The 254797-nt window shown below is 43.4% G+C and overlaps 103 protein-coding genes and 2 non-coding genes across 105 annotated transcripts; 51 read left to right on the top strand and 54 right to left on the bottom strand.

Moving 5' to 3' along the window:
- Positions 1–586: 586 nt before the first annotated feature.
- On the top strand, positions 587–3113 carry V1516DRAFT_622860 (dipeptidyl peptidase IV N-terminal region-domain-containing protein; the record flags this gene model as incomplete). The annotated part of the gene is made up of 2 exons (XM_066919601.1): positions 587–1126; positions 1176–3113. 2 exons carry the CDS (start codon positions 587–589, stop codon positions 3111–3113), a joined length of 2478 nt encoding a protein of 825 aa, XP_066777848.1.
- On the bottom strand, positions 3110–4037 carry V1516DRAFT_690163 (cytochrome c oxidase subunit VIa-domain-containing protein). Its single transcript, XM_066923832.1, has 2 exons — positions 3496–4037; positions 3110–3361 (listed from the first exon to the last, which is right to left on the bottom strand). The coding sequence occupies exons 1-2, from the start codon at positions 3837–3839 to the stop codon at positions 3295–3297; spliced, it is 411 nt and encodes a 136-aa protein (XP_066777847.1). The 5' UTR covers positions 3840–4037; the 3' UTR covers positions 3110–3294.
- Positions 4038–4835: 798 nt separating this feature from the next.
- Positions 4836–6662, top strand: V1516DRAFT_695148 (P-loop containing nucleoside triphosphate hydrolase protein; the record flags this gene model as incomplete). Its single annotated transcript, XM_066923977.1, has 3 exons — positions 4836–4846; positions 4940–4973; positions 5097–6662. 3 exons carry the CDS (start codon positions 4836–4838, stop codon positions 6660–6662), a joined length of 1611 nt encoding a protein of 536 aa, XP_066777846.1.
- A 524-nt stretch (positions 6663–7186) lies between these two features.
- Positions 7187–8169, bottom strand: V1516DRAFT_690161 (uncharacterized protein). Its single transcript, XM_066923831.1, has 2 exons — positions 8024–8169; positions 7187–7950 (listed from the first exon to the last, which is right to left on the bottom strand). The coding sequence occupies exons 1-2, from the start codon at positions 8073–8075 to the stop codon at positions 7430–7432; spliced, it is 573 nt and encodes a 190-aa protein (XP_066777845.1). The 5' UTR covers positions 8076–8169; the 3' UTR covers positions 7187–7429.
- A 478-nt stretch (positions 8170–8647) lies between these two features.
- Positions 8648–11298, top strand: V1516DRAFT_672477 (Choline/Carnitine o-acyltransferase-domain-containing protein). The gene is made up of 2 exons (XM_066921754.1): positions 8648–8929; positions 9010–11298. Exons 1-2 carry the CDS (start codon positions 8753–8755, stop codon positions 11263–11265), a joined length of 2433 nt encoding a protein of 810 aa, XP_066777844.1. The 5' UTR covers positions 8648–8752; the 3' UTR covers positions 11266–11298.
- Positions 11239–12047, bottom strand: V1516DRAFT_635360 (uncharacterized protein). Its single transcript, XM_066920012.1, has 2 exons — positions 11852–12047; positions 11239–11794 (listed from the first exon to the last, which is right to left on the bottom strand). Exons 1-2 carry the CDS (start codon positions 11959–11961, stop codon positions 11464–11466), a joined length of 441 nt encoding a protein of 146 aa, XP_066777843.1. The 5' UTR covers positions 11962–12047; the 3' UTR covers positions 11239–11463.
- Positions 12048–12293: 246 nt separating this feature from the next.
- On the top strand, positions 12294–13163 carry V1516DRAFT_684654 (translocation protein Sec62-domain-containing protein; the record flags this gene model as incomplete). The annotated part of the gene is made up of 1 exon (XM_066923574.1): positions 12294–13163. One exon carries the CDS (start codon positions 12294–12296, stop codon positions 13161–13163), a length of 870 nt encoding a protein of 289 aa, XP_066777842.1.
- Positions 13164–13202: 39 nt separating this feature from the next.
- Positions 13203–14180, bottom strand: V1516DRAFT_621900 (DHS-like NAD/FAD-binding domain-containing protein; the record flags this gene model as incomplete). The annotated part of the gene is made up of 1 exon (XM_066919552.1): positions 13203–14180. The coding sequence occupies one exon, from the start codon at positions 14178–14180 to the stop codon at positions 13203–13205; it is 978 nt and encodes a 325-aa protein (XP_066777841.1).
- Positions 14181–15030: 850 nt separating this feature from the next.
- Positions 15031–16221, bottom strand: V1516DRAFT_616380 (uncharacterized protein; the record flags this gene model as incomplete). Its single annotated transcript, XM_066919343.1, has 1 exon — positions 15031–16221. A coding segment is annotated over one exon (1191 nt), but the record flags the coding sequence as incomplete, so codon positions are not given.
- Positions 16222–18673: 2452 nt separating this feature from the next.
- Positions 18674–21167, bottom strand: V1516DRAFT_241313 (Bestrophin, RFP-TM, chloride channel-domain-containing protein). Its single transcript, XM_066918786.1, has 2 exons — positions 21059–21167; positions 18674–21009 (listed from the first exon to the last, which is right to left on the bottom strand). Exon 2 carries the CDS (start codon positions 20946–20948, stop codon positions 18918–18920), a length of 2031 nt encoding a protein of 676 aa, XP_066777839.1. The 5' UTR covers positions 20949–21009; positions 21059–21167; the 3' UTR covers positions 18674–18917.
- Positions 21168–22051: 884 nt separating this feature from the next.
- On the top strand, positions 22052–25503 carry V1516DRAFT_621959 (ubiquitin carboxyl-terminal hydrolase-domain-containing protein; the record flags this gene model as incomplete). Its single annotated transcript, XM_066919554.1, has 3 exons — positions 22052–22174; positions 22227–22393; positions 22458–25503. 3 exons carry the CDS (start codon positions 22052–22054, stop codon positions 25501–25503), a joined length of 3336 nt encoding a protein of 1111 aa, XP_066777838.1.
- Positions 25504–25644: 141 nt separating this feature from the next.
- Positions 25645–25718, bottom strand: V1516DRAFT_t23. The gene has a single exon. It is a non-coding gene; the product is annotated as a tRNA-Val (tRNA).
- An 873-nt stretch (positions 25719–26591) lies between these two features.
- V1516DRAFT_672463 (uncharacterized protein) lies at positions 26592–28086 on the top strand. Its single transcript, XM_066921753.1, has 3 exons — positions 26592–27333; positions 27390–27481; positions 27531–28086. Exons 1-3 carry the CDS (start codon positions 27048–27050, stop codon positions 27909–27911), a joined length of 759 nt encoding a protein of 252 aa, XP_066777837.1. The 5' UTR covers positions 26592–27047; the 3' UTR covers positions 27912–28086.
- V1516DRAFT_672462 (nuclear pore complex assembly-domain-containing protein) lies at positions 28087–29352 on the top strand (the record flags this gene model as incomplete). The annotated part of the gene is made up of 4 exons (XM_066921752.1): positions 28087–28330; positions 28382–28605; positions 28662–28871; positions 28924–29352. Coding segments are annotated over exons 1-4 (916 nt in total), but the record flags the coding sequence as incomplete, so codon positions are not given.
- V1516DRAFT_672459 (mitochondrial glycoprotein) lies at positions 29251–30195 on the bottom strand. The gene has a single exon (XM_066921751.1). The coding sequence runs from the start codon at positions 30140–30142 to the stop codon at positions 29333–29335; it is 810 nt and encodes a 269-aa protein (XP_066777835.1). The 5' UTR covers positions 30143–30195; the 3' UTR covers positions 29251–29332.
- Positions 30196–30360: 165 nt separating this feature from the next.
- Positions 30361–31621, top strand: V1516DRAFT_711059 (uncharacterized protein). The gene is made up of 2 exons (XM_066924256.1): positions 30361–30680; positions 30733–31621. Exons 1-2 carry the CDS (start codon positions 30408–30410, stop codon positions 31417–31419), a joined length of 960 nt encoding a protein of 319 aa, XP_066777834.1. The 5' UTR covers positions 30361–30407; the 3' UTR covers positions 31420–31621.
- On the bottom strand, positions 31457–33493 carry V1516DRAFT_672456 (uncharacterized protein). The gene is made up of 2 exons (XM_066921750.1): positions 33347–33493; positions 31457–33228 (listed from the first exon to the last, which is right to left on the bottom strand). The coding sequence occupies exon 2, from the start codon at positions 33218–33220 to the stop codon at positions 31670–31672; it is 1551 nt and encodes a 516-aa protein (XP_066777833.1). The 5' UTR covers positions 33221–33228; positions 33347–33493; the 3' UTR covers positions 31457–31669.
- A 210-nt stretch (positions 33494–33703) lies between these two features.
- V1516DRAFT_684643 (NADP-dependent oxidoreductase domain-containing protein) lies at positions 33704–34771 on the bottom strand (the record flags this gene model as incomplete). The annotated part of the gene is made up of 2 exons (XM_066923573.1): positions 33704–34313; positions 34383–34771. The coding sequence occupies 2 exons, from the start codon at positions 34769–34771 to the stop codon at positions 33704–33706; spliced, it is 999 nt and encodes a 332-aa protein (XP_066777832.1).
- A 651-nt stretch (positions 34772–35422) lies between these two features.
- V1516DRAFT_622101 (NADP-dependent oxidoreductase domain-containing protein) lies at positions 35423–36524 on the bottom strand (the record flags this gene model as incomplete). The annotated part of the gene is made up of 3 exons (XM_066919562.1): positions 35423–36035; positions 36083–36237; positions 36291–36524. The coding sequence occupies 3 exons, from the start codon at positions 36522–36524 to the stop codon at positions 35423–35425; spliced, it is 1002 nt and encodes a 333-aa protein (XP_066777831.1).
- Positions 36525–37830: 1306 nt separating this feature from the next.
- Positions 37831–39212, top strand: V1516DRAFT_672445 (protein ROT1). Its single transcript, XM_066921749.1, has 3 exons — positions 37831–38247; positions 38302–38416; positions 38469–39212. The coding sequence occupies exons 1-3, from the start codon at positions 38122–38124 to the stop codon at positions 38999–39001; spliced, it is 774 nt and encodes a 257-aa protein (XP_066777830.1). The 5' UTR covers positions 37831–38121; the 3' UTR covers positions 39002–39212.
- A 1439-nt stretch (positions 39213–40651) lies between these two features.
- Positions 40652–41695, top strand: V1516DRAFT_621852 (LicD family-domain-containing protein; the record flags this gene model as incomplete). Its single annotated transcript, XM_066919548.1, has 1 exon — positions 40652–41695. The coding sequence occupies one exon, from the start codon at positions 40652–40654 to the stop codon at positions 41693–41695; it is 1044 nt and encodes a 347-aa protein (XP_066777829.1).
- Positions 41696–43447: 1752 nt separating this feature from the next.
- V1516DRAFT_684639 (uncharacterized protein) lies at positions 43448–44263 on the top strand (the record flags this gene model as incomplete). The annotated part of the gene is made up of 1 exon (XM_066923572.1): positions 43448–44263. The coding sequence occupies one exon, from the start codon at positions 43448–43450 to the stop codon at positions 44261–44263; it is 816 nt and encodes a 271-aa protein (XP_066777828.1).
- Positions 44264–45351: 1088 nt separating this feature from the next.
- On the top strand, positions 45352–45528 carry V1516DRAFT_t37. The gene is made up of 2 exons: positions 45352–45388; positions 45492–45528. It is a non-coding gene; the product is annotated as a tRNA-Tyr (tRNA).
- An 812-nt stretch (positions 45529–46340) lies between these two features.
- On the top strand, positions 46341–49630 carry V1516DRAFT_663301 (uncharacterized protein; the record flags this gene model as incomplete). The annotated part of the gene is made up of 2 exons (XM_066920499.1): positions 46341–46660; positions 46708–49630. 2 exons carry the CDS (start codon positions 46341–46343, stop codon positions 49628–49630), a joined length of 3243 nt encoding a protein of 1080 aa, XP_066777827.1.
- Positions 49631–49742: 112 nt separating this feature from the next.
- V1516DRAFT_672437 (cyanate lyase C-terminal domain-containing protein) lies at positions 49743–50576 on the bottom strand. Its single transcript, XM_066921748.1, has 3 exons — positions 50484–50576; positions 50307–50377; positions 49743–50228 (listed from the first exon to the last, which is right to left on the bottom strand). The coding sequence occupies exons 1-3, from the start codon at positions 50490–50492 to the stop codon at positions 49832–49834; spliced, it is 477 nt and encodes a 158-aa protein (XP_066777826.1). The 5' UTR covers positions 50493–50576; the 3' UTR covers positions 49743–49831.
- A 1027-nt stretch (positions 50577–51603) lies between these two features.
- On the bottom strand, positions 51604–52653 carry V1516DRAFT_684636 (uncharacterized protein; the record flags this gene model as incomplete). Its single annotated transcript, XM_066923571.1, has 2 exons — positions 51604–52048; positions 52106–52653. The coding sequence occupies 2 exons, from the start codon at positions 52651–52653 to the stop codon at positions 51604–51606; spliced, it is 993 nt and encodes a 330-aa protein (XP_066777825.1).
- Positions 52654–53871: 1218 nt separating this feature from the next.
- V1516DRAFT_672432 (NADP-dependent oxidoreductase domain-containing protein) lies at positions 53872–55145 on the top strand. The gene has a single exon (XM_066921747.1). It carries the CDS (start codon positions 53996–53998, stop codon positions 54962–54964), a length of 969 nt encoding a protein of 322 aa, XP_066777824.1. The 5' UTR covers positions 53872–53995; the 3' UTR covers positions 54965–55145.
- Positions 55146–56262: 1117 nt separating this feature from the next.
- On the top strand, positions 56263–62048 carry V1516DRAFT_700838 (uncharacterized protein; the record flags this gene model as incomplete). The annotated part of the gene is made up of 5 exons (XM_066924125.1): positions 56263–56535; positions 56628–56759; positions 56815–56982; positions 57032–61804; positions 61856–62048. The coding sequence occupies 5 exons, from the start codon at positions 56263–56265 to the stop codon at positions 61946–61948; spliced, it is 5439 nt and encodes a 1812-aa protein (XP_066777823.1). The 3' UTR covers positions 61949–62048.
- V1516DRAFT_672427 (uncharacterized protein) lies at positions 61972–63191 on the bottom strand. The gene is made up of 2 exons (XM_066921746.1): positions 62910–63191; positions 61972–62852 (listed from the first exon to the last, which is right to left on the bottom strand). The coding sequence occupies exons 1-2, from the start codon at positions 63118–63120 to the stop codon at positions 62149–62151; spliced, it is 915 nt and encodes a 304-aa protein (XP_066777822.1). The 5' UTR covers positions 63121–63191; the 3' UTR covers positions 61972–62148.
- A 2809-nt stretch (positions 63192–66000) lies between these two features.
- Positions 66001–67243, bottom strand: V1516DRAFT_672421 (autophagy-related protein 27). Its single transcript, XM_066921745.1, has 2 exons — positions 66875–67243; positions 66001–66825 (listed from the first exon to the last, which is right to left on the bottom strand). Exons 1-2 carry the CDS (start codon positions 67137–67139, stop codon positions 66233–66235), a joined length of 858 nt encoding a protein of 285 aa, XP_066777821.1. The 5' UTR covers positions 67140–67243; the 3' UTR covers positions 66001–66232.
- A 700-nt stretch (positions 67244–67943) lies between these two features.
- On the bottom strand, positions 67944–69029 carry V1516DRAFT_621718 (putative rRNA 2'-O-methyltransferase fibrillarin; the record flags this gene model as incomplete). The annotated part of the gene is made up of 2 exons (XM_066919540.1): positions 67944–68728; positions 68861–69029. 2 exons carry the CDS (start codon positions 69027–69029, stop codon positions 67944–67946), a joined length of 954 nt encoding a protein of 317 aa, XP_066777820.1.
- Positions 69030–69406: 377 nt separating this feature from the next.
- Positions 69407–70458, top strand: V1516DRAFT_672415 (60S ribosomal protein uL22). Its single transcript, XM_066921744.1, has 3 exons — positions 69407–69848; positions 69994–70048; positions 70100–70458. Exons 1-3 carry the CDS (start codon positions 69540–69542, stop codon positions 70234–70236), a joined length of 501 nt encoding a protein of 166 aa, XP_066777819.1. The 5' UTR covers positions 69407–69539; the 3' UTR covers positions 70237–70458.
- A 149-nt stretch (positions 70459–70607) lies between these two features.
- Positions 70608–71970, top strand: V1516DRAFT_672414 (AhpD-like protein). The gene has a single exon (XM_066921743.1). It carries the CDS (start codon positions 70810–70812, stop codon positions 71665–71667), a length of 858 nt encoding a protein of 285 aa, XP_066777818.1. The 5' UTR covers positions 70608–70809; the 3' UTR covers positions 71668–71970.
- Positions 71699–72998, bottom strand: V1516DRAFT_672413 (uncharacterized protein). Its single transcript, XM_066921742.1, has one exon. The coding sequence runs from the start codon at positions 72752–72754 to the stop codon at positions 71777–71779; it is 978 nt and encodes a 325-aa protein (XP_066777817.1). The 5' UTR covers positions 72755–72998; the 3' UTR covers positions 71699–71776.
- On the top strand, positions 72852–74521 carry V1516DRAFT_238833 (peptidase M24, structural domain-containing protein). The gene is made up of 2 exons (XM_066918784.1): positions 72852–72904; positions 72990–74521. Exon 2 carries the CDS (start codon positions 73034–73036, stop codon positions 74474–74476), a length of 1443 nt encoding a protein of 480 aa, XP_066777816.1. The 5' UTR covers positions 72852–72904; positions 72990–73033; the 3' UTR covers positions 74477–74521.
- A 1082-nt stretch (positions 74522–75603) lies between these two features.
- Positions 75604–77326, top strand: V1516DRAFT_672411 (uncharacterized protein). The gene has a single exon (XM_066921741.1). It carries the CDS (start codon positions 75774–75776, stop codon positions 77136–77138), a length of 1365 nt encoding a protein of 454 aa, XP_066777815.1. The 5' UTR covers positions 75604–75773; the 3' UTR covers positions 77139–77326.
- A 626-nt stretch (positions 77327–77952) lies between these two features.
- V1516DRAFT_238097 (uncharacterized protein) lies at positions 77953–80524 on the top strand. Its single transcript, XM_066918783.1, has 2 exons — positions 77953–78125; positions 78211–80524. The coding sequence occupies exons 1-2, from the start codon at positions 78094–78096 to the stop codon at positions 80138–80140; spliced, it is 1962 nt and encodes a 653-aa protein (XP_066777814.1). The 5' UTR covers positions 77953–78093; the 3' UTR covers positions 80141–80524.
- A 991-nt stretch (positions 80525–81515) lies between these two features.
- Positions 81516–83484, top strand: V1516DRAFT_237993 (uncharacterized protein). The gene has a single exon (XM_066918782.1). It carries the CDS (start codon positions 81851–81853, stop codon positions 83207–83209), a length of 1359 nt encoding a protein of 452 aa, XP_066777813.1. The 5' UTR covers positions 81516–81850; the 3' UTR covers positions 83210–83484.
- A 1301-nt stretch (positions 83485–84785) lies between these two features.
- V1516DRAFT_663286 (uncharacterized protein) lies at positions 84786–87510 on the top strand (the record flags this gene model as incomplete). Its single annotated transcript, XM_066920498.1, has 2 exons — positions 84786–85694; positions 85765–87510. 2 exons carry the CDS (start codon positions 84786–84788, stop codon positions 87508–87510), a joined length of 2655 nt encoding a protein of 884 aa, XP_066777812.1.
- A 943-nt stretch (positions 87511–88453) lies between these two features.
- Positions 88454–89990, bottom strand: V1516DRAFT_621896 (uncharacterized protein; the record flags this gene model as incomplete). The annotated part of the gene is made up of 2 exons (XM_066919551.1): positions 88454–89895; positions 89954–89990. 2 exons carry the CDS (start codon positions 89988–89990, stop codon positions 88454–88456), a joined length of 1479 nt encoding a protein of 492 aa, XP_066777811.1.
- Positions 89991–90219: 229 nt separating this feature from the next.
- On the top strand, positions 90220–91833 carry V1516DRAFT_672403 (ZPR1 zinc-finger domain-containing protein). The gene has a single exon (XM_066921740.1). It carries the CDS (start codon positions 90310–90312, stop codon positions 91714–91716), a length of 1407 nt encoding a protein of 468 aa, XP_066777810.1. The 5' UTR covers positions 90220–90309; the 3' UTR covers positions 91717–91833.
- On the bottom strand, positions 91693–92812 carry V1516DRAFT_672402 (chorismate mutase). Its single transcript, XM_066921739.1, has one exon. It carries the CDS (start codon positions 92563–92565, stop codon positions 91786–91788), a length of 780 nt encoding a protein of 259 aa, XP_066777809.1. The 5' UTR covers positions 92566–92812; the 3' UTR covers positions 91693–91785.
- On the top strand, positions 92707–94114 carry V1516DRAFT_672401 (DBR1-domain-containing protein). The gene has a single exon (XM_066921738.1). It carries the CDS (start codon positions 92813–92815, stop codon positions 94013–94015), a length of 1203 nt encoding a protein of 400 aa, XP_066777808.1. The 5' UTR covers positions 92707–92812; the 3' UTR covers positions 94016–94114.
- Positions 94046–94705, bottom strand: V1516DRAFT_684618 (uncharacterized protein; the record flags this gene model as incomplete). The annotated part of the gene is made up of 1 exon (XM_066923570.1): positions 94046–94705. One exon carries the CDS (start codon positions 94703–94705, stop codon positions 94046–94048), a length of 660 nt encoding a protein of 219 aa, XP_066777807.1.
- Positions 94706–95074: 369 nt separating this feature from the next.
- Positions 95075–95936, bottom strand: V1516DRAFT_635284 (60S ribosomal protein uL24). Its single transcript, XM_066920011.1, has 3 exons — positions 95768–95936; positions 95531–95643; positions 95075–95464 (listed from the first exon to the last, which is right to left on the bottom strand). The coding sequence occupies exons 1-3, from the start codon at positions 95781–95783 to the stop codon at positions 95213–95215; spliced, it is 381 nt and encodes a 126-aa protein (XP_066777806.1). The 5' UTR covers positions 95784–95936; the 3' UTR covers positions 95075–95212.
- A 997-nt stretch (positions 95937–96933) lies between these two features.
- V1516DRAFT_684616 (uncharacterized protein) lies at positions 96934–100506 on the top strand (the record flags this gene model as incomplete). The annotated part of the gene is made up of 1 exon (XM_066923569.1): positions 96934–100506. One exon carries the CDS (start codon positions 96934–96936, stop codon positions 100504–100506), a length of 3573 nt encoding a protein of 1190 aa, XP_066777805.1.
- A 1520-nt stretch (positions 100507–102026) lies between these two features.
- Positions 102027–103812, top strand: V1516DRAFT_672387 (WD40-repeat-containing domain protein). Its single transcript, XM_066921737.1, has one exon. It carries the CDS (start codon positions 102078–102080, stop codon positions 103671–103673), a length of 1596 nt encoding a protein of 531 aa, XP_066777804.1. The 5' UTR covers positions 102027–102077; the 3' UTR covers positions 103674–103812.
- A 788-nt stretch (positions 103813–104600) lies between these two features.
- Positions 104601–104991, bottom strand: V1516DRAFT_611156 (uncharacterized protein; the record flags this gene model as incomplete). Its single annotated transcript, XM_066919299.1, has 2 exons — positions 104601–104783; positions 104845–104991. Coding segments are annotated over 2 exons (330 nt in total), but the record flags the coding sequence as incomplete, so codon positions are not given.
- Positions 104992–109463: 4472 nt separating this feature from the next.
- Positions 109464–111398, bottom strand: V1516DRAFT_623287 (WD40-repeat-containing domain protein; the record flags this gene model as incomplete). The annotated part of the gene is made up of 3 exons (XM_066919619.1): positions 109464–110764; positions 111047–111276; positions 111337–111398. The coding sequence occupies 3 exons, from the start codon at positions 111396–111398 to the stop codon at positions 109464–109466; spliced, it is 1593 nt and encodes a 530-aa protein (XP_066777802.1).
- Positions 111399–111689: 291 nt separating this feature from the next.
- Positions 111690–113342, bottom strand: V1516DRAFT_237841 (uncharacterized protein). The gene is made up of 2 exons (XM_066918781.1): positions 112921–113342; positions 111690–112733 (listed from the first exon to the last, which is right to left on the bottom strand). The coding sequence occupies exons 1-2, from the start codon at positions 113054–113056 to the stop codon at positions 111982–111984; spliced, it is 888 nt and encodes a 295-aa protein (XP_066777801.1). The 5' UTR covers positions 113057–113342; the 3' UTR covers positions 111690–111981.
- A 1336-nt stretch (positions 113343–114678) lies between these two features.
- V1516DRAFT_672376 (uncharacterized protein) lies at positions 114679–116141 on the bottom strand. The gene is made up of 3 exons (XM_066921736.1): positions 115746–116141; positions 115132–115667; positions 114679–115045 (listed from the first exon to the last, which is right to left on the bottom strand). Exons 1-3 carry the CDS (start codon positions 116127–116129, stop codon positions 114748–114750), a joined length of 1218 nt encoding a protein of 405 aa, XP_066777800.1. The 5' UTR covers positions 116130–116141; the 3' UTR covers positions 114679–114747.
- Positions 116142–116236: 95 nt separating this feature from the next.
- V1516DRAFT_672373 (ARD/ARD' family-domain-containing protein) lies at positions 116237–117025 on the bottom strand. Its single transcript, XM_066921735.1, has 2 exons — positions 116837–117025; positions 116237–116780 (listed from the first exon to the last, which is right to left on the bottom strand). Exons 1-2 carry the CDS (start codon positions 116949–116951, stop codon positions 116287–116289), a joined length of 609 nt encoding a protein of 202 aa, XP_066777799.1. The 5' UTR covers positions 116952–117025; the 3' UTR covers positions 116237–116286.
- A 1606-nt stretch (positions 117026–118631) lies between these two features.
- On the bottom strand, positions 118632–120152 carry V1516DRAFT_614683 (Gti1/Pac2 family-domain-containing protein; the record flags this gene model as incomplete). The annotated part of the gene is made up of 3 exons (XM_066919333.1): positions 118632–118826; positions 119208–119468; positions 119766–120152. Coding segments are annotated over 3 exons (843 nt in total), but the record flags the coding sequence as incomplete, so codon positions are not given.
- A 3033-nt stretch (positions 120153–123185) lies between these two features.
- On the top strand, positions 123186–125716 carry V1516DRAFT_672365 (ADC synthase). Its single transcript, XM_066921734.1, has one exon. The coding sequence runs from the start codon at positions 123421–123423 to the stop codon at positions 125677–125679; it is 2259 nt and encodes a 752-aa protein (XP_066777797.1). The 5' UTR covers positions 123186–123420; the 3' UTR covers positions 125680–125716.
- A 234-nt stretch (positions 125717–125950) lies between these two features.
- V1516DRAFT_663272 (ribosomal RNA adenine dimethylase-domain-containing protein) lies at positions 125951–127175 on the top strand (the record flags this gene model as incomplete). The annotated part of the gene is made up of 3 exons (XM_066920497.1): positions 125951–126092; positions 126145–126219; positions 126268–127175. The coding sequence occupies 3 exons, from the start codon at positions 125951–125953 to the stop codon at positions 127173–127175; spliced, it is 1125 nt and encodes a 374-aa protein (XP_066777796.1).
- Positions 127176–127896: 721 nt separating this feature from the next.
- On the top strand, positions 127897–130186 carry V1516DRAFT_635258 (Nup85 nucleoporin-domain-containing protein). The gene is made up of 2 exons (XM_066920010.1): positions 127897–128231; positions 128281–130186. The coding sequence occupies exons 1-2, from the start codon at positions 127968–127970 to the stop codon at positions 130069–130071; spliced, it is 2055 nt and encodes a 684-aa protein (XP_066777795.1). The 5' UTR covers positions 127897–127967; the 3' UTR covers positions 130072–130186.
- On the top strand, positions 130187–130917 carry V1516DRAFT_672357 (uncharacterized protein). Its single transcript, XM_066921733.1, has one exon. The coding sequence runs from the start codon at positions 130223–130225 to the stop codon at positions 130823–130825; it is 603 nt and encodes a 200-aa protein (XP_066777794.1). The 5' UTR covers positions 130187–130222; the 3' UTR covers positions 130826–130917.
- V1516DRAFT_672356 (RNA polymerase I associated factor, A49-like protein) lies at positions 130809–132369 on the bottom strand. Its single transcript, XM_066921732.1, has 2 exons — positions 132099–132369; positions 130809–132031 (listed from the first exon to the last, which is right to left on the bottom strand). The coding sequence occupies exons 1-2, from the start codon at positions 132334–132336 to the stop codon at positions 130878–130880; spliced, it is 1392 nt and encodes a 463-aa protein (XP_066777793.1). The 5' UTR covers positions 132337–132369; the 3' UTR covers positions 130809–130877.
- A 1464-nt stretch (positions 132370–133833) lies between these two features.
- On the bottom strand, positions 133834–135228 carry V1516DRAFT_684605 (SOR/SNZ family-domain-containing protein; the record flags this gene model as incomplete). Its single annotated transcript, XM_066923568.1, has 9 exons — positions 133834–133941; positions 133995–134160; positions 134194–134392; positions 134441–134593; positions 134615–134695; positions 134746–134759; positions 134807–134953; positions 135025–135040; positions 135108–135228. 9 exons carry the CDS (start codon positions 135226–135228, stop codon positions 133834–133836), a joined length of 1005 nt encoding a protein of 334 aa, XP_066777792.1.
- Positions 135229–135572: 344 nt separating this feature from the next.
- Positions 135573–136861, bottom strand: V1516DRAFT_672348 (uncharacterized protein). Its single transcript, XM_066921731.1, has 2 exons — positions 135985–136861; positions 135573–135920 (listed from the first exon to the last, which is right to left on the bottom strand). Exons 1-2 carry the CDS (start codon positions 136835–136837, stop codon positions 135775–135777), a joined length of 999 nt encoding a protein of 332 aa, XP_066777791.1. The 5' UTR covers positions 136838–136861; the 3' UTR covers positions 135573–135774.
- A 1257-nt stretch (positions 136862–138118) lies between these two features.
- On the bottom strand, positions 138119–140811 carry V1516DRAFT_711017 (uncharacterized protein; the record flags this gene model as incomplete). Its single annotated transcript, XM_066924255.1, has 3 exons — positions 140276–140811; positions 139028–140164; positions 138119–138970 (listed from the first exon to the last, which is right to left on the bottom strand). The coding sequence occupies exons 1-3, from the start codon at positions 140330–140332 to the stop codon at positions 138119–138121; spliced, it is 2046 nt and encodes a 681-aa protein (XP_066777790.1). The 5' UTR covers positions 140333–140811.
- Positions 140812–140824: 13 nt separating this feature from the next.
- On the bottom strand, positions 140825–145156 carry V1516DRAFT_672342 (Phototropin-1). Its single transcript, XM_066921730.1, has 5 exons — positions 144472–145156; positions 144289–144407; positions 143964–144224; positions 142979–143908; positions 140825–142911 (listed from the first exon to the last, which is right to left on the bottom strand). The coding sequence occupies exons 1-5, from the start codon at positions 144699–144701 to the stop codon at positions 141107–141109; spliced, it is 3345 nt and encodes a 1114-aa protein (XP_066777789.1). The 5' UTR covers positions 144702–145156; the 3' UTR covers positions 140825–141106.
- On the bottom strand, positions 145157–146219 carry V1516DRAFT_672339 (DNA polymerase delta, subunit 4-domain-containing protein). The gene is made up of 2 exons (XM_066921729.1): positions 145666–146219; positions 145157–145609 (listed from the first exon to the last, which is right to left on the bottom strand). Exons 1-2 carry the CDS (start codon positions 146057–146059, stop codon positions 145395–145397), a joined length of 609 nt encoding a protein of 202 aa, XP_066777788.1. The 5' UTR covers positions 146060–146219; the 3' UTR covers positions 145157–145394.
- A 93-nt stretch (positions 146220–146312) lies between these two features.
- Positions 146313–148528, top strand: V1516DRAFT_672336 (beta-lactamase superfamily domain-containing protein). The gene is made up of 3 exons (XM_066921728.1): positions 146313–146794; positions 146844–147804; positions 147862–148528. The coding sequence occupies exons 1-3, from the start codon at positions 146646–146648 to the stop codon at positions 148393–148395; spliced, it is 1644 nt and encodes a 547-aa protein (XP_066777787.1). The 5' UTR covers positions 146313–146645; the 3' UTR covers positions 148396–148528.
- Positions 148409–150209, bottom strand: V1516DRAFT_236822 (uncharacterized protein). Its single transcript, XM_066918780.1, has 3 exons — positions 149998–150209; positions 149400–149926; positions 148409–149349 (listed from the first exon to the last, which is right to left on the bottom strand). The coding sequence occupies exons 2-3, from the start codon at positions 149730–149732 to the stop codon at positions 148552–148554; spliced, it is 1131 nt and encodes a 376-aa protein (XP_066777786.1). The 5' UTR covers positions 149733–149926; positions 149998–150209; the 3' UTR covers positions 148409–148551.
- An 87-nt stretch (positions 150210–150296) lies between these two features.
- On the bottom strand, positions 150297–155512 carry V1516DRAFT_663261 (uncharacterized protein; the record flags this gene model as incomplete). Its single annotated transcript, XM_066920496.1, has 5 exons — positions 150297–150362; positions 150427–154409; positions 154462–155128; positions 155182–155398; positions 155457–155512. 5 exons carry the CDS (start codon positions 155510–155512, stop codon positions 150297–150299), a joined length of 4989 nt encoding a protein of 1662 aa, XP_066777785.1.
- Positions 155513–155613: 101 nt separating this feature from the next.
- V1516DRAFT_672329 (uncharacterized protein) lies at positions 155614–158638 on the top strand. Its single transcript, XM_066921727.1, has 6 exons — positions 155614–155705; positions 155757–155988; positions 156038–156445; positions 156495–156618; positions 156668–156972; positions 157024–158638. The coding sequence occupies exons 2-6, from the start codon at positions 155878–155880 to the stop codon at positions 158440–158442; spliced, it is 2367 nt and encodes a 788-aa protein (XP_066777784.1). The 5' UTR covers positions 155614–155705; positions 155757–155877; the 3' UTR covers positions 158443–158638.
- V1516DRAFT_236226 (kinase-like domain-containing protein) lies at positions 158598–159864 on the top strand. Its single transcript, XM_066918779.1, has 2 exons — positions 158598–159553; positions 159607–159864. Exons 1-2 carry the CDS (start codon positions 158753–158755, stop codon positions 159793–159795), a joined length of 990 nt encoding a protein of 329 aa, XP_066777783.1. The 5' UTR covers positions 158598–158752; the 3' UTR covers positions 159796–159864.
- Positions 159844–160819, bottom strand: V1516DRAFT_672326 (uncharacterized protein). The gene has a single exon (XM_066921726.1). It carries the CDS (start codon positions 160728–160730, stop codon positions 159933–159935), a length of 798 nt encoding a protein of 265 aa, XP_066777782.1. The 5' UTR covers positions 160731–160819; the 3' UTR covers positions 159844–159932.
- A 129-nt stretch (positions 160820–160948) lies between these two features.
- Positions 160949–163031, bottom strand: V1516DRAFT_635225 (uncharacterized protein). Its single transcript, XM_066920009.1, has 2 exons — positions 162849–163031; positions 160949–162733 (listed from the first exon to the last, which is right to left on the bottom strand). Exons 1-2 carry the CDS (start codon positions 162909–162911, stop codon positions 161408–161410), a joined length of 1389 nt encoding a protein of 462 aa, XP_066777781.1. The 5' UTR covers positions 162912–163031; the 3' UTR covers positions 160949–161407.
- A 180-nt stretch (positions 163032–163211) lies between these two features.
- V1516DRAFT_672321 (uncharacterized protein) lies at positions 163212–166212 on the top strand. Its single transcript, XM_066921725.1, has 2 exons — positions 163212–164451; positions 164502–166212. The coding sequence occupies exons 1-2, from the start codon at positions 163540–163542 to the stop codon at positions 166053–166055; spliced, it is 2466 nt and encodes an 821-aa protein (XP_066777780.1). The 5' UTR covers positions 163212–163539; the 3' UTR covers positions 166056–166212.
- V1516DRAFT_672317 (ras family-domain-containing protein) lies at positions 165969–167439 on the bottom strand. The gene is made up of 7 exons (XM_066921724.1): positions 167179–167439; positions 167041–167066; positions 166906–166964; positions 166829–166858; positions 166746–166781; positions 166585–166678; positions 165969–166524 (listed from the first exon to the last, which is right to left on the bottom strand). Exons 1-7 carry the CDS (start codon positions 167220–167222, stop codon positions 166187–166189), a joined length of 627 nt encoding a protein of 208 aa, XP_066777779.1. The 5' UTR covers positions 167223–167439; the 3' UTR covers positions 165969–166186.
- A 166-nt stretch (positions 167440–167605) lies between these two features.
- Positions 167606–168226, top strand: V1516DRAFT_684591 (uncharacterized protein; the record flags this gene model as incomplete). Its single annotated transcript, XM_066923567.1, has 1 exon — positions 167606–168226. The coding sequence occupies one exon, from the start codon at positions 167606–167608 to the stop codon at positions 168224–168226; it is 621 nt and encodes a 206-aa protein (XP_066777778.1).
- Positions 168218–171798, bottom strand: V1516DRAFT_648670 (uncharacterized protein). The gene is made up of 5 exons (XM_066920222.1): positions 171593–171798; positions 171430–171507; positions 171189–171368; positions 171014–171130; positions 168218–170962 (listed from the first exon to the last, which is right to left on the bottom strand). Exons 1-5 carry the CDS (start codon positions 171614–171616, stop codon positions 168326–168328), a joined length of 3036 nt encoding a protein of 1011 aa, XP_066777777.1. The 5' UTR covers positions 171617–171798; the 3' UTR covers positions 168218–168325.
- A 62-nt stretch (positions 171799–171860) lies between these two features.
- V1516DRAFT_672307 (SMX3 core Sm protein-like protein Sm F) lies at positions 171861–172558 on the top strand. Its single transcript, XM_066921723.1, has 2 exons — positions 171861–172204; positions 172254–172558. Exons 1-2 carry the CDS (start codon positions 172005–172007, stop codon positions 172312–172314), a joined length of 261 nt encoding a protein of 86 aa, XP_066777776.1. The 5' UTR covers positions 171861–172004; the 3' UTR covers positions 172315–172558.
- On the bottom strand, positions 172375–175327 carry V1516DRAFT_648663 (uncharacterized protein). Its single transcript, XM_066920221.1, has 3 exons — positions 174708–175327; positions 173713–174654; positions 172375–173669 (listed from the first exon to the last, which is right to left on the bottom strand). The coding sequence occupies exons 1-3, from the start codon at positions 175298–175300 to the stop codon at positions 172442–172444; spliced, it is 2763 nt and encodes a 920-aa protein (XP_066777775.1). The 5' UTR covers positions 175301–175327; the 3' UTR covers positions 172375–172441.
- Positions 175328–175443: 116 nt separating this feature from the next.
- V1516DRAFT_672302 (P-loop containing nucleoside triphosphate hydrolase protein) lies at positions 175444–178196 on the top strand. The gene is made up of 2 exons (XM_066921722.1): positions 175444–175777; positions 175835–178196. The coding sequence occupies exons 1-2, from the start codon at positions 175559–175561 to the stop codon at positions 177950–177952; spliced, it is 2337 nt and encodes a 778-aa protein (XP_066777774.1). The 5' UTR covers positions 175444–175558; the 3' UTR covers positions 177953–178196.
- Positions 178197–178219: 23 nt separating this feature from the next.
- V1516DRAFT_234748 (Mss4-like protein) lies at positions 178220–179413 on the top strand. Its single transcript, XM_066918778.1, has 2 exons — positions 178220–178658; positions 178738–179413. Exons 1-2 carry the CDS (start codon positions 178563–178565, stop codon positions 179116–179118), a joined length of 477 nt encoding a protein of 158 aa, XP_066777773.1. The 5' UTR covers positions 178220–178562; the 3' UTR covers positions 179119–179413.
- Positions 179414–179504: 91 nt separating this feature from the next.
- Positions 179505–181107, top strand: V1516DRAFT_672296 (t-SNARE). Its single transcript, XM_066921721.1, has 3 exons — positions 179505–180362; positions 180422–180701; positions 180755–181107. Exons 1-3 carry the CDS (start codon positions 179796–179798, stop codon positions 180823–180825), a joined length of 918 nt encoding a protein of 305 aa, XP_066777772.1. The 5' UTR covers positions 179505–179795; the 3' UTR covers positions 180826–181107.
- Positions 181108–181660: 553 nt separating this feature from the next.
- On the top strand, positions 181661–182571 carry V1516DRAFT_695100 (t-SNARE; the record flags this gene model as incomplete). The annotated part of the gene is made up of 3 exons (XM_066923976.1): positions 181661–182122; positions 182188–182470; positions 182516–182571. 3 exons carry the CDS (start codon positions 181661–181663, stop codon positions 182569–182571), a joined length of 801 nt encoding a protein of 266 aa, XP_066777771.1.
- A 533-nt stretch (positions 182572–183104) lies between these two features.
- V1516DRAFT_672290 (WD40-repeat-containing domain protein) lies at positions 183105–185821 on the top strand. Its single transcript, XM_066921720.1, has 3 exons — positions 183105–183439; positions 183500–185609; positions 185702–185821. Exons 1-2 carry the CDS (start codon positions 183263–183265, stop codon positions 185570–185572), a joined length of 2250 nt encoding a protein of 749 aa, XP_066777770.1. The 5' UTR covers positions 183105–183262; the 3' UTR covers positions 185573–185609; positions 185702–185821.
- On the bottom strand, positions 185617–187330 carry V1516DRAFT_672286 (Brix domain-containing protein). The gene is made up of 2 exons (XM_066921719.1): positions 187272–187330; positions 185617–187224 (listed from the first exon to the last, which is right to left on the bottom strand). The coding sequence occupies exons 1-2, from the start codon at positions 187284–187286 to the stop codon at positions 186010–186012; spliced, it is 1230 nt and encodes a 409-aa protein (XP_066777769.1). The 5' UTR covers positions 187287–187330; the 3' UTR covers positions 185617–186009.
- A 117-nt stretch (positions 187331–187447) lies between these two features.
- On the top strand, positions 187448–188961 carry V1516DRAFT_672284 (P-loop containing nucleoside triphosphate hydrolase protein). Its single transcript, XM_066921718.1, has one exon. The coding sequence runs from the start codon at positions 187497–187499 to the stop codon at positions 188892–188894; it is 1398 nt and encodes a 465-aa protein (XP_066777768.1). The 5' UTR covers positions 187448–187496; the 3' UTR covers positions 188895–188961.
- V1516DRAFT_672282 (uncharacterized protein) lies at positions 188879–189738 on the bottom strand. Its single transcript, XM_066921717.1, has 2 exons — positions 189673–189738; positions 188879–189620 (listed from the first exon to the last, which is right to left on the bottom strand). The coding sequence occupies exons 1-2, from the start codon at positions 189701–189703 to the stop codon at positions 188944–188946; spliced, it is 708 nt and encodes a 235-aa protein (XP_066777767.1). The 5' UTR covers positions 189704–189738; the 3' UTR covers positions 188879–188943.
- A 734-nt stretch (positions 189739–190472) lies between these two features.
- On the bottom strand, positions 190473–192527 carry V1516DRAFT_672281 (FAD-binding domain-containing protein). The gene has a single exon (XM_066921716.1). It carries the CDS (start codon positions 192424–192426, stop codon positions 190912–190914), a length of 1515 nt encoding a protein of 504 aa, XP_066777766.1. The 5' UTR covers positions 192427–192527; the 3' UTR covers positions 190473–190911.
- Positions 192528–195735: 3208 nt separating this feature from the next.
- On the top strand, positions 195736–196566 carry V1516DRAFT_690082 (translation initiation factor SUI1; the record flags this gene model as incomplete). The annotated part of the gene is made up of 3 exons (XM_066923830.1): positions 195736–195753; positions 195811–195855; positions 195921–196566. 3 exons carry the CDS (start codon positions 195736–195738, stop codon positions 196455–196457), a joined length of 600 nt encoding a protein of 199 aa, XP_066777765.1. The 3' UTR covers positions 196458–196566.
- Positions 196567–196585: 19 nt separating this feature from the next.
- V1516DRAFT_648637 (P-loop containing nucleoside triphosphate hydrolase protein) lies at positions 196586–200757 on the bottom strand (the record flags this gene model as incomplete). The annotated part of the gene is made up of 2 exons (XM_066920220.1): positions 196586–199963; positions 200011–200757. 2 exons carry the CDS (start codon positions 200755–200757, stop codon positions 196586–196588), a joined length of 4125 nt encoding a protein of 1374 aa, XP_066777764.1.
- A 1077-nt stretch (positions 200758–201834) lies between these two features.
- V1516DRAFT_233970 (P-loop containing nucleoside triphosphate hydrolase protein) lies at positions 201835–206738 on the bottom strand. Its single transcript, XM_066918777.1, has 3 exons — positions 206365–206738; positions 205046–206294; positions 201835–204993 (listed from the first exon to the last, which is right to left on the bottom strand). Exons 2-3 carry the CDS (start codon positions 206285–206287, stop codon positions 202105–202107), a joined length of 4131 nt encoding a protein of 1376 aa, XP_066777763.1. The 5' UTR covers positions 206288–206294; positions 206365–206738; the 3' UTR covers positions 201835–202104.
- Positions 206739–209622: 2884 nt separating this feature from the next.
- On the top strand, positions 209623–211597 carry V1516DRAFT_233880 (kinase-like domain-containing protein). The gene is made up of 2 exons (XM_066918776.1): positions 209623–210644; positions 210703–211597. The coding sequence occupies exons 1-2, from the start codon at positions 209760–209762 to the stop codon at positions 211453–211455; spliced, it is 1638 nt and encodes a 545-aa protein (XP_066777762.1). The 5' UTR covers positions 209623–209759; the 3' UTR covers positions 211456–211597.
- A 658-nt stretch (positions 211598–212255) lies between these two features.
- On the top strand, positions 212256–214548 carry V1516DRAFT_233446 (rab-GTPase-TBC domain-containing protein). Its single transcript, XM_066918775.1, has 5 exons — positions 212256–212559; positions 212610–212637; positions 212694–212766; positions 212817–212879; positions 212927–214548. Exons 1-5 carry the CDS (start codon positions 212545–212547, stop codon positions 214392–214394), a joined length of 1647 nt encoding a protein of 548 aa, XP_066777761.1. The 5' UTR covers positions 212256–212544; the 3' UTR covers positions 214395–214548.
- On the bottom strand, positions 214400–215565 carry V1516DRAFT_672262 (mitochondrial 37S ribosomal bS18m domain-containing protein). The gene is made up of 2 exons (XM_066921715.1): positions 215151–215565; positions 214400–215071 (listed from the first exon to the last, which is right to left on the bottom strand). Exons 1-2 carry the CDS (start codon positions 215512–215514, stop codon positions 214515–214517), a joined length of 921 nt encoding a protein of 306 aa, XP_066777760.1. The 5' UTR covers positions 215515–215565; the 3' UTR covers positions 214400–214514.
- V1516DRAFT_672259 (uncharacterized protein) lies at positions 215566–216636 on the bottom strand. Its single transcript, XM_066921714.1, has one exon. The coding sequence runs from the start codon at positions 216578–216580 to the stop codon at positions 215876–215878; it is 705 nt and encodes a 234-aa protein (XP_066777759.1). The 5' UTR covers positions 216581–216636; the 3' UTR covers positions 215566–215875.
- Positions 216637–216734: 98 nt separating this feature from the next.
- Positions 216735–218276, bottom strand: V1516DRAFT_635173 (P-loop containing nucleoside triphosphate hydrolase protein). The gene is made up of 3 exons (XM_066920008.1): positions 218123–218276; positions 217993–218046; positions 216735–217937 (listed from the first exon to the last, which is right to left on the bottom strand). The coding sequence occupies exons 1-3, from the start codon at positions 218133–218135 to the stop codon at positions 217183–217185; spliced, it is 822 nt and encodes a 273-aa protein (XP_066777758.1). The 5' UTR covers positions 218136–218276; the 3' UTR covers positions 216735–217182.
- Positions 218277–220223: 1947 nt separating this feature from the next.
- On the bottom strand, positions 220224–221778 carry V1516DRAFT_648624 (uncharacterized protein; the record flags this gene model as incomplete). The annotated part of the gene is made up of 2 exons (XM_066920219.1): positions 220742–221778; positions 220224–220600 (listed from the first exon to the last, which is right to left on the bottom strand). Exons 1-2 carry the CDS (start codon positions 221493–221495, stop codon positions 220224–220226), a joined length of 1131 nt encoding a protein of 376 aa, XP_066777757.1. The 5' UTR covers positions 221496–221778.
- A 1470-nt stretch (positions 221779–223248) lies between these two features.
- Positions 223249–226396, top strand: V1516DRAFT_233338 (uncharacterized protein). Its single transcript, XM_066918774.1, has 2 exons — positions 223249–225404; positions 225461–226396. The coding sequence occupies exons 1-2, from the start codon at positions 223718–223720 to the stop codon at positions 226156–226158; spliced, it is 2385 nt and encodes a 794-aa protein (XP_066777756.1). The 5' UTR covers positions 223249–223717; the 3' UTR covers positions 226159–226396.
- Positions 226397–226477: 81 nt separating this feature from the next.
- V1516DRAFT_672243 (superoxide dismutase) lies at positions 226478–227398 on the bottom strand. The gene is made up of 2 exons (XM_066921713.1): positions 227304–227398; positions 226478–227069 (listed from the first exon to the last, which is right to left on the bottom strand). Exons 1-2 carry the CDS (start codon positions 227314–227316, stop codon positions 226618–226620), a joined length of 465 nt encoding a protein of 154 aa, XP_066777755.1. The 5' UTR covers positions 227317–227398; the 3' UTR covers positions 226478–226617.
- Positions 227399–227747: 349 nt separating this feature from the next.
- On the top strand, positions 227748–231231 carry V1516DRAFT_700738 (uncharacterized protein; the record flags this gene model as incomplete). The annotated part of the gene is made up of 3 exons (XM_066924124.1): positions 227748–227792; positions 227878–230533; positions 230588–231231. The coding sequence occupies 3 exons, from the start codon at positions 227748–227750 to the stop codon at positions 231055–231057; spliced, it is 3171 nt and encodes a 1056-aa protein (XP_066777754.1). The 3' UTR covers positions 231058–231231.
- Positions 231232–231292: 61 nt separating this feature from the next.
- V1516DRAFT_690071 (CNH domain-containing protein) lies at positions 231293–236622 on the top strand (the record flags this gene model as incomplete). The annotated part of the gene is made up of 4 exons (XM_066923829.1): positions 231293–231481; positions 231571–233143; positions 233194–236037; positions 236087–236622. The coding sequence occupies exons 1-4, from the start codon at positions 231431–231433 to the stop codon at positions 236620–236622; spliced, it is 5004 nt and encodes a 1667-aa protein (XP_066777753.1). The 5' UTR covers positions 231293–231430.
- A 286-nt stretch (positions 236623–236908) lies between these two features.
- V1516DRAFT_623078 (galactosyl transferase GMA12/MNN10 family-domain-containing protein) lies at positions 236909–237999 on the bottom strand (the record flags this gene model as incomplete). The annotated part of the gene is made up of 2 exons (XM_066919609.1): positions 236909–237645; positions 237702–237999. The coding sequence occupies 2 exons, from the start codon at positions 237997–237999 to the stop codon at positions 236909–236911; spliced, it is 1035 nt and encodes a 344-aa protein (XP_066777752.1).
- A 1937-nt stretch (positions 238000–239936) lies between these two features.
- Positions 239937–241772, bottom strand: V1516DRAFT_622153 (uncharacterized protein; the record flags this gene model as incomplete). Its single annotated transcript, XM_066919567.1, has 1 exon — positions 239937–241772. The coding sequence occupies one exon, from the start codon at positions 241770–241772 to the stop codon at positions 239937–239939; it is 1836 nt and encodes a 611-aa protein (XP_066777751.1).
- Positions 241773–243166: 1394 nt separating this feature from the next.
- V1516DRAFT_695086 (Sodium/hydrogen exchanger family-domain-containing protein) lies at positions 243167–244986 on the top strand (the record flags this gene model as incomplete). The annotated part of the gene is made up of 3 exons (XM_066923975.1): positions 243167–243410; positions 243464–244287; positions 244336–244986. The coding sequence occupies 3 exons, from the start codon at positions 243167–243169 to the stop codon at positions 244984–244986; spliced, it is 1719 nt and encodes a 572-aa protein (XP_066777750.1).
- A 155-nt stretch (positions 244987–245141) lies between these two features.
- On the bottom strand, positions 245142–246538 carry V1516DRAFT_232921 (RTA1 like protein-domain-containing protein). Its single transcript, XM_066918773.1, has 3 exons — positions 245975–246538; positions 245436–245899; positions 245142–245380 (listed from the first exon to the last, which is right to left on the bottom strand). The coding sequence occupies exons 1-3, from the start codon at positions 246147–246149 to the stop codon at positions 245297–245299; spliced, it is 723 nt and encodes a 240-aa protein (XP_066777749.1). The 5' UTR covers positions 246150–246538; the 3' UTR covers positions 245142–245296.
- A 411-nt stretch (positions 246539–246949) lies between these two features.
- Positions 246950–248197, top strand: V1516DRAFT_663224 (uncharacterized protein; the record flags this gene model as incomplete). Its single annotated transcript, XM_066920495.1, has 2 exons — positions 246950–247015; positions 247085–248197. The coding sequence occupies 2 exons, from the start codon at positions 246950–246952 to the stop codon at positions 248195–248197; spliced, it is 1179 nt and encodes a 392-aa protein (XP_066777748.1).
- A 1163-nt stretch (positions 248198–249360) lies between these two features.
- On the bottom strand, positions 249361–250640 carry V1516DRAFT_700734 (uncharacterized protein; the record flags this gene model as incomplete). Its single annotated transcript, XM_066924123.1, has 3 exons — positions 249361–249751; positions 249816–250479; positions 250524–250640. 3 exons carry the CDS (start codon positions 250638–250640, stop codon positions 249579–249581), a joined length of 954 nt encoding a protein of 317 aa, XP_066777747.1. The 3' UTR covers positions 249361–249578.
- Positions 250641–254075: 3435 nt separating this feature from the next.
- Positions 254076–254780, top strand: V1516DRAFT_684563 (uncharacterized protein; the record flags this gene model as incomplete). Its single annotated transcript, XM_066923566.1, has 1 exon — positions 254076–254780. A coding segment is annotated over one exon (705 nt), but the record flags the coding sequence as incomplete, so codon positions are not given.
- Positions 254781–254797: the final 17 nt, after the last annotated feature.

Raw genomic sequence — 254797 nt, 5'->3', positions numbered from 1 at the left:
TGTTATTGTTCTTGATATGGTCGCTTTTTCTGCTTCCGACATAGAGCAGAACGGTTCACGGCCAATTACACCTACCGCAGTGACAACTTCGCCTTCAGAGATATCACCTCCAAGTTCTATTCGGTCTCCATCAAAAAAGAAGACTGTGTCCACCTCTGTAGCCAGCACGGACATTCTTATTCCAAGTGAAACTACAGGTGTAGAGACGCTAAATTCAGAAACTGACCTCGCTCTGCGCCGACACTCTACAGACTCGACAGCTTCAACGACATCTGAGGTCTTTGAAAGTCTTGATTCTGCTTCAAACTCGTTGCAAGCTATAGGCTATCTTAATCGATCAGGCTCTCCGATTTCGGCCGCTTATAACGCATATCAAACCGCGGTAGGATCCGGTTCTGCTTCTCCTTATCAGAAGGAAACTCCTGCCGGGTCGAGCTCCAATCTTCTGAAAACAACAATGACCGGCGCATCGACTGCACAGAGTCGCGCGAGACGCGGCGAATCTGAAGGATTTTTGATGACTTCGACCGATCCATTTACCGAAAGTGATCCTGCTACTGATAATGATAGCTCATCCGTGACTGACATGGAGCCACTCAATCCCACTAGAACAACCGTTGCGTCGGCTGCTGCTGCGACCCTTAATAGTACATCAGTTGACTCCAACGCAGACGAAGAAGCTCTTATTGCCTCTGAGCAAGCAGAGCTCAAGCGGAAAAAATTCACCAAAAGAATATTTTTTGGCGCCATTGCCACTCTCGTCTTGCTATGGGTTATTGGGCTAATTATCTACCTAGTTGGTAATAGAGGAAATAACGAGACTGGTCCAAACCCTGCTAATGCAAAACCTATCGAGCTCCAGGACTACATGTCTGGCACTTTCCGTGCAAAGAGAATGTCTATTAATTGGCTTGATGACGGCATTGCCGGCCACGATGGCTTATATGCTGAGAACAACGACCAGGGAAAGCTGATCGTTGGCGACTATTCAGGAGCAACACTGACTCAGACAAAAACGCTGGTTGACTTCAGCAAATTTACTTATGAGAGTGAAACATATCATGTTCTTCATTCTTGGCCCGGAAAGGGATTAAAGAAGGTTTTGATGGCGACTGACTACACGAAAGTAAGTAATTATATCCACAGTACCTTGACACAGGTCTAACAGATACTAGAATTGGAGGCATTCATATTTTGCTAGGTATTGGATTTTTGATACGGATACAAAAGTTGTTGAGCCTTTGATTCCAGGTAATCTTTCAAAGGATGTACGGCTGGCATCTTGGAGTCCAAGTGGCGAGACAATCGCATATGTTCTGTACAACAATCTCTACATTCGTGATGTCAATGGAGGTGTTAAGCAAATCACAACGGATGGAGATAAGGATACTTTCTATGGAATTCCAGATTGGGTTTATGAGGAAGAAGTTTTTTCCGGTAATTCTGCACTCTGGTGGTCTGCCAGTGGTGAATATCTTGCGTTTTTACGTTCAAACGACTCTATGGTTCCTGAATATACCATCCCCTATTTCGAGCGGATACCAGTTGAAAACGACTCTTATCCTGATATGGTTGATCTTAAGTATCCCAAGGCTGGATATCCAAATCCAGTTGTTGAGCTCATGTTTTTGGACTTGAATAATTATGATGTATTTCTTCCTCGAGTCGACGATCCAAGAAATTTAAAGGATGATGATCGGCTGATCACTGAGGTTTTATGGACTGGTGAGAAGGTGCTTGTCCGTCAGACTAATCGAGAAAGTGATCTTCTTAAGATAGTTATTATTGATCCTAAAATGCGTTTGGGATCGGTTGTTCGTGAAGAGGATGTCTCGGGTGGTGACGGTGGTTGGTTTGAGGTCACCCATGATACAACCTACATTCCTGCCAATATATCTCAAGGACGTACTGAAGATGGATATATTGATACCGTGATTTTAAATGGGTTTAATCATTTAGCGTACTTTGAACCCATCGAAGCAGTTAAACCAAAGGTCATTTTGACAAGTGGGTCTTGGGAAGTAGTCGATGCCCCCTCAAGTGTTGATCTGACAACCGGTACTGTCTACTTCCTTGCAACTAAGAAGGATCCTACCGAGAGACATCTATATGCTGTTCAATTGGATGGTACAAATTTTAGAAGCGTAACTGATACAGCGAAAGATGGTTACTACAGCGTTTCATTTTCGACTGGAGGCGGATACGCACTGGTAACTTATAATGGTCCACAAGTTCCATGGCAAAAACTTTTGAGTACCCGTGACAACAACTGGGATATAATAGAGGAGAACATGGCTTTGAAAGAAACCCTTAAAGCCTACAAAGTCCCTGAGATGATATTTGAACAGGTCATGCTAGAAGAGGGAGTGGTTGCCAACACGTTCGAAATGCGACCAGCAGATTTTGACCCTGAACTTAAATATCCAGTTTTGTTTCATTTGTACCAAGGTCCTGGCAGTCAGACTGTTGACAAGCGGTTCACGATCGGTTTTGAGAGCCATGTGGCCAGCAAAATGAATGCCATCGTTGTCTCCGTAGATGGTCGCGGAACAGGTTTCATGGGTCGCGAATTTCGAGCTGTTGTTCGTGATAACCTAGGATACTGGGAATCTCACGACCAGATACTTGCAGCAAAGATCTGGGCGAACAAGCCGTACGTTGACGCAAGTAAAATCGCCATCTGGGGGTGGAGTTACGGCGGATACATGACTCTTAAGACACTTGAGCAAGACGGCGGCGAAACATTCAAATACGGCATGGCCGTCGCGCCAGTGACCGATTGGCACTACTACGATTCCATATACACAGAGCGGTATATGCACACGCCTGAGAATAATCCAGAAGGCTACTACAATTCGGCGATCCAGAATGTGACCGCTTTAAAAGATGTCCAGCGATTTCTGGTTATGCATGGTACTGGTGATGATAACGTCCATATCCAGCATACTCTAACAATGCTGGACAAATTCGACCTCAAAGGAGTCGAAAACTACGATTTGCATGTTTTCCCTGACTCAGACCATAGCATTAGCTTTCACAATGCCAACCAAATGGTATATGATCGACTCGATCAATGGTTGTCGAGGGCGTTTGCAGGACAATTTCTGGTTTGATGGCGAAATATAGAGTATATTCTTATAGAGAATAATGCAGTGAATTAATAGTAACAACAAAATTCGGAGGTTCCCAGAACGACTTAAACTCGAGCTTAATAGAAGGAGACTGCGAACTGTAGATACTGTAAACGAGACGGATCAAAGGAAATAAAGCGTACAATTATAGTTAAATTATAATTTAACGCTTATGGTGGTTAACGGCCGGGTTCCAAAAAAGCGTCTTATCGCCATCACCCCAGAAAAAACTAGAAAAAAGATCAGTTAGTATTCGCACAGTGATGGTAACAGAATTGAACACTAAACAGGTCGCAGTCCGATTGATTGAACTTATTTCGACAAAATCAAAACAACCAAGATAAGAACCGCTTTCTTCACTTACTCTTTGGCGCGAACATTCATGTAAGGAAGCTCAGCGGGAGCGTCGTCCTCGTTGAAGTGCTCATACTCGTGTTTGACGTGGGCAATATGCTCCGACTCCATCTTGTACGAACGAGCGCAAGCAATAACACAGAGAGGAATGGCGAGGAAGAAAGTGATCTTAGCCCAAGTGTTAGAAGTCTCGCCAGCATGATGCTGGACAGCCTCGAGTTGTTCACGGAAAGCCTTAGCTTTCTCTGGGTTGGGCACCCAGATCTTGTGGATACCCCGGCGAGAGTTACCGAGGAGAAGCGCAGTAGGACGCACTGCGGGACGCGCGAGAGTGCCACGGAATACAGCAGACATTATTTCAAAATGTAGGCTTGACTTTGAAGACAAACGACAGTTCAGAGCGTAAATTACGATAGAAATTCGGTAGCCTGAAATGTGTATCTGACTAGCTGAACTAAACGAAAGCTGATAGGTCTGCTTAATCTAAGCCTATAAAACGTGAGAGAAAAAGTGGTGATACCAGTCTCCCACTTAGTCGGACGAGTCTCCAAACTCAACTGACGGCGTCCGTCCGGCACCCGGAATGGCACGTCAAATTTCACGTGATATTCACGTGAGGATGAAATGCCTTCAGCCAATGGAAAATCAGAAGGATATATATTAAACAATTGTCGTAGATATGCCTCAACCGACGCGATGCAGACTTTTTACCCCAGCCAGCCAATAGAATCATGCGGTCGGCCGCTGCCGGAATCCGTGCTTAGTATTTCGCTGGGATTCTGAAATATTCGCGGGTCACTGTGTTGCCCCGGCGACGCCGCGAGTCGTTCCGCTAGTCAGTTCCAGCACCAGAATCGGCCTCGCGCTCGCTCACTCGCTGGGCTTTCTCTTCTCTTCCTTCTTCCTTCCTCTTTCTGCCCTCCTTTCCTGCTTCTCTCTTCACAGCTTGTTCCCCATTCATCCTCTCCTCTCTTATCCTTAGAAATGCTGTTCCGATCTGCAGTTCGCTCCGCCCGTGTCGGTGCTGCTTCCGTCTCTCGACGCGCTGTTCCTGCCGTACGTTTTTTTCTTTGATGTCCTTTTTTTTGCGTGCTCGAGTCCTTGTGCCCGCCTATACTTTGTGATCATCTAGTTTTTCTAGCTATCCTTGATTGTCTTCTATCGTGAAGGTTATTTTATTTTAGGATTACATTTTACGAATGATAGATCGAATCAATTATATAGCTTGTCAGGGCTCGTCAATTTTGCTGGCTTCCGATTCATCAAATCATCTTCACTCAACCTGCGATCCTTTGCGTTCTCTACTACTGTAGGCTCTATATGCCTTTTTTCTACTCAATTGCTTCCATTATGTCGCTTATGTATTCTATAATCAGCTTTTTTTGACTTTCAACTCTTATTTCATTTGGATTACACAATTTCGTGCTCAATTGATAACGTCTCCTACTTAAGAGACATATAGTTATATATGGTCCAGACCCTCGCTTGGTGTTTTCCGTTAATTTGATACCTTTGCCCTTCAAGAAGATAATCAGGATAGCTAGATTAGCTACGATTTTGAACTCGACATGTATTACTCATGCTTTTTCCTGAAAGCTAACCTGTTCATAGGTCCCCCGTGCTTCCCTTGTTCGCAGCTATGCTGAGGCTAAGGCTGGCCCTACTGAGGTCTCTTCTATCCTTGAGGAGAGAATAAGAGGTGCTTCTGCCGAGACAAACCTCGCTGAAACTGGCCGTGTCCTTTCCGTCGGTGATGGTATCGCTCGTGTCCATGGTCTTAACAACGTCCAGGCTGAGGAGCTCATCGAGTTTGCTTCCGGTGTCAAGGGTATGGCTCTCAATCTTGAAGCTGGTCAAGTCGGTGCTGTGCTTTTCGGTTCTGACCGTTCCGTCAAGGAGGGTGAGACCGTCAAGCGTACTGGAGAGATTGTCGATGTTGCCATCGGCCCTGGTCTTCTCGGACGTGTCGTTGATGCTCTTGGTCAGCCTATCGATGGTAAGGGACCCATCGAAACAGTCGGACGTTCCCGTGTGCAGGTCAAGGCCCCCGGTATTCTTCCTCGCCGTTCCGTCTTCGAGCCCATGCAGACTGGTCTTAAGGCTGTCGATGCCCTCGTACCCATTGGCCGTGGTCAACGTGAACTGATCATTGGTGATCGTCAGACTGGTAAAACTGCTGTTGCTCTTGATACCATTCTTAACCAGAAGAACTGGAACAACGGCTCTGATGAGTCTAAGAAGCTTTACTGCGTTTATGTTGCTGTTGGACAGAAGCGTTCTACTGTTGCTCAGCTCGTCCAGACTCTTGAGCAGCATGATGCTCTTAAGTACTCTATCATTGTTGCTGCTACTGCTTCAGAGGCTGCTCCTCTTCAGTACATTGCACCTTTCACTGCTGCTGCCATCGGTGAGTGGTTCCGTGACAACGGCCGTCATTCGCTTATCATCTATGACGATCTTTCTAAGCAGGCTGTTGCCTACCGTCAGATGTCTCTTCTCCTCCGTCGTCCTCCTGGTCGTGAGGCGTACCCCGGTGATGTTTTCTACCTGCATTCTCGTCTTCTCGAGCGTGCTGCTAAGATGTCTGAGAAGCATGGTGGTGGTTCCATGACTGCTCTTCCCGTTATTGAGACCCAGGGAGGTGATGTGTCTGCTTACATTCCTACCAATGTCATTTCCATCACTGATGGTCAGATTTTCTTGGAGGCTGAGCTTTTCTATAAGGGTATCCGACCAGCCATCAACGTCGGTCTTTCCGTCTCTCGTGTCGGCTCTGCTGCTCAGGTTAAGGCCATGAAGCAGGTCGCTGGTTCGCTCAAGCTTTTCTTGGCCCAGTACCGTGAAGTCGCTGCTTTCGCTCAGTTCGGTTCCGATCTTGATGCTTCTACTAAGCTCACTCTTTCTCGTGGTGAGCGTCTCACCCAGCTTCTCAAGCAGAAGCAATATTCTCCATTGTCTGTTGAGACTATGGTTCCTACCATCTATGCAGGTGTTAACGGTTACCTTGACAAGGTTCCTTTGGAGAAGGTTGAGGAGTATGAGACTGAGTTGGCTGCTTATCTTAAGACAAATGAGCCTGAGTTCCTTGCTGAGCTTTCTGCTAAGGGTGAGTTATCTAAGGAGGCCCTTGCCACTTTGAAGAAGGCTACTGAGTCTTTCACTGCTACCTTTGCTTAAGTTGATTATGAATGAGAGGTAGTTTTTAAGTTTTGCTCTCTCTTTTTGGAAAAATTTATTCTTGTCTCTTAGTCTGCATTTATAATTTATTAGACTTTCTTATTATTTATGTTGTGCACTTTAACAGATGAAGCTGTGGGTCCAGACCTTTGAAGGGAAATAAAACAGAAATTATTAAAATTTATTAATGAACGTGACCAGATCGATTGAAATTGAGATGGTAGTGTGAAGTAGCCGTATGGAGATTAAGTATTGAAAGATTGAAATATTATTTCATGGGTTAGTACGAAGACAGAGTGGCTAGCATGGAGAATTAGACGAAAGTATCTTTGAAATATAACTTACCGTGAGAGATAAATCTTAACAAGGAGGAGTAGGTTGCAGCTGTCTAGTCAATCAGAAGTAGTGAAATCGAGGATGTGAACTGACTTAGGTCAAAGAAAAGATAGATATTCGAGCCGCTATGGGCCAAGTAATTATTTAAGCATCAACAAACTAAGATAGATAAGAGATGAAGTAATTAATAATGGAAAATAATGTATTTGAGCAGTGAAAACTAAAACACTGAAACACGAAGTCCTGCATGAGAATCAGAGAGATTGGCGATTGTCAAGCGGAGGTTGCAGTATGACAAAATGTTATTGATAAAAAATTTTCGCCTTTAGCCGAAGAATAACAGAAATTTAAGCATAATACTATTTCAGCATATAAAAAAGCAAAGCTATCAGTTGCGCACAAAAGAAAACTTGATATTAGCAAAATATTGCTTAAGAACTTTTTTGCAGTCCAGGTTGCGCTTTAAACTTCTCGATTTCAAGTTTAACTCTCGCTACCAATTTTTCATGAAACTCAGGCCGGAAACCGAACATGAATACAAACTCGTAAACGACAAAAAAAGGAGCCAGAACCAGGGCTTGAACTAGATTGTCTAGCAAAGCTGGCGCCCGCTTTTCAAATACGCCATGACCTACGAACTGAGCGATCCAGCAGATGACAAATAAGACTCCGGCGGTATACACAACAGTGGAACCGTACTTGTCGATTAGATTCGTTGAGATGTATGGAATCGAGAGAATGAAAGGAGCCACGATGCCGCCTACGATGGGATCGAGAAAAACGTAGAATAGCGCATAGCCAATCGCACCGAAGGTGCCGAGGTTTAGATAATGGTTTAAACCAGAAGTCGCAAATAGTGGCACAAGGGGACCAGTTGTACAGACTAAAATAATTGTCGTGATAAAAATCAAAGGCACACAAAGTATATGAATCAGCACATTCACTTTATCAGCTGCAGTTTGCTACAGTCAGTCTACCATTGAAGCTGAGGAGCCGGATGACCAGCCGATCATACAAGTACGTACAATGATAAGCCATATAAAAGGTTAACTGATCTTCCAGATTGAATACTGCCATGGTAATAAATAATTCAATATTTAAACGTAAATATGCTTCTGGCTCCTAATAAGTTCACAAGTTTTTGAATACTTATTGACTAGATAAGCGAAGGGTTCGGCCCGCTTTCCAGATTCAACTTCTACTGAGCGATGCCAGGTACAGAGTAGTAGAGTGGGAGCAAAAGTCACGAGTTGCTGGGTCATCTGATCGGAGACCAGGATGACGTCGACAGAACGCCAGCTTTGGAGAAAGTATCTGCATACTGGCAAAAGCAGCTAAACGATATCTACGTGTTTTCCCGGCATAAGAAAATTAAAATAAAATTATTTAATGTTGAACATGGCGATCTAACATGTTAAGTATAATTACATAAGCTTGTTTCCGATTCGCCAGCTCCGATGAACCGCCGGAAATTTTGCTACCGTTTCCCCGCAGAATCAAGATATAGGCAGACCTGAGCCGCAGTTCCATTTCTCCGCGAGCTTCCGGGAAAGTATAATGGCGATGTGAAAAGCTCGAGCTATTAACCTACCCGAGGTGATTTGCTCAGAATTTCCGGTGGGCCATAGTGTTTCGGGTCCGAAAACGTGCTATTGTTCTGCGCCGTCGGTCGTCTGGCGCGACTGTTCCCCAGGTTTTCCACTATAAAGACGACCGGATCCTCCCCTCCGACCGCAACTGGGGAGTTTTTACTCATGGCTAAACTAGAGATCGCATCGTCTTGCAAAATGCCTTCACGTACTTCTTCGGCCTCAAACCTGACTACCTCGACCGGAATAACGTTTGCGGGCCAAGACAAGTTGCAAAAACTTCCAATTCCTCCACTTGAAGATACTATAGAACGTTATCTGGATAGCGTTCGTCCGCTTGAGGTACGATTTACTGATTTACTGCTTTTGATCCGATGGTCTATCTTACTGCTGTTTCCTAGAGATTTAACATACCTTTCTAGACTAGTGCTGAGTTTGAAGAAACAAGAGCTGCAGCTTACGAGTTTCTTGAACACCAAGGTCCTGCTCTACAGCAACGGCTCATTGAATATGCTTCATCTAGATCATCCTATATCGAGCAATTCTGGTACGATTCTTATCTTAACTACGACAACCCTGTAGTGCTCAATCTGAACCCGTTTTTCCTTCTTGAAGATGATCCTGCTCCCTCCCACCATAACCAGGTGAATCGAGCTGCCTCTCTAGTTGTTTCCATGCTCGCGTTTGTCCGGGCTGTTCGACGCGAGGAGCTTCCGCCAGACAATGTTCGTAATACTCCTTTGTGCATGTATCAATACTCGCGTATATTTGGCACAGCAAGAATCTCAACGCAGACTGGATGTGTGATGCAGTCTGACTATTCGTCTAAGCATATTGTTGTTATGGCACGGTCCCAGTTTTACTGGTTTGATGTGTTGGATGACAACTCGGATTTAATTATGACTGAATCAGATCTAGCACAAAACTTTGCCGCTATTGTGGCAGATGCACAGAACACACCAGTTACAGAGGCCGCCAAGGGTGCCGTTGGTGTTCTGACGACCGAAAATCGCAGAATCTGGGCAACTCTTCGTGACACCTTGTCTCGAGATCCCGCTGAAAGTGAAGACATCTCTAATTCAAACAACAATCGGGAATGCCTCCACATCATTGATTCCGCACTATTTATTGTTTGTCTCGACTATTCTGAGCCAGAAACACCATCCGAGTTAGCTATGAACATGCTCTGCGGAACAAATGTGATCGACAAGGGCGTGCAAGTTGGTACTTGTACTAACAGATGGTACGACAAGCTACAAGTTATAGTGACGAAGAACGGGAGAGCGGGAATTAATTTTGAGCATACTGGTGTTGACGGTCACACAATTTTGCGATTTGTATCCGATATATATACAGATACAATTCTGCGTTTTGCTCGGTCAATCAATGGCAAGGCACCTAGTTTATGGGCAAGCGAATCTCCGGATCCAGCGAAACGTGATCCTAACTCTTTTGGCAATGTCAACACGACTCCTCGCAAACTCGAATGGACCATGATTCCTGAACTTTCACTTGCACTCCGGTTTGCAGAGACCAGGTTAGCGGATCTGATTCATCAAAATGAATTTGAAGTTCTCGAGTTCAGCTCTTATGGAATGGATTTCATCAAATCAGCCGGCTTTTCTCCAGACGCATTTGTTCAAATGGCATTTCAAGCAGCGTATTATGCGCTTTACGGAAAATCAGAGTGCACATATGAGCCTGCAATGACGAAATATTTTCTTCATGGACGCACGGAAGCTATTCGCTCGGTTTCGGACGAGTCCGTAGCGTTTGTTCGCAAATTTTGCGAAGATGCCCCTGCTAAAGCTAAACTAGACTACCTACGTTTAGCTTGTGAAAAACATGTTGCAACGACGAAGATGTGTTCCAAAGGTCTTGGCCAGGATCGACATCTGTATGCCTTGTACTGTATTCATCAAAGACTAGCTCTGGAAGAAAGTGTTGCAGAAGAAGTTAGTTCGGAAACGTCAAATACTTCCTCAGCAAAGACAACTTTAGAGATGCCGGCAATTTTCGCGGATGCGGGCTGGGAGAAACTCAACACGACAATCATTAGCACAAGTAACTGTGGTAACGCGTCTCTACGACTGTTTGGATTCGGACCTACTTCACAGGATGGATTTGGGATTGGATATATTATCAAGAACGACGGAATATCGGTCTGCGCATCGTCCAAGCACCGCCAAACTCGGCGATATCTCGATACTTTATCAAACTATTTGCTTGAAGTCCGAAATTTGATCCGCACAACTGAATCGCGACGACTGGCAATGACAAGAGCGCGAAGCCCTGTTCGACCAACTTCTGAGCGTAGTAAGAGTGGGCGGAAAGTCAAGGGACATCATGCTTCAGCAGCTGCGACCGAAAAGGAAGATGCCAACGACGCCGGTGATATGTTGGGCGGATACGGATATTTTGATATGGGCGAAATGGAATTGTTACTTCGCGATCGAGATGTAGCTGGAACTGGTGTGTCGTCTGTGGTTACTTCCGGAGCGACAACACCAACGACCTCATATGATGATAATCCGTTGTACCTGAAGAATGGGCTTGCCAAATTAACGTCAGCTGAGTCACTTGCAAGAGCGCAGCAGCATGGAAAAGGTCACCGCCATCAATATCTTGACCGTCAGCGACGGGAGATTGGCCGCAAGTTGCGTTTAGTTGATATTTGAGTTTGTGTTTTCCAATATATTTATTTCATTTGACATGCATTATCAGTAGACCATAAGCGCAGCAAAAGGCAAAAAAGAATCATCAAGGTACTCATTGAAAGCGTAACATATGCGGAACAAGCGGACTATAATACAACTGTGAGGAGAGAAAAAATGAGAACATATACGAAAAAGTATGAAATAAAATGGAGATTATTATCAGATCAATCTAAATTTTGCGACTCCACAAGGTAACTTGAACTCATGAACAGGTTGGACCGAGGCTGAGTGGTTATCACTGTCACTTGTAAGTACTACCGGGCTGGTCAACTTGCGAACCAGCCCAGAGAAAGTCATGAAATAAGGACTTCTTGCAAATAATGAATCGGTCATGAGTTTCTCATAGACATATGTTGCGTTCGAGGCCAGTTCTGGCGGTAGAAACAAATTCGGAAGAAATAGGTTACCATGATTGAAATCAAAGTAGCAATGGTCATTAAAATGACATGAAGTCGTGAACAAAGCCAGCAAGACTAGAGAACAGTATATACTACCAGTAGCATTGTAAGCATTGGAATAAAAGGAGTGCAAGAAACCGTCTACTCACCAGGGTCGATAGGTGATAAACATGGAAATTACAAAAAGAACCAAAAACACAGGCGAGAGTCCTGCGGTGGGGATCACCAGCAACGGTAAAAAGTATCGCAGACAATACATGTAGGAAGTCTATTTCTGCAAGATTATCTGAAGTGTTGCACGTTTATGATCATACCTTTCACAGTCGTCGTTTTACGACCGCATCTTCGAGCGAGGGATTGCTAGATATCCTTCTGAGTTGGCTTCCCCATATTCCAAGTACTCGTAGCATCACGTGGACTATCAGGTGCCGTAGAGTTCGATTTGTCCACGTATAACTATAACCGAGATTCATTGACGCGTCGGTCGAGTGAAATTCTTGACTTGCAAATTTGGTTGATTTGGTATTTTTATAGTAGCTATTAGCTGCTATATTTTTCGGTTTTATATTAACTGCGCTCTAGTGCTACAGAATGAGCGCGCCAGTGAACGCACATCAGCAGCAGCAGCAACAGGCAGGTCCTCCTGCACCATCAGCAGAAGCGCTTGCAATTGCCAAATTTCTCCGCCACAATGATACATTGAAAATGCGGCAAGGCGTACTGAATGGAAAGCGAGCAGATTTCTTCAGATGTAAGCGTGGATTACGAGCGCTGTTGTCGCCTGCGTATGTGAAGGCGCAGAAGAAATCCAAAGGAGTGCTTCCAGAAATAACCAACGAAGACGAAGCAGCAAACGCGTTTCGAAAATTACCTTTGAATTCGATAGCAATCCGAGTCGAAAAATTTACCCGTAAAACGGTTGCAGATAAGCTTGCCAAAGACCCAAAAGCTCAAGTCCCGCAGCCAGAGCAATTGTCGAAAACTAAAGGTGTTCCTACACTTGGATTTGTTCGGGAGCAACTGGTCACATCGGATATAGAGGACCTTTACTACGTCTGGTTATGGGACAAAATGCCGTTGTCGACCTATCTTTATGCGGGCTTGATTGCAGCGGCAATATTTGCAGTTATTCTGTTCCCTCTCTGGCCGCCAATCATGCGTTTAGGTGTCTGGTATTTGTCCGTCGGCTTGTTAGGATTACTCGGATTGTTTTTTGCTATGGCCATCTTTAGACTGATTTTATTTGGAGTCACATATTTCGTAGTATCTCCGGGACTATGGATTTTTCCGAACCTGTTTGAAGATGTCGGATTTGTCGACAGCTTTATTCCACTATACGCATGGAACATCAAGCCAGAGAAAGGAAAGAAAAGGGAAAAAGTTTCGGCTACTAAGTCTGTGGTTGTAGAGGAACCAGAGGACGATGAGCCTGTCGAAGAATTGAGTATGGAGAAAAAATAATTGCTAAAGATAGTCATTTTCATATATTCTTACTAAAAATCATGCCTTTGCTTTTTCAATCACAGGATCCACTGTCGAAATTTCCAATTCTGTGAGTTCTTTAGTGATTTTCGCAACCTCGCCGCTATCTTCAATCTTAATTTCCTCTTTTAGTTGGATTTTCTGTACTATGATATTCTTCGTTTCTGTGTTTTTCACAGTCTCCTGAATCGACTTTCCAACCTTGTTCCACAGTTGCTCCAATTCGTTATCCCATCCCGCTAGCTCGGCGAGTTCTTTCGCACCGGCGTCACAAGGGCCTATCCGTACTACATCAGTAGATCTTTTCCCAAAATCACCAACTTTTTCCAGATTGAATAGCACTCTAGGGCAATCAACCTGGGCTGGCAAACTCGCAAATGGATGGACCTGTAATGACGTGCCAGCAACAAGGACCAGATCTGCAGCCGCCAAATCGTCCGGTAAAAGTTTGAAAAACCGCGGTGGCAGGTTTTCGCCAAAAAACACGATATCCGGCTTTACATATCCGCCACAATGACCACATTTTGGAATCTCATGCTTGTCCATAAATGCTTCCAGGTCTACTTTTGACATCTCCTCGTGGCAGTCAATGCAATGGTTCGCTGCAAATGAGCCGTGCGCATATACTACTTTCTCATGATCGACACCAGCAATCTCCTCAAGCGTATCAATATTCTGCGTGTAGACTCTTCTCAGAGCACCGTGATTTTCCAACACTTTGATGAAGGAATGGAATATCGTCGGTTTGAACTGGCCAGGATATAGTTCGTGCGCAAGCGTATAGAACGCTTTCGGTTTCTTTCGAAAGTAGTCAATATCGAAAACCGCCTCCGCGTATGGTAACTTCAGTCGACTCAGATTATGATATAAGCCGGTCTCCGGAGATCGGAAATCAGGAATGCCAGCTGAAGTAGATATACCGGCTCCTACCATCACTACAACGTTCTTAATCAATCCCTGCTTCAGCTCTGTTGCTACCGTGCTTAGGGTCCTCATTCCTCCGGTACTGGCGCTGCTGCTTCCGATTTTTAAGCTCTTGGCTCCTCCTTTAACCATTCCTACTAGTTGTTGAAATATACTCTGAATTGTCGTCAATTCGTATTTTTCTATTTCGGATTTTCCTATCAGTCTGCGCTAACCTTCCAATTTTCAAACTATCAATCAACAGATTCAATTATTAGAGCCTCAATCTCCATTACTTTACTCCTTCCGATGAAAGTATCGCCGCATGTATAATCCCAATCTTTCGGCATACGCACACAGACCCACACTATCAACAAACTATATTTATCCTACCTAAAATCTATGTTACTACACCTCTCTCATCATACATAAAAACGAGACAAATGATAAGAATGTAATCAAAATTAAAACCAAATCACTACTCAAACAAAGTATGCAGCCAACGCCGAAACACATCGTCCGCATAAAGAAAAAAACACCACTTGACCAATTTGACAAGACGCCTGCAAATAAAAATTAAGTATCACATAAAAAGCATCCCAAATAATTATGATCAAAATTGATCACGGAAATTCTAAAATATTAATGTTGAACGCCATGTAAATGAATTCAATAAACAAAATTAAACAACACATGAGCATTGCTGGTAGGTCTCATCCAGCTTTGCAAGACGCTTAGGTCCAAGACCGATAACATCTCTTCTATTAGAGTCCCAGTTCCAAGATATTGACATCTCGTTGATCGACGGAAACAAATCGCGATGAAGTAGCTCAGCTCTTGCTGCACCAATTTTCTGCGCAGCCGTAGAACAATCAGATACAGACAGAGATAGAGAGTCCAAACTCGTTGTGGAACCAGCAGCATCAGTAATCGATGAATGAGGGCGGCGATCGATATCTGCGAAAGTCCAAACGCCTTGCCGACCAATATCAGTCTCTCCGCCATGGTTAATATCACGTCTGTCTACCACAGCAAGACTGGGAGCTTCAATTAATACGCGCCCGAGCTGGGCATCATTATCATGAACATATGCAATAATGGCATCGTTAAGAGCACGCACATTTTCAAAACCTCCACAGACGCGAAGCTGCGATAAATGAATAGTGAGCGACGGGACGTGGAGATTGTTGAAGAAACTAGGACACAGCGAGCATCCGCCGGAAATTGAAAGATACTCCAAAGAATTTCGTAAGGATGGAGCAAGGAACGAGCAAATATGGTGGTTTGGAGAAAGGATGCGCGAAGCACAATCGATCGAAAGAGCACGCAGATTCTTGAACATCGACAACAACGGATGGTGTGAGCTTGTAGGATAAGGAAAAACTTTGATAGTCTTGAGATCCAAAAGCTCGACGTTCGGGAATAGCGGCGCAAATGCATCCATGTCTTGCATGGACCAGCAAATGTTTTCGAGCGAAAGATTGCGAACATGAAGAAACGGCTTGGAGTTGACTAGAGAAGGACTATCTACAGCCAAAGGATCGATAACACAATTTGCAACTCGAACATCTGTCAGATAAGGGCAGCGAGCTAGGACGGGGAACCAAACTCTCGAGAAATTGCGGCCGCGCCGCCATCCTGAATAATAAGACCATGAAAAGCGTCTTAAGGACTGTAAAGCTACAGCAGAAGCTGGAAACAGATGCTCCCAATCCTTGCGAGAAATATCGTTAAGATTTTCGAGAACAAGAGTGTGAATGTTCGGACAAAGATGCAAAATGGTCGGCAAGTGAGCTAAAATTGGAGTCATATCCGATGGGAGATAGCCAGACGGAGCCCGTGGAGTGAATTCACCCGGCGCAGTGTAGGAAAAAGACCTGATCAAAGGAGCTATGGAAGAGGTAGAAGTGAGAAGAGTAGAAACCAGCTTGTCGAATGACCGAGGATTATGAAGGGAAACATGATAGTACAAGAAACGATTGACATGATCGCACATCTTCAGCGAGACCCGTCCAAGAGGCAAGATACGTTCGCGACTGGAGGTATGATTGTGAGTAATAACATGGCCAAAAATGATGTCGAGCACGGAAGCAGGTAGAGATTCGAGGGTGGGAGGAGCTCTGTAGGATTCCGGGAGGCAAATGCACGAAGCGGAGTCGGAGAAAGAGCAGGAACAGGACGAGGAAGCGGTTGTAGACACGGTGGCACATGAGGATTCAGAAGAGATGGAGGAGTAGTGAGAGGCTTCGATCGCAAAGTTTGGCTGATCATAATGATAACTTTGAGTTGAGGAGGAAAGAAGATCGGTATCGACAGAGTAGAGCGAGCTGGTGAGTGAAACTGGAGGGGAGGGAGGAAGGGAACGGTCTGAGGAAGAGGAAGTGAAATCCGTGGAGATGCTCAAGCTCTTTGCAGACGGAGGATGATGAAAATGCTCGTGGTGATGCTGACGATGTTGCTGGAGATGTTGGTATTGTTGAAGATGTTGATGATGTTGGTATTGTTGATGATGTTGGTGTTGCTGGAGATGTGGGTGATGTTGGTGATGTTGGTGGTGTTGGTGGTGTTCGCGATGCTGGAGATGTTGCTGCGGTTGGTGATGCTGCTGATGCTGCTGATGATGCTGATGGTGATGCTGGAGGCGATGTTGTTGCGAGGAGATTTCGTCGGACATATTGGTTAGTGGATGTCCGAGATAGCTGGTGAAATCAGAACGATTATTGTGGAGCGTCTGCGAGTCCGTCATATTGCAGACCTAGGATAGGAGAAAGTCCAGACAAAGACAGGCGAGCTGCAGAAGAATGCACACTGATTGAGACGAGACGAGATTCGGCGACGCGCCAGCCAAATATCCAAAAAGCCGACGATCGCTGAGGAAAGACTGACGAGATGAAGGAGATGATGGACTTGGAGGGAAGAAGAACGACGATGGAGAGACCAAGGGAAGAAAAAGATAGAAGGGACGGTCTGGTTAGGCAATAGTAGCTCCCACGCGCCATTTTGTTCTCCCCGGGCGAGCTCGTTCTCTCGGAGGCCGACCACCACACCACAGGCCGACGCCTCCACACTCAATAGCCAGCAGCCGGCCAGCAACCAACAGCGCCTGGAAACCGGACGTAGCAGTGGCTCGCCAGCCATCACTAAGCTTGTGGACGCACCAAATGCTGTCTTGCAGATTACACTCAAACGAGATAAAACCCTAAGAGAAACTCTCGTCCGGGAACGCTAGGACCCTTATGGCACTAGTCTACTTGTGGAAGTCGTACTGGGGACGGATGACCTCATATGTGGGTTCTCAGCGGAAAGCCGCTGACGTACTTGACACCAGCGGCGAGCGCTGTTAGAACTTACTTTTGTACTGGCTGGAGGCGCTCCCATTGACCTGCGTGCGACAGCCACGCGGTAGGAAGACGCTGCTCTACAGAGCACCGAATGGTCACCCCGGTAAAAATTTCTCTGCGGAACGCAGAGAAATTTTTACCGGGGTTGACAGCATCGAGATACTCCGTTGAGCAAGTAGAGCAAATGTAAATATTCTTTCTGTTCCATACAAATTTACTGCGATTATGGCATTGCAATGTGTGTCTAATCAAGGACCGGTCGCTACATCGGAACTAGAGTCTGTCTGACACAGGGACTGATCTGACCGCCGTAACAACTGATTGGTAATACCGCACTGTTGCCTAGCTTTTTACCCATCGGTTGGTAGTGGCATTGGCATTGGCATTGCTTTCGCCCTGCCTCCTGCTTGCCATCTATTTTGTCTCTCGTCTTTGCTTCCCTTGTTGATTGTCTTGTTTTCGGCCTACGATGGCAATTCTCGCTTAACAGGTCCAAGCTACTAGTTACTAGTAGCCATCCAACACAGTCCAGCTTGTCAGCTAGTTGTCAGCTAACCAGCAAGTCAGCTAGTCTTGCCGGCTCTAGCTGCTCTTGCTGCTGCTATAACTCCTATAGCTCCTACTCAAATTCTACGCCGTACGTCGAAAATAAAATGCCCTGTGTCGCCGTAGTTGGCCTCTCTTTCTGCCGGACGTATTATTCTCCATTAGTAAGCCTCTAATTAGCACCGCCAGAACAAACCTCTCCGTTCCCACTCAAGTTCCCCTTCGCTCGGCCAATAGCCAGCAGTCAGTCGCTTTCGTTTGTTTTTCCACAGTCACACTACCAAGAACTATCTTCTGCTATGGCATCAGAACTCTATAAAAACTCTGTTTTTGATATGAAAGAGATATCCATTCCGATATCCACTTCCTCGGAACTGCCTAACTGTCGGCATCGCTATCCTACCTCCATTGCCACAACTGTTGGTATCTGTGTCCATGCCTCATTAATTATCTGAGGCATCTGTCGAGCTGCAGTCGCACCTGCAGCGGCACCGGCACCGGCCCCTCTCTGCTATTTTTCATCATTTCTGCAACTTCATCTCGGCCTTCTCGTCCCGATGGTCCAACCGTCCGGCTACCGACAAGTCTGCTATCCCATCTCTACGTAAATCCCGGTTTCCCCGTTAATTGCTGGCCCGCTGTAGACGCTATAGATACATTTAATCTTCCGTCTGCTAAATTTATCACTGCTGTCAATCGCTCCAAAAGCGTCTAAACTCGTCTACAAGGATTAATCAACTCGTTAAAGCTCTTCTGCCCACCACCGCAGTTGGACAAAATAAACAAAAAATTTTATTTGAGACCCTAAATGCAAATTACATTACCGTCTGTCCAAGACCTGTGATACCGTTTCTGCACCCGCACTGTATCCGCACTGTATCCGCACTGCATCCTCGTTCTCCAACGAGTGTACAACAACTAAATACAAACCCAATACAGATTTCTACTTAGCAGACGACAATGTCGTCGTTACTGTTGCCGACCGCGACCGGCTCCTTTCCGATTTCAGTGATTCCGCATACATCTCAACGGATTTTCGGACTTCGCCTGTGCCCATCTCCAGGTCCTGTAATTCTGTCTCCATAATGGTCATGGGCAGCCGAGGAAGTCGCTCTTCTGCACGCTTCACGGCGTCCTCCGTCGGCTTCGTAGTCGTATCTTCCTCTCCGATCTCCAGCTCCTCGCTATTCTCACCTGCATTTCCTGCTTCTTCAACTATTATCCCCGGCGACGTTCTCAAGGTCGTCTTCTGCGGCCGCTTCTGCGCCTTGGTTGTTGATCCTGCGGCTGTTCGCCGATATTGGTCGCGATCAACAAACGACACCGACGGGTCTTCAATCATTTGCTGAAGAACAAGCATTATGTCGGCATAGTCTAACTTATCAATAACATCCGAAAAGTTTCCTGTATAAATAGGCTCCAGAGGTGTGTTTTGCGCATCCCGCATCCATTCAAAAGGATCCGAGTACGGAAGATTAGACATCAGCATTGACACTTCTACAGCAAGATGCTGGCAATATCGGTCAAGATCCAGATCATTCGGATCATATCCAAACGGATCTTCAATCTCTAGTCCAATAGCCGCAAATCCAAGAATAACATATCCGGCAATAATCGTACCGGGAATAGCTACCCATTCTAGTGTAGTGACCAGTTGAAATGGAAGAAGCATCACAAAAATCCAGGCCAGCTGGTTGCAGATAATGTTGTACGCAAGCGGCAACGGAGTGCGCAAAATTCGTTCCGTGTTGGTCAATACCTCGGTCAAATTGTTTGGAATCGCAGCAAAAGTCGAAAACGAAGGCGTCTTACCCACATCTACCCGATCGACCAGGTCCCGCTGAAAGTAAGCTATATAATTGAGAATCTCGAGAGGTAGGTTGCCATGGATAACTGTAGATTGACTAATCCGGTCTGCTCGATCAAAAAGATAATCGGCAAGTCTAGGATTGTTATTGTGAAGCTTGTGTGCTTCCTCCCGTTTCTCAGAGGATGATCCCAGCAAGTCCTCGATATCGCTTGCTGCTCGCGCTTGGCTTCTGAACTTTACTTGACTCTCATTGAGATTTTTGTCAAGTTCTATACCAGCAGCCTGAGCGACTCCTGAAAAATCTTGTTTCACCTCCTGCATACTTTGCCGTTTTTCCACTTTGACTTCTTGGGCACTCCGTTCTTCATCTCGAAATTTTCGTTCTCGCTCTTTCATCAGACTTCGTTTACGGGCAAATGTGGGTAAATATTTCACGTAGGGCTCTAAATCCTCGTAATCGATCCCAAGTTCTTCGCGTAAATGATGTTTTAGCGCGAAGGCAAAACCTACCATAAGCTTCAGAACCGTCACTTTGTGCAGTAGGTCTTCTGCTTCTCTCCCCTGTCTGATAGGCACATTGACCCACACATACCGAGCATAATTCCGTACATTTGTAGTCAGAGTGGCCCATAATTTTCTCCCTTCATTATACCGTTCATAGGCCGTGTTGACTCGAACAGAAAGAGCGAGCGAGGTAACAAAAGCAAGAACAGTAATGAGAACCGAAGAAACGGCGAGCGTCTGTTTGAGAAGAGAGATACAGACAATTAGTGTAGCCCATGCAGAAACAAGAACTAGCTGTGGAACTAGTGACCAAAATATGCTACCACGGAAACGAAGTGCATAAGGAATAGACGAACGTGAAAAAGGGTCATCGTGAACTTTTGAATGAAAAAATTGATTCAGTTCATCTTCTAATATAGCATTTTTAAGAAGAAAGGTTCGTCCACCTTTCTCCTTAAGTCCGTCCGCAAACTTTCCTGAAGTCCGGTCCCTTTGAGTACTATCTATGCTATAAACGTGCTTCTTATCACCCGTCGAAGTCGATTCAATGGTACTCGACGGAGCCATACTCGAATCAGTCATAGAATGAAGGTAGCCCACTGTGGAGACACGCGCAAGAATCCCGCGACGGTCAGTTGATTTGATGCGATTCATATCCATGATGAATATCTTGACCTCTAAAATATCTTCTGCGAATATGTTGTGTATAACTAGGTTCGAACTTTCAACTTGTTAGCTGTTATGATACGCGACCGCGCAACTAAACACACCTAAAAAACTACCGGTCAAAACTGACATCCCTGAACAAATGGTCAACTAATTATATACACGCTCTCGGTCATAGAATCTCGAACAGTTCAGCATTAGTATAAGATCTATTGGAGAATTCGTATTGGTAGACAAACTAAAGATCAGAGGGGAAAGAAGCTGACAGCCGCAGTATTGATTCATTCAGCGAGAAGCGTACGCTGGGACCTCAATCCAGGCGATTTGGCAGGAGATGGTCTCGTGCTCACAGAATCAATTCAAACTTGGCAGATTTATAGAATATGATAGGAATAAGCATTTGTGGCCAAAGATTTATTGTTCCTAAAAGTTATGCAATTGACGATTTGGAGACAAAGCTCAAAGTGCAAGATTTCCAGCTTGAAGAATTACTGGGTTTACTCAGTCGGGAGAACAAAGAGCATGAAATAAAATACACAATAGACGTTGAGAGAGCCATTGGCTTTCAGACAGACACAAATCGTTCTCATGTTTCAATTACTCACATATTAATGTCTTTGTTTCACTCACATACCCCCGCACTCTTTCTCTCTCTCCCAAAAGTGCACCCTGGTTTCTGTATTCCCTCTGTTAAGCTAGTTTTGAATTGCTGAACTTTTCGGCGAATCCCCTAGCTAATTAAGAACTTCACCTATTCGGCTGAACAAAGCCAAGATGAATCTCGCCGCCACACAGCCGCTTGACTCCCAGTAGGAATTACGATCACTCTATTAGTCACATGAGTAGAATTGGTACTAGAACCTCGAAGGATTTTGGATGTAAGCTGATTGACCCAAAGCACATAGACGAGGGTCGAGGGAAACGATAGTGCGAAGTTACGTGTGGGAACGCGGTTGGTTAAGCAACGTCCATACTACTCTCTTTTCCTGTTCCTGAGTGTCCTTCTGTTTTAATTCTTGTGGAATTATTGGTGTTGAATCGGTGTGATCTACCAAAGTCTTGACAGCAGAGCTGCAGACTTGGGCTCCATTTAAACGATGGACGGCTGGCAAGAGATATACCGAACATCTACAGGGCCTAGATATGATTCGATTGCTGCTCCCATCTCTGCTCTAGCTTTTGATACATCGGAAGAGCTCTTGTGGACAGGTGATGAGCAGGTAATGTCAAAATTGTTTAGTATTATAAACTTCGTGAATTGACTGATTTCAGGGTCGTTTGGCGTCGTTTGCCGGCCCATCTCTTCGAAAATATACTTCCTATAAAGGTCATCGTTCTGCCGTGCTTCAAATATTACATAACGACCGCGGTACTTTATCATTATCATCAAATTCATTTCGTCTGTCGCAGCGACGTGGTCTGGTTCGCTATAATCTTGAGTGAGACTCCTTGTTCTACATAAGACAAACATCTGGATCAAACGAACTAACGCGTCATTTCAAGGCATGAGAATCTCAAGGATGCGACAGCAATGTGCTATTCCTCACGTGGAACTTCTGAAATCGTGATCGCAAAATCGACACCTGGACTTTTGCGTGTGAATGTCGATCGAGGAACTTTGTTATCCGAAGTGGCTTCTGATGCAGGTATATCTGTTATGCGCCGAGGCAGTAGGCTGATTTGTGCTGGCTCGGTCAATGGTGATATTCTTCTAATTGATCCAAATTCTATGCGAGTGGTGCGCAAGATAACGGCAGCTCATTCGAGTGGCGTAGCCGATCTTGACACTCGCGACAATGTTCTATTGACCTGTGGTCATACTCATAGAGGAACCTCTTACCTTCTTGATCCCTTACTAAACATCTATGATCTTCGTACTTTTCGTCCGCAACCACCCGTTCCGTTTCCTGCTGGCGCTGCTTTTGTTCGTTTGCATCCCAAAATGTCAACAACTTGCTTAGTGTCGTCTATGACTGGTCAACTACAAATGCTGGATTATGCTAATCCTGCTAACGCCTTTCTCTATCAGGCTGCTGTTCCATATATTTCAGGCTTAGAGTTCTCCTCATCAGGAGAATATTTTGCATTAGGGTCTAAAACTGGGCATATTCAAATTTGGGGATCACATGAATCCAGTCAATTTACAGAATTTGCTCGGGCAACAGAGTGGAATGATGCGACCCCTGACACTGGTACTCCTATTTCCGTTGATCAAGATATTCCTCTAAATTCTGTTGGCATGCCATACTATCATGAGACTTTATTATCTGTTTGGCCGGATGATATGGTATTTAATGTGGCTCGCCCACCACCGCCGATCGATTCCGAGATCCTCGCTAACATGAAGACCGTTGATTTCTTTGGTTACGCACCTTTTCCAAAACATATGCACCGATATGTTACTGATACTTCACCGTATAATGTCATCCTGAACAAGACCGACAGTAAAGCACCGCTATTCCGCAGTCAGCGTGATAAACTGCAAGCAAAGAAAGGTGACAAAGATTCCGTGCCAAATCAAAACACAGTTGATCCGGTAGAGTCATTTAAGAAAGTGGAGATCCAATACTCTCGATTCGGCGTCGATGATTTTGACTTCAAGTTTTATAATCAGACAGCGTATTCAGGTCTTGAGACTCATCTTCAGAATTCATATACGAATTCATTGCTTCAAATATATCGGTTTGCACCGCCAATGTATAATTTTGCGCTACAACATGTAGCCGGTTCTTGCCTTTTGGAAGACTGTTTGCTATGTGAACTTGGCTTTTTAATGGACATGCTTGACAAGGCCCAAGGAGAGCATTGTAGAGCATACAATTTTGCGCATACTTTGAGCGCAATTCCTCAGGCTGGAGCATTAGGTTTACTGGAGGACGAAAATGTTGGCTCAAATGGTAATCAGCAGCCTGTAGGAGCTATGATTCAGTCATTCAACAGATTCCTCTTTGAGCGCGTAGGGTTGGAAAGTCGACTTCGTGAAATGGAATCATCTGAATTGATGCGGACAAGCTTAACTTCAAAACTAGAAATTGTGGCGGGGATCACTCAATTAACCACAGTACGTTGTGGAAGTTGTGATTCAGAAACCCAGCGACATTCGACAGCCTACGTGACAGATCTACAGTATCCTAAGCCTTCCGAGACAACAGGGGCTTTAGGAGGATCTCGGGCGAGTGGCAATCTACCATCAACTCAGCAAGATCGCAAGAACAACAGTTTGTTAAGCGCTACCTCATTTTGTGGCATTTTGCAGCACAGTTTGGAAAACCGAAATCATGCTCGTGGATGGTGTAATGAAAAATGTCGGCGATATCAATTATTGACAACAACAAAACGAGTTCAGTCCCGGCTTCCCCAAGTTTTATCGATTAACGTAAATATAGACTCGCATGCATCTCGGCAGATTTGGAATCAGAAAAACTTTTTACCACTTCGAATTGGAGCCGAACTAAAGAGCAATGGCTTAAAAGTCCGGCCGTTCGGAATGGACAATTCTCGATCTGGACCTCCAATTCAGCCTCAACAAGTTTATGAACTTTTAGGAGTGGTGGTAGAAATCAACTTCGGAGTGTCTGATAATCATTTAGTTTCGCTGATTAGAGTTCCAAATAATGAAGGTGTGCGCGAATGGTATCTTTTTAACGACTTTTTGGTCACTCCCTTCCCGGCCATAGAGGCGCTGAAGTTTGACTATACTTGGAAATCCCCGGTGATGGTTGTGTATATCAACAGCGAATCTGCTAATCTTGCATACGATCAAACTTGGAGGCAGATGCTTGAGACTTCTCTGTTAACAGCCAATCCAGCTACAGACCTAGTTTTCCAGAATCCCAACTTTGAGTATGAGTGTTTAACGAAGGAGGAAGCTCCTACAGCAGGAACCATAGTTGCGATTGATGCAGAATTTGTCAGATTGCAAGAAGAAACTACTGAGGTACGGAGTGACGGGTCTCGCCATTTAGTAAGACCTTCAAGGTGGTCATTAGCACGAGTTTCTGTCGTCCGCGGAGAAGGTCCAAAGGCAGGAGTAGCCTTTATCGATGATTATATTACTACTACAGATGAAATTGTTGATTACTTGACAGAATTCTCAGGCATAGAAGTTGGCGACTTGGATCCCTCGCGGTCAAAAAAGCGGCTTGTTCCTTTAAAGATTGCATATAAAAAGCTTTGGCTACTTTTAAATCTGAAAGTAGTTTTTGTCGGCCACGGTCTCATCAACGATTTCCGAACAATCAATATTCAAGTACCGAAGCAACAAGTTATCGATACATTAGATATTTACTACATTAAATCTCGACAGCGCAAGTTATCGCTACGCTTCTTGGCTTGGTATCTTCTACATGAAAACATTCAAGCTATTACGCATGATTCGATAGAAGATGCAAAAACAGCACTGTTTTTGTACAACAAGTATGAGGAGTTTATACAGCAAGGCGGCCCGGAGGCTTTCGATGATTTACTCAATGAAATCTACACGGAAGGCAGAGCTGTGAATTTCAAACCTCCCACCTCCATGCCTTCTCCAGTCAAGTCAACTGCTTGAGATATTTAGAACATTACTAAGAGTGTTACTTTTATGTATAATAAATTGAAGTGTAATTTAAATTTGTAGTAAGAAGTTTGAAAAATCTCTAATCCGGAATCCAAACAAGTTTATAAGCAGATTCCACAAAAAAAAAAAAAGTGATTCGACCCAGGATCGAACTGGGGACGTTCTGCGTGTTAAGCAGATGCCATAACCGACTAGACCATCGAACCAACAGATAAAATAAATTTAGAAATTAAACTTCTTGGGGTCAGAAATTTAACGCATTACTGTAGCTAGTCTGTACTTTATATAATCGTATATGTATCTTATGATGGAGAATAACAAAAATACTTTAACAAAATGATCTCTATAGAACCGATCAAAAATCAGAGTTCACACTAAGGAGTGAAGAGAGTTTTGAGTGAGCAGATTATGGTTCGACAGGAACACAATATATCTATACACAAGTCCACGAAGTTGCTCTTATGAACCAAGCAAGATTGACAAATAATCTACTGAGTATTTTACAAGTGACCTTGAGCCTATACTTTTTGTTGCTTGTCGACTGAATCGTCGTGCTGAGAGATCTATAAATGACAGATCAGAATACGATCGATAGGCATCGTAGAACTTGATCCATTGGTAGCAGAAGCAATTCAAATGGTACTACACCAAGAAATGATTAGATTTTGCATGCAAATCAACTGTGTAATATTTAGAAGCTATTACGATTCTATACGAAGAACAATTCGTAACCAGCTCTTTCCTATGCGCTGATCTTGGTGGCCAATATCTGCGGATATTAAAAGAAAAACAAATGGAAAACTGCTTGTGAGACTTCTGAGGCATACAGCTAAGGCCTCCAAAGCCCAACATGACCGCTTGATTCCTCAGATGAGATAATTGAGGAATTTTCAGGATTCAGTAAAAATTTGATCGAATTTTAACCTTTCAATTTACATTCTGAACACAATTTAAACTTAAACATCGTCTCTGATCTTTATTATGGCCTGTAATTGCGATGGATCCGATTGGTCCCAAAAATTTCTTGAGCCGCATAGTGCGAGGATCTGGGTGAAAACTAGTATTTTGGATGAGTATCTGTACTAAAACGAATTTCATTTGGTATAATGATGTCGCAAAATTAAGTAGCTGGAGGTTTCATGGAAGGCAATCGTATTGTATGAGTTTGAACCGAATGTATCTGATTTGTGCATTAAGTATTATTCAGACTGTAGGACCGTGAAGCCAAATGAAATACTGCCTGCTCCACAAGTAAAATAGCCATTCTCGGCGACTAACTCGGAGAGCTTCAAGCTTGACTCCGGTGGGCCTAATATCATATAGTAGAAAACAGAGTATGGGTATTTCCAGTTAGAGCATCTGTTACGTGTTCTACCGGCGTTCCAAATAAAGGTAACTCACTTCCCGTGATTGCTCGCGTTGCCGAGACTGCCCCGCGCTTACTTTGTCTTCTCCCGCTTGATTCTCTGTCTCCACAACTACCTTTGATCTATCACTAAATATACTCCCCTTAAGTACACCCGCAGTTAAACAGAATGGGATCTTCTGCTTCAAAAGGATCCGCTAGACGATATCCGTCAGCAGCAGCACGAGCAGGCCTTGATTCTGTACTTCAGCCGCCACCTCGACATACTCTACTAAACCAGGAACCAGAATCACTAGCGTCAATTGTTCGATCTGCGGATGAAGCTACAAAAGTTCAACAATCGGCCGGCACAGCAGCTACAGTAGATGAAGAGGAGCCTGTTCGAGCCCCTACTCCTGAAGTATCTAAGGTAAAGGATGCTGAACTGTTGGGATTAGAAGATTTCGAAGCGCCTGGTAAGTTCATCTGGGAGGCAAAGAGCAGGTAAATTTCTAACTAATGCCATGCTTAGGTTCATCCTACAACTCTCAACTAAATAAAATGCTTAAAAGTATTGGCCCTATAGCTGCGGAAGGTAATATCACTGTTTCTAACAATGTACAAGTAAGTTTGATTTTCTGCATGATCAAACCTGTGTTAATTGAAGTTGCAGACCAATCCTATTGCGATGATGTTCCGTGCCCGTGACTCCGTCTCTGACCGAGTAATGAAAGAACAAGAAGATGAATCGATTCCGCGAACGTTGTTTACAGCTGGAGAGCTTGGAGATATTTTAGAAGCAAGCAAAAGTGGCAAATCGAAATCTGAAATCATGCGTGAATTCCGGATGTCAGAGGAAGCATATGAAAAGCTGGGATCAGCCTTTACGTATTTTGGAACAGGAACTCCAGGAGGTGCAGAAGAAAACGAGAGTTATGGTACGTTACAAAACCACGGAGTTCCGACTTGGCAGTTAGAATTGCCTAGTGAGCGAAAGGACCCAAAATCGGACCGGCCTATTGCTGATCCCACCATGCAACTTTCAAGGAGGTAGATCTACAGAGTATTCACGATATACTGAAGCTCTTTAAATTGATACATAAAAGAAATTTGAATCATTTTATTATTCTTTTATCACTATTTGTATCTCTTCACTTGTGTATTTTTGGTGAGATTTTAGCATGTAAATATATTTAGGAATGAATGTCTTGTGGAAGCAATTCTCTGTCCCAACGCGCGCAACTGGAACAAAGTATTTATTTACTCGGCCTAGACGCGCTTCCATAGCGGTAACAGACTCTAACATATTTAAGACAATGGACAGTGAAGTATCAGAATATGACATTCTTTTCGGGGATTTAGAATTTCCATATAATCAGAAAATACAGAATTTCATTCGTGGACAGCGGAGCAAGCTTTCTGGGTCATTGTTCTTTGATCTTCTGTGTTCGAATATAGTCGGTATCCAAGATGGTAAGTAATTTTCTATATTTCCATGAGTATCATATTTAAATTCTGTTGAAGTTCATTTAGTATATCCTCCAGCTAAAGGAGAAGTGCTACGAGATTTGTTTGAGCAAATCGATTCTGCAAACTCGGATCTCCTAAAGAAGCAGTTATTATTATATTATATTCTGAAAGACTTTGGATTGCAAAACGCGAAAGAATTCAGCGAACAAGTATTACTTCCGGAAGCCCATAAAATGCTTATTGACGGCGTCTATTACCTTGACCGATTCGAATTTAAAGTATGTTGAATCGGCATCGAGCAATGTATTTCTGAACAATGGCTGATTTCCACCAGAGTGCTATGACAATGTTGACGTCACCGGCTGTTCATCTCCAATTTTCAGAGAAAATTCTGTCAACTTTATTGCGTTACTCCGACAATGGGTCTCACTACATTCGTATATATGTTGCTTGTAAAAAGCCTGCTCTTGATACTCCCACATCGATGACTCTGTACCTGGATGCTATCTGCAAGATTTCAGTCTCCTCTGCGTTGGAGTATATCGTAAGTGCCTTTCGAACCTATGTTGCTCCAGTTTCTGCTGACCTGATAATAGCGAGCAATTCCTTCACAAGACCGGCCTGAATATATACAGAAAATGCTTGATTTTAGTCTATCCACAAATAGTTCCGAAGTCGCATACCAAATTGCCAATCTTCCTCTAGCATACGACGAAGAAGAAATTTTAATGGAATACCTATCAGGGCGTCAAGATATCACTGCCAAAAACATCGCCATAGTTCGAGAATTGCACCGAGGACATACACAAAACGCGCAGAAGATTGCCCAGAGCATGAATAAGCAGTTATCTACTGGCACGAAGAGCACATTTCAAAGCGTCGATCTGGCCAAAAAACTACGAGCTAATGCTAGCAAGATAATGTAAAATATCAACAAAGACAATATATTACTATTTACAAAGCCACATAAATTATGACGAGACAGGAGAGCACGAGAAATAGTGATCAAGCAGAAACAAAGTTACGAATCTTTTCCAAAGATTCGATGTAGAGCTTGTTTTCCTTAAAAGGAGCAAACTCAGAAATGAAAATGGCGAGCTCATCGTCGATTCCAAACTCTGCCAGATATTTGGGCATGAGCTTAACCAGACGAGGATCAAGCTCATTGAATGGCGGTCCCCAGTACTTAAGACGTCGATCATTCTCGGCCTCTGCTGATTGAGAAAGTGCGACGGAAGAGTCATCAAAATGTGAGACTAGTTCTACCACAAACTTACCCTCACGAACAACAGTCTCAACAGCAAGTGTACCAGCGTTTGGCTTGGTGATGAAAATCTTAGTGAAGACCACCGGTTGACCAGATTGCTCATACATAGGATCTACGTTACCGTTTTCATCGACAATGTTCTCCTCGTCATATTCGTCCTCATTATAATTTTCGTGAATATCAGAAGGGACAAAACGAACAACAACCTGTGCGCCGTTGATTTGACCTTCCAGAGAGACAGAGTCCTCACTTGGAGGACTCACAATCTTGAACCCGCTCGATTCAAGAAAGTTCTTCGCGGGGTCCGGAATTCCGTCGATCTCATCAGATTCCAATTTTTCCGTTTCATATTCAAGTTCTCCGGTCAAAACTGTTGCAAGCGCCTTCGAAGTCTCAGTCTGAGAACCACGAAGTTGAGTGATGGAAAACGACCGTACAGATGTAAAAGCGAGCGCCTGTCGACTGCCTGCGGACAAGATATTCAAAGCAGGTTTTCTAACCGATCGTACTGGCAATGACACAACACGAGAGATAATTCGAGAAGCCATTTTACTTTTCTTGTTTTATGATTTGATCGGGAAAAGAGAGATTTTACTTGAAGAACAAAACTAGCAGAGTAAAAACTCAGCTCCCCGGATCTGGGAAAATTTCAAGTGCTGGGACAAGACACTAACGACCAGCACGTGAATACATAAATGCAAAATCTAGTGACATTTAACAACCAGTAGCTGGAACACCCAGATGATTGTTTTAATAACCACAAAGCCAATTTATTCAGAAGTTGATTTGTCCTAATTTTGCATTGAACTAATCATGGCTCAGCGAAATGCAAAAACTACCGAGGAAAAGCATGAATCCATTAGGTTCGAGTCAAAGTCGTCCGCTGAGCAGCAATCAGGACCGATTGGATTCAGAAAAGTGCCGCCAGTCATAAAACGATTGTTCGACACTTTTCCTCTTTACACGTACGAATCCGCCCCGCTACCTGCGAACCGGTTGTTGGATTCAGAAAAGGAAGAAAAACCGACAGTGTTCTTATATTCGACAGAGCTACGCTCTATTCATCCTGAATCTCTTGCTATGTTGGTACGAATGTTATTCTGTTGGAGATGAATCGACCTTGATCTGATGTTTATAGACACTTTTCAAACTATCCGGTCTCCAGGACTCTGTTTCATTTGTATCCGCATCCCCACACTCATCTCCTGGGGATGGACCATTTCCATATATATTCCTTTCTCGGCAAAATCCTTCAGATGCTTCCGTAGAGAGATTCATCGCATTTAACTCGCAGTCATTCCACTCATGGCTCTCTACTGAATGTCCTGGCTTCCCTCGTTACAACGCCTTCCTAGAATCTCCTATTTTCACACTGATATCCATCTCATTACATGATGCTTACATATACACTCTTTTTATGATCCTACCAAATTTCAAGTCTATCGTTCAAGACCAAATAGGCTTCAACATCGGACGTAACACAGGAAGAGGTTTACTTCCCTACCTGTTGGCACGACAAGAACAATTTGCGCATTCTAAAGCTTTTGAACGACGAAAGCTTTCCGGAAAAAGCATTCTGGCAGCTAGTCGTGATGCTTTGGATGCTCTTGAATCATTGCTTAAGGCGCAAAACGGCGTGCTGTCGAATGGCATTTCACAGCCAGGGTTCTTGGAAGCTACTCTATTTAGTTATATCTATCCGATTTTACATCTGGGTTTAGTTGATGCCTCAGGTACTGGGGATGCTGAATTAGTATCGATAGTTAAGGATCATCCACTAATTGTTGAAGCTTCTGAGAAGGTCTGTTCTCTGGCCTGGTCTTGATTCTCTCCTTCTCATCTGTATATATTGCAAATTCATTCCCTTATTATCGGACTTATACATATTTGTACTTTATTTCATTTTACATATCCAAATGAGCTATCAACGTGAGTCATAAAAACCGGGAAAAAGTTATCAAAGCAAGTCAAAACAACGCTATGGGAGCCAATAACAAAACCAAAATCAAAATCCAAAAGTTTGCAACCAATCATATCCAATAAAATTCACTTGAAGTTCGTAATGCCATCAACCTTCAGTCATCATCTTCCAAATCTTCTAGAACCGACCGTCGAATAGACATACTGCCTGTCGAATATCTTGAGTTTCGATGACAATCGAGACTAGTACTTGATCGGCGGCTCGTCGATATTGTCGCAGTCTGTTTGACTGAGCTTTGAAACATCGTCCGCAATTGTTGTTGATGTTTAGCACTCTCGCCTTCTTCATCAGATGACTCGTCAAGCATATATGACAAGAATCCAGCACGTTCAGATAACCCATGTTCACCAATCCAGCAGACCCCAGAGGACTTCGTCTCAGATGAGCCTGACGGCTTTATCGAAGAGCTAGCTAAGGACATCGATTGATTCGATTGAGTAGTAGATAGGAAAACTTCCGCATCAATATCACGTTTGAATGGATAGTATAACGATACAGATGACGCCTTGGGTTCAAGCTTATAGCCCCTAGTTCTTACCTCGGCCGACAGTTTTCTTGAATGCGTCACCTTATTCAGCTGAGGAACTGAAATCTGTGCCAACGGTACTCTTTTAGTCTCATCTGATTGTGACCGTGGAGACATAGCTGTTTTGGAACGGTTCAATTTTGAATGAGATTGATCAAGCTCAGAAGTGGCATCTAATGGAGAGGGTTTGCATGAATTTTCGTCAAACCGAGCTGGTGAATATTTAACGGTGCTAGTCACAGTATCCGCCCGACGTCGTGATTGATTCTTACTTGATTTGTGATAGCTCATTGTCTTGGTAGCAGACTTATGACTATGCTGGGACTCAGCATCCAATTCGCGGACAAGGCCAGATCCCATCTTTTGAGAAATCTTTCGCCAACGAGCGCTACTAGTTGTTGACGATAATGAAACTGCATCATCATCTACTAGACGATCTTTTGTGTCCTCAATCGGCATGACAAATGCAGAGTTATTACTATTTCTATCCTCCGACACTTCATATTGCTGAGAACTGGCAGCTCGCTTAACAAATCCCGCTGCTAAATGCCGTCGTCGATGCAGAATATCGCTAGAGGGCTGCAAATGCCTGTTTTGATTTTTAGTCGATCGTTTGCTTGAAACCGATCTAGTGTCAGACTCAGATTTATTTGAATCAAAATGATTCCGAAATGACCGTAATGAGAGTGACGAGGAAGTATGCTCTTGAAGTGAATAAAGTGACTGGTTTTTGACGCTACCTGATGACGAAGCTGACTGTGAACCTGTAGTCGTCTTTTGGGAATAAGTGTGCGCAGCTGAAGAGGCGCTGATACTTGACTTGTTGTTGCCCTGATTAATATTTGCAGAGTCACGACGCGCTGAAGATGTTGTACCTGATATTGAGCGAAACACAGAAAATAAACTAGATACTGAACCATTTCGCCGAATAACACGTTCAGGAAGAAGTCCATCTTCCAAATGATCTTGACTAGATGTTATATCCAGCTGAGCAGTTTTGGATCGAACTTTGGGTGCGTTAATGCTCTTCATCGACATCAAAGAAGGTGATGCGGATAGTTGCCGAATATGAGTCTCATGCTTAGCAGAGGGATGGCCGGCATATGATTTCGAGCTCATTGTGATATCTTAAAGTTAGCAATGTATCAGAAGAACAGAACACCAGTATCACAATATATAATTATTTTGATCAATGCCAACCACTGCTAGCTGGGGCTCTTGAAGATTTGTTTATCTTGTACTTACATTCACAACGCGAGTCACGACTTCTTGTATGTAAGCCGAAACCAGCGCAAAAAATCAACTCGAATCTACTTTGGAATTTAAAATCCAACTACAGCGACGCAATTATTCCGCATAAATACCGGTTCTGAAGCACTGAAGAATGTCAAAGTGTTGACAACTACTGTTCCACCAGCGAAACTGAGCCGAGCCTCGACCTAAAACAACAAAGTTTTTGGGTTTGTTTGTTTTGATCCCGATTTGGACTGTCATGTGATTGAATCGTTCGAACGCGACAGATACGCGTCAAGAGAGACGGTGCTTCGTATATCAAATTGATTGATTGCTATTTTGGATAAGAGAATATAAATAATTGTACAATTAAGCCCATAGCTGTATAGCAAAATTCGAATTATATCTTCCACCTTGAGGATGACTGGTATTTAAAAGAGTATTTAATTCAGCAAACTCCGAATCACCCAATTTGCCAACAGAAGAGAAGTTTTCTTCTACTCGGGCAATTGTTGTACAACCAGGAATAGGAATTATTTTAAGACCTGGAATTACTTCTTCATATTTTTTAATCCACGCGAGTGCTAGTTGTGCGGGAGTCAGACCTCGTTTAGCTGCAATCTTGAAGATTTCGCTGGCGAGGTTGAGATTAGTCTGAAAGTTTTCTTCCGAAAACTGATCAAATAATTTGCGAGAGTCTTTCGGAATGTCTTCTCGGGATTTATATTGTCCAGTCAGGAAACCACGACCAAGAGGAGAGTATGCAAGGACAGTTATACCGAGATCCGCGCATGTCTGGAGAACACCATTGTCCAAGGCTTCCGTACACCACATTGAAAACTCAATCTCCACAGCAGAAATCGTCGTCACTTCAGCAGCACGTTTGATAGTAGTGGCTCCTACTTCTGAGAGTGATATGCCACCAATTAAGCCTTCTTCTTTCAACTGGACCATTCCCATCATGGTGGTTTCAATTGGTCTAAAATTGTCAGTCTGCTTGATGTAGATCAATGCGAAAGGGAAATGAAAGACAAGTTGAAAAACTCACACTTTCGGATCAACACGAGCACATTCAAACATATCAATTTTTTTGCCCTGTAATAGACCTGCGCAGTTTGAAACACTCTTTCTTACTCCTTCCGGGCTACCATCGAGAGTACGAGTGGCAATATCCAGCGCGCCTTTGACGGAAAGACAGACTCTTTCAGCGTACTTCGGATACTTCGTAAAAAACCGACCCAACAATTTTAGATTCGCTGTTGGCTCATTGGAGCCGTAGAATTCTCCAGTATTAAAACAATTTGCTCCAAGCGCAATTGCTCGTTCCATAACTGCAAAAGCCTGTTCATCAGGAATTGGCTCTTCACGTAGAGTGAGTCCCATAAGACCCAATCCAAGAGGACCACATTCAATTCCAGCGACAGTAAATTTTGACATTTTGAATTTCTGACTTGCTTAAGAAGAGATTAATTGAAAATTGAGAGACTTTGTTACAATTATATCATTGATTGCTGACCGAGTTTTGTTTCTAGTAATTTTATCAGCCTGTTCTGTTTCAAACGAATTGGCCCGACACTGGATGCAAATCGCTTTCCCGACGGAGATGTCGATCTCCGCTGACATCCCCGAGGTAGCTTAGCGCGTTAATTTTTGATCTGAATTATATCTGCTTAGAAGTTCCAGTTGAGCAGAGTTTCTATCTTAAAGTTTTATAATTACATAACGGCCTTAAGAGAATAATTCCGAATGTTATATCCGGAATCGCAATCAGATCAGCATACAGCAGAATAACCGACATGTTTCTGACTGCGAAGTCAAATCGCCGCAAACTTCCCCCTGTTTGATACCAGGCTCACCACACAACGTTCGCAATAACAGTTTCGTTCAAGGCAGTGCTTGATCCTTTGGACAAAGAAGAAATTTGCAGGAGAATACATATCCAGTATATATGGTGACATCAGCCATGTAGCAGGTCACGGTCTGTGAGCTGATACAATTATAAACTATCTGGTTGGACTAGCGCTATTCCAGGTCAATATGAATTGAAAAGATGTTAATTTATAAATACATTTTATATCTATAGAGTTTTTAATACCACAAGAGAGCTTCAGCATGAGTATTGTAGCGACCGCCTTTAATTTCAATAGATTTGATAATCTCTCCGATCTTTGCGAACTCGTCATCAGACATTGGAACAATTGATGTGAGATTCTCTTCAACCCGCTCTAAAGTGGTCGCGCCTGGAATAGGAATTATGGTAAGACCAGGTAATTTCTCCTCATGTTTCTTAATCCAAGAAAGCGCAAGCTGAGCAGGAGTGACGCCCTTAGCCTTTGCAAGTTCAACGACCTCATCAGCAAGCTTCAGATTAATCGGCAGATTTTCCTCAGAGAATCTCTCGAAGAACAAGCGCATATCACCGGCAGGAATATCAGCTCGTGAACGAATTTGGCCAGTAAGAAATCCACGACCAAGAGGCGAGTAAGCAATTACCGGGATTTTCAGCTCGGCGCATGTCTGAAGCACCCCATTTTCGGCGGCGTCAACACACCACATGGAATACTCAATTTCAACAGCGGAAATGGGCGCAACTTTTGCAGCACGACGAATAGATTCCTCACCAACCTCGGAAAGAGAGATCCCGCCAATGAGACCCTCTTCCATGATCTTCTTCAGTTCACCCATTGTAGTTTCGATTGGTCTTTAACTGAGTCAGTAGAACAATATTTAGAATCTTATAGCACTTACACCTTGGGATCCACCCGTCCACATTCAAAAATATCCAACTTCTTAGCATCACCGAGATACTTCAGAGTGTTCATCACACTGGTGCGTACACCTTCTGGAGATCCATCGGGTGCAAGAGTCTTGAGATGAACACCACCCTTGACCGAAAGACATACCTTTTCTCGAAGTCAATAATCAAATATATTCAAAAAATTGCTCTGCCCCATACCTTGTCCTTGTACTCAGGATACTTCGTAAAAAAGCGATTGACAAGCTGGAGATTCAAAGTTGGTTCCGGGGTTCCATAGAATTCGCCCGAGTTGAAGAAGGTAGCACCAAGCTCGATAGCCTTCTTCATAACCGGGAATGCCTGCTCATCCGAGGTGATCTTAGGGCGCCATGTCAGACCCATGAGACCAAACCCCAAAGGTCCTACAGGGATTCCAGCAATTTTGATAGCCATTGGTATGATGATTGAAAAAACACCAGAGGTTTGAGTTCTGTAGGATCAAGTGCTACTTTTGGAGGACTTCATAAATCAGAAAATTTAAAGATGCTGGAGGCTGACAATGTATGGGACAGAAAATAGCTCAGATAATTAAGGTTAGAGGGGGTAAACAGCATGGCTTGAGGAAGTGGGTTTCTTCTGAATGGAGATTGCAGCGGCAGATAGAGAGATATGACTGGACGAACTACTAAGAGACGTTGGATGAAGTAAGTTATGACGTTTGACAGGCGACTATTAGTCGATTAAAAGTGAGTTCGTTGCAGTGGCCTGCATTATTTTGAACAGAGATAATAAATAAGCAGCTATTCTTGTTGATTCTCTTATCGCTATCGCGCAGATCTAAGATCAGAGATACTATGGTGTAAGTGCTCGAGGGGTTATAGCCGGGATAGAAAAAAGATAGCAGCAGAGAGCAAGTGGGGACGAAGCAACATAGAATAAGGGACTCAGAAACAACTCCGAACAGGCATACGTCGTAAAGAAGACGAGTCAGGGTCGCTCGGATCTCGGAGCAGAAGTAGAAAGGAGGTGGAGCTTCGCGCTGCAGACAAAGACGAATTCCAGAAGTTCCAATGGCAGGGACATCAGAGGGACGGTGCAAGAGAACAGGCTGTTCCGTCAGGCAAAATAGTTGCGCCCAAGTACGTTAGTCCAGATCAGGACGCCAGCTTCCATACAAGAAGAGTATGGAAATATATAAAGTCAAAAGTCAACGGCAAAAAAATATCTTGCCCAAGCACTCCCGAGGTGCAGGAACGCGTGCGAGGGTTTGTGCGCAGTACTAACTTAGAGAGATACACAGCGTTTGTTTTTCCTTCGAAAGTAACAACGCGTCTTAAGCGCGCCCTTACAGTACTAATCACTGCATTTTGTTATTGTGGTTAGGATTGAACTTTCCGTCGCTCGGTCTAATTTTATCCTTTACCAGATCGTTATTCCTTGAGAGCAAGGAGATCTCGATTTGCAGCAAAAACATGGATTAGCAAATTAAGATTGGAATTTCACAAATCTGAATTCCATTAGCTGGAAACATAGAAATAGGTATAGGTAAATTAATCAAATAAGCAAAATTAAACCACCTCTGGAATTCTTCAGCTCTTTCGTACAACGCGTAATGCGTTTTTTTTTTGGCACACCGTTGCTTCGCCCTCGGTACAAACGTGAAATTGTTTCACATTAATGCCTTTTTTCCACAGTGTTTGATATTGAACCGAAATCCAGCAGGAGATCCCATGCTCCTTAGAAGTGCAAATCATATAGAAGTCGCTTAGATTTTTCTCTAGTTCTTTGACTATTAATTTTTTCGTCGCGTTTTAATAATATTTTCGTAATTTTTTGTTTTCTTTGTTTGATATAAAGAGGGTGGTCCAGTCGCTAGAGGGCGCAGAACTGGCCGACCTCGACAAAGAGTGTTCTAAAGCGAGCATAATATAAAACATTTGGAGCTACCAAGTCGCGGCATCAACATCTATCACCTGCGGAGAGATATTTTACGATCGATATTTTCTCACTGGAAATAGCATATATTTTACTTTTTTAATAGACATACAAAATGATTGCATGGACATTAGTGACACTACTAGTGGCCACTTTTCTAGGATCTGCAAGTGCTGGGGATAATATTACTTCGCTAACAGGCACATGGTCGTCTAAGTCGCGGACGGTTTTTACAGGACCGGTAAGTCGTATTTGTCGCATCTGGGGAACGCTAGAACTAACTGGATTTCTGTAGGGATTCTACGATCCGGTGGATGAACTGCTAATCGAGCCACGATTACCGGGAATGAGCTTGAGCTTCACCGATGATGGACATTATGAAGAGGCATATTACATCGTGAAGTCTAATCGTAAGTGCATTCAGTATATTATTTTAAGGGAAGTAGTACTAATTCCTGATAGCATCAGAGCCTGGTTGCCCTGTCGCCGTGCTACAATTTCAGCATGGAACTTACTCGATCGAAACGAACGGATCAATTATTCTCACACCGATTTCAGTAGATGGCCGACAACTTCTTTCCGAGCCCTGTGACAGCACTGACTCTGAATACACAAGATATGACCAGTGGGAGATATTTACCTATTGGGAGATCTACATCGACACATACCATGGAGAATACAGACTGGATTTGAAAAATTATGAAGGGGATTACGTTAAGCCGTTGTATCTGGTCTACCGTCCTCCGCTGATGTTGCCTACTGTGACCATGAACCCTACGACTTCAAGCACAGGCTCAGGGTCAGCATCCAGCACAGCCAGCGCTGTTAGCACGCGAATGCGACTACGCCGGTCGTTTGAAAATCGTAAGCGCACCAATGCTGTCCGACGAGCGGACTGGGACGCGGACAAACTATGGTGGTCGGGAATGCTCATGATGATAACGGGTGGTGTTGGATATTGTTTTGTATGGTACTCGTCGTATATGAAGGCATAGACGGCTGTTAAGGGAGGTCTGTATTATGTATTACTGGCTATGAAACGTTAAACTTCCTTTCATTTGATATTCGTATTGATATTCATATTGATATTCGACTTTATGCTTGTTACTTCTGTTTTGTATGTATGTATGTATAATGAGGACGGGCTTGTAATTACGCAGATAATGTTATCAATCATAGCTGCGCGCTTAGGCAGCATAAGGCTGACGTACAGAGTAAAAAGGATAAATAATCTCCATCTTCTGGACTTGCTCGCAAATATACTTTGCTTTGTTGTAGACATTCCGAAGTAACAACCCCTCTGATGTGGAGGAAATGTGTCAGTGGAGAAAGAACTAGTTTTACGTGCACAGATCTAGCAGCTGTCCCAGTGATTCCAGTAAGTTTTGCTCTGACGCAGAGGGTGGCAAGCCATAGACTATGGAGCACTGCCAGCCGCCAGCCAATGAACGGGACTGGAATTCGGCTACAAACCTACAAGCTGCAGGCTGAGGCGTCCTGGGCCGACTACAGATATCGAAACACAAGCGGGGGTCGGAGAGGCCGATAAAGGGTTGACGGAGTCGACCGTCCAAATCGCCAGTCAGTCCGCAGTTGATCCAGAGAGTCCAAATAAAACTGCACCGACAAAGATCGTTCGCACCAGTGAAGCTGAATGATCAGACTCCCAGCAGCTGCTTGTCCTAGCAGTACTACTGAGCCATGAGCGATGCATAAGTGAGGCAAAGCGTTGGACGGTTGTGCCGCTCGACTATGCACAGTGGGAAGAATGGCTTTAAGGATAAACCCGGACGGCACCAAAGGTTCACTGACCTGGCAGTCAGCAATGACTGCCCTGAGCCCTCCTTCGGCGTATCAAAAACTAGTGGCCATGATCACAGAACGGGTCAGAAGGGGTATTGCCACAGACACACGCAGGGAATCGGAAACTAAGGAAGATCTGCGAGTCAGCAGTGGGTGAAAATCACGGCGATAAAGCAGGGACTCGAGGGAGATGTTGCAAGGAAATGCGATGCGAGCAGCATCGATGTGCGGATAAATCAGGTTTTGTATACCGTGCTCTTCGGCAGGTCTCGCCGTTCATCAGATTAGACTGTAAAGCGACGGCTTGATTATCCGACCAAACTGAGTTCTGTAGGGTAGAAGTAGACAGTGTTCAGCCCGTAGAGTGAGACTGACGCGCGTGCACTCCCAGCGGGCGCAATCGGTTAACTTTACTCTCCAGTCTTGCTCTGATTGAAAGCTCTTCGCACGCTCACACGCTCGCTCACACGCCCTTTAACATCCTCTTTAACCAATTGCTGCTGCTGCTGCTTGCGTGGCCAGCTTCCATCTTTCTTTCTCTTTGCTTTGTTTTCTTTGTTCTATTCAGTTGTTTTTGTTTGCTCGCTTTTTGTTTGCGTGTGCCCGCGTGTCGTCTGGTTTGGTCGCTTCTTCTGTCCTGCCGGCTTCTGCATAAATACTGCTCGCCTCGGTCCCTCTTATACGACTAGGGTAGAGGACGTCCTTCTTTTTATCGGCAAGACTTCCGTTAGGGTCTGTCTATTTTAGATAAGCACGCGATCAGCTTGTGGTTTTTTTTTTTCGTTGGCTTCTGGTTTTCCGGTCCGAATATATTCGATTCTCTACTCTGTATCATACCTAAAATGATTCGCCGCTCAAATATTGTATACTGTACTGCACTTCTGCTCGTGGTCACCGGACTATCAACCCTTCTTACGGCCTTTGCTCGTTTCGACCCCTCTTCAACCAGCATGTCACCCATGTCCATCACCCATGAACTATTCTACCTTGCTCCCCCACCGGCGCCGGCTACAGGACCACCGAAGTACTATTCGGAACCGCAAGTCAAAAATCAGAAAGGAAAGGGTTGGCACGGCTTACACTATGACAAGCGGTACTTCAAACGCGACATTTCCAAGGCGGAACGCGAGGAGCGCATTCGCATGATGCTTCACGCCTGGCTGCAGTTTAATGAGGACTATGGTTTGCAAACTTGGATTGCTCACGGGACCTTACTTGGCTGGTGGTGGAATGGACAGCCTATGCCTTGGGATGTCGACGTCGATGTCCAGATGTTTGTCAAGACCATGGCTGAGCTCGCCAAACATCATAATGGCACGACATATACTTATCGCCATTCGGATGGAACTACTCGAAAGTATTACATAGACATCAATCCCTACTTTATCTATCGTACAAAAGGAAATGGTCTGAACGTCATTGATGGTCGTTTTGTCGAACAAGAGACCGGCATCTATATCGATTTAACTGCACTGGCAGAGGTCGACCCTGTCGGTCATCCAAACATAATATCCTGCAAAAACAATCACAAATATCTGATAGATGATATTATCCCTCTTCGTCAAGCAACATTCATGGGCCGGTCGGTCTTGATCCCTTACGAGTACGAAAAGGTGCTGATGAAGGAATATTCAAGACGTGCGCTTACAAATGGGCGTTTCGAAGGTTATGCCTTTAGTGTCGAGTTACAAAAATGGATAACGATTGAGCAGTTCAATCAGGAGCATCGTCCATGGAGTGATGTTGGTCGGGGTCCAGTCACAGCACCGAATGACCGCTTATCGGTCACTGTCAAGGAATCTCAGCTAAAAGTACCGGGTGCTCGGGCCTTAAGTTCACGTCCAACTGCTGAAGAACAGGCTCAGAAGCCCAATATCCGTAATTGAGATGCGTCATTAGATGCATAGAACTTGCGGGGTACAGAAGCGGCTGCTCAAGCAAATCAGGCACAGCCAAATGCCGCTATTGCAGTGGACAGCAATTAGAAACAGTCTGAAATCCATTTGCATGTTCCTATTCTGAACACACATCATATATGTACACACACAGGCACTTTCATTTTCGCTTCATCTAGTCCCTTCCATTCACGCTTAATCATCTTTGATTTAATTTTCATTTTATTTTCACAGACATCAGGGTAATTTTGGTTTGTTTTTGTTTATAGAGCACAAGTAGCTCACCGAATTGTTTTTGTACATAAGCACGAAGCATAGTCGAAGTCGATAAAGCTCGCTGGTCTTTCCTGGTCATTTTTTTAGATGCGTTATCTAATAGGGAATATAACAATCGTGAGCGCAAATTTGTACGAGATACTGGGTATTACTTTTTTATCTTAATTTTCATTTATTTCATATCTTTGGTTTTTTCCGTTTATTGGCTGAAGTTGTTTTTGTACTTTCAATAATGTATGTATATATCCTAAATTAGACCTATTATACCGTTAATAATACTTGGACATTTCATCGCATCCGGAGCACTCTATATTTTGCCTGTACGAATTTTCCAGCTAAAATGGCTGCTTGAATTTCCAGGGGCTACTTTGATTCTTGCCGGATGTATTCCGAGGCGACTCATTCTTCTTATACCCGCTGAGACAAATCGGGCATGTTCTATGGGAAAAGCAAAGTAGGGCTTTAAATGAAACTCGAGTAGCTAAAAACGGTGGATAATGTTTAGACCGCTGATTAATGGACTGTTTGTCATCGTACTTGACTAGTGCAGGAGAAGCTGTTCCATAGGACTTGGCTAAGCCTGTGATTCTCACGATCGAAGACCATGTGGGCCTACACCCTGCGCCGTCGGGACCATGTTCATTGGGATAGAAAACTCGGTATTTTTGACTTCTGACACATTACTACTTTGATTTTATCCAATGGCACTAATGCTGAATAATAATATTAACCGAATATTCTGTCACTGCCCACTGAATTATAAAAATTTTCCAGGATTTTAAGATGAGGCCTATAGTACTGTGGGCTATGAACAAGACTGAATAAGAGGTCTGGACCAACGAAGCCACCGAAATGGAGTGGAAATGTACAATCTAAGTTTCCCTCCGATTTGCTTTGCTTCAAAACTATTAATCTTCTCTTTCTCGGGACTATGTTCTTCAACAGAAATAGCAGTGTTGACCTAATCCATCACACTCGTACATCTATACTCAGAAAGGAGCCATCTGCTTAGGTAATGCAAAATTGGATCGGTCCATCTGTTGGTCACACCGACCATAATATCTAGAAATTGGCTTAGTTCCCAAACCAAAATACTGCATTGTGGGAAGCCTGTATCACAGGTCAAGAACATGTCTGGCTAACATGTGCGATCAAGTAATCTGAAACATTCCTATTGCCGTCATCGCACTTAATATTCTGAGTAAGCGACTTATTGTTATATAATCTCAATTATATAATCGTAAATGGTATAACTACTTTTTATGCAGCATATGCTGCTTATTAATTTTATCGGCCGAAAGCTCAGCTGATTAATTTTGTTCTCGAAAAGTGCGGCTTGTGAATTTATATATCCCAGTCAATACGGGATGTTCCTAACAGACGTCTCTATCTCTAGTTCCCGAGACTCTACGAAATTTCACTATTTTGTTTCTGAAAGTAATTATCGCTTGATCAGAGATATTTGCAATGGCTACAATAACCGAGACTGCCCCAACTGCAATTCAGGCAGTGCTTAACTTCTACGGTCCTCCTCCTGATGGGTCCCAGCCGTACAATATTGTCTATGATGTTCCTGAAGGTACGCCTACTAGAAATTATCAGGATAACAAGGTTTCTGTATCTGTTGTCGATGCTCGCGGTCGCGAGCAAGAATTCTCTTTAGACACGAATGGGTTTGCCTTCAACAATCGCGACCATGGATTTTCAAATTGGACTGACGGCGACGCCATTAAAGCTGAATATTATCCTGATGTCATTGATGCAGTCAAATCTGCTACCGGCGCCGCCGAAGTTATTATTTTCGATCACACGATTCGAACTAAGGACGGGTATCGCAATCCTGTCCAATTCGTGCACGTCGATCAGACACCCTGGTCGGCTTCCGAGCGCGTCAGACTGCATGCTCCTCATCGACTTGAGGGCATTTTGAACGGAAAGCGGTTCCAAATCATAAATTACTGGAAGCCACTTTCAGGCCCTGTTGAGGAATTTCCTCTGGCTCTTGGCGATGCGAAAAATATGGGCCCCGATGACGTTGTACATGTTCAGCACCGCTATCGGGACCGTAACGGGGAGACCGGCTCCGTCAAATATAATCCCGGCCAGGAGTTTTACTACTTAAAAGGTATGAACTCGGATGAGGAGATTTTTATCAAATGCTATGACTCTAAACAAGACGTCGCTATTCGTACTCCTCACACTGCTTTCGTCGATCCAGAGTCTCCTGCCAACGCCCGTCCACGCGAAAGTATCGAGGTTCGCACTCTGGTTTTCTACGATTAGTTCCATCGCATTCAGTTTTGGCATTCATTATTATTTTTTATTCTTTCGTGGTGATTTGGCTCGGAGTTTTACTTTCTGGTGGTGAACATTGTTATCTAATTTTCTATAATCATATGCAGCTGTAACCGAACCACTTTCTTACGAACCACTTTCTTACAATTGTAAGATTTCTGTCCATAGTAGTGAGCGAACGCCTTTGCAGTATAGACACAGAGTATTCTTGAAGTGGCAGATAAAGCGCGATTTTCTGCCCGACTGACTGGCAAAGACTAAAAATTAGCTACGGCTAAATTAGCATTTCCTACTTCTTTATATGCTTCATCTCCATCCAAAATCACCAGACTGTCCTCGTTGCTCGCAATCCAGGATTTACATTATGAAGGCCAGTCAGACCATACTCTGCTTGTAGATCAAACAAATGAACTTTTTAGATAAAAATATGGAAGCTTGCAAATTACGCTTAGTTTTGAATCCTAAGCGAAATGCTTGCAATTGATTAAGACCAGGCCGGAGGCTCAGACTATCTCCAGATTATGTTGCTTTCCAAAGTCTCAAACGTGAACCTGTCATCCACTGCTTCATCTCTGAAACCTGCTGAAATTTATAAAGGATGACAATCTAGAATAGTGGGAGCTGAAAGTCACACTCAAGATAGTTTTCTATGCTCGTTTGTCAACCAAATTAGTTTGGATCGATTTCTTTCATCCCTGTATGATTCAAATCTGTAAACAAAATAACTCAGCATTTGCAGGCTGATTAATCACAAGTACATTTATTTTATCTGATTCGCTTGCTCGGATCGTTTCTTCTTATAAGTCCGGTACTTTTGCTGATGTTGTCATCGGGACGATGATTACAGTCTAATAGATTCTCAATTGCGCCATAGAAACTTGGCTGTCAAGTAAACAAGAGATGATATGTCAAATGAAGTATAACTGTAATCAACTAACCAGCTGCCTGTATCAATTAGATATTTCCATGTGCAGCAATTGAATAGTACAAATCGGTGTAGAGCTTCACTCGCTTTTCATCTTGCTTTGGGAGGTTGCAGGTTATGAGAAGAATGATCTCTCATTTTACTCAGTGACGCTCTAGTGGCGCAGGGGTTAGCGCATCGGTACGTAAAATATTGTATCTGTCGGTTGACAATTTCGCTAACTCTGTGCTCAGTGCTTATAGTTGTATATCGACATCTATATCAGATGTCACGGTCACTTCCTCTATGAGGAACGCGACGGTCGTGGGTTCAATCCCCACCTAGAGCACTCTTTTTTTACTTCTTCACTTCCCTCAAAATTTTACAAAGATCAATAGGACTTTGATGAATTCTTCTTTCTTTGATTATTATTATTTCAATAAAATATTTAGCTGGGATTAGAAAATTGCAGAAGGATATTAGCGTATCAGATTTGGAAAGATTTGATACTTTGGAACAGAAGATCTTCATTCAATAACCTCTAAGATTACTAAATTTTATCCTGTTATAAATTGTTGCTTATTGGCATAACGAATCTTAGAATTCAGTTTAGCTTGATTATATTTCAATTCCGAGGTAATAATTGCTCAGTTCTAAATTTTCGATCCAGATACAATAGGGAGTTAAGCGTGACGTCAACTGCGGCTTATCGCAATTCATGAGATCAGAAAATGTTGTTTGCGGAGTGAAATGAGAAAACAGGCTTCAATAAAGAAAGAATGCGAATGTATTGAATTTCACTTTGATTCTAGACCATATACCGTCAGATATTTAAATGTTATAATATTGAAACTATAAATTGGATGTGTTTGCTGATAATACCCGCTGATTGTCTCCGGTCGTGTGATGAGTTGGACAAAGAACGAGATCACGACCTGTACTACCTGAAAATCATGACCCAAAAAGCATGAAGTGGAGTAGAGAACGAGCGTGAAAATGTCCAAATTGGGTTAACACATGAAATTTTTGAATTTGTTTTTTTCGTCTTTTTTTTACTGCCTTCCTTTTTCTGTTTTCTTACAAATGCTTTGCTCTTCGAGTCAACAAGATCATTCTCATTTGCGTTTATGAAATCATCTTTTAAGGAAGCTTGCTATGAGGATGGCATTAACTCATAGATCACCAAATCACAGTTTTGAAGTTGCTGGATCTGATTTGGAGTCGCTGACTCTGGCCGATTCTGGGGACTCGAGCAAGTCTAACGTTAAGATTACTGGTAAACGCAAACGACGAGCAATCTGGTTGCTATTAGGATTTTTGATCTACTTTTGTGTCTTAGCTGGACAGATATCATTGCTCCGCCCTAATGAATCATTTGCCCAGATAAAGTCATTCGTGGAATCTGTCGAAGAGTCAGCTTTAGATCTGGCTAGGCCAGGAACAGCAAAAGTCAAATCCGCCATGTCCACAATCGTACAGTGGTAAGTCTTTATTGTTATTCTTTGATTCCAATTAATGTCTCATGTAGGGATGATAACTCTTTTTTGATTAATGGAGAACGGCAATTTATTGTTAGTGGTGAGTTCCATCACTGGCGTTTACCAGTCCAACATAGTTACTTCGACATCTTTCAGAAGATGCGCGCTTTGGGCTACAACACCGTTACTGTACCATTTAATTGGGGCTATCATCATATTTCTGAGAGTCAAATGATTTTCCACGGTGTTGGTCGAGATATCCAAAGCCTGTTAGAAGATGCAAAGCGTGCTGGATTATTTGTTATTGCCAGACCTGGACCCTATTTCATGAGAGAACATATCAATGCTGGTGGAATTCCTGTATGGCTCTTGGATAATTCTGACGCCGATATCGGTTCGACAACTTCTCGCGACTTTACTAATGCTTGGATGAGATATTTTGCGCATCTTATACCTACCATTGCTCGCAACCAGATTGATATGGATGGTGCTGTAATAGCAATTAAGCTAGAAGATGACTATGATAAATCTTTTTTGAGATTAATTTCAGAGGTGATCAAGAAAATGGGAATCGTGGTTCCCATAATTGGATCTGATTTAAGCTCTGATACTTCTCCCTTCGACATCCAAAGCATAAATCTACATAGAGAAGAATTCAGCTGCTCCAACATCTCCGACTATATAGATTCGAATTTACTGATTCATTCAGGATCAGATAAGTATAAATTTATGGCTGAGTATCAGGTTGGCAGTTTTGATAACTGGGGTGGCACTGGTTATGATCATTGCGAGCTCATTCTGGGCCCTGATTATATTAACTCGTTTCAAAAATCCCTTGTCGCTCACAAGTTTACCGCATTATCTTCGCACATTGTTATTGGCGGAACAAATTGGGGTAGTATAGGATGTTCAACCTCATATACTTCCTTTGATTATATCGCACCTATGGGCGAAGGTGGGCAGATTCGAGAGAAAACTAGCGAAAGCAAGTTATTGTGGACTTTTTTGCAAGCTTCGCCAAGTCTACTATCAGCGAAATTTGTGTCGGATTCAATCTCGTATCAATATTCTGATAATGAAGATGTATTCGTTACCGAACTTAGAGACCCTAACACAGGTACTGGGTACTATGTAATCCGAGCTGGCACTGATTACGAGACTATGGGAATGACCTTTTATCTTGATGTTGATATAAAACAACAGGGGAAAACTAGAATACCTTTCGGAAGACCGATGGCACTACGTCCTCATGAATCCAAGATCGTGGTGACTGATTATGCTGCCGGTGATATTACAATTGGATACTCCACAATGGAAATATTCACATGGACATTGTTTAACGAAAAACCGATTATAGTCATGTACGGAGCTTTTGAGGACTACAATCAAATATATTTTCGAGGGCTGGGTGATGAGAAATTGAAACTATATAGCACACGAGGCAGCAGGATAAAACAGAATTCAAATATCGCTGCAACGGTTACTCAGAGTAACGATTTGGATACTATTTTTCTCTTAAATGATGAACAGGAAGCAATAATACAGACAGCCAAATATAGTATTTTGTTATTTAATCGGCCCGACATCTATCGAGTCTGGGCTCCCATAATTGAGATAGAGAATGAACATGGAATTCCCGAAAAGACCAAAGTGATAGTATTCGGTCCATATCTTGTTCGGAATGCAACTGTTGTCGATTTCGTGAACAAATATCTCTCAATTTTTGGAGATATCGATCTAGAAGAGAATGATAGTACCAGAGTTGAAGTGTTTATCAGTAGAGACTTCAGTGGCGTTCTCTGGAATAGCAAATTAGTGACAAATGGTCATTGGACAGTATATGGATCATACATATTTGAAGTCATTCCCCCCAGTAATAATCTTGGGTGGGTCGAAGTTCCGGTTCTAACGCAACAAGACTGGAAAATGATAGATTCTTTGCCTGAACTGGAAGTAGAATACGATGACTCAATGTGGACAATATGTGACAAATTTAAGTATAGCAACAATGAATATCCACCTATCACGCTTCCTGTTCTATATGCTGGAGATTATGGTTACCACGTTGGAGTTATTATATATCGTGGGCGGTTTCAGGGGAACCAAGCATCAAAGCTTTATATCAATATCTGGGGAGGCACAGCGTTTGGATTCACAATTTGGCTCAACGGCAGATACTTTGCTTCACATAGAGGTTCTCCTGATCTGGACCATCTGGAGACAGAATATGCATTTTCAAAAGATAGTATTTTAAATGAGGGAGAAAATATCGTTTTGGTTGTACTTGATCACATGGGCTATGACGATGAGGAACTAAGTGAAATAAAAATCGCCCCTCGAGGAATTAGAGGTATCAAACTTTTATGCGACGATTCAGACAGTAATGAATGCGGATTGTTCTATGATTGGCGAATTCAAGGCAATCATGGAGGAGAAGCTTTCGATGATCTGCTCCGTGCACCATACAATGAAGGTGGAAGTTATGCATTACGAGCTGGTGCACATTTCCCTTTTACAGATCCAAGTAAATGGAGAGAAGAGAAACCGTTTTTTGACCATGCCAAATATCCGGAAGGTCAAAAGCGCATTTCGGGAATTAAATTTTATCGGGCAGATGTAATGATTAAAATTTCTGATTTGCTGAGCGTGCCACTTAGTCTTAGAGTTGCTGCAAACGAAGAATCATCAAAAAGTAACGGAATCCGGGCAGAATTCTTCTTGAATGGCTGGCAAGTAGGGAAATATGTTAGTGATATTGGTCCTCAAATCGAATTTCCTATTCCTATTGGAATACTTGATGCAGACGGATGGAATACAATTGGAGTTCAAATTTGGACGATGGATAATGATGAAAACTCTCCAGCTGGGTTCTTGGAGATGATTGAGTTCGTACAGAAAGGGAAGATACTCAGTGGGTATGGCCGAGTATCAGGAGAATATTATTCAGGGTTATATGTTGCGCGAGATGAATAGAGAGTATGGAGACAGCAGTGCGAAGAATGGTAATGTGAGAGACTAAATGAGGAGTTCTATTTATTGGTTTTCATAGGCGTGATCAACTGGAAATAATTAACATGACAAGATATATAGTGAATAAAAATTTTATTTTATCAAAATAATAACATCCGAAAAAGGTCGAATAGATACGGACAAAATATACGTTAAAAGGGTGATTTAGTACTTAACGTAAGGCAAGAACTTTCCACGAAGGGTGATTTTGACCCAGGTACCATCCTCATCGACTTCCTTATCAATTTTGCTAGTGAAGCAAATAGCGGACATGATACCATCACCAAACTTCTCCGCAATGACACTCTTAAAAGCGTAGCCGTAGACGAGGACAATCTCGTAGAGACGGTAGATGGTCGGATCGCGAGGAGGCATTTCGGTTTTAGAGGCACGATCGGGCATGAAGTTAACAGCGGGCGCAATGGCCTCTACAGTCATAGGATCAATTTCCAGGATCTTAACAATAGAGTCAATGTCTTCCTGGGCGAAAGGCATGTTGCCGTAGAATGCAGCAGCTACCCAGGTCTCGGACCGGTTCATCTTCTCTGCCAACTCAGAGAAGCTGTTGTTATTGGCAACATTTGTTAGCCAAAATTTGGCCAATTGAAATGCCTGTAGATACAATTCAAGAAATACTCACGTCATCTTTTTGGCGATCTTCGCATGGAAGAGAGCCTGGTTTGCAGGAGGGAGAGAAGAGATGTAAGAGAGCTAGTGCACCGATGTTAGTATTCTCGCTTGCTCTCTATCAAAATGATAACCAATCAGCTAATTGACCGATGGCCATATTTTGAGTCACTCAATTGCAAAAACATACATCAGCCATTGTGAATGATAAGATTTTCAATATAGGAACTATCAAACTGAGACAAAAAGATTGGACGAAGGATAACAAGAGTGTATTTAAATAAGACGAAAAGTGACCAGCAACTAGACGAATGATCGAGATGGGAGGTTGAGGAGCTTCGACCACGATAAGGTTTTGTCTCCCCCTCCTCCTCCTCCTCCTCGACCTCCGATAGTTCAGATCTAGCAGAGCCAATGTAAACATATTTCCTAATCTATTACTTTTAAATTCCCCACCACATAGAATAGTCTAGCTAGTTGACTAAAAGTATAATCAATAGACTCATTACTATTACTGCTTCTAAAGATCTATAAAACTACATTTGAAGACTTCACCGTAGACAGTTCGTCGTAAATAGTTTCTCCACCTTCTCCACCAGATATCGAATCTTATTAGTATATTTCTGATGCCTGTGCAGTGAATACAGGGATATCAAACCCTCTATTTCGGATTCCTGGAGAAAGAGGTGTAATGAAAGAGTAAAACCGAAAAGTTAATCAAATTATTGGAGCAAAAGCCATCCGTTGTTCGGGAGAAACTTGGTGGAGAAATTTAGAGCGAGCGGGTCTAGTAATTGCTTCTTATTCGGCTCAATCTTGGATAATTGGTTAGATGGCTCTCATAACTCCATAGAATGCTCTATAACCGCTACTTCTCAGGTCTACTTCTATCAACCAGTCATATCTCATTTACTGCGACTAGATTGCTTGAGTCATCTCAGCAAAGACACAAGTGAAATTGATGGAGACCCTCGAATTTTGACTATTTTACTCTGTCATAATCCCCTCTCAAAAAGATCCAGTCGACCAAATGCGCCGCTTGAATTTGTGATACAGAGGCCGGAGGCCCGATATATGCTAGCCGAAAACATCGCTGATCATATAATTATCTAATTATATAGAAGATTTATTTATTATCATAATTCCGTACCCAGCCCCCAAAAAAATAGTACACACTGTTTTGAATAAACAAAAATTCAACAGCATCATTAAGACATGATGAAAAAATCGTGGAAGAAAAGCGCAGAGATTAAAACTTTTTGAACCATAAAAAATATTAAACGCCATGGAGATCAAATTAACCCTCAAAATTATAACCGACACATAACCAACGATAGCGTAGATAGCAGTAGCAAAAAAGGATGACTATAGAAGATCCCAGACAATGAAAATCGTGCATATTCTATTAGCCCGATATCTGATATCGACAACCGAGCTGCAGTCATGGAGGTTGAAATCTCATCAAGAAAGAAAATTGCTTTAGTGACCAGAAGTTCAAGAAATGGGGCCAGTTGCTTTGATGGAAAAGCATTCATCAGTATGCTTATCAGATCTCCAACCTTTAGCAGAATGACTGAATCGCGATCAATAATGATTGTTGCTCCATCATCGTCACTTTCGTAAAGTTGTAGCAGAGGATCAAATTGTTCTTTAGATGGCTGCTCGCGAAAACTGAAATTATCATAAGCAGCAGCCGAAATGGCCACAGTCGGTGTTGGCTCCAAAAATTCCTGCGCATGAATTTGAGTTCGCTCACTAGTAAAATGTCAATAAACCAATAGCACCATTTGAAAATAATGCAACAAAACATACTTAAATAAATTCAGTCTAGTTTGCTCACAAACTGGCGTCGCTAGCAGTTTTCTATCAGGCTGAAAGTCCCTGCTAGCTCTACCACCAACAATTATCAAAGCACTGCTTCCACCTTTTGATGGAATGACTTGTCTTCTCCGTCGACTACTTTTCGATTTTGCCATGCCACCAGAGAAGAAGTAGGGATTTTGGCCTGTAGCCTCTGGTACCTGATAGACTATGTTAAACGAAATCGAGTCTAATCCATGACAACTTGTTCTTGTCGGTATCGGAGTTACATTGACCAGTTCAGGATCCAAATCTGCAGAGTTCTTGATAGAGCAATTTCCAGGATTTAATTTCGCTCCTTTCAGATGCAAAACTGAATCATCAAAACTTCTATAAAGAATATCACTGGAACAATCTTCAACTGAATCAAAGCGTGCGGACGAGGTGCGCTCCTCATTGCTAAATGGCAATCTAGATCGAGACAATAACGGACTGTATACTTCTGATTGTCCTGCCAGAATCGAAGTGGTAAGAACTGCAAGTAAAATACTGAACTGCATGACAGCTTGGATATGATGATGATCGTATAAGAAGGTTGAAAAAAGCGGAAAATAAATGATGCAATTAGATGATGCAAGCAGAGAAGTCTTAACCGCCCTAAGATTCAGCTGTCCAAGGGAAAAGAAAGACAAACCTGGAGGCGGAAGCGGAGACCTACTGAGACTAACCAAACACTTCGATACACTAGCTGTCGCACCAGATGGATAGCTCCCTTTGCAAATATCGAATCTGAATTGTTATACTGTCTATACAATGAGTTTCGCTTGAGAAATCACTGGACGGGTGTTGGGATATATATTCAGCTGCTTCAAAAGGCTGAAATGGTTGTTGGGTGAACCGATTACACTAGCATACGGCGGACAGCGAAATAGCGGTGCAGAAACTAAAATGAAGAGAAAGGACTCGCAGATATATCAAGTAAAAAAGCTCTTTTGCTCAAGCTTTCACAAATCTTGTTCCATTGTCAATCTTATCCGCTCGCGCTACATTTTCCCGTCCCTACCTCTGTTATTCTTCCCACTCATTCTTCTTGCGATGAGCAAATCTCTAGGGTTAGGCTTCGATAACCGATATCAAGGTTTGAGCTAACTGGATTTAGTTAGCCGCAAGGAACCTCCGACCGACGGCTCTAATCGCTATCTGTTAGCTGTGATTGGCCATAAATGTTTATGCGAATTATGTAGCAATCACTTAAAAGTTAATCGTGAGATGATAGCTGGTAAATTGTTTCGCTGTCGATGGCCCACGAAGTATTCAACTTCGGACCAAGCTGGGGCTTATTATCTTCTGGTCGCGGGCATCAGCCTTCCGCAGAACGGTTCATATTGTTCTTGTTGCAGCACCTCCTGAGGTTTCCGTTGCGCTACTATGATAGTAAGCTTTTGTGTCAGTACGAAATCCATAAATATGCTGTGAAATCGAAGTTTATTACGGGCAAAATACTGTCTATTATGACGCAAATTGTAAATTAAACTGAGGCACCCTCATGGACTTCCCCAGGATTGCCTGAGCGATACGTCAGAGACATCATCAAGCCCATCCAAACCCTCCTCTACCGATATTGAATGTTTCTACTAGAATATTTTATAAAAATTGTTACTTTATTCCAGTTTCCATACATTCTTCTGTATAATCTGTTGTGGTCATTAGGCTCGTGATCACGATCGTGATGACAAACCCAGGGTGCTTACTAATGTTGAGTGAGGTAGCTTTGGGGCAATATCCTTAGCGCTAATATATATGTTCGATCGGCCTAATACCATCATCAGTCAAGTCAACAATTAGGTTATTCCATCATTTAGAATCCACATTCAGCTTCTCAATTGATATTTTTATCTTAAAATGGTTCCAAAACTCGTTCTAGGTTGCGCTAGCTGGGGCACTCCCGGTGTTCTCGAGGACGCAGCTTCAATTGAACCTTTCCTAGAAGTATGCGAAAAGTACGGATGCAAGCAGCTTGACACTGCTTACGCATATCCCGGAGCTGATATGGCTACCTTGGCCGAAAAAGTCATGGGTGAAGCAGACGTTGCTGCAAAGGGCTTTGCAGTCGATACAAAAACAATTTCATTCGTTCCCGGAACTCACTCGTATGAAAGCATCATCAAGACTGTTCCCGGCCAACTTGAGCGTCTTAAAGTCAAGAAGGTCCATATTCTCTATCTTCATGCGCCTGATCGGTCAATTCCATTTGAGGAAACCCACCGAGCTCTTAACGAGCTCTACGAACAGGGTGCGTTCGAGCACTTTGGTCTGTCCAATTACTCCGAAGATGATATCCAAGCATTCTTGGATATTGCGGAGAAGAATAACTGGGTTAAACCCTCGGTTCTCCAGGGCATGTACAACATCGTGTCACGTCAGCCTGAAACCAAGATCTTTCCTTTGTTGAAGAAGCACAATATCGCCTACTATGCCTGGTCTCCTCTTGCTGGCGGTTTTTTCTCGAACGTCAAGCGTGGACAAGAGGTTGCAGAAGGCGGTCGATTTGATACCAAAGCTGCCTATGGAGAGTTCTTCCGTGGCTTGTATTACAAGGACACTGTGTTTGACGCCAGTGAAAAGTTGAACGAGATTGCTAAAAAGTACGGCATCAGCGTAAATGAAATCGCTCTTCGTTGGATCAGATACCACTCTGCTCTGAATGAGTGGGATGGCAACGTTGTTATTCTTGGAGCCCGAAAGCTTAGCCATTTGACTGAAAATTTTGAGGACTCCAACAAGGGTGCCCTCCCAGAAGAGATCGTCAAGGTCATTGAGGCCCTGTGGGATGTCATCTCGAAAGACGACAAGCCTGCTTACCACTTTTAGATGTCTAGAAATGTGACTTTGAAAAGAGATGATATTTTTACTCGGTTTTGTTACTTACTTCAGGATGTCTCAAAATGGAGTCATGGCTGAAATAGTTAATTAAACCAGGTTCTGTGTTGTATCGAATCATGAAGGATGTTTCAGTCTAATTTTGGCTTAATAAAAATCTGTTCGTTTGGTAATCTCCGCTGGTAGTAACAATTTATTCTAGCCGTAAGCGTCCAAACAACTAGCCATCGACTAGCCATATCTGCTCTCTGTGTTCCAGGTTATAACTACGTCAGTGATGTCTATCTGTAACTGTGAGCGTCTGACTTCCGCTTGCGCCCAGTTAGACAATTTTAGTTCAACCGGGAGCTACCTCGAAAAGTTTTGATTACTTCCAAAATCAGTAATTAGATCGTAGACAGCTTCGCGAGCAACCCCTGGTTAAAAGAATAAATGGAGAAAACTTAACGGCTCTCGGCGAATTATGTGGAGGATCAAAACTCGTACAGTCGAATTGAGTAAGTGAACGGGAAGTTTATATGCAACGGTTAGGGATTCTCGGCGGACGCGTCAAGCACGCGTCTGAATGTGACAGGATGCACTCGCGTAAACGCGTCGTCGACAGTGGACCCTGGCATTCGCACGTATGCGGTGTAAGGAGATAGCAAAGGATAGTGAAAAGAGCGGCAAGAGGTTTGCATATTTATCTCTGAAAAAAAGTACTAGCTTGTCTAAAATTGCACAGAATTTCTAGCAGGGTTATGCCTGCTAAGTCGTCTGGAGCTGGCAGTAGACTCCTACAAGAACGCGCTCCGAGCCAAACGACTGGAGCTGTCCAATCTTAAAGCTGTGCAAGCATCTCTTATAGACCTACTAATATATACCGGATTTGGCGATCGTATCTGTGGCTGGAGTGAAAAATCCGCTCGTCTGCGCTCGTTTGTGTCTGCCTCTAAGGGTTGCTGCAGTAGTACCCGTGTTGTGCGGCGGTCAAAGGTGCTTCGGAAACGACGCGACGCGCCGACCACGACGCTCGTCCAGACTATCTCTCTCCATCGAGTTTCCTCATCTTTTCTTCCTCTTTTCTCGATCGCATATCATCTACTGTTCTTCGTTTCGTTCCCTTTTGTCCTGCACCTTCCACACGCGCCATCTTCGCTTTTGAAAGCCTGGTCAGGCTCTCAGTACGTCGCAGGTCCCTGCTCCAACTGGCATTTTGGTCTACCTCGCAAATCTTGTTTCGTCGTCGCTAAGAACACGCTCAGTCGCTGTTTCTCTTCAAGTTTTCTGCATAATTGGTCGCCAATATTATGTCTGCTCACGCTGGCTCGGCAAGCATCTCCAATTCCCTCAACTCCATTTCTACTAAATCCAGCTCCTTGGACTCGCAGAATGAATCGTCACAGCTCTACAATTTTCAGCGCATGAGTTCGCTCACCGTGGATGATCTTTTAGTCGAAATGGTCAAGACAGAGAAGGAATATCTAGATGACTTACGTGACATGGCGCAAGTCCATTTCGTATCAGAACTGTTGATCTGTCATGCGGCCTTACAGCCTTCTCTTAGCAAAGTTCTTGTTTGGGTATGTCCAACTACCTCCCAACTTTGTCTTCCACCTTTGTTGTTCTCAACATCCTAATAGGGGCCCCCCTTCGCTAACGTGCAATTATATAGGCGGAAGAAGCTGCTCCAATTTACAGAAGATATGTGTCGGAATATGTTTATGATCCTCAGGAATCCGAGGAACTTATTTATCTTCGTCGTCGACCTCTGGTTCGGCTCCGGTTTTTCTCGAAGTTCTTCAAGGTCAGTTAATTCGACCTGTGTGGCACGATCTACAACATATTAACTCTTTTACCAGAAATTAGACGAATTTCTCCCCAACGTTCGAGGAATTGCTTCCCAGGCGGTGATTTACAAAACTCTCGTCTCTTCCGCCCGTGCTAAAGTTGAAAGCGAGCGTATCCGTGTTGCTCGTATGAGCATTGACTTCTCTAAAGTTCGCAGCTTCGATACTCTTCAGCCTGTGGTACGTTTTTATTTTGTGTTATCTAATTGTTAAACTAACTGTATCAAAGGCTACCAATTTCAATCCGAAAAGCATTTCATTACGCTCGTATTGCCAGTGTCATCTACGGCATCGGACTGGCAGAACATTTTCTGGACTCCCTGTAGAGCTGCTGTTAATATCGGAGCCTCTTACGTCGGATGCTTTGGCTATCTGCCAGCTTCATGAGCTTCAGCGCTATCTTTTATTTCCTACCTTTCGCCGAGCTGATCTCGTGTACTCCCCAACTAGTTCAGCATCTACAATCGTTCTAACTTCCTACGACGGTAGTTTGATCGAACTAGAGTTTTCATCTATTCAGAATCGGAATACTTGGGCCAGTAAACTTGAACAGATATTCCCACAAGCTCCTTCTTTACCGGCCGGCGCCAGACCTCGACGTGCATTCTCTGCAGATTTGAACGGATTGCAGATCTCGACTGCTCAGCTCGAGTCTGACTTTTTGGACTCTGAACTGCAGAGTCCTAGACTGTTTGAAGAACCTGAGATCAAGCCGTTCATCGTTCAAAGCGAATTATCTCCAAAGAAACGCAATTCGGTAATCAAAATGAGTCCTTCGCCCAGCAAGAAAAGGCACTCAGTTCGATTTGGAAGTAGAATTGTCAGTGACTCACGACTCTCCTTGTCAAGCTCATCTGGCCTTTCTCCATATCGAAAATTGCAGCTAAGATTAATTGAGAGACAGCGTGCTATTTCTTCTGTGAATCCTCCTATTGTTGATTCCGTGCTAAAGGAAGAATCTCCTTATAGCTCTCCAAATCTTACTGGCGCATCTCCAAAACAGTCGTCTCCTCAGGTCAGAGGTCAGCTCGTTGGTTCTTCACCTGTGATCATCAGAGATAAAGCACCAACTGCCAAAACTGTCTCGACACTATCCCAGGTGAAGAGTCTGTCTTCAAGCAACTCAGGGAGCTCAGAAAGTCTATCCAGTCTGAATAAGGAAACAGCTAAGCCACAGAATGTTCAAGAACCTGCTTCAAGTATTAGTTTGGTCCAAGCATCTCCTACTATATTGTCTCAACCTGAAAATCTTAACTGCGAATCGACTTCCCATATGTATACGGCCTCGAATTCCATGATTTCTGTTGATGTTACTTCTGCAAAGAATCCGGTTTCTTCTGAATCCCCAGTGGATCCAGAAGCAGATAATTCTGTCAAACCGGCAGATTCTCGTGGTATACTTTTAGTTCCTAACTCTTCAAGTCGTGATCGTCTTAATTCGCCTTCTATTCTGCGCTCGTCTGCTCCAAATTCTTTTCGAGTTTCACCAAGCTCTCAGGAAGATTTGGCGGAGCTTAATTCGCAGTCTCCACGCGAAAATTCACCGATTATCAGCAGTGTCAATACCGAATCCTCAAAATTTTCCTCTCAAAATCATCGTAAGGGTAAGACTTCTTTCAGTTTTACACGCAAGCCAAAGCGTTACGTTTTGAATGAGGATGGTGGAACCCCACCTCTGCAAGAACGCAAGTCGTCGGTTACTTCGTTGCTTCGTAATATGTCAACAAAGACGCAAAGTAATTCAGGCAAAGTGCCTTCAAATGACAACAGCGATAGCGCGAATTCTGATAAAAACATCAGCGTGATCTATTCACGTCTAAACAATCGGAGATCGTCTACTGCTCTATGCAATCTTTCTCCAAACGTGGGATCGCCTCACGCTGGATCACCGATCACCGAGTCCCCAGCATTGGGTACTGCTTCTATGGTCTCTGATACTCCTTCAAGCATTTCGTCACAATTTTCTGACAATAGTGAGTCGGACACTAATAGAGGGCACCACCGGCGCACCATGTCAGCAGGAATCATGCGTACACTTCATAGAATCAACATGAGACCTGTATCTATTGCGACCTCTACATCTCCTATTCTTCAATCAACTCCTGAGGAGGGATCGAGCGCAAGCCTCGAATCAAGTCCTCGTCTTTCGCAGAGTTCCGGTCGACCAAGAGCAAGTATGCATGAAGTTCTCTCTCGAGTGATTTCTAAGAATGATAATCCAGAGAAATCTCCAGAAAATAGCCCAAGATTGTCTCAGAGCTCATATCGTCAACGAGTTAGCATGCACGAAGTCATTTCTGAGAGCCTAGATAACACAAATCGAAATGTTTCGTCAGCGTCTGATCCTGGTTCCACCTTTTCAGAGACAAGTAGTTTGTCGGTTGACGAAGGCTCGTCCTCGAAATCTTCAAGAATCAATGTGTTTTCGAGAACGGCTCGCAAAGCTCGAGCAGCGTTAGCTCAGAATCATGCTGCACTTCGAGATCGAGTTTCAGTTGACTCATCTAGGGCAGAATCAAGTGGATCACAACCGCTTTCAGAATCTGAAGTGATCGAAGTGCCAACTGGAGAAAAAACTTTTACAACTATTTCGACTAAACCTCCTTCTCCCAATCAAAGAACTTCAATTGTGGAAGTTCTGCCTGAAGGTCGTCTTAGAGATTCAAATGAAGAGGAGGAGTCAAGCTTTCCTACTCCTAAGCCAGCTTATTTATCTCGGCCATCCACTGCTAGTAGCAGTACATCTGCTAGTATCTATGTTGATGCAGCGGAGCAACTTGTGAGTCCAACTCCCTCTTTGAAAGTTGATATACAGGCATCAAAAATGGAGTGCGGAGATGAATTATACTCGCCCGGTTATCCTCCTTCACCTGGATTGGATTTGATTCCTACCAACGTGTTTACAAGCAAAGAAAACGAGCCTGTCTCTGACTACACTGAGACTTCCTCGAATAGAAGCGGAATCGATGAAAGATTGATAGAAAATTCATCTAAGTCATCTGAAGATTTTAGTCAATCTCTTGTTCCCCTAAGCGCCAAAGTACGTGACAGTACGATTATTCCTGACCAATCAGGTTCATCCAATACTTTAGCGACCATGCGATCAACTCGCTCTATAGCAAGCGCAATCGAGGATTTTGAAGAAGGGGATGATTATTACAGTGTGTTGGAAATGCCAATGATAGACAGCTCGGATAGTCATTCGGAGGCAGGAAGTGAAGGTACTATTGGAGCTGACGATACTTTGATCGAATCAGTGGACAATGATGATGATGACGAGCCTGAGATGAATGTCAAAGTTCACATTATGGAAGAATTTGGAACCCGTGAGATTGAGCACACTCAAGAGTTTCAGCCGTTATTAGTTCAAGGCGACCTTGATCTGGATGAAGATGTTTCTGTTCCTGCTTTGCGAATCAAAAGACAGCCACTAGAACAATCTATTCCTCTCCAATCAAACTCGGATCTGAGCTCGGAATTGGATATAGGACAAACGAACATTCTTGAGGTTCATGAGATAAATCCTAAGGAAGAGCTTCCTTTGGGTAAGCTGGTACCTAAAGCTACTCTGATCGACACTGAATTTGTTGAACGAAAATTGCCTGAAACTACGTCGAAATCAGCGGCTTCGCCTGAATTAATGAATCAAGTTTCTGACGCTGCATCGGACCATTTCGATGATCAAGATTCTCCTGATGAAGTCGAGGAAGACTCGTCATCTAGCCAAGAAAACACAGATGATGAAATGAGTATTGGTAGCAAGATTTCTGATATAATTGAGACGCCAAAGCCGTTGAATTTTTCACGAAGGATATCATCTCTTCCAGTAACATCTAGTCGTGACAGCTCTCACGAATCACTGGCCTCATCCATTTCGCGTACAAGTACGGATAAGTCGCTGAAGTCGATTCAATCATTATCCCGATTACGATTTGAGTACGATCCTAATTCAGGCAACGATAGCAAGGAATCTGAGAAGCCAATTCCCAAAATGCCTAGTTTTTCGTCAATGAATTTGACTTCCAAGCCATCTGAAGAGATGAAGGTCGTTCTATGCAAATGCAATGCGTTTGTATATGAATGGCGCCAAAACCGATGGGATCGCCTTGGTGATAAGGAACTTCGAGTTATAGTTACTGTAACTGAAGATTCTGGCTGTGTGGAGGTTTGGCCAGCTTCTTCGACTGCATTTAAACCCTCTTCACCTGCAACGCTGAATTCTCAGACTTCCACAAATGAGTCGGCTTCTTCGCCTTCCGGGCTCCAACCTCGTAAGACTCGCAGTGTGACATTCAATTTTGGCGGTGAGAACTTGAACATGAGTCACATCAGTAATGAAGCAGGTCCCGTGTTGACTATATTATTGAACAGTCAGTCGAGTGTTAGACGAAGTACTGCTTTTGATATTCATGTGAAACGCAGCGGTGCGATAGGAACTACGATGTTCCGTGTTCGAGCTCCATCTGATGCAGAGCATCTGGTCAATGCTATGAATTCATGTCGTTTAGATTTCAAGAACATTCGGACGCGATCCTTTGTTGCTTCTGGAGCTGCTTCGATCGCTAGCTCTAGCTCTTCAATTAGTTCATCAGGATCAAAGATGAAATTTCCGACTCTAATGCCAAAGCCGTGGTATAACCCTGTTTTAGATGACTGTACCCCCGAAACTTTCAATCGTTTATTTTTGGAAGTTGAGGATGGACAAGAAGTTATGCTGATCAAGAACTATAAATGTCGTTTATATCTTCGCCAAAATGCGCTAAAATGGCGAAATCTTGGAGCAGCTCGCGTGTCTGTTGCTGCAACATCCCATAATGGTGGGAATTTGGTATCTGTGATTCGACGTGATGGCGCAAAAATTTTTGAAATGCCTATTGAGGCGGGTATGTTTGAAAAGCTTGGAAAGTTGGGTATTTCCTTGGGTGTGAACAGCGGATCCGACGAACTCGTGCCTCGTCAGCGAGATAATATCGATTATCCTTCTGGTATTTATATGCTTCAAGTAAGTTAATTATATTTTTAGTTTATGTTTGATCTAACGAAATGAAATTAGTTTCGTTTGGAAAATGATGTTCAGATTGTCTATAAAGCTATTAAAGAGACCGCTGTGGATCAGAATCAAGCGGTATCGTCTGCTCTTGCATAAGTTGTAATATTTTGGTGCTTTGTATTTTGTTGTATAATGTGTTAAATTTAGGTTTCTTTTTTTGATTTTTTGGGTTTTTAGTTCGTTGTTCATATTCAAGTATTCAAATATATATAGAAATCTATCAATACTAGAATAAAATAAGTATTGATTCTATTAATGGCCGAAATATACAAGAGAAATAAAAATATACAATGAAGTTAATCTTCAATGACCAATACAGCTGCGGAAGCTAATTGGCGTCTAAGGTCCGCCCAGTCGACATCATGGCTGTCTTCGACTTCGCCCCATCTGCGCATCTGGTGAGTGACTTCGAGTGACACCGCTTCTGCCAGCTCACTAGTCGAGATCTCTTGTAGGACGAGACGCATTCCGCCAATGAAAGATTTTGCGCCCAATACCGCTCGCTCGAAAGCCGCGAGTTGGAACTCTGATAACCCGCGGGCCCAATTGCGGGCTTTCTCCTTCACTTGTTCCGTCTGCCGGTTCGCCATCAACCCTTCATCGCCGTCTGAAAAAACCAACGAATGACCATCAAAAATTTCCATTTCAGCCCATTCGATGTGAGGACGATATTGAGTTTCTTGATCTTTGCGCAGTGCACCTTCATACTCGGACGTGGGAGCAAAAATTAGCATAGTATCTGTATCCAAATAAGGAAGTAGGCTTTCGATAATGGCTTCCCTTGTGCTTTCTCGTTCCGCGGGTTCCAGCTGAGCCAAATCGATGGCTCGCGCAGTAATAGAGGTTAGCGGCAACGAATGCGGTTTAATCTGAAGATTTGGTAGCGTTGCCCATTCTTGGATGATCAGATTTGCGAGGACCAATTTACTTGCTGGAACAATTATGGGATTACCTCCCGAAGTCTTTATTGTCTTCGATCCCAAGCGAACTGCGTGTCCATCTAAATTCTCTATCAGAACTATTCCAAAAAGTAGTCCCAGCAAAATTATAAACTCACTCTCATTGGTTTCGATATTTGCATTTTCCCAAAACCTATCTAGCTTTTTAAGTAATGTCGCCGTGTCAAGTGAGGTCGCGTAAAGGCGTCGGGTATCCAAAACTGACGATAATCCAGTTATAGCTTCGCAACGAGTCCAGAACCCAGCAAAGCGCGGACGAGCAACTAGGTTCCATCCATAGGCTCGAAAATTCATGATTAATCTGCTCATGGTATATTCAACCTTTCAACCAAAAAAGAAGTCTGTCTTGTGCGTGTGTTGGAATTGCCACAAAAGTAAATATTCCTCGATTGAACAATCGCCAACTCTGCAACGCCGCAGCCAATAATTCCGAAGGTCAGTGCAGTACTCAGCCAAAAGATCTGGCTGGTCAGTTACGAACTCTACGTACAATTCACACCTGAATAGCAAAATATGTTTTAAGGGTGCATACTATAATATTGAAGACTTATACTATTGTTAACCCCAGTCCTTTTTTAGAACGGTGTAGAGTGTGTCGATACCAAATTATTGTCCAGGTAGGTGCAGAAGTACCTTAAAATATGTAAAAATCAAATAGCGCTCGCTATTTATATTATTTTCTTGCGTCATCTTCAATTCAGGCCTACTTCATTTTACAATGTACATTCATTTTAGAAAACATGCTGCATTATATGGTATTCGAGATGGACTACTCGGCTTTGCATATCATCAGATTGGGTGTATATATATGCTCGACAGGTCGGAGTGGTCGGGTGACAGTAGTGCGTCCCAACTATCACCAACGATTGCAATTCGAGTATCATTCCGATCATGATTGCTGTGCATTCTGTTCCTGTCTCTGTATGGGAGTAATTATACAACTATGGAGCTCTAAAGCCCGCCGGACCTCACTCTAGCTGCAGCTGCTGATCAGGAGTTTAAGGCGAAGATTGTTGCATATATTAACATTAAAAGGTCATTCGCTAAAATATCACCTGATCACGCGTCTTCACATAGTATAGTACTCTTCGTTGTAGGTATCCCCGTGTAGAATATATAGTTTTACTATATATCAAGCTGATTAACTTAAACTGATTAACTTAAAAAAACTGTAAATTTGTTATTCTATATTGTCTCTTATTTGTAAAGACATTTATTCAATAATTTTTTCTAATAAATTTTTAACATCGTTGAGAAGATTGTTGCTCCCTTTTATTAACGGTAACAACTAGCTTGAGTTAATTGCAACAACTAAAACTACTGCCAACTGCTGAGCCGTCCGTTCTAGAATGAGACAGCGAAGCAGATGCGTCAATACTTTCAAGTCATTCTAATCCTTTCAAAATAGCTGCTTCAGCTTATTAGCTGCTCTAGAAACAAAAGTGAGACTACCTATCACAGACTTAAATGTAGAATACTCTGTTCTGCCTTTTAATTACTCTTCATAAATTTCGCTCTTTCCTGCGGATTAATCGATGGACGAGTTATATAGAAGGCAGAAGCTAAGTTCGACGTCCTAATCTTTCAGCGTAGATCAAAGTGCGTTTCATTGGAGACTACTTCAGTTAAATTTGTGGACCTTGATAAAATTGTCAGTCAAAATATTGCAAGCTCTGCGCTATCATGACATTTGTCAAGGCTTGGCCGAGGTTTACTCAAGAATCATCGTAACGCTCAGCTGGAAGTGTATATTATGATTATCTGACTTCGCGGACTGAATGTTTATTTTAAAGTCTCCCGATTTCTGGATTGTCATGTTGCGGGTCACGTAGCTCAAAATTTTTGTCTGCTGATTTGTAAATTTGGCTTGTCGGGCGGTCTCTAAAGGATTACAGTGAGTTTGCTTGCAGCAAAACTGAGCGAAGCATAGAATATCACAGTTGCGCACTTAAAACTAAATTGAATGACCCAAAGTTCATGTCGGGAAATTCTTCCGGGGTTCAGCGGCTAATGCATACCCATCAGAGCAGATTTGTAGTTGCGGCTTTGATCAATGCTGGGGACGCACTCATAGGCTGATGGCTACGACGGCTCTTGTTGTACTGGATGATACCTTGTCACTGCTCGATCATTTGATATACAAATGGTCCAGATAGTGTCACAGTTCTATATATTATCTCTGACATTGTCGCGAAATTTAGTTTGGACGGCAGAAACGTGTCCGCTCCGTAATCAATCATCCGAGTATTGATCTGTTACTCTGACGACTCCACACGTGAAAGCGCAATCCTCTGCGGCTCGATCATTGTAGTATCTCTCTACGCGCGTTCTCAACCAGAGACCGAATAAAGAGGGGGGCAAGCTGAGAAATATCACTGCGAATAAATGATTATTAGATCTAAATTTTAAGATGATTAAGTATATAGAAGGATTCCAAAGTTTTGTTTACCTTTGGAAACAGTTCCATGACGTTGGCTTCACTAGCTCTAGAAACCCAGACCAATTCTCAGGTCTACCTAAATTGTATGAGCCCGGTAGACCCGATTTACTTGTTTTCTCTTTCATCCCTCTTGATCCCATCTTCAAGAATCGCATTATACTAGCCGCATGAAATACCACGATATTTGTCTATAAGAGAGATATGGGAAAAAAGACAGCCAACAAAAAACTTGAATAGTTCATAAAGGAGACCGAACTAAATATTATTTACATGCCCATCTATCCTCTCTTGTTTCAACAGGTTTAAGTCTTCTCGACCAACGGAGAGCTATTCCATCGTACTGACTGGTAACACATCTGGTAGGAGCGATGTTCAATAATTCAATAATTTGTTCTTATCAGCTAGGATGTTAGGACATCGCTTGAGTTTTAGACGATTATAACTCTGCACTAGTCGTCTCTGGGACGAGACGAGACGAGACGAGAACGGACTGGTTATTGAAGTCGAAAGCAATTATTTAACTCAATACACAACTGACATATTACACCACCAGCAACGATAGAAGGACGCGAACGAGCAGAGATGATATCTGATAGTACTTGCCTCTAGGGAGCCAAGTTGAGAGTTGATCGCTATGCTCATATGAACTTCTAAGCAAAATCTGCAGTAAACGCTCTAAAGAGGCCATAATCTTAGACAGGGAAGCTGGATCAGTATCTTGGACCCTAGTCAAAGAGATCTTACGAAAGCTAGAAAAATGATTATATTATTGAATTTAGATAGCAAGGAGCCGAGATTCAAAATGAAAAAGAACTGAGAAACTATTGGTGCAAAATTTCTAAAAAAACAACCTCTATACTCGGAATAGTTCCAAAACAAATGAAAAATAATGCTACTCCAGGGAATTAATGATGCTTCATGCTATGTAGACCAAGCGCGTATCGCTATAACAAATGAATGTCGAAATCAATCAAATACAGACTAGAAGACCGCATATCCATCTCGGCTAGAATCAGTCTGGGAAAACCCGGAACCAACTTTTCTAGCAAAATCGCGAGCAACATAAGGGATATCTAAAACAGCCTGAGAAGAAGGAAGAAGATCAACACCAGTGGCACCATTTTGATAGTTGACGTAAGCCGTCGCAGCGAAATATGCAGCTGCTGCGATAAGTACTGCAATGAGAATGTACTTGACAACAGACCAGGCCACTGAGCTAGAGTTTTGGTAAACATATAGGGTTGTATCAGGGCAGGAAAGGTTGGTTTGCATGTAGATAACGACATTCGTATCGTGCAGGTAAAAGCTGTCAAGTTCATCAAAATTAGAACTAACTGCTAATGATTGATCGTATCGAATCTCAGATTTGATAGTGGAATCAACATCGACTCCGCATTTTAATTTCACCGAAAGTGAGGGTGTATTGTCATAATCAGAACTCCAAGTCGAATTTTCGAAGTCAAATTCGGGCATACGTCCTGATTCATGCAGATTCTTCACACTACCGGAAAGCGGAATAGCCTTTGTCACGATTGGATTAGAATCGGCAGTAGAACTTGTCTCAACTATACACGCTAACTATATGTCAATAATTGTTCCTGGACTAATTACATAAGTGCAAACCTTCATAACCAACGCATGAATGCAACTCATTCGGTAGAAGAGTAGAAGTCTCGATATCAGCAAGTAAGTTGAAAACAATCCAAGTTGTGCGAATCGACGGTGGTGTATCCACAGCTTTCTTAAGAACGCGTAGACCTGATAAATAAGACAGGTCGAGCGAGAGACTATTATCTGCGGACGGATCCGTACTGTCTACCAGCGCAAATGCCGAGGAGGTACCAGATAAGACAATAGCCGCTGATAATATGAAGCGGCCGAAAAACATGATCACAATTAATATCTCAGAGTACTAATTAATCACACTAAATCAATTACTGGTCTAAACAATCAATCCAGCTGGAGGTCTGTTTGCGGTGAACTAAATCACTACGATTCTACATTACGGGAGATCAAGCGAGAACACCGCGATTCTCCCAAGATTGTACTAGTATAACTCGAGAAATACCAAATTCAGTGAGCAAAATTGCTTTATTAGGAAATATTATTTCTATTTAGGGTATCTGGCTAGGTTACTGGGCTAGATTAGGGCCATCAGATAACTGGAAATACTGGAGATCCGCCTTTGGGAAAAATCATAGAACAGATACTACGAGTTCTGGAGAGAATCTCTTGGAGTAGGTAGATGTACGAAGCTGTGATCATAATATAAAATTTCAGCTGGTCATAGTGCGATTATGTTTAGGTCCTTATCTTTACTTAAAGGAAGTCCAAATCTGTCCAATTGGTTAGCAAGTAATCGCACACCAGTAACCATCTTCATTTCCCGACCTTGCCATTAATTGCTATCGATATAAAATCCACATTTTCATTGAAATGCCTGCAATACGAAAACTAATGAGAGCTTATTTATGAAAATAATAGTACTTTCTTACAAGACCAAAACAACAAAAACGAACCCAATAGCAGAAACTATTCAAATCAAACAGCAAAAAAAAGATAAATTAATTTACAAACAAGACAGAAAAGAACATCCCTCCACAAACAAATTCCCTTAAAATAGTATCAATTGTTTCTAAGTATAATTTTTAGTCGTCTTCCCGGTTTAACTGTGCATCTCTCTATAGTACAACTATGAAGATTGAGAGCGAATGTACTTGCCAACGACAATGCAGTGGTCGCGCTCATATGGTTCCAACGTAAGCTGTTCTTGAGGCTTAATACGTTCTTTTCGTAGTTTCTGAATTTCGCTAGCAAACACAGTCTCAGCGTCGACGGTTGAATCAATGCAGTTAGCTTTGATAGAAATAATCACTCCGCCACCGTCTTTTAAAAACATGTGAGAATTAAGAGCAATAATACGAGCTTGATCGGGTTGGGCAACATCAGCAAAAACAGCATCAACCATCCCAACAAGCATACGGTACTTCTGAGGATGTCGAGCGTCTTCGATGATTGGAATAATGTTAGGACGCTTCTTGGCCATCGTGATTAAGTCACGGCCAGATCTGTGAGAAAATTCAACAGCATATACAATGCCTTCGGGGCCAACAACATCGGAAACATGCGAGACGGAAGTACCAGACGCAGCACCAAGATATAAAACTTTTTTGCCTGGCGCTATATAGAGCTCATCGAGACCACCCATAATACCTGCAGCCAATTTTGATCTGAACGGATTCCACACTCGATATTCGACTTTCGTTGGCACACCATCGGGAGTTGATGAAGGAACATCAATAGAAATGCGCTTCTCTCCATAAACAGATTCACCAGGTGTCAAGTTGCGGGTGACAAGCATATCTTCCTTTCCTCGAGCAATAAAAACACCAGGATGTCTATGTGGTTCGACGACAACCTTCATACCACCCTTAGCTCCTCCACGAGCTCCTCCTCTTGATGCACCACCTCGGCCTCCTGAAAGCATTAGTATTTCAGATCAAGAGATTGCAAATATGATAGAAATCAGCCCAGTGATAGTCTTCTGCAGTTGATATTATCGCTTGACTAGTCTACCCTTGCACAATAATCAATTCTTACCTCGAGCACCTCCCCGATTACCAGCACCTCCTCTAGCACCTCCTCTAGCACCTCCACGGCCACCGAAACTTCCACCGCGTCCACCTCGAGCACCACCTCGGCTACCTCCAAAACCTCCGCTACCACCTCGGCTGCCACCTCTAGTACCGCCTCGACCACCTCTGGGAGTGAAAGCCATATCTATTGCAAAAATATACGATGCGTTTGAGTATCTGAAAGATCAATGCGAGATCAGATCTTTTTGATTGATAGCAGTAAAGCTAAACCGTCTGTCCAGCTGAATATGGAACCACCTCTAACCAACTAACAGTAAGACCGAATTTTTTTTCTCAGGCTTCATTCCCACGAGTTTCTTTCGCTCTCCCAGTGAGCCGCATGATCAAGTGTTCGCCTAGAATTAAGTCTATGCGTAAACTACAGACTTCGAGCGCCGCACAAGGGCTAGTAACATTCAAGCAGTCACAAGTAATGTAGGGCTATTGATCAAAACAGAGACCCAAAACTATGATACAAATTGCGGCTCAGGTTTAAGGGTGTTCCTTTTTTGGATGAGATCGTTTGTGAGAGAGGGCGAAAGTGTTCGTTTCATCGTTAATTTTCTTTTCTTCTTAGCCATCATTTTATTAGCAACGGAATAATTCGAATTCGAGCTTTTTTATAAATTCTTTCAAAGAATAATCGATTGGAAATGACTCGTTACGCTGCTACACCCGCTAATCCGTCAAAGAGCGCGAGCTCTCGCGGTTCGTACCTCCGTGTCTCTTTCAAGAAGACTCGTGAGACTGCTCAGGCAGTCAATGGATGGGAGCTCCAGAAAGCTCTTGGATACCTCGCCAACGTTAAGGATCACAAGCAGGCTATTCCCTTCCGAAGATATAACGGCAGCATTGGTCGGACTGCGCAAGGAAAGGAGTTTGGCGTTACCAAGGCTCGATGGCCCGTCAAGTCTGTTGGATTCATTGTCGATCTGTTGAAGAACGCTGAAGCCAACGCTAACGTATGTGGACAATTTGTATTTTTCCTTCGGAAATGTTGCAACAAATCTGGGCAATATCTAAGTTGATATGGATATCTTCCGATGCTTGGTGATGTTCCAACCATGATTCTGAAGCTCTAGCAAAGTAGATGCTAACCGGTTATAGACCAAGGGATTGGATACTTCTAAGCTCATCATTAAGCACATTCAGGTTAACCAGGGTAAGTTTTACTAAGTCATTGTGAGAGTGTTGAATATTAATCATTTCCCAGCTCCTAAGCAGCGTCGTCGTACTTACCGTGCCCATGGTCGTATCAATCCCTACATGTCTTGCCCATGCCACGTCGAAGTTATTCTCGTTGAGCAGGATGAGGAGATTGCTAAGACCAAAGAAGTTGTTTCTGCATAAACAAACTCGGAGAGATAGGCGGTAGCATTTGAAAAGTGGGTTTTGATGTTACTACCAAACCAAAATAAAATTGAATTGTAATTTGTACAGCTTATGAAGGAGTGGCTTTTGGGTTCCCTAAAAAATGATTTTTTTTATATATTTTAGTGTATTTGCCGTTCTTTCATTATGTAATCATATTCCCGTTGTTCATTTGACCTGAATAGAAGGATTTATCTACTAGGTATTGTAATTCTGCTCTCTGTTGGTTGTTATCAGCGTAGATATCTGAATGACTTCAATTTGGAGTCTGTGTTGTGGGGAGATCGCTGGGGAGGGAAGAACTCCCAACTGTTCTGGAGAATGCGGATTCGAAATACTTGTTGAGTACTTGTGTTTTTGGTCAGTCCAGTTAAAGTATAGAAAAATCAGTAGAGAGCGTTGTTGACCATTTGACCATTTGACCATTTGACCATTTGATTATTTGAGTATAGGACTACTGGATTGTTTCATGGTATAAAGGCTGCGTTGTAACTGCAGCAGCTGTTGTTCATCAGGAGACGGCACTAGACAAGGTTCGACACAGAAGAGAAAATGAAATCAACTCTCACGCCTGCAGTTCTGGCTTCGCTGCGAGCGACACCACTGCTAGCATCTTCTTGGTATTACATTGCTGCAGCAACGTTTAGTGTTTGCAATCAACCCGAAGCTGTGCCAATCATCTTCAAGTATGCAATCGAGAATGATGCGGGAACTGCAGGACAATCGATCATTATAGATCGAGTAGATTATGAAGAGCCGTCTGCCAAATCCGGACCGAACAGATCCGTCTCTCCCTCGTCCCATTATGGTTCTGAAGATGAAAGCCTGATAGTCGACACTGCTGGGAAAGATCCAGTTGTTGTTCAAAAAATAGTGCGGCAGCTGCGCGAAGCGTTGTTGAAAGGCAGCGCACTCGGTGGCCTACCAAAGACCATTAATGCGCTGATCCAGCTACGCAACGCAACACCTCCACAGTTTCGCGACGCGGTTCCGTTCAGGAACGCAGTATTGCCCGACGGACATGACTCTATTGGGAGTGTTTCTTCTCCTGAAGAGGTTCTGCAGGAGGTGAATCGTGGAAAAGAATTTTGGGATCAAGTGTATGGCAAAGTAGCGCGCCGAGTCATGGGCCAGATGAACAGCGCTTATCCTGATCTAGGACAGTATGCTCTGTCACATATATACGCTCCACTATTGAGTTACACAGGGATTTTATCTGCCAAGGAGACATCATTTGTCGTCGTGGCTTGTCTAGTTCCTCAAGATGTCAATCCACAATTGAAGGGCCATCTGAGAGGAGGTTTGAATAACGGAGCAACGGTAGAGGAAATGATGAGCGTCCGGGATCTATCAATGCGAATATGCAAACTTTGCAATGTATCCTGGACTGAGGAACCTGCTAAACTATAAGAGTCCATTCTACTGGCATTAAATAGGAAGTATCGGTATAATACATTAATTTTATAATCTCCTATTACTTTAAACTCCGGGGCTTGCACCCGAGCACTGCAGCTTTCCATTAATTAATTATCTCTGTTTCTCTATTACGCTTAATTATGTTTACCCAGAATCTTTTTGCAGATTCTTTCTTGTCATGAACCTTCGCCCGAAATGATTCTTTCGCTCGATCAGGATAAGCCTTTTGGCTCACGAGTGAATCTGTCGGATACATTTCTTCTTCATGATACGCATCAGCAATATATAATTCATAAGCCTCTTGTAACCTCAACGAAGTCTTTATCGTTGCAAACATTCTTCTTTGACGACTTCGGAACCGTTGAAAATATTCTCTCGTTTTGGATGATGTAAACTTCTTATCTGATGGATGCCCAGTAGTACTATACCGACTGACATATCGAGGAGCAAAATTTAATGCATATGGCTCTTCGGATGAATAGCTATCAGTCACGCATTTGTCAAATATATCTGGCAGTAATCTATTGAGGTTGATAGGTGATGAGGAATTGCTGTTTCCACCTTCGCTTGAAGTACGAATGCGCACCGTGGTATCTATTGTCTGATTTTGAGAGTCTTCAGTATCATTGGAGTTTGAGTTGGTATCGGAAGTCTGTTTAGAGTTCTCAGTGATTAAATTATCAGACACCTCTTCAAAACTTTCAGCAGGGATATCAGAAGGTTTTATATCGAGTATTTGTTCAGATCTCTCATCAGACTTTGCGTCCGAATTTTCGCTCGGTTTCCGAACCATAGCACCCATTAGCTCATGCACAGATTCAAACTCATCGCATTCGAATTTTCCAAATATGCTGCTATTGATTCTCGGCAATCCATCTTTGCGATCCAGTTCAATACTAAGCAATGGATCTCGGCAAACTTCACATTGTTCATCTTCACAGGATTTTAGCGGCTCTTGATCCTTCAGAGGTTCAGGACTCGACTCGAGCCATCCTACGTTGAATACATCCACCGGAGAACAGGACTCCTTTACGTCAGGTACTAAAACACAATTAAATTTCGCATTACTTGGAGAAGCCATTGTGTTGGGCAGTCCGAGACAAGGATTATAAATTTGTGAAGAAAACGCGGTGGATCCAGTAAGATAGATACTGCTCGATAACGCAGCGCTGGGAAACTGGCCGAAACAGGTTTACCGGCCCGTACTCTAAGCAATATCAACAAATCAATCGTAAGAGCAAACTTCGTCATTCACATAACAGACACCCAACAAAGCTGAGACCATTTATTACTCGATATTAATTTAATCCTGTTAGATATCAGGCATATCATTTTTTCTCAATCCGATATTTAACTGACAATGACTAGCGATAAGTATCCAGCTAAACAGCATGCCCGAACTGTGACCAAGCAATTATTTTCACTTCAACCGAAGTTCTTCAGTTCCGATCTAAATAATTCTGGATCGCCATTGTTTCTATTAGCTTCTCCACAGTCGGTGAACTGGCCATTTTGCGATCAGCAACAGCCGTTTCGGCAAAATCGAAACTTCTATTATTTGTCCGGATGCGACCGACCAGATTGCTATCTGACATACGATACGCTGAATGACAAACTGGTACTATACCTTCCTCCAATCGATGATGAGGATGTTATGTGGAGCGGTATGCCTGAAACCATACTTGAAGCACAAGAACATTACGATGTCGATGAAATCCGACTTACGCCTCAATTAGGCAGTGATGTCTCAATTCTCGTTGACCGAACCGTATTTACCGTGGAGCCATTGGTAAAGGCAGAAACAAGAAAAGAAGCGTTTATAACTGCTACATTTGGTCATCTACGAGAGTCTGATCCATTTTTGCTGAGTGCGCTCGAAGAAGCACGGCTAACCAAAGACGAATATGAACTCTCACTTATGCGTCGTGCTTCTCTGATCTCTGATAAAGCTCACTATCGAGTGATGGCGAATCTTAAAGAAGCCTTCAATGAGACTCATGTCCATGCTGAATTTGTCTATCATTCTATCCGAGAGGGATCGAAAAACCAGTCTTACGATCCAATTTGCTGTTCTGGACGTACTTGCTCGACGCTACACTGGGTGACAAACGACCAAGACACAGCTGGGAAGCAATTGCTCTTAATCGATGCAGGTGCCGAGTGGAAGAACTACGCATCCGATGTGACTAGAGTCTTACCGTTTAACGGTGAATGGACTAAAGAAGCCCGTTCGATCTATGATCTTGTCTTGAAAATGCAATCCGAATGTATGTCTCGAGTCAGGCCAGGCATTTTGTGGGATGATCTCCATTTACTTGCACACGAGATTCTCATCGAAGGGTTTCTGGAGCTCGGAATCTTTAAAGGCGGCTCAAAAGAGGAGATACTCGAATCTCGGATTTCGGCTGCTTTTCTACCTCATGGCTTGGGACATACCTTGGGCATGGACACCCATGACACAGCAGGACATGCTAATTACTCTGATCCAGATCTGTTGTTTCGATATCTTCGGATACGTCGTAAACTTATACCTGGAATGATGATAACTGTGGAGCCTGGCGTTTATTTCTCGCCCTTTGTCATCGATCCCTTTCTGAAAGGCGAGCTCGGTCAGCCGGGGGCCGAAAAGTACATCGACCGCCTCCTTCTAGAGAAGTACTGGGACGTCGGTGGTGTACGGATTGAAGACGACGTTTTAGTGACCGAAAATGGGTTTGAAAACTTCACTAAAGTGACAAAAGATCCGGATGAAATTGCAGAAATCGTGAAGTCTGGAAAAGCTCCTGACTGGGTTTACGTATAAATACTAGCTCGGATTATCCAACTGAATCTAGGAATAATATTTAGATCAGCATTTAGCCAATATTCCTATCTAGAATAAACCACAGAAACTCAGAAATATAAGACTTCTACATTTAGCGACAACAAATGAGCAAGTGCTGTGACGATTAGGTCTGAGTCTCGGTGAGTTCGGTATTGGAGAAAAAGGGTCCATATTTCTTCATTTTGAACAGGAGATACAATATGGTAGTGGTTGCTTAAACTACATATTATATTCATAAATTATGAGATGAAAAATTATTTTCTTGAACATATCGGGGGAAATATGTGTCATGCAAATTGATCTTTTTTTGATCGCGATTTAAAGCTGAACAGAATTTTAACGGCCGATGGAGCCATGGGGACAGAGCGAAAGTATGCTGATATTCTACCCGTTCGCTTGTGAGGTTTTGTTCATGGGTTTTTAAGTGATGACATTATCGATTTTCGAGGAACCAAGGAATTGATCACTAATGCAAAGGGAGAAATACGGTGATCCTGCTAAATGAATGCAGTAGAACTTCCTTTTGTTATTTCAATTTACCTAATTATCTTCAGCACCCTGCTGAATTCAGCTTTGCCGTCATATTTGGAACTTGATTTTGCAGTATGGATGACTAGAATTTTGTCCGTGAGCTTCATATAAAAGTTTGAATATAACTTAATTTTTGAAAAAAGGCAAAAAAGAATAATAACTGCTTGGCAGCCTAATAACTGGAAAAATAAACTTGGCATATGAGGAGCTTAAGAAAGCAGAGTAAAACCAGATAGGAGGTCATTCAGATCTTAATACTAAGCCTAGAGAATCACGATTGCATCGAACAAGTCTATCGGTACAGATATTAAGATCGCAGTGAACTGAACAATTATCTTTTACCGTAAAATTTTGATACCAGTTTTAATTTGTTGCAATGCAGAAATATAATGCGATTTCAAAGACTTTTCTGAAGGGAGATCCAAATATAGAGTGAATTTTGATGGTATCCTTACTGATTTCGAGTAATTACTGCTTTGGTATTTTTTCAATTAGTTGCGTTATTTCATTTAATTCAATCTCTTATCTTGATTTGAAATGCAATGAATTTTAGTAATAAAAATAGATAATTACAACAGTAGCCCTCCATCTTGATCTGTCTTATCCACGCCAACATGGTGGGGTTCTCATATCGAGGAAAGTCAAAAGTACTCACGTGTACATGCGAAGCTCTAGTTTAGGAAGAACGCAATCAATCGGCCTATACAGCTGCAGAGCGCGGAATGAGTAAAAACTGCAACCATTTATGGCCTCGAAACGTATAGTAGGATCAGCAACTACTATTCAAGCTCGGCATAATGTGCCTAGTCCCGAACAGATCACCTCGACGAGGTTCATTCAAGACAGGCTAGTACGAAAAGCGCTCTCTCCACCAGCTCAAGACAGTGATCCGTATTTACGACGACGACTAATAGGACCTCAAAAGCCATATCACCTTGAACCTGTTTGGAGGTCTAGCAATAACGAGTATGGCATTTCCAACGAAGAACTGCTGGATTATATCATGTCACAGCGATTGAATGTTCGTGTCGGTCCTGCTGAGTTGTGCACAGAAATGATCGTTCAAAGACCTAAAGCTTTGCAAATCCCGTTTCTTAGGAAAGCCGTTGTGCGTTCAATGATGCTTGGCGGTGCCGAGTTTCCAGGGACTGAAAAATTAGTGTACGGATTCGACATCCCCGATAAAATCAATCAATCTCACAATTATATCGTTCGAGGCGTCGATGCGGCCGCTAGTTTATTTCTGTATAGCATTCCACTAGTTACCGGATATCCAGACGATTTACCGTTCGAATTGAGATATATACCCGAAGGTCACTGGGCTTACTCATTGGCCAAATCGTATCCTGCGCTGGCAATTGTGCAGTCCTCGCGAACTTCAAAAGGTGGACAAAAGAGTATATACCGATCAGTCGAACGCAAACTGCTTCGACGCGGATTTTTTGATGAATGGGCTCGGTTACAAGGCATTTCACGAGAGTTTGGCCGCTGGGGAGATATTATTTCGTTCGAACCAGATCATCCAGATTCTTCGCTTTGGAACTTGCTTCAAACAACCCGAAGTGAACAGGAACTGCGACACGAACGCCGAGATAGGTTGGAAGCAATCTGGAGAGGGAACGACGAAATGCCGGACGAGGCAATTGACCAGTCAGAATCTTTTCTTGTCAAACGAGACCGAAGATATTTCCGTGGAATTGACGGAATATTCAATTTCAGTAGCAGACCGCACGTCAAATCTACTGCTGAGTCTTGCTACGAAGCTGGCAGAGCTGCAGTTAGGACGGTCCTGAGTGCCTACGGCTACGTAAGTTTAGAAATGCAAGCTGGATTAACGCCCAGTGAGCAATCCTCACTAACAGAAGAGGAGAGAAATGCCTACAAACGCACCAAATCAATCAGCGAACTATGGGTTTCAAAAATGAATTATACGTTTCTGAGATACGGCACTCCTGCTGAAGTATGGCTTGAGATTGCAAACTCGGCAGGGGAGAAATCGAAAATCATACGGGCGAAGGCTGTCGAAATTGCAACAGCATATAACGAGCTACATCCTTACAAAATGAAGCAAGCTCGACAAAAGTTCCAGTCGAAGCCTAAAAGAGTTTGAACGTTTTGATGCTAATATTTCTGTATTGAATAGATTGTACATACAGGCACAGGAAGGTCTACTAAACAAGGCGCACATTACAAAGCACTCACGTAATATTAACAAAGGGTATAAGCCGCCCGATGGCGGGGCGCACTCGAACGAGCAAATTAAGTGCGGCTCAACTTAAACGAATCTTTAATAGCGAGATAAGGATTAAAAACGCATAGATTTCCGTAGTTAGACTCCAAAGCTCATAAATAATGTGTCTCGGAAGAAGCCTCGTCTGTGACTATCGAATGGGCACTCAAGACTATGAAAGGCAAGAGGAGTTCGTAAGAAACATGGATTCAACAACTAGCCTATGCTAAACAGAAGCGAGGGACCCCCAAGGGGAAAGATAAATTATACTGTGTGGGATTCGATTAAAGAAACGGAAAAAAGCGGTTTTAGATTACAGCTGTTGGCACGTTTTAAAAATACTGGGACAGTTTTATTTGCTTGATGAACAGGATCCGTGAGCCATACTAAGAGCGGTACCGAGTCGAGAAACGAGCAAAAATACAGTAACCGAAGAACAGCACGTAGCAGCCATATCTAGGGCTGGACCAGAGAACTGTTCATTGCTGTTGATTACCCTGACGTCAAGCCTACTGGCATCTTTGCCCGTGAGAAGACAGCAGACATTACGCATCGCGACAGTGTCTATATTCTGTTATAGCTGTACAAGTCCATCAGCAGGCCAGCAGACCGTAAGACTAGTCAGCCTAATTCTCAGAGCAATCAGAGCAGGTAGCTACGTGGTTGAGCCACAATTTATCCTTTCTGTTTCATAGAAGGGATTTGAACGCGTTCAATACAGGTTTTGAGAGAAACAACCGGCCGGCTGTGTTTATCCAGCCTGCTGAATTTGTTGTTTTGGAATTGTTCGCGCTGGAATATCATTAAGCAAGAGCAGCAGTAATAGGGCGCTAATATGCTGCTGGTCGACGGAGAAAAGTACGCTTGGTATGTATTTGTATTTCAGTTTTGTCGCTGACAAATTTTGTTCTGTGATTTCGGTTGCTAATCAAATGCTTTCGTGATATTACAGCATTCGTTGCATCCGTGGCCATCGGTCATCGACTTGTAAACATCGCCAGAGACCTCTTGTTCAAGTTCGGAAGCGCGGTCGACCAGTGTCGGAGTGTAATCATCGATTAGCGGTTTTACCCGATGGAACATGCGAATGCGGAGTTGCCGCAATTATCCTTCCGCGTAACGCTTCTTCCTCAGTCGGCGATTCCACGAGTCCCCAGCATATTGAAGGAGAAGATTCATCGTCTATACATCATCCGGCGCCAGTTTTCCAGCAACTTGAGGGAGGAGGAAAGAGAAAAATCTTGGATACCTCCGAACTATCGTCCTCATTGGAAGTCAGTACGAATACCGAGCTGAAACCAAAGATACGCCCAATATTCTTTGCTACTCCTAATACGGATTCATGTTGCGCTGCTGGAGCAAAGCAAAGTGTAGCAACTGTCGAGTCATGTTGTGGTCCAGCTCACAAGCCGGGATCTACGACACTCCATGCTAATGGGACAAAGATAGAGGGCCGTACAGCGACTGGGCAACGCATTATATATGATAAAACGGGAACGTCAATAGAGGATGTTCCAGTCCCTAGACAACTAAAAACTAAGTTGAGTTCTAGGGCACCAGAAATCGAACAATCATCTTGTTGTGGCGGAGGAGGAGGGCAAATTGTGAAAGAAGACAGTAGCATCCAGGACGACAGCTCTGAGAATGCGTCAAAACGAATACGACCGATTAAACTGAGATCAATTGTTCTTAAACCAAATGCATATAGTCCTGCTATTGTTCGGCCATTAGTTCCAGAAGCTCAAACGATCGGGGTGACACTCACACCTACTCCACCTACACCGCCGCAAGCACCCTTTCAGAGTGAGCAGTCGATTGATGAAGTTACCGATCAGTTGTTTGGACCAATTGCTCAGAATAATCAAGGACATGCAACACAGACACAAGTTACACATCAACCGCTACAAGAAACCTCTCCACTCCAAGAATTTACTTCACCCGAATTTGCAATCGATTACAGTGGCATAAGTAGTCCGACTGTGCTCTATGATGAAGCATTGTTTTGTCTTGAGTCCTATCTTAAGGGCTCACAAAACAATTCGCTGATAATTCCCGGCTCGATAGATCGGAACACGAATGCAGTCTCAAACAATGCTACCAGAGCGCCGCGGTCAAATATGGAAGACAGACAGACGAGCTACTACGTTGATGCTGAAAATACTCAACTTCCAGCTACAACTTTGACATCAAGTCAAGTGGAGATGCTCACACGATACAGCTCGCGCTCTGGAGTTGTCAGTTATGCACCCTTTCACACTGGATCGGGACGAAATGAAGCTACTACACCACCAGGAATGTACAATACACGAGAGGAGAGTTTAGAAGGAGGGGATATTCCAGGTTCCCATGTTTCCTCGCAGCGGCGGCATCAGCACAAGCATAAGCACCATTCGCAACACCACCAACGAGGATCGCACCGATCGTTGCAGTTTCGAGAACAGATGTCTCAGCAAGATTTGCTCTCACGACAGCTCAGTTTGCTGCAGATGCAGAAAGAGCATGAAGCTCAAGCAGCTAGACACGCAGCAGCAGCGGCAGCAGCAGCAGCAGCTGCCGCTGCTGCAATAGCTGTTGCGAATGCAGCGAGCGTGAGTGTGGGCGGTTTTGCTGGCAGTAGCGACGGAGGGTCATCTTCGGAAATGACCAGTCCTGAGGGGGAGGGAAGCATAGCTGCGGGGAACGAGATTCTAAGTCCCGAAGAAATGGACAATTTGTTTTCTGTCTATCTCACGAGCGCCTGCGCCGTTCCAGGCGCGCAGTGTTTGTGTACAGACGACTGCCGCTGTCCGGGATGCACTAAGCATGGCAATCTATATCTCGAAGATGGCTACGGTACGCCACGGTCAGGCAGCGGAGGGACTATTGAGGCTGCCGACGAATGATGCTGCGGGATGCTGCAGCTAGTTTCTAGTACGGAGAACAGATCTGCTGAAGTGGAGAACACAACACTGGTAACCAAACAGAGGAAAGGAGCAAAGGGCAGTGGACAGTCGTGGACAGTCGTGGACAGTCATGGAGGAAGGTGTCCAGTCTGATGGAAATGGATGAGAAATATATTGGGTGCAATATATTATATAATCGACATCAGGGTTGGATAGGTTTATGTAAATACGAATAATAATAAGAGCTAGAGCAGCACTATATGGCAATATTAATTAAGACAATCAATTAACCCAACTAGTCCAGGAGCTAGCTGTGCGGGCAGACTGACAGACTGACAGACTGAGAGAAGACCCTGGTCTAGAGGAGAGGGCAGACCACAATGATTGTTCTGACACAGAGAAGGAGTCCAGGGTTTCCCAAAAGAGGAAAGGTTATTGGCACTGAAAACCTTAAAAGTCAATCTTGCGGCTGGCCGAGAACGAGACTGAAAAAAGCCCAACTGGGACAACACGAGGAAATGTAATTAAAATTGGGCCAAGAAAGTCGCAATTTACCTGCCTGATTTAAACTTTTTATTGGATTTGCATTCTGCCAATCTGAGCTGCAGAATCTAGCTGGAGTAAGAAAGTCTGTTTGGACAGGTCGGGATGGGCAGAAGAAGCTTGTCGTGTGAGAGAGCGCTCATGTGGACGTCTAGTCCCTCAGTCACTAGAGAAAGGTAGCCTCAGCAGCAGCTGCATACGTAGCAGCTGCTGTCTATCTTCTCTCAGAACACAAGCAAATAGAATAGAATAGTGGCAATCAGGCTGACAAGAGGCAAAAAAAAAGACTGCTTGCAAAGGCAACTCGCTACCCCAGAATTGTCCACCGCAAAAAAACCAGAACTGGTCAGGATATTGAAAGTATCGTTCTCCACCTGGCTCAGTTTGGCAGGTCCCCTCGAGAGCGCGTCTAATCGATCCTCATCTACATCCACCCAATTGTCCAAGATCGGTGGTCTAGGAGGGAACAAATACCCTGCCAGAACATAACAAGACATCTAGGGCCAAGGGCCAGCCGGATGCGGCAGTAACCCTGGTCGCTATGACAACCAGGAGTCCAGCGTAAAGCCACGAGCCACGCCACTCATCGCCACCAATTTGGCATATTGTATTTATCGACTGCCGTTCTGGGAGATAAATTCCAATCTTAATAGACTTTCCACATGGCGTGCTAGACTCTGCACGTATATGCGCACATTCTGGCACTAACAATCGGCAAGCTAAGTGGCTACGAACAGCTTGGCTGCTGACTCGTGGCCATATTGAGGAGCGCCAACAGAGCAACGGCTAGTGTCGAGGGCCAATTCCCTAAAATTTGCGAGTTATTATTTAAATTACATCGCCATCCTCCCTTTCTTCCCTTTCTCCTTCCTTCGTTTTTTTTCTCCTTATAGATCCATTCTATTTAATTGTCCTCTCGAGTTTTATCTCTTGAATTTCCCTCTTTTTTATTCGCTCCGCCGATCCTCCAAAGGTGCAACTCTGTCCTCCACTCTTTTAGGCCAGCTGTCTTGCTCCCTTACGTTCTTTTTTTATATTTCCCGCAGCCAAGTTTCAGCTTCTGTTTCAGCTACTACTACCCAGCGCTCAGCTTCTCCGGATTTTCTTCTGCACTCAAAACTTCCCGCAATCGAATTCGTTTAGTCCAACTCTTACGTTCTTGCAATCATGAAATTCGCTACCGTTGCCTCTGCCTCCTTGGCTCTTCTTGCTGCGTCTGCCACTGCCACTGCTGCAGCTCTCGATGCTCCTCACGGGGGCATCCAACACGCCCATCACCGACACCGCGCTCGTGCCGAGAAGGCCCAGCGTCGTGCTGAAGTTGAGAAGCGTGCCGTTGATTATGTCTACGCCTATGTCACTGTCATTGTCGACGCTGCAGGAAATATCATCTCCGGGCCCGGAAGCGAGACCTCTACCGCTGCCGTCGTTGAGTCTACCACCTCTGCTGCTCCTGTTGAGTCCACCACTTCTGCTGCCGTTGTAGCTGTTGCGCAGGACACAACCTCTTCGTCTGAGACTTCTACTTCTACGACCTCTTCGTCTACTTATGAGGCACCTACTTCAACTGAACAGACTACTTCGTCATCTTCGACTTCCTCTTCTACTTCTGTGGCTTCTTCCACTACTTTCTCCACTGCTACTACTTCTTCCTCCTCTTCGTCATCATCTTCTGCTGCTGAGGCTACTGGAACTTACACTGTTTCGTCTGATCTTCTTGCCGATTTCACTGGTCCTACTGAGAAGTTTGTCGACGGAACTGTTTCTTGCGACACCTTCCCGTCTGGACAGGGTGTTATTCCTGTTGACTGGATTGGTCTTGGTGGATGGTCTGGTATTCAGGTTTCCACCGCCGAGAACTCCGGTACTGCCTCGTCTTGCGGTGAGGGAAATCTCTGCTCTTACGCATGCCAGCCGGGTATGTCCAAGACTCAGTGGCCTTCCAGCCAGCCTGCTGATGGCGAGTCTCGTGGTGGTCTTACTTGCACGAATGGCTACCTCTACCGAACCAACACTGACACTGACTACCTCTGCGTTTGGGGTGTTGAGTCTGCCAATGTTGTGTCTAACCTTAGCGAGTCTGTTGCTATTTGCCGTACAGATTACCCAGGTACTGAAAACATGGATATTCCGACTGTTGTTGGTGGTGGTTCCACTGTTCCTCTTACTGTTGTTGACGAGGAGTCGTACTACACTTGGCAGGGTAAGCTTACGTCGGCCCAGTACTACGTCAACAACGCAGGTGTTTCTGAAGAAGATGGATGTGTCTGGGGTACTAGTGAGGCTGGTGTCGGCAACTATGCGCCTCTTAACTTTGGTGCTGGATATGTCGATGGTATCACCTACCTGTCTCTTATCCCCAATCCTAATGCCAATGGCAACGCGAACTTCAATGTCAAGATCGAGGCCACTGAGGGATCTACCATTAATGGTGACTGCTCATATGTTGATGGTGTTTACTCTGGTGGATCAAATGGATGTACTGTCTCGGTCACGTCGGGCAGTGCAAACTTTGTTCTTTACTAGATCTTCAACATCTTGGTTGAGTGGCTTGTGCTCCTATTTCGAGACTGCTAAATGTGGTCCTCGAAAGTGTATATTTTTTACGTTCCTTTAGTGTGAGATTATCTATTATGTTATATTTGGATCCTTATGCTATGATTCGGACTGGTTCTAGTGCCGTGGTGGTGCTGGTAGTACTACTTACGTACTGCATGGGACCAGTTCATGAATTCTATGGCTCGAGCTCAGTGGACTTGTGACTAGCAAATATGTTTTGTTTACTTTTCTCGGATCTGAGAATGTTTATATTTTCCCTATTTTTGTTATGGCTCGCCTGTTCGTCTACATTTTTGTTGCGTGTTGATTTTTTTGATATTTTGTATGAAATGATTTTGTGATGACCCCCCTATTATACTATGTTACTTTTTCTATATTATTGATATCGAGATGTTTCTATGTATTAGACTCAATAAAACTATGGATATTATATTCTAGATGGCAGTGTTCGTGAGATCTATGATGGCTGTGCGCGTGAGGGCTAACTAGATATGGTTGTCCGTTGTGTGCGTTGGCATGTTTCTATTTATTTACATTTGCTTGTGGTTTAGTACATGTTTATTTATGTTTACTACCGATGCTTCTGGCAACCAACGTTGCGCTCTGTCCGGCTCCATTCCACAGATCTTGATTGGCCGCGCGTTCCAGGGCGCTCTCATCTTCCGAGTGCGGACACTCACGTGGACTGATCCACGTGACGCATCAACATAAACGTGGGGTACGTGGGGTTCCACGTGATGGTGTTCACGTGGTGGATCAGAGGGCGCGGAGTGGATGGCGTCGAGGGTGTTGTGTGCGTGTTGTGGGGGCGAGGCGAGAGGTTAGTGGCTGGTTTGCAATTGTTCGCTTTGTAGGACGGGTGTCCGACTTGGGACCAAACTGGCGGAGGTTTTCTCGGTAAGCTGAGTTGCTGCCTGCTTATTGTTCGCCTTTTATACACTCAGTCTGGGCGTCTGAGAGAGTTGCTAAATACGCACAGAGTGAGAGAGTCACTGGTAGTGAGAAGTTAGACTGACTTCTGCTGCATTCGTACAGACGGTGAGAACGTTCTGAGCGATTGGCTAATCTGTTTCTATTGTGGCCGTTGTTTTTGTTTCGATAGTCATTGCCATTGTCGTGTTATTGCTATTTCCAATTGCGTGTTGCGTAAAATCTGCGCTCCGATTTGTAGCGTTTCGAACCTGGAATCGCTTTCTTCCAGCTGCTGGAAAACGTGTCCCATCGCGAGGCGATCCACGTTCCTCGAGATATTTTGCCCCCAAGGAACATCTTGGTGTCGCATCTTTTTTTATTTTTATTTTTATTATTAATTTTTCTTCGACGTCCTTTATCTGTCTTCGTCCTTTCGAGATCAGACCGGAGCAGCGCATGAACATTGCAGGCCAAGCGGCAACACAAATCTGAGAACATTGCCGATTGTGCGGTTTTCGGATTCTAGTAGTTTTCTTCGCCTGGCTGTCCGGCTCCTTTTACCCATAATTCTGCTTTCCGAGTAGTCTGCTGCAACCACGGCTTTTTCGTTGCTATTCCACGATCCAGCACAATGCAAGAGCATGGCTCCGTTGTGCGTCCCTTGCCAGCTCCTCCGCCGATAGCACGGCTCGGATCCCCGATGTTGGAGCCTGAGAAGCATCACCAGAGCGACCCCAAGTCGACGACCGACAAGGTCCAGGCTTCAGGGCTGGTGCCGACGGCAGGAACTTCGGTCCCATCGACGACGAGGCTCCAGCAAGATCCAATGATTACTTTTAGTCTACCCGCGACTGCGACGCCGAACGAAATTCCGTTTATTTCTCCCGTGGTTTCGCCAGAATTCAGCCCCGATTCAGATCAAGCTCAGATGCTCAATGATCTGGAGAACTCAACCGCGGATCTATCAATTTCTCTGGGTCCTCCAGCGCTTGACCTCGAATTGAATGAAAAGCAAGAAGTTGTCTCGCCTCGTTTGAGGTATGCACAAGCTGCTGCCGACGCGGCAGCAGCAGCCGAAGGCTATCATACTCGAGCTCGGAAGGCTTCACAACTTTTGCGTGTTTTCCGTGCCGACAAACCGCTGGATCACCAGACACAACAGCCACAATCCAAACTAGGACCAGCCGAAATCGAACAAGCGAACAAATCCCGGAGTAAGAACAGGAGGAAATCAGAAGATCGTTCACGTAGGCTTGGCTCGGTTCCTGAATCTGTTGACGATCTTGATCTCGAAGAAAAGCCAATTCTTGAACATGGTGATCGAATTGAGCGCGCAGACACTCGCAACAAGTCCACGACATTTTCGAAATCCAAATCTGAAAGGCGGAATTCTCAGATCGTTGGCACCCCTAACGACGTTGCTTCCGCTACTTACATTATTCACCAACAGCCCAGACACGACCATTCCTCCGATGATGATGACCAGTCGGAAGATGAAGTTCTTCCTATGTCTATTGAACTTGTTCCATATAAGCATCAGGTAGGTTATACGATTTCTCAGATTATATTTGCTTTCACCGCGCACTGGTATATTAACATGAGCGTTATAGGTCGGTGGACACACTGCGTTATTCAGATTCAGCCACCGAGCTGTTTGTAAAGCTATGGCAAAGCGAGAAAATCTCTGGTACGAAGCTGTCGAGGAAAATCATAGCGATCTTCTAAGGTTTATGCCAAAGTATATCGGCGTTTTGAACGTTCGCCATGTAGTTGAATCTTCCGAAGACGATGAGGCTGATCCCCAGGATAATCAACTCAATTCGACTTCTGGAAATCCATCTCCGGCGCCAGGATCAAACCCTGGTACACCTGGCGGTAGTAAACGACATTCCATGACCCCTGCTGAAGGAACAGCGGATAAACAGCGTTTTCCCGAAGTTGTGTTCAACGATAATCGCCATATAATCCCCGAATCGATCATTCGTAAGTATTCATCCTCGGCTCCTGAGGACTCTGGGTTCCCTCTTACGATGACCTCTCCTTCTCAAGAGTTATCTGATTCTCCCCGTTCTCGCAAAACTACCTCGCCTTTCGCTGGTTCGACATATGTAACTACTGGTGCCACCACAATCAACAGGCAGCTCCAAGAGCAAGTTTTGAAGGAAGTCTTTGCTTCCCAGTCTTCACATCGACGAGTGACTTCATTTTCAAACAACGACAGACATAACCAACACAATAATCATCATAATCACCACCATCATCACAATAATAATATTCACAGTCAGAGTCGGAGGATACGGAATGGAACATCGCCTCGTCGATTAAGCGCTTCTCGATCACCTCAGATTGCTCCAGCCACTTCCGCTGTCAGCGATGGAGAAACTAGTGCAGATGTTTCTCCTGCGGGAGGTAGCACAGGACGGGATGATAACACTTTATTTCCAATCGATGATATTCCAGAGCTGCGTACCCGTCCAGCCTCAACCCCTCTAGATTCTCCGCGGACATCCAATGTAGCGCCGGATAGCGGTAGCAAATCGCCGAAGCGGATACACAAGAAGACGCGCATTGAACGATTTCTATTACTTGAGGATCTTACCGCAGATATGGTACATCCTTGTGTATTGGATTTAAAGATGGGCACACGCCAATACGGAGTGGAGGCGACGGCTAAAAAACAGCAATCACAAATGAAGAAATGCGCGACAACTACCTCTCGTCGACTCGGAGTACGCGTCTGTGGTATGCAGGTGTGGAATGCTCGAACACAGACCTACATCTATCGCGACAAGTACGAAGGTCGGAAGCTACGTGAGGGTGATGAGTTCCAAACTTGTTTACGGGAGTTTCTCACTGGATATTCGTCTTTGACTGATCAAGGAGCTGACGAAAGTGCTACGATTTTTAGGCATGTACCTCGGATTCTTCGCAAATTACATGAAATCGAGACCATAATAAGTAGATTAATCGGATATCGACTCTATGGATCTTCGCTGTTGCTCATGTACGACGCCGCGAATCCGAAGGGAAAGATCAATCTTCGAATTATTGATTTTGCTCAATGTGTCGTCGCTGGTGACCCAGTCCTAATAAATGCTCCTTGTCCGCCGCGACATCCAGATCAGCCAGATTTAGGATATATTCGAGGAATTCGATCGCTTCAGCGTTATTTTTTCCGGATAGGAAAGGGCGCATTAACTTCAGCTCCTGCGTCGACATCTCCAAAATCATTTGAAGAAATTTATGATAAGGCTACGATAGCTGCAGGAAGTGAATACAATTCCAATGCTTTGCTGCGGGATATTCTTGATGCTGACATGGACAGGATTTCCAAAGAAGATGACCCTTCTTTTTAACATTTATTTGCCGATAGTAGTGCCTTTCTCTTTTTTCATAATCACTGAATTCAACTAGAGTTCAACTCAACTTCAAAAATGGGCGTTATTGAACACTAATTATTCACCGTTTTGTTTTTATTGTGTTTTGTTCTATTGGTAATGGCTTTGATTAATTAAATAATGTGTATTTTAGATTCTGAGTTGCTGGGCTAGTTGGGTTACTTGGAATATACAATGTATTATTATAGTGTTTGTATTAATATATGTGACCTAAAATTATATATATCTGTAGTATATGCGTCTTATTTTATGTATACTTTGGCTATTGCTGTTACCAACTTTTCTAGCTGATCTAGAACATTTTGTGAAGTTGGCAACGAATCCGAAGACTTTTTTAAAGATTTGATCTGCTTAATATATTAACTCACAAATTCCTCCACATCCGAACAATTTATAGTCTGATTTTTAAATTTATTCATTCTCCTTCTCTATCATATGATGAAGACAAATATTAGAGCCGCTCTTGAGTGTTTTCAATCAGAGTATTTTCTTTCAATTGCTTGGTTGATTGGTCAACTACCCCGAAGTTAAATGTCTTCAATCAAATTCCGACTGTTTTGTAGTCAAGAACTATGAACCGAAAAATAATGATTTACTAAAAAAAAATTTGCCAATACGTTATTGTTCTAAAGCTACTGTTTCTGCAGTCTTGCTGGAGTTCCTGATGTCCTTGATAATCGGGATTCCCGCATGTCCATGTCCATGTCCATGAGCACCACGTTTATTAGACACCGATGCTAGGTGTTCTTTTTCTGGACGACGTTTAGTTTACTTTTGTAACCTAACCTCTTTGCTCGTTCATCCTTGTTGCTCTTCCTGTCCTTGAATTTGTGCTGGCTGTTATAAATCATTCTTGTGTATTCATATCCGACTTGCTTCACTTCCAAAACCGGTTATCAATTCAAAAGTTAGGAATGGCAAGAAAAATCAAGACTACAATGACAAGTCCAACCACTAAATCAAAATGAGTAGGTAGTCTAATGGCAAAGCCATATTTGCAATAATACACAGCCCAAGACAATAAGCTGAACCAGAAGAAACGTTGCAACACCGGTACTACCGCTTTGCTCGACTCTTGCGCTGAAGCCGCGTTGTCGACTAAAAATTGGGCCTGAATTCGCTTGGCCATTTGTGGTCTTGTGAATGTGTTTTTCACGAATCGCTCTCCTTCTTGACCCATCGCCGATAATATCGCTGTAGAATGAGGATTGAATACATATTCCAACACAAGGGACCATTCGCTAGGTTTCGCGTCTCGTAACCAACCTGTAGATTGATTTTGAATCGTTTCCAAAGGGCCTCCAGAGGTTGTAGCTAAAACTGGCGTTTGCAAAAGTAATGCTTCTAAAGGAACGATCCCGAAATGCTCGTTGGTCGGCGTATATACTAATGCTTTAGAATATCGGATTAACGACGTTCGAGCTGCTGTGGAAATTGAGGGTAAAAAAATGACATGCGTGGTTTCTAGTGCGGAAAATATCTGTGGATAGTTTTCATCTAAATGAAATATAGTTGTATGAGTTAATTGCAGACGATCGCAGAGTAGCGTTAATTCAATTAAGTATTCCTTGTTTTCTAGTACTTGTTCGTCATATCCTCCAGCGATAAACAATAGCGACGAGTCAAACAAGTCTGCACGCTGACTAAATCGAGCATACGAATTGATCGCCAGCTCAATATTTTTCTTTCTTTCAAATCGATTCACCGAAACAACGCTTGACTTGCCGCTTTGAAGCAATCCTTCTAATAACTTCTGATCAACTGGAGGGGGGGGATCGACAGATACACAAGGATAAACAACTTGAGGAATCGTTGAAATCGACGAGAAGGCTTGCTGAAATACAGACTGCGTAAACTTGGAGTTCACTAAAACGGTATCAGCGGAAGCTGTACAGATTGATTCTAAAATATCAAACGGAATCCGATATATTTTTTTTATTAGCGAAGTTCGGGTACTCAATAGCTTATCTGGAAAGTGACAATAGAACAAAATCTTAGTTTTTCGAGAACGGCCGTATAATTGGGCGCAATGATCTGCAAATATGCGGATCAATAACACAGCTACTGGTAATTGATCCACAAATACTCCATCGAACGTGTTATTCTCATTGATCAGCAGCCAAACCGTTAGGTAAACTTGTCTAGCAATCGCACACAGTATTGCGAACCGGCCGCCAAACAAACTTCTTGGTAGGAAATCGCCCCGGACAACTACTTGAACCTTTCCGTCACGGACTTCATCAAAACAGTGGCTCAAATCGCAATGCGAAGTGTAGATCGTGATTGCATGTTGACATTCTTGCAGACCCAGAGCAGCATCTACTACTAGTCTCTCTGCTCCGCCTATTAGCAAGTTAGAACTCATACATGTACTCTCTGTATAGGGACAGCAACTAAATACCAATTCCCAGATCTGGGTGAACAAATGCAATTCTCATCGCCTCGACCTCGTAATATCAAGTGAAGTTCGCCGAGTTATGCGAAACAAATCGAAAATGCAGAACACAATGAACAACTGTTCTCGAATCAAACCTACGTGGACATGTTCATTGCCCCGACCCCTGAAGCCACACTAACACCTCATTCTGAATCCGCAGTTACAGCGGCTCATCACTTTAGCATCAGAAAGTTTTAGAAAATTGGCATTAACTCTGTAGATTTTTTCCATGTTATTTAGAGTGAGAGCGTGAATCTGAGTCTGAAACAAAATTCGCGAGCATTCAGAGTTGGACAGCTCAAGTTAAATTTTAGCTTCAAATGTCGGAGAAACTTTTTGAGTCTGTTGGCGAAGCAGTTGAGCAGATTGCGGCGGTTCCTGATACAACCGACCATGCCGATGATAACACAGAGTCGGAAGAAAACGGACCGGTAACAGATACCGCTGCTGATGAACCTCAGGCAGTTCAAGAAATCGAATCGCTGTGCATGAATTGTGAACAAAATGGAACCACAAGGCTGTTGCTTACGCAGATTCCGTATTTCCGAGAAGTAGTTTTGATGTCGTTTTATTGCCCCCATTGTGGATTCCGAAATTCAGAGATTCAGCCGGCCTCTGAAATTCAACCAAAGGGTGCGAAGTACACGTTCATCGTCGAGTCAAAAGACGATATGGATAGACAAGTTGTCAAGTCCGAGAGTTGTGATGTCACATTTACAGATGTCGCACTTACGATTCCTCACCAGCGTGGTCAGTTGACCACCATTGAAGGCCTATTGACAGAAGTATCGGAATCTCTCAGCCAAGAACAACCGGCTCGGAAACTTTCTCAGCCTGAAGCCTACGAGAAGATCGAAGAGTTTTTGAGTACACTTGCCGACTTGCTGAAGGGAAATAAGTTCCCTTTCAAAGTCACGGCCGATGATCCGGCCGGAAATTCATGGATCGAAATGCGCCCGGGTGAACCACATACGAAATGGAGTAAAACTGAATATGAACGTACGCCTGAACAAAATGAGTCACTGGGTCTTGTAAATGCGGATGCGCAAACGGAAACTGAGACTGAGGCAGCTGAAGAATCTGTTCGAAACAATGACGAGGAAGAGCAGGTTACAATGTCAAATGATGAGATACATACCTTTCAAGCCACTTGTCCAAGCTGTCTACGTCGATGCGATACTCATATGAAGCTTATTGATATCCCCCATTTTAAGCAAGTAATTCTAATGAGCACTGTATGCGATTTCTGCGGTTACAAGAGCAATGAGGTTAAAACTGGAGGTGAAATCCCTGAAAAAGGTCGTCGAATCAAGCTTATTGTGGATGACCCTGAGGATCTGGCTCGCGATATTTTAAAGAGTGAAACTTGTGCGCTTTATATTCCTGAGCTGAATCTAGATCTTACCGCCGGAACTTTGGGTGGAAGATTCACTACTGTGGAAGGTCTGTTGCGAGAGGTCAGCGAACAGCTTGATATGCGTGTTTTTCAAGACTCTTCAGATTCAATGACAGATGAACAAAAGGAACGGTGGAAAAAGTTTCTAGATGGGTTGAATGAAGCTATTGAAGGAAAACGGAAATTCACGTTGATTCTAGAAGATCCGCTATCGGCAAGCTACCTACAGAATGTTTATGCGCCCGATCCAGATCCAAATATGACTATTGAGGAATTCGATCGTACTGAGGAGCAGAATGAAGATTTAGGTTTGGCGGATATGCATGTATAATATTTTTGTTTGATCTAGCTTAATATATATTTGTAATGCATCAATCAAACTATTATTTCGTTACGTCCTTCACAAATCCAGTCCATCTAATCTATGCAATAAATATTCCACTTCAACAACTTTTGTAAGTGGAATAACCCAATTTTTGTACATCTCGACAACTGTATCTGCATCGACTCGACGGGCTGCCGCATCAGCAGCCGACGAACTCGGGTCTAGTCCATAAGTTTCCGCCTTCCGCTTCAGTCGAGCTAAGACCTGTTTTTCCACAGCTGCATTTGTGATTGATTCATCAAGTCCTTTTGCATCTCGAGCTTTGATCAGTGCTATCATCCGATCTTGCTCTGATTGAAACTTGGCCTCAGCGACAAAGCGGCCAAAATGAATTCGCCGAGACAGCGACCGTAGACATTCAACGTCGCACAGCGAGCTTGATCCAAGATTCTCGGCTTGCTCGCCTTCTCGACAAAGCTTAGGGATTATATCGTGCGTGTAAAATTCTTTGATTTTATCGTTGACGTTGATTTTGTTCGGATCAGGATACAACAACGGCGGATATGCAATTGATGGTAAAATAGGCTTTGGTAGATCATCAGGATAGAATGGAACTTCGTCAGGCGATTCGTATCTGCGTACTTTCGCATGAACAATTTCCTCTTCTTTCAAAATCCAATCTACGAATGAGCCTTCGAAATTAGGGATTGCAAATGCTCCTGCCTGGTAAATCGACGATTGCCTAGGAAACTTTGCTCTCTCGATCAGATTGAATACAATCGTGTCTTCCATCCTGATCAGCGCCTGCCGAATATTTTTCAAGTCAAGAACAGTCTCCGGTTTCAAGAAATCCATTTTAAACAGATTCGATTGAATATTATCTAACTTGAAGGAAACAAATTGGAAGATGAAGATGATCTTCGCTATGAAAAACAAGGTTGCTGCGCCGACCTGGAATTACGATCGTCTCTATTCCCACTCAACGGCCTTTTCTGTTTCTACTACACAAATTCCATACCAGTTCTAGCACTCTCACTGTCTCGTCATATAGAAAATGAAAATATTGATTCAAGTAAATAAAACTCCAATTTAAATAACGAATATGACTCGGAAAGTTAGAATAGCCTTTGAAGGCTGTTGTCACAGTGAACTCGATAAAATCTACAATTCAATTAGGAAACTCGAGATTCCTATCGATCTACTAATTATTGGTGGCGATTTCCAAGCTGTTCGAAATTATCGAGACTTGAAATGCATGGCGGTGCCCGAAAAATATCTCCGTCTCGGCGACTTTGCAGATTATTATTCGGGAAAAAAGCTCGCTCCTGTACTGACTATATTTGTCGGTGGAAATCATGAAGCTTCAAACTATCTGTGGGAGCTATACCATGGCGGTTGGGTAGCGCCCAACATCTATTACGCCGGTGCAGCAAATGTTCTTGATTTTGCAGGCATTCGAATTGGATTAGTTTCAGGAACATGGAGCGAGGCCCATTACAACTGGGGACATCATGAACGGGTTCCGTATTATCGAGGGGCAGAGCGTTCAGCATATCATATCCGTCAATACGATATTCAAAGACTATATAATGCCAACTCGTCCACTACATCCAAACCAGTTGATATCATGGTATCTCATGACTGGCCACAAGGAATTGAAAAATACGGAGACTTGAATGCTCTACTGACGCGCAAACCTTTCTTCAAAGCCGACATCGACAACGAAGACCTGGGATCTCCACCCAACATGCTCCTTTTACGACACCTCAAACCTCAATATTGGATATCAGCTCATTTGCATGTCAAATATACTGCTATTTACAAACATGATACTGAAATCTCCGAAGCTGCACCAGGGTTTCAAGAAACTCGTTTTCTAGCTCTTGACAAGTGTCTCCCACGTCGCCAATTTTTGCAAGTCTTGGAATTTCAAACCTCATTGGAATCCGATTTATTCAGTCTTAAGTATGATCCGGACTGGCTAGCTGTTATTCGCGCAACAAATTCGAACATGCCGTTGGATCGTGATACTAAGTCTTTATACTCTACACCGGAAGAACGAAATAAGGTGGTTGCATCCATAGCCGATGAGCGGGAGTGGATTGAGAAAAATCTATGCAGTATGGATAAGCTTTATATTCCGTTGAATTTCGAGTTGACTGCTCCGATAGCTGACCATAGCGATGCCAAAAATATTCGAAACTTGCCTTCTCCGCTTGCTTATAACAATAATCAAACCGCCGCGTTCTGCAAATTATTACAAATAGAAAACAAAATTTTCCGGCCTGACTTGAGCGAATCCTAATCTCTGTATATATACATGTATAGTAATGTATTATTTATCTGATGACTTCATCATATCCATTAGATTTATTCCCGATGGTCCCGGGTTCGTAGATTTGGCAACTTTCTCAGCTCTTGATTTGGCCAACATCATTTGTAAAGTATTTTGTTTCCTAAGTTTTTGTCTCTTCCGACTAGATTGTCCGCTGGTTGTCTTGCCTTCAGTTTCTGATGAAATATTCAAGACAGATTCGGGAATTTGGCGTCCGTTGGTTGGTTTCTCATCCATCACTTCTAGTTTACTATCCATGTCGGAATATGCAAACCGTGTCACTTTTTCACAAGCCAAGCAAATATAACATAGCTCCGATCCTTTATCAGCAACTGTGTCTGTTCTCCAATTGATCAATTTCGCTGTTCTTGCCGCATTTTTCAGTTTCCTCCGTTTACGAGATAAAACAAGTAAATTATATCCCGGAATCCACACAGAATTGCAAACACCACATGAACTTCGCAACAATTGACTGGGTAAAACAATTTCATTCGATTTAGCTGTCTGTATAAAAGTTTTACAGATGTGAGCAGCTACACTCGGCGCCGATCTTGAAAGTAGATGTGCACTGGATTGCTGGAACACCAATTTTAATTCAGTCTGTTTTGATTCATCGATCTCTATTAATTCTCGCGTCAATTTTCGTTCAGCTACACTCATCTGCCTTAATTTCAGTGAAAAGCCGAGATTGTGAACAGTTCAGTGCCGGACAGCTAACCTAGTTTATCCCCGACCAAACTCATTCCTAGTGCATACATCCCACCTAAGCTACACCTTAATGTTTCCTCGCGTTCAAAACCAATATTCCACGATTTTAACAAAATACAAGTTCTGCCGCAAGACTATCTGCAGAAATAGATCCCCAGTATTTGTTTAATTAATAAACAAATCCTAGTTCACAGTTGTTCTACGTAGATTCACTTTATGGGAGACGTTTACCACAATGACATAAACTTTGCTCGCAGAAACTGCTCGCAAGAGATTATGAGCTTAACACACCTATAAAACGTCGTGCGCGTGGAGATAAATTCCCAAATTGACTTTGTTCGAAACGTAGGTTATCGAGCCAGAGTATAATAGCACTAAAAGGACAAAAAATAAAACATTTTATTATAGACCCAACCGAAAAGCAAAAAAGTTCTTTTGATTCAATACAATGTACATGCTTTAAGCCTTACCGGCAGCCTTTCTGGCAAGAAGAGCCTCACGGTCCTTGTCAAGTCTTAGCTTGGTAATGACAACCTTAGAAGGATGAACAGAAACAGGAACAGCAGATCCATCAGCCTTGTCCTTGGTCAATTTCTCGACCTGGATGGTGTACTTGAGACGATAGACCTGAGTAACTTTGCCCTCCTTGCCCTTGTACGAGCCACGGACAACAGAGATCTCATCATCCTTTCGGATAGGGAGCGATCGCACCTATAACATAAGAGTTAGCGCACGACACTCAACAGAGCTATCAAAACCTATCGAATGATCACTCACATTGTACTTTTCTCTCAGCTCTTTAGAAAGAGGAGCAGACATGATAACCCGCTTAACCGACGAGGGAGCAGCAAAGTGCGCCTTACGCGACTTGCTGCGGGAGGAAGAAACGTCTGTAAAACCACCATTAACAACTAGCTCAGAATCAAACAAGAGCAGTCTAATCCCCCTCGTCGCAATCTCCCTATGGCAAAAAAAGGAATCTTCTTGAGTCGTGGAACTAAACCGAATACATACCCTTTGAAAACTTCATTTTCTATATATTGAATTAACAGATGAACTAATGCAGTAGCTGAATCTGTCTAACAAGAGCAAATATACAATAAAAATTCAGATTGGCCTAGCACTCTAATTCAACCAACTCGAACTCCGTGCTCGAGATACTGCTATTCGTGCAGTCTAATCCACCCGAGCCGCATCTATAGCAGTCACAGCATTATAGCCCTAATAGCCCTACAGAGCCTCATAGTCTGAGGCGTCGATCAGAAGGTTCTGTCAGTGGCTTGAATCTGCGTTTCGATAGAACTATAAAGGGTGATCCGAATATACACAATAGTGTCTTCAGAGTTGCTCTCAGGTTCCGTAGAATGTAGTCTCAGCTATCTGAATTAATACAGTTCGTATCTTTGATCGATGATCAATACAAATATTTCTATTAAATTATCAAGCTCTGTAGATCGTTTACCCCTTAAAATGAGCCTCGTTCCTGTCAAAAGACGCAGAACGCACCTAAATTACCAAAGACCAAATTTGACGGGCCGGGAGCACCAGATCCGGCCTCATCGCTAGAGTCACGTGATGATACGGTTCGTGTGCGACCTTGTGTTAGGACTTTGTTGAAACTGCGATTGAATTCGCGATTAGATGTTCTGAAATCTCGATAATTTGGTACGTGATATTTTAATCACAAAATAGTTTGAACCCTAACCAGACTGTTAATTAGGATAATGAAAGTATAAGTTTACGAGATCTTGCCACTCTTTCCTATTACATCAGATTCTTGTCACCCCTTGCTTCAGGAGAGCAATATTGGAATACCCTCTCGTACTATCGGAGGTCAGGCTAGTTCTGATTGAAATTTACTAGTATGGTTGGTAGATTTCTTCTACAAAGTCCACTATTGAGGTAATCGGATTCATACTCTATCAATCAGCTCAATCAGCTCAATCAGCTCCTTGGTAAGCTATTTGATCTGTTATACGGTGGTTCTTTATATCCATCTTAGGTTTGTACCTAAGGTGTCCTTGATACAATAAGCCGTTCGAACACTTGTCGGCGTTGATCTCACAACAACAGTTGGAGTTCTCCTTAGCTGATAGCAGGTCAGAGTATAAAGTGTACACTCGTTTGAGTCATTCTCATTTCCTGAACGCGTTTTCTTAGCTATCCTCTCATTCGGGGAAATGGATCAATTTGAGCAGCAACGTCAAGCGCACCAAGGTTCATTTAATAACATCTCCCACCAACGGCAAGAGCAGGCAGCGGTGTCTGGATATGGAAATGGCGCGAGCACAATGGGATCAGATCAAGCCGATGACGATCATATGGGCAATGAAATACAGAAGATATACGTCCGGTTAATAGATTTGCAGAAGTCTGATCCACAAAAATTCGCTATTGAAACACAGAAATTTAGAAGACGAATATTTGATAAATCTATTGCGCAGCGGCAAGGTTTGGGACCAAGTTTGTCTTTAACACCAAGTTCGTCTTTGGCTCCAAGTTCGTCTTTAACATCAAGTTCGTCTTTGGCTCCAAGTTCGTCTTTGGCACCAAGTTCGTCTTTGGCTCCAAGTTCGTCTTTAACACCAAGCTCGTCTTTGGCTCCAAGTTCGTCTTTGGCTCCAAGTTCGTCTTTAACATCAAGTTCGTCTTTGGCTCCAAGTTCGTCTTTAACACCAAGCTCGTCTTTGGCACCAAGCTCGTCTTTGACACCAAGTTCGTCTTTAACACCAAGCTCGTCTTTAGTACCAAGTTCGTCTTTGGCAGATCACTCGTCAACCAATCAGCGCGCACATGTCCTTCAGCTTACTTCGTCTCAAATGCAATCAGATGTCATGTTTCCATCTTCTCGGATCACTCTTCCTCCAATTCGACAGAACCCATTTAATCGGTTGCCCGGTCCTTTGGATAGACCGGTTTCGGCTTGTCTTGAACCGCCAACTATTTTAGGCGTACCATTTTCGGGGCCGCCGGAATCAAGGTATAGACAACCTACTGCAACCTGGCAAAACCTTCAAGTGCAGACGCCTCAGGTTGGCCATTCACATGGATATTATCCTCAAGCTACACAGTTTAATAGCAATCAAATCCCTGGACCTAATCTAGGAGAGCCTCGATCTACAGCTGCACACATACCAAATCATAATCTAACGACGACAGACCAGCATATACCTAAAGTCATGCCTATTGCCACCCCTGCAGTGGCTCATTCTTTCGGAGACGGCAATTTAGTGGCTGAGAATTTTTCTTCGGATGCGCCAATGAAAACTCACATCTCTCAAAATTCATATCAGATCCATCAGTCTACCAAGGATCTCTATGCTCAAAGTGCTCCTCTTCCTCCAATCTTGAATGACCAAGGACAAGGAACACTTCATTTAGAGTCACAAAACCTAGCTCCAAAGAGCATGCATGAGCAGAACTGGCTTGATCAGCCCTTAGGCAAACTGTCTTCTTCACTTCCCGTTTCTAATACCCTCGAGAAGCCGTCTACTACAACGTTTCCTGGATCTACAACAACACCGATATCATCGATAGCGTCTAAATCCATGTCGACAAAGCCCAGCAGTGATAGATTACCTAACTCTTCCATGAGATTTGAGCCAGAGCGATCTCAATCTGCCATTTCTGCTCCCTTGCGCCCGGTATCTTCTCCCGTATCTAATACAATGGGAGCTAGCTTGAAGGACAGCCAAAGTTTCTTGAGGGTTGATGATAAAATAGCAATCAGACACAATATGACAATGAAATCCAACACCTTTTCTGGTGATGCTAATAATCACAAAAGTGCTGTGAACCAATCTCAAGTTGGTCAAGTGGTGAACGTCTCACAGGCGAATCCACTTACAAGGACTGGAACTACACATTCCACTCCAGATTCTCGGAATAAGCCAAAGCCAATAAAAGGCTTAGCTCCGATTTCTCGACAGGGTGGATTCGTGCGGCCCAGGACACCAGGAGTTGTGAATAATCCTTCCGATTACTCGAATAAGAGACGGCCAAAGGAGAGTCTGGACAACACAGCCCGAAATGGGGTTAGAGATAACACCGAAAAGCACGATCAAAATCAGGCTGATGTTGTAGTCATCTCATCACGATTATCCATCGAACCAGAGTCGACGGAAGGGAAAACTCGATCAGTATCTAGACAGATACTTCGTACAAAATTCCAGCTACATGATCTCAGTGCCGAAGGAGGCAAATACGCTGAATTGCTATTGGGCGCAGATATTCGTCCCGAAGTATCGAGCAATGTCGGAACTAGTCTTGCTAGTCTTCTCTCAATGAAGGCCGCTACGTATAGATTAATTCGGGCATTACAACATTTATCTGTGGTTCATCAAGATTCCAGTCATCTTCCGAAGATTCAGCAAGGAATTTTTAGCGCTCAATTTGAACTTGCACGATTGAATGAATTGCTTTCACAGAAGTATCCTGAAAAAATGAAATTGTATGACAGCTGGAGAGAGAGTATTTCACCTTATCATGAGAGTAAAATTGGGAAAGTCAAACCTCAGATGAACAATTCAGTACACAATGGCCTAGCGAGTAAAATATTACGAGTTCTAGGAAGGCATCCTACACAGAAGCCTTTGAATTTTGAATTTGCTGCATTAATTCGTGGCCAGGCTGATTCTAATTTGTTTAATTTGGCGGAACTTCCGCGACTATTTGATTCTACAATAGATCCTAGATTGAAATCGGATAAGCGACCAAAGTCAAATTTAACCATAGCACGAAGTAATGCTATTCAATTCAAACGTTCTCGGTCACTTTCAACTAGAAAGAATTCAAGTGCTGTCGACAATCCTGCTATCTTGACTCATGATCAATATTCGGCGGAGCCTGCTGAAGATGTCGGTAATTCAGAAGATGTGAATGAAATAGATGAAGGTTTTACGACTGAGGATATATCAACTCTATCGTTAACTGGATCGGAAATACAGGAAATGGCCGCACCACCGGATAAACTCAAGGGGACTAGATCTATAGAAATGAAGAGTAAGTCTTTGATATCTAATCGAAGTTTGTCCAAGAAGTTTTCAAGTAAACCGTCTGAATTTTCATCGAATCAGGAGAAGTCAGCGGCGGGTCTAAGTAGCAAAGGCACGGCCTTCTCACAATCAGATTCTCCAGCGTATCAATCTGAAACTTTATCGAGAGATTTGAGCAAAAAAAAATTGAAACGCAGAACTATTTCTAAGCAGCATTCAAAAGCCGATTGCAAATTTAAAGCCACTCCGGAACCTCATTTTCCACAATTCCGATGCAAGTGGGCTACTTGTCAAGCATTATTTGCAGATATCAACACGCTACTACTTCACATTACTACGATCCATAAGCCAGATCAAAACGAGATCAAATGTTTTTGGAGAGGTTGTGTTAGTGATGCGCAGCTTAGATATGTTTTCAAAACGGAGACTGAACGGAATTTGCATGTGTGCGAGAAACATTTGTCGGGGATAATAGACCAAAATGGCCTCGGTGCCAATCCTCGGTCGGAATTCGAAAGACGAGTGCGTGAAGGGCCAAGCTATGTGAACAGAATATCAAATCAACTTATGACTCCTGTGACATATCAAGGACCAAATAGACATTGGAAAAATCTAGATAAACGACTTGATGCATTGGACAAGGAACGGAAAAGAAACTGGAATGCTAAGCAAGAGGGTATTCCGCATCTAGTGGGGGAAGAGCTGAAGAGACTTCGATTAGGTGGGGCGGGATGGGATGCAGATGATGATAGTAATTAGCAGATGTAAGATAAATATATCTAGTTTTGTAAATTTTGGGCGAAACTAAATGTTTTAAGTTGATTTTGTTATCTAAAGTCGGTCCAAACTGAGTACTTCTGCAAATTCTACTCTCTGTTTGCGCCAGGAGAGTATATAGAACAGGTGATTGATTATATCTCAACGCGACAATCAAAACCAAAGACGTTCTGTAGAGAGCCGTCTGCGCTCTTGCTTAACTGGATATAATAGGACAGACGGAACTGAGTTGAAATTCAGCTTGCAAATTTGCAAGACCGCAGACAAATCGCTCAAATATGAAACAAAATAATCGTTGGAGAATAATCTCACAAGAAAAAACACAAACTAATTAGGAAATGTAGCACGTGGATCACACCACTTCATTTGCTTCGAAAAGAAATAGAGAGAATCCTAATTTTGAAAATTTCTTGTATCCGGTGATGAATTAGAAGCTGCTAAAATCGAAATAAACAGAGGTATTAATGCAATGGTGGTCTAGATAATTGACAGATTTTGTCTAGTTCCACCTATCCCCGTATTGTCCGACAGAGTTGGATCGTTTCGGAAGCATAGGGCTCGGAATTACCAGCGTAAGCATAGGCAGCAGAAGCAGGTATACAAAAATGCTATCAGGCTTGAACGGTGAAACATTACTATTTTAAGATCTCTGTAAGTCTCAAGAAGAAGACAGAAAATGCTTGCCTGAAATAACAGAGTGCAACATGTAATGCGGCAATTATACGTACGACTGGGACAAGTCGACTGTGGTTAGTGAGATATATACGTTAAATTTTTGATCTGAAATTGTAGTAGTTACAGTAGCTGATTGGTATCAGCTTTCCGGGAAATCACACATCGTATATAGCTATCTCAGTCGTGTGAAGTCCGATTCACAGTGCAGTGTTGAATCTGGCTTATACATAATTCAAATCTCGAGTTCTGGCCCCATATGTCCACGTCTATTCTTCGACAAGTGCACGACTGGACATGAACTAGTTACCTATCTTGTACTCCGAGGAGATATTTTATTTATAATTGATAGTGTCGGTTACGACTGAAACATAGCCAAACCTCACGGCAACAAATTCGATGCACTATGCGATCTGCAGTGGCAGAAGAGAGATATTTGTGCTTTAATAATAATCCCAAAACCAGTATAGATGAAATTTATAAGCTTGAAGTGGAACTTGTAAATAAAGATGATGAAACTGGGCTATTGTATATCCAAATTTAGAACATCTGTTGCTGAGAGACTTCCAAATTCTGGTCCTATAAGTAGGACTGAGTTGGTCCTAAAGACTCACGCTATAAAAAACTCGAAAATGCAATTTTCTCAACAAGCCTCAAGCATAAAACAGATACGATTTGCAACTAAAAGTTCAATATCCTATCGCAATGACCTAGTATCTATTATGTAATCACAATGTTGCTCAGAAATTTCGAAAAATCTCCCAGCACGCGTTAACCACGCGTCACTGCGGCTCTCACTACGCGTAGACACTTCTTCGGTTCTGTTCAGACAACTAACTTTTTGCCCTTGTTAACATATAGAAAATTTAATTGCATTGAAGATGAGTAAGAAAAGGCAGTCAACCTTAAATTTTAATGGTTCTTCACCATTCAAAGATATCACCAATACGATCTCCAGCCCTATATTGCCTCTGGTGTCTACTCCGATATCTTCTCCAGTTTCAGAGACTTTCTCACCAAATTGTGGATCTGGAATAAAGCCTAAAGCAGTGGAACAAAATATTAGGAACCAACATAAACGGATTCGATATGATTTTTCAATTACAAGTGGCAAACCGCTGCGGACAGTTCAGCGAGAAAACGAGCACCGGGTGATCGGCTTGCGACTAATGTATCGAGAACTAATGAACTCTCGGTGGGCATCTGATCCAATCGGCGGAAACTGTCAGAGCCGACGGGACTTATTAACCTACGATGCGCGCGAACTGAAAAGTAATTATGCTCGTGACTGGACTACTCTCAGACAAGTTATGGTGAATAGAGAGGCTATGTCAATATCAGAGAGTACTCCTACCTGCGTGGCAAGTATTCCAGGAGAACAGGTTGCAGCTGTTGGTACCGAGAACGGCGAAGTCATTTTGTATGATCTGGATAAGCCGAAACTCGATCTTCCCATGATGATCTTTAAAGCCCATCGATCCTTTCTATCGGATATCACCTTCAGCAGCGCGACGAGTCATGAACTAGCGACCAGCTGCGTCGACGACACCTGCCGAATTGTGGATCTGGTGAACCGGAAAGTTGTCGCAACGTTGAAATCCGAGCGACCAGGATCAGTTAAACAGTCGATTTTCCTTCAAGAAAATAGCTCTCACCTAGTTGCTTGCTGCAACCGATTTGGCTCTATTGATGTGTTTGATCTGCGAGTTTCGTTCAAATCTCAGAATCTCCGCCCAGTAGCTTCAGTATTTCGGGCTCATAACTCCACTAATCGTCGCTCGAACTTGCCAAAAACGGCTACAACAGTTACATCGATATCCAAATTGTCCTCGAACAATGATCTTCCGATTCTGGCGTCCACTTGTGATCAGAACACAAGTGTCCGGCTATGGGACCTGCGGAAACTTGAAAAAATTACGAACTTCACCAAGCCTCTATTCCAAACTGACCCGGTTGATTCATCCACTTGCTCAAAGTCATTCGGCTTCACATCCACAATATCCTGCCCACTCTCAAACACTTTTTACGCGCTTTCTCGCGATTCTGTACTGTATTCGTTTCCAATTACTTCTTCATCTTCTATTACTTCGTCACCTAGTTGTCTCTCCACGCATCGAGATTTACAAGTTGACTCCTACTTCTCAAAACTGTCGATCCCTTCTCAAAGTGCTTTCCAAAAGTCAGGTCTTTCGTCTCCTTATATTGTTTGTTCGTCAAGTTCTCCGAATCCAGTTTTGTTTCCTATCAATTGTTCCTCACTTTCTGCATCACCTCCTTCCTCCCGAAATCAGGGTCTTGCCCTAGTCAATGGCCATACCCAACCATTAGCAGGTATCACTTGGTCAGATAATGGTTCCTTATTCTCTGCTGGCGATGATGGATCTCTCAGACGATGGAAAATGAATTATTGCTTACCCTCTGCTGCTACCCATTTAGATGGTTATGCCATATACAGCCCCAACGACTTGTCATCTTGATACATATTTATTAATAGGAATCAGAAAGCGGTAAACCAGTCAATCAAAAACATTTAAAAAGTCAAAGTCATCTAAAATCTAAATACAGCAATCCTTCCAATTAAATCCTTCCAAAAACGAAATCAAAAGCATAATAACAAATACATAATTTTAAACTTTTATATACAACAATTTAAAGTAAAATTGAATTTAAAAACAAATCATCATCCTCCTGAAGGTCTAATAATTTCGCGCATATTGTGCTGCTGGATATCCGTAGGTCAATTCACTGTCAGAATTGACGATCGGAGGTACTAATGCCCGAGGCATCATCGAATCAGAACTACTACCGACTAACGCCGGAACTGTCCCAACAGACCCAGATCCAGTGACTGATACTGGCGGGGGTAATGCTTGCGGAGTAGACATTTGATTATTTGAGACCGCAGAGACCGCGCCACTAGCGACTGATGACGAACTGCCAACCTGCATTTGGAAAACTGAAATTGGCGGCATCGTAGGCTCAACCCCAACAGGCGTATTTGAGATTCTATTAAAAGCTGCAGCTGCGGTAGCGTGATCAAGTGCTTGTTGTTGTTCTCGCGTAACAGCTAAATGGCCTCCATTAATAGAATGGATCATTCCTTGTCCAGATCCATCGACTGGACCCAGCATACCTGTTACTGACGAAGCTGACGAACTTAATCTCCTTTCATCCTTTTCGACCGTCGAACTCTCTGCTTCAACTCCGTGTTCATTTAGCTTGATCAGCTTGGTCGAGTCTCTACCTCGTCCCTTGATTCCTTTATTAGCGTGCCTATATAAATCTGCAAAATAAAAGAACAACTCCCGGTCAGCTTCCGGAATTGTGGACTCATTATAATCCGTGTCAACATAAACCTGAAATTTGGCAACAAGCATTTGCAATGCTTCTTGGTGAAATTTGTTTTGATGAGCTTTCAAATTTCCCAGCTGCGTGAATGATTTATTACAGCTGTCGAGTTTGCAAATGTATGGTCGTGAGTCTGTATGTGTAAGGAGATGAGCTCTAACATTTCCGCGCTGTGCAAATCGCTTGTTGCACATTTCACAAACATACGGCTTTTCTCCGGTATGGCTCCGCTTATGAGTCTATAGGAAAATAGTTAGTTGCTAAACCAACACTATCACTGAGTTAAAGAAGTATACTTACCCTTAAATTACCTCGTTGCGAAAATCGCTTCCCACAATTTGGAACATCACATACATACGGCCGTAGTCCCGTATGGCTTCGTCCATGAATATCCAGATGCGTTTTTTGATTGAAAACTTTTCCGCATCCTGGCTCTGAACATGCAAACTTGCCAACCTTTAATTTTGATGCCGGCGAACCGCCAACTAAATCTTGCTTTGACATCTCTTGGGCTATTTCTTGAGAAGAGTATACACCTGCAATTAAACTATCTGCTGTGGGGATGGGAGCTGATACGACACCCTCTGAGGTAGAATTTGCACTAGTAGGAGGAATTAGACCAACACCCATGGTATTAATACTGCTACTGCTACTACTAGTGCTAATACTACTTGTAGTGCTGCTCCCCCCGCCACTGCTGCTACTGCTGCTACTGCTGGTGCTTCCACCTTGGCTTGAAACAGATGACGTCCGCTCTTTGTCTTTGCGTTCTCGAGATTGGATAACCAACATTAGAGCATCAATTTGTGTAGATCCTACTTGAGGAGCACCAGAAGCAGAATAATTTGTTGGCGACTGGCGTTTAGTCTTGCGTCCTTGAAGAATTGACGATGCTGAGACTCGTCGCTCAGGAGTTTGAGGCCGATTTGCTAACATTTGTCTTTGCTGATCCTGGCTTGATTGCGCCGAATTTGAAGTCAGCATATCATTCTGTTGATGTAGTTGAAATATATGTGGAGATGAATGAGCATGTGTTAGCATGTGATTTGGCTGCAATGAGTTCGGCGGCTGCAAAGCTGAAAAGGAGAGTGAAGTATGTAAAGTGCTCGGTCGTTGGTACTGGGCTTGGCTTTGAGTTTGCTGTTGCTGTTGCTGTTGCTGTTGTTGTTGTTGTTGTTGTTGTTGCTGAGAAAGCTGTGATTGAGGAGCAAATTGCTGGACCTGACCAGGCTGAGCAGCTAAAGACTGTGCTTGTACAGCGCCGGGTACATTCAAGTACATAGGAGAAGTCGAAGTGGTAGAAGAATGGGATTTTGAGTCTAGAGAAGAGGATATCACAGGAGAGGAAAGAGAGATATCAGCTAGAGAGGTTGCAGTCGAGGAAGCCGTTGATAAAAAGGAAGCACCGCTAGAGACCGAGGACGAGGAAGAGTAGGTTGTAGCTGGCGGCCTAATTGGATTATAAGTGCTGTATCTGTGGAGATCAGAAGGTGAAGCCGGATATGTGTTCATCGAAACTGCGGGAGCCGTGGAGGCCGCACTTTGGCTAACTTGAACGGGGGCCGAAGTAGGAGCAATGATGGAAGGTGGAGCGGGAGTATCAAAGTAGTCATGCATGGAATGGTAAGCATTGATTTTAGCAACAACTGACGATGGAGTCGATGAGGACGACATATGAGAACTTCCGCTGGCCAGACTGCCAAAAGTTGAAGGTGTTGGAGGAAGAGGTCCGGCCGATGGGGGTATCGACATTTGATATTGTTGGTCAGGCTTTAAAAGTTGCTGTTGCTGTTGTTGCTGCAGCTGAAGCTGTTGCTGTCGCTGCGGGGAAACTAGGTATGGTGAGTGAGATGACGAAGATGGAGGAGCCGGAGGAGGAGGAAGAGCAGAGGGAGGAGCAATAGGTTGGTTCTGCTGCTGGTGTTGGAGATGAGGGAGTGAATGGGGATTCGGAGCTTGATTATGCTGGGGCAATTGCATCTGTTGTTGTTGTTGCGGTTGCTGCTGCTGCGGAAGGATATACATAGGATATGGTTGGTTTGCCATGAGGGCATATTGGCGATAGGACGACTCAGCTACGGCGGCAGCGGCAGCAGCAGCAGCAGCAGAAGCAGCGGCCTGGGTCGCAGAGGAGGGAGACGAGGACTGGTCTGAGGACGGTTGGCCGAGCATTTGGCGCTGGTTTGGAGTCCAGGCAGAAGTCGCAGCGTATGGATGCTGATGGACTTGATGGTGACTGTGGATATCGAAAGAATCGTAAGCGGGCGTGGCCGAAGAAGGATTTGAATTATTGACGAGGTTGGAAGGGCCGGCCGAGGAGGAGATCGTGAGGGTTGGCAGAGAGGCCGAGACGGAGGAAGAGGAAGCGGAAGTCACCGAGTCCGGAGCAACAGACAGGTCTGGCATGGCTGCGAACAGTCATGCGCTCTCGAGAAAGCAGAAGGAGGAAGTCAGGTCGGGAGAGAAAGAAAGAGGGAACCGAGCGATGACGAGAGAAGAGCTGACAAAGGGACAGAGGACGGAATCAGAGTCACGAACTGGTCAGCAGGTCTGGGTTGAGGACGAGCGAAAGGAAGGATGAGCAAGGGACCAACGGCAGCGGAGAGGGAAAAAAGAGAGAGAGATCGAGTCCGGCGAGAGAAGCAGCGGGCGTGGACGGCTATTGTGCGCGGAGCAAGTGAGCAAGCGAACGAGCGAGCGAGCGAGCGAGCAAGCGAACAAACGGACGAACGAACGAACAATCGAGCGGGAATGAGGGCCGAACGAGGACTACGACTAGGACCAAAAAAAGCGCAGGAAGACGGCCAGACGGACGTGGAGTCTGGTATTGAGATTCGAGAAACGTGCTGGCTGCGGAAGTAAGCGATCAAGCAAGAAGTGCGAGCACGCTCGCGGTCGACCTTAATTACTACTGTGGTTCGAAGAAACGGAGACGGACACAACAGCCATGGACACTGGACAGCAGCCAGTTGAGCGGGCAACAGCACGACCTAGACTTGATAATCGTACGTGAGATTGTCTGCGCGCGCAATAAATGCCGTGCAAATGGAGGTTTCGTTTTAGCGAGCTCTGTTGCGCTGCGATGAACTAGCAAGCCGGGACAACGAGAGCGAGGTTTGTTCTGCATGGCCTGTGAGAACCGAACAGGATGCTATCCGGCACTCGCGCAGCAGCAGCAGCCGCGAGCGAGCCAGCCAGCCAGCGGCACCCCTCAGACAAATTTGCGGCGTCATGCACACGTCGTCATGGCTTTTGCGGACTAACGGCGAGTGTGCGTTTCTAGGTTATGGCGCATGTTATTGATGGTGATTCATTTACTGCCACATAGGTACTGGTCAAGTTTTCTACAGAATTCTATTTTACTGATAGTATGCAATTACACACAGCGCCGACCAGCACCGCCAATGACACCACCATTGGCTACAGCGACACCAGGAGCACCAGCATAATATCGAGTAAAAGCATTTTTACTGTGCAGCTAATACCCGAACAATAAGTAGATAACTAAATAGATAGATAGATGAATAGCTAAAACGAATAAATAAGAAAATAAATAAATAAATAAAATATAAACCACTCTTCCGATGTTTCTATCCAAACATCTCTTTTTATCCGGTCTTGATTTTATTTCGTTTTAACGATCCCCGCGTGCCCGATCAATCCCCATCTTTTTCTACTATAACTCCATCGTCCCCCCTCCTCATCCCCCTCCCGCCAAATCTTATCGTCATCCAGTTTAGTCTAGTCCAATATATTATAGAGTGTGATCTCCCTCTGGTTCTCATTCTCGTTCTAATTAATCCAGTCCTCGTGCAATCTCAGCCAAACTCTAATTCGCCCGCGCCGTCCCACTCTTGCCGTCCGTCGCGGCTACTCGAACTACTACTGTGCAGCCGACAGTCTGGACTACATTGGTTGGTTACAGGTCTGGACTAGACGTGCATCTCGTAGACAGTGCCTTGCTGCCTGAAGCCCGCTGCCTTACAGCCCCCGAGTGCCTTGTGCCTTGTCTGTGGCATCTGGTGTGCGCTATTTGATCAAGTATTGCTATCTCTTGTTTTGTTTTGTTTTGCTTTGCTTTGCTTTATCAGGTTAAGTTTTGTTTATCAGGTTAAGTGTTGTTTTATAAGGTTAAATTTTGTTTTATCAGGTTATGTTATGTCAGGTTGTGTTATGTTATGTTTGGTTATGTTTGGTTCTCTGTTCTCTCTGCTCTCAGCCCTTAGTTCTCTGCTCGCTGCTTTTTCGGCTCGACTCGGTCAGCCTTCCTGGCCAGCTGACTCCCTTGTTCTCTTCCGAATAGATTGCAACCGTGCCCGTCCATGCACGTCCGCCGTGGAAGTTACAGGGCACAGTGTTTCTGGACCTACGCTATTTAGACAAAAGAGGATGGATTCAAAAGGGACATGCCCATCCAAGGAAATCGGATCAAATATGGTTCAGCATACACAAAAAACATACAAACATATAAATAAGCACAAACGTAAAAATAAACACTCAATCACGTTCTCATACTCGCTCTCGTCGTTGAACAACTCAAAACCCACACAAAGAATATTCCTATGCTCGGCATACTCAGTCGTGCGGTCAGTACTGTCCCTTCTCCCACCCCCCCGCCGTTCTTTCCGCTCTCGGTAGTACGTACAAATACAAACAGTCAGCAGTTAACGCTCGCCGGCGCCGCTTCCACGTTCTCCAGTCTTTTCTCTAGTTCCGTTCCCGCGCATAACAGCTGTTCAAAGAGTCGAATAAATAATAAGTCAATATAACAAAATAAAACAGATGAGTAAAATCAAGTAAATAGAACAGAAAAAAGTAAAATAATAAATAAACTCGTCAAGATGTAAATATGTAAATATTCCTTACACAGTCATCCTCAATCGTTTCCTCCACCTACTACTCCCCTCAGATCTGTGCGTCTACTGTTGGGGTTTCACCGTGTACCGCCAGATCCTCGCCCGCAAGTCCCCGCTGCCTGTAGCAAAGTACGTCCCCGTTGGACTCGGTGCAACCGAAATCACAGAGTTCTTGTGTCCCTGTAACATCAGCTGCGCCTGCGCCGTCCGGGGATCCCAAAACTGCACTCCTCGGTCCTTCGATCCCGACAAAACCCACTGTCCATCCGGCGTCAGCGCAACCGACAGCACAAAGTCCTTATGTCCCGTAAACGTCTTCACACACACACCTCCTTTGTGCGAATTCGGCAATCCCCGCGCAGACTGTAGCTCCCACAGTTTGATCGTCTTGTCCAGCGACCCTGACACAAGATCCTTGCCATTCGGCGCAAACGCAACTGAATAAACCGAATCTTTATGTCCATCCGGCGCCTCCAGTCGTTCAACCAAGAATCCTGAACTGGCCTCCCACACTCGCACACTCTTGTCCAAAGATCCCGCGGCTACAAACCGTCCATCGGGTGAGAACGCTACCGTGGTCACGCCGTCTTCAATCGTCAATGTCAGCACACACTGCGACGTCTCCATATCCCACACGCGAACAGACCGGTCGCCGGATCCAGACGCAATAAATCGCCCATTGCGTGCAAAATCAAGCGAATAAATATCCTGTTCATGGCCAGTAAACACATTTCGAATCGTCTTCGACTTGATATCCCACACTCGAATCTGCTTGTCTTCCGCACCTGTCGCAAGATATCGCCCATCCGGACTAAAACACACACTTCGAATATACAAATCTCCTTCTCGGTCAACACTGTCGTCTTGTAAATGGCATATCCGTTGGCCTGTCTGAACATCGTAGATCTGGGCCGACCGGTTACATCCCGTCGCAACATAATTGCCATCTGCACTAAACCTCACACAACATACAACGGAGTGATGATCTAGCGTGTGCACTAAATCAACATCCAACACTCGCGGTACGCGATCATTGTAAATTACAAACCAATCATTGGCCTGCTTCTTGAATTCGCTCGGCACACGGTCGAAATCAAGATCCGCTAAATTATTACCGGCTGGCGACTCAGGTGTCGTCCGCGCCATATGTGGAGATGTTCGATTGTCAACTGCTCGAGCTTGTCCAGGCGTAGTAGCTCCTGTCACAACCGCTGCTGGCTGCTGCGGTGTTCCGGCAACTGCCTGGTTGTGATATCCATTCAAATACCCTGGCGTGCCATATCCCGGTTGGCCTGGAGCTGCCTGAGGGGGTACAGCTCCCTGGGGAGTACCAACTTGAGGAGGAACTTGGCCTGGTTGCTGGCCTGCTGCTGCAGCTGCAGCTGCTGCCGCTTGCTGTTGTTGTGCTTGTGCCTGAGCCTGAGCCTGAGCTTGAGCTTGTGCTTGAGCTTGAGCCTGAGCTTGTTGCTGTTGTTGTTGCACTATTTGCTGTTGCTGTTGCTGTGCGGCCGCTGCTGCTGCCGCTGCTTGTTGTTGCTGTTGTTGTGCGGCCTGCTGTTGTTGTGCTGCAGCTTGAGCCTGCTGTTGTTGTGCCTGTTGCTGTTGTTGAGCAGCTACTGCAGCTGCTTGCTGCTGAGCTTGTTGACTCTGTTGTTGAGCATGAATGCTATTTTCCTGTGCAGGTGCTAATGTGGGAGCACCGCCTGACTGACCGGACATTAAACCCTGAAAAAGATTCGATGACGAGTGACCCAAAGCAGGAGGGGCGATCTGCGGCGCTCCAGGCTGCGGAGCCGGAACTACTGCCGCTGGTGCTGGGTGACTACCGCCCAAAGCTTCCAATTCATGTTTTAAACGAGCAATTTCTTCCTCGTAGCTAAAAATGAGATCAGCTTACCGCTCAGAAAAAAATTCAAAAGATTGGATTGGCACTTACTGCTCTTTCATCTTTCGATGATTTATCTCAAGCTCGTAAACATTTTGCCGGATCTGTTGCATCTCCGCAACCTGCTGGTTATCTGCAAAGCGTTAGAACACATATTCTTCGATTTAATCGATCATTTCATTTTGTCATGATTTCAATAATGCCAATCCAAAAAAGCCGCATTTTGAAGCATGATTACATCATTTTCATCATCCTCCATATCATCCATATATATTTTCAGTTCCAACAAAAACCTCTCTATCCTTCATCATCATCTGGTGCTAAATCTTAAACGCCCAGTCGCATGTGGAACGAGTGCGGCGCAAACAGGTTCAAGTACAGCGGACGTACAAAGACTGTGCGGTGAGGGTTAAGGGAATGCCAACGAATGAAATTGGATGCAGGAAAAAGCCGAGTCGCATGCTAAGCAACTTTCCACAGTATGAGCAAACCCGGGCGTGAAAATAAATCGCAATTGCAGCCAAATTAAAAACACCGCAGTGATGTTTTTCGTGGCAACGCCAAAATAATTTGGGCAAGTCGAGTCGGTCGAATCGGTTGAGCGCGCGGTGTGAGACACCAACAGAAAGGAGAAGCCGATCGACAAACTACCGGCACTTGACGACGTTGGAGAGGGGAGAATGAACGAGTGAGGAATTAGGAAAGAGGGCGCGGCGGGCGGCTGCGACGGCGGAAAGGCGAAGTAGCGGGCGCAACCGTGTGCGTGAGGCGAGCAGGCAACGAGCGCGAAAATTGAGTGTGTATGCAAAGCCTGCAGCCCAGACAACAGGCAGGAGGTTGAGGGATGCGGCGGTGTGAGAAGACAACACAAAAAAAAGAAGGAAAAAGGAACGCAGAGAAGACACACACTCTAGTTGACACTAGCTGCCAGCGAAAGCCACGGGGAAGAAATTGAATAAAACACACCAAGGCCTTGGGCGAAACCTCTTGCAAGGAGGACACACGGACAAGGTTGGACCAGGCGAGATAGGGCGAGGGTTTGGGGCGGCTGGGTACGTTTGGAAGTGAATGGCCGAGCGAGGGTGCAGTGTGAGGTAGACGAGAAAGGGCTCTGTTCGGAAAGCACAGTGGGTAGCCGACGCGGAAAATGAGAGCAATCCAAGCGAAAATGGAGCGCACGCGTTGCCAATGAAATTGTAGAAAGATATAATCAATTGAAATCAAATGAAAGAGATGGATTGAAGTCATGGTAGGAAAGAGTCGAGGAAAGCGCCCAGGAGAGGATGGACGAAGCTCGAAAACATCACGCTCATTGCAAGCGATCGACGCGAGATAGACGAGCCATATTTTCCAGTTAAACCGGTCACCCATGTTGCATATTTCATGGATATAATCGATAGATTCATAGTTTGATAGATTGATAGATTGATAGATTGATAGATAGATGGCTTGATGAATTGTTGGATTGATGAATTGATGGACTGAGAAATACCGTACGAGGAAGCAGATGGATAAGAATGACAGGAAAGACGATGATCAATGATGATCAATAATGAAATAAAAAAAAAGAAATAGAGAAAAGAGAGGCAAGATGAAATCAAGTAAAACGAAATTAGTAGAGTTGAGGATACGTACATTTTAGGTCAAACTCTTCCTTCTGCATGCGAAAGAGGTTTGCCTCGGACGTGACATTTTCAAACTCGGCCTTGAGCGACTCAAGAAGATCATTAATGCGCTGAGCCGGTGAAAGCAGTGGTCGCTGATAACTCATTTTTCAGATGCGATGGATGCGGACGAGCAAGAAAAGGAAGGACGAGCCGAGAAAAAAAAAGGGTATTGCAGATAGACCGGACGGGTGGTAATACGTGGAAGAGGGGCTAGAGAGAAGCAACTAACTCCCCGGCGGCGTGAGGACAGCAAGTGTGGGGAAGAGAAAATGAATGAGACAGGTAGGGATGAAAGTGGTAAAGGAAGAAAAAGAGAAATGGTGGGGAGCGTAAGAAAGGGTGGGAGACGTGCAGATGATAGCAAGGGAGAAGAAGGAAGGAAGAGAGGAAGAGTGAGAGGGAGAGGAGAAGGAGGGAAAAGAGAGGGAAGAAAGAAGGGAGAGACGAGAAAGCGAGAGGTGACGATGGACGGAGAGATCGCAGAGCAGCAAAGCAGGAGCCAATAAGTGTGAGTGTGGGTGGTGTTAGGAGAGAACGAGAGCGACTGTCTGGGTGGTCGAGGGCAGGTACGAGACGAGCCGACTAAAACAAGCCAGCAAGTCAGTAAGCCAATACGCCAGAAAAGCAGGTCTGTCTGTCTTTTGCTGCTCCTGTGCACCCGCTCCTAAAACTGCTAATGATACTTCCTGCTTCTACCGATACTACTGGCACCGTCGCTGAGCAGCCCAGTCTCCTGGGCCTCCGTCGTGTCCCCCCCTCCATCTCATCATCGAATCCGGATCATTTTGGGCTGCTAAACACGCATCAACGCACTGACCCTGTCTGTGTCTCGCCGGCGTCTGGCGCGGCTCGTGCGCACCTGCTTTCTCTACTCACACTGGAGGGGGGGCCAAGGAGTGAGAGCGCAGGAGACTGAAGGAGGCGGGCGCAAAAGGGCTCTGTTGTGAAGAGAGCTAACGGCCATCTGACCCGCTCAACGGTTTTTCTGATAAAACAGACCCAGCACGCATTCTCCGCGGCGCAGGTAGGAAGTGGAGACTTCGCTTGCCGACAGACCGCCACCGCCGCACAAGCAGATAATTAGAGGCTTATTACGTAACCTTCCAACGTACTCCTGTGTTTATAATAGCAAGAGAACAGATCGCCGTTCTTCCTCGTGATCGTGATAGCCATACTAGACCGTGGCCGCCTAACCCTGCCGCCGTTTGGTAGAAGGCCCTTATCGTGTCTTAGCGACTCCTATTCTGGAATCTCTATTCTGTTCTTTAGTGTTTACTTAATTTGAGGTTAGCGGTAGCGGTAGCGGTAGCGGTTCGCGCTCTCGCGGGCGCAGTGTGGTTCATTGGGAGAATCTGTTGAGTCCGATGCCTGCGCCGGACGGTAGGTCCGCGAGCCAGCTAGCAGTGAACGTGATATGAGATGCAACTGCCTCTGCCTCTGCCTCTGCCTCTGCAACTGTAACCGTAACTGTAACTGTAACCGTAACTGCACTTGCAATTGCAATTGCAACTGGGTCCTCCACAGCCCGGAACTTGCAAGTCGGAAGCGGAACACGGAACCGGAACGCAGACAACGAACCGGCTCCCGTTTTCCACTACTTGTTGGCTGCTCATTAATTTAGAGTCTTTAACTCACATGAGTAGGCTTGTGCATGCTTGCAGATGCTTGTGGCCAGACTTGAATTAGAGAAAGCCTAGTAGTCTAGACATCACCAATACGTTTAAAACAACTCCCGCCTTACAGGATCCTTCTGATATTACTAATTAGATAAGAAATGAGATAAATTTTTCATTGTTCAATCATCGCTATCACCAGTAAAAAGAAACTTCCAATCCTCAATTTCCTCTACATCCTGTCGTAGCTTATCGCGCATGTTTTCGACGCTCTCGCTGCCCATCAGCAACCGCATCGGAGGATTTTTACAGTGCGCGAGTTCCCAGACAATCTCTGCAATCTTGCTCACTCCTGTTGCTCGATGTCCCGAGATCCACAGAATCATTCTTCTGGCATATTCCGCTGGCGTTCCTCGATAGTCATTGCTCATCGGCTTGATCACAAAATGACGCCAGCTCGGGCTCCGTTTTCCGGTCATCCTACATCATTCAAAGGCTCGTATTAGAATTGGTTCGGCTAATAACAGCTTGGGATATTAGACCAAGAAACAAATAGTAGCACTCACTCGTCTTGTTCCACAGTTCCCGGGTAAACCAAGGTCACTCGGCAACCAAAAGGCTCAATCTCATAAGCCAGCGATTCCATGAGTCCCTCGCAGGCCCATTTAGTTCCTGAAAACGGACCCAGTCCAGGCACTCCCATCATGCCTGCTATACTACTGAATACTATATATCTTCCCCGGTTTCGCAGTCTTAAAAACGGAACTGTAGCCTGTACCACATGTACGAGTCCCATTAGATTAGTCTCGAACTGTGCTCTCACGTCGTGTTCTTCCTGTTCTTCGCAAGGCGCAATGACACCTCCACTGAGAGAAACGACGACAACATCGATTCTGTTCCATCGTTGAACGGTCTTTTCAACTGCATCTTTCACCATTTGGCGACTTCGCACATCACAAGATGCTGTTTCCAGGCGATCTGTCCATTCTTTAGGCACCTTGACTAATGTTCGAATATGTCTTGAACATGCCATGACAACATCCCCTCGTTCCAAAGCTGTTCGGCAAATGGCCTGGCCTATGGTTCCAGTGGCACCGAATATCTAGTACATGATATTAGATTTTGTTCTCAAGCTTTTCTGCCAACGATGCTAGTTTGAGAAATGATGAATTAGACTTACAAGCCAGACTTGCTGTTTTGGCGGTAATGAGCTACTTGATAATGCTTCGCAAGATTGCGGCCAAACCGCGCCCACAATACTTGTCGGCTCGGGAGTATGACCTGATCTCGAAGATCCGCGTTTCATGCTATCCCGTCCATAAGAGTGTTGTTGTAACATGGACACGTAGTCTCCATCGTTTATATTTGTCGGAGTCGTTGAGGATGATGGTGTTGGAGGTGTGGAATTGCTATTAGTACCTGTCGGCGTATTGCTATTATTATTGTTGCTATGACTATGGTGAAATCTTGATCGTGCTGGCGTTAGTGAAATGACCTGTGGGGGTTCGGACGGTTTATCAGCATCGTCCAATTCGATTTCCATGTTGTTTTGAATCTGGTCCATGATACAAATATGGGAAAATCTGGATAATTGTCACTTGCAGGTAATGTTCAATATGCTCGAGCCGCGCGAAGGCACACTAAACACAATTTACCCAACCCAATTTCAAGTTTAATGATGAAGTAGAATCATTTATTATTACCAAATACTACACAACCTTTTAAGCAAAAATCTCAACGTACTCTTGTCTGAAAGCATTGTCATCGCAGGGTCTAGCGATCGGAGTCCACTTTGGATCATCTTTAAATAGTCTTCTTGCTTTCACATAATCCTTCTCGGTCGTCGTGAACCGGTGGTAAATGCCAGCAGGCAGAATGATCAAATCACCTTTGGTCATTTTCATACGGACCCAGTTATCTTGTTTATCTCTGACATCGAAAAATCCTTCTCCGTCGACGATGTACCGAATCTCCTCATCTTCATGAATATGCTCCTCGTAAAACATCTTAACTTTCTCCGCATACACGTCTTTTCCAAATGACTCGGGGCTAATGACGATCTCATCCCAATTTTTGTAATCGCGCGATTTTGCCAGTGCTGCTACTTCTGAATCGGACATAGGGCCAGAGAAATGAGAGGCAAGAACTCCTAATTTTGCAGCCTGTTCGATCGAAACAGGGATACCTGAGTCATGCGGTGCTCTTTGATCGGCCTGTACATAGAGTTAGTTCTAGTAGTCTAAAATTTCTTTCATTAGAAATAACTTGCAGGAGAGTTATCATGTAGATATATCTGTATAGACCGAGTAAAAGTCCGGGATGCAAGATTCGGTTGAAGTAATCGAGAAGCTCTCAAAGAAGAGTTCAACAATCTTGGCACAACCATTTCTGCAGAATCAACCACAGAAAAATCTTTATAATAATATCAGAAACAAATACAAAAATTACAGGCTTGCGTATTTGCAAATCCACCTACTTCGATTGTATTTCTAATACCTTGAAGAGAGCAAGGTAAGGGTAAATGACGTGCTTCGCTAAGTTTAAATTACATAATAACTTACTAACATCACATTATGACACCAGACATGTGAATGATGGTCCATTTTTGACTTGCTAGTTTCCAGGGTTACTCGGGACGAGTTTAAGACGAGTTATATTTGCAATTTATAAGCGTAATCATGAAACTAGCTCCTTGTGGACCTACAGACCAATCTGCTCCTTGAAATATCCACTCTTGATACAAAATTTTCGAGATTCTTCTAACTTTTTAGCTCTCAATAATCTAGGCTTTCCGTCTTCTCAGCTCTTTCCTGTTTATATATCTGGTTTGATTGTGCTGCAAAGGGGAGTTATAACGCTCCCGAGCTGGTTCATCTACTTGTCCTCTGCTTGTCCAGTACTGTTTCTCTATTACTCTCTAGTATATCTTTAGCTCGTAGATCCTTCTATGGCTTATCTTGCGCCATTCGCCCACCAAGCAGAAAGTGAATACAATCACAATGGGATCATTTGCGATTACGCTTTCCAAGATATGCATTATCTTTCTGATTCACTGAATAAACAGAGAAATATAGGCAAACTATATTTCTAGAGATCCATAAATTCCTTAAAATTCAGAAGAGAAGGAACTCAGAAAGTCAGAAATCCAACCAATCCAAATCCCTTGGTTGCTTGGTTGTTATCGTTTTCAAAATTTCCTGCAGTGCTGGTTCCAGGAACGGTTTTTTTCTTATCTCGTTAAAACAGGCTTGGAAAGTAAAAAGTCCACTGGCTTATCCGTTAACTTAACTTCACTCGTACTCTAAACCCTCTAGACTAAAACCGAAAATAACATCGTAAGCGTACTCTAATATACGATACAGTTTCATCGACCGAAAACTTACGCACGCTCGAGCCGAGGCTAGTAAGGTAAATCCAGCTGTCTCACAGGCATATTGAATAAATAGTTTTGTCTTGGAATCCAACTTTCATGATATAGCCAGAAAAATTAAGATTCCTAAGATTGGGATTATAGTAGAAACAACAATACATTAACAATTCAAATCGATAACAAACTGATATAACCATACACAGAATAAATACTGAAATTTGAATCTCATCGGAAATCTGTCTCAATCTCGCAATATTCACTGACCTTCTTATCCTCAGCTTCTTCCATAATAACTTACATTAACAGCCTTCCCTTTTACTTCTAGTCACAATTCTCAAATCCTGCTCTCAAAAACTCATATCGGTAACAGCATAAACAACAGTGACCATAACAACAAATTCTTTTCATAAATTGAGATTGAAATTCAAATTCAAAAATACGTTTCACAAAAACAAATAAATTCTATCCCTATCGTATAATCCTCTCCTAATAATAATAGTAATAATAATAGTAACAATACCAAATCATTCAGTACTTGGTATAATCAGGTCATGGCTGATATTGGCCACTAGCACTTACAGATCCAGCCGAAGTACCGTTCTCAGTCACGACACCACCATTTTGTTGCGACGCAACTGCTTGTCCTTGGTTCACTTGCGGTCCTCCTTGTGAAACTTGGAGGCCAACTCCCCCAGGCTGCCCTGCATGCTGCTGTGCTTGAACTGGTGGCCCAGAATGCTGAACTTGCTGAGCTTGCTGGACCTGCGCTTGTTGGACTTGTTGCTGTTGAGCCTGTTGAGCCTGCTGTGCTTGCTGGCCGTTAGGCAGCATAGGGGGTTGCGGTTGGTATTGTGGAACCCACGCGTAAGGCGCCTGCGGTTGGCCGTAAAACTGAGCATAATCAACTGGCCCTGGCGTAGCTGCAGGATATCCATACGGTGACGGTGCATACACCATCCCCGGATAGGGTCGAAACGCATTATACGGGGCGGCCGCAGCGGCTGCCGCTGCTACTGCTTGTGCCTGTGCCTGTTGCTGTTGTTGCTGTTGTTGCTGTTGTTGCTGAACTTGCTGCTGCTGTACCTGCTGCTGCTGCTGTTGTTGTACTTGCTGTTGTGCTTGCTGTTGTTGTTGTCGATAATATGGATCACCTACCATTAGCTGTCCATGTTCATCGGTAGGGATGCCGGGTTGCGCTGTCGAATCCACCGCACCAGGCGGACGCGTATAAAAAGGATCATACATGGCTATTCCAGTCGCTCCAGGAACAACTGTCCGCTCAAGCCCAGAAGATCCATCAGGAGGAATTCTGAAGTTTTGCCGCTGCGTTAATTCAGCAGAGATAGGAAGATCCCGTAATAGCGGATTTGTGGAGGGCGTAGAGAAATTGCCTTGCATTACATCATCAGGCTTGTAGTACGACACTAAATGATGTGGGCTGCCATTGATGAGAACAGACATTGTCTTTTTGATCAATCCGCCTTCTTTGAACCCATATGAATCCACAAGAGAACCCACAAGAGCGCGCTCAGCCTCAGGATCCAGGCCAGGTGTTGAGGGCACATGAGATACACCGCCGGTTGAACCCAGAACAGAGAGCTTGGAGTCTGGCGAAGGAGGAGTAGGATCCACGACATCTAGAAAGGGCTGATGCATATGACCTTGAGGATGGACAGAAGTAGCAGCGGCACCTACTGCAGAAGAAGGATTCGCCCGGCCAGGCACACCTGGTTGTGGCATGGGCAGCGCGGTTGATCCATTTGTAGCGCCTGAGGGCCCAACGGCGGTTGCAGAGACGGCAGACATCACATTCGGAACCGAGCTGGCAACAGAGGCCGACTGGACAGAGTTCGAAGGCATGTTTGAGGAGGGCGTCGTTGGAGACGGGTTTGGATAGGGCATATCGCGCTGCTTTTTTCGACGATTGCGCTTAGCGGCGCGCTTCTTTTCACCAGGAGCAAAAGGCTTTTCGAGCTGACGATAAACAAGAAAGTTGCCGAGGATGCGGGATGGAGACCAAGCGATTCCATCGGTCCAGCGCTTTATGCCAGATGTGCCTTCATTGAAGATAAAGATATTTCCAGAGCGGATGAGATCGACACGCTCTCGGTCGTGGGGACGACGCGACACGGAATGGAGTAGACCTTGCATGCAGGCCTGAAAGAGAATGAGCGCGTCATGTGTGGTAGAGACGTAGCCGGTGTAGGTTGCGGAGATTCCTTGCGGAGGTCCGCCTGATGTGGATGTCGCGGACCGGATGGGTGTTGTCATGGACCCAGAGTTTGGGACGGAGGCAGGACCGCCAACTGAGGGAGGATTGGAGGCCATGGAGGCCATGGAAGCGGAGGACATGGAGGAGGCTGCAGGCGAGGAGGAGGTGAGAGAGGAAGCGGAGGAAGAGGAGGATGAAGAGGTTGAAGATGGCGGATGTAAGGCGGAATGGGCCGTGGGATGTAAGGCAGAGGATAAGGATATCTGTGACTGGGTCTGGAAAGAATTCGGGAACGGGACGGCTAGCGAAAGATTTGAAGGGGGTGTGAAAGTGGACTGCTGAGGAATAGATTGAGACTGCGACGGCGAGAGAAAGAGGCTCGGCTGCAGAGAGACAGTAGTGGACGACAGAGATGAAGGATGAGGATGAGGATGAGCCGTGGCCATTGACCGGCGGGAGAGGAGAGGGACGGGAAGAGTGAAGGAAGGTACGCGCGGACGAGGACTGGACGGGCGAACCTGGAGGAAGTGGCGAAGAACTATGGATGCTCACGAGCAGAGAACAGGTGCCGAGGAGAGATCGCAAGCAAGCAGAAGCGAGCGAGCAGTTTTAAGGCCGACTGCGCGAGGATCAAGACGATGCGAAAGCGAGAGCAGCAGAAGAGCTTGTTTGAGTATGACAAGCTGGAGATTGGAAGATGAGGGGCAGAACGGGGAGAGTAAGAAGGTTAGGCGAGAGGGAGTATAAACAGAGTAGACTTTGGCGGCTAAAAGTTAGATCTGACGCGTTTGATCGTAGAACCTGACTAAAGGCCAGCTGTGCCCGTCCAAGGACCGCAGGAGAGGGTTTTTACCAGGGTTGAGGCAGGGTTGGAGACTGTTGGAGGAAGACTGTTGCAGCCTGTTCGACAGCTCGGCGCCCCCGGGGAGGAGAGAGGGGGCAGAGTAAGGTTTGTGCGGGGCTAGGGTTATGCGAATAAGCAGGACGAGGCGTTTGTGCGGGCTCTGTGATAGGACGGGGTGATTGGGCGATGGTTTCGGGGATGGCTGGTGTTGGGCGGTGCTGCAGCGAGCTATGCCCAATAAGGCTGGGCTGATTTGGGCGGCGGGGCTGGCCGGTCTAGGTGGAGAGCAGGAAGGGGAGGGAGAAGGAGTGCTGGCATGGAGATTAGAATTGGATTGTGTTTTGGATAAGATTTTTTTGGATTTTATTTGAATTAAAATTGGATTAGACTTGGATTAGACTTGGATTAGATTTGGATTAGATTTGAAATAGAATTCAACTTGTAATTACAGTTTTAATTCCAACCAAGACTAGAGACTGCGACCAAACTAAAAAAACCACGCGAGTACGAATGTTGCGCGGTACTGGCGACGGTAGTGGGAAGTAGTGTCTTTTTTTTGTCGTGTATAGTGTGTGTGTGGTCGGTCCACAGACACAGTGCTGCGCCAGACCGTACTGAGAGAAGAGGAACCCGCGAGGGATCCTTGTTTGTGCTTGCTTATTTCCGTCAAGGTTTCCGGGGCCGCGTGAACAGAGTGTTTATTGTCCTTAGTTGTATGTAGGCAAGGAGATGCCGACGGGGACGATGAGATCCTGCAACAGTTTACTGAATCCTGTTCCTGTGTTCGTTGGGGCTAACCTGCATAGTCTGATGTTTTGAGCTATATGTTATCCGCTTCAGATGCCGGTTTTGCAACCTTCTTCTTCTACGTTCTCGTATGCTCTCGATACAAACTATCTGTTACTGTGTCCATATTCGTTAATGTTCTGACTAGGAGATTCATGTTCGATTTTTTTCAGACGCCTGACAGAGCTTTCTCTGGTCGTCCATCTATCCATCATCATCATCATCACTTGTTCCACTTTCCCCATCCGCTAGTACGATAATGTCAGGTCTCAGTTGGTCGACCGCCTAGCGGCTCCCCGGTGGCTGGCTGCTGCACTCTTTTCTCTTTCTCGTTCTCTCTCGTTCTCTCTCTCTTGTTGCCCTTGTTGCCCTTGATGTCCGCATGTGCTCACGTTCTCCTTCAGTGGCTGTAGAAGATAGCAGCCGTCTCAAAGCAATGGAGAACGGACTACTTCCGCACAACGCAGGAAGCCGAGCAGACTTATCCGGACAGACTTATCCGGACAGACTTATCCGGACAGACTTATCCGGACAGACTTTTTTGTTTTCTCGCGCTTCCGTATTTGGTGTAGCCGAGGTGTAGCCGACTCGGACTCTGTCTTAGTCTGGTTTCCGTTCTTCAGCTGGACAATTGCTTCTGCAATTGTCTGTGATCATCGTCTGTATGCTATTATTGGTGAGAACGCGTATCATGCCTTGCCTGTCGTAGCTGTTCTTCGCTGACCGCTGGTCCGTGTCGCTTTTGTCGGTTTTTTTTTGTCCTGCAGTTTCGGTGCTTCATGGTGGTGCACAATATCAACGCTGCTGAGGGAAATACAGCCAGTATTACAGTGTGACCGACCTGTCTCCTCGGGCGCAACTCCTGCAAATCCGATCCCGGTTTCATGTGTATACATGCGCTTGTCGCGATTAAACTCCACGGGAATAGTTCCGGTTCAGGAAACAACCGTCTCTGCGTCCGTCAGGGCCGTACACAGCCATAATATCGTAAATGCCATCTCGGACAGATTGGTCTTGTCTTTGTCCTGTCATTCGGGGCTGAATCTGAGGTCGTATTTGCGGTCCTTTTTGGATCTGCACAGGCAGCTCGCGCCGCTATGTCTGCTGTTCCAGCGGGCACGACAACTTTGTTCTTCGTAGCAGCTCCAGTTACTGGTGCTCGGACACTACGACTACTCCCCTGCTGACAGTACAGACGGGCAGTCTGTATATGGCTCAACACCTTGTTTTGACAACCTCAGCCTGACTCGCCTCATCCACGCTTCTGTCTCTCTTGGTCACGTCCCGAACGGAGAAGTATTACCACGGACAAATTGTGTCGGCGTTCTACACTTAATTCTGGCCATCATCGCGGTCTCATGCTGATCTACAGTAAAATAAACCTCAAACTAATTTCGTCATCCAAACATCGTAAACTCTTTGGACCAATCTTTGACTAAGGCTTTAACTAGTTTGGTCCATGTTCGGTCCTATATCTGTCTGGTAATCTCATTAGCTCGGTTACTCATTTCGCCAAAATTACTGCAACCCCACCACGCCGCACTCTCCACATAAAAACATTTCCATCCACATTTTGAGTCCACTCTGATGGACTTGCGATATTTGGATTTCCATCCATTCGCTTCTTCGACAATTGCATACTCATGAAAATCATCCTCATAGACTCTCAGGACTCATTCACCTTCAATCTTGTTTCGCTGCTTAAATCACTTCCTTGTGAGCCAATTGTCGATGTGTTCTCCTCGTCTGCTATTGATCCAAGTATTCTTGATCCAGCGCTCTATCCCGCTCCATATCCGGCCCTATTAGCACAATATGATCTTGTTCTCCTTGGCCCTGGTCCGGGATCGCCTTTGAATCGCCTGGATATGAAAGGAATTCCATTTTTCTGGCGTGCTATAGAATCTCTTCCACTTGCCGTTCGACCGATCGTCGTTGGTATTTGTCTAGGCTTTCAATATATCCTGGTCGCATCTGGGTACACTCTTGATCGACTTCCTACTCCCCGTCATGGTATTGTGTCCTCTCTCGATATCACCCCCGATGGGTATAAAGAACTGTATGCAGGTCTGGAGTCGGCGAATGTCGAATGCGTCAGATACCACTCGTTGTACATAGATTACTCTTCCTCTTCTCCTACCTCTGCATTTATCCCTCTTGCATGGTCTCAGGAGCGTAATGAACTTGGCAAGCCAGTACTTATGGCAGCCAAGAGCGCTTCCTCTCCATATTGGGTGATTCAATATCACCCTGAATCGATCTGCTCCAAGTTCGGTCTGCAGACTTTCGAAAACATACTTTTCGCAACCGATAGTCATATCAAATCTCGTCGCTTAGCTTTGCGTCTTACAAATTTTGACGAGCGCATATTGTCGTTTATTGAAAAATATAAATATCAGCCATCGACTGTTCATCCTTCCATCTTCACCTCTCGCGAACAGAGAACATTGCGCCAGCGAGTCATCCAGATGGACCCTAGTCATGATCTATCTACCTTTGCGCTCAGTTTATGTGACAAGTTCGAGCGAGACTTTGCTTTTTTAGATTCGGCTTCTGCTCCAGGCTCATATTCCTATATTGGTTACTCATCTGCTGATTCTCGGCGATTCAGCTATTCTATTCCGGATAGTGTTATGACTATTTCTACGGCCTCATCGACTCAAGAAGTTCCGATATCTTGTGTCGCTGACGTATGGCGCTATCTAGCCGATGTGATGAATATCGATATTGTCTTTGATAAAACCTTGCAAATATCCGAAAACCAAGAAAAGTCATCTAAGCAACCAACGTTCTTCGGTGGCCTTGTTGGCTACATATCTTACGAAGCTGGCGTAGTAGGCGGGCTTTCACTTTCTGTAGAATCTGAGTCTGCTGCGGAGCTTCCTGATTTCGATTTGAAATTCTACGAGCGCTGTCTCTCATTTGATTTTGAACAAAGTGTCATATCACTTTATAGCTTCGAGTCGTCCGATTCCTCCGCTGATCAATGGATGCAGCAAATGCAGGATTTGATTTCGAAAACACCAACTACAATTGACACGGCACTGCGCGACTTTGAAATTGATGCCGGTCTCATCTCTACGCCCGATGAAGTCTTGTACAAGCAAACGATCAATGCTGCACAAGAATATCTCGCCAGTGGTGACTCTTACGAGTTATGTGTTACCGCGCAGACGACGATCCAACCAAGGAGATATGAGTCGAGCAGAGAAAATGATTGGGCTCTGTACAAAAAGCTTCGAGCGGTCAATCCAGCTCCTTACGGTATGTTCTACTACACGGCCGAAGCTTGTCTGGTTGGTATGTCACCTGAACGGTTTCTCAAATGGGATAACAATTCTCGCACGTGTGAACTTCGTCCAATTAAAGGCACAGTAAAAAATGGAGGTGGAGTGTCGTATTCGGATGCGGTCAGATTGCTTGGAACACCAAAGGAGCGCGCCGAGAATCTAATGATTGTCGATCTAATTCGTCATGATCTATCTCGTTTTTGCGGTCAAGTTGCCGTTCCACAGCTCATGCAGGTGGAGACGTATAAATCAGTCTACCAACTTGTCAGTGCTATCCAAGGGACCGAAATGTTTGGATCCGTGTCCGGTGCAGACGTCCTTCGTGGATCACTGCCTCCTGGATCAATGACCGGAGCTCCGAAACTTCGGAGTGTTGAGCTATTGCAAGATTTAGAATCTCATAACCGTCGTGGTATATATTCTGGTGTGAGTGGATATTGGGATATTTTGGGACACGGCGATTGGAGTGTTGTAATTCGCTCAGCAGTTCGCACGAGGAACAACGAATGGAAAATTGGTGCAGGTGGTGCAATCACCAGTTTGAGTAATTGCCATGACGAGTGGACCGAAATGAACATCAAGCTACATACCGCACTACAAAGTTTTTTGTAATATTGTATATAAAAAAATAAAATCTCATGTCAATAATTATAGTTCAGTTACACATCAAAGTTTTTGGTGTGGTGGTCTCGAGGTTGATTCCTTCTTCGAGACGAAACTCCCAAACCTATACGTCTATTACTGCAGACTGGGACCTAAAAAATTACCGATTTCAGGATATAGTACGCAAGTCAACCAATTTTGTTTGGGTATGATTGTACTATTTAGATTGTTCTGATAGGTTTCAAGAAAACCTCATCAAGCCAACTCACAGAACCAATCAATGGGTAGACCGCCGTTACGGAAAGTTGCCAATAGAGCAGCGGAAACAGTCGGTTTGAAGCAGTTCGAGCTCAATCAGCGACTATCTACGTTGATCAAATCTACACTCGGACGGAAATCTTTGTCAAATTATGACCAAGCCCGTAAGATTTATTAATTGAATCTGTTTTTGATATGGAAAATCTAATAGTGCAGTCAATATTGTGCAGAAGTTAAAGCTGGACGAGATTTATAAGCCAGGCCAATTTGATATCATCGATATTTACTCAGGTAGGTTTGCTGGGCTAAGATTTCACATGGATCTAATTTAGTATGTAGGAACTGGAGTTTGGTCCAAAGCGCTAAATGAAGTCACCAAACCAAGAACCCATGCAGTTTTGGACCACGGACTCTCATACACGAGGTGGCTGAAAGGCTATACGGCCGACACAAACATGACTTTTTTTCCAACAGACCCATATCGTTGGGCAGTTTATCAGTCGTTAGTTAAATACGGCGCGATAAAGCCTCTGAAAATTCCACCGACAGAAGTGAACCCAAGTCTTCTCTTCACCGCACATCTTACCGGCAATCATGGCAAGCAACTGATGGACCAGTTTCTAACGTGTATTATTTGCCGGAACTGGCTCCAAGCATTCGGATGTGTGCGCATGCTGATTTGGTTGCCGTCTGTGTTGGCTGCTCGACATTTTCTAAATCCTGTGGATTCACCAATTTGGCAGAACCGAACATCGATTGAAACCAGACTGTTTACTTTCACAAAAGTTGCTGCGTTCGCTCCCCCAAACTACACAAGCGGTCTTCATAAAGTTCCGGATGCAGTCTTAGCAAATATGCAGTCTCAAAGCTTGGTCTCGTTAAATGCTTCGGACAGCTTTCCTGACTCTGAACTGACTCTACTGGATATCACTCCGAAGCCAACACAATCATGGGAACAAAATATCAGTCCAACTGTGATCCGGTACTTCTTACGGAATTTATTTGTCACTAGATCTTCCAAAGTGATCAACTGTTTAAATAACCTTGGTCCCGGAGCGACAGAATATTTTCCAATTTTGTTTCCGGATTTATGCGACCGTTATTTGTATACATTGACTGACGAAGAGTTTATCAAACTCCTCCGTGCGTTTCAGGATTGGCCCCAACGACCGGAAATCCTGACTGGCTATTCTTCTCAGGAATTTTCTGATCGCGGAGAGAAATCTAGTGTTAGTTCTTTTGCATGATTAAATAGTCCAATTTGTAAATACTTATAGATTTTTGAGCATGTATAGATTAAAAACATTGCTGTATATACACTTCATTTATCCAGTCCCATTTCTGCGCCGCTCACGCGTCTTGTTTTTTAATATTCAACTACTGATTTGTTTTCAGTTGTTTTGACTTTTATTCGCGCTTGACTCTGCCTTTGTCTCATACAGTTATTTTTATTCTTTAGGCTATTGGATTCGATAAATTTTTTGGACTTTCAATCTGATCTGCTAGTGCAAAAATTTACGCGACTTCCAGAGTTGCAGTGAGCAGAGTTTGAGTTCTGTGATCAATCCAATTTGCTACAACATAATAGCATATTATAAATGTCGAACTTTCAAGGATTTAGATTCGGACATCAGCCAGAGAAAGAATCTGATCCGTCGGACTCAAGAAAATCAGGCGCTCAATTCGGAAGTTTCAGCTCAGCGACTACGATTGGAAATGCAGATGTACAGTTCCCATCATTCGGCTCGACTGGATCACAGTCATTGTTTTCTAACCCCGCCCCTGCGAATCCATTTCAACCATCAGCAAATTCTACTCCTGCTTTTCAATTTGGCCTAGACAAGAATTCGTCGTCAACGGTGTTTGGGGGAAATGACTTCCCTGCAAAAGTCACCGTTGCTCCCTTTCAAGGTTTTGGAACCGATTCATCGGTATCTAAGTCTACACCTGATTCCGATGACGACGACGAAGAAGAAGAAGAAGAAGAAGAAGTCAATAATGTTCATGAGGATAAAGAGCAGGGAGAAGATCAAAGCTCGATGGAATACCATGATTCGAACTACGTCGAGTCCATAGAGATACCTCTTGAAGGTGCCCCGATCGAAAACGGTAAACTTGACGAATTTCGTCGTCGACAACGAACGCTGAAGTTCGCCATGGCTCCATTGATGCTTGAAGGTGCCGCCTGGATCGATTATACTCACGGTTTTAAGCCAGGCACTCGACCTGATGTGCTACCAGAAGAATTAACCATATATCCATCTTCGATTCCCGATTGTCCAACATCACTTGAGTACTGTGCAGTAAGTCTTACTTAGCTATCAATTTAAATGTGATTATTGACAGATTTAGTTCTTACGAGAAGTTTACGAAAACTATCAAAACACTCGAGAAGCAGCCTTCCGTGCTTCGAGTTTGTCAGGATCGGCAGAATCTATTGTACAATATACTACGCGTTTTTTGAGTATCCTCGACTCATGGCGGCGTCGCATTGATGAAGTCGATTTGTCAGACTGCTATACTATCTGCCATTGTCTTTTTGCCGTTTATTTCGATCATGAGTCCATGTCTCGCGCAGAAGCTGTTATGGACTGGCTGAACCAATCCGATCCTCGGCCGACTAATGAAGAGGCTCGGGACATCATGACGACTCCCAATCCGAGTCATTTAAAAGGATTCTGGTCCTTGATTCATACCAGTGCTTCACGGGGATTATTTATACAATGCGCAAATTGCTTACGACATGGCGGGTTCCAAAATATAGAGGCGAGTATCTCCAGTCTCCTGCAAGCAAGCATCACAATTTTAGAAACGGCTCCAAAAGGTGCAAGGGCTTTTATCGAGCATCATAGACAATGGCGTGCACAAGCTATCACAATCGAAGGTGATACATCGCGAATTGTTGCTTCGCAGGAGCTCTCGCAACAAGATTCACGTATAGCAACAGGAATCATCACACTGATGAAATTAGTCCGAGGTGATATGGATACGATTTTAGCTCAAGTTGATACTTGGCAAGAATGTACGGCGGCATTGTTTTTGCTACATGATCCAACACCGTCACGGTTAGAAGAGTATTTCAAAGTCGCAACTGAGACTTTCACTATCGATTTCACATTGGCTTCAGAAGAAGGATGCGCGGCTGTGTTTAGCAGCGATCTTGCACAAGTATTTGCGAGTGCGGAAGAAATGGACGTCTGTGTGGCTGCCCATATGGCTGATTTCTGCGAACGAATAGGAATGCTGGATGATTTTGTCGACGCCGAGAGTCTTAGTCGTCCTTCCATACGTGACTATCTTGCCCTAAGGCATGGTCAAGCTTGTTGTTCTCGACCTGGTTTGTGGAGTCTAGGATTTGAATATCTACGAGACACCGAGGTGAGCGAAGGATTTGCATTGATCCGACAGCTTGTTACTCGCATTTATCCGAGCGACGAGCAAACGGTGACACAGCTCCTAGCGGTCTGTGAAGAGCTTGGGTACGACAGTGAGCGCAGCACAATCATAATTTCATGGAGTAAGCAGTTACTCTCCAAAGGACAGGTGGGGACCGCGCTGATGTGGCTAAGTGATAATGGCAGCGTGAATGAGCTTGCAAGTATTGTCTGGAATCTTTTCGAGCAGGCACTAATCCGGCCTGCGCAGCCTGTGGACGAGCCCGATCCAGTATTAAAAGAATTTATGCTAGCGCCAAGCCACGCACCAGATGGGATCCGTGATTTAATCGCTCCATATGCGATATACTACCAATTTCGAAAGCTCACTCTCTCGGACTCTGTCATCGATGTGCAGGAGCCTGCTCGGATGCTTAGTGCGTTGATCCAATTCTCATATCTACCGCCTACATATTTGCCCTCGCTGATCGTGCAATTGACACCATTGCTTGTCCGGACGCCTTTTCGCCAGCGAGCACTGGTACCAGCAGACGCAGTAGCAGTCATGACTGCGATGTATAAAATAGAGCAAGATAAGCCCAAATTCGAGGCTGGTATGACCTTTCTGCAAAAAGTGCTCGCAGGAGTTTCTAAAGAGGGAGAGGACGAAACCGCAATCTATTTTGTTCGGAAAGCTCGTGCAGCATGGCAAACGGTGCGAAATGCTCTAATCATGGAAGTATCTCGAGGATATCTTGAAGGAGAATAATAATAATAAATATGTATGTATGGGTAGAGTAAAACTGAAAATGGCTGAAAATAAAATTCGCATCCTCACGTGATACATTTCCTTTGGACGTTCAATACGTGTTCAACATCTGGAATGAACTTCAACCAAAAGTTCGTCGACTACTGCGGCAATGGAATTCACACCGATCCCTATTCTATTGGACGAAGTAACAAAGCAAGTGACTATCGACCAGTCAGCCGCTACTCCTGAGCGAGTTACAGAGATCGCAAGCTTAGTGGCCACCTTTCGGGACTTACTAAACATCAATGTCGACGTTCCATTACCGCCAAACCAAATCAACGGGCGGTTAACGGAGCAGGTGAAGAAACTTAAAGAGACTGGAAATACGAGCTACAAAAAGAGACAGTTTGCAGACGCGATCAGAATGTACTCGCTTGCGATAGAGATGGCTACGAAAAGAGTCCCCTGGGAAGCCTCTGCATATCAGCGCGACGAGCTGGCGATTTTGTACTCGAACCGAGCGCAGGCGGAAATGTCGCTCTTACATTGGGAAGAAGCATTGTTAGATGCGGATACTGCTGTGTATTTGAAACGGCCGTTTCAGAAAGCACATTTCAGAAAAGGGAAATGCTTGGAAAATTTGGGCAGGTATAGAGAGGCCAAAGACGCTTATGAACTAGGATTAGAATGCGGAGGCACGGCGGACGGCAGTGAAGCAGAAATTAAACAGTCTTTAAAAGACGTCGAAAAGATATTGGCTGATCAATTGTAATTTTATGACTGTACAAGATAATATATTTTCCTCTAATAACGAAGCTGTCCCGTTATCGGCGAGCACCTCGTTTCCTTCGAGCAACTTCTGGTAATTTAAACGGTAGTGAGACAACGGCTAACTTGTAATTTGCTGCTTCCGCGGCCGACAAGCCAAGAGCAGATCGTTGTGTTGCAGAGCAGGGCTTAATTTTGCAACCTAAGGCTTTAAATAGTTCAGTTGCCTTCACTGGCCTAATACTCAGGTCCGATGCGATAGGCGAGATCTCAACTGAGTAGTCGTCAATCAGTAAGCAAGTAACAAACAAATAACACAGCAGTTTATCTTCCAGCCAAGGCGTGATAGTGAAACCTGCTTCCAGTTCCTTCCCGACCGGGCCAGCCTTGCTATCTGCAAACCGAGATAATAATCCGTCGACTAGGATATCAGCTGGATGATTTAATCTCTGTGCCAGCATACGCTTTGTCGACGATCGGCGTTTCGCATACATGCCCATCAGCAATGATGCGTAGTAAAGTAATTTTAATTTTGTCATATCAGGCTCATGAACGACGCGAGAAATTCGACTGTTGATATATGCAGAAGTCGAATACGGAAGCATCTTTGTCCGTTTAGTACTGTCTGTCTCGCGCATGATCGCGTTGACTCGGATTGCAGCAAGTTCTGCCGTTGAAAGCAACCCACTAATAGGAAAAATATCTTCTAGGACATCAGCGTCTTCTTTACAAGCCGGAATTGGCCGATCGTTTGCTTGATCAGCTGCAATAGCTTCTGCAGAGGGTAGACTAGCGGTTTGTGTCTTAATATTCTCAACAATTGAATCAGTGTATGAAACAAGTTTGTCTGCATCAATCGCATTCCGTGCCAGCTCGTCGATTGCTTTTTTTGCCTTTCTAGTTCCAAATGCTTCACCTAGAGCATTACGCTTTAACCGATTCTGCACATTTATTTGCTTTTGGTCGGCAATCGACACGGTCTTCAGTGCCTTCACGGTTCGCTTCGTCGTTAAGAGAGGGGCATGCATCACTTCAACCGTCTTTGTCGCCTCATCGTAGACACCTACATAATACAGATCTTCCTCAGGATCGTTACTGCCATCAAATTCCATTCTCTCCGTCTCACCATGTACAATATATCGCTCTGAATCACCGCGCTGGTATACCGTGAATACTGTCTCAGGAGGGACACTAACACCAGGAAACATTGCTACAAATCATCAACATTTTGTCTTCCAGAAACAACCAGAATCATAACCTCGAGGTTAAAAACTCACCTATAAATGGAGTACTTTCTTCCATTTGTCTAATGCTTACGCCATCTTCGTCAAATTTTGCCTTCGTCTTGATTTGACTGACTTTCTCAATTACTGTCAAACTCGATTTTGCTCCTTGTCGCTTTTCCTTTTCCTTTTCCTTTTTCTCTTTCTTATCTTTCTTTTCCCTCTTATGCTCCTTCCGAGAATTACTCGTCTTAGTCTCCAGCGCACGCACAGTATCTGTCTCAATCTCCATTTTACGCGGATCTGCGGATTCTGACCTAGCAATTTAAAGCAAAGCAAGCAGAAATAAATTTCTTTTATCTGCGGCGCGGCTCGAAGTCCCATTAAGCACTTAATTCAAAGAATTGTCATTCCTTCATCCATTATTAATTCTTTGATCAACTACATCCCTCAAAAATACCACAATACGAATTAAAATCTTGGTTTTCAAACTTTTTCATTAACTAGCAAATCAAGACTGAAAAACAAAACGTTTTTACAGGGAACATCTAGTCATATTCAATCTCAAATCTCAATAATACATCTTAAAGACTGAAACTTCGATAATATAAAAAATCGATATATCGACTGAATAGTAAAACAAGACTCCGCAATATATATAAACCCTCGTATCTCTTGACAGAAAGTATACAGTACACTTTGCTGGTCACACCATATTGCTCGAGAATAAAATAACCTGGCCACACTTGAAATGGAATTCTATCATCTTTATAACAATGACGATAGATTCCATACGAAGAAACTTAAAGTGCCAACCCTTCTAGGGCAAATTGGTAAAGAGAGCGAGACGTTTATTTACTAAACCCGAATAGTCAGATCACAAAATTCAACGATACTCCAAAAATTCGCAGAAATACTCACGATCTGGCGCGGACTTTCCGGCGCTTGCGTTTCAGTCTCCTAACTCTTTTCTTTCTCTATAACTAACATTAGCTATCGACTCAAAATTAAATTGAACAGCTATTCGATCGATTGATCGATCGGATTGCAATGTGACTCCAGGACATACCCATTTGGCGCGCATCCTGTACAGAAGCAATTAGTAAAAGGCGATAAAAAAACTTATTAAAGAATGGATGCAAAAACTTACTTTGCGGTTTTATATAAATATAAATAGTAAAAATGCGAATGGCAAGGCAAGAAAGGAAAGAAAAAAGGAAAAGGAAAGAGGACAGAGCGAGAGCTACTTAGGTACGTTTTGAGTCTCTCGTGCTCGACCGCCTTCCTCTTTGGGAGTCTCGTTCTTAGGGCTTCCTGCTCTTCGATGTGTTGGTGGGCATCGAAGCCCTGAACATAGGGCTTACTATGAGAGTTTGTGTACTTAACCAAATGTGACTGCTGTAAGCCACAGTATGTATAGATGAGGGTGTTGTGATCGCTTGCCATGAGGTCATAGAGTCTGTTTAGTCAGCTAAGAACTCTAGTATGAATCAGATTTGGCTCAAACAATTTCACAACTATTTTAGAGCCATCATATTTTATAGTGAGAGCCAGGGAATAATGGCTACTGATCTTATCTTCTGTAACATGTGCTTGTAGATTCGGAATCATTTTAATCATTAAATTCATCATCCATTATCAATTATTTTCTCCTCAAGATCTCAGTTGCATCAACATAATATTAATTGCATGCATGCAAGACGAGACTAACAAACAGAATTCCGTATGTCCAACTATGTTCTTAAATCTAGTGACATAATTATCACAGGCAATTCCAACTCAACATCGTCTACCATCCGCGACTAGACAATCGCTCGGACTTCTGCAGACTTTCGACCGTGCGACCGACCATAGCAGGACCAAGATCCGTACTGACCTCGGCTAAAATTTTGGGATTCTAAAAACTTGTTAAGACATTTCCTGTATCGTTGCGATTACTAGCACACTCACGTTGAAATGGGTAACAGCCTGGACAATAGCGCGAGCACGTTTCTCGGGATTAGAACCGAGGAAAATACCAGAACCAACGAACACACCATCACAACCGAGCTGCATACACAGGGCAGCATCAGCAGGAGTTGCCACGCCGCCGCTAAACACACCAATTTTAATATTCCTGTTCCAGTAATACAAAGTACGCTAGACTTACGCTGCGAAATTGACCACGCTTAAGCGGCCACGTTTGGCGGTCTCCTTCAGCAAATGGTACGAAACTCCAAGCTCTTTCGCAAACACGTACAACTCTTCATCCGACATGACGGACGCTCTGCGAATCTCCTGGTTGATCTGGCGAATATGTTTGACAGCTTCGGTAACATCACCCGTGCCAGCTTCACCTTTGGTACGAACTGGATTATATTAAGATCTTGTTATGCCGAGATGCCAATATTACATACTCATTGCTGCACCCTCGCTGATACGACGAAGAGCTTCACCGAGATTACGAGCACCACAGACAAACGGAACTTTGAAGTTATGTTTGGTAATATGGTGGACCTGATCTGCTGGGGTCAAGACCTCTATTCTGACGTTAGCAAAATTCTGTAGAGCTGTTGTGACAACAAGCTTACCTGATTCATCAATATAGTCGACTCCAAGAGCCTCAATAATTTGAGCTTCGACAAAATGGCCGATTCTGCATTTTGCCATAACTACTTGGTTAGTCATCGTAATTTGGAATTTGTCAACTCAATTAACCAACCTGGAATAGAGACCCTGTAGAGTTAACACTTGCTAGCCAGATGAATATTAAACCAACTTACGCTTCGATGATCTCCTTGATCATCTTCGGATCACTCATTCGAGCAACACCGCCCTCGGCACGAATATCCGCAGGAACACGCTCCAGAGCCATCACAGCACAAGCACCAGCCCGTTCTGCAATCAATGCCTGTTCTGCATTCACAACACTATCAAAGGATATTAGTCAACGCCATCTAGATCAAATACAGCTTGGTACGGAATCTGGAGAGAGACTTACTCCATAATCACACCGCCTATGAACAAGTAAGTTAATGTCCATTTTAAGTATATCGAAATAAAAAGATAAAAAATAAAACTAACCTTTCAACATCTGAGCAAGACCAGTCTTGAGCGTGAATGACGAATTTGCAGCGATGACAGTCGAATCCACGGGTGGACGGGGAGTAACAACACCATTATTGCGAGATTGTTCAGAAGCCATCTTTAATTGATCTAATGGAATTAAAAAATAGAGAGGTAGATTGGCTTTGAAAAATTCAAGAAGAAAAACTTGTTCAGTTAAAAAGACAGTAATCAAGCTGCAAATGACTCAATCAACGGAAAAACTTGGCCGACCCAAGGCCAAAAAAAAGTAGTAGACTGTTCACCTCGGGCTAGGACAGCGTTTTACATAACCACTAGGAAGAGTTTTTGTCGCCCACAGTGCTTCTCCAATTCAACAACGAGATTTTTACGCGACTATCGAATGCAAGTCTGAATTTGCAATTTGCAATTTACAATTTTTTTGAATTATTTCGATTTTTTGTTTTTGATAATCGAAGATTTCTGCAAATCCTTGTTCCCCGCAAACGTGGCTGTTAAGCGGTTCCCCGTGGCGGCGCCACTTCCATTAGTACTTCCGTAAAACTAATCCAGATTATCTAAGAGAGCTATGAATTATAAGAAATAGTTAAACTGGGGACCATAGTGTCCACTTTAACGCCTAACATATTCATAATATTAATACAACTGAATCCGGGATCGGGTATCAGTACTTCCTCAATGCACGCTTACAACTCTGTTTGAATCGATGAACCATTACCCAAATGAGATCATACAGATGACTAGTCTTGATGTGCCCTCGAGACTGTTTCTCATCTTGACGTTTGCTCCGGATTTTGCTTTTAGTAATACCTTTGTGGAGTCAGTTCTCTTTTCCCCAATTGATGTTAATCTCATCTTGGTGAACTAAACTCACATTCCAATTCCAATAATCGGGCAGAGTTGACCTGGATCCGTTTATCTCTTTCAAGACCGAGCTTACGAATCAATATCAGCTCTTGCTGTATATCATTTATTCGAGAATGCAACTGCTCGACGACATCGAGGTTCTCGGACATGATTTTTGACTCTACACGGTTGCGCACAGATTTCGCTCGTAGGGAAATCGACGTTCTCACATATTCGGCTGCTTGGATCCAAGAAACTAGAATGTACAAGAAGATTCCGGAATCTGGAATTGCCCATATAGATTTTTCGATTGAAAACCAATGAGAGACTAGACATAACGCGCACGACCCTATCAGCGGAACCGCAAAACATGAACCCAGAGCAAAAGTTTCCCAGGTCTCGAATACGACGGCTATCTCAGTGGTCGCAGTCTTGAGGGTATACAGCTGTCGAAACTCACGACACCATTGCTGAGGCAATTCGACCAACACCATTAAATACACAATCATCGATCCTAGCCGGATCATGCCCAGCAGGGTATCTTTCCAGATGGGTATTGTTATTTCCAGAACCAGCGGTATCAACACAGCAGCAACAATGGGAACATGGGCCACACTCATCAGAGTCATAGGCAAACGTCTGAACTCAGAATAACGGGAAATAATAGTACCAAGTAGCCATAAATAATCCTGAATAGTCATTCCAGCCCCAACAGTTCCGTCAGTCTTGTCATGGACTTTCCGGCCGACTTTCTCCTCGGCCCCAACTCCAGCGTCTAGGCCCAGGAATCCACCCAGCTTGGTTATTACTTCTTCCATCTTAATACTACTTCCCCCTACCGGACCTGTAAATCCGAAAAACCGTGAACTTGGTCCACTCATTTCGACTTAGTTTGTATCTCGAATGTTTGAGAATCACAGCCAGTCTTGGAATCTTGCGGCTTCTGGGAAAGTTATTCTATCTATTTCACGTGATACAGTTTATAAGTATGTAGGTCGAACAGAGCCTCAACCGACTACATATATTTTAATTTGTCGAACAAGATTTAATTTCAATGGAGTGAATTATCATGAGGCTTATTTGAATTTAGTAATTTACATGACACATGAGTATGTAAATCCAGTGCGAATTAGATTGTGGATCCGGATTGCATTTGTCATATCTCTTAGGATTCAGCAGTGGAAAGACTGCCACTAGCTTTATCCGCACCTTCCTATCATTTTGAATACTTGATTGCCTGCATATCTCAACTAAAGGCGAGTATTTCATAACCACGAATGACATATTTCAGTATGGAAGATATATGGAATTTTGGTTCATTAATTAGTCTTAATCAAGCTCACACAAAGTGAATATTTTATATACCCTTCGACCTTGTCCTTTGCAAATCAGCATCAAGAAGTAGGGACTTCAGTTCGACAGTTTGAACGATCCACTTATCTGCCTGTAGGTGTACCTTGGAATCGTAATAGTCACAGCTTGTCTATTCCACTGTCATTCTGGATTTGCGCATTGCTATTAGCTCTATTTCTGAATTTCACAAGCGTCCCATCTTCCATGAACCAAGCTAAGCTACACTCTTTTAAATGCTTGCAGCACGGTTAACTACTATTTCAATAATACTTGTCTTGGACTTAGTCCAGTGGTGTATCAGCGTAACCTTCTATCCAGATTTGGAAACTATGAAAATGAAACGAATAGCAGTTCTAGAAACAAAGCATACTTTTCACACAGTACCTCAATAATAATAGTCTTCTAAGAAGATACCCAGTTACTCAGAATCGAAGACTTGGACCAGAAATCTTAGTAGGCGAAAACTATAGTTGAATTTCTGGTTAAGCAGAATGGAGACAAAATTCTGCGGCTGATACTCCTATTTCCTTTTAATCTGGTTCGACAAGTAAAATAAATCTAATTAGCATAAAAATCCCCACATCGAAAGCATATCAGCATAAATGCAACATCATAGACATAAACATATAAAAACGTAAAATAACATAAAACAAAACTCCCATACGTTTGATCACCAATTCATGAAATCTAATTAATTTTTTGTCATCTGCAAATTTGTCGTATCATTTAACCCACCCAATTCCACACCATCCAAACAAAAACCAATCGTAAAATTCGTGAAACATTCTGACAATTTGTGATGTTGAAATTCAAAACGCCAGATTGAGTGAATCATTGTATTCGTCATCTATACATTTATCTTTAACCTCCACATATATAGGGATATTTTGCTTGATCAGCTGGTCCTCTTGTGAGCAATATATTGGATGGCATGGTATGTCAACATGGCCCATTTGCTCCGGTGTCAATAAACCTATCTTGTCAGAAGAGAGGACGTATTGTCTAGGGATCTCTTGACAAAGATCAACTGATGCATTCGTCTCAGCAGGCGTGTAATACACTAGATTATGACCCATAGCGACGATATTCGAGTTGTCGGCTTGCATCAAAAGAAGATTACTTTCCAAGCTGAATTCAGACATCGTCGAGGATGGCGTCGACAAGAGCGGTGTTGTGGAGGTACTACTAAAGCCCATACCGGGTGTTGTGACTGGGAGAGATCTCACGTAATATGTGTCTGACGCTGGGGATACTAGTGCTAATGACGAATTGTCTGAAGGAACGACTACTGTGTCCTCGATCATTGGCTCAAAATGCAACTCGTCGCAGCTTCCGACGGTTGCTCTGGTTGGAGGTGCGAACGCGCCATACACCGGCATGGAACCCTGAGTCTGCACCTGCTGGATGGCGGGTTCAATCTGATTTGGATCACATAGTAAACTTGGCTTCTGGTCCGCAAGATCAACCGTGGCTTCTCTATCAAAATGAAACCGAGATCTCTTTCTTACCGGATTCGATTCATCGTCACCGTCATTGTCGTCTTCGTCTTCGTCACCACCAGCACCGTTGTCCTCATCATAGGCTTCAAAAGGTCGTTTCAGGGACATAGAGCTTCGAAGTGACAGTCTAGATGCAAGTGAGACAAGCGACCGAGACGAGACCTGCAGCGCCGTGCTAGTAGCTGCACGAATTGCTTTTGAAGGTCGCCGGAGACTTACAGTCCAGATGATTGTCTCTTCGATAGGGCTCGGATCTAGTTTACCAGGTACACCCGCCAAGTTGACTGAATACTTTTCCTGCATCTCCAAAACATAATATATGTCTTCCAGGATTTCCATCTTCTCGGCAGGAAACATAGCGGAACACTTATTCGTGGCTAACCGAAGCTGATCGACTTGATTGCGCTTCGTATGAGCGATCGTGACCAGTAGTAACAATCTCTCCGGCTTCATCAGATGGTCGGGCTCCTTATGGCGCACTCCAGCAGGCCACCAGTCCGGTCGTCGGTTATCTCCTTTGTTATATGGATGAGTCACCTGTTTTCGAGGTTCGATCACTTTGATCCAGGCTTTTGCAACAAGCTTGCATACCACCTGCTGCAACTCTCTAAACTTTGCTTCCAAAAAGGACGATACTGCGCCAGAATCGCAAATGGCTAGTGGATAGTAGACCAGTCTACTATTTTTTGAGGAGAACTGTGGCAGAGGCAGTTCGTCTGAACATTGCAAATGTAGCGGAGCCGGCCGGTCAAGCTGGGCTTGCGATCGATGGTCACTTTGATTAGCTATGGAATCTGTCTGACCAGTGAGACATGAGTGAGCATCATGCAAGGATTCGATATTTTGCATTGGGCTCTGGACATCAGCCGGAGAAATTGCAGTAGTTGGAGCAGCGGTGGTGTTTGAGTCATCTGTGGTTTCGAACGGATAAAATCGGATGGTAGTCGCAGCACGAGAATCGACTAGACCATCGAGCCACATTAATGAATTCTGATTTTCGTCTTCCAAATTCTGAGCGTCATGCTGATCATCCTCATCAATCTGGAGGCCATCAGCACTGAGTTCAGATTGGCAAAAGCGGCGGCGCCGACGGGCTTCTTCTGAAACCAGGCCCACGAGATCCTTGTACAAACGATCCGAACAGTAAGATGAATCAGCAGGCAATTGCACCCGTTTCGAAGAATATACAAACGCGGGTAATGGCCTGCTGAGTTCCTGAGACGTATCGGAGGTTGTCTGGCCGGTCGACCAGCAGTCGAGGTCCTCACTTTTGACAGACGACCCCGGACGTGGTATCGCTACCAGAGTGAAGTCGAGCAGTCCGGCCGAGTCTAACGCAGCCAGTCCATTGAGAATCTAAAATGAAAAATACACCGCCCTGGTTAGAAACAATTGCTCTCAAACGACATCGAAAAATAATCCTCTGCAAATGCTGCGCACAGCAGAACGAACAAAAAAACCACACACCTTCGAGAGCTGATTACGCGGCCGACTGTCGACGCCGGACTCGAGCTCGGAAGCCATTATCAGTGTCTACTGCAGTGTTGTGTCGGTAATTCTGCTTTGGCGAGAATTCTCTCTAGAAAGGAAAGACACAATTGGAAAAAGAGAAGAGAAAGCTGCCCCGGAACCTATAGGAGGAAAGTCCCGTAAAAAACATCTCTCGCTGACCTCGACCGCTCCAACAGCTGCTTTGCTCGACTTGCTGCTTGCTGGCTGCTGCCCGCCCCGCCTGTCTGTCTGCTCCTCCCCGGCTTGTTCGTGCGCACGGAAATCTGGCCCACCCACACTGGCTCCCATCAGTTCCTGTGTAATGAAAGAGCTAAACACACCGATATCTTATCTTGGCTCAAAGAGAGAAAAGGTATCTGCCCTGGAAGTAACAGCTATTGCGGTGTCTCGCTCCAGCGCCCGGTGTGCCTCCTACGAAACTCCCAAGGAACTAGCGGAAGCTTCTCAGGGCAATATAATGGGTGGCTGGCTTGCCCTAACTAGAGATGGTAACCGTACGGTTGGGTAATCTATAACTCAATTATGTAACGGATTCATTCACTGGATTGCTTGCTGTCTTCTTACTCAGTCCATTGATATATACTAACATTCAATAATTCAATAATTCATACATTCATACTAATAAAGCAATATTTAGCCCCTCAACCTCGGCACCAGCTCTTACATACGCCCATTTCATTTATTCCCTTTCTTTCGTCAGTACCCTCTCATAAAAATAACAGCAGATCGGAACTCATCCGTTCTGACTTGGTTCTACCAATCAAACTGAAGCCAACCATCTCGACATTATAAAGAATCGGGATGCACATAAGAAAACCCTCGGAACCGCTCCTGGTCGGCTCTCGGTAAAACTTTCGTCACTGGTGTCAAGACTGGTATCTCGCCGGTAAACTCCTCGTCAAAGTTGCTAGTATCTGTTTCCGAAGAGATCGAAGGAACAAACGGCGGTGGCACCCGCTTATGGTATATGTCATCCCAATTGATGTTCTCAAAGTACGGATGCTCCATCACGTCCTTCGCATCCCGAATTCCGTACCCCAGCCGCTGTGTCGGCTCACGCGTCAGGAGTGCCTGCAAAATCATCACAGAGTTCCGAGGCATCTGAATAGGATACAATGGCTCATCTTTCAGAATCGCCTCAAAAATCTCTTGCTCATCTTCTCCCCGAAACGGCGATTGGCCAAGAATCATTTGGTAGATCAAAACTCCAAAAGCCCACCAGTCAACCGCTAATCCGTAAGGCAGATCTCGGATGATTTCCGGAGCCATAAGCTCAGGTGTGCCACAAAACGTCTGTGTCGTACTGTCCGGCCCCATGTTTTCCTTACAAAGACCATAGTCGGCGATCTTCACATGTCCATCCAATGTCAACAAAATATTGTCCAGCTTCAAATCTCGGTAAATCACTCCTGACTCGTGAAAATATTTTAAACCCAAACAGACTTCAGCAGCGTAAAATTGAGCTCGCTTCTGTGTAAACGGCTCTTTTTGAATATGCCACATCAAATCTCCTCCGCTAATATATTGCATCACAAAATACACTCGTGTTTCCGTTTGAAAACACGCTTGAAGATTCAACAAAAACGGATGTCGCTCGCGATTTGCAATCAAAAAAACTCTCTTCTCCGATCGAGTACTTTCTACTCCATCAATTTGTAAAATGTAATCCTTCTTTAACACCTTGATCGCATACAGCTTCTTCCCCGACTTTGTCTCTGCCAGCATGACCTTTCCAAAATTACCTTTGCCCAGAACAGCTAAAAAGTTGAAATCGTCCAATCCAATCTTGCGCTTCACCTGCGGCGGTGCTGAAACTTTCTGCTGAATGGGCTGTGCAATTTTATCGACAGTCGTATGTGTCAATGGGCTTTGCTGGTATCCCAGACTAGGTTTGACTGTCGCCGCAACTTCCTGTGGTCGTTCCACAACTGGCTGACTCTGCGCAGCCGCTGCTAACTGGTGTTGAGCGGATGAACTTTGTATACCCGCTTGAGTTCTAACCTCAGTTGGGTGGGGAACAACATCATTTTGAACAGGTTTCCTTGGTACTTTGTTCCGTACAGAAGCACTCGGATAAACCATATGCTCAGGAGGTCGAGGCGCACCACCAAACACATCAGTATCATTAGTCTTTGGCATTTGATAGGGATTATGTGATTGTGGGTACAACCCGTATGGCGACGCTGACTTGCCTCCTGATCCTGCCGGTGTCCCCGCCGAAGACAGTTCTGGAGACATCACTCTCGACGGAGTTGTCTGGATACTGAACTGGGAGCTCATCGACGACGTCTGAGAGTCCGTATTGGTACCTGTCTTCTCATCTGAGGAAGAGGATGGCGGTTTGAAGACAGAAGGTATTGAATACGTGGAATCCATGGTCGACGTCGACGCCATAGTGTCCTGGCTCTGTCGAGACTGTAAAGCATCACTGGTTTTGGAAGTTTTTAGAGAGCTAGCAGCAGTCTGAGGCCGCCGTGCCGTCTCCTTTGATTCACGCATTGCAATAAGAATCTTACTAGCTGTCTCCATAGACATTCCACAGAAGTCAGGCACAAGATGCATACAGTCCGCATGACAAGTCAATCCACATTCTACACAAATATTTCATTAGCATCGAAATTACCATCTCAATATCTCGCAAAGATCTTTCACTCATACCTTTACATCTCCGAGCATTTTTCTTGCCAAGTGGAAGCATATATCCACAATGGCAGCACCAATTCGCACCAATATTCGTGATCGATTCGAACCGATGTGGAATGCGGTGATTAATAGTTCCTTCATCAGGATCAACATCTGAACTCGACTTGGCAATACATTTCGTCACAACATTCTGATAGCATTTCTTGTGGCATGTATACTTGCAGTCTTCACATTGGTAACCACTCGCATACTTCAAAAATTCACCGCAGAATGCACATCGCATGACGTTGTAAAACTGCTGCTGAACAAACTTGTGACCAAGGACCTCATGTATCTCTTCCTTCCGCTGGCGAATAGCACCCGTTCGTTCGAGACGACCAGGTTCGACAGGCCGCTTGCTGACGTTCGACTTTTGAAAAGACATACGAATGTTAATCTTTCCGGCAGGCTCTAGCACAAACCAGGAATTAATTTCTACTTCACCTTCGGGTTCCATTGACCCTTGTGGTCTAAGAGTCTTATCAAGACCCATCTGAGCAACACCGCTTTGTACAGAATTTGTCCCTGGATCTTGTGTCTGGTCTGCAGAAACCCAACCACTTGAGACAGCTTCGTTTTTCATAATACGGATCTCTTCGGCAATATCAGACAAGCGCATCCACATGATACCGATAGGTACATTGTAATCTTTATTGCGATCATAGACTGTAATTTCAATCTCGTTCGCCTTGTCAACCTGTAAATCGAATGATTCATTCCACTGATCCTGTCGCGATAAACGAGTTTGAGCCTTCAGAGAGTCCTCTACCTTTACGGCAACCATTGTTTCAGACGCCTTGTGTCCATGCGTGGCTTGATGATCAACATTCTGAACAGCAACAATAGTTATCTTTAGGCGACCACTAAGGGGTCGTCTGATGTTCGGCAGATTGCTTGTAGAGTCGTCTAGCAGAAGCAATTAATACAAATAATACTTATTAAATTAGTCCTGAAAACTTACCTTCTACATTATCAAGAGGTATCTTCAAATCCATGTACCGCTTGTACGCCATTTTCAAAAGTTGCACTTTTTGAGTGTTTTCTGCGCGCTGCTGTGTGACCTGAGCTCTACTTCGACGATCATTTTTGTCACGATCATAAAGATTAGAAAGTTTCTCAATGCCATCTTTGATTTGTTTTTCAACTGAAAGCTTAAAAGCCAGCTGTTCAATCATTAGAGGAATCCGTTGGTCGAGAAACTCCGAATCTGCTTTCAACAAATCTACACTAGTCAGAAATTTGCTATCATGATGAGAAGCACTATCAGCGTAAACTTTCAGACTTACCAAGTTCAGTATTTGGCCTCTTTTTTGCTTTGTTCTGATTTCCATATTGACGGCTATTGACAGAGCTGTCATACGACCGATCACCATGTGAACTGCTGGAAGAACTATTATCTGCAGATCTATTGCAACTAGTTAGCATACCGAGGGCACTAGCACGACAATATCAAAAATATTAGCTACTACTTTTTCGAATGAGTTTCATTCCTCATATTTGCAGATACATCCTCCAACCGTTTTTGCAGATAACGAATATTCTCTAGTGATTCGGCAATTGAGGAGTCACACCGTCGGCGAACATCCGGATTTGAGGTGTGCATACGCATAGCCTTAGCACCTTGAATCAGCGATCGCTCGCGCTCCATCTTGCGGTATATGTCCTCGAGGATCTTGCTACGGCCATCGTCACTCGCCATAGTGGACAACAGATCTTAGAAGTGGAAGGACAGAGAGAGCGGACGATGACGACACAGTAAATCGATGGCAATGAGACAATCAGCAACAAAAAGACGAAACAGTATACAATCGACGAAATCCGAGTCACCAGTGCACAATTTCCTGACCAATCTTTCTTAGTCTAACTGAAAATCGGAACAATTTCGAAAAAGCTCGATCGAAAGAAGGGGCTCAGCTCTACCGTAAAGATTCGGTTGGATGTAGTTGGTTGAGCCGGATGGGAATACGCGTGCGAAAGGAAAAATCCAAAGAGGAATGGTGCTTCTGAGATATTTATATCCGAACTAAAGCTTTTAAAAATCGAAAGCAACTTTTATTTCCAGGGCAAGGATGATATGAAAAAACACAAGGTAACTGTAACAAGGAAGAGAGAAAGGAGAGATGCCCGAAGTAAGATCAAAAGCCGTGATTATGTAATTGCTGAGTGGAACTTTGGCGTAATGATTTGAGATTTTACGTAAGTTAGTTCGGAATATTCAGAATTAAGAAGATCTCGCGGTAGCATTGAATGGCAATAAATAAAATAAGGGCTTAGTCAATTCTAATGCTCTACAGGTTTGAATATGGCTTGAGAATAGTCTTCATCTGCAATATATTCAATACTATGGCCTTTCTGCGCTTGAAAATCTGCAGCTTTGAAATAGATCCGAATATCAAATCATGTTATGCAAATAACTTTCTCTCAATGACTCGTCCTGAAAGCCTTCTCTACTAGTCAATATTGCAAATACAATATCGGGCGGCTGGAAGCCTAATCGTTTAGCTCGCTGCCATCGCTCGAGTCTGGTCGTACCTGATGCAGGCCCATATTTTTCAGTGAGATCAAATATTTTCAAAATTTGCTCGACCTGCGATTCATCCTGCGGTACTGAAAATATTAGAACACGATCGATAGTACCCGGCAAATGCAATCTCACAACTTACTCCGCGGCGCTATGTCACCTTTCAGTACTTCTTTCAAATACTTTGTATACTTTGAATCTTGGAAATCCAAGTGGTGCAATTCAGTCACTGACGCTAACTCTTCTTCGACCTCCGTAGAAGCTTTACTGTCATTGGAGTTTGATGGACTTGCCAAAGCGGAGTCTTCTTTCTCCGTAGCTGGAACCTGATCCTGGCTTAAATCGACAACTTCGATCCGACTGGTTTCATTGTGTCCTAATTGTTCGACATCGTCTAGTTCATTACTATAATTGACATCTTTCGAAATTTTCGTCTGGCTTTTCCGCTTTGTGGGATAGAACGAGCTTGGTAGTCTAGTCTGTCTACTAGCTGCCTTGTCTCCGCTTGACTTTGGCCTTCGAGTTGGAGGGACCATGATTAAAACTCCTTAGAAATTTTGAGCGAATATAGCTGTTGAATACCAAAATCTTTATCAATTTCGCTTCATAGTCGTCTGAAATGCAACTGCTCTAGTCCAGCACAGAGCTCCGTCTGCGATGCCCACCCCAGACAGCGTCATTTGGTCATATTAGGAAATAAGTAAATAATATCACATGACCATACAAATCGGATTGGCGCGGAAAGCGTAAAATTTCTGGGGCTGCAGACGGATACTACAGAGAAGTCTACTTGAACTTACAGTTAATTGAGAAACACTACCTTCCTATATTTACACTGATTTTGGTAGTTGTACCGCTCATCTAGCAGCTGTCTACCACCTGGCTTGCTGTTATATTTCCGAGGCCATTTGGAGAACTCTACAGCCAACTCCCAATTGAAATATCTTGCTGTTCAGGCTTCCGTTACTGAAATACGCGACAAAAGTTGCACTGTTATATTTGATCACGGAACACTCTGGATTAGGCTACAGACTTTATCTTGTTAAGAATCGTTCAGAACAGGCAAATATCAGCCACAATTCGCGCTCATTGGTGAAATCATATCTACCAATCTCGATCCCTATGATGCGATCGAAGACTGCTTGTTTAGTAGTCACTGTTGTTGCAGTCTACACCATTTGCTTTGGTTATATCGCAGGTGGTCGACATTATGCTATCATAAAACGGCGTACGAAAGCTCGAAGGGCAAGGGAGAAAGGGGATGTGGAAGCGTGAGTAAATCCTTTTTAATTGTCGGAACAAGTGTTGACCGTTACTTAGGCTGCAAGATGCGACTCCGCAGATTCAATACGGAGTCCTAGTAATTGCAGGCCGGTTTGCGAACCCATTTCCGGAATATCGCGACCAGGGTGTATTAGATTTCATAATTTGGAATTTTGTGAAATTGCTACGTTTTACGCCCCGAGGAGGCGTTCCCAGAGACCGTTCTGTTCTTCGATCCATGCTACCAAGCTTCCGACCCGATTATGAAGTCCTTTTTGAACAACCAAACACTTCGTCAGATGGCAGAGCCAAAACCACTGATTCAGAATCACTATTGGGCCATGCTTCTCCTGCCGGATTGTCCAGCTCTATTACATCTGCAATGTATAGTTCTTCGGAGACCGGATCGTCTACGAATGTGGTTCTAGACTCTCTAGAACATTCATGGACGGCGATTCCCGGAAACCAAGTCGACAATACGTCATCCAATCCGCAATTGTCAAAATTACCCTCATCTATCGAAGTACAATCTCTTCCATCCTCTGATGCTGGCAGCGACCGTCACAGTGAGCCCAATTCGCCAATATCGCGGCCATCTGGTCTTCTTCACCATGGGCCTGAGATCCCGTCTGTATCTGAACGACTCACTGTGACTTGGATTGGCCAGAGCTGCATGCTTGTTCAATGCTGCGGGATAAACTTTTTGACGGATCCAATTTTTGGCGAATCTCTTATTAATTCTTATATTGGACCTCAGCGGTTATCCCCAAGCCCCTGTCAGATTGAAGATTTACCAACCATCGACTTTGTATTTATTTCCCATAACCATCCTGATCATTTTGAAGAGGCGGCTCTGAAAAAGATCGGAAACAAAGCTACCTGGGTGGTCGGTGTCGGACTGCGACCCTACTTTTCTCGACGAGGCGTTTTCAAGGTAATTGAAATGAAATGGTGGGAAAAGATTCCTGTTCCTGGGCACGAGAAAGATGGCTGGGAAATCGCTTGTACACCTGCTATGGTGAGTAACCAGTAACATATTAAAAAAAGTTCAAGATAATGAAACTGACTGATCTAGCATTGGGCAGGTCGAGGTATATTTGACGCCAACAAGTCGTTATGGTGTTCCTTCATGATTCTGCATCATTCTCGTCCAGTAGTCTTTCATGCCGGTGATACAGGGTTTTCGCCTGAACTATTCGACGGTATTGCTAAAGTCTATGGACCCGGCTGTGAGCTGGCACTCGTTCCATGCGGAGCCTATGAGCCTCGACCGCATCTGCGGCCGCTGCACTGCAACCCAGAAGAAGCGATCCAGATCATGGTGACGATCGGTGCACGCCGTCTAATAGGAGTCCACTGGGGCACATTCGTATTGAGCGACGAACATTTTCTGGAACCCAAACAACGGCTAGAAAAGGAAGCTACACATATGGGACTTTCGGATGCTGTATGGGCGGCCGATTTTGGTAGAACTGTCATTATTCCTTACCATCCCGAGCTGGACGCAGTTGAAGTAGACGACGAGCCAGCTCTCCGCTTACCGGACTCCCGGGTATCTTCTATTGGTCCGATGATTCATGTTGAGGGCCGAGACACGATTGTTTGGTAAAGTCTCTCCATTCAAATATATATATATATAATGCAGACATTTTTAGAATATATGCAACTCTCTAGAGATGAGAGCGTGAATTATCAAATTAATAGGTAACATCATACATACATACGTCAAAGGTTCTAAAACAAAAATTGTATAATCAAAATGAAACTAATACCCCAGGGATTTTGCAGCAAGCTCTGCACCTGCTGTTTTACAGTGAGAAGTGATCATAAAATCGGGAATCAACACTTCACCGACGACCGGAAATGCAGACTGTCCGGCACCGCGCCAACGTCCCATGACTAATAGGATATCTTCCAGCTTCGGTGGCTTATAAACCTTCATGTCTAATTTCCCATTTATTAGAGACAGCAGATTATTGAAGACGACGGGGACCGCGAATTGCTGCTTTGTACCTGTCCGAGCTGCCGTCGTCTCGATAATATCGCCCATTGCAAAAACCTCGGGGCCTGCGCCTTCTACCTGTAACTGGCTCGAAACTTTGACTCTACCTTGTTCATTCTTCCACTCAGCCGGTATCCATTCAGTAGCCGGAAGTGCACCATGGGTATGGAGCACCAAATCTCCATTCACGAGGATCGGCTCCGATACGCCTTGTCGAGTTACCGACACTGTTCCGTCATTATTATCCACCCCGGTTGATTTCAGCATAACCTCGGCCCGTGATTGCAAAAGATAAGTTAGAACTTGCTGCCGCAACTTGGTCGAGTATAGGTCTGATAATGGTAAGTTACCCGAATGCACCAAAGTGATTTTCTTTTGGCTCCGATAGTAGTCACCGAGTTCGGCCGCAAGTTGACAGCCAGTCGGTCCGCCACCAATAAGCACGACATGATAGTTATCTCTGATCTGGTCCCGCAGTGAATCAAAATATGAAATAACTTGTTCATGATCCCCCAGTGGTATCCGGTTTGGGTCCGGGAATCTAGATCCTGTAGACAAAACCTGTTCAACTATCAACTAGGAGCACCACAGAAACCAAAATAATAACATACAAGATAATCATAACGAATCGGATCTCCTCCGGATTCTAAATGTACTGTTTTTCCTTGTGCATTCACACTGACAACTTTTCCACGAATGAAGCGACCCAGCTCAGGTTTCTTGTCAAACATACGATCATAGGGGGTTGCAACCATACCCGACACATCTTCTATACAGTTCCGGATATTTAGCGGATAAAAGACGAAATCCTGCCGCGCATCGATAACGGTCAATCGAATATTTCTTGTCTGCGAGTTTGATGCTTTACGGAACTTAGCAACTAGTTCTGAGCCGAACATTCCAGCTCCAATAATCACAATCTCCGTTTTCCTATCTTCAGCCATTTCATTTCCCTAAAATGCCTTGTCTACCGCAAACCAAAAACTTAAGTATATCGTCAATATAGAGAAAGTAATTGACAATATATATCCAACAGAATTTTTGAGAATGTGGTTTATTCAATAAAACTCAATGTCGCAGAAAGTTCGTAGTCCACACTAGAATTGGCAAGAAATCCTTATCAGATGAATTTCACGGCCTAAACACAAATAATCAATTAGCTCAATCAAAAACTTCACCCCAAGCTCCGCAGAGCAGAACGAATCTTACCCGTTATACATAAAAAAATTAAAGGATAGTACCAGCAGTTTTTATGAATGCTTTTTCAGGTTAAACTTATCCTATTTTCAGTCTACTGAGCGACTGAACACTACCATGCCACTTTTCTCTGGGATTACGCAAATGAGCAAGTTCAATGGGAACATGTGATCGTCCCCACCTTTATCAGATCAATTCAGGAACCGTTATGGCTCGGTGTCCGAAATTATGATATGCAGGTATGAGTATATTTTCGACTGATAAATATTTAAATATGCGTAACATCTATATATTACCTACGGTTGCAGAACTCATCGACCAAAAGAAAACGGCTGTCGACACAGCGGACAAGTACTTGCGTTTGCACTTTGAAACCACTAGTACACATTGTTAACAGACTTCATCCAACAAAGACACACAAACCAAACAAATTAAACTCACTCTGAAAAGACATCCGGCATGAAACTTATTCCGACAAGTCTGACATCTTTTATTCGGTAAAGACCGGTCCTGATGTAGAATTGAATAGCAAATAGCGCATTCCGTTACGCCCTCGAAATGTAAATTCACGTTCCTCTTGAACAATGTCAACGCATCCACGATGGTGCCATTTTGAGACGCAATCAAGGCCTGAGACGCAAGTAACCACGCACGCCATTGATTCTCCTTAACGCCCACCCGCTTTATTCCGTCAACGACAACATCATGAAGTGGAAAACTTGTCGGAATCCGTACAATCATCTCCATAGTTTGCTCATCGATTGTGTAAACTGCTGTTACTTCTCGCGCAGGACGCGACACCTTCAACTGGATATTCTCCTCCTCGCCATCAGCTTCCGCCGCGAGACGACTCTGAACGGAATCCAATTCATTATCAATCAGCAGCCGAGAAAAATACTTCTCTACATACGACTGAACAGTAATACTCAAGTGCCGGTTCCGGGTCTCTGACCACCACTTCCGAACCATTGAGGGAATTTGCTGTAAAGACTTGTAAAACAAATATAGCAACGAAGAAATGACTTCATCTGCAGGCTGCTCAAAAGTTGAATCCACCTCGAACGTCTCAAACGAGTATTTTGAGCAATCCGGCGGCTTACCAGCTGTAAGAGACAATAAAGATGCCGCAAAATTCAGCAACAAATCAACATAATCACCGTCCTTTAAACTGACTATATACTTCATTTTCAGCGCAAAAGGTGCGTTCTCAAGATAAACGAATATAAGTACCCACGAATAGATATATGACCGCATAGATGTAGTCATTCCGCAGGCCAAAGTCTCATCAATGTCCAATTCATCGTTAGCAACTCCTGGTAAGTTCATCACCAACGACAGTATCTCTGGTGGTAGCTCTGCTGCAAACGCTCCTTTAGTATCCAAAGCAGCCTCAACGGCAAGACTTTCTAAACTAGCAGGAATCTCTCGACGACAAATTTTCAGATTAGCCTTTTGCAATGGCTCCGACCGGAATGGGATGAACTGAAATAGTACCGATAAATCTGTCACTGCAAAAGCCGATGAATAGGATATCAGACGAGCAACTACAGAGTCACACATCAACATAGCCTGCGTTCTGTGTGAACCTGCTTCGCCATCAAATACATTTGCAGAAGTACCTTCATTATCCAAGATGTTAACAAGAACCTCCTCCCAAAGAGCGCTCAGACTACTCGATTCTGCCTCAAAGGCATCTGCCACATCCTCGTTGGTTTCTTGTATACCATCTAGGTAACCAATTACCCGCAGAGAATAATATAGCAATGGAGTAAAGTCATCCTGGAAGTGAATGCAATCTCGAAGAGCCTCCAATACACAACTCAAAGACAATTCCCAATGTTCACCATATAAATCCCTAACTAAAGGTAGCAAACCCAGTAAAAGCTTAAATGCCTGAGACCTAAAAGCCAATGACAGTCGATTCCGCTCGGCTTTAAGAGCCTGGAGGAGCTTCTTCAATAGCATAATCGTCCGATGCTGCGGCAACGGTGTATACTCCTCGTCTTCATCATCATTAAGAATCAGACTATTTAGCAATACAATTTTAACAAGTCCTTCAAAATTCAAGCTATCTTGCTTGATTCCCAAAATATCGCTCGCAAGTTCATTGCGAATTCTATCTGCTGCCTTCATAGTCGAACTGTAAGTTACAACTCCTTCAAAAATAGCCGCAACCGCAAGCACGTTGGGTGATCGTCGAAGCTCATGCTCCTCAAAAAATTGATCAACATCCTTAAAAGAGACTTCGGCACCTTCTGTGAGATGTGCAATAAGTGACTGCAAAATTCGCGCAGAATAGAATCCGGAAACACTGCGTTGCTTTATATCTTCATTCAAAACTTTGATAAAATCAGATATAAAATGCGCTCCAGATTCCCCATTAATCGTTGCACCCACAAAATTAGCAGTATATTGAAAACTATTCACTTCTATATCGGCCAAACTGAGCCCTTCATACTTGGTTTCCATTAAAGCGGAGCATTTCTCGGAAATTGAAAGCAAATCATCTGCACCTGTCATATCCATGGCTTCTTCGGAAAAGAATAACAGAGGTAACTTCTCATTTCCGTACAGGTTGATTATATCTTTAGCTAACTCTGATATCTGCAATAGATATTTACAGAGTAAAAGTTGGTCAAGATATGGCACCGATTGTAATAACGGCTCTGACTCCAAAAACTCCAAAACATATAAACCGAATCGGAAAATTCTTGGGAAATTCATAATCGGCTCTCCAGGTCGGCGCTTCTGTACATGTAAGCTATCTTCAGATATCAGAAAGTATGCGCCTCCAATGTTGTTCAGCAATGCAATCGACGGAAAATTAACTCCACTTAAAGCCATATCCAACTCTCTCTGTAATATACCATTTGAGATCAAAAGCAGCTGAGACGCAAGCCTCACTTTGAACTCCCGTTTTGAGCTCCCCAAAAGACTTGCACTCCGTGCGACCAAAGATTCGCAGGTAACTTCTGAATTATGTTCTAAATCTTGGAAAATCGCGTTGGCCAATGTCTCAAACAGTGAGTGGCCATTGTTAGCTTCAGTTTCAGAAAAAACCAAGTGAGATTCTAAAATTCGTCGTATAGTCTTAGCAGAATCCACATTGTTAGCATCTTCGCCTGTGACTTCCCAGAGACGTGCAGTGACTCGTCCTCCATTTTCACTCTTAATGTACTCGGCTAGTAAAGGAAAGTTCTTCTCAGAAATTCCTTGAAAGACGGTAAACAATATACCTTCTTTCTTTGGATTTCCGAGAGAAGCATCAACAAGTGTATCTAGAACTTGGATAGCCACCTCCACAGAAATGACACTAGGAGAGGCTTTAAGACACTCCTCAACTAGTTGCCAACTTGAATCTTTTGTAGCACCTTCTGGCTGCTTAAAGTGTAAAGAATGACAGCGGGACATCAAGTAGGATTCCAGCGTGACTGAGCTTGGAAGACTATCTCTAAATACTGCCGATCGGCTTATAAACATGAACCCAAGACGATCTATCTCATGCACTGAAGAAGCTGACAGACATGCATCTATGATCACATTCCACGAACCTTGCAACTTCTGTTTTTCCCCAAAACACTTATAGTATGTAACCCAAATATCACACAATATATCTGCAGATCTACTAACAAGAAGTAACGGAATATCAATATCAACGAAACCCTGCAGAATCTCCAAAGTTGGGCGGTCTAGCTCTATTTCTTTCCAAAAACTAGAAACAAACCGCGATAGAGTTACGGCAGCAAAATTATATTCTCCGATACTTTTCTGTATAATCCTGACAGCACTACAGATGAGCTTGCAGATCGCAAAATCAAATCCAATCGCAGACAGTGATTCTGCAGGTAAAGTTGCTACTTTCATCGCTGTACTAGTGAAAAATTCAAGCAGCAGCAACTCCCCAGTGTTTTCCTGCTGTCCAATCTCCAAGTGATGACTCAAATTAGAAACTATTTCATTCCAAAACTTAGCTGCAAGCAACTCGTTTTCAGGAATTATACTTCGGAGAAACGAAAATACAGTTCGAGAATTTTTCTGGGAAAAAATGATTGGAGGAGTCGGAGACTTGACGAAACCTTGATTCACAAGCAATATCGCGTCGGACACAGCATCTTCCTGTATCTTTATCATTTCAGAAGCAGAAATAAAATAGGTGAGCAATGAAAAATACGACTCTAAGATGTAATCAGCGCAGAATTTGTCAGCCTTCAAGCCGTCCATGAAACTTGCGGATATACTGTTAAGATTAAATTTTTCAGTGTCATTAACATCGAGGACGGATCGAGGAAGATTTTCAATTAAGATTTCGACCTTGCTCCAGTACTCTCTGCCGGCATAATGACTGCCTTCCGAAATAAAAGAAAGTAACAGCGATAGAGAAGGCTCATTTGAACCTGATTGCGGATTCCAAACATCTGGATACACTAGAATTGAAGTTAGATATAAAAAAACATGTACTTCAATTAGTAAACTTACACCGGGTAATGACAATAACACAATCCAAAAAACTAACAAGAGATGGCCCAGCTTTCAAGCCCATTAAACAATTTGCCAGAAGATACTGGCTGAGATATGGCTGCAGCGGTCTCAGCCAACCTGAGTAATCGTATGCCAGCTGCAAGATTAGGTTAAAGCAGGCCCGAGTAAGTGAGCTGTCTGAGCAAGTACATGATTTCCAAAATGAATCAGACAAGAGTATTTCCGCATAGTCATATTGATAAGTTGAGATTCTCGACGGAGATATATTATCCAATAAATAAGAATACAAATATATTCCACTCGTAATCTGACGAAAGACTTTCTGCTGAATATCTGCTTCCGTGAAATATTTTTCATCCGAAGATAAGTGTGTGTCGCGAGCAGCAATAGACGTTTTGATGTATTCCAAGATTGGAACATGCAAGACATCTAGGACTTGCACTCTTTTGGCGTCAGTTGAGAAGACGCTTTCAAATGACTGGAGAGCACTTCGCGAAACCGCTTTATCTGTATCGTATATACCACCAAGCCAATAACCAATGACGTCTTTGAGATATTTCTCCGCTGTACGTTTGAGAGCACTAAATAGGTCGCCAGTTATTTTATGAGACAACATACGCTCTCTTCTTGAGTATTCAACCGCTAGATGTGTATAAAATTGGACCTAAATAATCAGCTAAGTCAATTTAAGAAATAAGATCTAGACTATCAACATACCCAAACAGCTAGTAATGATTCAGTCAGATCAGGTAAATTTCTAGTAATATACGAAGATAGACTATCCAGAGCCTTTTCCCTCGTCGTCGGATCTCGTTTCTGTAATCCTTTTAAAATAACAACGAGCTCAGAATCCCCGATATTTGACAAATCTATAAAACTCGTCAAATTTTCTTCGTATGAATATGACTGTTCCTGTCGTTTTGTTGATTTAGCACTGCCATGCGATCACCATTGTTAGCTTCTTATCAGTCATTACTGCAGATTTCACACACGTTTTCACGCCCTCTCTAGATCCATTTTTCTGCTTCAGTCGTTCTTTTTTACTCATCCTGTCTCCAGATCGTCGAAATCCACGCCAAAAATCTAATTAAGGTGATATGAAGAAACAAAACTAGGTAAAAGTAAATTCAGAGCTTTGAGATTCTCCCAACCTCCGTGGATTCGTGGAGTTCTACGATACACTAATTCAAACTCTTATTTCCATTTTTGAAACTCCGAGAAAGGAAAATTTCGAGAATGAAGTAAGATCTGAGTTTTGGTGGTATCCATGCAATTTATTCTGACAATTTTAGATTCTTCATTGACGATTTACCAGTTTTGTTCCCGTATCCGCGGATCTATCCAGGTGAAACTGCCCTGCTTCTCTTACGGCTGCTAATTGTACTGACCCAGACCTAAGAACAATATGCATACATGTGTGATATAAAACGAACCTTGGATGCAGGCGGTAATTGTATTTTGGAGATGCCGTCAGGAACTGGGAAAACGGTTTCCTTGCTATCCTTAACGATTGCATATCAAATGGTAGGATCAGCCTTGCCGGACTCAAATTTCATACTCTAATTGAACTCAGTACTATCCCGAGCACCGCAAAATCGTGTATTGCTCCCGAACCATGTCTGAAATTGAAAAAGCTCTGACGGAACTGAAATCTTTAATGAGCTATCGCGAACGTGAACTAGGACGAAAAGAACCATTTCGAGGACTCGGTTTGACCAGTCGAAAGAACCTCTGCTTACATCCTTCGGTAAAACGAGAGAGGAAAGGCGCCGTGGTCGACGAAAGGTGCCGAAGCTTAACTTCTTCATTCGTTGCCGAAAAGAAGAAGCAAGGCCTGAATCCTGCAGTATGCGACTATCATGACAATCTGTATGCATTAGATCCTCACGAGTTGATCCCAGAAGGTGTATGGACATTCGATTCTTTACTGAAGTACTGTGAGCAGCAAAAACAGTGTCCGTACTTCACTGTCCGAAGAATGGTACGAGCTATAATTTTTTTAGCATTTCACTGTCCTAATTAGATGACAGATGTCTTTCTGCAACATTATCATTTACTCTTTCCACTATTTACTGGATCCGAAAATTGCTGAGAGAGTTTCAAAGGAGTTATCAAAAGATAGTATTATAATATTTGATGAAGCACATAATATTGGTATGTTTTGGCGGTTCTCAACACTTATGACGACTCTGACGAAACACAGACAACGTTTGCATTGAATCGCTTAGTCTTGATCTGACTGAAGGAGAACTACAAAGAGCTTTAAACGGTGTGAATAATCTGGAGAAGCAAATTGTTGAAATGAAGGAACATGATTCCGAGAAACTGCAACAAGAATACGAAAGACTAGTTGAAGGGCTTCGTGAAGCGGATCAAGCACGAGAAGAAGACGTTTTTCTGGCTAATCCTGTGCTTCCAGATGATTTGCTTAAAGAGGCAATCCCAGGAAACATTAGACGTGCTGAACATTTTGTTACTTTTTTGAAGCGATTTGTTGAGTATCTTAAGGTAAGTTGATGCTATATATTCACTGAATATAGTGAGTTCTAATAATTGTAGACTCGGATGCAAGTTCGGCATGTTATATCCGAAACCCCGACATCATTTTTGCAGCATCTAAAAGAGCTGACATTTATCGAACGCAAACCATTGCGATTTTGCTCCGAACGATTAACGTCGCTTGTAAGAACTTTAGAGTTGACTGAAGTAGAGTCGTTCGTGGCTTTAAAGGATATTGCCATTTTTGCCACTTTGGTATCGACATATGAATCTGGATTTATGTTGATTTTAGAACCATTTGACTCAGATACAGCTACTGTTCCGAATCCAATTTTACATTTTACTTGTCTCGATGCATCAATTGCAATCAAGCCTATTTTCGACCGCTTCAGCTCAGTCATTATAACTAGCGGGACAATTTCCCCGCTTGATATGTATCCCAAGATGCTCAATTTCGAAACTGTACTGCAAGAATCTTATACGATGACACTTACCAGACGTTCGTTCTTGCCTTTAATAGTGACTCGAGGATCCGACCAAGTTGCTATAAGTTCGCGATTTGAGATCCGCAATGATCCTAGTGTTGTGCGGAACTATGGAAACTTATTTATTGAATTTTCAAAGCTGACGCCTGATGGACTCGTGATTTTTTTTCCTTCTTATCTCTATATGGAGAGCATTATTAGCATGTGGCAGACTATGGGAATCCTGGATGAAGTATGGAAGTACAAATTGATTTTGGTCGAGACACCTGATAGTCAAGAGACGAGTCTTGCTTTAGAAGCCTTTCGAACAGCTTGTGGTAATGGCCGGGGTGCTGCGTTATTATGTGTCGCTCGAGGGAAAGTATCTGAGGGTATTGATTTTGACCATCACTACGGACGAACTGTATTGATGATTGGAGTTCCGTTTCAGTATACAGAGTCTCGCATTCTTAAAGCGAGATTGGAGTTTATGCGAGAAAACTATCATATTCGAGAAAACGACTTTTTATCGTTTGATGCGATGCGACATGGTGCACAATGCTTAGGACGAGTGTTACGAGGGAAAGACGACTATGGAATCATGGTTTTAGCTGACAAGAGGTTTTCACGAAAGAGAAGTCAGCTTCCGAAATGGATTAATCAGGCTATTATGGATGCTGATGTTAACTTGTCTACAGATATGGCGATTGCTGCAGCCAAAAAGTTTTTGAGAACGATGGCCCAGCCATCGAATCCGAAAGATCAAGAAGGTATCAGTGTTTGGAGTTTGTCAGATTTGCTTCGTGTTCAAGAAGAGCAGCGACAAGAGCAGGCTGAAAAAAGAGCCATCGAGGCAACTGCTGAAGCAAAGAGAAATAATCTTTTAGGCAAAAATGCAAATGGACAGACTAATGATACTATGGACGTCGATGAAGAGGATTATTTTCATGATAGTGAGGACGATTACGGGTTTCTGATGTCTGACGATGAAGCCTGGTTAGAACTTGATCTGTAATATCTATAATCACTTCAGGTGTGATCTTTGTACGTAAATTATGAGACATAAATAAGTAGTTAGATGTCGAATCATTTATCCATATGCGGAAACTATTGGGTATTAACGTCAGAAGCCGCAGAATTGGAGAGATACATATTTAGAAGACCAAACGATTCATATAATCTCTAACATAGCAACTTATGTAATTCTCCATCTTCTTTACTAAGGTATATGACATATAATTGGCATAATTAATAAAAAATTTAATATCACGAAGCGTATGCAAAATGAAATCATGAAACGCTAGACGGAACTGGAATGAAGAATCATGGACAGTCTTCATAACTATTCTGACGTCCGATTTCTTGCTTCGGGAGCCTTTTCAAATGTCTACCGAGCAAAAGCTCTGGCCAGTTCTCCTGCTTATAATTTCACGGTTGATAACGAAGTGGTACTTAAGATCTCGAATCCGACGACTCAGCGGGCACCTCATTCTCCGAGACTTGAACGAGTGTTGTTGACCGTTCTTCGCCATCGGTGCATTGTACCGCTTTTATCAAGTTTTGATGATGACTCGGATCTAATAATCACATTACCTTATTTAGGATGCAGCCTGAATATCGTCGAACCTTCATGTCGCTTGGCTGTAATTAGAGACATTACTTGTGCGATCGCTTACTTGCATGAACACGACATTATCCATCGAGACATTAAGCCAGAAAATATTCTTCTGCAAAGTCCTCGAGGTCCTCCATTTCTTTGCGATTTTGGGACGTCATGGACATCCTCGAAAACAATTTCTCGAGCTGTTAAAGAATCTCCAACGTTTGCGCAAGATGACACGGATGATTTGGGACCCCTTCAGGACTCTGAACCATCTGACCAGAAGGTTACAGATGTAGGCACGAGCTCGTACAGAGCTCCCGAGCTGTTATTTGGATATACCAGTTATACTAAAAGCATAGATCTCTGGAGTTGGGGATGTGTTATCGCAGAATTGTATAGACAGCAGAATGGGTCTCTCGAACCAACCGGGCCACTGTTCAATGGTGGCCAGGAACTATCTGAAATTGCTCTTGTGACTTCGATTTTTAGCGTACTAGGCACTCCAGATATTTCTAATTGGCCGGTAAGTCAGTGGAATATGATTATTTATCGAATCTCTATTAAACAGTCATTTAGGAAGCAATCAACTTTCCCGCGTTTCAGATGTTTGATTTTGTGAAATATGCTCGTCGTCCCCTTGCTGAATTGATTCCAAACGCTTCAGCTGAAATCCTTGAGGTTGTCGATCTCCTGCTACAATACGAAAGTGCGATGCGACTGCCTGCTCAAAAGTTGCTCTCTATGAAGCTCTTTGACAGCATCTAAGGCTAATGTGATTAGATCCAATCTTGGGTTTCTCGATGCATACATGTTCGTGTATATTTATATTTACTCCTTTATTAACCCAAAGATTCACAAGTTAAATCAAGCGCATCCTTTGAACATAATGCTCGTCCAGGTGATTATCGCTTCCCACTGCCATTCCACAACCGGTCCGAAAATTGACTAGCAGATCTTCCCAAATATCCTCGAACAGAATTTACATCTAGATTTCCGGTTGCCAAATCACCTACAAACCCCGGTGCCCGCTGTGCAATTTCGCTGGCCATGTCTCTAGCTTTGCTGAGAACATCTTGCGGATATGTCGAATCACCACTAGATTGATCTTCAGACGACCTCCCAAAATATGCGTCCGATGAAATTCCTTGCGCGGAATCGAACTCCGAATGCAATCTGCGGATTTCTTCTCTATTTGAGGTGTCATCCAGTCTTGAGAAGTATTCGTCGGACGATAAATGTGTAGTGGTTCGATCGGTCGATATTTTATTACTGGAACTTATATTCAACTCTGTGTTTTGCGTTTGACCAAATCCGAGACGCGGCGGAGCCGTCTCATTTATGTCTCGTGATTTTTGTGGCATGCATGTATGATTTGATAGTAAGTCCACTCGTGGAATTCCGCTTTCATAGGACTTTGGTATAGAGAGTTCATGCGAAGTGACCGGAGTAGTATGAGATTCTTCGATCGCAGATCTTTCAAATTCTTCGAAGGCATCTTCATTCAACTTTCGTGCCACTGATTTTCGATGTGCACCGGTTCGTCCGGAATTTAAAATCCCACTGATTTTACGAGGAGATGTTACCACCTTTGTCGTACTTGTCACGGATCGCCTTCTCGTCTTTGTGTCCGTTCGATCTGAATCAATCTCGACGATTCCATCCACGCTATTTCTCTCGGGCGGGCTGTTTCTCGAATCCATGTCCACTAAATTTTTGAACTGCTTCAAATTTATATCCAGCGCAATATTTTAAAGCCTGGTCTTGAAGAAAGAAATACAAATCATCTAACAATTCTTACGATCTGGTTCTGCAACGAGGTTCCTCACCATGCCTTCCCTCTGTTCTCGTGATCTGTTGGGACTTCATTTCTCCCAGTCATTTCACGCTCCACTACGTTTACGTAACACATTAGTTATGTAAAATGTCGTTATTACGTAATAGGAGACCTTTGTTGGAACAATTGTTTACACATTCAAATTAGACAACTAGCTCAAAATAGTAATTATCGTAATGAACGAATGAGATGCCCAAAAGGAATGGACAAAAAGAGTTCCATTACAACGTCGTCATGTAAGTCAACAAACACAATATACAAATGAATAAAGGACAGATAAAACAAAGAAAACTTGTAACATAAAACATAAAACAATGCGCGCACTCTCGGTTTTTGGATCGTCAATTGACACATTACTTCAAACTCCAAAGTCAGAATACTCGTTCGTCTATAAATCGTTGGTTATCCTTTAGTTTTGTTGCTCCATAATAAAATTGCAAATGTTTCCCGACTCAGCTTCAATAAAGATAATTATACTAATATTCATTCATTTGCTTTCCTTCCATATAATGCCCTGCAGTTGTTGGTTCATTTGACCGCAGCTTACTGGCGCATATAGTCCCGAACAATGTCTGATAATTTGTTTGCACCTTGTTCTAGAATGTCCTTTATATTTCCTAAATCGTCGCCAGCACCATTTGCAATCTTTGTAGCAAAATTTCTAGCAACCCGTTCGATGTCACCAAACTCCCCAGAGCCTGTGCCATCGTCCGGAACGTCATCCTCTTCTTCGCGGCCAAAGTAAGCATTCGACGAGATTCCAGTAGCGCCGTCGAATGCCTGCAAGCGAGAACGGGCTTCCGCTTGCGCTGCCGAATCGTATTGATTGCGCCCAAAGTATTCATCAGATGAAATAGCTTTTTGGGATCCAAACTTATTTACAATCTCTCCGTTACTGCTAGAAGAAACTGATGACGTTGACCGCTTAGCGGAAGGTGAAGAATTAGGAGATTCGGATAAGCTTCCATTTCCTCCAGAAGCAGTCATGCCAAACCCCAGCTTAGCAAATCCAGCACCAACCCGATCGACAGAGTCCGACTTTGCCCCGCTATAAGAAGGCGCTCGTTCACTGATTGGTGTGTCTACCACACTCGGCGCAGTACTTTCTCTCCTTTCAGATTCAACATCATAGCCAAGAGCAGCAGCACGCTCAGCTTCTTCTCGAGCTTTCCTCTCGGCTTCTTCAAAGTCAATGGGTTCTGGACCGCCTCTCTTGACAACTGTTGCCTTCTTTTTAGATAGCACACTTGTTCCAGGTCGGCGAGCTGCAGCCCCTAGCTGAGTCGATGAATTAGTTTTTGACCGCAATGCGGAGGAAGATATAACTTTTCTTGTGGGAGCTTCTGTGCCATTGCCATTGCCGTTCATAGAAGGTGAAGATGTACGCCCAATGACAGGAGGAGTCGATGTGCGCGAAGGGGTCGGAGTAGGTTTCTTCACAGCGGGCTTATCCCAAGCAGTGAAAAAATCGTCGTCTGCGGTGCCAGAAGTAGAACTTGCAGTAGCATCAGGTGTAGTATCGTCCGATAAGACAACTTCGTCCGGATAGATTAAAGCATCTTCGGCAGCTCGTCTTTTAAGCTCATCTTTATAGTTATTGGCCACACGTGAAGTATACTTTGTCTTTGCATCTTTGGAATTGAGTGCCGACGATCCGCCGTTCTTTGTAAAATACTCTCGGGCGCTTGTGTTTCCGCCAACCTTCATAAGTCGGAGTTGATCCCAAGACCACGTATCAAGATTTGACGACCGTACAAAGGAGATATGAACACCTAGATTGCGATGGATAGAAGAGCAATCCAGACACAGATAGATCGCAAATGGAACAGAAGTCCACGTCGGATTCTTCGCTCCGCAATCAAAACAGATCTAAAACAAAAATAGTCAGAAAGACTCGCTCCATTGATCAATGATCTGCAGTCAATATCGAGCAGTGTCTCAAGCAAGACAAAATGAGGAATGCCCGTTGGACTCAGTTACGTACTTTATTCCCTCGTTCCGAGCGGAGACGATCAAATATAGCCAAAGACTGCTGTTTAGAGGCCATTGAGACTGGGGTTTCAACTGATAGTTGTTAATTTGAGTTGCAAACCGGATTATATAAAGATTGATTTTTTTTCGCGATAGTTCGCGCCTGGCGGCAATGGGAACGGGGAGGAACGCGTGCAGCCGGTCGGCTGCTGAAGAAGAACTAGAAAGGTAATGATGCGTTTATGCTGTAAATGTGGCTCAGTAAAAAATATTATATCACGTGACTATGTTACTCTTGCTTTCACGTGATAATCTTGGGAGGTCCACGCGTCCGGGGCCGAGTATGATGTTTGGGATTTTGAGGCATCGCATGAGACTGTTAAGTGTTTCGCTCTTCTATGGTTCAGAGAATTTGAGGAAATGCAGTTGTACAAGCCACTGATTCGACTATTGTAAGCGGGATTATGATTGATTTGTGGTGTTTTGGGACTTTCAGCGGGGGGTGGATCACCGTGTTTCGCCTATTCGAGCTGGTTCGCGTATTAGGTCCGCTCGGTGTACCAGAATCGGAATCAGGATGAGTTTGAAGACGAGCAGAGTTCGCAAGTTATATTTCTTGAAATACTGCGGTAGGATCTTTCGTCTGATTTTGTTTTGTCGATATTTTATTTGTTCTGCATGCTTTTTACTCGCTGGTCGCTACTATGACGAATACCTGGGACAACTGGACGCTTTCGTCAGGTTCGCGAGATATCCCCAGCTCTCCTCCTCCCACTTTTGCAGACTCAACCCGCAGCGACTCAGCACGTCGGACATATCCATTGCATAATGATTATAATGTCAGATCCGTCACCTGGAGCGATTTACATCCTCATGACGAGTCTAGAATTCCTCCTGCAGCGTTTCCAGATGGATCTGGGACTACTCCGTACCTAGGACTCTCTAGTAGACTTTCGCAGGTATGGCTTAATCGCTGGACAGTTATCTCGCTTCTTGTTCTTGCAAAACTTCTACTTTCTTCCAATTCTTTGTACAGTGGACTTGATTCCGCCAAGCAAGAGTCTTTATCAGCATGTCGACAGATCGAGGTAGCTGGCAGCAGTCTTGTCTCGACCCCATACTACATATCGACTGCTAGCAATGAGCTTATTGCGTCCAGCGTGGAGACAGCCGTTGAGGCCTTGAATGAGGTATTAGATTTGCTTATTGTAGGCGTCGAAGAGATCATTGTGTTTGTGATCGAGATGCTCACGTCTACATATACCTGCCTCATCACGCTTGTTATCAACGGTGCTGCAAACGTGGTCATCAATGCCACCGAGTCGATCATTTCTTTTGTTAATTCATCTGCCACTTCGATTAATGAAGAAATAAATAGTGTTGTCGACACGTTCAATAGTGCCTTGTCTGGCGTGGAGAGTACAATCGAGTCTATTGCGAATCTTCTTACTGATGGTTCAGTTGACTGGCCAACTCTTGAAATTCCTACAGTCAATATCACAATTGATCCTGACATTAACGCCAGTCTTGAAGAGTTGCGAGACAATCTACCAGATTTTGACGAAGTGAAAAACGCAACTGAATCTGTGATAAGATATCCCTTCGAAAAATTGAAGGTAACTTTTAGTCTGTATCCATATAATGAGCGAAGACTGACGTTCAGCAGACTCTTATAGACGACAACTACTCTAATTACACTTTTGATCGTTCAGTACTTTCTGTTCCCGCCAAAGAAGAGTTGACATTTTGTTCGAGTGACCCTATTATTGAGGATTTTTTTGACGAGCTAACAAGTCTTATACACGGTTTAGTGAAGTCGATAGTAATTGGCCTGTCCGTAGTAGCAGTCATTGCACTTTTTCCCATGGGATACCTTGATATGCGCGGCTGGAAAAAGCTACGACAGAGGGTTTACTTGTTATCGCGATCGCTTCGACGGACGGATCGGAATCTTGATCCTATCGATACATTCATGGTGGGCACTAGCCCGTGGTCGAATTTTTTGGGGTTATATGTGAGCCGGCCATTAAAATCCGTTAAGAAGCAAGTATTGTTGCGCTGGTTCTTGGCATATATAACGTACCCTCCCGTTCTAGTAGTGTTTAGTTTGGGAGTTGCGAGTCTGATCGGAGCGATATTGCAATTAATTGTAGTCAACAAGTTACATACAGCTTCTCCTGAACTGGCGCAGCAAGTTGGCGAATTTGCGGGGGTGGTTGTGAACACTGTTGAAGACAAAGCTGTGGAGTGGGCGGACAGCACTAACATGGCATTAAATACCACGGAAAACAATATTAATGACGAGCTATTTACCTGGGTTTTGTCAGCAACTTCGAGTGTGAATAATACACTAAACACATTTGTCGATGAAACAATGCAGGTATTGAACGATGTGTTCGGAGATACAGTACTGTATGATACAGTGGTGGACGTGCTGAATTGTTTGATATTTTTGAAAATAGCTGGAATCGAGAAGGGGTTGACGTGGGCTTATGACAATGCACATATTAGTTTACCACGGGTCAATGAGACTCTCTTGACTAGCGCTCTTCTTTCTGTCACCAATAGTTCTAGCAATAGTACTGTTAGCAACAGCACTAGCAGCAGCAGCACGATCAAGACAAGTAGCACTATCAATTCTACAAGCAACACATCCTCTTTGAACGATGCGGCAATCGAAAGTTTATCGGCGGAGACAACGGAGACGATATTGTCGGCTCTAGAGACAGTTGAGTGCGTGTATCGCAAGGGGATTCGGATTGAACTTTATTTTGCAGGAGTTTTTCTTGGGATTTGGGGTTTGATAGTGCTGTTTGCAGGCGTCCGATATGGTGTTGTCTCATATTCACTAAAGTTTGCTGCGGTGAATAAGGCGATTGGATTATTCCGGCGGCGCCATGGAGAAGAAGAGGCTGCATCAGGACATGTGAACGATCCCACAATGATATTCAATGTCCCTCGACCACTTGTACTTCCGCATTTACATGAAAATCCTTTTGAACCCGTTAGGGAATGCACTCATACCTCTAGTCCAACGACGAGCTTATCGCGTCGACACGATGCACAAGATGAGTCACGGGTTGCGCGACATGCCCGAGTTCGATTTGAAATCAAGCCGGAAACAAGAGAAAAGCACGACTATTTTGAATCTGACGAGATGAAGGGATCTGGTCGGAGAGATTCGGATGACAGTAGTAGCTGCAGTAGAAATAGTGTGTAAACTAAGAGGAACTTGGATGAAGAAGTGCTAGATGATTCAGAATTGAAATGGAAGTTTTACTATTATACAACAAAACCAAGAGCGCGGCGGAATAAAAGGTAACAAACGTACAAGACAAGAACAATTAAAGATTAGCAAGAACAGCCACCTTCATTAGATGCGTTTTGGTTCGAGTCGATATTAACGTCGATCATTTGTGCCTGATTGGCTTCTTCAGGTGAAGCTTCCATTCCCGGGAGCGCCTGAGCGATCCGTCGGAACAAGGTCTTGACGTTGTGGCCCGCTTTTGCGCTGGTTTCTATGAACATTACTTTGATTTCTTTAGCTTTTTTCTCTCCTTCCTCCGTCGTAACCTGACGTTTGTCATTCAAATCAGTTTTGTTGCCAACAAGCACAATAATGACGTCGTTGCCCCGCTCGGCACGGACATCGTCAATCCATTTAGAGGTATTTATGAACGAGTTACGATCTGTGTTTTGAGAATTAGCAAATATAAGGTCTCAAAAAAGTGAATTTCTCAAACGCTTACTGGTGACATCGTAGACAATGACCGCAACAGTCGAGTCTCGGATATACGAAGGAATCAAACTTCGAAATCGTTCCTGACCTGCTGTATCCCACAACTAGAAGACAGAAAGAATAACGTTAGCATTGGTCGGAACAGAGAAGGTTAAACGCGATCAAACATACCTGCAATCGAACCGTACGGTCTTCTAAATACATCGTCTAGAGATATTAGATAATATATATTGAGAAGCATGCAAGAAGTATACCTTTGAAAGAAAATCGATGCCGATGGTGGCCTAGCGGCGTTAGTTACTTCGAGAAATTCTTCATGAATTCTTCGTACCGCGTATTGAGAGTCAAACGAGTCGTACATAAACCGCGTTATTAGCGATGTTTTCCCGACTAAATAAGAATTAGTAATGGCATCGCATAAACTCACAGCTGGCTAAATCCATTGGTAAGCAATTGCAATACGCACCACTTTGTTCTCCAAGAAATACTAGTCTTGTCTAGTCAATATCAGTGCATTCAGTCTTCCTGGCTTGAGAAGATGTCCAACGCGCCAGACAGATAGCCTGCCAGCACACGACCACACCTCACCGCAGCCATCACTTACTTGTATTTCTTCATAGGATTTGAAAGCGACTGCGATCCAGACATTGTAATATTGGACAGGTATGTGTATAATATAGATGATACTTTATGTAAGGTCAAGCCAACTGCAGCTATAGAGCTTAACTACAGAATGGATCCGTTTTTATCTTTCAGTACTTAGTGATCTTACTATTCTCCAATCTCAGAATCAATATCAATACTGATACCAATAGCAATGCAAATAGGAATATCAACCTTATGTAATCAGTGGCCAATCTCAATCTGCCCCCAAAGCTATATCTGGAGACGCAGCTGAACGGGTTCTGGCCTGTCACGACATTCCGAGGTGTTTGTGCTCTGACTTGGGACATAACTACTTCCTATTTAGTATTTTATTTCACCGTCTAATATTCAGAATTAGAAGGAAGTGTTCCGGTCGGATTATCCAAATGCAGATAGATGCAACATGCTCAATATGTTCCAAAAGCGATCCAGCATACAAATGTCCTGCCTGTGCTAAGCCCTATTGTTCTGTTTTATGCTGCAAAAAGCATAAAGTAGAGGCGAAATGTACTGGCATGGCAGACTTGGACGACGTTGTCCTTCGCTATATTTCTCGAGAATCGTTGTTAGGCCCTCGAGGCTATTCGAACGATAGAGATCTTATATCTTCATCTACTTCTTCTAGCGGCGATTCAAATATTAAAGCGGAAGCAAATCCTTCTCAAGAAGATCTCAACAGACAACAAATCGCAGACCGTGACTACAACTTTTTAAATCTAATCGAGCGTCGGATTGGCGTCCAGCGCAACCTCGCCCACTCAGTCATTCGAAAACAGCCAAAATTTGTCTCATCAATGCGCAGAGCTGCTCGTGGCAATCGCAGGTCTGGAAATGTTAGCAGTAATGAGCACGGTCATGGTCGCGGCCGCACGCGTGGAAACCGCGCCCAGTCTATATCTACTATTTCCTACAAGCCTCCACCTCCTCCAGATTCCTCCGATTCAGCATCTCAATCAGATTCAAATGAGGATGAGGATTCAAATAAAGTTACAGTTCTACCCCCTTAATCACTCACAATCCCCATCTATATTCATTTGCATTTGCCCATACATATCCAACGCCCTCAATCAGATTATTTCATTTCTAAATATATAAATATATATATATCACTGGACTAAATACTCGACCTGTTCCATCACACCCTTGCCAAAAAATTCGCTGATTACCTTGAACTTGGTTTCACTCTCGTCCAAGCTTTGCTTGAACACATCGTGCCGGTCTGCCATCTCGTCCTGTGCGCGCCTAATTGCCCGGATCGTAGCATTGTTCGGCGCACACTGCGGGCACTCAGTGTTCTCATTAACCTCGTTCAGACAACGTCGATGATACGAATGCTTACACATGAAATGAACTGTCGGTAAATCCAAAGCTGCTCCACAGCTCGCGCAACGTGTTGCTTGAAATACCTTCGCTTCCGTCTCCAGCTCTCGGATCTCAGATAGCTTCATCTTCGTCTCCAGTCGATATGACTCCGTCAGCTTACGGTTCATATCAATTTCCTTCTTCTCATTTTCGATAATCCCAGAGAGATATCCTTTCACTATCCCAACTGTGGCCACCGCATTCACACTTAAAGCTTGTATCACTTGCAGAGGTGCCATAATCCCTTCTTCCTGGATTTTCTTCAATACATGAGTTAACTCATCAGATGCAACTGACATCACTTCAGGCGAGGATGTGAAGTATGATAATGCAAGAGGATACAACTCAGGTTCCATATCACCGTACTTATGCAAGGTCTCTATCGCCGCTACCGTATCACTCACTGCCACATAAGAGCGAAAGATATCTATATACAGATTCTCCTTTTCTCGCTCAAGAATAGAGCCCTCCCGGAACGAATACAAATGCGAAAGCAGTAACACGTTAGATGGATCAATCGGGACATGCTCACTCGCTATCAGCTCCTTTGTTCTCTCCTGCCATTTGTTTCGTCCAACCTCCGTAGCACTGTCACCTGCCTTTTGCAGATACATCTCAAACAATGTGGTATATAAATCAATGGCTTCGCTCTCTTGACTTCCCACGATGCGCTGCTGCGCAATGCAAGCCTCTAGAAAAACAATAAACTCATCCGGCTGATCTAAAAAGGTAGCAAACACCGTTCGTGGCTTCGGTGGCTTGTACACTGGCACCTCCAATAATGCATTTGACTCCAGCACTGCAGTAACATTACTAACAGATGGAGCTACTGTAGTTCCTGCAATGACTCCCATAGCAGACGACAACTTGCCAACATTTGTAGTCAGCGAACTCATGATTGTTGGTGCAGCATCTATAGTTCCTGCGACAGATCCTGGTCGGCTCTCGCCATTCACATAAGGAAGTAAATAATTTGATGCAGGAGGAGGTGACTTAACTGATTGCCTATCTGGAGCAATCGAGTTAATCCGATCAACCTCGTCCACAGCAGGTATCTTTCGCGGAACATATTTTCCAGTGAAATAGTCAATATACAATGAAGTCGTTTCTCCTGGAACATTATGGAGTAGCAATCGCCCATACCGCGAGAGATTGTGATACATATCCTCAGGTGCCAAACTTCTCAGAAATCGAAGTCCACCCTTGTAATCATTCAAATCTTGCAACGTCACATCTACTACCAAGTCGTTTTGGCCATGCTTTTCTGCTAGATATGCCGCTTGCTGATAATATCCACCTTGCCGGCACATCTGGATCGCTGTATCTAAATCAAACTTCAGATTTTCTCCTTCCGATTTGATAAACATCTCCAGCTTGGCAGTATCCTTTAATTTAGCATAGCAGTTCAGGAGCAAGGTCGTGTGGTCAGCAGTGGCCAGTCCACGATTATGAAGCTCCTCCAAATAAGATGTCAGGTTGTAAATTCTCTGCGAATCTAAATACTTGCGAATAACCTGACTAGCCTCTCCGCCATCAATGGCCTTGATGTACTGAACCATGGCTTCATCGAAATCTCCCTTATTATACAGATAATCACCATATTTCTTATAAATTCCAAGAATCCGCTTTTCCTCTGCGCCTACATTCATAGACAAAGTAAGCGCAAGATTATACAGATTTCGTTGGTACAATATTTCCAGCTTTGATTGCAAATCACGCTCTTGGTGCCTATATAACTGGCCGTCGCCTCCTAATACATATAAATCTCCCCATTCTGAGAAAATAGCCCGAACTCCATCCACAAATTGTCCAGAATAAGCAATAAAGCGGTTTTCAGTGTCTAATATAGTAAATTTCGTAGTGTCAAATGGACTGATACTTGCCATACTTCCCATGAAGCGACGAACAGTTTTTTGAGCTGCATCATCAGTAGCAGTACCTGCAGAAGACACAATGGCAAGATATGACTTGAAAACAAAAATTCTGGATTTCTGGCCCTCATAAACATATATCGGACCACGCCCATACGGAGTGTAAAAATAAACAGCATCATCTCGTGCGACTAAAATCTCGCCAGTAGACTTCTTAACAGTGAGACAGCCGGAAGTGCAGCCCTTTTCTTCTAATACGCGGGCGGGATGACCTTGGTTCTTACCGGAAGTGTAAACTGTCAGGATTTTCTCCGTCGTGGCAATATAAATTAAAGATAGTTTACTAGCGTCATAAAAAGCTAGGCCTGTGACAGGTACTGGACTTTCGTAAATTATTTTTTGCTTGAGTCCCTTGTCATGCATAATATCTCCCTTGATCAAAACAACATGCCCATCTTGCAGACCGACGGCAATGCCGGAGAGGTCGTCTGCAAATGCAATCGCGGTAATCTGAATAAGTTAAGAACTACTCGATTTTAGATAGCCAAAAGCTTTATTTACCTCCCAGATCTTCTTCATATGTACTGTGATCGTGCTGTTACATTTCGGGCCCTGTGACTTTTTATCTGGTGTATCGAGCATCCAAAATTTAATTTGCGGTTCCACGGTCTCGGATTCCTTTATTATCAGAATATTTCTTCCAAAGAGAGGCCAAGGATAAAGCTGAATAACTTACAGCAACGGTAATCAAAATCGGGGTTCCCTCGATCTGCTCCATGTATGAAATCTCCATTTTCTCGTGTGCAGTAAATGAAACCTGCAGTTTCAATGATCTGGATACTATCTTGACAAAGCCATCTGAGGTACCCAGATATAGCATTCCTGAACCTGAACACACAGCAGAAACATTGGTATCCTTGCAAAATGCATTAGCAAACAATTTTTGAGAACCCAAGACAGACTATGCACAACTATACCGAATACAATGGGCCATCTTCATCGGCAACTGAAGGATCACGAATTGGAATCGAATCAAAAAAATTAAACTGTCTCCACTTTTGTTATTCATTTGTTAGTCCTTGTCACTTGATTTGAATTTCGTGAAAAAAGAATAATTAGGCCCGACAGTGCGATACATACCTGCGTGAGAGACATGTTGTCCATAAGCTGATTTTCCAATAAATTTGCGTAAATCGAGCAAATCTGGATATCTTTCTCACTTATCAGTCCAAACTTTCACAGAATATTGCGATGTTTTCAGGTATTGCGCGATCCAAACCAAAAATATCCTGCTTGTTACTCCGGAAATGGAATACTTTCAAGATAACAGAGCTGAGCACGCACAGATGATCATCGTGATCACCTGACGTACATTTGGGAAGACGTGTAGCAATTTTGAACTACCAGTAGATTATAGAATCGCTGAAGCTCCAACCAAGTTTCTGATTTGGACAGGAATTGCGGTATTCTTCTTCAAAGTTTTGATTTTTTTAAATGTCGTCGGTGAGTCCTGGAGATTTAACTTACGTGGGTCAGTAAGAAGATTAACAAGATGGAGCTTACTCCTATCAATCCGAAACCATACTTGCACGATCTCACCGGTAAAGACGTGGTAGTGAGACTAAAATGGGGTAAAACTGAATACAAAGGGATTTTGATTTCGGTCGATTCGTATATGAACTTGCAGTTAGATAACGCGGTTGAATTTGTTGACGGCGAGGATAAGGGCGCTTTAGGCGAAATTATGATTAGGTATGGTTTTTCGTGTTGTTTGGTTGTTCCTACTAATCTATCTATACAGGTGTAATAATGTACTCTGGGTTGGCTCCGCGTTGAAGGAGGATGAAGATATGCAGGATTAAGAGAAACTTACAGAGTGAATGCAACTGCAATCCAAGAGGCGAGATACGAATTACGATAGACAGAAGATCACCTTTTTGTACATTAAATCAGATCAATATCTATATTACATTATTTACAAAATCATGCTCAGCCTAGATTGAGCTTTTCCGTCAAAGCGTCTGAAAGAATATCCAAGACGTTTCCACATTGAACCCGCACAAGCGCGTCTTGATCCATTGTTCTTATATATCGAATAGTCCGAACCGTATCTTTTGCAGTATCACGAGGGAATTGATTGAGATCGTTCAATCCCTTCAGTAACGAGCCAAGTAGAACAACGGCTGCTCGTCTGAGCGAAATTTTATCCTCCGTTTTCTCAAAAGTTAAAATTCCAAGCGAACACTCAACTCCAAGCTTAACCCAAGACGCGACTCCCAATGGATTGACCTCGCATGCCATTCCCATAATACTCAGCGCAGACGCGCGAAGTCGAGTATCATTCTCTCTAGTTCTAACAATATCTAGCAATCCAGACATGATAATATCACCGGTACCAGCAGTTAGAGCTTCTCCAAGTCGACTTGTAGTCCGGATCAATGCTTCACCAATTCGGAGTCGTTCGTCCAAGCTCAATACATCTTTACAATATTCAAAAACCAATTTCTTGATTATTCTGACCCCGAAAATATCAGTTAAAGCTTGCAGCCCTTTTATGCTGTTGAGATATATAAAAGAGTCTTCATCATTTAATGTCGAGAGATATGTCTGTAAAACCTTGTCTGGATTGATCACTGAGTCCTTTTCTTGAACTAGCGATCGCAAAACTGTCAAGCCTTGTGCACGAACGGGTACCAACGGATCCTGCAAATCAGCGAGTGCCGTTTGATACTTCATCTGAGACTGGCTCAGATGAGAGACTGATTTGTCAACAGGAATTTCAGTTTCATCCAGTAGAATAGCCAGCATCGAAGCCGAAGTCGATACAGCCTTTGTGCCATATTGTGCAATATACTTTAATGAATCTCCAAATGAGCTGATGATCGCTTGATCTTGCTCGCTCAGCTTTGAGCTACCGATCATGGACTCTGTTATAACTGCCGTAAGTAGAGATAATGCTACTACAGCTGCTTCGCTACTCGCTTTGGTATTTGCATCGCCGTAATCCTCTTCGTCATCACTGTCGGACGCAGAATGCACAATATGCGACAGTATTTCAGATACAGGGCCCGTTTCTGTTCTTTGTGATTTCTCAAGTGAATCGATATAATCCTCTAAAATGCCAGAGACCAAGTGAATGATCTCCGACGGTGATTTTACTAATTCTGTCTTGTGTTTGTCTAAAATGCCCTCGAGTATCCGAATATCAAGAATTAAACTAATAAGGTGAGTAAAAAAATATCTTCGTCATATGCACATACCTAAGTGGTTCCGAACTGTCTTTTCGTTTCGCCAGCCACCTCCTTAAAGTCTTGATGAACTCGGTCTTCATAGCTGCGCGATCAAGATGTTCAAAAAGTTCTAGCAAGAGTTCCACGCGTAGATCAACAATATCTACGCTTTCAACAGTGTCCAATCCAAATTCAAGATTCAACCGTGAAAGCTCACTATATGTGTGGCTAGTCTTTCTCAATTCTACCTGTCCAGTTTCGCCATCTGCAAATCTCCATTCTGCACCGCTAAAGAACGCATTGTCGATCAATAATGAGATCCGCGAAACAGGATCTGAAAATTTGATATATACAACGATTAAATTTTTGACAACTTCTGTTGATCTTCTAGTCTGTCGTTGGAAGCAGAGTAAAGCCCACAGATTTAATGCAATTGGACTTAATAGCTGGTCGTAGATATCCGGTGCAAGACCACGAACTAGTCTAGCTAAGCGAAGTAAAGCGGTTGATAATGCAATATCCGTAACAATAGCAACCCCAGCATTAGCAGTATTGATTTTTCCCTTCTCCGTACCAAAGCAGCTGATAATCGGATTGAAAATAAAATCAATCACTACGCGTGGTCGCAATCTATACATATGAGAAACAACCTCCACGCAAGCTGTTTCCAGTATAGTCTGACTAGGATGATCTATAATTTCTAAAAACTGAGATCCCACGATCTCAAAGTATGTTTGCGGCTTGCAATCTTTGGGAACACTGCAGAAGATCCTTGCAGCTCGTTCCAGTTTCTCGACAGATATTTGGTCGTCGTCTCGCAGTCCACCAACAAACTCTATTAACGATTGCACGCCATCTTTTCGATTTAGAGGAATATTTGCGAGAACCCGGGATATTACCGCCATGAACCACGACGGAGAATTCGGCGACAGCAAAATTGAGAAATACGTCAGAATACTAAAAGTTTGTAGACTTCGATGAATGAGCATGTGAGCACAATCCAGACATATCAATTCAGAACCTACCGATCTATGAATTTGACCAACTTTTCTCGATAAAACAGAGATTTTTCCAATTTGTAAACGGGACCATAACCGAGTTCCACTAATATGGAAATTATATCAGTAACATATTGACCACCCATGATAACGTCACCGAGATCACCGTCATATTCAACAATATCAAGAAGGGTTTTCTCTACAATCACCAGAACGAGATTATTTCCCTTAATATTCTTTGATTTTCTCTTGGAATAATTTTTTACTCTCTTTTCCAGAGGAATGCCAACTCCAGGGGACAATGAAGGATAGACACATTCTATAATGAGAAGATCAACAAGCGCCGTGACCTTCTGAAGATCGCCTAAAGCAATTGAAAATAATTCTGGTCTAGTTTTACGATCAATCTTAGTTGCTTCGTGCAGTTCGGTCAATAATTCGACCAAAAATTCCGCTAAAAACAGTACTGGGTCCTCTGTCTCTTCAAAGATGGCTTCGGCCGAAATAACCTGGCTAAGTTGAACCACTAGGGGCGGACCGGAATCTATTGCACGGATTCTCGCTGCTTCTGTCAGTATCTCTGATACCTTTTCAATTCTTTTTCCAACTTCCAGCTGCATTATAAAACAACCATAGCACAAAGATCAATTACTAAAATCGAGTTGACAAGACTATTAGATCAGAAGTCCAAATACTAATAACTCACGTGATGTTACTGGGAGTTTGATTATGCTCGAGCAGATCATCAAAGGGAGCAGTACAAAATATTTTTTTGACAAAATTGGCTCTTCTTGTATGATCTGAAACGAATCTGAGGATTCATCGCAATAAATAGGCAATTCGAATAAGATTACTATCGATTGATTAGACAGATTGGCATGTTTGACGAACAAATTCGCCGCGGAAAACGTCAGAAAACAGAGCAAGAGATGAAAAATCCCTATCTCGCACATTTAGACAGCAACGAAGAGGATGGTAGCCTCGCTAATAAGACCGGACCGTACAAACGAATAGAAACTAGGAATGAAGTAGATAATGGTCCATTTGCAGAGTTTATACCTCATGAAACGACAGCAGAAATGGCAATAAAGGCAGAGGTACGTAATAAGTGAAGTGCTTTCAAGATATTTCTAGGACCAACAGGATGAATATAGGATGGACCTGAAAATCCGTTTACAGGTCGAAAATTTACACAAAAATATTTTGATATCCTGAAGAAGCGTCGGGATCTTCCCGTATTTCAGCAGCGAGAAGAGTTTCTTCGTTTGTATCATTCTACTCAGATTCTAGTTTTCGTCGGTGAAACTGGATCCGGCAAAACGACCCAAATTCCCCAGTACGTTCTGTATGATGATCTTCCCCAACTAAGCGGCAAACAGGTGGCATGTACTCAACCTAGACGAGTCGCTGCTATGTCGGTTGCCAAAAGAGTTGCTGACGAACTTGACGTGAGTTTGGGCGAAGAAGTTGGTTACAGTATTCGGTTTGAAGACAACACTTCGCCAAAAACTATTCTCAAGTACATGACCGACGGTATGCTTCTTCGGGAGGCCATGAATGATCCTGATCTAAAACGGTACAGCTGTATTATGCTTGATGAGGCGCATGAACGAACTCTAGCAACAGATATTTTGATGGGCCTCCTAAAGGAAATCGCACTTCGACGCTCGGATCTAAAGATCATTATAATGTCTGCTACGCTTGATGCACAGAAGTTTCAAAAATATTTTCATGATGCTCCTCTTCTTGCAGTTCCCGGTCGCACTCATCCTGTGGAGATCTTTTACACTCCTGAATATCAACGCGATTATCTAGAAACCGCTATACAAACCGTGTTGCAGATCCATGCTACTGAAGCTCCGGGAGATATTCTGTTATTTTTGACCGGTGAGGAAGAAATCGAAGACGCATGTCGGAAAATTTCACTTGAGGCAGATGAGTTAGTCCGAGAAACTGAATGCGGGTACCTGTCAGTGTATCCATTATATGGTTCCCTGCCCCCACAACAGCAACAAAAGATTTTTGAGCCAGCTCCAGGTCCGAAAGTTAAAGGAGGGCCTCCAGGTCGTAAAATTGTGATATCAACAAATATTGCAGAAACATCGCTTACTATTGATGGAATAGTGTATGTGATTGATCCTGGATTCTCCAAGCAGAAAGTATATAATCCGCGCATCCGAGTTGAGTCCCTACTTGTTGCTCCGATTTCCAAGGCATCCGCTCAACAGCGAGCAGGCCGTGCGGGTCGTACACGGCCTGGTAAATGTTTCCGGTTATATACAGAAGAAGCTTTCAAGAAGGAATTGAACGAGCAGAGCTATCCGGAAATTTTACGGAGTAATCTATCGTCGACAGTGCTTGAGCTGAAGAAATTAGGGATTGATGATCTAGTTCATTTCGATTTCATGGATCCTCCTGCTCCAGAGACGATGATGAGAGCGTTAGAAGAGCTGAATTATCTGGCATGTTTGAACGACGATGGAGATCTAACGGCGTTAGGCCGTCTTGCATCTGAGTTCCCGCTTGATCCGATGCTTGCCGTGATGCTGATCACTTCTCCAGAGTATTATTGTTCAAATGAAATACTATCTCTGACCGCCTTGTTATCAGTTCCAAGTGTATTTGTACGTCCAAACAACGCACGAAAGAAAGCGGATGAGATGAAGATGTTGTTTAAGCATATAGACGGCGATCATCTAACGTTACTAAACGTATACCATGCATTCAAGTCGCCTGAGGCACAATATAATCCAGCGCAATGGTGTTTTGATCACTTTCTTTCGTACAGGTCATTACAATCTGCAGATAGCGTGCGGAAGCAGCTGCAACGTTTGATGGAACGGAATGATCTTGATCTCATGAGCACACCGCATGATGATCCTAATTATTACATTAATATCCGCAAGGCCTTGACGAATGGGTTTTTCATGCAAGTAGCGAAGAAAAGCTCACAGGGCAAACATTATGTTACAGTGAAAGATAACCAGGATGTGCTTCTACACCCGTCTACCGTTCTAGAAAAGGACAGTGAGTGGTTGATTTACAATGAATTTGTATTGACCACCAAAAATTACATTCGGACTGTGACTAGTATCCGACCAGAATGGCTGTTCGAGATTGCGCCGGCTTATTTCGACCTCCGCACGTTTAAGAAAGGAGACGTGAAAATGAGTCTTGAACGCGTAATGCAGAAATTGCAGGTCGCGGAAGAACGTGCAAGGAAACGCACAAAAGCTGTAAAAGAGAGCAAATCGAAAAGCCGATACACATGAAACTTATCCATCTTAAAAACAGATAAGTAAGTTTTGTTATCGCACAGGGCAAAGTAGTGGGTTGGATGGCAAAATAGGATATTGGTTCTCGCTTGCTCGTGTAGCCAAGTGGGTCTTCTACCTTAATTAAGTGGGCCGCGAATATTTTGAAAGTAATTTTGGGGTAGTTGGAAATAAATTAAAATCACAAAATATAGCTGAAAATTAAGATGGTTAGTTTAATAGTCAATTATTTAGATAAAATTTTATTTTAGTTAAATCTCATCAAATATTCGACTGAAAAGCGGAAGATATTATTAGAATATTGCCAGTGAGGCAAACAAAGGCTATTCTTATATCGGCCCGAATTCGCTTACCGCCGGTCTAATTTGGCCAATTTTGTCCAACTTAGGAAATTCGATAGAGGCTGGGGTCCGTTCTTGGTATCCTCTCGTTTCTGATTTCTGTTATCTTTTCCCTAAAGAACTTATTCAATCTCGACTCCTTCGTCTGGATTTATAAATATTCAATTTATTTGTTTTGGATTTGTCGCTTCTCCTTATTGGTATAGTCTGTTGTTGAAAGCAAACTGAATATCTTCAAGAATAGTTCAAGATTACTTTGCACGTGAATGCCGAGATCCGACATGAGTGAGATTACTTTACACGGCCGATGCCATTGCGGTCAACTTGAATGGACTGTGAATGCGTCAAGCCGGGCACTACCAGTAAGTATAGTGGCGAGAGTAACAGTGGGATATAGCAAGTGCAAATGTTTCTTGACTTGAGATAGCTGACAGCGTTTAGGGACACACGCTGTGTCATTGTCGGTCGTGCAAACTTCTTGGAGGAGGTGACTTCTGCGGAATTCTGCTGACGTCTATTTCTGCTGTTCGATTTATTAAGGGATCGCCAGGAGTGTACACTTATACCGATCAAGCGTCTGGTGATTTGGTTCACTGCACATTCTGCAGTACCTGCACCACGCACGCGTACCATCGCAATGAAGGTCGAGGTGACGAAATCCAAGTCCGTACTTTTCCACTCATGGAAGCAGGATACATGCTTGTAGACCGTGAGATCAACGTTCATGAGAAGTTTACCTGGGTCAAAAAGGTTGACGGCGCTACTAGCTTTCGTCACAATGTTCCGGCCGTCGAACGTGGTCGGCACGCACTTGCAAAATGATTTCACGAATATCTGGGTATTAATGTGGTTTGGCTGGTTCTTGTTGTTACGAAAGGCATTAGTATATATGTGTATTTTTCAAATCGGAGTTTGCTGTCAGGATTGTATGAATTTGTACATAAGGAGCTGTTTGGATGTGGCAATTTGGGCGATGACTGTACGTCTCGTGACGAGCTGTAGATTATGACTGGTCAATAGATTAGCAATACTTTGGATTCAGTACAGAATTAGACTCAGTATTTGATTTAGTATTATAATAAATGCTGGCTGCCCGTGGCAGTACTGTTAATATACCGAATGGGGAAGTCCAAGATAAAGACCACGCATGGACGCGGCTGAGTACCCCTGGAGGAGGAGCGTGTAGTTGTTCACTAGACAAGACAGTCGATTTCTTTTTTCAATCAGTAAATTTAATGTACAATTAAGTGACTTGAGTGATTTTTGTTTATTATCGACTATTATCGACTATTTGGTGAGATTTGTCGTTGAGATCGGCATATCATAGTTACGGAACAGGCTCATAGTACAGTTTAAGACAACCATGGAAGACGATCGTCAGGTAAACTCCTATTTACTACAGCATAATTCCTTACATTAACTTGCACTAGAATCTCGTAAACCACAGTAATCCGTATGAGATACCGCTTCCTAATGCGTACGAATCTCAGTACTCAAACATGACAGATCCTCATGAAGGTCCGTTTGGCCGTGGTCAGGCTTATGAAATGACAGATATTTCTCACATTGGGAAGCAACAGCGCGTGCCCGGCTATGCGTCTTCTGATTCCGAGCTCGAAGCATTTCTGAACGAGGTCAGCGATTTGCGAACTTCAATTGTTCGGTATCGAGCCCAGGTGGACGCAATTGTTGGCGGCCAAAGACAACTCCTCATGACGCTCGACTCTTCTGAACTCACAGAGCTTCAGCACAATATCGACAGTCGTGCCGCGTCTGCGTCCGCAGATGCTCAGGATATCAAGGCACGAATACGATCTGCCGAGAAACGCGCCCAGAAAGCCTATCGCCGGTCTCGAGATCCAACAGAGAAGAACCAGATCGAGTCTGTCAAAGCTGATTTTAAAGCAGCAATGCTAGACTATCAGCGAGAGGAAGGAGAGTTTCGTCGGAGATATAAAGAAAATGTTAAACGTCAGCTTGCAATTGTTATGCCTCAGGCTTCAGAGTCGGATTTGAATGCTTATGTGGATAATCATGAACAGGGAGGTCAAGTGTTCGCTCAGGCCGTAAGTGCTTTTTTCACCGGATCCGTTGCTGTCCAAAATTAACTTTAAAAAATATATAGTTGCAGCAATCTAATAGACGTGGAGAGGCTATGGCTGCCCTAGAGCAAGTACAAGCGCGCAATCAAGAGATCCAGCAAATCGAGCGAACTATTCTCGAACTAAGAGACATCTTCGAAGAGATGAACAAGATGCTTGAGGAGGAGGGAGAGGAACTAGAGATTGTCGACGAACAACAGCATGAAGCTCTCACTCAGATGGAACAAGGAAATGTTCACGCAGGTAAAGCTGTTGAGCACGCGAAGAATGCCCGCAAGTGGAAGTGGTGGGCTATTGCTCTTGGTAAGCTGTTCTACTCCTCTTGGATTTTGCGAGTTTATCTAACACAGATTCAGGTCTAGTCATAGCGATTGTGATTGCCGTTCCAGTCGGTATCAAAATATACAATGATAATAAGAAAAATTAGTCGATAGCCAACGCGTTGGGCTGTTCACTGAGAATAATTACATAATCGTTAATATACACCTTGCATAATATAGATTATATAAGCAATGCTTGCTTCGCCCCTGACCTCTTGACCTCTCAGCTACGCGACGACGCTCCGACAGCAACACAGGAGAGAATCAGGAAGGCCGCAATTGGTAATTACCCTGAAAATTCCAAAAGGAGTATGAGAATATCCGAAAGCAGCAACTTGTGGTTAAATCCTGCTATTTTTGTGTGTTTATTTTCTGTTCAATTTCTGTCTGTTTTCAAAATTAGTCTAACGAATAATTCGACACATATCAAGGAACAAACAAATTTAAGGCGTTGCTCTTTGATTGGTTTTGAACTGATTTTAGTCTAGCTTTTGTCTGACTCGCGAATCTCTGTTATTGTCGCGTTCTGTAATAACGCGTTTACCGGGTCCTCACAGCCTCTTTCGGGTCCCGCAGTGTTTGTCTGTCTATCCGGACATAATCTCTTCATTTCTCAATCTCATTCCAGATATTTGCTTCTGTCTCCAGATCGGTATTTGTATTTCGACTTGCTTTTTCTTTTGATCATACTTGATCCGGACTTTGATTTGAAGGCGGATTCACATTCTTGGCTTGCTGCTCTTGATTCTTAATTCTCGAAATACCAGTGTGATCCCTTAATATCTCGATTTCTGACGAAAATCTGTCATCATGACTTCGTAAGTGACTTCACTGTTTTGCAGATGGTTTTTCTGGGAACCTATGCTTTTTTCCTTTTCCTTTTCCTTCCGTCAATGATGGCTAGCAATGCTCACTCTTCTCCCTTTCAGCAACTCCTATGAGATGACCACGCTAAATGGCGCGGCCGACGACATGAACTCATTCTTCCGAGAAATCGACGAAGTAAAAAATCAAATCAACCAGTACGACAATAATGTCACACGGATAGAAACCCTGCACACGCGCTCTCTGAGCGAGATCGATTCTGACAGAGATCAATTTATCCAGAAGCAAATCGACTCACTCGTTGCCGAGACTTCGACACTTTCTGATTCTATTCGTGCGCGAGTCGCTGACATAGCTTCAAAGTCTAAAACTGATCCTACCAAAAACACTCAGGCAAATTCTGTCAGAACGGCATTTTCAGAATCTGTCCGTCGGTTCCATTCCGTCGAGGCCAGCTACTCCTCAAAGTACAAAGAGCGGTATCGACGGCAGCTCAAGATCGCCATGCCCGAGGCTTCTAACGAACAGATCGAATCGGCAATCGAGGATGGAGATGGCCAACAAATCTTTTCTCAAGCTGTATGTTGTTTTTTTCCAAATATCCATGGAATTTTATAAATAGTGTATATATCTAATATTGCTAGCTTCTCAACTCTAATCGTCGTGGAGAAGCCAGAGCTGCGCTTACTGAGGTTCAAAACCGCCATAAAGATATTCAGAAGATGGAGCGGACAATGGCAGAGCTTCTCCAATTGTTCAAGGAAATGGAAGAAGTGATCCAGCTCCAGGCTCAAGACGTTCAGACCGTCGACAACACTACCAAGCGGGTTGAGCGTGAAGTCAACAAGGGAGTCGAAGAAACACGAGGTGCAGTCAAAAGCGCTCGTGCTGCTCGAAGAAAGAAATGGATTTGTTTTGGAATTATTGGTATGGATATTTGTTTGATTTTAGTATAAATTGCTGATTTTATAGTTATTATTTGCATTATTTTGGCTGTTGTTCTTGGTGCTGTTTTTGGTACCAGATAGATTGAATTAAATTATGGATTGCGGTAATTTTCTCAAATATAATCTGTCCAGCAAACTTTGCCAAGTTAAATATTGTCCGACTAGCTCCAGCTTTCTAAGTATTCGATTTTTCTGTCGAGATGTGTACTACTCTCTTTTTCTAGGATCTATTTTTTGTGAGCAATTAAAATGGTCTGGTCTATATGATTGTTTTATGTTATATTTCCTCTTTACATTTTTCATTGTGGTTCAATACGTCTTTCTTTCCGAGTTTTGATAATTGTTGTTGTACTCCGAAGTTTGATTTTTGTGTTCGTATTTTTGTTGTGAGGTTTTGTTATGGTTTTGAAACTGATTTATATCAAATAAGATATTGATTTATTATTTTACGGTATGTAAGATTTTATATTTGCCATATACATCTTCAATATGTAAATGTAAAATATAGAGTAGATCAGGCCGAGACGGAAGCATAGGGGTAGGGTAAGAAGTCCCAACTGCAATAAATTTTTTGTTAAGTAGGATTTTCGAAACCTTCGAGGCGTCAGAGAACAGATAATTGAATCAGACATTCCGGTGCATTTAGCTAGTAAACAAGAAGCTCTGAATCTACTAGAAGCAGGTAAGGTCTCTAGATAGCTAATAGAACTGCAAGAGTTAACAAGAAATGGTCAGTAGAACTGGCATTTGAGAAGGTAGCCAGCTGATTTCAATGGACTTTTACCGTTGTAAATTCCATGAGTACACACCGCATTCGATTACCTCGCTTGCGTTTAGTCATGGCTCGGATCTAACTCAAACCGCTCCGAAAAATCTACGTTTGGCGGTTGGTCGAGCGAACGGTGATATCGAGATATGGAATCCAAGATTTAGTTGGGTTCATGACTTGGTAAGCGCCTATGCTGTGCCGGGGGGAGTTTATGAGAAGACACTAGCTAACAAGAAGCAGACAATTAAAGGAGGACGAAACCGCTCGATTGAAGGACTGGCATGGTCGGCTTTTGATAATAAATTACGGCTATTTTCGATTGGTGGTTCAACGGCAATCACTGAGTGGGATCTGAAAACTGGATTGCCGATACGGCACCATGACTGCGACGCGGGAATCATCTGGTCAATAGCTGTCTCGCCTGATGGAACGAAGCTTGCGGCCGGTTGTGATGACGGATCGGTTGTTATTGTTGATATTGGTGGTGGTCAAGGAGTTATGGAGCAAGTACGGATATTGCAGCGTCAGAAATCACGAGTCCTTAGTATTGCCTGGAAAGACGAGTTCCATGTGGTCGGAGGATGTGCCGACGGTCGAATCCGCATTTGGATGGCTGTGGATCCCGGAACTTCCAATTCAACTACCGCTGGACTAACCGCTGGAGGTATTGGCCGGATTGTGCAAGCCATGAGGGTTGACAAATCGTCCGAAGAACAGACACTTGTTTGGGCAATTCTGGTGCTTGACCATGGCCGCACTATTGTCTCAGGAGATTCCACTGGTGCTGTGAAGTTTTGGGATGGCAAGCATTCATCGCTTTTACAGACATTTCAGGCACATGAAGCTGACATTCTCTGTCTGGCGGCCAACGCATCTGGTGACGATATATTCTCCGCGGGTGTGGACCGGAAAATTGTGCAATATTCGATAGTTAACGCCAAACTACGCCGCTGGGCGAGTCTAAGCAACAGAGTACTACATTCTCAAGATATTCGAGCTTTGGCCATATATCAATCCTCGCCTGCATCTTTTGAGAACTGGCTTGTTTCGGGCGGTGTTGAAAAGTCGATTGTGATTAGTTCTGTAGCCCATTTCCTAGATGGCTCATATCGGAAGATCACTGTTGCTCCGCAAAAACAAGCAATTTTTCAAACGGACAGCCGAAAATTGACTACATCTTGGTCGGACAGTCAAGTCAAAGTATGGAAGATCGACCAAATACCTACCTCGTCATCTTCTGCATCCACATCTTCTGCATCTTCCTCTACTTCACTTCCTCCATCGGTTACTGTCACTACACAATCTCCTGATGCTCAAGCTAGAAGTTACAAAAAACTAATTGCTTCATTAATTCTCAGCAACGATGAAAACATCACTCATGCAGCATTAGCGCGAGACGGTAAATACCTTGCAGTGTCGACCGTTTCTGAGGTGAAGCTGTTTTTGCTGTTATCTTCAAAAGATCAAGTCAGTTTGAAAGTCAAAAAAATCAGCGCCCCGGCTTTGTCCAGTCAAGGAGCGGTGATGCTTGCGTTTGATGCAACAAGCCAGCATTTGGTTTTGATTTCGCCCGAGTCCGAGACATGGGTTTACAAACTGGGGCAACTGGATGATGACTTGCAGCAACTTAACGTTAAAGAGCCAGATAATTTTGTAGATGACGAGCAAGTTCCATATGCTCACAATATTTCAGACCTTGCGTTTTCCCCAGACGGTCGCTATTTTGCTATATCTACGGTATCAGGTCAAATTGACATATACTCTTGGCCTGAGCGAAAATATTTACATTCTTTACCGCGCATTCCTATAGCGGCAACTTCGTTTTCATTTTCACCAGATAGTACGACATTAGTCGTTATTTCTGCGGAAATGAAAGTTTTACAATTTCAAATCGCTGGATCAACGACGATGCCTATGACTCCTTGGTCACGTCGTAACTCAACGCTATTAATGAAAGAATTTAGTCTTATTGTCGACAAGGCTTGCGGCGTTTATTTATCTGATTCGGTTTCTAATTCGGAAACTGACGAGCCAGGCCTCAGAGCCTATTTATGGGGAACGACCTGGGTTGCCAGTGTCGATTTCAATCGTGACATTCCCTTAAACCGCATCCCGAAACGAAAAAGGAAGGGGTTGTCTATTGGTAGACACGATGCTATAGAAAATCTCATTGGGACACCAAACGGAACTGAAAAGGAGAAGCAAAATGGAATTACGAATGGAAATGGAACCCCGACTGGGAAAGTTAATGGGAAATTGGATGCTCCAAATGGTCATTTCCAGGGAAACGGTAGGAAAAAGAAGAAGATGTAGCATAATAAATTATCCTCATGATAGTTTTCATTTTTAAGTAGGTGTATAGAATTAGTAGACAAGAATTATGCAGTTCAAACTTGCTGTATTTCTGAAACTTACATCACCTTCGTCTAATCCTCTATTTAGATCATCTATATTTTGCTCAAGCAGTTGCTGGTACTCAGCTGTAGAGCCTTTCATTATATATCTTTTCGAGGGACCAAAACAAATGAAAAATCTATAGACATAAATACACTTTGATTCCATAACAATACAAATTGAATAAGTAGCTTGGTCTATTACTTACAGTCTTTTGTCTCGACTGATTTAGCTTGAATCTGTCAACCAAGCACAGCATTCTCACAACGTATCTGAGAGAATGCGGTTAATTTTGATCAAAGATTCCACTATACATGCAATATTACATAAATAAATTATAGAAGAAAAGTCTACAATCAGTTTTGCTTGCTCTTTCGTCTCTTCAACGGTCGATCAGCAGCAGATTTGTAGGCATGATATAATATATCCCCCTCGCATAAGCCGTCTTGAATCTTTACTAACTTTAACTTTAACCTCGGCCCCAGTTCAATCAATTTGACTGCTTTTTGCTGACTATTCTTCGGTAGAGCCCGACCAGAAGCACTGTCTAGTACTCCTGCATCGTAGATATCATCATCCTCAGCTTCAGATTCGGACGTCATGCCTGCGAGTAGTTCATCTGCCTTGTTATCGCCCGTAATGTAGTCAGCGATGTCGCGGGATTTGGAAAGCGCAGTGACTTTTTGTCTGCGCATGTTAGGGATTTTTTGCTGCAATAGCAGAAGTTTATTGATCTTCGTCTTTGCAGCATCGAGATCTGGCACTGAGGGAAGGAATTTTTCTTTCTCATCATCGTCACTATCATCCGAATCATCCGCCTCATCTGAGTCAACTTGAAACTGATTACGACCATCTCTATCATCAACCTCGTCCCCCGAATCGGATTCTTCTCTTTTAATTTCCAAATCCTGTTCTTTTTTGATCTTCACTTTCTGATTAATCGATTTTGTGGAAATCAAGTAGTGCCGAATATCCACGACACCTGAAGATTGATCAAAATTAACGAGCATGACTCGTTTAATCTTGCGCACCGCGTTCGCAGACGCCGTAATAGCAGGAAACATATTTTGAAACATGGCAGTCATGACTTTCAACGGCGCTTTATCGACGGCAGAACTGGGTGCACCTTGTTGATTTTCTTCACTTGAAGTGAACCCGTTGAGAACCAGCAAGGGCGGAGTATTCAGTGACTCGGCAGTTGGAGTTCGCGGGTGCTTCTGCGCGCGACGTAGGTCTCGACATAAAGAATACGCAAGCACACGAAAATGAATTGTTGGCCCACGTGGAGTATGCGCAATTCTCAGATTCGTTGAGTGTTGCGCCTCCGTCTTGCCAAACACAAGCAAATGAGAGACTCCAAGCGGTCCAGCCATTGTTAAATAATCCTTCAACTTGTTGGCTTTCCGTTCTCGCAACTTTATTGCCGTATGAGGCTGCATCACCATTCTCATGTCAGTTACAAGCTGCGAAAGCGACAAACCAACTCCGGATCCGCCCAGTCGAAGTACCATTGACTGAGGGATCCCGGCCTCCACTGGGTTCGGAACGGCAACATGCGTTCTTTTTTTGGTCTATCTCTGTTAATATCTCTCTTGCTATGATACATGATTTGACTCACTCGTTGTTTTCCCATTTAAAGCTGATTATGGAGAGTTCAACGTTAACTTGTTAATGATCTATGAGAAGGTTTTGATGAAGAAATTTCTTTAATTTTTGGGCTTGGGAGTGTCTTTGGGAGATTTTTTTCTCCCAAATGTGGTTATTACAGCAATAATATTTTATAAAACCTGATCAGATCTCTTCTACTTTTTTTAATTTAAATATATTGTCTTGACTAGATATAATGGCACGAAAAGAAAAGAAAATAAAGACTGGAGCGGTGCCAGAGGCGCAGCGTATAATAGGACAGGATAATGAACCAAATAATGAACAAGATTCAACGGAACAAGATGCAAATAATATTGACAACCAAGAAATGACATTTTCCAAACTCGGAGTGATTGCACCCATATGCGAAGCCTGCGAAAATCTCAAATTTACGAAGCCAACGCCGATACAAATTCAATCTATTCCACTAGCGCTGGAAGGTCGAGACGTTATTGGTCTTGCGCAGACGGGTAGCGGGAAGACTGCAGCGTTTGCAATTCCAATCCTGCAGGCACTTTGGCAGAAACCGAGCCCACTGTTCGCTTGTGTGTTAGCACCGACCCGTGAGTTGGCATATCAAATCAGCGAGCAATTCGATGCACTAGGCGAACCAATCGGATTAAGGTGTGCTGTGGTCGTTGGAGGAATGGATATGATGTCGCAGGCTCTAGCTTTAAGTAAGCGACCGCATGTGATTGTAGCAACCCCAGGAAGATTGATGGACCATTTGGAACACACCAAAGGTTTCAATCTGAAAGGACTGAAATATCTAGTAATGGACGAAGCGGATCGGTTGCTTGACATGGATTTTGGTCCGATCATCGACAAATTATTACAACTCATCCCAACTGAGCGGCGAACTCTCTTATTCTCGGCGACTATGACTTCGAAAGTCGAGAAACTTCAACGCGCAAGTCTGGCCTCACCAGTACGAGTCGCTGTCTCAACGAAGTATGAAACCGTCAAAACCTTACTTCAAAGTTACATTTTCTTCCCTTTCAAGCATAAAGACACATATCTTGTATATCTGGTCAATGAGATGGCCGGCCAGTCAATTATTATCTTTGCCCGAACATGCAACGATACTGAGCGCCTAGCGCTGCTGCTCCGCAGTTTGGGATTCCCAGCTGTGCCATTGCACGGCCAAATGAGCCAGTCGGCACGACTCGGGGCATTATCGAAGTTCAAATCGGGCGCTCGCTCTATTTTGGTTGCTACCGATGTTGCTGCTCGAGGTCTCGATATTCCTGCCGTGGACGTCGTGCTTAACTACGATATTCCTACAGATTCCAAGGCCTACATTCACCGAGTTGGCCGTACAGCGCGTGCCGGACGAGCAGGGAAAAGCATTTCACTTGTCACTCAGTACGATCTTGAGCTTTATCTTCGGATTGAAGGCGTGCTGGGTAAAAAACTAGATGAGTATGCCGTCGACCGTGAAGCAGTGATGCTGTTAAGCGAACGAGTCGGCGAAGCCCAGCGAGAAGCTATTAATGAAATGAAGGCTCTACATGCTAAGCGCAAAGGTAAGAAGAGCGAGGGAATAACTCATGGAAAACGGCGTCGCGACGACATGGACAGGGAAGAATCGTAGGCTAGTACTACTTTTATTATAATATTTAGTAACAAAATCAACTTTTCTCTTAATTTTTCTTCATATACGAAGCAACGGCCTTTTCGACCATAGACTGCATCTTAGAATCCAATTCATGGGCCAATTGATTATCGATTTGCCGAGTTACTTGCTTCTCAAGCAGTTTACCCATTAAGTCGACCTCGATATTGACCGTTTCGCCCACGATTTTCGAGGCGGTGACGATTTTTTCCTGGGTGTAGCTGATAAGCATTACTGAAAATCCCATTTTTACTTCCTCATCGACATCGATGACAGTTAAACTTGCGCCATCGACCGCAATAAAGCCCTTTTCGACAATGAACCGAAGCAGACTAGAATCTCGGGGCTTGAACCAAAATGTCTTTGCGTTGCCATCCGGAGTCACCGATAATATCTCCGCGGTAGTGTCAATATGACCTTGCACGAAATGACCACCAAACCTAACATGTCCTGCAACTGCTCGCTCGAGATTCACTTTGTCACCTGGATTCAGGCCGCCAAGATTTGTTCGCCGTAGCGTCTCAGGAGCGACACCGACTTTGAACGAGTTGCTCGAAAAATCTGTCACCGTCAAACATACTCCATTTACAGCTATGGAGTCTCCTAAATGCACATCGCCAAGAATCTCGGATGCATTCTCAATTACCATTGTACTTCCATAACCGCCAATATCTGATGGATCGTTTTCGAGGAACTCCTTCACGGCTGTTCGATCTAGTTAGTGTGATACGAATGTCTTATTGCTAGGCGTACTCACAGCCCATGGTTTCCACGATTCCGGTAAACATTTTGTGCTATCAATTGCGGGTAATTACGTACAATGGGTTGTGATGGTAAATTGAAGTATTTGGTTTCTTATCGACAGTATCGTCTGGTATGATTCATGTCACGTGGATATTAATCTTCCATGTTTGTCGATTTATCAGCATTATCATCAATTATCAATCAGTATAGTCTTAAATGAGTAATGTCACTAATATTGTAATGGTCAAGTTCCATATATGACTTCTGAGTAAAATTGTTCAATTATATTTTGAGTTATACAGGTTCCGTGTCGATAGGCTTGTCATTTTACTCTATTTCAAGCTTTACTCCAAAATTTATTGGGTTGGACCTTCAATGGCCTTTTCCAGTTTTTGCTCATCAAGATCTATGCTGTTTTATCCTTCGAATCGCTAGCGAAGAGCAAGTTTGAGTGTAAAACAAGCCAGTGTGCATAACAATTGGAGTGAAGCACACATGCCAATGTCGTTATGAACAGAAGACCGGACACAACAAGTTATATTGGTAGAATCAAGTCATCATGAATGAAACTCAGAATGCTCTTCCGACTTAAAAACAATTGAATGTTATAAAGATACCGAAATCCTATCTTCATCACCTCGTAGCCACCTGCAGATTATCTTATCTTCTGCACCGGTTAACTTCAGTGTAAGATATCATCATCATATAAGTATCATTTAACAACACTCTCGCTTTATTACTTAGCTGAATATGATGATTACGTAATCAGGACTTTTGAATAAGCACTAACCAAAAATGTAGAGATAATTACAATTTTAGTTTCAATAAATATTCCATTAATCAAATCAAAAACTCTAATGCAATCCATACTTTCATACACTCGTACATCAACATAATACCAAATAAAAACAAAAATAACCACATCCATCGCATTCTTGAGCATTCATTCAAAAAAAAAAAAAGAAACCCCTCAATTAAAAATATCTTTGCTCTAGCAAAATAGAATGAGAAATAATAAACGATATTTGATCAATAAGCCTTTTGAGAAATAGAGAAACAAGAGAAAATGACTTTATTGAACCAGCCCAAACATCATAAAAAGAAGGTAAAAATATGCCAGTACGAATGCAAAGAATGAAATATAAAAAAAAGGAATTGTAAAAAGATGAACCTCTAATTATGAAAACCCCAAAACCCCTACACTACATTATAAAGTAAATAGTTAAACAATTTTTCAAAACCAAAAGACTGTTTACCAGCCGAAGTTCTCAGAGTAGAAAGCAACATTGTTGCCTTCCCAGAGCATCTCAGAGCAGGCATTACGCGAGTCACGAACAAGAGGAGCAGGTCCGCAAACACCAACGCAAACACGGGCACCAGGGCCAGCAGCAATGATAGAGTCCTTGACATACTTCTTGATATCAGGACGTCCCTGCTCAGCAGTAACCCAGACCTTGAAATCAACATTGTAGTCCTCCTTAAGGTCAACCCACGAGGCGAAGTCACGGGAAGGAACAACCCAGAGGAAGTCAACCTCAGGGTTAGAAGCAGCGTAGTGGCCAGTGGCAGACGCAAGCTCAATAGACTCGGGGTAGGCATAAGAAATACCAGCACCACCAGCAAGGAGGATAACCCGGTCGGCACCCTCGAAAGAAGGAGGGGATCCATAAGGTCCATGGAAGGTAACCTTGTGCTCTGAAGCCTCGGAGAGGAAGAGAGACTTGGAGAAACCCTTGCGGGCACGGATGATAAGGTCGAGCGAATTGGGGTTGGGGGGAGAAGCAATGGTGAAAGGATGAGCCTGCTGGCGAGCAAGCTCAGAAACGGAAACATAAACGTACTGACCAGCCTTCCAGTGGATCTCACGGGCAGTGGAGTGAACATCAAGAGAAAGCTTGACAGTGTTGCCAGAAAGAATGGTGGTGCGTCCAATAACGTTGTGAGCATTCTTGAAACGGTTAATACGATCCCAGACAAAGATGACAGCCGATGTAATAACATAAGGGCGGACACGCTCGAAATGGAAGTAAAGAAGAGGAAGTATAGCAACAACGAGGTAGACATGGAGGTACAAGAACATCTCGTAGGTCTTAGCACGGAGAGGAGCAATGGAAGAAATCAAGATAATGAAGAATCCAATGGTGGCAAGAAGAGCAACGAAGATAGTGGTAACATGGACCATAACCTCAATGGGGCAAGCAAGAGAGTAGAAGAAGACGTGGAGAACGGCAGCAGAGCAAACAACACGACCACAGTGACGGTGGAGAATGTTGTATCCCTCATGCGACCAGCCAGTCCACTGAACCAAAAGACCAGTCTTAGCACCAAGGAGGAAAAGAAGGGGCATGTTGACGACGGCGAGAAGTCCAAGACGGTCACCAAAGATGGTTACGTGACGAGTAGAGTTGTGAACGAACAGGTAAAGAATGTTAAGACCAAGGTATCCAGCAATGACGGACATGGTGCCATAAGATTCGGAGTAACGACCCTTGGGCTGGTAAAGGAGGACTGAACGAAGACGACGGTAGGTCAAGGTAGCCTTGGAAGGAGCCTTTGCGGAAGCGCCGAGAAGGGGCTGCTTCTCACCATGAGCCTTCTTGAAGTGAAGGTTGTAGAAGTAAGAGGCGGTGAGAGCAAGGAAGATGAATCCGATGACTGCGTTGTACGTAGGAACGAAGATACGGGAGAAACCGGTTCCCTCCTTGATGAAAGGACCATCACGGTTGGGGGAAAGAGGGGTGGGGATCTTTTCGATGAAGAAACCCATTGCTGCTATTTCTCTGTTATGTTAAAACTAGAAGAAAAAAATAGCTTTAAGCAGAATGCGTCTGACGAAAAACAAGAGCAAGAAAAGACGACGAAGAGCAAAACGACGGGCACTCAAGGGTAAATAAAGGGCGGAACGACAACTTGCGAGACAGAAGCAAGCTCAGATAAGCACCAGAACGCTAGTCCGGATTTGGCAAGGCGCGTGTTTGGTGGGTGCGTTTGCGATTGGGCGAGCTTGGTCGACGACGGTCTGGACGCGGGCTGAATAATCGCAGAATGGAACCGGTTCAAGTGAGCGGATGGGCGAGAAGGGGCTTGTGGCTGATAGCTTGCTAGCGGGAGGACGGAGGAGCGAAGGGGCAGCGAGCACGCCACGAAGAGACACGTGGAAATTGTCTGGACGTCTGGTCTTTTCTAGGATTTTGTAAGAGAAGTAGTAAGCAGGACGGTTAAAGAAATAGCCACAGAGCAAACTCTGGGCGACAGGCGCTTCCGCGGAATGAACGCGACTGGGGCAGGTTTCGGGAGGAGGAGTTATCGGCAAGCTGGCAATGCTGGCTATACTGTAGCAATGTGCTGTTGTTGTCTGCATGATAATTATGAAGGAATTGGACGAAAGATCGTCGAACGAAATCATTAGACAGCAGATCTATGTAGAAGACGAGACTGAATAGGCAGGTGATACAACACTAATCAGATATGATCTAATTTCCGTTTTAGGCAACTGATAGCAATTGAACTTGCGCGCATACACAAGCCGCTGCCACCCGGCCGGTTCGGTTTGATATGTTCTATCTTGGGAACACCCAACCCTGGTCTATTGATCGGGTGCGCCGATAATCAGATTTTGATTTCCGAGGATTATGTAAAAGTGGAAGGAGCTGCTCTACGCGCATATTGCTGTGGATATTGCTGTGGATATAGATGCAGATGCATACATTTGGACATTCGAATCAACATTTGTTTGATTTAGAACAATGCGACCGACTAATAGACGAGTGTAAATTCCATTGGTAAATTAGATAAGGTCTAGCTATCACCGTTTGCTATTGGTATGGATCGTCTGGCCTCTGATCCAGATCACCAGAGGATTGCGAAAGATCCATCTAGACAACGATCGAATCTCTCCTGACGGCCGGCCAAGCGCGCGGTTGCTTGCTACCCCAGGTCGCGTGCAGCTAGTACACACAATGGCCGAAGACTCGATAAACCTAGATAATAGCAGTCTCTAGTCGCGTGCTGTGCGTTCTGCGCGCACCATCCACTGTTCATTTGTTTGGCATGCCAGTGAATGGACACTCGTCCGCACGCTCGACAGGTCTAGACCTGTTCTCCGCCTATCCACTCAGGTCCCATGGTTCTCCTCAAGCTGCCCATGTTCGGCTAATCTTATCGTGATTGATCTAATCGCGGCACGTTGCTGACCTGCCGGCTGTCTGGGTATATAATGTCTCTGATATCCGGTCGTGAAGCACGCGGATCGGCCTTCTTATGGGCTGTTGTTTTTTTTTTGTTGGTCTGGCTGGATGATCGGACATAAAGTGCTTAGTATACATTCTGGTCTGTTCTATTTGGTGATTTGATGGGAATTTGAATCACTTTTTGAAATTCTCTTGAATAGGTGGTCTAAATGTTATGTTTTGTTAAAATACCCGTGGGACATATGGATGAAGGTTTCCATTGATTATTCTTTACTCTATCTGAAAATATTATTTACCCCAGGCTGGACTAGCTGCTTACCATAGCTGCCTGTCTGCAGATCTGCTAATAACCCCTTATTGGCATTATGGCTATGGATGACGGAACCGCCGGTGGAGAGGCGCTGAACCGAACCGATGCGAGCAAACCGAGTCTTTCGCTTAATAAGAGTAAGACTAATTTGCTCTTGCTATCTCGTGCTAATCGTTATCGTTCTATTTTGTTTTGACTTTTGCTTGGCCGCTTTCTGCGTACATTCTGGAACATGGCGGATCCGTCTGGCAGTTGAGTCTGCATTTTATTTCCTAATTCGAAGATTTTTCTATTTTTCTATTTTTTTTAGCACTATTAATATTATTGAGATTTCGGTAGCTATTACTACTACATATGGTTGCTACTAATGGTGCTGGTATTTATATTGCCATAGATAAGATATTCCATTCATTCCGTAGACAGGACGATGCCTCCTTGGTTGGATCGGATATGATGCTGCTAGTGCAGCATCATGGTCCCTCTACTGGTCCTATTTCGTTCTGTGGTTCGATTGAACCTGACGAACTCGACTACTTGAACCAGCTTACAACACGGTATCCGCCACCAGGAATTCGTAGACACGGCTGTATTTCACAGCCCACAGACGACACTCCACCTCCACCTGAAAGAGAATAGAACAGGAGATCATGGCCCAACACCCGCTAAAAAGCATGCCACCTTCAAAATCATGCATCAACAGCAATGCGCGCCTCAGAGAGATCACTGGTGGCAAGCAGGTCCACTTATGATCTCGTTCTTTCTGACTAATTGAACACCGAGTGAGCACCTGTTTTCTGCATCAGCATTTCTTTCGACTGCTATTAATTCGTGTTCTTTGGATTACTGCATTCCTATGTTCGTTCGTTTGTTCGTTCTCTGCGTTTCCTTGCTCTTCTAGAATTTCTACTTGGCTTCCTGTTCCTGTCCCTTTGTATCCTGCCTGTTGGTTCTCATTATTCACGATCGGCCTATCCACCTTTGTTGAGTCGTGCATTTGCTCTGCTTAGCATTACAATCCAGCCATACTGACCTCGACCCTCTGCCTATCTTATTATAATACAAAACGTGGCGGGTCAAGGTCAGACACAGAAAGAACTATGTGTAAGAAGATGCAATATCATCGAACAGAGATCTCTAAACACGCCACCAGCAGCATTCAGATACAAAGTCTTCTGAGCGGTAGTTCCTTTGAAATCTGTCGGTAGAAGCGCAGTCTCACCTGCCTAGTATCGCACGAAACTAACCTACAAAGCACTTAAATTAACCAAAAGAAATTCATAGTGCTCTTAGCGTTCTACAATCACGTAGTAAATTATGTCGTAGTTTCTAAGTGATCTGTTGCCTGAGGAATCTGCCCTAACTTGGTTGTGTGATCACAGTCTACCAATTACTTACAGGAGGCCCTTGTACATCGAGATCGCAGATATCTCACAATATACACAAACACCTTATTAATCACAAATATGGTTTGAGACCCTTACGCATGCGACTCTGACTGCATTTAATATTTCATATCTAATGCCAATATTCAGATCAAGCAAAGAACGGATTTTCTAGTAACTATTGCACTACCGTAATGGCTGAAGAAAGAAAGGTTCAGTTTTTCTACTGTCTATGTATTTTAGTCAATATGCAAGCTAACTCATAATAGGCTGTGGAAGTGTTGTACTGCGGTATCTGCACGTTCCCCCCAGAAGTATGTCGAATATATCTCTATTGCCCTAAAAGCGTATAGACAAGAGACTCCTAACACCTACTTAGTATTGTGAATTTGGCGGATCACTAGCGAAATGTAAGGATTGGCTGAAATCGACCCATGAATCGTTGTATGAAACTTTGTATTCGGAGGATGCTCAACTCTCGAAGATTGCAACCACATCATTGTCATTGGAAGCGCAAGAAAAAGTAGAGCGGGAGATCGCCAAAAAGCAGGCAAAAGATGCAGCCAAATCCGAGAAAGAGCTAAAGAAAAAGCTTGCTTCGAAAGTGACTGTCAAGCGTGTGGAGCGATCAAAACGTAAATCGGTAATCGCCATCTCTGGTCTGGAAGTGTTTTCTGGCATTGCTGAACCCAAAAAGCTCGCAAAAACCTTTGCATCGAAGTTTGCAACAGGAGCGTCCGTCACGAAGAACGCTGAAGGGAAGGATGAAATCGTCATACAGGGTGATGTTGGCGACGATGTCGAAGCTTATTTGCATACTCTCCTCGAAGAGTCTGGGCTTGACGGCGTCAAAGTCGAGCGAACTGAAGATAAACCAAAAAAGAAAGCCCAGCCGCCTTTACCACCTCCACAATGATCAACAATTCTAAAACTTCATGTGTATTTCTATTTCTATCTAATGAATGACTTTCTCTTCCCCTTGTATGTAATCTACCTTCCGCAAGAATGAATGTGGCCATATACAAAAAATAAACAAAAACAAAACTAATTGGTGGCTTCTAGAGCCTGCATCTGAACAAGCTCATAATACTTTGACCGGTTCGCCAGTAATTCCTGATGTGTACCTGCCTCCAAAATCTTTCCATTTTCAAAAACAAAAATGACGTCTGCCTTTTGAATCGTGCTCAATCGATGTGCAATCGAAATCGTAGTCCGTCCTTTTGCAGCTGCGTCCAGTGCAGCCTGCACAACTTTCTCGCTCTCCGAGTCAAGTGCCGAAGTAGCTTCATCCAAAAGCAAAATCGTGGGCTCCCGAATCAATGCTCGCGCAATCGCAACTCGCTGCTTCTGACCGCCTGAAAGTAATGAACCCTTAGACCCGACAGTCGTCTCATATCCGTCTGGAAGTGACATAATAAAGTCATGGATATTCGCCTGCTTGCACACAGCATGAATTTGCTCCTCCGTAACTGGAACTGTTGATCCTAGTTCAATATTCTCCCTCACTGTTCCATCGTAGAGCGTGGGCTCCTGCGAAACAAGCGCGATGTATTTCCGGTACTCATTGATATTCAGCTTGGAAATGTCCTTACCATCAAGCAAGACCTGGCCAGAGAGCGGCTGGTAAAACCGCTCCATTAAACCAATCGTCGTCGATTTTCCGCAGCCCGACGATCCTACCAAGGCAACAAATTGGCCAGGCTTAATAGTCAAATTAAGACCACGCAAGACAGGAACCTGCGGTCGGGTAGGATAGCGGAAATGAACATTCTTGAACTCAACTTGGCCCTTAACTTCAGATACATCGAGCTCTTCTCCTTCTTGACTCCATGCGTCAACAACCGGCTTTGTTTCCAATAGACGCTTAATATTCTTTGTCGCTTGATACGCACGGCCCATGTCGGATGCATACGAAAACATGATGCCAGCAGATTGAGCTCCAAAAACGACGGCCATCAATGTCACGTAAAACTGGAACAATGTGTACTCCCTCAGTCTCAAAAATCTAGATCCATACCAAAAAGCAAGAGCAAGAATGAAGTAAACCAGACCTTGCGCAATACCAAACAAAAATGCAGAATAATGTGTAGCAGGACGGTTCTGCTTGATTAATGCATCAAGTTCAACATGATAATGATCCAAAATCTCTTTCTCTCTTGTCAGCGTCGCAACTGTACGAATAGACGATGCGGCTTCGCACGCAAACTGAGCAGAACTCAAATGAGAAGCATGTGCGCGTCGATTGAATTGCGCAAGAATATAAAATCGGTAGAAACCAGCGCACAACATAATCGGCACAGTTGCAGAAATAACCAATCCAAAGTTCCATGAAATTATGATCGAAAGAGGAATCGACGAAGCAATAATCATTACGGATGACAATAATTGACCAAGTGTAGTACCGGAAAGTCCATCAATAGCCTGAGCATCTCTCGAGAGCGTAGCTGTCAGTGCACCAGTTGTATTTTCATCTCGATCAAAAAAGGAAATGTCCATACGAAGGATCTGGCGGAGTGACAAAAATCGAATCCGACGAACCAGTTTCTGGCCGGTAAATGCAAATAAGCTCAAAGAGGCAATGGAGGAGATAAATGACACAACAGCAATCATAAAGAACAATCCCGCGAAAATTGAGACTTCATGAAGCATAAATTCTCGATCCTGGGGATATGATCGGAAGGCCTCAAGACATCGTCCGTAAAATAATCCCAACGAAGGATAACTAAGTCCAAGGATTCCTGAGAAGAACGCACCCGCAAGATTATATTTTACTTCTGGCCTCGCAAGATCAAGAATGAATCCTACTGTCTCGCCAAACGAATAATCCTTTTCGACTTCGTCATCCACAATTTCACCAAGTTGCATGCTGGAAACAGATTTACCAGTCTTGGTCTTGTGCAGTTTCAGCAAATGCTCTTTTTCACTAACAACCACTGCATCCTTTTCTTCGACTTCCTTCTCATCAATCGATGCAGACGACGAACTAGCAGTTTCAGAAGTAGCAGAAGACTCCGCTGTATGATGCGTACGATTTTTGAGTTCGGCAATCATTTCCTCCTTTTGTTGATTAATCTTTTGCGCCTTGACAAGCTCAAAATAGGGGCCTTGCTTCTCCAGAAGTTCATTATGAGTTCCCATCTCGAGAATTTTGCCCTTTTGCATAACAACAATGCAGTTAGCATCTTTGATAGTGGATAAACGATGTGCAATAACGATAGTAGTTCTATTCTTAGACGCTCTATCCAAGGCTTCCTGGACAATGCCCTCAGATTTCGTATCCAAAGCAGAAGTTGCTTCATCGAGAAGTAGAATCTTAGGGTTACCAACGATAGCACGGGCAATAGCAATACGCTGCTTCTGACCACCAGACATTAAGAATCCACGCTCTCCAACATCCGTGTCAAGACCATTAGGGAGAGTGTTGATGAAATCAAGTGCATTGGCCTGCTTACAAGCCTCGATGACCAGGGCTCGCTTCTCAATGTCCGAAACATCTTCATATTTGCTTCCAATCAAACCTTGAATAATATTTTCATACACTGAGCAAGCAAATAATGTTGGCTCCTGAGAGACTAGAGCAATCTGAGATCTCAACCAAGTCAGGTTGAGCGACTCGATATTATGACCGTCGAGTAAAACTTCTCCAGCAAGAGTAGGATAAAAGCGTTCCAGCAAACCAACAATAGTCGACTTTCCTGAACCAGAGGCACCAACAAGCGCAACTGTCGAGCCAGCTTTGATCTTGAGATTATAATGATCGAGAACAGTAACGTTCGGACGAGACGGATAGATAAAACGAACATCACGGAGCTCAATGTCACCGTTGACATTCTCGAGACGTGTACCGGTCTCGAGACTTGAATCAATACTCGACACACGATCTATGGTCTGGAAAATCTTGGAAGCTGCGGCTGTTCCGTTAGTGATGCTTCGAACATGAGGAGAAATATTCGCAATTGCATATGTTCCCTGAACCATAGCCATCAGAATGGTAATCACAGAAGCGACGGAAAGCTCATCTCTCGCAAGGAAATGGGAACCCTGCCAGAAGGCTAACGAATCGTTGGAAAAGACACCGAGCCACATGGTACCAGTCATGACACCAGCAGCAAGACCAGCTTTGACGGCATACTTTTCAGAGTAAGCCAGAAATTTGTCGTATTTAAGAGAAAGACGGTCCTGCATGCTGAAAGCCTGGACGTTTCGCACGCTGGCAAGGACTTCTTCAGCAAGCGTACCACCAGTAGAAACACCGCCGAGAGCAAGCTTGTAATACTTTGTCATTCTACCAGACGATAAGAAAAAGGTCAGAAGAATGAAAACTGCGACAGAGACCATGATAAAAGTCAACTTGTAGCCACGGACAAAGCCAAGAGCGAAAGAGAAGAAGAAAGTGCTAACATTCGAAACGATGAATCCGACCTAATTTAGTTAGAAGTTTTCTAAATTGACGGCATACAAAAAATTACCTTTTCTGAAATAGCATCCTGAATGAGAAGAGTATCTGAGGAAATACGAGTAGTGACCTCACCAGAGCCCAAACGATCAAAATAAGCAATGTTCTGCTTGAGAGTAGATTTCAGATAATTTTCGCGAATACGGGAAGATAGGATTTCGCCGCGGTCGATGAAAATAGACATCATAATGTACGACAACACAACATCAGCAATAGCGAGATAAACGAAATATAGCACGTAATAGTTCACGGTCCGCTGGAACTCCTCGGGCGAGATATAATTTTCCATGAAATCCTTGTAATAGTCAAAACCGTATTCGGTGCTGTTGTAGGGAGTCCATGATTCTGTACCGTTATAGAATGTTCCATTGAAATAGGTACCATTGAAAAACATATCGGTATATGTTCCATTAAAAAAGATCTGATTATCATAGGGATTGTATCGGAAGTAGTTTGTGAAGACTTGCGAGAGTTGGCCAAAGACGAGGGTCATAGCAGGTTTCGCACATCCTTCAAGAATACCAGCAGCAAAAGCGATCGTCAAGAGTACAGAATCATAAGTGGTCACATATCGAAACATGGAAAAGAATGACGCGTTGATGTCCGGGATCTGGACCTGCTTTCGAAGTATGGCAGCGTCAGCTGCCGGCAAGAACGAATATTCATCTTGTACATCGACGGTAGTGACAGAGGTTTGCTCGTTGCCGATCAGAGGGGTATTCTGCGTAGGCGGAGCCTTCGCTGTCTCCTCTGAAGCCATGACTACTGAAGGAGCAATGGACAGGACTTGAGATGCGGGCGGAGTGTGAGAGGGAGCGTGAATGTGAGAAGAAAGACTAAAGACGGTAAAACGAAGAGAACTTCAGAGATATTGATGGCCGGAGCCAGAGATGTGAGATGGGAGGCGATGACTGTGAAGGCGGTGGCTGCGGTCCTGCCTGGTAACAGCGGAGGAGGGTTACTGTTAATTAAATGCGGATGTTTCTTGATTAGTACGTTCTATTGGTTTCGGTATTTTGCTGATTTAATTATCTGGAGATTAGTTTGTCGACTGCAGATGGTGGAGCTAACTGAGATAGCAGACATTACTACTATGGCCATGTTATCTTGTTGAACATAGACCCTGCCTCCACAAATCTACGATGGCACAAACACGAACTCGCTATAGCAATAATACTTTAGACCACACATTAATCCAGCTTTCAGTTCCTTGCCAATATATTCCGGAGGCAAAACGACTAACATCCACTGTGGAACGTGGCACCCGATAACAGTATACTAGGTTGGCTGATAAGAACGAGGCTCGCTGGGACAGGCCCAAACAGGAAAAGCCAAGCCCGACGGCGATTACACTTCCAGTCGTGTTCTCAGCCGGACCACTAGCAAGGCCGCGAATTCTGGTGTAGAAAAGGCATGCGTTTGTGCTTTCAGGGAGAAAATAATTTGTACGTAGTTTGTTCCTAGTTGCTATAGTCCTGGTGTATTGTAGGTGACTGAGCAGCAGACAGTCACCGTATCTGACAAAAATTGTTCCATGCCTTTTACTGATGACTCGTCTATAAGCCATTCTTTCAGGACCAGTTATCTCCGGTTCAGAACCCGAGCGATCTCCTGCTACTTCACCTCCGCTCTGAACCTTGCCCGGTGGTTATCGTTTCCCGGGGTTTATATGACAGGTTCTTGTTACTCATTCACCGTCTTATTGTCCCGGACTTAGTCCAGCATGGATAAAGATGTCTTTACTAGCTGTCGAAACAGCTTAACTAAAATCAGATTTCTTATTGCATGATAACATATACGTTCATACAAATTATAACTCTATTTCTTCGCCTGCGCTCCCCTGATTCGTTTCCTTCCTACTCGATGATTGACTGTACAGATGGCAGAATGTAAAACTTAAACTCCAGAAAAAAAATGTTGTGTAAACCACTGAAAGCGAGTGTGTGCTTCGATGACAAACTCAGTGTTCTTGAAAAAGAAAAAAAGAAAGTGAATGAAAAATAAAAACCAAATGAGTGCTAAGTGATTGATAACTGAATATAAAAAGTCTAAAAAGAAATAATGCGCATTGTTTTCGCTCAGATATTAGTCGATGAAAACGGCAGAATTACTGCCCTTCCAACGCCTGCAGCTTTACCAGCTCACTGTATCGGCCATTCTTAGCCAACAGTTCCTGATGTGTTCCCTTCTCAATCACTTTGCCCGCTTCAAATACGAAAATAACATCCGCATTTTGAATCGTACTTAGTCGATGGGCAATAGCGATCGTCGTACGTCCCTTTGCAGCTGCGTCAAGTGCAGCTTGCACAACCTTCTCACTCTCCGAGTCAAGCGCAGAAGTAGCCTCATCCAACAATAAAACCTTGGGTTCTCGAACAAGTGCGCGAGCAATTGCAATTCGCTGCTTTTGACCTCCCGAGAGTAATGCACCCTTCGATCCAACCATCGTTTCGTATCCATCTGGCAAAGACATTATGAAGTCATGGATGTTTGCCGAACGGCAGGCTGCCACAATCTGCTCCTCACTAACCTCCTTCGGACTACCAAGTGAAACATTATGTCGGATGCTTCCCGCATAAAGCGTAGGTTCTTGTGATACAAGAGCGATCTTTTCTCTGTATGCCGCAATGTTGAATTCAGTAATATCCTTGCCATCCAGACAGATCTGTCCAGAAGTCGGCCGGTAAAACTCCTCAATCAGAGCGATTGTAGTCGACTTTCCACATCCCGATGCGCCGACAAGCGCAACGTATTGGCCTGCTTTTACACTCAAATCAAGTCCTCGCAAAATAGGAACTTCTGGTCGAGTAGGATAACGGAAGTGAACATTCTTAAAATCAATATTTCCCTCAACCGCTTCAGGCACAATATCACCTTCGGGGGACCAGACATCCACAACTGGTTTACACTCAAGCAGTGTCTTGATATTCTTTGACGCTTGAATTGCCTTACCCATATCTGGAGCAAAAGAAAACACTACTCCTGCAGATTCTGCACCAAATACAATCGACATAAAAACGAGATAGAACTGGAACAAGCTGTATTCACCAGTCCCAAGAAGCTGTCCTCCGTACCATGTTCCAAGTGCCATAATGAAAAAAATCGATCCCTGGCAAAGACCATAGAAAAACCCAGACTTGAGCGATGAAGGGCGGTTGCGAACAACCATTTCGTTCAAAGAAGAGTGATAAATTTCCCAAACATCTGATTCACGTGTGAGCGCAACAACCGTACGAATAGAGGAAGTCGCTTCACAAGCAAATGTGGATGTACGAGAATTCTCCTTCTTAGCATTTGCTTCAAATTTGGCAAGCAAGTAAAATCGATAGAAGCCGCTACCCAACAAGACGGGAACAGAGGCAGTCATGACCAATCCAAACTTGTAGGCCAACGCAATTGACACAATACACGAACCAACAACAGTCATAAGTGCATCCACAATCTTTCCGAGTGTAATGCCGCCAAGTCCTTCCACAGACTGAGCATCAATAGAAAGAGTACCTGTCAGAGAACCTACAGTGTTCTCATCTCTATCAAAAAATGAAATATCTTGACGAAGCATCTGGCGGAAAGAGCGGTAGCGAATTCGTCGAATTAACTTCGCAGACGAGTATCCAAAAGTAGAACCTGAAATCGTGTTGGAAATACCGAGAGAGCAGGCAAGCATAAACAAAAATCCCGCATTGCGCTGAACAATTCGTTTCAATTCCCAGAGGTCGTAGATTTCACTAATAGCCTGAAGATTTGCTCCCCACAATAAACCAAGAGCGGGATATCCCATGCCGTTGAAAAAACAAGCAATGATTCCAGTAACATTCCAAAATAACTCAGGTCTAGAAAGTTCATAAATGAATTTGAATGCTTCAAAAAATGTGGGCTCACGTTGCTCCTCCATATCAAACATAGCACCTCCTTCAATGACAGAGACACCTCCAACTGTCATCCGAGTTTTGCTAGGTTCCAATTGATTCTGGTTAGTGGGGAAAGTAGTGAGCTGTACACCATCTTCCTCCGCAGCAGCAGCGACCTTTTCCTCGTTTTCGATCTGAGCTTTCTGCTTTTCTTTGAGCGATTCAATCTGCTGAGCCTTGACTAGCTCATGATACTCGCCACCAGCAGCGAGAAGTTCGCTGTGGTTACCCATCTCCATTATCTGTCCTCGTCGCATAACAACAATACAATCTGCATCTTTAACAGTTGATAAGCGATGTGCAATGACAATGGTAGTTCGGTTTTTGGATGCACGGTCTAGAGCTTCCTGTACAACTCCCTCCGACTTTGTATCAAGAGCAGAAGTAGCCTCATCGAGAAGTAAAATCTTGGGGTTACCAACGATAGCACGAGCAATAGCAATACGCTGCTTCTGACCACCAGACATTAAGAACCCCCGTTCACCGACACTAGTATCAAGGCCTTCAGGGAAAGAATTGATGAAATCCCAAGCGTTTGCTTGCTTACAAGCTTCGATGATGAGAGATTTCTTTTCCTCATGTGCAGCATATTCAAAAGGCGTACCGATCAATCCATATGCAATATTCTCAAAGATCGAACAAGCGAACAAAGTAGGCTCCTGCTGGACAAGAGCAATATTCTGTCGGAGCCACTTAATATTGAGGGATTTGATATTGTGACCATCTAGAAAAACATCGCCAAAAATAGGATTGTAAAATCGTTCAATCAGACCAATGATGGTAGATTTTCCAGATCCAGAAGCACCAACAAGAGCGACAGTCTTGCCTGCAGGAATGTCCAAACTAAATTCATTCAAAATAGTGACATTTGGACGTGAAGGGTAAATAAACTTGATGTTTTTCAATTCGATATGGCCATTTAAATCGGGAAGTTTTTCACCGGACTCATCTGATGAATCAATAGCAGAAGGACGATCGATAGTAGCAAAAATCTTAGTACCCGCAGCAATACCAGACGTCAAAGCAGACAGATAAGGAGAAATGATCGCAAAAGCATATGCGCCCTGGAAAACAGCAAAAATAATCTTTACAAATCGTTAGAAACCAGAACTGCAACGAATTATCTCTATAACATACCGTAATAATAGATCCAACCGGGAAATAGCCTTCAACAAAAAATCGGATTCCTTGCCAGTAAGCCATAGCATCAGTAGAGAACGAGCAGAGATACATAGTTCCGTTCATGAGACCAACAGCAATACCAGCCCAGATTGACCAATATTCTGAAACCTTCAAAAAATTATCATAAGCAGTGGACATAACGTCTTGGATACCAAATGCCTGAACAGTACGAACACTACCAATAACCTCCTCGGCCAAAGTGCCCCCTACAGCATAGCCATCTTGAGCCTTCTGCTGATATTTTACCATATAAACCGTAGCTGCACCAGTAGAAAGAATAATACCAATCAGAACAGACAACATAATAAACGTGAGGATGTAACTTTGAGTAAAAGCAACAATTAAAGCAACGACAAAAGTTGTAGAATTTGCAACAATGAATGCAACTTTCTCAGAAATCGCTTCTTGAACAAGAACAGTATCAGCAGTGATTCGCGATGTAATTTCACCAGAACCAAGCTTGTCAAAATAGCCAATATTTTGCCGGAGAGTAGCTGCAAGATAGTGCTCGCGAATACGAGCTGCAAGAACTTCACCTCTGTCGATAAAGATGTATGTCTTCAAATGAGACAAAACAATATCGCCAATACCGATATAAACTAGATATAGAGCAAGATTTCGAATAGCTCTATAGTATTCATCAGCAGAAACTGGTTCGGCAGTATATCGAGGGTCGTAAGGCATATAGCGAGAAAACGTCTCATTGTAATATGTAGCATTGTAATAAGATGTATCGATATATGATGTGTTATAAGACGAAGTAGAATTGTAGTAATACATGACACTGGGGTCATAGCCAGTTAAGACATCTGTAACACGACCGAACAAAATAGCCATGATTGGTTTGAGAGCACCTTCAAGCATGGCACTAGCAAGACCTAGGAGCAGGATGAACTGGTCATAAGAATTGGCGTAACGATATAGAGTAAAGTACGAAGCTGGGCTGGCAGGAACTTCGACCTGGTCCCGAAGAATCTTAGCTTCATCTTCCGGCAAGCATGCAAACTCATCGACAGGTTCGAGTGAGGCATAAGACTTAATTGAACCGGCTTTTGAGCTGGACGATGAAAATCGGAAGCGGTCAAAGAAAGACCCTTTCGACGAAGGAGAACGCGAAGATATAGAGCCCTCAGCAACATCCGAAGTATCGCCCGTAAGAGGGCTCTTCTCAGTGGCCTGCTCGTATTTCTCAGTCATGCTTGTGCTGGGTAATGTTAGCAAAACCGGTCGCGGAAATACATTGCAAGAGAATCTCATCTCAAAACTAAACTCACATACCAGACAGATACTTCAGCGCTGAAATACTCTCACTCGCGCAGGAGAAAATCGATGGCGGAACTGGATACAAGTCTATCGAATAATAGAAAAGTAGAAGATTGGTTTATTAAATGGGAAACAGGCGATGAAGTATACATATGTATCAGACAGGCTCTGTCCAGGAAGTAGGTTCCTCTCTCGGATATTGAATGAAGGCTTATCAAAAGTCTCATTCAGCTCGGGGATAGTCGTAGATGGACCGAGCACACAGGGAGCTCTCACTAAGATAAACGCGCTATTCCCAAAATCGAAAGCCAGTCCCCCAGTTAGTGAACCAGTGAGATTAATTGCCGGAGAGGCGAAACCGGAGAGTACAAGATTGCGAGTCTCGGTTACACTGGTAGAGAGTCATGAAAACAAACCGGTTCAAATGTGCGCCGCACTAATCCGAATGTGGATACAGAATCCTCTTGCTGGATTCCTTCCCCAGGAACAGGACGCTCATTATCGCGCTCCGTTAAGAATGCGATATCTCTCACGGAGCAAGAAATTTGGAAGCTAGAGATAAGACCAGTGCAGGTATCATCCAGTTCGTTGATATTCGGCTAAAAATGAACGGGTATCGATGTCTATGAAAGTTGAATTACGAGAGCTTATGTCGAATCAGAAATCGATGATTTCTCAGTCAGGGCATAATAGTTGGCATATGTGCGAGTAAGTTGCGACTCTGTCACCCTTTTCTCAAATAGGTACGCCAGTGGGCAAAATCGGCCTAGGAGAAAGAGGCAAACAGTTGGGTGCGTGAAAGCCAATGAAGTTGTCTGTTGGCGATCATTGCCGTTCGGTGACAGATTCCTTCAAACTCCGGCGCCAGTTGTTGGTTTACCAGGGGCGGCATCGAATGAGGCGTCATACAGAATAAATTTGAGGCTCTTGGCCTTGTTGTAGTTCCGCCAGGCAAGTATTTGGCTAATCTTTTTGCGGGCAGCTCAATGGCTGAAGAGATGCCTGCGGCGGCAGATCTATGCGGTGTATTGGTGCTTGCCCTATTGCTTGTTTGAGGACATATCAGGTGGCGATGTGCCATTTCCCAACGCCACACGAAGCTCCAATCCGCAACTCCAGTGCTGCAATGCAAGTGAGAGGTTAGGTCTTTGCATGAAGGTATAGCGGAACTCATTTGGATAGATGGATGTGAGCACTCTCGAATGTCGCTGATTGACTCTATGTCTTTGACTTTGCCGCAAACCTCAGGAAATTTTAGATCGATCGGAAGCAAGATAGAGCAAATTTGAGAGACATCAAATGTAGCAAAAGGAGAGTGTCCTAAACAAGTGATTTCTTCGTCCAGCCCACTGAACGTATGCGGTCAGTTGTTCAGGGGATTGTGGATATTTAGCCGAACTAGGAGTGAGTGCACAGGACACTGAGTTCACATTGCTAGTTATTTTGCTTGAGTTGTCACCGACTCACTCCAGTGATTATCGTAGGAAATTTTGTAGATATTCAACCAGACAGTTTTCCCAAATTTTCAAATGAGCAAGGCTCTGAGGGTTGTTTGAGTTGCGACAGTTCTCTGGCCTTGTCTTATCAGTTTACTTTTGGAAATACTTGTGAGTGTTATGCCGTTGATTTGGAACCAACATGGATAAGCGCAACTGGAGCCTTACATTCAAGACCAAATTGCGGATTCATATTGTATTATTGACCGGACAAATGTAGACAATTTGTTGACCTTTTGTTGTAGTAATGCCGACTCTATATTTAAGTTATTGTAGAATACCAGAATGTCTAGTCCTCCGAGTTATACTACTAACCTCTCTAATCGTTATTTGAACGACCGATAATTTGCAGATGAGAATATTGTGCAGTTGGAAACTCAAACAAAACTTCTTCTGCGTCGTCTGATAAATATACCGAATGGAACTTGCGTGTTACAGTACTGTTGGGGAAAGATCAGATTGACATTGGGGATCGAGACTAGATGTACGAGAAGCAATATAAATCGACAGCAGTTTTGTTTAAATCTAATTCAACAGAGCAATGAAGAAATTCATTAACTAAAGCAATATAAACAACTTATTCTCGTTTAGTAAAAATACGTGTTCAGAAATGCAAGCCGTAAAATATAAGGGCTCCATGGTTTGTGCAACCCTGCACAGGGATTTAATCATTGCCTCGCATCTTGAATATTTAAAGCCAGATGCAGCTGCATTTCATTTCTTTCAAACTTTCTTTTTCGATCTATTATGCACTTTGCTCTGTTATCTTGCTGTGATGATTTCATTATGGTTGACTTCATTTCGATGTATTTTAGAAGTCGCGAACTATTAAGTTTCATAAGAACATTTTTCAGTCCTACTCCTATGAATAGACAAGTATAAATTGGAGCTGAGCCTATAGTGCTTTACTTCATCTGAATGACCAAATTATGAAACCGAATCTGTTGTTGATATACGTCGCTCTTACCTGGTAAGGATCCTCACCCCGCAATTATGTTTACTACAACCCGTACCCGATAGTTTCTTTCATTAACTCTTGACACAGATTTGTGACTGGACTCGCTGACTACAAGTGAGTTATATTGATCAGAAGACAAAATGGAGTAAGTTAATATTTTCGGATTGCACTTTTGTGGAGTTTAGATGACTTGCTTACTTCAAACGAACAAGCCGAACTGGATCATTGAGTAAACACGAATGACTCGATAATGATTAGCGCCTAGAACGTTGAGCTCCGGGACCCCGGGAACTTCTCCCAGTCACGATTGTTCCAGTATCAAGCTCGACTAGGGCACTCCCCCACCTCTATCCCGTCAGGAATCTTACGAAAACTGGAAATCCAAAATTCGCTATGGATTTAATACAGAATTTGTTATTATCATTTGTCGATTCATATCAATAGTTCTATGGCACAGATATAAAGAGTAGTTCTGAATATGGACAAAGAAGAATTGAGCTAAAGTGGCTGTACTTCTGGGTATTGGAACACAGAACAATCCCCTCCTCTTTCACTACTCGCGCCTGTTTCTGTCCCCAGCTTTATTTGCACCAAATATCCGCTTACCCTGTGAAACTGCTGGTTTACCCCATCGAACCACACGTTACCTACCCTGAAGCATTTTTTTGACATTTGCATTTGCTACTAATTTCTACAATTCTGGTAACCTATACCTTTTCTTTTATTCATCGAATTTCATATTGATCACGATCTTTTATAACAAGATATTTTGCTTAATATTGAACTAAACATATTGGTTAGAGCAGGACGATTGCTCATATTACGGACCTACTGAACGGAAGCTCCTCGACTCGTCTGACACCGTGTTTTGATCAACATCTAGTGATTGTGGTCTTGCTCCCCGGCCTCGGTGCCCATTAGAGCTCTAGTTTACTTGTGAATCAGATAGTCGATGCCCTTGGCTACCCCCTCAGATTCTTCTACTTTTATTTCCTCCCCAACGACAGCCAGCTTCTCTTCGTCTGCTGTCCAACAGGTCGCCACGCCTCCTCGTGTCGCTCAAACCTCAGATTTGGCATCAAGTATAGCAACCACATCTCCATCGACATTCGTTTTTGTTCATGACAGGAATGTCAATTTTATGAATTCCACTTCTCCTTCGTCTCCCAATCGGTCTCTCTCTCCAATTCGTCACTTCAACTCGGCTTGGGGTGATTCATCATTATCTCGATCTAAATCGACTAGTTCCAGGCCATCGTCCTCATCATCTTCAATTTCCCCAGCAAGTGATCGGCCGCTATCTGCATTTGCATCTACCAGTCATTCGCTATCTCCGCGTGGTGTACGTTCTTCGTTTTCATTTTCTTCAACTGCAGGTTTTACACATAAAATGAGTCTATCGGATGTTTCAGACGAGGTTCGAGCACTTTGCCTGACTCCCGATCTGGGCTCTCGGAGTTCAGGCTCTTCTTCTCAATCTACAAGTCAGACGTCATCTTTAGGTTTATCTTCTAAGACGGTGAATCCGGATATCAGCGGGCTACGAGCAAAAACTCCCTCATTATCCACATCTTCATCTAACACAATGTCGGACTCGTCGGATAGACTATCATTAGATTCAGATGCTCCTTCAGCTACGACGTTAGTTCAAAATGCATCTGCAGTAGCATCAGAAGACGGAGACTTTGACTCGCGGGAGCTCGCGCTTGTACCGAAAGTGGAAGATGACGTGTATTCTAGACCTAAGAGTATTGAATGGTTCAAGATTTTGGAAGACATGGGGCAAGGTGCATATGGTCAAGTGAAGCTCGCCCAATATAAACCGCCACGTAACCAGGTATGCTATGGCTTTTGTTTCAAGTTAAAATTTTGTCTGACTGGAATTTCCTAACTAGTTATCGCAGACTGTCGTGTTGAAATATGTTATAAAGAAGCGGATTCTGGTGGATACATGGATTCGAGATAGGAAGCTTGGTACGCTTCCATTAGAAATTCATGTTCTGAAGTATTTGCAAAATTACCGCCACGCGAATATTGTCGATATGCTTGATTATTTTGAGGATGATATTAATTATTATATTGAGATGGCTCCGCACGGAATACCTGGCATGGATTTGTTTGATTATATCGAACTTCGGACAGATATGGAAGAGTCGGAATGCAAGACGATATTTTTCCAAGTAGCCAGCGCGGTACATCATCTGCATAAGTATGGAGTAGTTCATCGGGATATAAAGGACGAAAATATTATTCTGGATGGTGAGGGTAGGATTAAACTCATTGATTTCGGGAGCGCGGCATATATCAAAAATGGTCCTTTTTCAGTTTTTGTAGGCACTATTGATTATGCTGCACCAGAAGTTCTACGAGGACAATCATATAGCGGAAAGGAGCAAGATGTTTGGGCGGCGGGGATTTTGCTTTACACGATTATGTACAAAGAAAATCCCTTTTATGACAGTGCGGAGATTATGAATTCCGAGTTAAAAATACCCAAGGTGCTTAGTGAAGGCAGCCTGAGTTTGATTAACCGGATGTTGGACCGGAACGTGGCGGCGCGGCCGACGATGGATGATATAATAAGTGATCCATGGTTCGACGGCTGTGGAATTCCCAGTCCAGCTTCAGAGAAAATCGAAGAAGTTTAGATAGACTGCTCCAGATCCAACTTATAACATTTGTCCATGGTGATGTCAGGAAACAAATGATATTTACTCGGTGGATGCGAAAGCGCTGTCCATCTGTTGATGATTTACTACGAAGCGGGTCAAGAAATCGACTTTGTTAAGGTTTTTTATTTATTTATTTATTTATTTATTTGATAACGGTTATAAGGTGGGACGTGTTGCATTTCAGTACAGCGTTTTGTATTTGGTATTTATTGATTACGTTGATTGCCGATTGTGTTGTTGTACCGCTGAGTTGGAGTTCATGTTTGCAAATGTGCTAGCTTCGACTACATATTCGTTCTGTCGTCTTTTGTCGTTATTGCCATCATTTTTTCATTGGTTTGTCTGTGTTTTGGTCATTAGAGCTCAGTGTATAGTAGTGGTAACAGTAGATAATCAGATTACGTTTGGAATCAAGATCAATGTCCACTATATATTGAATGAAATAAAGGTTTCTATTCTTATTAATCTGACCTGGTCATATGATTAGCAAATCTAGTAAGGGTGTTGTGTGTGACCCCACAAGGTAGAAGGTGAAGAAGCAGAAGATCGTGCTGAAAGTAGTGCACGGTAAAAGGCTGCTTAATAGATTTGTCGAATTTGCGGAGACTTTGAACCGTGACTATCTAGTGATTCAGTTTATTCACGAGTTTGTTAGGACTGAAAAAAGGAACAGTAAATTTGTCGGTACTTTTCAGTACTTGGTGGCACAATCCAACCTTATTGTCTCTTTTCGGGCCGCAGCTCTACCAAGCCCGTAACTGCTTCTTTCAAGTTGTTGATTGATTGACCTGGGCGTTTCCTTGCTTTTAAGAGAGCTGGCGACTGCTATACAAGACCATTTCGCATTTTGGATTTTTGATTCGGCCTTGTGATTTCTGTTGTTTTGTGAGCGAGGTTATCCTTTTATTCATTTTTTATCACTGCTTCCTATCGCACCTGCATACATCGCAGTTGGTAAGCGGACATACAAATATCGGTCCGCGTGTTCTTGGTTAGCTAGATCTATTCTCCAGTTTGCCAGGTGATCGTATTCGGAGGTAAATTCTCCGCAGTCTCAACGAGACTATGAGCTCGAAGAAAGTATGTCGGCCAGTAGTTTCTGAGGACCATGAGTTGCTAACATTGTCTAGTTTACCGGCCAAGAGATGGTCCAGCTAGGTATGTAACATGAAGTCACTTATTCTGAGTTCATTCTTTAGAACTAACATCTATAGATGGCAGAAGTACACCAGCGGCGGCATTTCTAAAGTCTGCTGTCAGATTTCATTCTCAGAATCAAGGATACAGGTTGGTGATACCCGAATTTTTTCGACTGATTGAATTCTTAACAATACTAGACCTTTGACTTTTGACGACGATAAGACTTTTGGTTCTGGGTATTCTCACGCCGACATTTTACGGTACAGCTATTGATGCGTTATCTGAAATTCAGTCTAACTAGGAACAGGGCCAGCTCGAAGCCAAAACGAACAGACAACGACTCCAGTCCACATCGTGCTCGAACCGAACGGCGTGCTACTTACACAGATTTAGATGATGATTGGGACGCTTCTTTCGATAGCGATGTATTAAAACTAAGTTCAAAAGCCATGTCTTCAGGCTCGTCGTCGACGTCACCTCCACAGTCTTACAGTTCTTCAGGTTTGACTCCTATCTCTTCCGCTTCTTCTGCGCCGACGCTTTCACCGTCTTTAGCTGCGGTCGATCGTTCGATATCCCCACCAACAGATTTATATTCTACAAGCCGCCGACATTCGACCTCAAATAACGGAATGATCAGGCCTAATTTTGAGAAGATCATCCAAGATCCTGCAAACGCATTGCACATGATAGCGCACGCTGAAATTTCGAGTAACGCTTCGCTTGCCGATATCGAGACTATCAACTCGCGAATCACACGTATAAATAAATTCAAGCGAATATTACAAGCGTCAAATGTGGATATTCCTTCCCTTCGAAACTTGGCATGGTCTGGAATCCCGGAAGAGTTGCGGCCGATGTCGTGGCAGCTTATGCTGGGCTATCTACCAACAAATGCAGATCGGCGGATGCAAACTCTAGCGCGCAAACGCAAGGAATATAACGATGGAGTTCGTCAAGCCTTCGGACCATCGGGAATTGTAACAGATATTCAAAAGAGCACGGTCGTGGACCACGCTGTATGGCATCAGATCAGCATCGACGTTCCTCGCACGAACCCACATCTAAAACTATATAGTTTCCCTGCGACTCAGCGAGCACTGGAACGGATTTTATATCTATGGGCTATTCGCCATCCTGCGAGCGGGTACGTGCAAGGAATTAACGATCTAGTGACTCCATTTTTCCAAGTATTTTTATCTGCATATGTGGATGCTGACGTCGAAACTTACGATTCTGGCCAACTGCCAAAAGAGATTTTAGATGTGATTGAGGCGGACACATTTTGGTGCCTGACAAAATTGCTTGATGGTATTCAAGATAATTATATTTCTGCGCAACCAGGCATTCAGCGGCAAGTGGCAGCGCTACAGGATTTGACTCAGCGAATCGATGCAAACTTAGTGCGGCATCTGCAGCAAGAGAACGTTGAATTCATTCAGTTCAGTTTTAGGTGGATGAACTGTCTGCTAATGCGGGAAGTGTCTGTAAAGAATACTATCCGGATGTGGGACACCTACATGGCTGAGGGCTCTACCGGCTTTTCGGAGTTCCATCTGTATGTATGTGCTGCATTTCTAGTAAAATGGTCTATGCAGATTCAGACAATGGATTTCCAAGAGATCATGATGTTTTTGCAGTCGCTGCCAACCCAGAACTGGACGGAAAAAGATATTGAGCTGTTGTTGAGTGAGGCGTATATGTGGCAATCTTTGTTCAAGAATGCAAGTGCGCATTTGCGCTCAACAGTTTCTACTGGAGTTCATGACTATTGATTTGATATGGGTGAAGGGTTTTTGTTTTTGTATTTGATATTAATTGCATACGGTTAAATTGGTACACAAATTATTTTATAACATATTAGAGTGAAATATATACACGAAAAGAAGAGTAAACTACAAGTGAGGCACGGCGCGATGGTTCGGACTGAGCAATCCGGATGCACGAGCACGGCGAACTGCTTTAGCAATCTTCCTGAAATTCTTTGGCGAGACGTCGTTAACGGTATCTCTTTTCTTTATCAGGCCAGCGCTAGTGATGAACGGGGAGAGCAACAGCGGATCTCGATAGAATCCAACAGGGTCTATACCGGCCAGCTTAATACGATCGCCAATCTCAAATTCTGCTGGTTGATCATACTTTCTTGGACGTACCGTTGACAGATCTTTGGGTAGCCAGACTTCACCATAGTCGTTGAACGAAGTCCGTAAGACACTGCCGGCAGTCCGGTTTGTGAGTGCCTGATACTCTTCTGCCTCTTCAACGCCGGCCGGACGAGGCGGGATAGCGTAGAAGATCCTGTCAGATTGATGTTCAGTCTCGTCAATAATCTGACGCGCCTCATCACGGGTCACAACGCCGGCATCCTCGAGCTCACGAAGAAGCCGGAAAGAGTTACCAGTCGTCGTGTATCGATGAGGAAGTTGGATTTGCAATGGCGTATTGCTAGAGCCTGCAATAGCGTTAGTCTCGGTCCTCTGAACTTAAAGAAAATGATGTAAATCCTGATTTAGTTCTTTAAAAACACTAACCTCCTAGAACGGGGGCAGTAGCTGCTGCTGTTTGTCGTGTGCTTCGTCCGAATTTACGAGATTCCATTGGCACCGGACCTTTCGGTCGTGCTTCTCTTGAATTTGCACGCTGATTGAGCCGAGAGCTTGATCGAGCATTCTGACCTGAATTAGGTCCGGAGCCCGAATTTGAACGCTGATTCTGTTTAGAGCGACTTGAAATCTTCGGCGCTGAACGAGAATTATCATTTTTCACGTTCTTTCTGTCTCCGTCTTGCTCTGCATATCTGCCAATCACAGAAGAACTAAATCGACACACCCGAACTGAACGCATCACCACTGGGCTTAGACCCAATCTTGATATAATGCTCATCCTGCTTATCATCTAAGCTAACTTCAACGGAAACAGCTAAGAATCAAAAGCAATATAGAAGTACCTAAAGAGTATTTAAATTTCCTCGCGATAATAACTTAGGGCTAGGGCATCGCGAGAGCTCGAATGCTGCTTCCTTGTCCAGTAGAATACGTTTGGAAGATTTTTGTTTTTGAGTTCATACTTGAACCAGGTTTTTCGTGTAATGATTTTATACTAACTCAAAATTGTTCACTCGGAATGGCCTGCAATTAGGTTCTTCTTTTTTTGCGTGAAGACGTAATGAGAAATATCGTCATGTGTCAAATACATGTCCAGCTTCAAATTCAATAATATTTACAAAAGTATTAAAAGCCTGAATATTTTGTTCGTACTATATCTGCCGTTGTTGAAGATAATCTTCGAAATATCGGACAGCATCAACATGTCCCTCTTCCATCGCATAATCGATTGGGGTCTTGCCGTGCTTGTCTGTTGCAAGAGGGTCGAGGTATTTGCTCAGCAGGAACTTGATCACTGTGAGCTGGCCTGACACGGCTGCAAAATGAAGACCTGACCAGCCCTTATCGGTGTCTCGACCAAGTCTAAAATCAAAGTTCATGTTCTGTTCGGTTTCTACTATTTCCCACACCCGCTCGTAGTCGCCTCGGAAGCAGGCGTCGAAGAAGGCATCGTAGATTTGCAGCGCAGGGTTTTGTCTATAGTTTTGCACATCAATTAGCACCGGGAGCACATCCATCTCATATTCATTATTATTGCCGTAGATCGTTGCCATCATCTTGCCATCTTCTAATCGGACTATAGGCTCATGACATCCGGGACAGTTTATCACGGGCTCATCATGGTTCAGCAGACAATCCCAATGAAAATGATGTTTCAATTGACAATTTGCAAGCACGATATCGTCTAATGTTTGCTTCAATCGAATAGAAGATCCGCCGGGCAGTCCATCTACGCCAGACTGGCTAAAATATTCTTCTTCCTCGATTCTCGCATTTCCATCATCGCTGTCACAGTCTTCATCCACCCACAACGAGGTCTTACATAATGTACATACGGCATCTTGCGGAGTATGCATTGTATTTATCTGGATACTTGCTATATATAGTTTTCCAAAATACTTTAGAATGCTTGAACCAAGTAATCTGTGTCCTGCTACTAACCAATCTGGAACTCCCAACCGCGCCCGTCATAATTTCTTTCATTCGCCTAGCTAAATTTTACTGTTCAAATAAGTTCAATCATCCAAAATGTATTTCTTCATAATTTACAATCTTCTCTATCATACAGCAGAATACTAAGCATATAAATTTCTAAGTATTCACTAACATCGGGCCTACTGGTCTGTCTTTTGATCACTGACCAACGCAGATCCATACCTGTAGCAGTAGCAAAGGAGTGGTGCTACTACATAATTCTCCTTTGTGCACCTAGAATGTGGTACACATATAATCCTGACGCTGATAGAACAGTTTAATACAAGACCGAACGTATTCTAGTCAGCAAGCTGTGTAGAGTGGAGCAGACAGGAAGAGCTCGATCTACATGACAGCAATCAAATCAGTAATGAGTGGAAACTTCAATTTCAATAGAAAGCAAAAAGGAGTGGGAGTCAAACGAGTGTAATTACCCTAGAGTCACTTTAATAGAGAATAAGCGATATCACGAGGGGACTGAGATTTATAGAATCAAGCACATTCCAGATTTTTTCTTGGTTTTCTTCGAAGGCGGAGATATAAAAGTTTTGATCGGGGTTGAAGGAGAAATAGGGCCCTCGTCGTTTTTCCGTGACAGATGCCTAACTGATCGACGGCCATCCGAACTTGAAAGCACAGATAAACTATGTTTATGCGACTTTTCACTTGGAGACTTCGGCCTAGCATTTCCATCTGATGTGCTTGACTCGGAAATGGAACTCGACGAGTTTGCAGATCCATGAGCAGAAGAACTTTTGGGAGGAGTGGGGGCCTCACGAGCAGCACCTGCTGAATCTCGGCGCTGAATCTGGCGAACTATATCAGCAAAAATATCATATATATGAGCCCCAGTCCGAGCAGAGGTCTCGTAAAATGATGTAGTGCCCCAATGATGCGCCAATTTCTTCGCGTCCTGAAACGATACTGTTCGCGCGTGTGCCAAGTCAGCCTTGTTTCCCGCAAGAACAATCGGGACCTTATCAGATCCTTTAATTCTGCAAACTTGTTCCCTTAGCTTCAGCAGCTCGTCGAACGATGCGCGATCAGTCACTGAATAGACTAACAAAAAACCCTGACCGTTCTTGATATATAATTCTCGCATTGCTGTAAATTGCTCTACTCCAGCGGTATCTAGAATATCTAGTTGACAAGACCGACCGTCTATCTCCAAGACTCGCCGATAAGAATCCTCGATGGTAGGATCATACGAATCAAGGAAAACTCCCTGTGTGAACTGAACTGTTCCACAAATTAGTACTCACGCGACGAGTTGCACTAAATACATTATGCTTACCGGTAATCGCAGACTTGCCAACTCCGCCTGCTCCAAGAACAACAATATTATATTCTTATAAACATAGTTAGCATTACTCGCTGTTTTTAGAATATCCAATCTCCTAAGAATGGCGACGAAAACCACATACCACGACTTGCCATCGCAAAGGGGTGGAGACTAACAGAACAATGATATTAGGACGAGAAACTGCCAAAAATTACGAGATCCAAAATCGAACTTTCGCTGAACGAGATCTGCACTCCAAAATAGAAAAAAATCCTGTAAAAATGACTTGAACACTGTGGAAACAAATACAAAATATCCAAGGAAAACTAGAGTAGGAGAAGAAACGTCCTTTAGAATGCAAAGTCTTACGCGGTGGTCGGATAACGACGCTAGTCACTCGACGTTGAGCCGCATCAGGCGCGTAGAAGAGTGAAATATTCACAGACGAGTCCGAAATAGGAATGAGAACAACAATTGAGAGAGAGGGAAAAATGGGCGTGTTTCACGATTTTAATTTTGAATGGGTCAGTTGAATGTGATATCGGAGCTATCAATAGAAGATCACATAGGAACAGGCACTAGTGTTCAGATAGAGTCACTGGTAAGACAGCATCCGAAATAACCGGGAACGAACTGCTGTGATAACTACTGCTGGAATCTTACTCTAGCTAGTTTACTAGACCTCTCGTGTGAAATCTACTCTGTTTCATTGCCTGACTATATCATGAATTGCACACTAACAAAACGAGCCGAAACATATTTTCTAGCGTATTTTAATTCTGACAAGAGCGTGCAGCATTCTTGACGAACTAACCGCTTGCCGAAGCGAATTAGCATTCTTATTTATTTTAATTGATGAGCTCATCGATGAGCATGATGATTTTGATTATTAGCACTCCTGTCCTAGCTCTGCATCCCTTAATTCCCCAATATCTTATTTTTGTGATCTGACACCTGGTCCTTCTGGCCCTGGCACGACGCGTCGTTGCGGCAACTCTCACGCGTCACCAACGCGAACGCAGGTCCAAACCTTTAGAACTTCCCCTTACTTCCAAAGGAGCAACAGTAGACTGTCTGGGGAATTTGCATGATCGAGAGGATGGCAAAAAGCGAATATTTCTGCTGTTGTCATCCAACCAGTCAGGTGATTCGAAAATGGGATGGGATTATGGAGCTAGCTACTTCTTTTTCCCTGTCCTTGCGCGACCGCAGGATTAGCTCTAGGTGAAGATCCCTACTGTACTTTGTAGGAATTGAATATTTGTAGCAGAGGGCTCAAGCAATAGCAATAGGAGCTGAAAACCGTTCGCATAGTTTTCGTTTGTTTGCTTCTTTTATTGGCAGCCCCTTGGTCATCCAGTCAGCAATTGCTTGTCATTCTTCTCCGCAGAATCTTGCTTTTTTGTTGCAATCACCCTCATAGATCTTGACTGCACAATATCCATTTTTCAATTTCTTACCTTGCTCTCAATTTTAATCCAAGAATTTCTCTTTTTCCTACGTCGAACCCCCTCCTTAACAACATTCTCGTTTCTGTCTTTGCTGCTGCTGCCGCGTACTCTACGGCTTCCCGCTTCCCCAGAAGCTGCCGCCCCTCCGAGTCATTTTCTGCCTTTATGTGCCCTCACCTGGCTTCAACTTCAGAAAAGCCTCACTGAGACAGCCGCATCTAACCTCCACCTTCCATTTGCCCTTCCATGATCCAAGCTAAACACAGTCCTAATGGCTTATTCACGAACACGGCCGTCTTTTTTCAGGCCGCTTAAAACGCGGCTTCCTCCCCATAGTCTTTAATCCGTCTCGAACTCGAAGCTCTTTCAGATATGGGCATTGCTTGACTGATCTTGAGCGTGACCGTGCAGTACACTGCAGGATACCGTGATTCATAGCACCTGACAAGAACGTCTCGAGAATCTACTTGCGCTCATCAGCACACTTACTGCAAACAACAATAAACAAATTTTGCATTCACAATCATACACAACCACATTACTGATATCGAGATGTGTCCGTCCTTCTGACCTATACTTCAGAGGAGGCTAATCATCAGCGAGTCCAATAATCTCGTTCAATCAAAACACAGAACAAACATAATATACTGTTGATACAAAGGTGCATTGCACACTTAAAACTCAAGCGCAAAAATAAGCACCAGCACAAATTCAAATACACAAAGAGATACTATTTAATAACACCCAAACATAAAGCAGAAACGTCGTTTCTTTAAATGTAGTGCCAAAACCTCACCGACCTTGCGGCATCGGCTCGCCCTCAACCTTTTTCCATTCCGTAGGCTGGACAGAATCTGCACACTTTTCGCAATGCTCCACAAATACTCTCGGCGAGGCAAACATTTTTTGGCATAATCGGCACCACCCGGCATCAGAATCCTTCAGTTGCACAAAATGAACCAAACGTAGATGTCGCTTCAAAACATCTAGTCGATTAAACGCTCCTCCATTCCGATGGCAGGTAGGATCGGTACGCCAATATGGACAGTGAAAGTTGGGTGAGTAGTGGGATCGCAAGTGACGGCGTTGATCAGAATGTCTGGCAAAGGTCCATTTACATCCTGGATGCGGGCAACGATAAGGTCGCGAAGCAGACGAAGACTGACTCGCTTGTCCACTGCTCGAGGGTGACGAGCCGGGGTGACCTGCGGCTCCGCCGCCTGATGAGCGGCCGGAAGAAGGCTCAGCAACCGCGGCGGATGCGGCAGCAGCTCCTTTCGAGTAGACTCGGTGGTCGCGTCGGGAACCACCACTTCTACCGGATTGTTGTTGAGAATTGCCCACGGCAACAGCCTGAACGTGCTGCTGCTGCTGCTGTGGTTGCTGTGGTTGCTGACCCGGGTGGAGGAAGTCGAGTGTAGCGTTTGCTGAGGCGTTGGCGCCGGAACGGACCGGGTTAGCCGGGATGACACCTACACCAGCTAACGCAGGATCGGTAGGGGGGTTGTGACGCGAATATGCTTCATGAGCCATGACTGTAGGAAGGGAAGGAAGAGACATTTGTGAATGGGCCAGGCCTGGAGATACAGGAGACTGAGAGTAGGCAAATTGATTAGCGGACTGGGCTGACTGTGACACCTGGCCCATAGGAGACAAGAGCTGCGTGTCGATTGGGGGGTTGGCAGGGTTAGAATAAATATGCTGCTGCTGCTGTTGCATCGCAGCAGCTACTGCGGCAGCAACCTCAACTTGATGGTCTGTGGAGGAAGCGTCCGAGAGAAGGTCGGCGATGGAGGTGCGATTGTTGCGACCTCGAAGGCCCATTTTTCGGTCGTCGCCGGGCATAACGATGCGTGGCAGTTGTTGAAGCTGGTTCTCCTGACTATTTTCGGAAGATTGATTATTTTGCTGGTTTTGCTGATTCTGATTCTGATGCTGCTGTGATTGATTGGATTGGTTTGGATTATTCTGTTGCTGGTCCTGTTGCTGAGGCTGTTGTTGTTGAGGCGCGCGGTCAAGGTCAAGCAAGGCGATAGCGCCCTGATATTCAGAAGAAAGGGCCATCGACTGGGGGCGAAAAAAAAATTGAGGTGATAAAAATCAAAATAGACAGATGATTAGAAAACCAGTCAAGATTTAAAGAGTGATGTCAAAAACGAGCAAAAGCAGGGGATCGGACGCGATCGGGAGTGCGGGATTACGCGAGACAAAGAACAAACAGACTTGTAGTGAACGCCCTAACAATTCCTCAATAAATGTCTGAGCTTTCCTTTTTCAAATCAGATGACGGGCCTCTTCTGACACAGAGGTACAAACGCAGGCAACCGCGAGACAAACACGGGAGGATGACGAATAAGAAGAGGAAGAGAGAGGAGAGAGAAGAGAGAGAAGAAAGGACGGAGCGGCGAGGAAAGAAAGTGCGAGACACGCACTGCCTGAGGCTTTCTCTCTGTGGCTGAACGTCGAGGCTCAGAATATCATTAGCCACTCACGCAGCCGCCATGAAAGAGGCGCAGTCGCCGCGTGCGGCGATGTGATGGCCTCATGGACAGTTATGCCATAATCAGAGTTACGTTAGGGGATAGCCGGCCGAAACAGGTACAAGGCCCTAACCACTGATCAAGTGAGTGTTTACTGGATGGACAGGCTTGGCTGTCTGCGCTGGAGGGATGATGAATATGGCTTGATAGAGGAAATCTGGCTTGAATCTCGTACGAATCAGTTGGATTTGGTGCTGTACAGTTAATGTGTTGGATGTATTAGGTTACGATAAATTTATTAGTGAAGTAGACGTAGAATATGGTATGAGCTATTGTAATATTATAATTTTACCGTGCGGATGCTGACTTTTTGTGTCTTTGCTTATTCTACCATTGTGTTCGCTCTTATATTGGTATGCACATCGGATACAAGTAAGACAGCTACCCAGTTCAATAATTACAGCAGCATTTCGTAGTCGTGTGCAGTCTTGAGCTGAAAGATATCAAATCCAGGCCTACATGTTTCATACATAATCTACCGCCTGACCTATCATCCTTCCTTACTGCTGTCTCCTGTACCTTGCTATTACTATAACCGCTAGTCTCCTCAGTCACATGTCCGAATTCGAGCCATATAATACTAAGCAGAGCTGCTCTAATGGAATTCAGCTCGATCCGTTCAATGTAGTAGGACAAAAATTAATAGAAATAATCTACAATCTTCAGTTGTTTATTCGAAATTCCATTAGTTCAGTGCAGCTCTCGATCTTCTCTCACACAGCGCGGAAACACAAGATGCACGTGTTTTTATTTCCCTTTCGGTCGCAGCTCCTCTCGTCTCTGCGCGCTTCATCTTCACAACCCTGAAAAGTATTCAAAATTCTGCTCTCGAGGTTCCCGTTCCTTTCCCACCACATAATTTTGCTTGCCCCAAATCGTCTCCCTTCTCGTTTTTCGTTTGTCCTCTCTTATCAATGGCTCCTACATTCACTGCAAAAGTAAAGTCTGTCACCTCTGGCGATTCGCTTGTTCTCGTCCCTGCGCGGCCACCGCAGCCCGGCAAGGCGCCTTCGGAACGAGTCTTCTCTCTTGCCTACGTGTCTGCTCCCCGACTTCGTCGAGAAGAGCCCGACGAGGTATGTCGTATTTCCCTTTTTTTCTGTTTTTTATGTACAGTCAGTCTCTTTGCTATCATATACAGCATTGGTAGCTGTCTCCCAACCTAAACCCATTTCCACCACCAGCAAGATGGTATTTGTATAACTCACGTGTGCTCAGCGGGCTGCATTTCGAGATGGATCTGCGCTCATTTTTGAGCAATTTACTAATTTCGCTCGCACCGATGATCTCACTGTCAACACAGCTCGTTCTTTATACTGGCTTTGATTTACGATTCCATCTTTCCTTACTCTCCTATTTATCTGACTCTTTTTATTTGCTCTGACTGATTGGGTCTCTTGTGGATCGAGATTGGATTGACTGGCCCGCTGCACGCTGGAACTGGTTGGAGAGTTTATAGAATATGACTGTCCCCGACGCGATCTTGTCAGTTACTAATACATCTCATAGCCCTATGCCTTTCAATCTAGGGAGCATCTTCGACTTCTTCTAGTAGGTCAGATCGTCCAATGCGAAGCTTTGTACACGGTTCCCACGACAAATCGCGAATTCGGTATCGTCTATCTCCTTGGTCCTGACAATACACGGGCAAACATCACTGAGTCGCTTATCTCCGCGGGAACTGTCCGTGTTCGAGATCTGCCTCGTTCGGTAGCCAAGGGGCCTGCGACAGCAGATCCCGATTCTATGGAGCTTCTAAATAAGTATCGTGCCCTCGAATCTGCCGCTGTGGAAGAAGGTGCCGGACTGCATGGTAACCATTCCGACTCTTACACCACTGTATATGATCTTCCTCCCAATTTCGTTGATTCACATGCTGGCAAAAAAGTTGAGGCTATTGTTGAGCGTATTCTCAACGGAGATCGTCTTCTTGTACGCATGATTACGTCTGGTCTGCATATTCAAGTACCTGTTCTTGTTGCTGGAATTCGCTGCCCACGTTCTGCGCTAGCTGATTCTCCGGGTGAACCCTATGGCGATGCGGCTAAGTGGTATGTGGAGACCCGTCTGCTCCAGCGAAGTATCACTCTCGATCCACTTTCTATTACTCCTCAAGGTGTTCTAATTGCAGTTGTCATTCATCCTGCAGGTATCATTGCAGAAAAGCTTCTAGAATCTGGTTTGGCTTCCGTATCTGACTGGCACTCCAATTTTTTGGGTGCTGCGGCCATGGGTAAACTACGGGCCAGTGAGCGTCTTGCTCGTTCAAAGGGTCTAAATATGTGGCAAGGTGTCACAGTCTCTGGTTCTGGGCCAGGAAGTGTTCCTGGAGTCGGGGGAACAGACAAGTCATTTTCTGCTATTATTTCCCGCATCATTTCCGCTGATACTATTTGTGTGCGCAATACAAAGAGTGGCTCTGGTGAAGAACAAATTGTACAGTTAGCAAGTATCCGCGGGCCCCGCCCTAACGATCCGAAGCAAGCTCCTTTCATTAGTGCAGCGCGAGAATTTGTTCGAAAGCTTGCTATCGGCAAGCATGTCAAGGTGACTGTCTTATTCACGCGACCCAAGACGGATAATTTTGATGCTCGTGATATGGTTTCCATCGAATTTGCAAAACCTCCTCAAGATATGCTTTCAGCTGACTTGGCTTGTTGCATCATTGAAAATGGATACGCCACCGTGATCCGTCATCGAAAAGGCGAAACGGATGACCGTAGCCCTATTTGGGATCTTTTATTGGAGACTGAGGCAGTAGCTGTCAAGGCCAAGAAAGGTATCCACGGAGAAGCCCCTCCTCCTGAAAGAATTGTCAATGCGTCTGAGTCAAATGCTCGTGCATCTGCCTTTCTTCCATCATTGCAGCGTCAGAAACGGATTCATGCAATTGTGGAGTTTGTCAATACTGGTTCTAGACTTCGTCTTCTTTTGCCGCGGGAAAATGCTCGAATCAAGTTTAATCTTGCCGGAATTTCAACTCCTCGCGTTGCCATGGCCAATGCGGCTCCTGGATCAGCTGCTGAAAAGTCTGAGCCTTTCGGAGATGAATCTCGGGAGTTTACCGCTCGACGCATTCTTCAGCGTGATGTTGAGATTGATGTTACTCATGCTGATCATGCTGGCGGATTTTTCGGTCTTTTACACATTCCTGGTACTAAGGATACCTTTGCAAGGGCCCTCCTTGAGGAAGGACTTGGTCAAGTGGATGAGTATTCTGCTCAAGAAGCAGGCGTCTTATCGCAGCTCCAAGCGAGCGAAACTATTGCGCAAGAACAGCAAAAAGGATTGTGGAAGGCAGAAAAGGGCAAAGCAAAGCTTGTCGAGCCTATTACGACACCTGCACAAGAGACGAACAAAAGCGATTATTTGAACATTGCGATCACTCGTATTGCTGATGATGGATCGTTCTCGTATATTATTCTCGATCAAAGTAAGTGTTGTATTCGGGAACAAATTAGAAGTTATCACGTTCTAATGCGCTTCTAGATGTATCTAAGTTGAAGGAGATCAGCGCCTCTTTGACTCCCAATAAGTTGACTGGATTTGCTCCTAACAGCCGTCCTCGCAATGGTGATATCGTTGTTTTCCCTATTCCCGAGACTAAACTTCCAGCCCGATTCCGGGTTACTCATTTCGACAATGCGAAAAAGACTGCTTCATTAGTCTCAGTTGATTTTGGTACATTTGTGGAATCTGCACCTTTGAGCAAATTGCGTACGCTTCCTATCACTGCCAACTTGACTGCACTTCCTGCGTTGGCAAAATCAGGAGTGTTGAGAATTGTCAAATTCCCCGCTTTTCAAGCGGACTACTTGGACGAATCAGTTACATACTTTTACGATCTTGTTTGGACTGCTCCTGAATCACTTCTTGGTTTTGGCGCTCTTGCAGGTTCCACAGGTCTTGTCAAAAAGATGATTGCTGTTGTCGATGGCTCAGTCAATTCCGAAGGAGCTACAATCATTGAGCTTGTCGACGCAACTTCTATGGACAAGAGCATCAATAACGTTTTGATCGAGCAGGGCTGGGCTTATATTCCTTCTGACAAGCAACTTCGTCGATCTGCTGAACGTAATTTCATCGGAACTCCAATTTTGAAAGACCTTCGGGCCGCCTCTGAAGCTGCAAAACACGAGCGTAAAGGTCTATGGGAATATGGTGACGTTACTCCTGAGGATGATTAAACAAAATTTTCTGCATTTGCATCTGATGAAATAGAAAAGTTTTGGTTGTTATTTTTATATTTATTTTTGTTTTTGTTTGTGTTTTATTGCTATTATTTTCATTGTGATCGAAAAAGTTTTTTCTGAATTTTTAACAAAAGTTTGTGGAATTGTTTTACTGGCGGCCAGTGCATGCAAAAGTGGAATATCTATATTATGCCACTGTCTAGATATTATGATTGGAGGTGGAGGATGACGAAAGAGGAATATCTAAAGTGAAGATAAACGGCGGGGTAATTTTGGCCGTCATGAAGCTGACCAATCAAAATTTTACGGAAGGTAAGTCAGTAAAAACAAAGATCTTGATTCAATTGAAAGCTTCAACAAACAGAGTTAATATAGAACTAGAGAATACATGTTGAATTGTTACGGACAACAGATCTTGGAAGTCATTGTGATTACAGAGCAAAGTATGATCTTTTAAGCAGAAATGCCGATGACACCGCATGCGGGTCTGGGACCAGCGTTGCCAGTTTTGAGCGAATCAGGATGACCTCCCTTACCAAGATCATCGACGCCGCCATGGACGACTACAGTGCGACCAAGAATGCTCTGGGGACCGATGAGAGCGATGAGGCTATCGGTGAGGGAGCCCTTAGCATTTCCCTCTGCGTCGGTGGAGAAGTTGCCCATGTCACCGACATGACGAGCCTCATCGGTAGGAGCACCATGAGTCTTTCCGAAAGGGTTGAAATGTCCACCAGCAGAAGTGCATCCATTGGTGTTGTCGCCAAACTCATGAATGTGCATGCCACGAAGTGCGTTAGCATCATTGCCCTTCAGATCCCAGGCAATGGTGGTTGGAGCACCCTCAGCAGCTTGCTCGAACGTGACGGTGCCAGCGACGGTGGAATCTCCACGAACAACAGCAACTGACGATCTGTTAGCATCAATTCTATTGGGCTAATGCAATTAATGCATATTTATCATTTCAGTTGCAAGAACGAGTCGAACAAGACAGTCGATAGATGAGATCTATACACCAGCGAAGTAGAGCACTGCGCGGGTTTATCGGGCCCGAGATATTCGAGCCGCGGTTGATTGACCGATTTGCGATAATTGAACTTCCAAGAATCAAATTGCAAACAGAATTTATAAATACTTACCAGCTTTGACCATTTTTATTATGATTTGTTTTGATTGTAGCAGAATCGACAAATAGATTGAGATACAAGAGTGTAAGAGAGTGCAGTAGGCTATGAATTGGACAGAAAAAAGTGTAGGGAGTTCAGAAGACGACAGAAGAAGCGATGAAAACCCAGATCGAAGCTGGACTCGCAGAGATATGGCTTAACTGCTTAGGCAGATAGGTGCTGATACTCACGTGATACAACCTAATTGTTCACGTGAGATTGCCGTCAAGTTCGCGGCTTTGGCTGGGAGAAACATATTTGAGGAGAAAGCAGGTTTTAGAGGAAAGACCAATGAGGAACACAAGAGCGAGTCGCCGAATAACAGAAGACTTAGTGTGGGACGAGGTATAAGCAGTAAGTAGAGACGTCTAAGCCACTAGCTGCGAATCTCAAGGGAGAGATAGGGCAGGAGCGTGAATGACGAGCAATTCCGCAGCTGTAGATTTGCCAGATTGGCCGTCGGTAAGTAAAGTCCGCTTTGTTCCTGATAGGCGCTACAGATTTTTGTTGCCAATCTCACACGCACGACCGCTGACTAGACCCACAGATTCGGTCATGGCTTGAAGTAAGGGTGGATTCAAACCTCTCTTTGTATTCTGCTGGATCTTCAGCTCCTGAATCTCCGATTACTTCCAGGACTATCGAATCGAGTACTCCTAGTGAACCTCGATCTGCTGCAATTAGCGACGATGTCATACCTCGTCTAAACGCAGTTGAACTGGAGAATAAGGAAAGTGATTCTCTGGATGAGGATGATCAAGATTATTGTGTGGATTCGGATGAATTCAGTGGCGATATCTTAAGCCAGCTTGACGCAGCGTTAGATCATGATGACGATTTTCTCTTTTCTGAACACCTCTCGAATACAGGTCGCCAGTTTTTCTCAGCCAGGCCGGCAAAAATAGATTTATCTGTTGACACGACTTTATCCAGACCTGGCTTGGCAGTACTACCGTCGCCAGGCTTTAAAGTGATCAAATCTTTATCGACGTCGTCCATGCCAAACCCTCAACTGGCTAATCTACCATTAATCCGAACATCTACTCTCAATCACGGAACTACACTCCAATCTCCTCGTCTAATCTTCGCACCGCCTCCTATCACGCCTGTAGATATTTCAGGCTTTTTGAAGTCACTCGAAAAAATTTCGACAGAGTCTCTACAGCCTTCCTCTGTTGATGAGTCGACACCAGTTCTGAATCTTCCTCCATCCGTGATCTTCTCTGCTGAATCTTGGAATGATGTAGTCCCTTATGAGCTCGAATCTATCTTGGATCGAGAAGAAATGATACGCCAAAATATCATTTTTGAAATTATTATTGGTGAACGGAATTTTGTCCGAGACCTGCAAGCTTTGATCACAGCATTTGGCGATACAGAAAATGAAGTTGTCACTCCCGATGGTCAAGCTGCCTCTGGCCCCAAAACGTTTGGAATGGTATTAATGGGCAACACAAGTTCTCTTTTAATAATTCACACTAGTTTTTTCAATCGTCTGCGTGAGCGACAGTTGGATGATTTTGTGTTACCTGGTATTGGCGATCTTCTATTAGAATGGGTGAAAGCAGTCGGCCAGCCTTATATTACTTACAGCGAAAATTTATACTTGGCTACAAGGCTCATGCAATCTGAGCGAAAGCATAATCCGGCATTTGATAATTTCCTAAAGGAGTTTACCCTTTCATATCCTCGCGTTTCCAGTGTGTCAGTCATGGAGCGCTTATTACGCTATCCATTACTGCTGCAGCGTTTAATAGATCATTCAAAACATAAGCCGAATGAGTGCGAACAACTTCAGCAGGCACATGATTTATTGACAAGGCTCTGCGTCTGTTTTGAGCGGATATATGATCAGAGTGCTAGACTTTCAATTCTAACGGAGCTCAAGGAAAACATTATATGGGCTCCGGGTATTAAGCCTATTTCGCTTGATTTGTTGAGTCCTCGGCGCTCAATAATCATGCGGGGTTCCCTTCGAATGAAACTAGCCAATGGCATTCGAAAGCTCTGTCATGTTGTGTTACTGGATCACTATTGCCTAATATTGTTGAAGGAGAAAGTAGATTATCGCTCACTTTACACAACTGTTATTGCACCGATTCCGATTGACCGACTTGGCTTAAGATTGGGCGATGAAAAATCAACTAGGTCGTCGTTTTCGTTTCTCACCCGAACTGATACAGTAACTTCGGTCGGTTCAGACAACTTATTGCCCTTTTCCGAAAGTGCTATGAGGGCATCGGCCAAAAACGATAATGAAGGTGATTATAGATTTCAGATCCGCTATTTAGGGCGTTCAGATATTTTCCTGTATGCGTCAGGATCGATTTTACGAGCTTTGTGGTATAAACGGATTTTATCTGCAAAGGAAAACTATATTTCTAGACGCGACGCCAGTTTAAGTATTCCTCCTATCAAACTACAAGTGTGTTCCACCCTATTCACGTATCAGAGAGGTGTTGGTCCTGAAATGATTGGAATTACTCCTGGTTCAGAAGTTGATCTAATTTTGAGCGATATCCCAGAGCAGAGTTTAGCTCCCGAAGGATATGTCGGTGCGGATTTTCCGGCACATATATATTGTGCGATTTCAATTGAACTATCGGCCTTACGATCAGGTTTATCACGGACAGTATCTGCCAGTCCGCGCGTAACTCTGATTGGCTGCGATTGTGGACTCTACAAACTGTCTGACATTGATTCGGAGTGCACGCTTATTCTACCGGTGACTAAGGTTCGGAAGATTGAAGTTCTTTATGATCGAGCGCAGCTTCTTATCATGAGTCATCGGTCGCTGATCGTCTATGATTTATTTGCAGTTCTCGCCGGGTCATCATTCAGTCCACAGGCTAGTTCAAACATGCGTGCTCGACCACAGTCGTTCATTAGGAAGCTAAAATCAAGCAGTTCGAAGACTGCAGAAGAGAATTTGTCTGGCAATATCGTTGTAACCGGTCTGATTTCGTTCTCTTTGGGTATCTTTGACGGGAAGCAGGTCATCATTGCACTGCACAAGGATGGATCAGCCAAGAAAGCTACCGCACATGGATCACAATATTTCACAACACACTTCCGTTTATATGAACTGGTATTTTCGGATTCGGGAGCTGTTCTTGCGTTGGGATCCAGATGGTTTTACCACGATACACCTTTGTGCAAGGTCACATTGATGGATAGTCAGGCGATTTTGCATACTGAAACTGGTAAGTTTCTTTTCTAAAATTACCCTTAAGCTAGTCCACATACTAAAAATGTAGGACTTGTGTCACTCAAAATTACTGAGCCGTGGATCACAACTGAACATCCAGCAGTAAGCGTGGGAGTCGGATCTGTAGATCGAAAGAAATTGACATTGGCTCCAGAGGTAGCATTTCGTTCGATATATAAGGTTGGAGGTGCTATTCTGCGTAGTTCTTCTTCGGGGGTGGTACTCTCCGATACTGATTTGAAGTCATATCATGTTGTGATGGAAATAGCAGATCCTGTGCTGAACCTTACGATGCTCTCCGAAGATCTGATTGTCATATGCTACATTGATTTTGCAGTCATTTTTTCAATCAGCCAATTGTGTCCCGTGAAAGAAATTGAAGGATCAGATTTACGGCTATTGACATCTCAGCATTCGGTTTTAGGACCCGATAGTCAGTCAAAAGATCTATTGTTCTGTATGGCCCATCCTATGGTGAAGGGACATCAGCTAGTGTTTCGTGTTTTTCTAGACAAATAAGTAACGCTTTTTTCTTTTTTATGGATTACTTGCAAATGTAATTTAGAACTATTGGTATATATATATGTCTTTTTTGGGGGGGATTTATTTTTTGTACATGTTGGCTACCGTGATTCTGGTGTTTGATTTTTTTGTAACTTTAGTATGGAATTTAAAGAAGCTCAAATTACTTTATCATGGGCTAGAATCTGCTGCGGCGTGGGACCCAACTAACGTATATCCCAGGGACCATAATTTGCCTATTCACGCTGAAACCTTCAAACAATATTGCTTTGCAATATATTTATATTCAATTGACAAGTTGTGGCCTCTCCAAATCTGAATATTTTGTATAAATTTTTTGGTGATACGCTGATTGCGGTCTTTCCGGAGAATGGGATCGCGGTGGATTCCTCCTTCGTTCCCTAGCGACGAGACTATGAACGTATGTTGAGATCGCGTTTTTCTATCTGCTGTTATTTTAGAAAAAAAAGGCGATTACAAATATTCATTACTAACATATCACGTCTGTAGCCTCTACATGAGCGACTCAACAATTTTCCAACTCTTGAAACTGAGTCTGAAATAGACCGATATTCCGATGATGGATCCGATACGCTTACCGATTTCACGTCCGCTTTGCCCCCGTCTCTTCGACCAGCGAGAGCACCGACTATCCGTCAAGTCGAGCGTCGTGCTCCTTCACTCATCAACAATAGAACTGAAATTGGTCTCGGAAGATCTACTACTCGAGTTGGTATTCCTGATTTGCCTCCTCGAACATACAATCCTTCTCCTGTCAGTGCGTCCACCACAGGAAGGCCTGCGGTTGAATCTAGTCCAAAATCTGATCGTTTAGAGTCATCTGCTTCTACCACAACAACATCTACATCTCATCCTAATAATAATCCATATCTTGAAGCTAGCACTGCTTTAGCTAGCCTTTCTCTGAATCACTCAAATATCGATGAACATTATTATACCGATTATGGCCTTTACCTCGATCAAACATCAGAATCTATTGATCATTCTCCTATACCTCCCACTCACTCTTCGCCCAGAAACTCGAATGGCTCAAGGTTATCATATAGTCCCAGTATGACGGAAAGTTATCTACAAGACAATATTCCATCTGCTCAGGATATTGCTGACAAGTTCAACTTTATCGATAGGCCTCAATTATCTGTGAACAAAAATGATTCAGATTCCAATTATTTTGTCTCAGATAGAAATTCCGAAATAGCACCCTTGTCGATCTCGCGCCAGCAATCTTCAAGAACTGCAAACTACCACTATGCACAAAATGATTCCGAAGTTTCCCCCGGAAGTCGATCACCTCTCCGATCACCCTACCACAGTACTCACTCTACCTCTCCGTCACGCACAAGTCCTCGCGCCCTACCAAACTTGTCACCCAAACCTCTTTCTCATCAGTCAAGCATTGGAGCCCGTTCTAGATCACCCAACCATAGGGCTGCCTTTGACTTGGACAGCTACGATGACATGAGTCATGCTCCTATTCCTCCAGAACACGGTAATTTTGCAGAGACACCAATTGCAACTGAAATTTATGACGATTCAGGTCCTTATAGTATTGCAAATGCTTCGCGATCACAATCTACTCTTTCTTTTGAAGAGGACATGCAGGAGAATATCAACCCTACTCCACCGCCACATCGCATCAGCTATTCTCGGGCAAGGAATGAGGTGCAATCTTCGGATAAGCGGGCGCTATTGCAGACTTACCATTCTGTTCTTTCGGGAACTTCGTCTCATAAGAATGATAGTACTTATCTGCCTCAGCGAGCAAAGACTACAGGTGCGTATCCCCTACATGATGAAATGCATTCTGTCCCGATGATGTCTGGCCTTGAATCCATAGAGAACTCTCCATCTGTCGGAACAATTATGGAATCGAAACGTTTGAAAGATTTTTCAAAAGCTCCATCTTCGGTGCGAACCAACTCGACTAAATCTTCGGCGTCTTCCGGATCAAAGACCAAGCTTTCTGGATCTTCAATCTACGCTGGAGTGAGCTCTGTATTCAACTCACCTTTAACTAGCTTGCAGACAGATCCTGATGCACTAGATGATGATTTTTTTTCAAGTATGTCATTGCGTTTATTTTGCTAAAATCTTTAAGCTTATTTTTTTCAGAGAAGAGTTCAGCTCCGTCTGCTGGATTGCAGTATGAGGACGATTATGATTATGGTTATGATGATATTGAACCTTTCATAAAATATACTGCCAGTCTGTCTTCGGCCCCAGTATCCGCCTCAACTTCTAGTTCTACTGTTGCACCTTTGCGCTTACCAAGTCACCGAAAAATCCCAGATCATGAAGAACTATCTCTTGAGCCATCACAATCACCTACAGACTCTACCAGCTCTACCTATGCCGACACAAAAACTTTAGAGACACTAAATTTTCCTCAAAATATTCCACCCTTAAAGTGGCAGAACTCAACATATGATAATTGGACTCCTAAAGATGTTAGACATTTATCTTCCGCAGATTATGCTCGCTGCACAAATCCTTGGGCTTTATCAAATGTTTTCGATTGGCTGACCCCTATTATGGCCAAGGAGACCAGCTATATGCGTGAATCTCAAGTTATCAATTGTCTGAAGGGACTATTTACGCATACAGTCTCGACCCTCAGTATTCCGATCGCAGATGCTATTGCTATTGATGCTATCGAGTCTTTGATCCAGCAAAAGGTCCTTGAACGTGAAAGTGGAACTTTGGCGATAAATTTGTCTGCGGAATCTGACGTCTCCGGTGTCTTAGTTGCTTTAACCGGACATGGATGCTATTCCATGCGTTGCCATGATCAATCTGGTAATTTTGATGGCTTAGATGGCTTTCGATGTTACTGTCCGCGATGCTCATTATCATTATCCATAATACCTCGTAAGCGACAATCTAATGATACTAAGAATTTGGAAATAGGCGATTGGTGGAGAACTGTTCCGGAAAATATTCTAAAGAGCCTGGACAAGAAGGAGATTACTCGTCAGAATATTATGTACGAAACCATAGTTGGAGAAAAAATGTTTCTTGATGATCTGGCAGCATTGACTGCTTGGTTTTCTCCTAGCCAACTGAAAGAGAAGAACTTAGGCTTAGCGAATCCGGAAAAATTCAGTAAAGAGTTTCTCCATCGTACGACCGAACTACATGATGCTAATAAGACGCAATTATTTGATAAACTTCGTCAGCGACAGGAACAGAAGATCGCGATGAACGGATTTGGAGATATTTTTGTTGGCTGGGCGGGGAACGTGATTAATGTCTACATGGAATACGTCAAAGGCTTTGAGCGTGCACGAACTCTTCTCGAAAATGAGAAGCGACGTAATCCGGCATTTGCCGAATATTATGCAGAATTTACACGGCAGAATTCGCGCGCCGAAGTCGATGTTGTTTCCAAGCGTTTAACTCGGTATCCGTTACAACTTAATCGTATTCTTAGCGATACGAATCCACCACGGCAAGAGGCTACATATCTCCAGCGCGCCAAGGAATTAATCGGTAATCTTGCACAAGATTTTGAGAACGAATATATCTCGAGGAGAAATCGTGAAATTTTAAACGATTTGGAAAAAACAATTATTTTTCCGCCGAACATACCTAAAGTTGCGCTACTACTGAAAATGCCTACTCGAAAGGTGTTCGAACGATCTGAAATCGAAGTTAGTCGGAACCGTCAAAAGCGTCAAATGATGAACGTAATTCTATTTGACAATTATCTTATAATGACTACCTTGTCCGCAAAAGGTAACGAAGTGAAATATTCTCCTATTCCAATTGACTATCTTTTATTATTGTCTAAGGACGACGAGCCTATTACGACAAAAGCTACTGTTAGTGTAGGGACACCTCTTGGAGCGTCCGGATCGACAGAAGCAACCAACTGGGAAGAACGCAGAGCCAACGCACAAATTAATTCCAATTCATCAGATGATAGGGGTAATCGTTTGTATCCATTTCGTATCAGACACCTTGGATTCGACAATTACACTCTTTTCGCTCCAACTGCTGTGCTACGCGAACAGTGGATTCATAAACTTTCAAATGCTAAAAATTTTAGCGACTCCTTGCGCATGAAGCGAGACTTTTTGCCTTTTTCGTTGGAAATTATTAATAACTCCGCTTTTATAGATCCGGAGCGTAACTCTGATGTATATTTGGCGGCCTCTTCTCTTTCCCTGGTGATTGCTGCTAAAAATTATGCTGAAATAACAAAACAGTCAAAGCAGCCGATGCGAACTGCAAAAGTATTGTCAGCAGCGTCATTTTATCTCTCAGAGGTCGATCCGAGTATAAGCACAAAGATTATGTTCACTCTTGTAGGCTGTGAATACGGTGTATACTTGACATCGAGTGCTAGTTTTCGATGGGTTCCAGTTTTGGAACTGGTACAAGTCGGAAATATTAAAGTCATACCTGACCTTGGAATAGCGCTGATATTGTCACGCAGAGTTTTATACTGGTACAATCTCTCTGCGCTGGTCAGACTTAATCCTCTCGCCCAAAAATTCACTTCATCGGTGGAGGCTTTCATGCAAGAATGGCAGGCTACGTTGGCTCCTTTCGATCGCCTGTCGTTGTTGCCTCAAGCACTCACTAGTTCGGAAGACGTGGCGGATTTTACAACCGGAAGATTAAACGGCCGAGTCATCGTCATTGCACTGTCACGTCAGAAAGGTCTCAGCGGGTCATTAGTTTCGGAGGTTATATCTGAGAAAATCCAAGTAATTGAACCAATTTCGGGGAGACTGGTCCGGTATTCAGAGGAGGATTTGCCACAATCATTGGAAAATACTCAGACCTGTCGAGCGCGTTTGCGGGGTTTACGAGATATGACAGCCGATCCTAGATTTCGAGGTATTCGGCTTGGCCAAGCCGTAGCTCGGCGGTCAGAATTTATCAAGCTCTTAAATCCGATCACTGGAGCAACGGTTTTGAAGAAAACGATTGTGTTGCATTCGAATACAGGTATGTAATTTTTTTCTGTTGAGACAGTTGTAGGTTTATACATTGCAAGTGTGGGCTAAACAATGTGTTCATTTTGCAGGTTTTCAGTTATTGTCCTATCCTGCGTTACATCTTGACTCACTGACACCGCCTACGATCGGTCAATCAGCGTCTATGAAATACTTGACGAAGCCAAAAGCTGTATTTCGGATATCGGATGAAGAGTTCCTGTTATGTTATTCGACTCGTTGCGTTATCACGAACAAGTTTGGAGAACAAACACGAGACACAGTGATTCGGCCTTCGGGAATTTCAACTGGATTTGCGATAACATACCCTTATTTAATATCCTTCACGAGCGAATTTGTAGAAGTATTTGAGATACTGAGCGGCGAGCTAAGGCAGACCGTCACGGGTTCGAGAATCAGATTACTAGGTCAACAACAAATTGGAGATTCGACCATGTTTGGTCCAAGCTTACACAATGATGTGTCCACAGGTACCGGTGGTGCGAGAGGCCAAGACGTGTTGTTCTCGGTGGCAAGTCCCGAAAACCTAACGACGCAGCTTATTGTGAGACTCAAGATGAATGCGCGGCATTCTTAAGTCTTGCGGTCATTGTACTTATAAAGCTGTATCAGCAAAAAATAATTTTACATATGGGCGTAGTGATGGAATCGAAGCAACTTTAATCAAAATTAAAAGGAATTTATTTTGATAGATAGCAAGGAAATTCTGTATGAATGTGAGGTAATCAAGATATAATGAGGAATATGAGGGATAAATAATTTACAAAATTTTCAGCGATTGATGGAAATTTCAGGACGGTAAGAGAGTGGCTGATTTCATGGTGATTGAGATGAAACTTAGCCAAATGACCAGAAGAACAAAACTATTTGCTCGCTGAATCTAGATTCGCAGCTTGCAGCGATGCAGCTCTGTTTTCATTTATCTCGGTAGCATTGAAGTATACGACAGATTCGCTTGGTTGACCAGCAATCTCCCGACGACTCCAGAAATCTTTCCAACGCGTGTCACATTCTTGGGTGACCCAGCAGCCGGCGAAATGCACGACCAAGTCACCCGAAAGCCAACCCATGCCCGATTGGCCAACAGAAATTGCATTAATTGTGCGTAAAGGTACAAAAGCAAAATGATCTTGCATACGTGGGTAGTTCATGAAGATATAATTGAGCGCGTCTTGCTCCATTCTGCTGAAGTTCATACTCAAAAACTGTGAATCTTGCCAGAAATTTAAAAACTGGAATGTCCATTCGGATCGGCGAAAAAGAATCGAACCTGCATTAACGCCATTATGGTCTTGTGCAAGAATGATGTCGATCTTGCGGGTGTTGATTGATTCGGGGACAGTGAATTTTGACGCAGATCCGTCAGGATACTTGATTTTTTCGCCGTACGTGATGCGAGCCTTTAATGATTCTGGATTTAGCAGATGACTAGCGAGATCAATCTGCGGAGTCATAATGATTGCGTCTGTATCCAACCACCAAACCCATTCTGCGGATGGATTCAAATTAAATGCCTCAAGAATGGCAGGCATTTTATACCAGACAGCTGGCCGTGTTAAAGGTGCATATTTCGATAGATTTATAAATTGATACGTGTAACCTTAAAAAAAATTAGAATATGAAGCAATGGACAGTAGAAAAAAGCATCAAGCATACCATGATAGGCGCAGTACTCCTCTCGATTCTCCTTCATGTTCTTAAACAAATCCGTGATAGCGCCATTGTGCCCTTGCCCGTCTGAGGCAGATAGTAAAACAATGCGTGATCCTTTCGGTTCCAATACATCATTTGCCTTATTCCGTATAGCGTCCAATCGTTCGAGATGGGTTAGCAAAGCCAGGTCTTGATGTGCGGTGTCCGACTCAGTTGAAGATGGGGAGTCGGTTATTGGCGCCGGCGACTTCCGTATTGGCTCTGCAATATCCTGGGTCTGTTTGTTTCTAAACGACGACATCAAAGAATTGAGACCCATATCGACAAGTGAAGGTCCCCATTTGCTTTCATCCGTCTGGCCCCGGTCGTCGACTTCGAAAGGTAATATAGGACCGGCGGGTGGCCGTTGAGATTTTGCTCCCAGATGAGGTGTTGATCGCAAGCTTAAAGGATCGACTTTGCTAAAGCTCAAAGACTTTGTGGTGGGAATAATAGGTAATTTAGAAGTCAAGGAAGATGCCTTCAACCGGAACTCGGACTCGATCTTGAACGGAACAAAATTGGCTGCAAGGAGAACGACTAGAGCGAGCAAAAGCAGGACCAATACTTGGGTCTTCCGGATCCAAATCGTAGCCATTTTGAATCTATGACATCAAAGTCAGCCTGGTATTGAATATCGCTGGACCAATCACAGCAAATACAATCCAGTAAGCACTCGAGGATGATGTTCAACGAGCCTGTAAAAATTAACTGACCAAAACAAATGAAAATACGCCTACTCCTCACAATAACTGACTTAACCTGCTTTTGGATAAGGTTTGCAGATAAAGTTTAGAGGTCAGGAGGATGCAATCAATACACAGGGAATCTCAAACGCGAGCAGAATGTATAAATTGGAAGGATAAAAATAGCAATCACGGGTTTCTCTATAGAATGGAAGAAGGTTGAAGAGCGAATAGAACTGAATTGAGCAGTCGGAGATTGGAACAGCGTGTACAGAGGCAGTTGGACTGACATCTGAAATTACTGGCTGCGTTCTTTGTTCTGTGCTGACCAGTCAGTGAGACTGGCGAGCGGTTGTGATAACAATCTAAAGGGAACGATGGCTGATCTGGATTAGCCATGTGTCATTGTGAGATTGTGAGATTTACTTTTAAGTAGTCAACCTTGTATGATGCTTACATAAATTTTCTGTTTTGAGCGAAATTATTGCTGTAGCCGTTCATGTACATTAGCAATAATGTATTGAATTAGTTTATTTTTACACCTCTGATGGCAAATATTTCATTATTGTCAGATAGCTCAAATGAAGTCGCTTTTAGACACTCGAAGGCTGCTTTATGAGCAGTTATTCACATTTACCAAAGTGATTGGCAACTCCAGACGGAAGCCCCCTTGCATAATAAAGCCTTTAGCTGTTTTCTTTTTCTCATCTTCAATCGCAGTCTGTGCAGAATAATGTGGAATCTCGTTGAAATTTATAGAGAGCCCATATATGAATCCTCAATAAAACTCCTTATAGACAAAGCGTTTTAGTTTTCAGACACAAAATGCGCGCGAACGTTCAACGTCGCTAAGAGTAGGTGAATTCAAGCGGCTTAGGCAAAGGTTGATGGCTCGATTTACAAACTACTATTCAGTTTACTTCCTTAATTTGTATCTATCGACCAGAAGAGAGGTTACAACATTAAAAAGGCTCCAAAAATGCGTTTACTCAATGTTCTGTACAAGTTCTAGTTACAATAGTACCTCAGTGCAAATCTGATACCATTGAAGTTGGTCGTGTAATATATATCTAACAGCCCTTCACGCTTATTTATGCGTACGACTCGTCAATACGGTCAATTTGAATGTGTAAAATAAATTTCCTCGGTTCAGTTATGGAATATAAGGTCCAAGGAGGTTTTTCTTCCGATTAACTTGTCGTCTAGCCGCCGTTCGACAGTTGAATTGTTTTGAGCTCAGCCTATCCGGGCATAATAATAGAGCATTGCGAACAGATAGTCCAAAATCTATTGGTTCAAGTCTCAAGATAACAAGAAGACGTCATTTAGTTTCCACTAATATTGCACAGAACATTCCAATCTGCCATTAACTCTGTAGAAATTACGAGATTAAACGATTTGAAGGAAGAATTAATATGGCCCAATTTTCAACCTGACCGGTAGTTTGATAATCTTAAGAAAACTGGCGAACAATGAATCAAAATATATATTTACGCTTCAGATATTCAACTCACTACAAAGAAAACTGAAACAAGGACCTTAAATCATCTAAAACTGACACTTTCTTTTGAGGTTCCTCTTCTGAACCATCATCCACAGCATTACGCTGATCTCCAAGATAGTAATTAGCCTGGAAAAACGTAGCTATCAAAGAACAGAACAATATCCCCAGGGCTGGCGCAAACAAATAATAACTCACTTCCTTGTAAGCCTTAATAGCGCCTTCCCGAATTTCAGATCCAAACGGATTCAACACTATCAAATCTATACTTCCATAATATTGCAAAACGTCGGCATCAGAAACCGAACTTGGTAAATACTTGCGCAATGCAATAACCATCTTGTTTTGCCAAATCACCGCTGCAATAGCATAACCAATCGATGCAGCAAGACTACTCAACAGATTCAATATAGACATCGCAACTCCTAGATCGGAATGTGGTACACTAGCTTGTAACGCAACTGTTGCTCCGAGAGCAGCAAAGGCGCCGCCCATCCCAGTAAGAACCTGATTCGCAGCCAAAGCACCGAGACCGGTTGCGCCTTCTTTGCCATTCAGCAAAATACCAGAACCAATAATCGAAATGACCATTCCCAAGATTTCCCAAAGCTTATAGCGATGCGTATATCGGAATACCAATCCGGCAAACGTGCTGAAAAAATATAACGATACGGCATAAGCATTATTAAAATATGACCAGTTCTTCAATGAAAAATCTCGAACAACATATGTGTATGACGAAAAGTAAAGTAATGCAATGTCATTGCTGATAGCGTAGAAAAAATTCAAGACAACTGCGCTAATAAAAGTTCGGTTCCAGTCTTTTTTAGGAAATAGTGGAAAAGGAGAAAACCAAATTTCATAAGCCACAAAAGCAAACAAGAGAACTCCTCCAACGACAAACATAGCAATAAGGCTGGGGTTCTTCCATCCATTTTGAGCGCTTGAATACAATGAAAGAGGCAAAAGCAGCAAACTGAAACCAAAGCCCATTAAAAGGAGGCCCAAACCGTCAACTTCAAGAAAACCATTGTAAATCAGTTTTAGAACATGCCGCTTCTCAGTTTTATGCGTTTTGTGAGGATTGAAAGTTTTATCAGCTTTGGCCTCATAGACTAGCATAATGACAAGTGCTGGAATGGCAACGACAGGCATCATTATTGCAAACATTCCGTATCCCCATCGCCAATTTGCTACTTCAAGGTCTGCAACGATCAAAGACGCAAACCAGCAATTATATATATATGGCGTTCCAAGCAACCCGTTTACAAACCCTCTCCATTTCAATGGAGACAAGTCCGCAACCACAAGTGCATTGAGAAAGTCAATTCCAGAACTGCCAACAGAAGCCATCGCTGCTCCGACAATATAAGCTGATATAGAATTACTTGCGGCAACAATTATCGAGCCGAGAATCATAAAAATCAAGACAATCAGGTAGCAAAACGGGCGCGATATACTGTCTGCAATTTTTGCAATAAATGGCTTGCACACTGCCGAAATGATGCTGGTAGCAATGCTGAGACTTGCAAGACCTTCAGAATGTTCCGAATATGACGAGGTAGCAAGCGGATCCAAAGAAGTGACAATCGAATATCTCAAAGCCAGACACCATGAAAGAAGATAGATCGAGAGATAGAGACTTGAAAGAAGAAGTAAGCGATTACTCTGAGAATTTATGTAGCTCATGAATTGTTCGGTTCGCAGTGCTCCACGTAGCTGATTGACTTCTGGGTCATCACTGCTACTCTCATGGTCAAGATCTTTTGAATTATTAATTTCTGAAAGAACCTTTTCGGATGGGCTCTCGCTATCCACTTGGTCAGACTTCTCTTCTATTTCCTTCATCTTGTAAATCGTAAAGGACGACCAAATTTTCAAAAAAACTGTGGAACCTTGAGTCGAACATTTTGAATCATATATGTAGCTCGATGTCTCATGAAATTTAAGTAATACACTGATTGCAACATGGGAGGAAGCCCGCTGCGTTTGGATCGAGCAAATATCTCGCCATTATGAGAATTTATTTGCTCGCACACGGTTACCGCATGTCCCAGGCTCCATGCTTCTTGTCCCAGCATTAACATCAGCATCAACAGAGCTGCCTGAGAAAAAATAAAGGGGCTCGAATTTTCTCTTCTATCTGTAATAGAGGCCCATATAACGAGCAAAATAGCTCGCATTGATTACGTGATTGCGTGATTACTGGCATGACTGTGTTTGACTGTATAATTCTATCCTGAATATGCTCACATATTTCTTCCGCGGCCAATTTGGCTATCAGTCCATGAAAAAGAAATCCAGCAATTGTAGTTCTTATTTGAGTTGCGTAATAATTCTAAGGACGAAGTCCGTAGTCTAGATTCATAGGGAGCTCTTTGATGCTAAGCACTATTAGATATTGGGAATTTTATATTCCCAAACAGTGCTAGTTTTGACTATTGAGGTGTAGGCTCAAACAAAGATGACTAGTCGCTCCCCAGTCCGGGCAATGGGCAGTCAAGAGATGCTCTAAGAACTAGACCAAAGTAGTATATCAGTATACCTACTTAGTCCGTCGGAGATGAAAGCTCCTCTGTAGGCAATCAATATTATTGTTGCCGACTTGGGTTTAATATTCTCTCGAATACTCGCGTTACTGACTTACAGCTCTTTAGTTGTAGTTTCTGCAGCCAATTTTACCCAAATTGTTCTCAGTTCACTAGAGCGCTACAGCTCTACTACTCACCCCAGTGGAGAGGATAGTAATTCTCATGCCTCACTATATAGTGCTATCTGATTGCGACGGACGAGGGATGCTTAACCACTCTAAACAATTTGCTGTTATTCATTACTAGAACGCTCTCATGTAAAACAGAAAATTCCATATTCTGACTCAAAAACTTCATAAATTAAATGTCTAACTTTTCTAATCGCTTCGAGCATTTTTGAGTAGAAAGTATGGAGATATGCCTCTCCACTTATAATTCCATATGACTCTTAAAAGCCAGCTTAAAATCAGAACTGGGACTACCTTGGGACTGACTACGTTGGGACTAGATGTGTAATTTGCAGAAACAATGGAAAAGTTCCTGCCGTGCATAAGCTGTAGTGATAATTTGAGCATAAAGGGAATCACCTATGATTCAATTTTATTCGTTCTCACGTCCTACTATAGATTGAAGCTTATTTCTCACAGAAGCAAAATAGGTTTTTGATCCTAGTGGAGCAGTTTTGAATGAAAGCTCAGCTGTATTTCCAATATGTCTGCTGCTTCCCTCCCATACGCTGAACCAAATATTCGTACTATTCTAATCCAATCTTGTCTGATCTTGCTTCTCAATATTGTTAACTTTGTCCTCGACAAGGCTCTTTATTGTGGACTCATTGGTCAATTTCTTTTGGGAATTGCCTGGGGTACTCCAGGAGCCAACTGGCTAGATGGAGAAGCGCAAAACGTTTTTGTTCAACTAGGCTATTTAGGTCTGCTGTTGATGGTTTATGAAGGCAAGTCTCTATCTAAAATCTCCAATCAATATAACAAAATGCTAACCCATTAGGTGGTTTGTCGACATCACTGAAAGCTCTTAAGGCTAATTTCGTTCTCTCCTGCTTGGTCGCTCTCACGGGAATTTGCTTTCCTATTGGATTTTCGTTTGTTCTTCAGCGATTGATGCGTGCATCCCCACTTCAAGCCTTTTCTGCCGGTGCTAGTCTTTGCTCGACCAGTTTAGGAACTACTTTTGCTGTTCTTGGAACCACAGGATTAGTTCGATCTCGATTAGGCGTTGTGCTTACTGGAGCTGCAATGATGGACGACGTAGTTGGACTTGTTATGGTTCAAATAATTTCCAATCTGGGCAATGCCAAATCAGCTTTTAGCTACTCTGATATCGTACGACCTCTTCTAGTTTCCATTGCATTTGCTATCTGCTCCCCTCTTGTATGCAATTTCTTCGTGCGTCCTGCTACCGTCTGGCTTAATGGCATCAGAGAGCAAAATCCAAGTGGATATACCAATTTAGCGTTATCGAAGTCACATACGAGCCTTTTGATACATATTTTTGTTTTAATTGGTCTGGTTGCTGGTTTTTCCTATGCAGGAACATCTAATCTTTTTGCGGCATACATTGCAGGTGCATGTATTTCTTGGTGGGATGAAGCTGTCCCTCACCCAACCTTTTCAAGCAATAATTATGTATTTTCCACAGGCTCAGCAAACCTTGTGACTGTCGAAAAGCTTGATGCACGATCTTCTGATCTACACAAATATCAGAAATCAAGTGAATCAACTGAAGATCTCGAATCAATGTCATCAGGTTTACATATTTACTTAAGATACTATTCACAATCAGTGAATACGATATTAAGGCCACTGTTTTTCGTAAGTATTTAGTGGTCTTGGGTAATTGACTTTATTTTAACGGAATAGGCATCAATTGGATTTTCCATACCAATAACAGACATGCTTAGAGGCGCCATCATCTGGAAAGGATTAGTGTACGCCTCTTTAATGATTATAGCTAAGCTGGTATGCGGGTTATGGCTTCTTAAATTTTCCATGTCAACTACTTTTGTAAAGAGAGTGATATCTTGGATGAAAGGGTCAAAGATCTCATATTTGTTCAGTCAGACTTCAAAGTTCAATTCTTCCTTGCCTCCAGAATTTAGTGAGACTGATCCGGAACCTTTGCAGGATCAAATATTAGAGATCTCAGAAGTAAATCAACGCACGCCTTCCGCAGAGCATATAGAATCAGTGGAAAGTAAGTCTCGTTCAATTTATCCGGCTTCAATTCTTGGTTGGGCCATGGTGGCACGAGGAGAGATAGGGTTTTTGATTTCGTCAGTTGGCGAAGCCAATGAGATTTTTCGTCAGAATCCAAAGAGTCAACAAAGTTCTGATATATTTCTTGTCGTCACTTGGGCGATTGTGCTTTGCACGATAGTGGGGCCTCTTGCTGTTGGTTTACTTGTCCGTCGAGTCAACAAGCTTCAGGGAAGTAAGGGACGTGAGAACACACAAATTAGAGGAGATGTTCTGGGAAAATGGGGTGCTTTTGCAAATCAGAATGGGGATTGAAAAGTAGGAACTCTATGCTGGCGAATGTGAGGGTTTTTTCAAGCTCTCTGAGATATTTAACTGCAGAACGCTAAATCGCTGCTTTATTTGCCTGGCAGATTCTTGTCATTACTGGATTATCAGCCATATAACGCGTCTTTATGATATTACTGGAGCCAAGAACATTTTCAATCAAGGAAAGTCACAAAAACAATCAGTATTATATTTCTAGTAGATATATATCAGAGTGATAGGTACGCTTATTTCATCTCAAATGTTTCGATTGGAGAAGTTTCCAAGTCTGCAGCATAGTTTGGTTCGATTGCAGACTTCATGAGGTACCAAGAAAGGCAAATAATAAGTACCAATAACATGCAAATAGCATCAAAAACGAAGATTGTCCACTCATGGGTAAGTAAGTAGCCGGATTGACCCGCACCATATTCAATAGCTCTAACAACGTTTCGAATAATGATTAGGGCACTCACGAGATAGAGGCTAATGAGCAATTTTTGCCAGTGTATGCCCCCTTCAACCGAATAAGCAACGTTTCTCATACGGTAGTGGAAGATTAGCGCAACAACAACAAAGAATGCAAAAAAGATGATCTGAAGGACAAGTCCAGCAAGAATTATTTTCTGATAGTTTTGTGTTTGAGAAGCTGAATCTGATCGAGCTAGAAGACCAGCTCCAGCACCTTGAATAAAGAAGCAAATGACATCACTCGTTACGAAGATTCTCGTAAGCCATTTCCGAGGCACGACAGTGCGACTTTCTCCGTGAATCCTGGAAATAATACGGCCAAGAAACATGTATGCGGAGGCCGCTATTAAGACTGGAGCCACGAGGATGAGCACTGCCTGTATAGAATAGACAGTTATACCATCAGTATTGTAATGACAGTATGTTCGGCAGCCATATCCAACGACTTCGACTGTGGTAAGAATTAGCGAATAAAATTTTCGAATTGAAGAATCTTGTTATTTTAAAGGTTTATGAAGTGACTTACAGACTCCTCCAATAAGCAGCGGAATGCAGAACAAAGATCGCTTCCTGGTTATATAAACGAGGTGTAGGAGGCATAAAATGAGAAACAGAACTGCTACAACAATATTGCCGGGGACTGAAGGGTAATAATACCAGAGCTGATAGCCACCACTTAGCGCAGGTGGAATATCTGACATTGCAAGTGCTGTAGGCTTCGAATTACTCTAGAAATTGAAATTGTCTCGAATGTTGAGGAGTCTAGCGAACAAATTTATGGGCTAATTCGGATCTGTGGATTCAGGACAAGATTACAAGCTGTTTATATATTCGCTCCTTGCACAGCAAATCTACAATCTAGTTCTTTTACGGGCCGTTTAGTTGAGTATCTTTTTGGAATTTTTATCGAAGCCAAACCACTGCACTCTGACAACTGCTTGATCTGTGTCGTTGCTCCGCCATTGTTGATGTGCCGCCCGAATACGCGTATCGCACAGGGCTGAATATTGAACTTTAAATTGTAGACAAGGAACGATATGGACCTGGACGAGCGTGAGGCGCTCCTCACTGAACAATGTGTCCGTTCCAAAGAATAATGAAAAATACGCGTATTACTAGTGCTTGCATTTTTGGTTCCAATTTTCTAGTCCGATAGATTAGTTGAGTCGGCGCAGCAGCCGTTGATGCTGACTGGGGAGTTACGTCGGCAGGGCTGTCTAGTTCGCAGCTCACGGGTATAAATGCTTGTTTCGTTTTATAGGGTTCGCTTCTGTGAATTTGCTGTCTAAATATAATGATAGTACAAAAACCATAGTCTGGATATCTAACATTAAACCTGTAAGGCTGAAAATCCAAACGCCCGTCACTTTCTTCACTTTGATGGTGGCCAATCTAGTAAAGCCGATTTGCAGATCCCGATAGCAAAGTTGCCCTGCTAATGGACGTGTTTGTCTGTCCACGTACAAGGTCTTAAATGTACTTAGCCAGTTGAAGATAACATATGTCTCGAAGGTCCCACCGGAAATCCAAGACCGGCTGCTTGCGCTGTAAGAGACGTCATATTAAGGTGAGTTTTGAACATGTACGCTCTGAATTTGATTCCTGTCTGGCTCGTAGCTAAAATATTTTGTGTTAGTGCGACGAGCATCGACCAATTTGTATAAACTGCACAACCGCGGGTTTCGAGTGCATTTTTCAGCATGCTGTTGGAGTCTCTGCTGTTGATGAATCAAGAGCATCTCAGCTTAATGAGGTGAGATTGGCTATCGACAACAAAATAGTTTCTACTCCGGTAACTACAAGAGATGGACTGGTCGAAATCAATGTTCTTGACCTTCAGCTTTTTCATCATTTTATTTCAGAGCTGACGTTTCTGTTCTGGTCTACCACTGAATATAAGGAGAAGTATAAAGAAATTCTTGTATCCAATGCTCTTAAACATCAATATCTAATGTCAGAGCTTCTCGCTTTTTCTGCACTACATATGAGTGACCAGATGCCGGAATTAAAAAAGTTCTATCGGGAGGTTGCAACGTCGTATCAGAATCGTGCTCTGTCGAGCTTGAAGGAATGTCTTGATAGTTTGGACGAGTCGAACTGCATTGCTGTGCTTTTGCTCTCAAATCTAATCGGATTGCATTCATTCCGTGATGTTTTCGCTTCACTATCGGAGTCTAATCATTTCAACGAATTTTTAATCAGGCTCACACATGTCATTAATCTTCAGCGTGGAATACGGGCTGTTATGTCTCCCCGGTGGAAGTGGTTTTGGTCAAGTGAAATAGGGCCAATAATCCAGAACACCTATAACATCAGGCAGCAGTCTGCAAAAATGAATGGTTCAGAAACTGAAATGCTCAAGCAATTTATTCTCTCAAGTGACCTCAAAGATTCTACTCGTGAGCTGTTTTTAGAAACGATTAGGAATCTTCAAATAGATTTCAATCAACTCAAACTGTCTGCTGATCCAGAGCCAACTTCGGCACAAGGTTTATTTGCATGGGTGATCACCTTGTCTAATGAATTTATTATTTTATTAGAAGCTGAAATGCCGGAGGCTCTCTTAATTCTCTCTTATTTCGGAGTGATTTTGCACCGGTATCGAAACTTCTGGCTAGTTCATGATGCCGGTAGAGTTCTTGTGAACTTTGTGATTAGCCGCCTTGGGTTGAGCTACTCTCCTTGCCTAGTTTGGGCTGATGAACAAACAAAACTAGAGCGCAGTAATGGTAACCATGAAGTCAGCTGAATTAACCGCGATTAAGCTACGCAAGTCGATTGTCGCGATAAATGCTTGGAATTTAAAAAAATAACAGTTATTTGAGTCTGTCAAAGTAGAATTTCACATTGAATATGCTGAATTTTTCTACTACTGGCTGGCTATTGGTGCATATCGGATACTATAAATTCGTTAAAATTTATTTTTTTCGCTGAATTTAAAGCTTTAAATTGTGCAATCAATTTTTGGCAGAAACTATTAGGGATCTTTTTTTCTTCCGGGCCTGAGTATACTTACTCAAATAATCATACGCACCTTCAATCCACAAGTTTCAATATGTATCATTTTTAAGTATCATTTACGATGTGGAAAGCGTTTTGATAGTGCTGATATTATTCTGGCAAACTTACGATAAGGCGAGCAATATAATTATCAATTCTATTCACATTCAAGCAGGAAGATATATTTAATGCAGCATTGAAGATATATGGTAATTGCTGCTTCTCATTCATAGTTTGTGACATTGATTAAATCTGAATTTTTAATCAGCTTAGACTTAACGTGTTGTTTTGGATTAGGGTTGAGTTGGATGATCTAGTACGACAATCATTCATGAATATCTGCAAAACCGTATTCTTTGTTGTACTACTTCAAAAATTTTGTAACAGCGGTTATGAAATTTGTTTATATAAATCTATTGAACATTACTATGTTTCTGCAGTCTTATGTTTCAAAACATAACTGTGTGTGTACTAGACTGGTCTACTTATTCAAGTGGATATAAGTTAGTAAAATTTGTGCATTGGGCCTGACTTGATATAGATTTTAGGCAGATAAGTTTTACAGCTCCTTTATATATTCTTGATGCTATTGGATTACCAGTTCTCTTGCTCCACTAATTTATGGTTTGGTCCAACCTTAGATAACTCGTAAGCAACTGTTGATTAGATTGAATGTCTACAATGGACTTTGATTCAACTCCGTCCTTTCTCTATTTAATATGATAAAACACACTTATGTTTGCTCATCTCAGGTACTGCTCCTACTTGCACGAAACACAATTGTTCCATAAATCACCTTCTTAATGTTACAGTCACTCTGCCGTCCAATATCAGCTGTCTAACTAAGCAAGTGCGTCACTTGATGATATACGAACCGCTATTAAGCGATTAACGTTCTCGTATTATGAAAAAAAAAACTATAATAATATTAAAATTGCGCTAATCAGTATTTGCACTTGACAATAGACACATCCATAGTCTATATATGTTTACAGTATATCCTTGCCATAAAAGTTTTCTCAAGGATTCACAGACAAGTCTGCGGATAGTCGATCCCGCTTTAGTATATGTTCTCGTAAAAAATCAGATAACATTTCGGAAATTACCGCGAAGACAAAACCAACCAAAAGTCAACATAATGCATGAAGGCTAAAGAACATATACTTCGCTGTCTTCACAAATTTCGGTTTCATCAATCGAGTCGGTGAACTATCATAGAACGGATTGTCTAGCAGGACGCGATTGACCATAATTGTGAGCTCCCGCGATGTGAACCTCTTCCGAAGAATTTCGTATGAGGAAGCTGTCAGGGATGAAGGAAGTAAAAAATAATATAAAAAAAAAGGCTAAGAAGCATGACAAAATACCATATACAAGCGATACATCACGCCATCTCGCGCGATCTCCGGCCTTACCCAAACTAATGACAGAATAACCAAGAAGATTGTATAGAAGATCAACTAATGCAGACGTTGGCAAATATAGAAATCCTATAAGCTTGAGATCATGAAATGTAAGAAAAGGCCTGATTCTGAGAATGAAAATAGCAAAAACAGTGCTTCCCAGAGAAATGATAGCCTGTGTCACGTAAAGCTCGGTAACGTTTGTAATCCAGTACTGAGCAACTAAAGCTAGTCCGGCTGCAAATAAGAGAGCACTAGGCAACTGACGAGGAATAGACTTGATCGATAGAACATTTGAAAGAATAAGACCGATGTAAAAGAACAAGAATGTTATTAAAAAAATGATTTTACGGGATTGCTCAGAAATATCCAGATCAGTGCATAGAAATGAAATAGCCAATGGCGGCAGCCCTTTGGAGTCCGAACAAAATGAAAAGAGAGAAAAAAGCAATATAGAAAATACTTTGAAATAGACCTTCTGCATAAGCAGATGCTCTTCTCTCAAAGACCACCGGGCCTGGACGTCGAAGGGAGGAAGCTCATTGTAAAGCTCATTGAGCCCAAGTGCCTCAGACTTCACCGGATCATCAAAAATGGATTGCCGAGTTGCAACACAATCTATATACGGCTATTTCTGAAAGATGAGGTCCAGGAACGGAATTTTGACGGAACTTCAGACAATTCAGGCCAGTCCTTTGGAATGCTGAGGCTATTGACATCCTCTCCACTTAGAGCCTCTCTGTCAGCCTCGGTGAGAATAACCTCGAAATCATCAAATTGAATCGACATTACTGATTTTAAACGCTTTTTTTCGAGATTAAAAGCAAGCGATGGCCAAAAAATTGGATAAATGAAATATTATAATTCATACGTACCGTTTAAGGTAGTATAAACTCCTCGTGTAATCTTTATTTCGTCCCTCTTACAGCCTCACCGTACTGGAACATCTGTCTAAAACATAAGCGGCTTGGTTGTTCGATTCTCAGTAGTAGATCCCAGTTGTCTTTTAATTTAGTTGCGGAATAACTCCCAGACAAGATCAGGCGAAAAATATGTCAAACTGTTCTTATTACATTCCCCGATAGAAGTTTTTATTAACGGATGGTTCAGTACGAACGCTTAACTTAATAGAAAACTTTCACAATGAAATGTTTAAAAATTTCGCAACTGCCCAAATGTACTTCATTCAATCGTCGATTGCGAACAGTCTGCAAGGTAGCTCGATAATTTATTTTCTCGCAGTTAAGTGTAAATGTTTGGCTAAACTATAATGACTCTATTTTTTGATCGTCATTCTATTTCAGGAGGTAGACGAGGCCAACGAAATGACACCTCAAGCCATATTAAATCTCCTTGAAACGTCCATTGGGGAAGGTTCTGTCATATGCAATCTGCCGAGACTTCCACAATTACCCATGGATTTTAATTTTAGATATGAGTGACCTATTTGTGTCCTTATACGAGAACCAATCAAATCTGCAGCGAACACAATGGAAATCCTCATTTGGATTGAAGAAACGCAAACCAAGAATTTAGCTAGCTAAACACACTATTGCTCCGAATAGGCTAATCTGTCCATAATTGCCCTCAAATCTTCAAGAATCCCCTTACGAAAGACAAGTTCCTCATCTAGTGAAAATTGAGAATTAAAGTACAACATCAATTAGCTACTCAACTCATTTTCTAACTTCAACATACGCAAACTGTCTGCCCAAAGCTTCTTCTGACACTCAGTATCGTAAGCACATTCTGCATAACCAGGACCCCAACGCCCACTGTTTGGATCGTACGGCCCAGCAAGCTGGCAATCCTCCAAGTACTTTCCGCCTTGATGTTCCAGTTCCTTTGCAACAGCAGCCCACACTGTCGTAGCTGCTCCTTGTGCAGGGTTTTTCAAATAGTCCTGCAAAAATTCATTATCTCCCCATGCAGCTTTCTCCAATATAAGGTTGTAGAAAAATCCTATGTAATCCGTAATCTGCTGTAGTAGTTAAGCGCCGCATAGGATTTCAAATGCGCAATCAAATGCAGTCACCGTAAAAACTAATTAGGGATTGATTTAGGAATAGATGAAATAGAATAAGGTTAACAAAACGATGGATTCGGGAATCGGATCTGATAATACATAGGGTATGGAAATTTAAGCATTGATCAGAGGAAATTAGTAAAGTAATGAAATGGAAGCAGGGTAAAGCAGGGTAAATATTAATTAGGTGAATGGAATCTTTTGGGTCAGAATCGATATTAAATTTCGTATTTAAAGTTTTAAAAAATAAGACATGGTTGGATAATTAATAATTCAAATCGCCTTTTCATCCCTAACGAAAATAATATAAATAGATCTCTATTTTCCCTTGGAGGGTGGTAAGGTTAAATAGGGTGGAATTCCCTTTAGGGTATTTCATCTTTATTATACTAGGGTGAGGGCACGGTTTTCGAATCCAAGTCGGCCAATTCTTGTTCGTTTGCGCCCATTCAACTCCACTTTTTTCCGCTTTTTGTTGTTTTATTTATTGAATAGCGATTGAAACAATTTATGAAATGGTTTTCAACACTACCGAGCAATCCAAGTTATTGCCATAACGGACCAATCTATCCCGGCCGGGGCAAGGGCATCGGCGTGATTTTGAAATATAAATAGCCGTCTGCGCTCCCGACTCCTCCCTCTTTCGCTTTGTTTCCTGGACCATACAATTTCTACGAATCTGCTAATAATTTGGTTTGGTTTGGTTGGTTTGGTTTGGTCAGTATCATGCGTTTGCTTCACATATTGGTTGCTATTAATACTAACTAGACTTATTAGCTTACACTTGGAGTATATATTTCCCCGTCGAATGGTTTGAATTGTCTGAATGATTTGTTTATTTTATATACTGTTTTACAGGTAGCTGACTAGGTATTTACGTTGGTTTTTATTTGTTTTTATTTACGTTGCTTGTCGCGTGTCTATATATCCAATACATGGCTAATCGGATCGATCATGGAAATTGGTATCGTTGCAGATTTTAGAGTCCGGTCTCGAGTTTTTGCCTGGAATGTGCTGATTTACTTTAGTTATCTAGGTTTTACTTTTTTTCTTTTTTGGCGAACAGGCATTCTCAACTGCCTAAATATCTGAAAGCTAATATTATTTAGGAATAGATATGCATGCAGTATTGTTTTGGGTTTGTGGGTTAGTTAAATCTGGTATGTACTGTGTTTGCAATCATTTATTTCTATTCAATTGCTAATTTATTCAGCTTGATTACTCGATCATCTACACTCTTAATCGGCTTGGAAGTCAAAACGGTGAATGAAAGCGAATGAAAGCGAGTGAAACGATTGGATATGAAAAGAAACGAAAGGTTCTAATAATACACGATGGCTGTCTATACCAAGATAACGCTATATCAATATACCAATATATGAAAAAGTCAACTGGAAGAAACCTAGTTATATATATTCATTTTCATTTGATTTATAGATTCTGTTGGTCAACTAATAGCAATTTAGTCAGTTCTTGATTTTACGTGACATTGATTACAGATTCGTAATCATTTGTTGCATTCAATTATTTGACAAATACGTTTACCCGTAAGAAATGCAATTACAATACACAGATAGTTAAATATTGTGACATTATCATTCATTTATGAATAATACTTGTTCAGTATAGACAAGTTTGTATCAGTAGTACAAAATTAGACTATGGTTGAATTGAATAAATGAAATACTAAGAATGATAGCTCAATCACTCGTAAACATAATGTAATTGAAATATAATTTATAATTTTAAATAATACTTGTTTGAATCATTCCATTATTCTGCATTATTTTGCATTTACTTGACAAAATTCATGGAAATAATCCAACAATAAAAGTTGGTCGTCATAATTGTACGTGAAAGCGCAAAGTGCAAAGACAAAAAGTTGGGTAACAGGCAGATAAATTGAAATTTGTTTGACTATTTTGCGATTATATTCATGCAATGCGGGTTTTAATTAATTGTAGACTCCATATATATATATTTTCTAATTTCCTTAATTCTATAATACGAATAAATAAGACAGGTCTGAAACGGTTTGATAGAACGACTTTGACCAGGCTTTGCTTTATATATATAGCCATGACATCCTCGACAAGCCCAACATCGATAGGCTGGCTCACTCAGTCTACACAAAATTTCAGATGTCTTTAAATCTATATAAAGTAGTGGTGGATCAATACGAAACCAAATAATTCGATATGGAGGCAAGTCGAAGCACTTTATTCTTCCACAATGTCAAATACAACATCGTTATTTGCCAAATGTGCAATGTTGTGTGTCAAGGCGATATCGCAGGACATTTGAAAAACTTCCATCGCAAATTAATGGACAGACAAGCTAAAGAAGAACTACGGAGAAAGTACAATCGAATTACAATGCAGACGGATCCGCAAACATTTGAATATCCAGAAGATGGTTGCGAGCCAATTGAAGGACTTCGACCGTCAAAAGTATATGTGTGTCTGGCAGGAGAATGCGAATTTCGAACAGAAAACCTAGAAACAATTCAAAGACACATTGGCCGGACACACCAAATGAAAGCGAACGGAACGAGGTTCAAACAGATGGCAGGATATCGATTTTTCAAATGTGTCGGACGAGGAGTTGCTAGGAAGATTGTACTCGAACGTGAAAATGCACGAGAGGAAAAGGAGGGCGAGGACGAGGACGAGGACGAGGTGGAGATCAGTGGAGGATTGGAGATCAGAAAAATGAATTCGAGAGATCCAGAAGATCAACAAGACCAAGTAGCGAAATTTCTAATTGAGCAGAACGAAAACACGTGGGACGAGATATGTGCGGAACGGGACGAAGAGATGCAGACGGTTGATCCGAGAAACCATATCGGAGCAGCTCGCTGGGCCGCAGTTTCCCGATGGGACCGATATTATACCGGCCAGAATGTGAGATTGTTTGCAGA

This window comes from Lipomyces oligophaga (assembly GCF_038497815.1).
Source record: "Lipomyces oligophaga strain CBS 7107 unplaced genomic scaffold V1516scaffold_3, whole genome shotgun sequence".
Lineage (NCBI taxonomy): Eukaryota > Fungi > Ascomycota > Lipomycetes > Lipomycetales > Lipomycetaceae > Lipomyces > [Lipomyces] oligophaga.
This window is presented reverse-complemented; position numbering and strand designations above follow the sequence as displayed.

Coding starts and splice junctions, on each gene's coding strand:
- V1516DRAFT_690163 (XM_066923832.1), bottom strand. CDS start 3,839: ATGTCTGCTGTATTCCGTGGCACTCTCGCGCGTCCCGCAGTGCGTCCT. Junction 3,362..3,495: donor ATGAATGTTCGCGCCAAAGA/GTAAGTGAAGAA, acceptor TCTTTTTTCTAG/TTTTTTCTGGGGTGATGGCG.
- V1516DRAFT_690161 (XM_066923831.1), bottom strand. CDS start 8,075: ATGGCAGTATTCAATCTGGAAGATCAGTTAACCTTTTATATGGCTTAT. Junction 7,951..8,023: donor CTTTTATATGGCTTATCATT/GTACGTACTTGT, acceptor AGCAAACTGCAG/CTGATAAAGTGAATGTGCTG.
- V1516DRAFT_672477 (XM_066921754.1), top strand. CDS start 8,753: ATGGCTAAACTAGAGATCGCATCGTCTTGCAAAATGCCTTCACGTACT. Junction 8,930..9,009: donor ATAGCGTTCGTCCGCTTGAG/GTACGATTTACT, acceptor ATACCTTTCTAG/ACTAGTGCTGAGTTTGAAGA.
- V1516DRAFT_635360 (XM_066920012.1), bottom strand. CDS start 11,961: ATGTATTGTCTGCGATACTTTTTACCGTTGCTGGTGATCCCCACCGCA. Junction 11,795..11,851: donor TTTATCACCTATCGACCCTG/GTGAGTAGACGG, acceptor TGCTACTGGTAG/TATATACTGTTCTCTAGTCT.
- V1516DRAFT_241313 (XM_066918786.1), bottom strand. CDS start 20,948: ATGGATATGAATCGCATCAAATCAACTGACCGTCGCGGGATTCTTGCG.
- V1516DRAFT_672463 (XM_066921753.1), top strand. CDS start 27,048: ATGGGATCTTCTGCTTCAAAAGGATCCGCTAGACGATATCCGTCAGCA. Junction 27,334..27,389: donor AGAAGATTTCGAAGCGCCTG/GTAAGTTCATCT, acceptor TGCCATGCTTAG/GTTCATCCTACAACTCTCAA. Junction 27,482..27,530: donor CTGTTTCTAACAATGTACAA/GTAAGTTTGATT, acceptor TTGAAGTTGCAG/ACCAATCCTATTGCGATGAT.
- V1516DRAFT_672459 (XM_066921751.1), bottom strand. CDS start 30,142: ATGGCTTCTCGAATTATCTCTCGTGTTGTGTCATTGCCAGTACGATCG.
- V1516DRAFT_711059 (XM_066924256.1), top strand. CDS start 30,408: ATGGCTCAGCGAAATGCAAAAACTACCGAGGAAAAGCATGAATCCATT. Junction 30,681..30,732: donor CTGAATCTCTTGCTATGTTG/GTACGAATGTTA, acceptor TGATGTTTATAG/ACACTTTTCAAACTATCCGG.
- V1516DRAFT_672456 (XM_066921750.1), bottom strand. CDS start 33,220: ATGAGCTCGAAATCATATGCCGGCCATCCCTCTGCTAAGCATGAGACT.
- V1516DRAFT_672445 (XM_066921749.1), top strand. CDS start 38,122: ATGATTGCATGGACATTAGTGACACTACTAGTGGCCACTTTTCTAGGA. Junction 38,248..38,301: donor GGACGGTTTTTACAGGACCG/GTAAGTCGTATT, acceptor GGATTTCTGTAG/GGATTCTACGATCCGGTGGA. Junction 38,417..38,468: donor TTACATCGTGAAGTCTAATC/GTAAGTGCATTC, acceptor AATTCCTGATAG/CATCAGAGCCTGGTTGCCCT.
- V1516DRAFT_672437 (XM_066921748.1), bottom strand. Junction 50,229..50,306: donor AAGATCGCCAAAAAGATGAC/GTGAGTATTTCT, acceptor CAATAACAACAG/CTTCTCTGAGTTGGCAGAGA.
- V1516DRAFT_672432 (XM_066921747.1), top strand. CDS start 53,996: ATGGTTCCAAAACTCGTTCTAGGTTGCGCTAGCTGGGGCACTCCCGGT.
- V1516DRAFT_672427 (XM_066921746.1), bottom strand. CDS start 63,120: ATGAGCAGATTAATCATGAATTTTCGAGCCTATGGATGGAACCTAGTT. Junction 62,853..62,909: donor AAATATCGAAACCAATGAGA/GTGAGTTTATAA, acceptor TAGAGAATTTAG/ATGGACACGCAGTTCGCTTG.
- V1516DRAFT_672421 (XM_066921745.1), bottom strand. CDS start 67,139: ATGTTTTTCGGCCGCTTCATATTATCAGCGGCTATTGTCTTATCTGGT. Junction 66,826..66,874: donor TTCATGCGTTGGTTATGAAG/GTTTGCACTTAT, acceptor ACATATAGTTAG/CGTGTATAGTTGAGACAAGT.
- V1516DRAFT_672415 (XM_066921744.1), top strand. CDS start 69,540: ATGACTCGTTACGCTGCTACACCCGCTAATCCGTCAAAGAGCGCGAGC. Junction 69,849..69,993: donor ACGCTGAAGCCAACGCTAAC/GTATGTGGACAA, acceptor AACCGGTTATAG/ACCAAGGGATTGGATACTTC. Junction 70,049..70,099: donor GCACATTCAGGTTAACCAGG/GTAAGTTTTACT, acceptor ATCATTTCCCAG/CTCCTAAGCAGCGTCGTCGT.
- V1516DRAFT_672414 (XM_066921743.1), top strand. CDS start 70,810: ATGAAATCAACTCTCACGCCTGCAGTTCTGGCTTCGCTGCGAGCGACA.
- V1516DRAFT_672413 (XM_066921742.1), bottom strand. CDS start 72,754: ATGGCTTCTCCAAGTAATGCGAAATTTAATTGTGTTTTAGTACCTGAC.
- V1516DRAFT_238833 (XM_066918784.1), top strand. CDS start 73,034: ATGACTAGCGATAAGTATCCAGCTAAACAGCATGCCCGAACTGTGACC.
- V1516DRAFT_672411 (XM_066921741.1), top strand. CDS start 75,774: ATGGCCTCGAAACGTATAGTAGGATCAGCAACTACTATTCAAGCTCGG.
- V1516DRAFT_238097 (XM_066918783.1), top strand. CDS start 78,094: ATGCTGCTGGTCGACGGAGAAAAGTACGCTTG. Junction 78,126..78,210: donor GACGGAGAAAAGTACGCTTG/GTATGTATTTGT, acceptor GTGATATTACAG/CATTCGTTGCATCCGTGGCC.
- V1516DRAFT_237993 (XM_066918782.1), top strand. CDS start 81,851: ATGAAATTCGCTACCGTTGCCTCTGCCTCCTTGGCTCTTCTTGCTGCG.
- V1516DRAFT_672403 (XM_066921740.1), top strand. CDS start 90,310: ATGTCGGAGAAACTTTTTGAGTCTGTTGGCGAAGCAGTTGAGCAGATT.
- V1516DRAFT_672402 (XM_066921739.1), bottom strand. CDS start 92,565: ATGGATTTCTTGAAACCGGAGACTGTTCTTGACTTGAAAAATATTCGG.
- V1516DRAFT_672401 (XM_066921738.1), top strand. CDS start 92,813: ATGACTCGGAAAGTTAGAATAGCCTTTGAAGGCTGTTGTCACAGTGAA.
- V1516DRAFT_635284 (XM_066920011.1), bottom strand. Junction 95,465..95,530: donor AGCTGAGAGAAAAGTACAAT/GTGAGTGATCAT, acceptor CTTATGTTATAG/GTGCGATCGCTCCCTATCCG.
- V1516DRAFT_672387 (XM_066921737.1), top strand. CDS start 102,078: ATGAGTAAGAAAAGGCAGTCAACCTTAAATTTTAATGGTTCTTCACCA.
- V1516DRAFT_237841 (XM_066918781.1), bottom strand. CDS start 113,056: ATGAGTTATCAGCGACCACTGCTTTCACCGGCTCAGCGCATTAATGAT. Junction 112,734..112,920: donor GGAAGAGTTTGACCTAAAAT/GTACGTATCCTC, acceptor CAATTCATCAAG/CCATCTATCTATCAATCTAT.
- V1516DRAFT_672376 (XM_066921736.1), bottom strand. CDS start 116,129: ATGGACCAGATTCAAAACAACATGGAAATCGAATTGGACGATGCTGAT. Junction 115,668..115,745: donor CAAAACAGCAAGTCTGGCTT/GTAAGTCTAATT, acceptor ATCATGTACTAG/ATATTCGGTGCCACTGGAAC. Junction 115,046..115,131: donor GGAACTGTGGAACAAGACGA/GTGAGTGCTACT, acceptor TGAATGATGTAG/GATGACCGGAAAACGGAGCC.
- V1516DRAFT_672373 (XM_066921735.1), bottom strand. CDS start 116,951: ATGGTTGTGCCAAGATTGTTGAACTCTTCTTTGAGAGCTTCTCGATTA. Junction 116,781..116,836: donor ATATCTACATGATAACTCTC/CTGCAAGTTATT, acceptor AACTCTATGTAC/AGGCCGATCAAAGAGCACCG.
- V1516DRAFT_672365 (XM_066921734.1), top strand. CDS start 123,421: ATGAAAATCATCCTCATAGACTCTCAGGACTCATTCACCTTCAATCTT.
- V1516DRAFT_635258 (XM_066920010.1), top strand. CDS start 127,968: ATGGAATACCATGATTCGAACTACGTCGAGTCCATAGAGATACCTCTT. Junction 128,232..128,280: donor CATCACTTGAGTACTGTGCA/GTAAGTCTTACT, acceptor TGACAGATTTAG/TTCTTACGAGAAGTTTACGA.
- V1516DRAFT_672357 (XM_066921733.1), top strand. CDS start 130,223: ATGGAATTCACACCGATCCCTATTCTATTGGACGAAGTAACAAAGCAA.
- V1516DRAFT_672356 (XM_066921732.1), bottom strand. CDS start 132,336: ATGGAGATTGAGACAGATACTGTGCGTGCGCTGGAGACTAAGACGAGT. Junction 132,032..132,098: donor AGAAAGTACTCCATTTATAG/GTGAGTTTTTAA, acceptor GATGATTTGTAG/CAATGTTTCCTGGTGTTAGT.
- V1516DRAFT_672348 (XM_066921731.1), bottom strand. CDS start 136,837: ATGAGTGGACCAAGTTCACGGTTTTTCGGATTTACAGGTCCGGTAGGG. Junction 135,921..135,984: donor CCGATTATTGGAATTGGAAT/GTGAGTTTAGTT, acceptor GACTCCACAAAG/GTATTACTAAAAGCAAAATC.
- V1516DRAFT_672342 (XM_066921730.1), bottom strand. CDS start 144,701: ATGGCGAGTGACGATGGCCGTAGCAAGATCCTCGAGGACATATACCGC. Junction 144,408..144,471: donor AATGAAACTCATTCGAAAAA/GTAGTAGCTAAT, acceptor TAGTTGCAATAG/ATCTGCAGATAATAGTTCTT. Junction 144,225..144,288: donor GAGGCCAAATACTGAACTTG/GTAAGTCTGAAA, acceptor TGACTAGTGTAG/ATTTGTTGAAAGCAGATTCG.
- V1516DRAFT_672339 (XM_066921729.1), bottom strand. CDS start 146,059: ATGGTCCCTCCAACTCGAAGGCCAAAGTCAAGCGGAGACAAGGCAGCT. Junction 145,610..145,665: donor AGGTGACATAGCGCCGCGGA/GTAAGTTGTGAG, acceptor TAATATTTTCAG/TACCGCAGGATGAATCGCAG.
- V1516DRAFT_672336 (XM_066921728.1), top strand. CDS start 146,646: ATGATGCGATCGAAGACTGCTTGTTTAGTAGTCACTGTTGTTGCAGTC. Junction 146,795..146,843: donor GAGAAAGGGGATGTGGAAGC/GTGAGTAAATCC, acceptor ACCGTTACTTAG/GCTGCAAGATGCGACTCCGC. Junction 147,805..147,861: donor TCGCTTGTACACCTGCTATG/GTGAGTAACCAG, acceptor TGACTGATCTAG/CATTGGGCAGGTCGAGGTAT.
- V1516DRAFT_236822 (XM_066918780.1), bottom strand. CDS start 149,732: ATGGCTGAAGATAGGAAAACGGAGATTGTGATTATTGGAGCTGGAATG. Junction 149,350..149,399: donor CGATTCGTTATGATTATCTT/GTATGTTATTAT, acceptor ATAGTTGAACAG/GTTTTGTCTACAGGATCTAG.
- V1516DRAFT_672329 (XM_066921727.1), top strand. CDS start 155,878: ATGTGTGATATAAAACGAACCTTGGATGCAGGCGGTAATTGTATTTTG. Junction 156,446..156,494: donor ACTTCACTGTCCGAAGAATG/GTACGAGCTATA, acceptor ATTAGATGACAG/ATGTCTTTCTGCAACATTAT. Junction 156,619..156,667: donor TGATGAAGCACATAATATTG/GTATGTTTTGGC, acceptor GACGAAACACAG/ACAACGTTTGCATTGAATCG.
- V1516DRAFT_236226 (XM_066918779.1), top strand. CDS start 158,753: ATGGACAGTCTTCATAACTATTCTGACGTCCGATTTCTTGCTTCGGGA. Junction 159,554..159,606: donor CAGATATTTCTAATTGGCCG/GTAAGTCAGTGG, acceptor ACAGTCATTTAG/GAAGCAATCAACTTTCCCGC.
- V1516DRAFT_672326 (XM_066921726.1), bottom strand. CDS start 160,730: ATGGATTCGAGAAACAGCCCGCCCGAGAGAAATAGCGTGGATGGAATC.
- V1516DRAFT_635225 (XM_066920009.1), bottom strand. CDS start 162,911: ATGGCCTCTAAACAGCAGTCTTTGGCTATATTTGATCGTCTCCGCTCG. Junction 162,734..162,848: donor GCTCGGAACGAGGGAATAAA/GTACGTAACTGA, acceptor TTTTTGTTTTAG/ATCTGTTTTGATTGCGGAGC.
- V1516DRAFT_672321 (XM_066921725.1), top strand. CDS start 163,540: ATGACGAATACCTGGGACAACTGGACGCTTTCGTCAGGTTCGCGAGAT. Junction 164,452..164,501: donor ATCCCTTCGAAAAATTGAAG/GTAACTTTTAGT, acceptor GACGTTCAGCAG/ACTCTTATAGACGACAACTA.
- V1516DRAFT_672317 (XM_066921724.1), bottom strand. CDS start 167,222: ATGTCTGGATCGCAGTCGCTTTCAAATCCTATGAAGAAATACAA. Junction 167,067..167,178: donor AATCCTATGAAGAAATACAA/GTAAGTGATGGC, acceptor TGACTAGACAAG/ACTAGTATTTCTTGGAGAAC. Junction 166,965..167,040: donor ATTTCTTGGAGAACAAAGTG/GTGCGTATTGCA, acceptor ATTCTTATTTAG/TCGGGAAAACATCGCTAATA.
- V1516DRAFT_648670 (XM_066920222.1), bottom strand. CDS start 171,616: ATGGACAACATGTCTCTCACGCAG. Junction 171,508..171,592: donor ACAACATGTCTCTCACGCAG/GTATGTATCGCA, acceptor GAATAACAAAAG/TGGAGACAGTTTAATTTTTT. Junction 171,369..171,429: donor AAGATGGCCCATTGTATTCG/GTATAGTTGTGC, acceptor GCATTTTGCAAG/GATACCAATGTTTCTGCTGT.
- V1516DRAFT_672307 (XM_066921723.1), top strand. CDS start 172,005: ATGGAGCTTACTCCTATCAATCCGAAACCATACTTGCACGATCTCACC. Junction 172,205..172,253: donor TTAGGCGAAATTATGATTAG/GTATGGTTTTTC, acceptor CTATCTATACAG/GTGTAATAATGTACTCTGGG.
- V1516DRAFT_648663 (XM_066920221.1), bottom strand. CDS start 175,300: ATGCAGCTGGAAGTTGGAAAAAGAATTGAAAAGGTATCAGAGATACTG. Junction 174,655..174,707: donor TTGGTCAAATTCATAGATCG/GTAGGTTCTGAA, acceptor CATTCATCGAAG/TCTACAAACTTTTAGTATTC. Junction 173,670..173,712: donor GACAGTTCGGAACCACTTAG/GTATGTGCATAT, acceptor TCACCTTATTAG/TTTAATTCTTGATATTCGGA.
- V1516DRAFT_672302 (XM_066921722.1), top strand. CDS start 175,559: ATGTTTGACGAACAAATTCGCCGCGGAAAACGTCAGAAAACAGAGCAA. Junction 175,778..175,834: donor AAATGGCAATAAAGGCAGAG/GTACGTAATAAG, acceptor GGATGAATATAG/GATGGACCTGAAAATCCGTT.
- V1516DRAFT_234748 (XM_066918778.1), top strand. CDS start 178,563: ATGCCGAGATCCGACATGAGTGAGATTACTTTACACGGCCGATGCCAT. Junction 178,659..178,737: donor CGTCAAGCCGGGCACTACCA/GTAAGTATAGTG, acceptor GACAGCGTTTAG/GGACACACGCTGTGTCATTG.
- V1516DRAFT_672296 (XM_066921721.1), top strand. CDS start 179,796: ATGACAGATCCTCATGAAGGTCCGTTTGGCCGTGGTCAGGCTTATGAA. Junction 180,363..180,421: donor GTCAAGTGTTCGCTCAGGCC/GTAAGTGCTTTT, acceptor AAAAATATATAG/TTGCAGCAATCTAATAGACG. Junction 180,702..180,754: donor GTGGTGGGCTATTGCTCTTG/GTAAGCTGTTCT, acceptor ACACAGATTCAG/GTCTAGTCATAGCGATTGTG.
- V1516DRAFT_672290 (XM_066921720.1), top strand. CDS start 183,263: ATGGACTTTTACCGTTGTAAATTCCATGAGTACACACCGCATTCGATT. Junction 183,440..183,499: donor TTAGTTGGGTTCATGACTTG/GTAAGCGCCTAT, acceptor AACAAGAAGCAG/ACAATTAAAGGAGGACGAAA.
- V1516DRAFT_672284 (XM_066921718.1), top strand. CDS start 187,497: ATGGCACGAAAAGAAAAGAAAATAAAGACTGGAGCGGTGCCAGAGGCG.
- V1516DRAFT_672282 (XM_066921717.1), bottom strand. CDS start 189,703: ATGTTTACCGGAATCGTGGAAACCATGGGCT. Junction 189,621..189,672: donor AATCGTGGAAACCATGGGCT/GTGAGTACGCCT, acceptor TAGATCGAACAG/CCGTGAAGGAGTTCCTCGAA.
- V1516DRAFT_672281 (XM_066921716.1), bottom strand. CDS start 192,426: ATGGGTTTCTTCATCGAAAAGATCCCCACCCCTCTTTCCCCCAACCGT.
- V1516DRAFT_233970 (XM_066918777.1), bottom strand. CDS start 206,287: ATGACTGAGAAATACGAGCAGGCCACTGAGAAGAGCCCTCTTACGGGC. Junction 204,994..205,045: donor CGGTTGGATCTATTATTACG/GTATGTTATAGA, acceptor CGATTTGTAAAG/ATTATTTTTGCTGTTTTCCA.
- V1516DRAFT_233880 (XM_066918776.1), top strand. CDS start 209,760: ATGCCCTTGGCTACCCCCTCAGATTCTTCTACTTTTATTTCCTCCCCA. Junction 210,645..210,702: donor ATAAACCGCCACGTAACCAG/GTATGCTATGGC, acceptor TTTCCTAACTAG/TTATCGCAGACTGTCGTGTT.
- V1516DRAFT_233446 (XM_066918775.1), top strand. Junction 212,638..212,693: donor CCAAGAGATGGTCCAGCTAG/GTATGTAACATG, acceptor TAACATCTATAG/ATGGCAGAAGTACACCAGCG. Junction 212,767..212,816: donor TCTCAGAATCAAGGATACAG/GTTGGTGATACC, acceptor TAACAATACTAG/ACCTTTGACTTTTGACGACG.
- V1516DRAFT_672262 (XM_066921715.1), bottom strand. CDS start 215,514: ATGATAAGCAGGATGAGCATTATATCAAGATTGGGTCTAAGCCCAGTG. Junction 215,072..215,150: donor TACTGCCCCCGTTCTAGGAG/GTTAGTGTTTTT, acceptor ACGCTATTGCAG/GCTCTAGCAATACGCCATTG.
- V1516DRAFT_672259 (XM_066921714.1), bottom strand. CDS start 216,580: ATGCATACTCCGCAAGATGCCGTATGTACATTATGTAAGACCTCGTTG.
- V1516DRAFT_635173 (XM_066920008.1), bottom strand. Junction 217,938..217,992: donor TGGCAAGTCTGCGATTACCG/GTAAGCATAATG, acceptor TTTGTGGAACAG/TTCAGTTCACACAGGGAGTT.
- V1516DRAFT_233338 (XM_066918774.1), top strand. CDS start 223,718: ATGGAGCTTCTAAATAAGTATCGTGCCCTCGAATCTGCCGCTGTGGAA. Junction 225,405..225,460: donor GTATATTATTCTCGATCAAA/GTAAGTGTTGTA, acceptor ATGCGCTTCTAG/ATGTATCTAAGTTGAAGGAG.
- V1516DRAFT_232921 (XM_066918773.1), bottom strand. CDS start 246,149: ATGTCAGATATTCCACCTGCGCTAAGTGGTGGCTATCAGCTCTGGTAT. Junction 245,900..245,974: donor GCTGCTTATTGGAGGAGTCT/GTAAGTCACTTC, acceptor TTCTTACCACAG/TCGAAGTCGTTGGATATGGC. Junction 245,381..245,435: donor TCGTGAGTGCCCTAATCATT/ATTCGAAACGTT, acceptor CCGGCTACTTAC/TTACCCATGAGTGGACAATC.